Here is a 239,756-nt window from a genome sequence, read left to right on the forward strand (position 1 = left end):
AAGGTAGAAAAACAATGGACAGATAAACACCTAGTGAACTTAACTAGGCAAACTGGGTCAGAGTCCTGACTTTGACATTTATACTGTGGAATCCTGGGCAAATTGCTTTATTGTTTTCTAGTTTCAGTTTCTTTCTCTATAAAAGATGATAATAACATATTATTTGCAGAATTGAGAGATAATACATGGGGAACACTCTCTATAGATATAAAAATATAGTAACTCAAATTGGATCATATAATTCATTCATCTGGCATTTACTGAACACTTCTTATACATCAGAACTAGGAAGAGGGAGTCAGTCATATTACTTGTCATCAGAGAGATTATGTGTAAAGATGAATTTAATAAAATATTCTACAGCATTATGGGGGGGGGCATGCATTTTGTCTAGAGAGAGGGGCCAACAGAGTCAAAAATAATTTCATAAGAAAGGTGATTCCGTGGTTGACTGGTGTTTGCACAGGCTGAGTAAGAGGAAGGATGTTTCATGAGAAGGCACAGCATAAAAATAATTCTCCTGGAGCTTCCCTGGTGGCTCAGTGATAAAGAATCTTCCTGCCACCAGATCTGAAAGAGACACGTGCACCCCAGTGTTCATCGCAGCAGTGTTTATAATAGCCAGGACATGGAAGCAACCTAGATACCCATCAGCAGACGATTGGATAAGGAAGCTGTGGTACATATACACCATGGAATATTACTCAGCCATTAAAAAGAATTCATTTGAATCAGTTCTAATGAGATGGATGAAACTGGAGCCCATTATACAGAGTGAAGTAAGCCAGAAAGATAAAGACCAATACGGTATACTAACGCATATATATGGAATCTAGAAAGATGCTAATGATAATCCTATATGCAAAACAGAAAAAGAGACACAGATGTACAGAACAGAATTTTGGACTCTGTGGGAGAAGGCGAGGGTGGGATGTTTCGAGAGAACAGCATGGAAACATGTATATTATCTAGGGTGAAACAGATCACCAGCCCAGGCTGGATGCATGAGACAAGTGCTCGGGCCTGGTGCACTGGGAAGACCCAGAGGAATCAGGTGGAGAGGGAGGTGGGAGGGGGGATCGGGATGGGGAATACATGTAAATTCATGGCTGATTCATGTCAATGTATGACAAAAACCACTACAATATTGTAAAGTAATTAGCCTCCAGCTAATAAAAATAAATGAAAAAAAAAAGAAAAAAAAGAATATAAAATTATGGTTAATATATATTGTTAAATACAAAATGCAAGCTGTGAAACAAGAGTCAATATTATCTTGTAAAAATGTATATTTAAATAATGAAAATATATTTCTTTTCAAATTAATGAATAGTGGTGTGGTAGACAAAATAATAGCTGCTCAAAGATGTCCACATCCTGATCCCTGAAACCTGTGAATATGTTACTTTACATGGCAAAAGGGACTTTTCAGATTGATTGAATTAAGGATATTGAGTTAGGGAAATTATCTTGGATTATTCAATGGACCCAAAGTTAGGACAAGAGTCTTTATAAGAGGGTGGCAGGAGAATTAGTTAGTAGTAGGGGATGTGACAAACGAAGCAAGGGTTTGAAGTAATGTGAGAAAGGGATCTTGAACCAAGAAACACTGACAGCCTCTGGAAACTGAAAAAGCAAGAAAATGGAGCCTCCCTTCAAAGCTTCAAGAAAGAACTTGTCCTACTGACATTTTGACTTGAGTCTGATGAGACTGATTATGAACTTTTGAACTTCAAAATTGTAAGATAATAAATTTTTGTTGTTTTTTTTTCCAAAAAAAAAAAAAAAAGAATCTTCCTGCCAACGCAGTAGACATGGGTTTGATTCCTGATCCAGGAAGATCCCACGTGCCAGGGAGTAACGGGACCCCTGTGCCACAACTATTGAACCTGTGCTCTAGAGCCCAGGAGGCAGTACTGAAACCCATGCATTCTAGAGCCGATGCTCCGCAACAAGAGAGGCCGCTGCAATGAGAAGCCTGTGTACCGCAACAGAGATAAAAGCCTGAGCAGCGATGAAGACCCAGCACAGCTAAAAACAAATAAATAAAATTTTATGTACATAGAAAAAGGAATCAATCCAAGAAGAAGATATAACAACAACAACAAAATAAGTGGCCTGATAGGGAACTGCATTCATGGAACTCAGAAAGTTTGATGAGACTGGAGAAGCAGATGCTGGCTAAGATATTGGAACTTCATCCTACACACAATGGGGAGGCATTTAAAGTGTTCCTCCAGGAAATGACTTGCTAGGTTTTGTATTTTAGACAGCTAATTTTAGCCACAAGGTGAGAGATGGCAGGGGCAGAGGTGTGAGCAGCTTAGCAGCAGTGAGACTAAGAGGAAAGCAATGCAATGTTTCAGGGGCTCGAAAGAAAGGACCCCAAACCCAACAGGAGCAGTGAAATGGACGGAAGGTGATGGACAGGAATGTCTGGTCTCCCAAGGGGGCGATAGGGGAAGAGAAGGGGAGCCTGGGACAACTTCAGATTTCTCCTTTGGTTAAGGAGGCGGACTGTGGAGATGTTTACTAGGAGTGAGACCAGGGAGAATGGGCAACTGGCAGGAAAGTTAACTTCCCTTTTAGTCAAGCTGAGCTGAAGGCCAGTGGGCCGCCTGGGCAGACGTTTCTGATAAGGAACTGGCTTTACAGACTGGAGATCTAGGGTAGGCTGGACAGGTTATGAGTTGCTAGAACATTGGTTGGTGGTTGAAGTCATGGATGGGTCTATCCATTAGAAACAGACCAAAAACAGGCTATTCTAGCATTCCAGCATGTCAAAGATGACAAAGGGGCCAAGCTCAAGTAAGACGCTTAGCGAACAGGAAACGGAAGTGTCACAGTGGCCAATGCAGGAGATAGTTTCAAGGACAAAAGTCTGGCCTCCAAGTGACAAATATTGCAGATACATTAAATAAGAAGCAAATGGTGGTGGGGGGCAGGGAAACAACCCAGTGGGTCAGGGAAATTTGACAAAGGCACGGGGGACCTTTGTCAGGGTTGCCTTGGAAGAATGGCAGGCACGGAGATGGGTTGCAGGAAAGAATGAGTGGTAGATGAAGAAAGGGTTGTAAGAATAATAAAAACAGGCATTTCCTCCCAAAGAGCTTGACTGTGAGGAGGTGGGGACTGGAGGATCCAGACTGGATCAAGGAAGTGTTTCGAAATTTTCAGTTTGTTTTTAAAATGTGCCTATATGTTTTACATGATGAAGGGCCTGGGAAGATGCTGATGGAAGGAGCCTGAAAGCCCAGGTGAGGGAATACGTGAAAAGCCATCCCGACTCATTGGAAAAGACCCTGATGGTGGGAAAGGCTGAAGGCAAACAGAGAAGGGAGCGCGGAGGATGAAATGGTTAGATAGCAGCACGGACTCAATGGACGTGAATTTGAGCAAACTCCAGATTATAATGGAGGACTGAGGAAACTGGCGTCTTGTAGTCTATGGGGATCGCGGAGAGTCAGAAACGACTTAGGGACTGAACAATAACAAAGCCATTCTCGGGTTGGAAATAGACTGAAACCGTCTCCGACGCCCATAAGAGTATCAGAAACGCTGTTTGAAAGGTTGTTTTCAAAGGCTGGGACCAGGAGACATGTCATTTATTGAGCGCTCACTGCGAGCCATTCCCTTTCCGTAATTTGAAGGCAGCAATCTAATTGGAAGGCAGATCCACTCCGGAGCCGGGTTTCTTTCCTTGAAACCGTTAATCACTAAAAAGGCATAAAAACAAACAAACAAACAAACAAAAGTACTCCCTGAAGCTGAACCCCTCTCGCAGATGCTAACCCATCTGCAAGGCTTTTTAGTGTCACAAAGCATAAACCATCCCTGGCGCAGCTGGTTCAAGAGCGGCTCTGGAATGCAATGATCTCCCTCGCTCTGTCGAAGTCGGTTACCGTCCAACGCGATTCGGTTCAAGCCTCAGCGCCCGGAGGAGGGGAGGTGCCCGCGCGCGGGCCGCCGGCGTGGGGAGGGAGGCAGGCGCGGGTTGCGGGCACCGGGAGAGGGAGACGTGGGGACAGGGGCGCTGGAGGCGACTCGGGGGACGCGCGGTCGCTGCCGCTCCCATCGCCAGCGCATCGTCCGGCCGAGCCGGGCTTTCCCTGCTCTTCCCCGCCGCTCTTCCCGCGCGCGCGCGCGGCGGCGGCTCGGCGCCCGGTCCCGGGTGGGGGGGTGGGGAGGCCGCTCGCGTCCCCGCGGCCGCCCGGCGCCCCTCACCACCCGGCGGCCGCTTTCGGTTCCGCGCCTTATAAGGCCGGCCGGGGGGGTCACGTGCGCCCCGGGCCGCCCGCCGGGAGGAGGGGGCGGTGGGGAGGAGGCGGGGCGGGGAGCGGGGAGGAAAAGGGGAGGGAGCCGGGGGCGGAGGAAGGCGCGGGAGGCGGACTCCGCGGCCGCGGGAAGCGGCGGCGGCGGCGGCGGCGGCGAGCGGATCGCGCGGCGCTGGACCGCGGAGGAGGAGGAGGTGGACGGAGGGCCCGGCGCGGGGGCGGGAGAGTGCAGCGCGGCGGAAGCCGGAGACGGCGGGAGGGCCGGTGGCTGGGAGCCGGGCGGCGGCGGCCGCGAGCACCGCGGCGAGGGAGGCGCATCCAGCGGCCCCGGCGGCGGCGGCGGGGGGCCCGGGTCCGCACTCCGCGGGCGGCCGGCGGGCGCGGGCCGGCGCGATGGAGCCGCGGCACGTGCGCCCCGCGCCCGGCGCCCGCAGCCCGACCTGGGAGGAACCGGTGGGTACCGCGCCCGCGCCCGCCCCCTCCCGCTTCTTCTCTGTCGCGTCCCCCTCCCTCCCGCCCGGGCCGGGTTCCGTTCAGGAAATGGCCCGGGATGAGGTTCCCAGCTGCTTCCCAGCCGGGGCCGCGCTTCCTCCGCCGCCCCAGCTCCTCCTCGCGCGCCGCCCGGAGCCCCTTTGTCCGGCCAGCCGAGGCTTTCCCCGAGGGGGGCCGCCGGCGACCCGCGCGGACCACGGCCCTCGGAGCACCGTTTGATTTCCGTGCTTCATCGACTTCTCAACTTTTTGTTTTTTTTTTTGGACTTGATTTTAGAGCGAAGAGGGTAGGTAGGGAGGAAGAAAGGAGAAATCCAGACCGTGGGTCGGCGGGCAGGGCTCGGAGGAGACCCGCGTTCCCCCCTCCCGAGACCGCGCCCTGGCCCATCACCTGGGCGCGCAGGTTCCCGGGGACCCGCGCTGGCCGGGCGCATCGCGGCTTGAAGCCCGGAACCACGCCTCCGACTCTGGCTCGCCGCTAAAGCCCCGGGCTTTTCTAGAGGGTCAAGGGGGCTTGCCAGGGGTGAAGCGGGAAGCTGACCTTGATTTCGCCTAGGTTTTTCGCCGCCCATAAAACGCGGAGGTTGGGTAATTTTAGGGACCCGAGTAGCCAGTACATGTGCCTGGTATGTGCGACGGTAACGAGCAGGAGCCCAGGGGAGAGGGGGTCTTCGCATCTATTCTCTCAAACTCTTTCAACTTCTTTCTTGCAACTCAGTCAGTCAGAACCACCTCACCACCCTGCAGTGTTTCTACCCCGAAATCCCCGTCTCGGTCAGAGCTCTGTAATCCTGTGTGGGCTGCCTTTTTCCCCTGGCATCGAATTTTGGCTCTCTGCGCCCTGCCTCGATGTTTGGTACTCCGTCCTGGGTGATATTCTGGAGCCTCTTTGAAAAGCCTCACCGGTGTTCTGTTCACCGTGTTCCCAGGGACTCCCGCATTATCTGCTCAGGCTGGCCCCCTGCCTGTTGAGAGCTTCTAGGTCAGGTGCCAGGGTTGGTTCTTTTTCGTTTCCAATGTGTACCTTACCGGCTCCTTTGCCCAAGTTCCTCTGCCTTCTGTTTCCCGACCTTTCGGGAGTGTCCTTCAACCCTGATCCGTCTGTATCTGCAGCTGTCTTTGCTTTCATAAAGTTGAACATGTTATTAGCTTGCCCGTCTGTTCTTATTTCTTACGTTGTGTGTATTACTGAGGATTAAAATATCCCTGAAATTCAAAATACAGTTCGGTTTTGGAGTTTAAGTCAAAGATCCCTGAAAACTAAATTCAGTGACCTGTTTTGGTAACTTTTTTAGTTTTAAACTTTCCTACCTGGGAAGTCCTTTATGAACTTGCAGACCTGGAGTCAGCAATCACAATGAAAAATGCCCAGTTGTAGTATTTTACTGTAGGATGCTGATGCCACAGCTACTTTGGCAGGAAAACTTTTATTTTTGCTTTCCTTCAAGTGACAAAAATGAAAATGTTCATTTATTAGCCTTTAAAACTAGAGCCCAAACAGAAATATGTGAGTGAATTGTGACACTTTGTCCAGTCTGCATAACTCTCCTTTAAAAAAAGAGGTTTATTTTCTTTAAACTCTGTGGGCCTTTTTATTTACTCAACAGGTATTTTATCCAGCACCTACTATGTTCTAGGACTGTTGAATGTAGCCGTTAACTGCACAGACACAAACCCTTAAATCATCACAGAGCCTTCATTCTTAAGTAGACAGAATGTCTTGTTTCATACATTTTACTATTTTAGAGTAAAAAGAAAACAGTTCAAAGAAGAAAATCATCAGAAATCTCGTGTATGTGGCATAAAATGATCCTTTGGACACAGTGATTTTATTTGAAACCCCATGGCTGTCCATGTCTGACATGAAGTCTAAGAACTAGTAAAGAGGACTCTCATTTAATTTCTTAAAAATGATAAGTTATCCAAATTACTGAATAGTGGTGTGGACAAGAAAAATGACCGGGTAAAGTAGGGGAAATAATGCATGTAAATGTCAGTTATTTCAGACATGGGGCGCTAACTGGGGAAATGTCAGCTTAATCTATGTTGAAGGACAGATTTCCCTACAAAAACTTTTCTCGGATCAGTGATCCCTTATTAATCTAATCAGAGCTATGGACTGTCTTTCCAAGATGTACCCATGCAACATACATATAAAAATTTAATAAAATTTCATGGGAATCAGAGTTCCTATAGCCCAGTCTGTTGACCCTCAAAGACCTTGGGTTAAAAAATCTGCTTTGACCTGGATTCCATTTTGCTGTCATTTAAAATCTCTTTTTTTCTGAATTCCAATACAGGCTACTTTAATACTTTACCATAAAAGTATACTCAGTTACATTTATGAAAAGGAATATTCAGGAGCGAACAGGAAATATTCACAGCACACAGATCCTGTTGCATTGTTTCTTACTGTAAATAACAGCATACATGTAAGGATATACTTTCTCTGGTCTTTTTTGCCAAGTCCCAAAACATGATATGATTCTACATGGAACCATTCAGATAGAAGAGTTAACATCATGTCGGGAATCGATGCTGAGTACTAGTAAAGAGAACAGCCCCTCTAGCTTGAAATGTACTCATGCCTGGAGCAGCGAGGCAGCTGCTGGCCATCAGGATGGTCTTTCTACTTGGAGATGAAATGAAATTATTTAATTAAAGGAGGGTATTTAAATAAACTGTTAACCTTATCATTACCCCACTGAGGGCACTGGGCCTGCAAGAAGAGAAATGTTAGCATTCAGGTGTCTGTGTATTTCCTTTAATGCTAGCTTTAGAATGTAATCAAATCAGTGGAAACAGGCATTACCTAAATTTCCAATTAAAAAATATTTTGGTGGTGGTAATAGGTGGGTTCAGGAAGATATTTAGCCAAGTAGTCCTCGTAGATAATAGCCTGTGGGAAAGTAAATAGAATTCTTGCCAGAACTTAGCAGAGTATGAGGGTGTTTACAGAGTAGCTCTTGAACAGTACTGGGATGCTATAGTACCCTTTACTTATTAAAATTTATTTTTATTTCCAAATGATTGTTACCTAGTTGGCTCTGATGAAGCTATTCAGAACCACTGAAAAATTAGGGAGAGAAGAGTTTCAAAGGAAAAATGGCCAACACATAAATGAGAGTTTATATTTATGTGTGAAGTCTAGATGACCGAAGTTGTGTGCCTTAGGTGCAGGGATGGGCATATGTACATGGAGTTGATATGATTACTGTCATTTCAAAATCCTCTTCGTTGAGTTAACAAGGGAATTTTAATGAAGCTTTCGGTGTTACATTCTAAACACGGAATAGGTAGTGTATTATGGAAGCTGTTTTAAAGTTTGCATGAAAGCAGATCTGTACCTGTTCAACCTGCAGTGTTCTTTGTATGGCTCCCATTAATTAGGAATGTGAGTTTTAGAACATGTTTTTAAAGTGCCTCTGTACTTTGGTTCTTCAGAATCTACTGTAGACTTCATGTTTTATGACATAATATTAACGTAAAGCCCTCTTAAGTAGACATCTAAACATAATTTAGTGGTAGCTTCTATTTCCACTTCTTTCTGAATGCAGTGTCTATGTGGCTTATGTCCAAGCTTATAATAGTTTGTTTGTGATACATTATGTTCAAAACAAAGATTTCAAAGTAATAATAAGATAAATATGTAAGATGCATCTAAGAAATTATTTGAATATCTGAAAACACCAAGTAAGGCAAACAGTTCAAGGAAATCTTTAAATTAAAGAAATAATGTAATATGCCACATATTTGAAATTTGTTTTAGTTGCTATTTTGAGCTACATTAAAATGGTTGTACATATTGAGCTCTTGACATTGCTATTATATTTTTAGGGGAAGTGAAGTGCATTGCAGATATAAAGTGTACAGATTGAATATCCCTTCTGGCAATTTCTAATTTACAGATAAGACTTGAGAAGATGCCAGTGGGTCAGCTACTTTAAGTTAGGGATTGTAGTTCCTCAGAAGAGATGACTGGAGAAAAGAGAATCTTTCATGAGCTACCTTTTGTGGGAAATGATGCGACATTCCTTCACTTGTTTATACAGTATTTCACTCTAAGTATGTGCTAAGGAAAATGCAGACCAGGGATCATTTAGTTAACATTGGCGGGTGAAGACTGACTGTGCTTTCAAAGTCACAACCAAATTTTAGAACTTGTTACAAGAGTCTTTGAAGAGCAGGGGTAGCAGGTTAATTTTTCATGAAGTAATGAATACCTTTACTTTGAGGTATTAATAGCCCAGTTTTTGCACGTGAAGCTATTTATATATATATATTTACTTTTTTATTTAATATTTTTAAGTGATCAATGTTTGAATGAGAGTGAGAAGTGTTTTCAGTCCTCTTCTTAAGATCACAGAATAGGCATGGACATAAAACAATGGACCTTGCCCTTCTGTTTCACTCTCTGCCTGGATTTTGGAAAACATTACTTATATAAAACTTTAAACCTAAATGTGAACAGAAGCATGATGACGGACAAATCAACTTTTGTTGTGTGGTGTGGTAATGTGAATAGAACATTAGAATAAGACACATGATTTTGACTTCGGTCCTGCTTGTGACTTTGGGCCTCAGGTTCTTTACATTAAAAGAGAAGGTCTGAACTAGGTTTATTCTTTCAAAAGGCCATTGACTTAGGTGCTCTTTCGATTTGTGAGACCACTGGATTTGTCAGTGACCAAACAGTTGGGTTAGAATAAAGGCCATTATTTTGATTTTTTTTTTTCTTGTAAAAGAATGCCCTTGTCAGAGGTATGTTCTCTGTAGATACAGACTTGCATTTTTATGGCGCCTTAAGTGTTCTTAAAGTTTATTCTGCCCAACTACTTTCCCTTCCTAAAGAAGACCACAGAGCCCAAGAAGTAGCCTTTACTAGTTAGTGATACCTGGCAGCAGTCTCCTGTCGTTCCACATTTGAATTAACCGTCACATTTTACATTTCAATCAATTTAATCTGCCTAGTGGCTAGACAGTGGTATGGGGATTGTAGATTGTTTATGAAAATCTCTTAGAACTGTTAGTTCTGTCACAGCATCAGATTATTGACAGTAAGATTTAAACTTAAAAAAAAAAAAAGGGGGAAAAAAAAAAAAAAAAGGCAAAACACCCCTCCGTTATTCTGGAGGACCCTTTAAAGGTCATGTCAACTGAAAAAAGTTCGAATGAATTTGAAGGGCGCGACCACGCTAAAGAGACTGGATGCTTTCCTGAAGTGTGAAGACTCCATGGTGTGGCAGGGGCTTTTTGCCCTACTTAAACACACAGCTTAACAGCAGCCTGGAATCTCCTGTGGATGACAAAAGGAACCTGTCACTTGAGTCTCTTCTCCCCGAAGCCCTCCCACAGCAGGCGTGCACATGGCAAGGCGAGGCTGCTGTTTCCCAAGCGTCCGCTCCACCAGCTCGCAGGGGACGAGCTGTGAGCGGTGGCTGCCGCCTGTTGATCCCATTTCCTCCCGCTCCAGTCCGGGTTAGGGAGTGGCTCTCTCCCAGGACCTTCCAGTGTTTTCGTGCTTGGGCTCTGGCGTTCGCAAGGCTCCGGCGCATTGTTTTCTTCTAGGCAGTCCCCCGTTGGCGCTTGAGCTCAGACCTTTCTCTTGCCCGCCGTCGTCGCGGGCTGCGTGTAACTCGCTGGTTTCTGCGCGCTCTCCACGCCCTTGCCAGTTTCCTGTTAGCCCAAGGGATCGCTCTTTCCGAACGAAAAAGTTCTCCGAGCGGAGTGGAGCCTCCCGGAAAATGCTCTTCTCTTCCGTGTGCGCCGGATGGGGGTGGGGGTGGGCCAGAAACTGAAGGCCACGGTCGGGAGAGCCGACGGGACCCGGACCTCCGGGCGGAGGCGGGAGAGGTACGCTTCATCACGGAGGGACTGGGGGATCCGGAGACCCACCAAGGGGCAGCGCCTGTCATCTCGGGGCCGCAGGGGACTTGTACTCGCGGGGACCGTGTGGCGAGGCCCGAGTGTCTCCGCAGAGATCCTGGGTTGGGGAGGGTGGCGGGGGCACCCAGGGGAGCTGGCAGGAAGCCAGGTTCCCTTTCTGCTCCCGGGGCCATTCTTGCCACGGTTGCCCGGGAACCGAGGGAGGGAGGAAGCATCGCCGCCGGCCGGGCCTGCGGGAATGGGGGTGCGGAGGTTTCGCGCCTCTCTCGCCCTGCGCGGCTCACCCTGGGGACCCCAGACCCTCGGGAACGTGGGACGTAGTTCTGACCGCTCTGTCGCTCCCATCACCGCTACCCGCACCGGTGGTATTCCGGGCCAGGAGCCCTACAGCACGCCGGGGGCTGGGCGCGCTGAGGTCCCAGGCGGGCCTGGGTCCGCGTCCCCGGCGCCCCGCCCCGGCCGCTGCTCCGGCCGGAGCCGGACGCGGGGTCCCGGAGGCTCCCGGCCGGGCGCGGGATCCAGGGGGCTCCCGGGCGACCCCTCCCCGGCGCGGGCGGCTAGGGGGTGAAGATGGCGGCGGCGGCGCGGGGCTCCGGGCCCCGCTCGAGCGGAGCGCGGCCCCTGATCGCCGCCCCCGCCGGGCGGGGCTGTGTTCCCGCAGGAGTCGGACAGGATGGCCGGGGCCGGCGGCCAGCACCACCCCCCGGGAGCGGCGGGAGGAGCGGCAGGCGCCACGGTCACCCCCGCCACTGTCCCGGCGGGGCCCGGAGACGACTCGTCCGACAGCGAAGCGGAGCAGGAGGGACCCCAGAAGCTGATCCGCAAAGTGTCCACCTCTGGGCAGATCCGCACCAAGGTGAGGCGGGCCGAGAGCAACGGGGAAGGCGGGAGGAGGCAGGCCGGGGAAGGGGACGGAGGGCGCCCGGGCGCGGGGAGCGCGCCTGCGGATCCCGGGAGCGTGGGGAGCAGAGGTGAGGGCGGGGCCTGGGCCGGGGGGCGGGGCCTGGACCCAGGAGCTCGGTGAGCCCGTGTGAGGGCGGGGGCGGGGCCGGGGGCGGGGCCTGGACCCGGGAGCGTGGGGTGCAGAGGTGAGGGCGGGGCCTGGGCCGGGGGCGGGGCCCGCGGGAGCTGTTCCAGGCCCCAATGCTGGGGCCTCCAGGGTGGGCTCCAGGGGAGCCAGGCAGCGTGGGAAAAAGCCGAAACGCTCTTTAGAGTTCCCGCTCAGGGATCCAAAAAAGAGTGTTTTATTATTTTTGGTCCTACCTGCCGAGCAGTGGTTGCGGAGACCTTCTGCAGGGAGAGAAGTGCAGGCAGGCCAGCCAGAACTGCTGTGACCTTCGCCACCTTCTCTTCCCGCGGGCAGCAGCCTGTCGCTTCCTGACCCTCCCAGAGAGGGAGGATGGGGAGGTGACCCCCGCCTGCCCCTTTGCTGTCCTTTGGTAAATGATGCTCGTACCCTGCGCAGCACAAACCAGAGACCTGGAGTCCTAGGTTTCCACTAAGTGCTGTATTCAGATCTTATCAACACACGCATGGTTATTTTTAATACTGAAAAGTAACTGCTTTGTGGTATATGGAGATGCGCAAGCTGTGTTACTCTTTCTGTAGCTAGTGCTACTGACCTGTGAGGGCTCAAGTTGAGAGTTTTAATTTGATTTTACATAATATATATATTTCAAATGCTTGCAACTTAAACATTACTTATATATTCTAAATTTGGGTCATTTTAGAAATTATGACGTGGAGAGTCTGTTATCACTGGGCGACTTTAAGGAGGAATTAGAAAAGGGAACCAATAAAATTTTTAGATTTGTGTGCTCTTTAAAAATAAATGTGCAGAAGTTAATTTATTCTATACCTATTTTTACGAGAACTTGTTTTCTAAGGTTAATGGACCCACATATGAAAATAGAAGTTTTATTATATGCCTGTGGATTCATGTTTGCACTTGCCTGCCTCCTTATTTTCTAAAATAAATATGTGTAAGCACATACACAACTGTTAACAATCTTCACTGAGTGAAGAGTCAAAGACTGCTTCATTTTTAAGTGCACATCTTGTAACTGCTTTTAATAGTGACATTTTTAATTTAATAAAATTTGTGATAAATTAAGGGTATGGAGTTTAATGTATTTTTAGAAGATTAAGGCTAAATAAAATAGGGACTTTCCTAACAGAGAGTGTCTTTAACATTTGAAATCTTAATTTAAAAAGTTCACAAAACTGTGTTGATAATCAGCAAAATGACAGGTAGTTTAAAGTGGCATTTTTACATATTCACCTGAAATGGTTAAAATTCCATGTATACTTGTATTCCATGTATACATCAAAATTGACCAGTAAATTTATACTGTTTGGAACAAAATTTAGAGAGATCGCTAATTTGAACCGAGTAAAATAAAAAACAAATTTGTTGGGAGTACCACTAAAATTTGAAAGATACTTGAACTGACGATGATAGCTACAATTATACTGTTTAAATTTGATATTTTCTGTGATTTGGGGAAAAGCTTATATATCAAGACTGAGAGTCAATTCAAGAAGCATATTTATTGTTGGTTTCCCATTTAACTTTCTAACAAAAGTGTTTAACACTAATGTTTTGCCATGATTAGGGATAATTAATGATCATTAAATGAAATGTTCCTTAAATTACCAAAAATGTATTGAATTTCAGAAGTTGTGTTTTTTATACTCGCTTAATACAAGTGCATACAAGTTCATCAACATTATCATACATGGACACATGCGATCAGGGCCTAAATTGGCTGAAACTGCTGATTCTTGGCCTTCCTACTTGCCCCATCGCCCACTCCAGACTGTCCATATCTGCCACAAATTTCAGCAGTTAACATCTCTTATCATACTGATTCTCGGGGATGAAGGCAGAGCAGTGGGGGGAAGGAGCACCGCTAAATTCAACTGTTGGTTTTCAGTCTTCAGTTATGATCCACATAAAAGTTGAGGGAAAAGATCTTTAGAAAAGGACCGACACTCTGTTGATCCCTGCACAGGTGTGTGAGGTGGGAGAGCCTGGAGGAGGCGGCCCTGGGACTAGCCCAAGGCTTAGTCATTTTTTAGACAGCAGGAGCTCATACATCCTGAAGATAAACCAGGGGATCACTACGTCTGACAGGTTGTGGTTACTGATAGCACCTTCAGTTATGGTGTATAGCAGTCTGGAATGGTATATGTGGCACAGGAACATATAATTTGTCTGCCTATATCCACATACTTACGTATGTTTGTGTATGTTAATATACGCTGTCTCTTTGGAAAGCACTTGTGCACATACTAAGGGCCTACAGCAGAGTGAGTTGAACAGATGAGTTGAACATTATTTCTTGAATGACTGTGTATACATTATGTATGTTCATGTAATGCTTCATATATATGGGTATTATGATTAAAATGCACTACTTCTTTTAGTTTCCTTTAAAATCCTTAGGATCATAAAGCTGATTGATGTTTAACTTGGAGTGAAAAATAACCACTAATTTAAGTCATTACATTATTTTAAGTGTTTTTTGTGGTAAATGCTGGTTAATGTTTTAAATAATTTGAGTGTTAGTGAAGAACCTTCATTGTGGCATTTGGAAAGTGTTCAGACTTTTCTTAATTGAAAAAGTAAAGTGTGCATATAGTAAGACATTCAGATAGTGTGAGAGGATATTTGGTGATAGGATGGCATCCAGTGAAAAGTCATCTCCCTCCCACACTAGACCTCATAGTCTATTTCAAAGGCAATTGTTGACAGTTTGTGTGTTTCCAGAAAATTTCTATGCACATAAAAGAATATATATATGTATACATATATGGACTTCCCTGGTATCTCAGATGGTAAAGAGTCCACCTGCAATGCAGGAGACTTGGGTTTGATCCCTGAGTTGAGAAGATCCCCTGGAGAATGGAATGGCAACCCACTCCAGTATTCTTGTCTGGAGACTCATATGGACAGAGGAGCCTGGCAGGCTACAGTCCATGGAGTCACAAACAGTTGGACATGACTGAGCAACTAACACACACCCACACTTAAATATGTAGTATTTTAGAAATACTGATGAGAACATTCTGTACACATTCTGCATCTTGTTTGTTGGGGATATAATATGGAGATCATTTCTCTAATGTTTGTGTACAGATACCTTATTCTTTCTGATGATGGCAAAGTATTCCTTTATATCAGATTGAGCTCAGTGAAACTACAGTGTCAGCAGGTCAAAATGGTAGAGAGTAAGGCTGGGAGGTAAGGAAAATGGGGAGAAGTACACGCTTTCAACTCTAAGAGGACAGTCTTCTGGGGATTTAATGTACAGCATTGTGACTGTAGTTACTAAAACTGTATTGTGTATTTGAAATTTGCTAAGAGAATAGCAGAGTATTCTCAACACACACACAGGTACACACACGGTAGCTGTAAGGTAATGGATATATTAATTAACTTAATTGTGGTAATCATTCCACAATATATATGTCTATCAAATAATCATCACGTTAATTACTTTAAGTATATACAATTTTACTTGTCAATTAGACCTCAATAAAGCTGGGAAAAAATGATCCCATATGGGAAATCTCATATGGTTTAACCTAGCATGTTATGTCATCACTTAATTAACCAGCTCCGTATGAAAGGAAATATGGGCTATTTTAAGACAACAGCAATCTCAGCTTTTTTGCAGTGGATACTATATACTTTTTAAGTAAAGAATAAATAAGACTGGCATGCGTTTTGAATTAGTATGGTCTAATAAAATCCGCATGTACATTTTAGTATCCTCCTCAATCCTGTATTGTATACTCTTTGTTCCTCTTTTCATTTCCCATTTTTTCCCTCCTGTTTCTTTGTCCTTGCTATCTCTTCGCCTACTTTTCTCATTTTCTGTTTTTCACCACTTTTCTCTCTATGGTGTCTCAGATGGTATAGAATCTGCCTGCAGTGCAGGAGACCTGGGTTCAATTCCTAGGTTGGGAAGCTCCCCTGGAGAAGGAAATGGCAACCCACTCCAGTATTCTTGCCTGGAGAACTCCATGGACAGAGGAGCCTGGCGGGCTACAGTCCGTAGGGTTGCAAAGAGTTGGATACAACTGAGTGGCTAACACATACACACAGTGATTCTCAAGAGTCCAAGATGAAGTTGCTCAGTCGTGTCCGACTCTCTATGACCCCCTGGACTCTTGCCCTCCAGGCTCCTTCATCCATGGGATTCTCGAGGCAAGAATACTGGAGTGGGTTGCCATTTCCTTCTCCAGGGGAGCTTCCCGACCCAGGGATCGAACCCAGGTCTCCCGCATTGTGGGCAGACGCTTTACCCTCTGAGCCACCAGGGAACCTCAAACTATCAGCTAAATGGAATTTCAGGTAGTCTCATCTAGCTACCCAGGTGCTAAACACTAGATAATTTTATGGCTGCCTCGATTTCCTCAAAGGAAATAAATCACTTGTATACAGAAGTTTAAGTACTGCTGATTGGGGAAACTAAAGGGAGCTGTAACTCATCAGATCTCTTCCTTTCTCTTTACCCTTGACTATTATCCCTAAATTCTTCGTCTTGCCTCAAGGAGAAGGTTGATTCTGCATTTAGATGTACTGTTGTAGAGAACTTCACAGGTGTTTACTGGGCGTGAGACATTCTGGAGCAGCACTAATACAAACTCAGAACAGCTTAATTTTGAACATGAGTGTGAAGGTCACTTGGCTAGCTTTTTCTTGGCCCATCAATACTGTAGTGTTTCATTTTGCAGTGAATGGCTGGAGGAACCTTGGTCAGGACTATAGACTAGAATTGTTCAACTGTCATAAGCCAAATGGTAAAAACAAATAGGAACCAACTCAAAGACTTTTTGACTCATCTTGGCTAAGGTCATGAAGCTTCATGTATCAAAAATGCTTCCTAATTTGCTTTATTATGCTCTCACTTATTTTTTCCACATTTATATGTCTTACAGTTAATTTTAATGTCCATAAATGAGTTTCTAAATTTAGGTAAAACATACCTAAATGCTGGAAAGATATTTAGAACTTTGCAACACTATACCTGTATTAGGACATCTCTTTCTGCCCAGTAAAAGAATAACCACCACATTCTTCAGTTAAAACCTGGTTTTACTTTAACTTGAAGGATGTATAAATAAACTCATGTCTTTATGGTAAGGCATGATCAACATGGAAATATTGATTTGTATTTTTCACTGCTTTATGAGATGCAATTTGTGCAATTAAACATTATCTTTCACCATAAACCTTCTGTAGAGTAGATTAGGGAAGACTTGCTCAGTGTTTTTCAAATTGTAGATTGCAGCTCATTAGTAGGTTCTGCTGGTTCATATCCAGTGTTTGAAACAGAAACAGAATGGATTAGAAAATACTGTTTAAGACCTAGCCACAGTTCTATGTGGAAACATTGAATTGGGTAATGATCCAAATAATATGGGACACAGAAACAAGGCCAGCTAATTAGTAATAAAGCAAGTAATATTAACAAGTGTATTGTTCAGAAACTCACTATGATGTGAAAGGCAAGTAGGAATATTTATATTTTGATAGGTGATGAGCAGGAAGATATCTTGAATTACAAAAGTAATTAACATTCGTCTAGGCTTCTATAAAGGGTTAGGTAGTAAATATTTAAAGCTTTGTGGGCCATAGACTGTCAGAATTACTCAACTCTACTGCTATAGTATAAAAGCATCTATAGGCAGTACTTGAATATACCTATGAGTGGCTGTCATGGGATATATGTCTATATGTGGGTAGTTGTTCAGTCACTAAATTGTGTCTAGCTCTTTGCACACCCATGGCTTGCAGCATGCCAGGTTCCTCGGTCCTCCACCATCTCCTATAGTTTGCTCAATTTCATGTCTATTGAGTCAGTGATGCTTTCTGACCATCTCTTCCAATAAAAGTTTAAGGATGTTAACATTTGAGTTCATAACATTTTCATGTGTTAACAAATATTCTTTTTTTTTTTTTTTAAAGCCATTTAAACATGTAAAAACCTTCTTAACTTGTGGGCTGTGTACAATCAGGTGCTGGAAGTATATGGCCCATGGATTTTCTTATGGACTTCAGTTTCTGATTACTTTTCTAGGTAATGGAAAATGGTTTGCATAGCATTGCAAAGTTAAGGTGCTGCGAAATGCGATCAGCATTGAAGGGACCAAATAAAGCTAGATCTCAATCCATTTAAAAATCTCATCTTTGTAGAACATTTTATTTTTAGCTTGGTTTGCGTCTTTGCTTCCATTTTAATGTGAACTAAATATAGATTGGAAACTCTGAGTCTTGGTACAGTAATATATGGTATAACAACTTTCTTTCCATTTTGATTACAAGTTAAACATGATATCCCATTATTAAAGATGAGACTTAATAAATAATTTATTCAACCTTCACATACAACTTGAGATGCATTATTTGAAGGTATCTAAATTTAGAAAGCTTTCACTTTAAGCTGCATGTTTGCTGTTGTGGTGGGAGTGATGAAAGGTTATATGAAACTTCTATTGTAAATGACTCGGGGCTCCTTTCTGTTTCCAGGGTACAGGGTTTCACTCATATTGGATTTGTTAGGCTTTACTTGCTCAGGAAATATGTTTATAAGCAAAGGTTTTAATTAAAGAGAGTTTGGTTTATGTCTAAAATAGACCTTTGAAAAAGACCATAACATGTTAGTCCATTACATTTTCCCTTGACAAATTAATTTGATTTTGTTGGGTATGGAGTGGTTTTTTTCTGTGACTGTTTAGTTATTTGAAACACGTTTGTTTTTTTGATTTGGTTAAGTGGCTTAAAAGATTGATATCCATTGTTGATAATAACCTTAATTTCAGATGCAATATACATTGTTTCTGTTTTATCAATAGATTGTCACTTATTTTTTTCAAAGTAACATAATGACAATATTCCCCCCACCCCGCTTACCCCACTTTTTATTATAAGGATATTTGGAAGACTTGTTAGCCTCTTGGTTTTTTTTTAAAATTTTTATTGGAATATAAAAAATGTAGCAAAATGAATCAGTTATACACATACATAGATCTGCTGTTTTTAAGATTCTTTTCCCATGGATATCACGGCAGAGTATTGAGTAGAGTTTCCTGTGCTGTATGGTAGGCCCTTATTAGTTACCTAAGCCTCTTGTTTTATACCAAGGAAATATGGTCAACTTTATCGTGTGTGGAGCAGGCATCTCTAACCTTCTCACCGTGCAGGTTGAACACCAGGACTTTGTCTAAACCCCAGATTGTAATTTAATGTTTGATGTTCAGTCACTAAGTCGTGCCCAGCTCTTAATCTTGGGACATTCATGGCAGAAACGTAAAGATACCTTTCTCCTTAGTGTTTGTTTATAGAGCAGTTTTATAACATATACATCATCTCATCAAACAGTTGCGTAAAACCATCTGAATTTTACAAATGAAAAAACTGAGAGCAGCAGGTTGGAGTATCTTCTAGGTAAATGGCAGGATTGGAACTCAAAAGCAGGACTTGGAAATAGTGGATGGCTTCCAAGTGTCTTCTTTTAAGTCCAGTAAGCTTCTTGGATTTGAAACTTGACATCTACGGTATATAAGTATGGGTGTATTGGGTTGGCCAAGAAGTTTGTTAGGGTTTTTCTGTACAGTGTTATGGAAAAACCCTAACGAACTTCTTGGCCAACCCAATATGTGGGTGTCTCCTCACCCCTCCTGCCTGCCTGCCCTCCCCTATGTTGCCTTCTCCCTTCCTGCCCCGCCCTTTATTCATCTGTTTAATCTGAATGTATCTCTGACCAATGTTTTAGGTTTCCTAATGCCTTTTTGCATTCAAAACTTGTGTTTTTAGTGAGATGCTGAGCAGTATATGTTTGAAAAGTGACTTTCAGAATAAAATATTTCAGCTGAAATTTCTACTAATTTTAATTACCATTAGCCAAATCACGGACTCAGTTTGAAAATGGCTTCAGAAGGACTCATTTATAAGAAATGCTTATAGATATCTAGCGCTTCAAATAGATTTCCAAAGAAAACTGTTAGTTTCACTTTTGTTTTAAAAGGTCATGATATAGTGCTAATATGAATTATATACTTTTCCATTTGGCCTATCGAGGAAAATACATGAATAAAATTTATTTTTAACTAGCTAAGGAATGAACATGACATTTATAGGGTACAGTTTTCCCCGTCTGACTCTTCCATTTAGGTTAGAAATAGTTCCAGGATGTGTACTTGAGCAGGCACACCATTTTGAGTGGGATTATTTGTACAGACTCATATAGTACTTTTTATAAACTCATATAGTACTTTCATTGACTATGCTAAAGCCTTTGACTATGTGGATCACAACAAACTGGAAAATTCTGAAAGAGATGGGAATACCCAACCACCTGACCTGCCTCCTGAGAAATCTGTATGCAGGTCAAGAAGCAATGGTTAGAACCTGACGTGGAACAAGAGACTAGTTCCAAACTGGGAAAGGGGTACGTCAAGGCTGTATATTGTCACCCTGCTTTATTTAACTTACGCGCAGAGTACATCATGTGAAATGCCAGGCTGGATGAAGCACAAGCTGGAATCAAGATTGCCGGGAGAAATATCAATAACCTCAGATGTGCAGATGACACCTCCTTTATGGCAGAAAGCGAAGAGGAACTAAAGAACCTCTTGTTGAAGGTGAAGAAGCTGGCTTAAAACTCAGCATTCAAAAAACGAAGATCATGGCATCCAGTTCCATCACTTCATGGCAAATAGATGGGGAAACAATGGAAACAGTGAGAGACTTTATTTTCTTGGGCTCCAAAATTACTGTAGATGGTGACTGCAGCCATGAGATTAAAAGATGCTTGCTTTTTGAAAGAAAAGCTATGACAAACCTAGACAGTATATTGAAAAGCAGAGGCATTACTTTGCCAACAAAGATCCATCTAGTCAAAGCTGTGGTTTTTCCAGTAGTCATGTATGGATGTGAGAGTTGGACTATAAAGAAAGCTGAGTGCAGAAGAATTGATGCTTTTGAACTGTGATGTTGAAGACTCTTAAGAGTCCCTTGGACTGCAAGGACATGAAACTAGTCAATCCTAAAGGAAATCAGTCCTGAATATTCATTGGAAGGACTGATGCTGAAGCTGAAACTCCAATACTTTGGCCACCTGATGCGAAGAACTGACTCACTGGAAAAGACCCTGATGCTGGGAAAGATTGAAGGTGAGGAGCAGGGGACGACAGAGGATGATGAAATGGTTGGATGGCATCACTGACTCAATGGATGTGAGTTTGAGTAAACTCTGGGAGTTGGTGATGGATAGGGAGGCCTGGCGTGCTGCAGTTCATAGGGTTGCAAAGAGTTGGAGATGACTAAGTGACTGAACTGAATATAGTACTTTAAAATCATGTTGTTATATATATATATTCATATATACATAAATGAATATATACTGTCTCTGGTTTGTGGAGCATGGTGGTAAAATAAACCCCTATGAACTAGAAGGAGAACATTTTCAACACCAGCCATCTACCTACGTGCCCCTATTCTTTTTTACTCTTCTGTTGTCCCTCAGATCATTCAAAATGGGACTTCCTTAGTGGTCTAGTGGTTAAGAATCCGCCTTCCAAGGCGGGGGATGAGGGTTCTATCCCTGATCTGGGAACTAAGACCCTGCATGCCGTGGGGCACCTGAGCCTACGTGCCTCAACTAGAGAGAAGCCCGTGCATAGCAACTAAGGCTGGACACAGCCAAAAGTAAATAAATAAATGTTAGAAAGTGATTTATTCCAGAAGATGTATATGGTGTCCAAGCACTGTCAGAGATGCCAGCGATAGAGCGGTAAACAGAACCAAGGTAGACGAAGACCTCTGCCCTCATGGAGCTCACATTTTAATCTGGGAGAACTTAGAAATTTATACATATGTAAAATGCGTAACACATTGGAAGGTGAGAAGTGCTAAAGAGGGAGAAAAACATGGATGGGAGTATGGGTAGGGTAGGAAGGGGAAGGTCTTCCTGAGGAGGTGACATCTGAATGGTGACCTTGAGGGAATGAGCCTTCCTCTTGGGGGAAGGCAGCCTAGGCAGAAGGAATAGGGGTACAGTGACCAAGAGATGGAAGCTACAACGAGGAGGGGGTCAGCGGGATGGGGCTGAAGTGGGGTGGGTATGGGAAGAAAGCCAGGCGTTAACAGCAAATTAATGGCGAGTGCTTTGCTTGGGCTCATGCATCCCCGAGGGTGGCGTTAGTGGCGAAGGATCTGCCTGTCAGTGCAGGAGATGCAAGAGATGCGGGTTCAATCCCTAGGTCGGGAAGATCCCCTGAAGTAGGAAATGACGACTCTTTCCAGTATTCTTGCCTGGAGAACCCTATGGACAGAAGAGCCTGGCAGGCTACAGTCCATGGGATCTCAGAGTCTGACATGACTGAACGTCCACACACAGCACACACAGGCATTCTGTAGTCTGGATGGGCTTCAGAGGGCTCCCCAAATTTGGTGTCCATGTGTATGCCCCTCAGAAGACTTTAAAACCATCGATTTGTAAAGGGGAATTGCAGGACAGATAGTAAAAGATAGAGGGGAAAAAAACACACACACACATTGTAACCATCAGTTATCATGGTCATTTGGAGAAATGCTAAAATTAGTGATGGATTTAATGAAATGAAAGGAAAAGCCCCATTGGACAGCAAGGTTCCTTGGGACCTTTAAGTGGTGCCGGGTTTGTGTCTCAACTCTTCCATATACTATTTGTTTTTAAATGTGGGCCTTTTTTAAAGTCGTTAGTGAATTAGCTGCAATATTGCTTCTGTTTTATGCTTTGGTTTTTTGGCTGCAAGGTATGTGGGATCCTAGTTCCCTGACCGGGGGTAGAACCCACAGCCCCTGCATTGGAAAGGCCTCCACAAGAGTCCCTTCCGTGTACTGTTAGGTGACCTTTCCCATGTTACTTACTGTGGCAGAGAATGCTGTGCACTTCAGTCTCTGGGATTCCCCTTCTTTCCTGGCCAGCTCCTAGGCTTCATTTTGTGTGCAGAAAGGTGGGGCTGTGTGACTGCGTTTCAGCCAGTGGAATGTGAGTGGGAGTGATGCTCGTCACTTTGGCCTCTAAAGCCATCTGTGGGCCCCTCCTTGCCCTGTTCCTTCTCTCACCTGCCAGACAGATGTAGATTATGCAGTGGAAAGAGCTTGGCTCCCTGACTCATAGAGCAGAGCCTCTGTGCTCCTGCCCCCAACCTCACTGACCACATTGGATTGTGACGCAAAAGGGCTGTGGACCTTTACCGTGTTGAGCCCCTGAGATCTGGGGATTATCCGCTGCAGCAGTTAGCATACTATGACCGACACGCTTCATCTCTCCGAACTTTGGATTTCTCATCTGCCAAGTGGGGCTAGTTCTTCTTACCTCTCAGGGTCATGATGAGGATTAGGGAAATACACAGGATGCTCTTGTATCTCTGATTAGTATAATTATTTTTAAAAACTGGTATAAAATCCTCATATCCCTGTTATTCCTGATACATGTGCCTTTTAAATATTTTAAGCAGCTTCTTAATCAGTAGGCTATATAGACCATGGTCCTTTGTTGGCTCTTTAAAAGACTTGATAAAAGTATTATATTTTTACAGATCATTATTTTGTAATGTCCAGAACTATCTTTGCCACCACAAAGGGCCCTTTGGATATCTGAAAACTCACTGCAGAAGCCGTGTCTATGGGCTCACTGCATGACATGCATGAGGACTAACCTTGCTTCTAGAGTAAGATATGCTCCAAGTGTCGTAGGGAAAAGTTGCTTGATTAAAAACGAATACCACTCGGAGCTGGTAGTGGAGATATGTGGCCAGGTTGGCTTTTAGGTGCGTCCACTGCCCAATCTGCTTTATCCTGAACTGATTTCTCTACACTTTGCCTGTCTCCCCTTCCTCAACTCCTCCTCTGTCCCCACGATCTGGCTTTTGCCCCAACCCCTTCATGAAAACTTTTTTGCAAAGGTGATCTAATTGCTAACCTCCAACGGTCTCTTTTTAGTTTTCACTCAACTGTATTTCTTGTACTTTTGACACTGCTGACCATTTTTTTCCCCCTCACATCTTCCCCGTTTGCTTTCAAGGTTTAGTTCCTTTTCTCTTTCTTACTAGCTTTTGACTGCCTCTCAATCTCTGTCCAGGATTCTCACTCTCTTTGTTCTTCCTTTGGTGGCCTCCTCTATCAGGTTAGGCTTTGGCGTCGTCCAGGCCTGTCTATCTCCAGCCTGTGCTTCATTGTGCGATCTGGACCACAGTTCCTTTACCTACTAGACACTTAACTGTGGTGGGTCCTGTGACTATCTCAGCCTCAGTATTTTCATAAATAGCTTAAATACAGTCGCCCCACTCCCTGGGCAAATTTAGCTCCATTATTTTTATCGGAAGAATTTGCTTTGTAGTTAACTGATTTTTTTTTCTTGCTCATCATCTTCATTAATTCATTTGCTTTTTAGCGAATATGCATTCAGTGCCTTCTTTGGCTAGGGTGAGTGTTGGGCCTAGAAAACACTAGTATATAAAGCAGACACAGTCCCTTTCCTCATGGAGCCCAGTTAGCGGTCATCATGTTTGGTCAATTGTGTGTTTGCATAGGTTATTTCACTTAATCCCCATAATAAAACTAAGTAGGTAGATACCAATATTATCCCCATTTTAGAAACAAGGAAACCAAGGATTATATAAGTACTTTATCCAAGATCACCCAGCCTTCAAGCGACCTGTTTCATGCCTGATTTAACTGTTACAATATTTATATAGAGCCTTCACTAAGTCGTGTCCAACTCTTGCGATCCAATGGACCATAGCAGGCTTCTCTATCAGTGGGATTTCCCAGGCAAGAACACTGGAGTGGGTTGCCATTTCCTTCTCCAGGGGATCTTCCTGACCCAGGGATTGAACTGGGGTGTTCTGCACAGCAGGTGGAGTCTTGGGTGGATTCGTTACTGACTGAGCCACCAGGAAGCCCATTGTGACACATTCTACTGTCTTTTTCTCTACTGCTTGTGTCTGTCATGAATTCTTTCCTTCCTTCCCACTTCTGTTGCTGTTTTTTCCTAACCTTCTCTTGACCTTTAGGACTTAGCATTTGGGTTTTTTGTCATGGATTTCCTATCCGGTCCCTTCCCTACTATTGCTCTGCCAAAGCTATCATTATAAAAGAGAAGCTTGATTATAATAAAATTTTGCATAAACTCTTGCCCAGTACCCACTACTGGTAAATTTCTCATGGCTTAGTAGGTGTTTCTCAATTTAGTGGTAAACCACCTTTCTAGTCATTTAGTCAGTATTTATCGAGTACTGTTGTAGTTGCTGGAATAGCAAAATCGCATAAAAAACCCTGCTTGCTAGAGCTTCTAGTCTATTGAGGGAGAAGTTAATAAACATATAAGCAAATACATATCAGATGTTCATAAGCACAATGAAGGGAAATAAAATAGGATAAAGGGAGAGGAAGTGGTTTGAGCAGTGTGTGCGCGCGCGCATGCATGTGTAAAGTGTTCTGGGTGAATTGGTCCAGGAAGGGCTCTCCTGGATGAGGTAGTATTTGAACAGAGATCTGAATGAACTGACATGAGCCATGCAGCTCTCTGGTGTCAGGGCGTATCAGGCAGAGTCAACACTGTGCTCTCCAGCCTGCCTCTGCCGTCCTGGGGGCGGTCAGGCCAGACCCTTTTCTGTTCCCAGAGTAAGGCAGGTGCGGTCACATCGCCAGGTCTTTGCACTTGTTATTCTGTCTACCTGGAAAGCCTCCTCTTTTCTGCTTCTCTGCCTGCTTCATTTTCTGCTCTTCTTTTCCCACATCTCTGAAGCATTGAAGTAGCTTTCATCCAGTCCTGTGTATCAAGCTTCAGTACAATGTAGCTCTGACTGTGGGACCAAGAGGAAGGTTAGTGGGTTAGTCTATAGAGCAGAGACTCTGTTCTCTCTTTCTCTCGCTCTCTTTCTTTATACATGTATTATATAACGTTATATAATACATGAAACTGAAAGTGTTAGTTGCTCAGTCCTGTCCGACTCATTGCAACCCCATGGACTGTAGCCCGCCAGGCTCCTCTCTCCATGGAAGTCTCCAGGCAAGAATACTGGAGTGGGTTGCCATTCCCTTCTCCAGGGGATCTTCCTGACCCAGGGATCGAACTGGGGTCTTCTGCCTTGCAGGCGGATTCTTTACCAGCTGAGCTACCAGGGAAGCCGGTGTAATAGATATAGTAATGCTTTATATTACATATTACATATCAGATAATATATACAGTATAATATGTAATGATTTTATAATATATACTATAGTATATATAATGTTATGTATAAATGTATGCTATATATTTATATATCATAATATAATATATAATTTTATTAAAAAAGGAAGATGAGTTGTAAATTTGGCCCCAAACTTCCTGGCAGCCACAGCAACAAAATCACTTATAAACTTTTACGGTCAGGAGTGAAGAAGCCCTCTCGATTTTAGCAGGAAAACAAGTTTTCCTAGGTCCCCGAGGTGGCGTGGTGTCCTGCCAGTGTCCGCGTGGCTGTTCCTGAGGGCCGAGGTGGGCACTCGCCCACATCCCGACACCGATGTGGGTGTGTCGCTGCAATGAGACCCTCCCCTTGTCGGGTCTGGACACGAGCCAAACCACAGCTTCGTGCCAGCAGTCTGGGAGGGGATTTAAGTCAGGCGGCTTGAGCTGTGGCTAAATCCAGGCATGAAATCCAAAATATTTTTGAAGATTGAATAAATGGCATGACCTTCAGACCATCGCCTGTTAAACTGGGTGTCTGCTAAAATACTTTGGAAGTATCCTAGAATCTCACATTCTTTGCTGCTGTTATTTATTCAGGTGTGATTGATAAGAGGGGATCAAAAGGTATGTTCTTAGCTGGTACAGAAAGAAAAATCTGATGTTTCTTGGTAGCTCTCAACTCAGTATTAAATGGTTCTGTGAGTAGGTTTTTTAAGAATATGTTTGCAGTGTTTCATGAGTACAATGCAGAATGTTAAAAACATGTATGTGTTACGAGAAGAGTGTTGACCTCATGGACCCCTGGAGAGGTCTTGAGGACAGTTTGACAACTGCTGTGTCTGCACAGTGTAGTTGGGGCTGATTTTATTTTATTTTATTTTGAGAGAGAGGGCTGGGAGGATGTCTGGAGGGAGAGCAGAACAAGCAAGAGAGAAAAGCCAGTGCAAAGGCCCTGAGGTAGAAGAATACTTGACACCGCCCAGGCATGTGAGTAGGCAAAGGATGCCTAGGGTGAAGTGGGGACGGTGGGAGTGAGTAGCAGGAAGGACCCTAAGGGAGGTTAGGGGGACAGCAGACATGTTGTGAGGATTTCTGTGAGATAATATACATATTTGGCATGGTAGCTGGCACACAGTCAACACTTCAGACATACTACTTATCATAGTAATGGGCTTCCCAGGTGATGCTAATGGTAAAGACCCCACCTGCCAATGCAGGAGACGTAAGAGATGGCCAGTTCCATCCATGGGTTGGGAAGATCCCCTGGAGAAGGAAATGGCAACCCACTCCAGTATCCTTGCCTGGGAAACCCCATGGACAGAGGAGCCTGGTGGGCTACAGTTCATGGGGTCGCCAAGAGTCGGACACGACTGAGTGACCTAGCCCAGCACACAGCATTTCATAGAAATAGTAAAGTAATACAGTTACAAATTTGACCTTTAAAATAAAAACAGCGTCTAAAACAGACTCTAGAAGTAGGAGAGACAGGAAGCTGTAGCTAGAGAGAGACCTAGGGATCAAATGAGGGGTTTTGTTGTTGTTTTTTTCTTAGGAGAAAGAAGGGAGTATTGGTTAGTTGAGAGGGAGGATAAGATGATGCAGAAACGAGGGAGCCGTGTTGCTGGAGCAGCGTTCCTGAATATGTGAGGCAGGATGGGATCTTGTGAGTAGCTGGTCTTTGCTGGGAACAGGGCAGTTTCTCTCTAGTTTGGGTAGACCCAGTGGTAAGCATTTCTGGAAGTTCTCTTCTGATTCTTTCAGTTTTCTTAGTGGAATAAGAATTGAGGTCAATAGCTGAGAATCAGTATGGCGGAGAAGATATTAGCGATCTGAAGAGAGAGGAGAAGATGTGAAATGCTTGAATGGGAGAGTGGGAAAGTGAGTGATGTGGAGAAACAGTGGGAATGAGCTGTGCTGTGTTCAGCTGCTCAGTCATGTCCGACTCTTTGTGACGCCCTGGACTGTAGCCCACCAGGCTCCTCTGTCCATGGAATTTTCCAGGCAAGAATGTGGCAGTGGGCTGCTGTTTCCTACTCCAGGAGATCTTCCCAGCCCAGGGATTGAACCCTTGTCACTTGTGTCTCTTGCATCGGCAGGCAGATTCTTTACCACTGTGCCACTTGGGAAGATAGTGGGACTATCAAGTGGCATTTAGGGTACTCCTGAAGTGAGGGGCTGTGAGTTTAAGGTCAGCACTGCCGGCCTTTTGTGGCACCACGTTTGGCTGCATAAGTATAAGCACGGAATAAGTGGAGAATTGGATTACACCAGGATTGAGGTTTGTCTAAGAAAGTATGGCAAAGCTGGAGGGGATGGGGAGATTGAGAGTGGATACAAAAGAGAGGTTATCATGACAAGGTCTGAGATCTGTGTTAGGTATCCAGTGGGTGCTTGAAACAGGTCCTAGGAAGTAGGGATGGAACCCAACACCTAAGGGAGGGTGGAAGAGAACATTATTGCAAAGTGTTAAACTGTAGTCATTTAAATTAAAAAAGGAAGAAAAAAGATGAAAGAAAGACCACCAGAAGAAACTTTAATTGTTTTAAATGTGCTTTGCACATGCATTAGTAATAGGTTTTCCTGGGGAAATCTTTAGATCATGTATGTACAGCTGGTGTCCCTCCATCAGTAAAGTACAAAGAATATTTTACTTAGATCATGAAACAAACAGTTCCTCAAAGAAATAAGTAGATCTGCTTTGGAATTTTTTTTTTTTTTTTTTTTTTTTACTATGCAGTGACAGTCTAATGTGCATTAAGTAACCCAAGTGTTCCCGTGACAGCTCTTATTGGTTAACTTACAGGACCTCTGTCAGCCTTCGCTTCCTTATATGTAAACCATCTTGAGGGCTTCCCTGGTAGTGGAAAAGAATCCACCTGTATTACAGGAGATGTGGGTTCGATCCCTGGGTCGGGAAGACCCACTGGAGAAGGGAATGGCAATCCACTCCAGTATTGTTACCTGAAAAATCCCGTGGACAAAGGAGCCTAGTGGACTGTAGTCCATGGCGTCACAAAAGTGTCGAACATGAAGTATCAACGTTAACAAGAAACTATCTTAAAACTTTGTGGGGACCAAAGAGATAAAGTCTTTAGCTCAATGCCTGGTACACAGTTAATGCTAATAAATGTTCATTATATTATTCAAGAATCTTGAAGTAAATAGCACTTTTTCAAGAGGATACCTCTGTGCTTACAAGTATATGCATGAGTGAGGTGCTAGTAAAGTCTTCAGCCATTGTGAAAAATTCCCAGGCTAATTCTGCCTTTGGCATGCAGAGCTCAGAGCTGTTTGACTGTAAACCTTTTCTAAGTTGGGAAGTTTACAGAGATCTTATCATAAATCTGGTTCAGATTCCATGGTAAAGGGTGGAATGTTGAAGGAGGAGATTCAACTTTCCCCCATAACACTTCTGCCTTATCATCACCCGTACTTGTCATAACAGTTCTAATTTACTACCACTTGAGTATTCATGGTCTTTCTCCTCCTCCTCTTAAAGAAAAACCGCTCTAACTTGTTGGATCAGCTTCTTTATTCTCCTTAGTTATGGAGTAGGAGAACAGATATGATTCGACAAGAGAAAATTCCCTCAACGGCATTAGTACCATAAGGGACTAATGGTATAATTGAGAGGCTGGAATGAATGAGCAGAAAGTCACATACACTTGGCTTTCTTGTTAAAACAAACTATGAGCATGTGTGAGACATTTCTGAGGAAATATGTGGGCAAAGGAGGACGACTGGGGTCCTACGTGAACAAGTCAGAGAAACAGCCAGTCAAGTGGAGCATTACCACTGTTGTGATTGCCATGTATATCTGCAGGCTGATAACGTCTGGGACTTGATGTATGCTTTTAATTCTCCATCATGGTATACTATGAGCATGTGGTACATAAAATACTTAAATTACAAAGCCATGTACACCTGTGTTCACGGCAGCATTATTTACAGGAGCCAAAAAAATGGAAGCAAATCAAGTGTCCATTGATGGATGAATGGGTAAACAAAATGTGGTCTATATAGACAGTGGGATCTTAGCCTAAAAAAGGAAAGACATTCTGACACATGCTATAACGTGGCTAAACCTTGAAGACATTATGTTAAGTGAAATAAGCTGGCCATGAAAGGACAGGTGCTGTATAATTCCACTTACATGAAGCCTCTAGAGAAGTCACATTCAGAGAAACAGAAAATAGAATGGTGGGCTCCAGGGGCTGGAGGAACAGGGAGTTAGTGTTTAATGGGTACTGGGGTTCAGTTTGCAAGGTGAGAGAGTTCTGTGGGTGGACGGTGGTTATGGATGCACAGCCGTACACTTAAACATGGTTAAGAAGGATTGACATATGTATACTGTTATATATAAAGGAGGTAATTAATAAGAACCTACTGTAGACCACAGGGAACTCCACTCTGCCCTGTAATGACCTATGTGGGGAAAGAATCTAAGGGAGAGTGGATATATGTATATGTATAGCTGATTCACTTTGCTGTGCTCCTGAAATTAACACATTATAAACCAACTATTCCATAAAAATTAATTTTAAAAAAGCTGGTGAATTTTATGTTATGTGTATTTTATAATTAAAGCAAATTATAACACAATCTTCATAGAAATGGCCCACTATAAACTAAAATAAAATATTATGAGAATTTTTTAGTGAGACAAAAGTGAAAAATAAACTCAAGAAATTTGAAAAATATCAAGAACATTATGAAAACATCAGAAAACTCTGAAACTTTGCTTAAGGACAAAAAATTTGAATGAATGCTCTAAGTTTTACCTAATTTTATCTGTAACTTACACACAATTACAAATACATTTGCTACTGGAATTTTGGCTTACTGAAATGATCTGAAAGGCCATAAAATAATATCTAGTTACATATTGAAATGAAAGAGTACTGAAGAGAGTCTTAGCCAATCAGGTATAATTAAACTTAGCCTAAAACTACACAAAAATTAATGTGGCTTTGATATGGGAATAAACTGAGAGATCAAAGGAACAAAATAAAAAGTCCAGAAACTTTCCCATAAATATATAAGAATATATTTTACAGTACAGATAATATTTCAGATCAGTGGCAAAAAAAATATATTACTCTATATTCCTCTTGTGGCAACTAGCTCACCATTCAATCAAAAACTTTGGAAGCCCAAACTCTACCTCACACTATGGACTATGTGGTTTCCGGATGGGTTAAAGATCAAATTTATAATAAGTGAATCATAAAAGTACTAGAATTCATAAAGATAAGTAATTGCATTGTCACAGGGTTGGAGGGAATTTCAAAATGTGACACTAAGGAAGAAAACAGAATTAAAGCTTCCTGAATCCTGACATATTGAAACTCACCATGAACCGATTTGCAAGGCAAACAATTTCCCAAATTAGTGTTTAGCTAGAAAGATTCTCATTATATGGTTATGACACAAATGTCCAATAATAAAATATTGGTTAAATGAATTCTGCTGTGTTCATATCAAATAAATCACTGTTCCATCAGATGTACAGTGCCTGGCAGTTGTTATTCAGGAAGTACATAAATGAACAAATAAATTAATTTACATCATGTTGACCTGGAAGAGATTCACAATATAGTGGGTAGAAAAAGGAGATTATAATGCCATGTGTAGCCGTGTGTAACCCATAAAACCCCTACAAGGTGTGATCCATACTTATAAATATGATTGCTATAAAGATGTTACTGTGATTTAGAAGCTGGAAGCCTGCATAGCTAAAAAAAAAAAAAAAAAATTACCATCCATTCATGCATTGATGGATATTTGTTTCTGTACTTTGACCATTGTAAGCAGCCCTGCAGTGAACATGGGGGTGCATATATCTTTTTGAGTTAATATTTTTATTTTCTTTGGAAAAATACTCAGAAGTGGAATTGTTGACTCATATGGTAGTTCTGTTTTAATTTTTTGAGGAAACTCCATGCTGTTTGCCATAGGGGATGCGCCAGTTCACATACAACGTTGCACAAGGGTTCCCTTTTCTCCATGTTCTTACTAACACTTGTGGTTTTTTATCTTTTTGGTAATAACCATTCTAACACAGATGATATCTCACTATGGTTTTCATTTGCATTTTCCTGATGATTAATGATGTTGAGCACATTTTCATGTGTTAATACCTGTTGGCCATCTGTATGTCTTCTTTAGAAAAATGTCTCTTTAGATCTATCTGGAGAAGGCAGTGGCACCCCACTCCAGTTCTCTCGCCTGGACAATCCCATGGACGGAGGAGCCTGGTGGGCTGCAGTCCATGGGGTCGTGAAGAGTCAGACATGCCTGAGCGACTTCATTTTCACTTTTCACTTTCATGCATTGGAGAAGGAAATGGCAACCCACTCCGGTGTTCTTGCCTGGGGAATCCCAGGGACGGCGGAGCCTGGTGGGCTGCCGTCTATGGGGTCGCACAGAGTCGGACACGAATGAAGTGACTTAGCAGCAGCAGCAGCAGATCTGCCTATTTTTTTAATCAGATTTTTTTTTTTTTTGCTATTGAGTTGTCTGAATTCTTTATATATTTTGCATATTAACTCCTTATTAGATACATGATTTGCAGATGTTTTCTGTCATTCTGCTGGTTGCCTTTTCATTTTGTTGATGGTTCCTTTTACTGTGAGGAAGCCTTTTAGTTTGATGTAGCCCATCTTGTTTATTTTTGCTCCTGTTGCCTTTGCTTTTAGTGTCAGGCCCAAAAAATCATTGCCACGACGGATGTCTTAACACATATTTTACGCGTATGTTTACAACCTGTGTTTCCTTCTTGGAGTTTTGTATTTCAGGTCTTACATTTACGTTTTAAATCATTTTAAATTGTTTTTTGTGTATAGTGTAAGAAGTGTAAGATTGTGGTCCAGTTTCCTTCTTTTGCATGTGGCTGTCCAGTTTCCCCAATACCATTTACTAAAGAGACTGTCCTTTCCCCAGTGTATATTCTTGGCTCTTTTGTTGTAAATTAATTGACCATTTGTGCATAGGTTTATTTCTGGACTCTCTGTTCTGTGTGTTCATCATTGATCTGTGTGTCTGTTTTAATGCCAGTAAAATACTCTTTTGATTATCGTAGCTTTGTAATATAGTTCGAAATCAGGAAGCATGATGCCTCCAGCTTTGTCCTTTCTCAAGATTTCTTTGGCTATTTGGGGCTTTTGTTGTTTCCTCAGTGGCTTTATGGAGTGTTACTACTGTAAGTAATGAGAATTAATTGTATATTAAACTACTTTAAAGGAAAAATGTCACAATAACTATTCTTTTCAAGGAAAATGAAAATGTTCTGTGGAATCCAGTTTAGGTAATGATTCTTTAAAAAAGCATTTATTAAAGACCTTAGTTCTGTTGAGTTCATTTTTGTTCTTTAGGAGAAAAGAATTATCAGAGGTTTTTAAAGTATTTTTTATTATCATGAAAGCAAAGCTGGTATTTGAGCTGAAACTCATCACTGCAGAACCAATCAAATCAGAATAGTATACCAAAAAATCTGTTCTGTCAGAAGAGAATCAAGTCTGTTGTTTCCATTTTCGACACACTTAAAAGAAGAATTTTAAAGATAGAGCACAATTACTTACTTCATTAAGAGGACTCATTTTTCTCTGCACCAAGCGCATATTTGACTTTGAAATCATCTGTTTCATGTCATAGAAAACTGGCCTTTATCCCAGAAAGAACATAGAAGCTTGAAATAACAAGTAGATATTGTGTCTGTTGACCCCAACATTTTACATTATTTCTTAATCTTTGGGCTTAATTATTAATTATTGCTACTGTTGACTTAGCAATCAACAATACATTTCTCACTCCTATGTTGGTTTAATTTAAAAGGAACAACTCGGAGACTAGAGAGATTCTTAGCGACAGAAGGATGCGGTTTCCTTTTGTTTTTGTCAGTTGCTTTTTATTTCCTTTTCCCTATCAGAATGACCCTTCCGGGATCGCTACTCCCTGTGTTTATGTGATAGATTCCTGAAGGGGTCTTTAAAAATAGGGGCTGCATTCTGCTGCTTGGAGTTCATATTACTTAATGTCTGAATTACAAGAAAAGTTTTTGTAATGAAATCTTTCTGTATTAAGTTTCTGTTTGGACAGTTAATAAGCAGGTATATTGAAATGCTAAATATTAATAACATAACTGCTCCTTTGAAGCAGTAGAGTGTAGTTGTCAAGGACACTTTGCTTTTTGAGAAAGGCCTGGTCTGAATCCGAGTTGTCCAACTTACTACCTAAGTGACTTTGGGAGAGTCAATCTCTCACAACCAGCTTCATTAAATTTGTTATAGTAAGAGCACCTACCTCATAGAGTTGTTGTGAGGATTTAAATGAGATAATAGAAGTATTTAGAACAGTGGCTGGAACATAACTGGTAACTAATAATGCTCAGTTATATGTTAATAGTAAAGAAATATAGCTAATGTACCATGACAAGTTTGGTGTTTAAAATAAAGCCAGCATCTGAGACACACTTTACTCTGTGATGATGATCAAGAAAAAAGAATGTTTACTCCACAAAGAAACATAGATCTGCCCATTGTCATCAGACAATGGCATCCCATTAGTTCTGTTGTAAATAGTTTCTATTAATAAATTTACTACATTGTGAAATCTCATTATGAAAGCCGAGACAGGGCATTGTCTATTGGAGTTTTGCTTATTATCAACAACTTATAGGACATAATGTTTCTAACCGATGAGGGTGTTTGGCAGCACTAGGCCCTGTTGCTCTGCTGTAGCTGCGGCGGCAGGGAGGGCGGGCTCCTGCCCTTCACGGGAAGCGTGGACTTCTCACTGCGCGGCCTCCCTTGCTGCGGAGGGTCTCTCGGGGGTGCGGGCCCCCGCACAGCGGCACGTGGGCCAGTCCTTGCGGCATGCGGGTTCCGGGCACACGGGCTTCCCCAGTCGTGGGGCGCGGGCTTCGTGGCTCTGCAGCTTGTGGGATCTCTTCGAACCAGGGATTGAACCCGTGTCCCCTGCATCGGCAGGTGGATTCTTATCCAGAGTCACCAGCAAAGTTCCCAATGAGTTTTTAAACGATGGAAAATAATTTCTAAATCCTCTCCTCCCCTCAGACGTCACCTCCTTAGTGAGACCTGCTCTGGCCGTGCAGTGGAAGTTGCAGACCCCACTCGTTCTGGGTGCTCCAGCGTCCTTTCCTTCCCTCCTGGTTCCCTTAGCACAGACCAGTGTCTGATGCCTACGTTATACGTGTATTTATTTCCTCTGCTGTTGATCTTCTAACTCTAGACTATAAACTGCATGGGGGCAGGGATATTTGTCTGTTTTATTTTCCTCTCGATCTCCTGTCTCGAACAATGTGTGCGTGTGTGTGCCCAGTTGTGTCAGCTCTCTGCAACCCCATGGACTGTAGCCCACCAGGCTCCTCTGGCCGTGGGATGTCCCAGGTGAGAATGCTGGAGTGGGTTGCCATTTCTTTCTCCAGGGGATCTTCCCAACCCAGGAATCAAACCCACATCTCCTACATTGCAGGCAGATTCTTTATCACTGAGCCATCTGAAAGCCCTGCCTATCACATAGTAGTTGCCCAGAAAGTTTGTTGAATGAATAAGGGTATAATTCTAGTTTTGAGAAATTCTTCTATATATTTTAGATGTTGTAATATTCATCCTTCTCTTTGATATCAGTTTAAGAGTAACTCAGTTTTAAATTAGGATCCTTCCTGATAGATACTCTCAATATGTTATAGCAGAGTATGCAATATATTATGTAATTCCCAGATGGTGCTAGTGGTAAAGAACCCACCTGCCAATGCAGGAGATGTAAGAGATGTGGGTTCAATCCCTGGGTTGGGGAGGTCCCTTGGAGAGGGCATGGTAATCCACTTCAATATTCTTGCCTGGAGAATCCCATGGACAGAGGAGCCTGGCGGGCTATAGTCCGTAGGGTCGTAAAAAGTTGGACACGACTAAAGTGACTTAGCATGCATGCAACATATTAATGGTATGCAGCTATTAATACTTCATTTCTTTGCCATTTATTAAGGGTTTATTCTGTGCTGAGGATATGAAATTAGTAAAACACAGTCTTCTCTTAGCAGAAGTGATAGCCATGTGTACAAATATATAATATATGGCAGAGTTCCCAACCTCTGGGATCTAATGTCTGATGATCTGAGGTGGAACTGATGGAATAATCATAGAAATAGAGCGCACAATAAATGTAATGAGCTTGAATCATCCCGAAACCATTCCCCCCAACCCCAGTCTGTGGGAAAATTGTCTCCCCTAGTGTCATAAAGGCTGGAGACTGCTGATTGGGTGACTGATGCATGCTGTAACAGGGGCAAACATAGAGGGCGCTCTTGGGCAGATAGGGAAGCCTTCCAGGAAAGGCCACACTGAAGTGAGCCTTAGCCGGCGGTGAGTAAGGAGTCGGGGCCGAGGGAAGCGCCCCAAGGAAGAAGGGCATTCTAGCCAGATATTACGGCGTCCTGGCTCTTTTCTTCTGGTGCTCTGCTGTAATGACTGTTACCCTTTCCTTAAAACGCTGTTTTTTAGTGTTCACTGAATTCATGGAACTTTTTTCAGGGGTTCTCATGGAAATTGCCTATGGTGTTTTTCTTAGACCGAGTATAACAGGAAAGAGTAATTAGAAAAATTGCCAAGTTCTGTTTATATTCATTATGATGCAGTACGTGTTTCTGAATTAAAGATTTTTCTTTTCACTGTAGTCCCCGTGGTTCTAAGATACACAGTAGAAAACTCTAACAGTTGAAGAATGCCAGTTTATTTCCATTTTTGTGTTTTGAACATAGAGAATTATTACAGGGGTTATATGTGTTTTTTAAAGAGAAGCTTAGGCATATTAAGGAATTCTTCAAAACATGATTTTTGCCCTTTTTAAACTCTGTTGTTTGTGCACTTTCATATCTTCTATAAGGTTACTACATTTACTAAAATCTACATTCTGAGGACAGTGAAAGTTCAGGTATCTCACTCAAAATCAGTTGTGAAAAGCACCAAATTTCATTGTCCTTTTCGCCTTTGAATAAATTATAAGCAAAGAAAATATTTGTAAACTTTTGTCTGTGGCATATTAAAATAACTATTAAGATGACAGTTGAATCACCCTAAGGGGAGATATATATATGTGTGTGTGTGTATATATGTGTGTGTGTATATATATATATATATCTTTATTTATATATATCTTTTACGTATGTATATATATAAAGCTGATTCACTTTGCTGTAAAGTAGAACCTAACCCAACATTGTAAAGCAACTGTACTCCAATAGAAATTATTTTTTTAAAAAGAGAAAAAAGGATGACACATGTAATAGTCTATATCACAGAAGAGGAAAAATGGCATCCTTGCCGTCCCTTGGCCTATGGGCTGCAACATATCTGTGTATCTCCCGACCCAGATAATGTTTCAGCACAGGCTGTGTGTGGTTCAGTATCCATCCACTCACCTGCTAACAACTTGAACTTGGGAGCTGTTTATGTGCTGAAATAACAAAAATGAATGAAACACATCCCCTACATCTTAGCTGTTCACTGTCTGATGTGGCTTTCTCGTGTTGAATAATACCTCAAAACTTACTTCTCATAAATACATAGCTTGATTTAATAAAACAATTTTTGGAAAATGGAATTGAATATTTGAAAATACATGTCACTCTTGAAATAAATAGTACCTGGTACTTTGTTCCACACCCGGTATTATTGAAGCGATGCTTCGGAATGGATAGTGTTGAGTGTCTTAAGGACATACAAACCATTCTGCCGCTTATAATTAATTGTGTGATAGTAGGTGAGTCAGTTAACATTTTCAAATCTCAGTTTCCTAATTTTAAAATTGAGATAATTCCATCCACCTTTTGGGGTTGTTATGAAGATTAAATGAGATGAAATGTGGAAAAGTGAGCTTCAGTTTGTTTTCTGTCTCTTTTGTACTTTTTCCTGCTTTAGGTCATTTTTCTGCAACTTGTTGAGTAAGTTCAGGTTTCATTTTACTACGAGTTGTTTGAAAGTGCAGGAGTCCCTCTAATTTGGCAATATTAATTTCAGACTGGCAGCTTTGCAGTGGTTCTGCTGCTGCATTGTGTCTCGCTGTTCTAAAGTGAAAGAACCTCTAAAATATTTACTTGATCATGAAAACGTATCTCCTGGGACTGAGGGCATCAATGAATAAGACATCTAAGTATAAAAGTGTAATACATACTTGGCTCGACATTCACCATCATTATTTTTGCATCCCTGGTAATCTATAAATAAAATACTGTCGTTCTCTTACCTTAGCTTGCAAATCTTTCAGAAGGCTCCCTTTTTTTAAATGAGTTTTTTTTTTATTTTTGGCTGTACCATGGGGCATGTGGGATCCTAGTTTCTGACCAGGGATCAAACCTACCCACCCCTGCATTGAAGTGCGAAGTCTTAACTATTGGACAGCCAGGCAAGTCCTTCAGAAGTCCCTTTAAAATTCAGCCTTCGGTAGACTTGTCAGCTGGTCCTCATCGCGTCAGCCCTCTTCTTTAGACTACTTCTTGTTGTTCAGTTGCTAAGTCTTCTCTGACTCTTTCTGACCCCTTGGACTGCAGCACGCCAGGCTCTTCTGTCGTCCACCATCTCCCAGAGTTTGCTGAAATACATGTCCACCCAACCATCTTATCCTCTGTCACCCCCGTCTCCTTTTGCCTTCAATTTTTCCCAGCATCACAGCTGACTCCTTTCCAGTGAGTCTGCTCTTTGCATCAGGTAGCTGAAGTATTGGAGCTTCAGCTCAGCATCAGTCCTTCCAGTGAAGATTCAGGACTGATTTCCTTTAGGATTAACTGGTTGGATCTCCTTGTTGTCCAAAGGACTCTCAAGAGGCTTCTCCAGCACCATAGTTCGAAAGCATCAGTTCTTCAGCGCTCAGCTTTCTTTATGGCCCAACTGTCACATCCATACACGACTATTGGAAAAACCATAGCTTTGACTATATGGACCTCTGTTGGCAAAATGATGTCTCTGCTTTTTAATATGCTGTCTACGTTTGTCATAGCTTTCCTTCCAAACAGCAAGTGTCTTTTTAATTTCATGACTGCAGTCATCATGCGCAGTGATTTTGAAGCCCAAGAAAATAAAATCTATACTGATTCCACTTTCCTCCCATCTATTAGCCATGAAGTGATGGGATCAGATGCCATGATCTTAGTTTTTTAATGTTGAGTTTCAAGCCAGTTTTTTCACTTCCTCTTTCACCATCATCAAGAGGTTCTTTAGTTTCTCTTCACTTTCTACCATTAGAGTGGTATAATCTGCATATCTGAGGTTGTTGATATTTCTCCTGGATATCTTGATTCTAGTTTGTGATTCATCCAGCCCAGCTTTTCACATGGTGTACTCTGCATAGAAGTTAAATAAACAGGGTGACAGTATACAGCCTTGTCATACTCCTTTCCCAATTTGGATCCAGTCCATTGTTCCATGTTGGTTTTAACTGTTGCTTCTTGATCCACATACAGGTTTCCCAGCAGGCAGGTAAGGTGGTCTGGTATTCCCATTTTTTAAGAGTTTTCCACAGTTTGCTGTGATCCACACAGTCAAAAGCTTTAGTGTAGTCAGTGAAGCAGAAGTAGATGTTTTTTCTGGAATTCCCTTGCTTTCTCCACAATTCAATGAATGTTGGCAATTTGATCTCTGGTTTCCCTGCCTTTTCTAAATCCAGCTTGTACATCTGGAAGTTCTCAGTTTATGTACTGCTGAAGCCTCGCTTGAAGGATTTTGAACATAACCTTGTTAGCCTGTGAAATGCATGCAGTTGTATAGTAGTTTGAACATTCTTTAATTACCTTTCTTTGGGATTGGAATGAAAACTGACCTTTTCCAGTCCTGTGGCCACTGCTGAGTTTCCAAATTTGCTGACATATTGAGTGCAGCACTTTAGCAACATATCTTTTAGGATTTGAAATAGCTCAGCTGGAATTCTATCACCTCCACTAGCTTTGTTCGTACTAATGCTACCTAAGGCCCACTTGACTTAAAATTCTAGGATGTCAGGCTCTAGGTGAGTGATAACACCATCATGGTTTTCCGGATCATTAAGACATTTTTTTGTATAGTTCTTCTGTGTATTCTTGACACATCTTCTTAATATCTTCTGCTTCTGTTAGGTCCTTACTGTGTCTTTCTTTTATTGTGCCATGCTTGCATGATGTGTTCCCTTGGTATCTTTAATTTTCTTGAAGAAATCTCTAGTCTTTCCCATTCTGTTGTTTTCCTCCTTTTCTTTGCCTTGTTCATTGAAAAAGGCCTTCTTATCTCTCCTGTTCTCTGGAGCTCTGCGTTCAGTTGGGTATATCTTTCCCTTTCTCCCTTGCCTTTCCCTTCTCATTTTTCCTCAGCTATTTGTAGGGCCTCCTCAGACAACCACTTTGCCTTCTTGCATTTCTTTTTCTTGGGGATGGTTTTGGTCACCATCTCCTATACAATGTTACGAACCTCCATCCATAGTTCTTCAGACACTCTGCCTACAGTATCTAATCCCTTGAATCTGTTCATCACCTCCCCTGTATAAACAAAAGCGATTTGATTTAGGTCATACCTGAATGGCCTAGTGGTTTTCCCTACTTTCTTCAGTTGAAGCCTGAATTTTGCAGTAAGGAGCTGATGATCTGAGCCACAGTCAGCTCCAGGTCTTGTTTTTGCTGACCTTGTAGAGCTTCTCCATCTTCAGCTGCAAAGAAAAGAATCAGTCTGATTTTGGTATTGACCATCTGGTGATGTCCATGTGTAGAGCTGGGTTGGAAAAGGGTGTTTGGTATGACCTGCATGTTATTTATGAATGTCTTCGGGTAGTTGGAGCCACCAGCTGAAGTGAAAGGAGCGTGAAGGGGACTCTTTTAGGTCTGATTCTGCCATGGCTATTCATCTGTTATCCTAGTTACTATGTCAGTACTTGCTGGTACCTGTTCAGCAGCTTCCTCCTACTCTCTCTATTTTCAGGCTGCTGTCTGCATTTTACAGACTCGTTGTCACCTCAGCTCCGCCTGTGTTAGCTATTGTCATCCTTGATTTCTGTACTCCTAATTGAACCTTCCTGGTTTTATTTTTGAAGGCCCTAAATCTCCTGAGTGATTTTAAACAATGTAGAACATATTAAGCTTTAAATCTCACTCAATAATAGCTTTTTCCTTTTAACATGAGCCCACTTTCAATGTAATTCCACCTTCCATTTTGGATCATTGTATATAATCCTCTTAAAACCTTTTTTTTTTTTTTTTTTTAAATTGCAGATGGTGTTTGTCAATATTGTACTAATAGTTTATATCAATAAACTTCACAAAATTTAGTCTATGATTTGAAAAAAAAAAAAAAAACAAGAGTCTTGCCTCCTTAAAATAAGCTGAAAAAATTGCTTGGCTAGTAAATCATGTTGTTTATAGCCTGGGTCACAGACTTCTGTGCTGGAAAGGAAACAGCTCGATTCTTTATTGGCCTAGAAAATAAAAGTGGTATTGCTGAATGTTTGTGTCCCTACAGAATTCCTGTGTTGAAAGCTAATCCTCAGTGGGGATATTTGGAGGTGGGACTTAGGGAAGTGGCTAGGTTGTGAGTGTGAAGCTCTTACGAATGGGATTAGCGTGGATGCGACCCCAGAGAGCACCTTTGCCCCTCCTGCCGCATCAGGTCACTGGGAAGCCAGCTGTCCACAAACCAGGACGTGGGCCTTCCTCAGACACTGAATCTACTGGCTCCTTGATCGTGGGCTTCCCAGCCTCTGGAAGTCTGAGAGATAAATTAGTATTGTTTATAAGCCACTTAGCCTATGGTATGTTGTTATAACAGTCCATATGGACTAAGGCAATTATTATATGTCAAAAGTAATTCAGTGTTTGGTATAGTTGGATGTATAATCTGTGCTAACATAGTAATTTATTTTCTATTATCTATAATGGAAAACTTTCTGCACTGGATTTTTGGACAATGACCAGCTGAAGAAAGAAGAGAAAAATCAACTTCCAGCATAGAGCTGGAAGGCGAAAGGCAAAATATTTATCTCAGTTGAGTGTTTTTCAAGAAAACACTGTAATCTTTTTTATTGCCCATTTTCTAGAAATTTTACTGCTGTTCAGGTTAACCATGTTTTCTCTACAGTTGACTATTTTAATTTTATTTCTATTTTCTGTGACTGTAGGGTTTTGACATATAATGTTGTGGATGTGATTATTTTATAAGTAACGTATGGCTCTTTTTCTAAGAATACATAAGCAACAGGATATTGGTTTAAGACCTGTGTTATTCAGATATGGCAGTACGCTTCATCCAAGAGAAGCAACTAAGACCTGCTGGTTAAACTAATTTGATACAACTCCAATTTCCATAGCATTGAGAAAGAAGTTAGTAGAGTGTTGTATATTTTTAGAGTATGTGTATGTGTGTTTTTTTTCTTTTGGTGGTTTGCAGCTAAGACTTTTTTTTTTTTTTTTTTTTTGCAGCTAAGACTTTTATCCTCTTGAAACAAAAGTCCCCACGGGTATTACATATAAATATGCACCACCTTCTCTTTCTCCATAATGTTTATTCACACTCTTCTTGCAGGATGGTTCAGACATTCTTGTTGGTGCTTTTAGGGTGCTTATATTTGTAATAATCCCTCCACTTAACCATTTAATAAAACTTTAACATGCCCCTTGAGAAATTATAGGTGTATCAAAAGACTAGGAGAGGGACTTCCCTGGCGTTCCAGGGGTTAAGACTCTGCGCTTCCACTGCAAGGGGCTTGGGTTCCATCCCTGGGCAGGGAACTAAGATCCTGCATGCTGCATGACACAGCCAAAAAAAAAAAAAAAGACTAGAAAATGTTCATTAATCTGCCCATATTATGAATGTAGCACTTTCTTTCTGATGTGATTTAGATCACCACTTTATTAATCCTTGAAGGGATGATGTTGCAGACTTCAGAATAGAAATACATAATTCATGAAATTCTGTTGTTAGAGCTTTTGAAAGCTTGCATGGCACTTTATTGTTGGTTATTACTGATGGCACTTGGCTTAATGTTGCAATACTAAGAAATAGTAAAGTCATTTACCCAAGAAATTAAAAAAGGATTAGTAATATGTTCAGATAAGGAATGACTGATACAAATTTCTGAATACTGTTTCTCTGAATCAGAGCTGAAATTGGAAAGTACTTTTTATCATCCTTGGCACTGTCCTTGAACTTTTATCTGTTTAATGGAAATGTTAGGGTGAATAAGGTCAGCCTATTTAGAAACATCTCAAGCTAATTTGGCTTTTGGTTCAAGGCAGTCTACTGCTATTCTGGCTAAAGAAAATAAAAGAGGCTGCTGACTGTCAAGATTTAAATGTTACCTACTTCTGTTTCCACCAAATAGATTTTGTATGAAAATGTCTAGCTATAAGTATTCCTGCAAGGGCAGTTCAAGATGTTGCATCAGCATTCTCAGTGGTTTTCCCAATTCCAGCCATATTTTGCCTCTAAAACTCTCTCTACAAGTGAGTCCGTGTTTTTCAGACGAAATGCCAAGAGTATTAGAGAAGGCATTTAACTTTCCAGTTCTAGATCTAGTCTGTACCTTATGTCTGTACCTTATAAGATGCTGTTTTCTGCCATTCCCATCTGTGAGCACTTGTTGAATGGGTTGGGTTTCTGTTCTCTTGGATAGAAGATTGGACTAGGTGACCAGTGGGCTTCCAAGGCGGCACTAGTGGTAAAGAACCCGCCTGCCAGTGCAGGAGATGTCAGAGAGGCAGGTTTGTCCCCTGGGTCAGGAAGATGCCCTGAAGGAGGGCATGGCAACCCACTCCAGTGTTCTTGCCTGGAGAATTCTGTGGACAGAGGAGCCTGGCGGGTCTATAGTCCATAGAGTCTCACAGAGTCACACGTGACTGAAGCAACTTAAGCATGCACGCACGATCAGTGACCCTTCCAGCTCTGATATTCCTCAATTAGTATTTCGTGACTTCCAGTATCAGCCTGTAACTAGGCAATATTATGGGGAAATCCTTTGCTAATTATGCTTGTTGTAATGAAAATGAATGAACTGTTTCTAGTTCTTGATAATCTTTTGAAAACTAGCTTCTGAATCAACTCACTTTTTAGAAGTCTTTCTCTAAGAGTTTCAGATTCTAAGAAGGCTGCTGAATTGACGATTATAAATGTCAAGTCTGCAATATTGTTAAAACAGAAACCTTTATGACTTTTTCTCTCGCCCTATATATTTTTCTTGATGTCTGAAAACTTGATATTTCTGAGCATTTTTTATTAAGTATACCCTTTTTAAAGGTTTTTTAAAAATGTGGGTCATTTTTTTTTTTTTTTCTGTTGAATTTGTTACAGTATTGCTTCTGTCATCTATGTTCTAGTTTTTTGGCCATGAAGCATGTGGGATCTTAGTTTCCCTACCAGGGATTGAGCCTGTACCCTCTGCCTTGGGAGGTGAAGTGGCTCATTGGTTATTATTTAAATTCTCCTCAGAAAATTTTATCCCCATACTACTTACCTGAATATCATAGATTGTAGTTTCCATATAAAATTTTACTTGGTTATCTTTGCAAACTTTCTATAAATCTAAAAAATTATGCCAAAAAATATTTTTTTACTTGGGAGGGAAAAATAGATTTCTTGACTCTAACAATTTAGAACCATGAGTCGAGTTTATGTGTTTTTACATGTGAGGAAAATTTAAGAATCAGAAATAACTAAGTATTAAGTCCTTGGCAGTAAGTCGCAGAGCCAGATTCCTAATTTCTTTCAGTCACGCAGTGCTGGGAAACAAAAACTCAGATCATTCTTCATTCCACACTTACCATCTTATATACCTATTTTAAAATGCTGTAGCATTTTGGGAACAATTACTATGGTATTTGCCAAATGGGTATTTTTAAAATTGCATCATTTTCTATACTTGAGCATTTCTCTTTTACTAAGGAGATGTTTTCGCTTCTGTTTATTTAAATTAATTCATTTTTGGCTGTGCCGGGTCTTCATTGCCTGGCAAAGGCTTTCTCTAGTTGCGGTGCATGGGCTTATTACTGTGGTGGCGTCTGTTGAGGAGCGCAGGCTCTGGGCGCGTGGACTCAGGAGTAGCTGAGGCTCTTGGGTTCTAGAACTTGCAGCTCAGGAGTTGTGGCGTGCAGGCTTAGTTGCCCTGTGGCATGTGGGATCTTCCCGGGCCAGGGATCCAAACCTGTGTCCCCCGCATTGGCAGGCGGATTCTCACCCACTGCACCAACAAGGAAGTCCTCCCCATTTACTTCTAAGTTTGCTTTTGCCTGTGTCTGTCTGGACTTGTGACTTTCTGTTTTACTCAATGGGCTGTAAGCCGCCGACGCTCCCCACAGGGTTCTGGGGAGACAAACCTTCATTACCCGGGTCGGCCACCGGCTCTCTGTGCTCACCTGCCTTGCTCAGCCTCACCTAATGGGCTTTTGAACTGAATTAGTAAAGAAGGAAAGGGAAACGGATTTGTTATTGGCAGCAATAATAATGCAAAGTGAAACCACCTTTAGAAATGTTTTTTCTAGACCTTCCAACTGTATTTTTAGTGACCTTTTTGTTCTTAGGGTTTTCATATTCCTTAATGTTTTTTTCCTGTGTTGTTTGCCACCTTATCTCAAATTATATTTACCCATCAATTTCTATTTTATTATTATAGAGTTTCCCCTCCAATGTTAACATATATCAGAGGCAGAGGCCCACATTTTTAGACCTTAGTTTATAGCAGTGTTTTTGTTTGATGCCATGCATCATTGAATCTCATTGCTTGTCCTGTGATAGAGCTAATGTGTATAAAATAATGCTAGCTTTTTCCGAGTAGTCACACTGATATTTTCAAATCATCATTTTTACCAGGCGCTAGAATGCTCTTTGGGAGAAGGCAATGGCAACCCACTCCAGTGTTCTTGCCTGGAGAATCCCAGGGACGGAGGAGCCTGGTGGGCTTCTGTCTATGGGGTCGCACAGAGTTGGACACGACTGAAGCGACTTAGCAGCAGCAGCAGAATGCTGTTTATTTAATTTATTAAGAGAAGGGCACTCCATTTTTATATCTTCTGGAGGAGGTTAGATACCCCTCCTGTAGGCATTGATAACATTCCATATTCCTCTTTACTCTACAAATTGTACTGTCATTTTATATTTGTTTCCCCGCTAGAGTCTCCAGCCTTTGCCCTTGGGCCCAGCATAGGGCTTATTGAATGTCTTTTGAAATGAACTGAAGAGGGTGAAAATAAGCAGTCAGTTTTAGAACTTTGGGATAGTGGAGAGTTGGTAGGGTTTATGCCAGAGGCTCTGACTGCCCAGACTCTCTTCCTATTTTTGGTCTAGGAGAATAGCCTAGAAATTTCTGCTTTAGCTAGCCTAATACTAGCTAAGATCGTCAGAATTTATTAAGAAAAAATTATTGGAATATAGTTGTTTTGCAGTGTGGTGTTAGTATCTTCTGTATAGTGACATGAATCACCTACACATATGTATGTATGCAAGCAGTGAGGTCCTATGTATATGGATCTCCCCTTGTTTGGAGTCCCTTCACATTTGGGTCACCACAGAGCACCGAGTATAGTTCCCTATGCTATACAGTAGGTTCTCATTAGCTACCCATTTTATCCATAGTAGTATATTATAAGATCATGAGAATTTTCTAAAGATAATAAATTGAAGAATCTTTAAAGATGGCGCTCTTAGTAAGTATGCTACTGGTTGTCAGCACTTTAAAATGTTTGAGAAGCAAAAAAATTAAAAAGATTCACTTTTTGCTTCAGGAACTTGCACCTCAAATGGGGAGATATATCGAAGGGTCACCAGTATATATAGTGGTGTGACACTTGTGAGGTCCTTGAAATTATTCTTTCATTTGTAAAGTAATGATTGCCATCCTCTCTTCCTGTTTTATTCAGCTGCGAGATTCACATAGAGACATGTCAAAAACCGTAAGAGTTATGCAAATTCAAGGTTCTGTTATTTCACTATTCAGAATGCAGGGGGTACAGTCATCTCTTAGTCTCCAGGGAGCTGGTTCCGGGGCCCTCGGGCTGAACTCCATGGATGTTCACGTCTCGTATATAAACGGGCTTAGGGACTTCCTTGGTTGTCCAGCGGTTAAGACTCCGAGCTCCCAATGCAGTGAGCCTGGATTCAGTCTCTGGTCAGGGGACTAGATCCCGCATGCTGCAACCAAGACCTGGTGCAGTCAAATAAACACATAATATAAATGAAGACCCACCCCAGTGGTTGAGACTCCACCTTCCAATGCAGGGGGCGTGGGTTCAATCCCTGGTCTGGGAACTAAGGTCCAACATGCTGCAGGGTGTGGCCAGAAATTAAAAAATACTGAAAATGAAATAAGCCCTGCCAAATCAATCAATCAATCAATAACCCGGAAGTCAGCACATTTTCTCCAATCAATCAATAAATAGAAAAAGAAAAAATATCCCAGAAGCCAACATATTTTCTCAAGGATTATACAGAATAAGAAAGACAAGTGGGCTTGGTGTTATACCCAGTTTTAAGTGCAGTAGACCCAGGAAGAGGGGCAGCTGGTTTACAAGTAGAAGCCGTGACCATAGCAGGGGATCAGACGTGAGAGCAGATTAAGGCAAATAGTAGAATAATAGAAACTGGTGATCAAACTTTAGTAACAATCTCTACATAGGGATGTAGGAACTCCTAGTTGTGGATATTTATGTGAAAATATTAAGTATTTAATATAAAGAACTGGAGAAGGAAATGGCAACCCACTCCAGTATTCCATGGACAGAGGAGCCTGGTGGGCTACAGTCCATGGGGTCTCAGAGAGTCAGACATGACTGAGCGACTACCATACACACAACATAAAGAGCGTTGGACTTCCCTGGGGGCTCAATGGTAAAGAATCCACCTGTCAGTGCAGGAGACCTGGGTTCAACCCCTGGGTCGGGAAGACCCCCTGGAATAGGAAATGGCAACCTACTCCAGTTTTCTTGCTGGGAAATTCCATGGGCAGAGAAGCCTGGTGGGCTGCAGTCCATGGGGTTGCAGAGTCAGACATGACTGAAGCGACTTATGCAAAGTGATTGAAGACAAAATTTTTTTGAATTGTTTATTCACAGGTATCTCTTGGAAGTTCTTTGCTGTTCTTCTTACTGCTTTCCAAACAGAAATAGTACAATCTGTTCTTTTTTTCTTTGCTGCTACATTGTAGGAAATGATTCCATCTGCCATTCAGTGTTGTATATAAGAGCGCTTGTGTGTTTTTAGTTTAGGTGTAAATATTTAAAACTACCAGGAATTTTTTTTTTTCAGGAAGCTATTCACAATAGCCTCATTCATCTTAAAGAGCTTTACTATTACAAAAAATGGCTAGTGATGTTAACTTTATATAAACATAATAAAGTATGGATTACCTTAATGTTAATCTATTTATTAAGCTTCACATTGAAACATGTATATTACCATATGTGAAATAGATGACAGGTGCAAGTTTGATGCATGAAGCGGGGCACTCAAAGCCAGTTCTCTGGGACAACCCAGAGGAGCGGGGTGGGGAGGGAGGTGGGAAGGGCATTCAGGATGGTGGGACACATGTGCACCTGTGGGTGATTCACGTTGATTTATGGCAAAAGCCACCACAATATTGTAAAGACATTATCCTCTAATTAAAATAAATAAATTAAAAAAATATATATATATGTTTGTTAAGCTTTAGCTGAATGGAGCACTGCCTATATTCTTTTTATTCTGAACTAATATTAAAATAACCTTTGTGGGTATGCTTGATGCAACCAATACAGGCTTAGAGTGCAATCTTAACACTTAATAGTACTCTTGTAAAAGGGGGAGCTAAGGATTAGATTTTTTTTCTAGATTAGTAACTTAAATATACTAGATTTAAGTTTCCTGCAATATATTTATAATACTTACAATATTTAGGGTTGTCATTGTTCTGGCAAAATTATTAGGACTTTATAGCTGCCTATGTTCTGAAAGTAATGGAGAAGTATAGCAAATTTGGCAAAACAGATGGTAGTGGTCAAGTGAATCCTGCTTTATTAACCCAGTGGAAATTTTCATAATGGACTTTCTCTGTTAGTATAAAATAACCTGTAATCCCACAAATGGATATTGTGTATGTACTCTGGATTTCTGTTTACTATTTTTCTCATGGTACTTTATATTGCTATTTTTACCCCTGCTTTGAAATAGCCAGCAGTCTACAGATCTACCTTATGAGTTGAGGATATGATGCAATATTTTAAAAATGCAAATTTAGGTTATATTAACATCCCATTACTTCATGGGAAATAGATGGGGAAACAGTGGAAACAGTATCAGACTTTATTTTTTGGGGCTCCAAAATCACTGCAGATGGTGATTGCAACCATGAAATTAAAAGATGCTTACTCCTTGGAAGGAAAGTTATGACCAACCTAGATAGTACATTAAAAAGCAGAGACATTACTTTGCCAACAAAGGACCATCTAGTCAAGGCTATGGTTTTTCCAGTGGTCATGTATGGTTGTGAGAGTTGGACTGTGAAGAAAGCTGAGCACTGAAGAATTGATGCTTTTGAACTGTGGTGTTGGAGAAGACTCTTGAGAGTCCCTTGAACTGCAAGAAGATCCAACCAGTCCTCCTAAAGGAGATCAGTCCTGGGTGTTCATTGGAAGGACTGATGCTGAAGCTGAAACTCCAGTACTTTGGCCACCTCATGCAAAGAGTTGACTCATTGGAAAAGACCCTGATGCTGGGAGGGATTGGGGGCAGGAGGAGAAGGGGGCGACAGGGGATGAGATGGCTGGATGGCATCACCGAGTCGATGGACATGAATTTGAGTAAACTCCGGGAGTTGGTGATGGACAGGGAGGCCTGGTGTGCTGCGATTCATGGGGTCTCGAGTCAGACACGACTGAGCGACTGAACTGAACTGAACTGAACATAAAATGATAAAAATGTTCACTGAGACAGGCTGGATCATCACCTGAATACTAGCTGTGGTGTACTGACCAACTCTTAAATTGACAGGGTATAGGGAACTAATAACTGTTTGTAAATTATAATATTACATTTCATATATGTAAAATGTGCATGAACAAAATAGTGGCAAGGATTCCCGTCCCACCCCTCCCTTTCCCCTGTCCCTGCAAAATAATGGCAATCTTACCTCCAGAGGGGCTTCCCTGGTGGCTCAGATGATATTGCTGGTTTGTGTCAATGTATGACAAAACCCACTGAAAAAATAAATAAATTAATTAATTAAAAAAAAAAAAATCTGTCTTCAATGCAGGAGACCCGAGTTCAGTCACTGGATTGGAAGATTCCCTGGAGAAGGGAATGGCTCCCTACTCCAGTATTCTTTCCTGGAAATCCTTTGGACAGAGGAGCCTGGTGGGCTGCAGTCCATGGGGTTGCAAAGAGTCGGACACAATGGAGCAACTAACACTTTCACTTCTGCCTGCTGAAACTGCCCAGGATGGTCATGGCTCCGTGGTATACAATTTGAAATATATTGGTGTAAGGGGAAAAGTATGGGCTTCCCAGGTGGCTCAGTGGTAAGGAATCCACCTGCCATTGTAGGAGACGTGGGTTCATTCCCTGGGTCTGGAAGATCCCTGCAGGAGGAAATGGCAACCCACTCCAGTATTCTTGCTTGGAAAATTCTGTGGACGGAGGAACCTGGAAGGTTGCAGTCCACGGGGTCTGGAAGAGTTGGGACATGACTGAGTAACTGATCACACGAGGAAAAGTACAGTGATTGGCAGTTTGTGGCAGTAGGTGGTTGGAAAGCTTTGATAGTTCTTGAAGTAGAAGCAGTAAGGCTGCTATGATGCAGCAGCCATACTTCTTGAAATTTTAAATGATCAAGAATGGTAGTTCTGCAGCAGAACTTGCCTTTACGTGGATGACGTGGATTGTTTGGGGAAAAAACAAAGTAGAATAAAGAAAAAATAATACTAGGATTTAAGACTCTGAGACATAGCTCTATGCTTTTTTTTGAAGCTAGTATAGGCAGAGTTTTTAAATTGAAATAATGAGTTTTTAAAAAATACTTCAACTCTTGGAAGATCCAGGTATATTTAAAATTCATCATCTGAGTCCTCTCTTTCCTCTGTGAATATCTGTAGCACTTAAGTATCTTTCCAAAGATGTTTACAACATAGTGATGGTATTTGTGGGATGTCTGTAATTTTATCTCACTTATTATTAGACTTTTATTTTTCTTAAAAGAGCACTAAGAGCAGGGATCTTTAAAAAAAATAAAAATGAGGATCTCAAAAAGTTATGTGTACACTCTTAATGCCCATAGCAGTGTTGTTCGCATTAGCCAAGTGATGGAAACATTCCAAATGTTAATCAACTGACCAATGTATAAACAAAATGTGTTACATATTATGTATATGTATTATAGAATGTTATTCAGTCATAATAAGGAAGGAAATCCTAACACATGTTACGACATGGATACATCTTGAGGACGTTATGCCAGGTGAACTAAGCTAGCCACACACAAGAAATTCTGTATGATTCCATTTATATGATCTACCTATAGTCATTAACCATAGAGACAGAAGGTAGAGCGCTGGTTGCCAGGGACTTGGGGGGTGTGGGAGAATGGAGAGTTGTTTAATGGATGTGAAGTGTATGTTTCTCATTCAGAGTTCTGGAGGCTGGTTGTACAGTAGTGTGAGAATAGCCAACATTACTGAATTGTACACTTAAAGGTGGTTAAGCTGGTCAAATTTGTGTTACGTGCATTGTACCCCAACTTCTAAGGAAAGCCTGCGGAAACTATTAATATATATAGGTGATTGTTAAAATAGTGTTCAGCAACAGTTGATCGAATTTGGTTATACTTCTAGATTTTAAGACACAAACTTTGATTCAAATTTGTAATGTGATATCAGCAGTAAAGAATCTGCCTATTTTACAAAGATTCCTATCTGTGAATCTTCTGCCATGAGTTAAGGTAGTCTGAAGCCCAAGTTAATAAATTAACTTTTGATTTTGGGAAAAAAAAAAAAAGAATCTGCCTGCCAATGCAGGAGACACAGATTTGATCCCTGGGTTGGGAAGGGAAGGGAAGGGAAGGGAAACCTCGTAAAGGGTTTATATTTTTCCTAGTTCTTGTAGACCTAGGTCTGTGTGTGAAATGACTCTTACCATTGGGCAGAGTTAAGAGACAAGTGTGCAACAGTGTGCCATTTAAGAATTTTATTTTTAAGAATGATGTAATTAGACTTACTAAGGCTTCCCTTGTGGCTCAGCTGGTAAAGAATCAGCCTGCAATGCAAGAGACCTGGGTTCGATCCCTGGGTTGGGAAGGTCCCCTGGAGAAGGGAACGGCTACTCACCCTAGTATTCTGGCCTGCAGAATTCCATGGACTGTATAGAATGAAGAATTTTATTAAAAAAAACAGATGTAATTAGGTTTCTTTAGAAATTGTGTGATGTATATATTTTGTTATTTTCTTAAGAGTTGAAACTTTTTTGTTTTTTTAGTTGAAACTTTTTATTTTGTGAGTAATTCCAGGTTAACTTACGTCAATTCAGTAGTGTTAGGCTGTGACAAGTAATTTTTGAGAGACGTCAGATTCATTTCAGATCCCATTATCATGGTAAGCATTCTACAGTCATTCCAGATTTGTTGATTTTTGAGCCACCCATGACTTTCAATAGCTGTAGTTTAATATTAATAATGTAATACATTGTACATTCTCCTATGCTTAGTGGAACTGGCAGAATGGTTAAAGTCGCCGCTCTACTGGGAGAGAAGGTTCTGGTCATGCGACCAAGGTCTTTCTGGGGGGAGGTCTTATGCGAGGTGGAGTGGGGGAACCACGGGAGAGAGGAGAGTATGTAAGGATGATGCAGAGTCTGATGACAGGTGTGAGCACGTGGGAGGAGGTCCTCGGCAGGTGGGTTTCCGTGTCTGAAGGTGGGTCTGCTTTTTGATCACACTGGTTTGATGGCTTGGCTGGTTTAGAATTCTTGTTTGGAAGTGATTTTTCCCCCCCTCAGAACACTGAATGCGTTGCTCCACTATTAATAGTTTCCAGAATACAGAAATTCTTTTTCATTCTGGACTTTTGAGGCTTTTGTATATAGCTTTTCCTCCATTCTTTGTGGAAGCTTGCAGAATCTTCTCTTTTCCTCAGGAATCTGAAACTTCAGAACAGTACTCTTGAGTAGATTTTTTTTCATCCACTCTGTGGGCTTTTTACACCCTTTTGGTCTTCAGTTCTGGGAAATTGGCTTGAATGATCTCTTTCGTTCTGTTTTCTCTGCTCTTTCTTTGAGAATCATTATTATTTGGATGGCAGCCGTTCCCCACGCATCATCTTATTTTCCTCTTCTCCCTTCCTCCCCCATTTTCCGTCTTTTTGGTTTTCCAGATGATGTTCTCAACTTTATTTTTCTAACTCTTTTATTGCATTTTCCACGTCTTTAGCTAGGTAGACACACGTGTGCTAAGTCGCTTCAGTTGTGTCCGACTCTTTGTGACCCCATGGACTGTAGCCCGCCAGGAACCTCTGTCCGTGGGATTCTCCAGGCAAGAATGCTGGGGTGGGGTGCCATGCCCTCCTCCAGGGCATCTTTCTGACTCAGGGATCGAACCCGCGTCTCTTATGTCTCCTGCATTGGCAGGCGGGTTCTTTATCACTAGTGCCAGCTAAACACATACACCTGCATAAGTGTATGTACTCTGTGTGTGTATTTGTATGTGGAAGGGGTGGCTTGGCAGGTTGGTGAAGCTTGAGAAGAAGAGAGGGGGAGAGGGAACAAACAGGAGCACCCTTAAAGCTGTACGGACTGCGTGTGCGTGGGCTGGGGGCCTGTCGCTGTGTAATCGGGTCAGCCGTTGTGTCGGTAGCCTCTGCCATCACTGTCTTTACAGCTTTTCTCTTCACTTTGTCAAATGCTCCAGAGAAGATGCCTCCAATGGAAAGTTGTGGTCCTGGGTGCCAGCATTCATTGAGGAGTCTGTGGAGCTCTCAATATCCAGTGTGTAAAATTTTGTGTAATTTCCCTGTTTTTTAATAGTATGTCCCCACTTTCAGTTATGCCAGGGCTTCTATTTCCAGCATTCTCTGTGTGACCCTCTGCAGAATAAACCTCCAGTTTTATTCCAGGGTTGAAGAGGGCAGTTGCTGGGCTGAAGTTGAAGAAACAGGATGGAGATGTTGGGGGAATATAGGGAGTGAAGAGGGGACTGAGTGATTTTCAAGTAGGTTTTCTTTTCTTCATTTTTTTATGGGAGGATAATTGCTTTATAGTGTTGTGGTGGTTTCTGCCGTACATCAGTCATGCCGTACATCAAATCAGTCATAATTTTATATAGCCCCTTCCTCTTGAGCCTCCCTCCCCCGTCAAATTGATTTTCAATTACTTCCTTTTCAGTTCAGTCCAGTTTAGTCACTCAGTCGTGTTCGACTCTTTGTGACCCCATGGACTGCAGCACGCCAGGCCTCCCTGTCTATCACCAACTCCCGGAGTTTACTCAAACTCATGTCCATTGAGTCAGTGATGCCATCCAACCATCTCATCCTCTGTCGTCCCCTTCTCCTCCTGCACCCAATCCCTCTCAGCATCAGGGTCTTTTCAGATGAGTCAGCTCTTCGCATCAGGTGGCCAAAGTATTGGAGTTTCAGCTTCAGCATCAGTCCTTCCAATGAACACCCGGGACTGATCTCCTTTAGGATGGACTGGTTGGATCTCCTTGAAGTCCAAGGGACTCTCAAGAGTCTTCTCCAACAGCATAGTTCAAAAGCAACAATTCTTCGGCACTCAGCTTTCTTTATGGTCCAACTCTCATATCCACACATGACTACTGGAAAAACCATAGCTTTTACTAGATGAACCTTTGTTGACAAAGAATGTCTCTGCTTTTTAATATGCCGTCTAGGTTGGTCATAACTTTTCTTCCAAGGAGCAAGTGTCTTTTGATTTCATGGCTGCAGTCACCATCTGCAGTGACTTTTTAGCATCACCTTTATCGGGCATCCAGCAACACCTGGGAGCCAGTTCTTAAGCCATCTGGGGATTGTTTGTTCAAGGGCGCTGGTGTTCACCTTTTCCTCATTGCCCTCCTAGATTGTGCTGATTCCATCCATACTCATCCATTTGTTTTACATGTTATAGAATTTTACATCTCATTTCATTTATCCTTGTGGTTTTATGCCTTTTTAGGAATCCCTTTATTGAGATTTTGAAGTGTTGAGAGTGGGTAGAGCTAAAAGCATGTGTCCAATCATCCATTTTAAATTGGGAATTTGGGAACTTAAAATTTGATCAAGGTGATATAAGAATGGGTATCTTTATTTCTTTATAGTTTTAAAATTATAGTTGGTTTGCATTGTTGTGTTGGTTTCTGGTGTTCAGCAAAGTGATTCAGTTGTGTGTGTGTGTGTGTATATAGACGCACACACATATATATATACACATATATACATTCTTCTTCAGGTTCCTTCCCATTGTAGTTTATTACGAGATATTGAATATAGTTCCCTGTGCTATACAGTAGGACCTTGTTGTGTGCCTGTTTTATCTATAGGAGTTTGATCTGCTAATACCAAACTCCTCATTTGTCTCTCCTTCCCATTCCCTTTCCTTTTTGGTAACCATAAGTTTGTTTTCTATGTCTGTGAGTCTGTTTCTGCCTTGTGAATAAGTTCATTTGTATCATTTTGTTAGATTTCACATGTAAGTGATATCATATGACATTTGTCTTTCTCTGTCTGACTTACTTCACTTAGTATGTTAATCTCTAGGTTTATCTATGTTGTTGTAAAAGGCAATATTTCAAGGAGTGAATGTCTTAATTTAAAAATTAATACTTAAAAATCTGTTAGTGTGTAGTAGCAGTTGGAGCATAGTTTAAGAGTGAATTTTTGGATGACAGCCCCAAAATAGTTCAGAAGAGGCTTAAGTGTATGATTCCTCATGTGTTCGTGTTATTTAAATTTGTAGTGTAGGGATATTTCAAAAGAACAGCATGTATATTATCTATGGTGAAACAGATCACCAGCCCAGGTGGGATGCATGAGGCAAGTGCTCGGGCCTGGTGCACTGGGAAGACCCAGAGGAATCGGGTGGAGAGGGAGGTGGGAGGGGGGATCGGGATGGGGAATACATGTAAATCTATGGCGGATTCATATCAATGTATGACAAAACCCACTGAAAAAATAAATAAATAAATAAAGGGAAAAAAAAAACCTAGCACTCAAAAAAAAAAAATTTGTAGTGTAATGCCACTTTCTCTGTGATCTAAATATGCGATGACTACTTCAGAAGTATAAATAATTTACTCTTCACTTTTTTTTAATTGCACGTGTTTCTAAAATGAGTTATATTAAAAATCCAATAATTGCATAAATATTTGAATGCATATACATGCTTGTACCATATGAGCTATTCTTAAGCCAAAGGCAGTGCTTCAGAGCTACTGTTCACTGAGAAAAGTAATGTTAAATATTTAAGGACACATTCCAGTAGGACTCTAAAGTGCGTGGGTATTTAACGAAAACTTTTCTCGTTGGAAGAATTACAAATTCACAGAGAGCATGATTAAATGCTAAATTTTATGTTAGGCCCGAGTCTGCTGTATATGAAGACTCGGGTTCGATCCCTGAAGATCCCCTGGAGGAGGAAATGGCAGCCCACTCCAGTATTCTTGCCTGGAGAATCCCATGGACAGAGGAGCCTAGTGGGCTACAGTCCATGGGGTCCAAAGAGTCTGACATGACTGAGCGACTCACACACATGCACACACACACACGCCGGGTCTTTAGTTGGAGCACGCAGGGTCTTTAGGTGGGGCGTGCAGACTCTTAGCTGTGGCATGTGAGATCTAGTTCCCTGACCAGGGATCAAACCGGGCCCCCTGCATTGGGAGCGCAGAGACTTATCTTCACCAGCTCCACCAGCAGGGAGGTCTCTGAGGCTGCTTTCACTGCAGCTGAGACACCAGTGGTAAGCTTGGGCAAAGGCTGAAAAGTTACTGAATTCATTCATTCAGCAAATATTTATTGAGCGTCACAGTTGGTTTCATTCAATTGTGAAACCAGGCAACTGTGTCACAATTGGATGCAGCAGTGAACAAGACATATAAAAATCATATATACATGTCATATATTCATACAGAAAGCTTAAGTATAATAAATAGATTGTGCAGCTTTTTTAGAAGGTGATAATTGCAAGGGAAAACCATAAAGCAGAGGGATGGTGAAGGGAAAACTTGGGGCCTACGCTGTGCCTGAATGCTTTTCATACTGTATTTCCCAGAATGCTGGGGGCTGCCTTGGTGGTTCAGAGGATCAGTAACCATGTGTTCTGAATTTTATTTTTTTTAATATGTTTGAGAACATTTCAAAAATAGTAATGAGCAATAGCATGTGCAGACAAATATGTATGAAGTTTTACACATTAGATACCACCATCGCATTGACTGCTGCCAACTCAATAGTCATGTTTGGGAAGAGGCCTGGGTTTTGACACAGTTTTGTTCATACTATAATATACAATTTTTCTTCTTATCATAATATGCAGTTTTACCCATAAACCTAAAGATAGTTTGCTTTAATAGAACATCTCGCTTCCATACATTTTGAGAATGCACTGCTAAAAGTTTTTGAAAACCACCTTGTAGAATCTAATTTGCCTTCCCCTTGTTTTACCAGGATTGTCTTCAGCACCTTCAGACTTTTCTCCTTTCTAATCTCTCTTGCATACCATTGATAGAGTTAATTTTCTTAAAACACTGAAGCTTATAATTAAATGCTTGAAACTCAAACCCTATTGTGGGGGAAAGTAAGACCCTAAGCAAATCTTAGTTTCCTCATCTGTAGGTATCTTCTCTGCTCTAAACTTTTACTTCTGTGATTTTTTTCTCCCAGCTGTGTCAGTGGTTCTTATGATCCATCTCTAGCTTACCCACCCAGTGCCTCTCTCCCCCCAAATAATCCCTGCCCTTTGAAGATGCTCTAGTCTGCTCTTCTTCTTCACTCCTGTCTCCCTTCTCCAGCGCACACGCCACTTGCTGATTAATTACTCTTTGTTTATATTTTTGTTGTTCCTCCAGATTGGGTTCTTTCTTTAGGCCATTGATTTAAATTATGCACATTGTTTTAAAATAGTCTCCTAGAAATCATGGTTAAAGACAAGTTCCTGGAAGAGTGTTGGCAATACCAAATGATACAGCATTAAAGTAGATTGGAAACTGGGAACAAGCCCCTTGATTTGTCAAGACTATGCTTTCCAGCACAGTAGCCACTAGCCATGTGTGGCTATTTAAATTAAAATCAATTAAAACTAAGTACAATTAAAAATTCAGTTTTTCAATCTCGGGGCTTCCCTGGTGGCTCAGATGGTAAAGAATCTGCCTGCAGTGTGGGAGACTTGGGTTTGACCCTGGGTCAGGAAGATCTCCTGGAGAAGGAAATGGCAACCCACTGCAGTGTTCTTGCCTGAAGAAGTCCATGGACAAAGGAACCTGATGGGCTGCAGTCCATGGAGTTGCAGAGGAGTTGCAAAGTGAACAACACTTTCACTTTTCAGTCTTAGCTGCACATTTCAAGTGTTCAGTAACCATGTGTGGCCAGTGGCTACTAAGAAGTGCAGATAGAGAACATTTGCATCATTGCAGGATGTTCAGTTGGGCAGCATGTGTCTAACAGGTCACAAGTGACTTTGGAGTTCTGTTTCGGGAACTTCTGGAGGAGGAATACATTCACAGATGATCAGAGGAAATGCCTGATGAAAAAACGGAAGTGATGAGTTTAGATAGTTGATCCTAGAGGTTTGAAAGTGACAAGAGGGATAGGGGGAAAAGTAATAACGAAGTAAAATGAGGTGTGTTGGGGAGAAAAATTCATGAAAACAGGACTGAGTTTGTTCTATACATCGGAGGAAGAGTAAGGAGGAAGAGCTAGACATATTGGATTTTGGGATAAACAAGAGAAGCAGGATGTTGGCATGGGTTTCACTTTATTTCAGTTGTGAGTGAGGCTCCAAAAGGTGTCACACAGTAAATGGCAATGACATCCATGTTCCTAAGTAAGGTTTACACCCCTGAGCCCCACACCTTAAAGGTGTGGTCCAGCTGGACGAGACCCAGGCAAAGGCTGAGAGGGCGGGAGGGAAACGGATGCGACCATCTCACCTGAGTGAGGGGGTCAGAAAGAGACCACTTGGCGCCTTTTCCTCTCTTTTTCTGGTTTTGCTGGGTCTTTGCTGCGGGGCACAGATTCTGTCAAGTTGCGGTGCATGCAGGCTTCTCGCTGAGGCGCGCAGACCCTTAGAGCACGTGGGCTCAGCAGTTGAGGCTCCCGGGCTCTCTGCTTGCCCTGCAGCTTAGGGGATCTCTGTTCCCCAACCAGGAATCAAACCTCCTTCCCCTGCATTGGTAGGTGGATTCTTAACCACTGGACCACCAGAGAAGTTCCCCCTTTTTTTTCCACTTGACTCTTGACATGATCTGTGTGGTCTCTGAATCTGGACTGGACAAGGTTAGAGGGCAGGTGCTACAGCTCCATCTCCCTGCCTGGCTTCAGAACAAGGAGAGGCGGTTGTGCCTTCACTGACAATAAAGCAGCATGTGGTCCATATACACAGTGGAATGTTACTCAGCCGTAAAAAGAACGATGTGGTTTGCAGCAACTTGGAGGGACTTAGAGATTATCATATTAAGCGAGACAAAAGACAAACATCATATGATATCACTTATATGTGGAATCTAACAAAATGATACAAATGAACTTATATACAAAGCAGAAATAGACCCACAGACATAGAAAACAAATTTATGGTTACCAAAAAGGGAAAGTGTGTGTGTAAATTAGGAGTAAATTAGGAGTTGGGGATGAACAGATTCACTCTTAGTATATGTAAAATAGATAACCAACAAGGACCTACTGTATCACTCATGGAGCTGTACTCAGTATTTTTGTAATGATAAGCTATAAGGGAAAAGAAGAAAAAATAGATCTGTCTGTATGTATACGTGAATCACTTTGCTGTACGCTTGAAACTAAAGCAACGTAAACAACTACACCTCAGTTGAAAAAAACACAGAGCAGCAGGGTTTGTTTTCCGTGAACCAGGACGGGGCCTGGTGGGTGGTCTTGCACAGAGTGACCCCACTCAGGAGCCTTCCTGCCGGGGACAGCATGACCTCCTCGGTACAGGCTGGAGGTGCGCCCATCAGATGTAGAGGCTGGAGGCTGACGACCACTCTGATCACCTTTCGTTGTTGTTGTTCAGTCGCTCAGTCGAGTCTGACTCTCTGTGACCCCGTGGACCGCAGCACGCCAGGCTTCCCTGACCATCACCATCTCACCGTCTCCCGGAGTCTACCCAAACCCATGTCCACTGAGTCGGTGACGCCATCCAACCATCTCATCCTCTGTGGTCCCCTTCTCCTCCTGCCTTCAATCTTTCCCAGCATCAGAGGCTTTTTCAGTGAGTCGGCTCTTCTCATTAGTTGGCCAGAGTACTGGAGCCTCACATTCTGCATCAGTCCTTCCAATGCTTGAGCCCAGAATAGAAGGAGTGCCCAAGGATGTTTCCAGAAGGAAAATCTCTGCAGAACTCATGAAGAGGCCCGTTTGAGGCCTCTTTGAGATGCTGTGGGTAGTAAATGAAAGTTAGAAGCTGACAGATTCCAAGGGAAGAAGCCTTTTCACACCTGAAGCAGCCTGGACTGGGCAGGGGGAGAAACTTGAACAATGAATGAAGTTTGGAGTTTGGGATGGACACTTTACCTAGTGAAATATGAATATAATGGTTTTTGTGGCTAATGGTGGCCAGAGAACTTTTAATTTTTATGAATGGCTGGAAAAGCTTTGGAACAGATTCCATCCTTGATAGGGGATGAATAATGGCACAGTGGGCAAAGACCACAGTTTTTGCTGCTTGCTCTCTAGGGAGTCTTATCTATTTGGGCTAGAGGCTGTACTGATTCGGAGTTTGATGAGAGTATAGAATGTTTAGAAGAGCTGTTAAGAGATCGTGTTAAGGAGCTTCCCTGCTGCTTCTGTGGTAAAGAATCCACCTGCCAGAGATTCTTTTATGCGGATTCTAAAGGCAGGAGATTCACATTCAATTCCTGACCTGGGAGGATCCTACATGCCGAGGAGCAACTGAGCCTGTGCTCTAGAGCCTGGGAGCTGCGTCTGCTGAGCCCACATGCACTAGAGCCTGTGCTCCACAACAGGAGAAGCCACTGCAGTGAGAAGCCTGCTCCCCACTGAGAGAGAGTAGCCCCTTCTCATTGCAGCTAGAGAAAAGCCCAAGCAGCAATCAAGACGCGGCATAGCCAAATAATAATAATGATAAAATTTTTAAAAGAGATTATGTTGAGAATTAATAAGAAGTAAGCAAAAGGTACATCATGAGAAACTCTGGGCTGGATGAAGCACAAGCTGGAATCAAGATTGCCGGGAGAAATATCAGTAACCTCAGATATGCAGATGACACCACCCTTAAGGCAGAAAGCAAAGAAGAGTTAAAGAGCTTCTTGATGAAAATGAAAGAAGAGAGTGAAAAAGTTGGCTTAAAGTTCAACATTCAGAAAATGAAGGTCATGGCATCCGGTCCCATCACTTCATGGCAAATAGATGGGGAAACAATGGAAACAGTGGCAGACTTTATTTTTTGGCCTCCAAAATCACTGCAGACAGTGACTGCAGCCATGAAATCAAAAGACACTTGCTCCTTGGTAGAAAAGTTACGACCAACCTAGACAGCATATTAAAAAGCAGAGACATTACTTTGTCAACAAAGGTCCATCTTTAGTCAAAGTTATGGTTTTCCCAGGAGTCATGTATGTATGTGAAAGTTGGACTATAAAGGAAGCTGAGCACTGAAGAATTGATGCTTTTGAACTGTGGTGTTGGAGAAGACTCTTGAGAGTCCCTTGGACTACAAGGAGATCCAACCAGTCCATCCTAAAGGAAATCAGTCCTGAATATTCATTGGAAGGACTGATGCTGAAGCTGAAACTCCAGTACTTTGGCCACCTCATGCGAAGAGCTGACTCATTTTAAAAGACCCTGTTGCTGGGAATGATTGAAGATGGGAGGAAAAGGGGATGACAGATGATGAGATGGTTGGATGTCATCACCAACTCAGTGGACATGAGTTTGGGTAGGCTCTGGGAATTGGTGATGGACAGGGAAGCCTGGTGTTCTGCAGTTCATGGGGTCACAAACAGTCAGACACGACTGAGTGACTGAACTGAACTGAAGCAAAAGGAAGGAAATCAAACCAGTTAGTCTTAAAGAAAATCAACCCTGAGTACTCTGGAAGGACTGATGCTGAAGCTGAAGCTCCGACACTCTGACCATCTGATGTGAACAGCTGATTCATTGGAAAGGACCTTGATGCTGGGAAAGTTTGAAGGCAGGAGGAGAAGGAGTTGACAGAAGGTGAGATGGTTGGATGGCATCACTGGTTTAATAGATGTGAACTTGGGCAAACTCTAGCAGACGGTGTGGAACAGGGAAGCCTGGTATGCTGCAGTCCATGGGGTTGCAAAGGGTCAGACACAACTTGACGACTGAGCAACAACAATAAAGCAAAAAGAATAATTGTCATTTGGAAGTAAAAGCAAGTGGAAGATGCAGTATAACACAGTCGAGTTTTCTTCTGTTGGTGCTTTTAGTGCCGTTGATGCTATGGCGGGGATAGTTATTAAATGTGCTTCTTTCAGTTCATGATTGGGCTGGGGTAGTGTATTATTTCTATTTTATTCTTAGGCTTGACTTACTTATGTATGTTCTATAGGGGCTTCCCTGGTGGCTCAGCTGTAAAGAATCTGCCTGCAATGCAGGAGATGCGTGTTTGAACCCTGGGTAGAGAAGATCCCCTGGAAGAGGGCCTGGCAACCCCGTCCAGTATTCTTGCTTGGAGGATCCCATGGACAGAGAAGCCTGGAGGGGCTACGGTCCATGGGGTCGAAAAGAGTCAGGCATGACTGAAGGGCATAGGGCTTGTAGGGGGGACTGAATCCTCATAGCAACTTACTAAACCAATTAATGTATACTTGCTAGAACTAGGAATAGAGTCAGCATCCCCCCAGCATAGGGCTTGCAGGGAGAGAAAGTGGGTGTTTAAACCAAATTGGGGTTCTGTGAGGAAGGAGAAAAAGATGTTGGGTAAAGCCTTGTACATATTCCTAGAATTATGTATGCCAATTTATTACAGATTAGATGGTAGGACCATAGTATGCATTGACCAGCTTGTCCCAAAACACTGTAATATAGTGGGTTTAATTATACAAAAGTTCATGTCTTTTTTTTTTTTTTTGATGTGAACCATTTTTAAAGTCTTTTGAATTGTTAACAGTATAGCTTCTGTTTTATGTCTTGGCTTTTTGGATGAGAGGCATGTGGAATCTTAGCTCCCCGACCAGGAATCAAGCATGTATTTCCTGCATTGGAAGGCGAAGTCTTAATCATTGGACTACCAGGGAAGTCTGTTGCGAACTTTCTTTCTTTCTCACCAAAAGCAGTTCAGAAGCATGTGGCCCAGAGCTGGTGGGATAGCTCTAACATAGCTTGAATATTAAGAGTTGCCAAGTTGTAACAATGAACCTCCCCCAGATTCAGAGACTGAGAGAACAAGGAAGTTTCTCTCTTATGCAACAGTCCTAGGAAAGCTTCTGAGGTGAGTGGGTATCTCTGCTACGTCGGGCTGCTCAAAGACCGTGGTTCCTTCCGTGTTGTTTCTTTGCCATCTGGACATGAATTTGGGTAAACTCCTGGAAATAATGAAGGCAGGGGAGCCTGGTGTGCTGCAGTCCATGGGGCTGCAAAGAGTTGGACGTGATTTAGCGACTGAATGACTGCAACGAACAGCATGGGATTGATTGTCCTTAACTGGGGGGTCCAGTCTGTTACCGTTTCCAGGTTCCAGCCAGGAAGTGGAGAAAGAAAACATGGAGCAGGGAAGCCCATGTATCAAGGGCCAGGCCAGAGGGCGCTCATTCCTTCTGCTCACATTCCGTGTGCAGGATCTTAGCCACAGGGGTCATCCAACTGTGAAAAGCCTGAGGTTGTTCTCTGTTTCTGCTGCTATAAGAAAATACTGAAGGCTGGGTGGCCTATAAACAAAAAGCATTTATTCTCACAGTTGTGAAGGTAGGAAGTCCAAGGTCAGAGCGCCAGCAGATTCAGTATCTGGTGGGAGCCTGCCTTCGTGTTCATAGGGGATCATCTTCTAGCTGAGTCCGCCCATGACAGAGGGGATGAAGGAGCTCTCTGGGGTCTCTGTTATAAGAGCACTAATCCCATTCTTGAGGGTAGAGACATACTGATGTCCCCAAGGCCTCACTTTCTATCATCACACTGTGGGGTAGAGGTTGACATGTGAATTTGCAGGGACATAGCTAGTCAGCCCTTGGGAAATGGAGTGTCACTTGGCAGATTCTAGGTTTGCTCCAGTCATCACCATCACCAGCCAGCAGAAGGTGGGGAAGAGGCCAGGGGTCTTAAAGGGGTACAACTTCAGTTGGACTCATCTCTTCTATTTACTCCCCATTGGCCTAAACTTAGTCACGTGGCTGCATACACGGGAGGCTGGGAAACGCAGTTTGTAGCTGGAAGGCCAAGTACCAGGGGAAGGGAAGAATGGGTTATGATAGCTGTTTCTCTCATACAAAGGTTTCTATCTTGGGACTTCTTATTATTAGACAAATTTTTATTAATGCCTAAAGGCCAATATCCTTCATCATACCGAAGGCATCATCATCACAACATTTTTTAATTGAGTTACTTGCTATCCTATCACCATAGGAAAAACTGATGTTAGTAGTAAAGTAGTATTAGTAGAATCATTATGAAAAAGTTTTTTCTAAAGGCATTTTTTATTAAAAAACATATACATGATCTTGGCCTTGTAAGACAGTGTGTGTATTTGTATGTGTGTGTATGTTTGAACTTTTATAACCTAAGGTTATATGTTTGATAAAAGAAAACAGGCATCTCTTTGGAAGTGGATGGTGAAATTTCTTCCTACAGCCCATTTGGATTTTGATTCTGCTACTCGGAGGTGGTTGCTTTCTACTCAGGTAGAAAACTATTTTTGAGGGGTAGGATGTTGTCCTAAACTTTTATTTTTTTTCCCAAATGTTCAAGCTGGTTTTATTTATTCACTTATTTTTAAAATTTAAATTATTTATTTATTTTACTTTACAACATTGTATTGGTTTTGCCATACATTGACTTGAATCCGCCATGGGTGTACATGTGTTCCCCATCCTGAGCCCCCGTCCCACCTCCCTCCCCATCCCATCCCTCTGGGTCATCCCAGTGCACCAGCCCTGAGCACCCTGTATCATGCATCGAACTTGGACTGGCGATTCGTTTCACATATGATAATTTACATGTTTCAATGCTGTTCTCCCATATCATCCCACCCTCGCCCTCTCCCACAGGGTCCAAAAGACTGTCCCATACATCTGTGTCTCTCTTGCTGTCTCACATACAGGGTTATCGTTATGTCCTAAGCTTTTAAAAATCATTTTTATTGAAATGTAGTTGATTTGCAATGTTGTGTTAGTTTCAGATGTGCAGCAAAGTGAATCAGATACATCTATCCTCTCTGTTTTTCTTTTTTAAGTCTTTTCCCATATCGGCCATTACAGAGTATTAAGTAGAATTCCCTGTCCTACACGTCAGGTTATTAGTCATCTATTCTCTATGTAGTAGTGTGTATATGTCTGTCCCAGGCTTCCCAGGTGGCACTAGTGGTAAAGAATCCGCCTGTCAATGCAGGAGACGTAAGAGATGCAGGTTCGATCTCTGGGTTGGAAAGATCCCCTGGAGGAGGGCTTGGCAGCCCACCCCAGTATTCTTGTCTGGAGAATCCCATGGAGAGAGGAGCCTGGTGGGCTGTAGTCCGTGGGGTCGCAAAAGAGTTGGACACGACTGAGCAACTAAACAACCACCACCACAGGTGTGTGATGCCGCCTAAGATAGGCATCAAGGTGTAGGTATTTGTGAATTGAAGAGAGGGAAGGAAATGTGCCATTCCAGCCAGACAACAGAAACATCCATTTTTCTCAACACGGGTTTTCTCAAGTGGATTGTAGTCTGAATGGGTTAAATAAATAAAATAATTTGGACATTAGAATGACTTTTTGGGGTTAACGAGATAGGGTTAAATTGTTGTCTGTGCCTACCGACCGAGTGGGTAGCTTGACTTGTTTTATGATTTATTTTCTTCTCAAACTGTAATGTATTTTTCAGAGTTCACATCCACTGATAATATTGAAAAATGAGAGAGATAATAAGCTTTTTAGAGTAAACATAGTCTTAGCACATTGCTCTCCTTTGGGAATGCATTACCTTTTACAAATAGGGCTCCATGAAGACTGAGCACATGAAATTGCAAATGAGTGAGCTCTGCCTGGGTAATGCATGTGGACAGGAGGGTGCTTAAGCCCAACAGTTAAAGGTGAGCCAGTGAGAAGGGAAGATCCTGGAGAAAAGCATTCCAGGCCTTTAAAAACACGTAAATGTAGGTCCCAGCACAGGAGAGTCTGTGTCTCGCTCAGCCCACAGCAGGTAGACCAGTACCCCGGGAGCATGAGCTGCAGGACCAATGAGGCTGGAGACTGCCCGCAGGGAGTGGACTGCAACGGCAGGAAAGGTGTTGGCAGCCACGGGCCTCAGATGCAGGGCTTTTGTTTCACTCTGTGGTTTACGAGCAACCAACCAAGATTTTGAACAAGGAAGTGACAGGATTAAAACTGTATCTTAAGGGAACAATTCTGGAGGGAAGGAGTATGGAGAATTAGCAAGGATGAGATTTCCTTTTATGAACAGGAGGGAAGGTCTGTTGGATGGTGGTGTTCAGTTGAAGCCTGCTCTGTAAGCCAGCATCCCTGTGAGAGCAACGGTGAGATCAGGGTCTAGACAGGCTGACAGGAGGGTTCTGCTTCTTGGTTTCTGTTTGGAGACTTTGACTGTAGTGTTTTGGTGGTCAGGAAACCCCTGGTGTGTACCTGCTGGGGGAGCCAAGATACAGAGGTCCTGGGTCGCTCTTGGACTCACAGGACCGGAGGACAAGAGGTCTTTTGTTTATACTGCCTGGCAGGGTCTTCTCTGTGTCTTGTCTGTTTATTTCTGCCAATCTTCAGGGAAGACTTGTTTGGGTGTTCTGTCTTGCCTTCACTTTAGTATGGGCTAGTGAGAGTGGAGTTGTTTTCCATGCTCAGGCCAGACTTCGAGGGGAAGCAGTCACTTCCAGGTGAAGGATGGTGCCGGAGACAGCAGCCACGCAGGAAATTCTTCCTCCAGTGCCAGTCCCACTTCTCCGTAGTAGGTCACAGCTGACATCTAGGTGAGAAGTGGGCTTAGGGAAGGTGGCTCAGATGGTAAAGCATCTGCGTCCCGATGCGGGAGACCCAGGTTTGATCCCTGGGTCAGGAAGGTCCTTTGGAAAAGGAAATGACAACCCACTCCAGTATTCGTACCTGGGAAATTCCACAGCCAGAAATTCCACTGGCGGGGTCCAGTCCATGGGGTCACAGAGAGTTGGACACGACTGAGCAACTAACACTTCACCTTCAGTTCAGTTCAATTGCTCAGTCGTGTCCAACTCTTTGCAACCCCATGGACTGCAGCACGCCAGGCCTCCCTGTCCATCACCAACACCTGGAGTTTACTCAAACTCAGGTCCACTGAGTCGGTGATGCCATCCAACCATCTCATCCTCTGTCGTCCCCTTCTCCTCCTGCCCTCAATCTTTCCCAGAGTCAGGGTCTTTTCAAATGAGTCAGCTCTTCACATCAGGTGGCCAAAGGATTGGAGTTTCAGCTTCAGCATCAGTCCTTCCAGTGAACACCCGGGACTGATCTTCTTTAGGATGGACTGGTTGGCTCTCCTTGCAGTCCAGGGGACCCTCAAGAGGTGAGAAATAACAGAATGAACAGAACTGGAGCATTGGCAGTAGGAACAGAAAGAAAGAGGACTTCAAAATCGTTTAGATGTCAAACTAAGGAATTTAGGGCAAGAGCGAATTAAAGATAGTTCAGAAGTCTGAGGGTTGTGTGCTTCGGAAAACGCCGCTGCTGCTGTTGACAGATGGGGTCACAGGAAGAGGAGCAAAGCTGCCGTGGGAAGGTGCTGAGAGCATTTCGAATTTCAGATGGGTGACTTTTACCCAGCGTTGTGTAGTTACTTCCCGGAAGTTTCAGAATTAGAATCTAGGTTTCCTGGACCAGACAAACATGTTTTTAAAAAACTATACCAAGACATACTCTGTGAAGTAAAAGGGGCTTGTTAAGTTTCAGATGGTGATGGCATCTCCGTGGAGCTGGAATAAAAAACCAAGAGTAAATGGAGACATTGGTTTTAGGAGGTCTGTATATATTTAGAGGACATAATTGGCGAATCAGCTCACAGGGAAAGATTGGCCAGATAGGATATATTTGGAAATAGCCAAGGGGCAGTTGTTTTGAAGAAGGAGTGAAAGCCGGGTAGTAAGGAGAAGGAAAGAGGCAAGAATACTCTGTATTTGGAGGGGAGAAAAAGAAGTTTAGAGGGAGTTTAAGTGAGAGGCAGGGCATAGATTGTAACCTGGGACATAATTAAGAGGTGAAACAAGTTTTTGCTTTTTAAGTGCAGACTTGCCAGGGGAAAAGAATGGGTAGGGAAGGAAGGATTAGAGATGGGAGGCAGAGGGAAGAATTCAGTTCAGTTTAACACAAAAATTATACCACTGAGGTGACGAGCGTGCTGCTGGGGACCAGGGATACAGAGATGGAGTAAACACGGTCCTGCCTTTGGGGCGTTTACTGCGTCATAAAGGGCAGGACCAAGAATAAGATAAGGGGGACTTCCCTGGTGGTCCAGTGGGTAAGACTCTGCACTCTCAGTGCAGGGGGCCTGGGTTCGGCCCCTCGTCGGGGATCTAGACCCTGTGTACATGCCACAGCTAAGAAGCTGCGAGCTGCAACTAGGACTCCGTGCAACCAAAATAAGTAATAAATAAGTAAATATTTTTAAAAATAATTAAAGAATAATGTAAGAACAACTAATATCTGCTAAGATTTATGTGTTGGGAACTGTTGTAAACACGTCACATAAGTAAACAGCAAAGTCCTACCGTATAGCACAGAGAACTATATTTAGCGTGTGTGCGCGTTAGTTGCTCAGCTGTGTCCGACTCTGCAACCCCATGGACTGTAGCCCACCAGGATCCTCTGTCCATGGAATACTCCAGGCAAGAATACTGGAGTGGGTTGCCATTCCCTTCTCCAGGGGAACTTTCGGACCCAGGGATAGAACCCAGGTCTCCTGCATTTCAGGCAGAGTCTTTACCACGTCAGCCACTATAAGTAAACAAGGTCCTACTGCATAGCACAGAGATCTGTATTTAGTACCCTGTGATAAACCATAATGTACGTGTGTGTGTGTGCGCGCGCGCGCGAGTGTGCGTGCATGCATGCTCAGTCATGTCTGACTCTCTGTGACCCCAGGGACTGTAGCCTGCCAGGCTCTAATGTATGTGTGTGTGTGTGTGTGCATGCGCGTGTGCGTGCATGCATGCTCAGTCATGTCTGACTCTCTGTGACCCCAGGGACTGTAGCCTGCCAGGCTCTAATGTATGTGTGTGTGTGTGTGTGTGTGCATGCGCGTGTGCGTGCATGCATGCTCAGTCATGTCTGACTCTCTGTGACCCCAGGGACTGTAGCCTGCCAGGCTCCTCTGTCCATAGGATTTTCCAGGTAAGAATACTGGGGTGGGTTGCCATTTCCTCCTCCAGGCAACCTTCCTGACCCAGGGATCAAACCCGTATCTCTTGTGTCTCCATGTTGGCAGACAGATTCTTTACTACTGTGCCACCTGGGAAGCCCCAAACCATAGAGGAAGAGAATCCTTTTAAAAGAGAAGGTGTATACGTATATAACTGAGTCCCTTTGCTGTGTACAGCAGTAATGGATGCAACGCTGTGGATCAGCTATACTTCAATAAAAAAACACATAAAGTTAAATTGAAAAATAAGATAAAGTTAAATTGAAAGATAAAAAAGATAAAGTTAAATTGAAAAAAAAAACTTCACATAAATTCATTGGCTCATTTAGTCCTTAACCACACCCCCTACATGCTGGTTATCATCGTTAGTAGCCACAGTTCAAAGGACGAGAACTTCAGGCACAGAAAGATTGAATCATTTGCTCACGGTCTTTATCAAGTGGTCCGCTCTGGAGCCATGATTTGCCCCCACACTGTAGCTCTGCCCCCCTGGGTGCCATGTGAATGGACAAAGAGAGACGTAGGAACAACGCACAGAAGGGAGGGAGGAGGTGAGTTTTTCTGGCAGTGGATAGAGTAGGGCAGGAAATCTCAGAGCAGGAGTGAGCGGAGGGCAGGAGATGGATCCTAGTAAAGGAACATGTGGTCACAAGCCCTGTGTGGAACCCATGTTGGTCGTGCGTGTGTGTGTGTGCGCACACACATGTGTGTGTTACTGTTTTACCTAGTAATTTCACAGCTTTCATCTCTGATCTTTGCTCTGTTCCATTCTAATCACAGAGGACAGTCACATTTGATTTTATTCATTTTTTTGAACAATTAAGATGCTCTTAAAAAATCTCCTGGGGAGGTGGGAGGGGGCTTCAGGATGGTGGGACACATGTATACCCATGGCTGATTCATGTCAATGTATGGAAAAAACCACCGCTATATTGTAAAGTAATTAGCCCCCAGTTAAAATAAATTAATTAATTTAAAAAAAAGAAAGAAAACCCAAACAAGGGAAAAAAATCTCCTAGAACCAAGTTATCCTTTTAGGAGTATCAGTCCTGCCAATTGAACCATCATTAGTGTGGAGTTTATGATTTTTTTTTTTTCAAGTACTGTGATGTTTATTGCATTTTAAAGTATCCACAATCTTAAAATAATCCTGTTCAAATTCTTCTGGAATTCCTGTGCAACACACAATATCAAATAGTGAAAGAATGTTCGCACAGTGCCACACTTGAAAATACCATTTAGGAAACAACAGTTTAGGAAATAGAGGGTTTAAGGCAAGACATTCATTTGGAGAAGTTAATTTTTCTCAGTCATCCAGAGTGACATGATTATTTTTCCCTCTCTTCAGTGCCTTGGGACATACAGCGTACATTCAGCAACAGGGCACACATATGACTCTATGGACATATGCTGAGGTCCTGAGTGCCCATTGAAATAATGGAAATATTTTTTGATAAGGCGTGACCCACCAGGACATGGCATGGGAGGGGTATTTCGCTCCATTTCCAAGCTGGTATACAGGGAATTCCCTACCTAAAACCGGCTGATTTCCCCCCATGTGATCTCTTCCCCAACAGACACAGACCCCTTGATTGGTTCCCCTTAACATACAGAAAATAGCCATCAGAGTGCTTTCCTCATCATTGCTTTAATGATGAATGTCTAGAAGCTATTTCTTGATTCTGATTGCAAACATTGTTTGTTGTGAAAAAACTATTCTGTCCCAAAGAATTTTCTCTTTCATCAAACTTTTTGGATTGTGACAGCTGAACGTTTTCATGTGTACTCTTTCCTTTTTGTTTTTTTTTCGCTGGCAACAACAATAATACTAAGATACCAGCAAAGTGAAGGCTGTAATACCAGGAGCTGTAAAACATGAGTGAAGGTTTTACAGAAAGAAGGACAAATGGCACAACTGTGTAACTTATTGCTATCTGAGTTGCTATCCATGTTATAACATCGTACAAAAATTTCAGCTGGGGAGGTTCGATGAAATAATGTCTAAAGTTATTTCTCACAGCTCGGGCCACCAGCGTCATCAGCACTCCGGTGAGAAAGGTCAGGTAATAGCCCGGGTACACCCCATGCCAGATGGCAGAGAGGAAGAAGGTCTGGGTGGTGGGACTCAAGGAGGCACGCTCGTAACACACCCTTTTGAGCCAAAGAGCTGTCTGAATATTCCAATTATCGAGAAACATCTTGAAACTTGTTGACATCTCTATTTGCTTGATCCTCAGATTGGAAATTAGGTCCCAATGGGCGGCTCCATTTTTGTCATAACCTCTGAATCCAAAGCCCGCTGCATTGTTGATGGCGTCGGCTAACGTCCATGCAAAATAGTACTTGGGTCTGGCAGCCAAAAGAGAGACGTAGAGATAGATCACCTTTGTCGGCCATGAAGCTGTGGCCTGAAAATGTTCATCAATGTTGTACTCCACGGGTAACATCTTAGAGATGGTCAAGTGGAACAGTAAGGAAAGTCCACAGACTAAGAGTTTCTGAATAACTGCGACATTTGGTGATGGCTCTGTCCTTTCGTACTGTATCTCTTCTTTCCCATTTTCACCTGACTGCGTCATATGGTATGATCTGCCTTCGATGAAAGTGATGTAGTCTTTGTAAGAGCAGAGTGGGCCTGCCAGGATACCCATGAAGTTACAGTTGTAACTTAAATACTCCAAAAGACTGGGCATGCGCCTGACCGCTAACCCCCTCTGTGACGGAGTCAGCTCTTCATCCTTCCGAAACATCCCATCATGAATTTCATAAGCCAAACTAGTGATCTTCTGGGTAATTATCATCATTGGGCCTGAAAAATCAGCAGAATATTGTCCATAATCAAAGATATAGACTCTAGTGATTTGGCATACTGTGAGGTATCCCAAAGCAAACACGAAACAATATTTGTGCATGTTCTCCACTCCTATTATGACCATGATACAGTAGGAAATTCCACTTTGTACAAGAAAATGTAAGGCATACCATCCAAAGCAAAAAAGTGCAAGATAAAGGCCCAAAAGGGTAGCAACGACATGTCTTATAAAAGAGCTAGTTTTGCTTGAATGTAGGTAAGTTCGAAACCAAATGGCTGCTAGCAAGGCAAAGAGTTGGCACACTACAAAGTTGACCTGGTCGATGGGCAGCCGAACGGCGTTGCTGAGGGGCTGCAGCAGGGTGGAGCCCGTGGTGCTGGTGGTGCTGGCGGTGCTGGTGGTGGCCATGGCCGGCCTGCCGCTCCGCCCGAGCCGCTCGTGCGCGCCCGAGAGGATGGGGATACAGCCGGCGCGCCCGCCCGCCCCGCTGGCCGCCCGCGGTCGGAGCGCGCGGGGCGGGGCCGGGGGAGTTTATGATTTTAAAAATAATAAAATTTCTTTCTTTCTTTCCACCTACCTCCTGACCTGTCCATCTACTCACCTGCCCACCTATCAATGAAATCAGAGAACTGGCAGACATCTAAGAATTTCCTATGCAGTTGAGACCCAGATAATCTCTGGGAAAGAACCAGTGAACTTGAAGAGTACTATTGAAGATCACAACTGAAATTCCTGAAAATAAGCAGATACTTTGCACAGAATGGTTACTTGCCCTTTCTGATATAAATGTGTGGTATATATAGAACTCCTGGTTAGATGATCCTGAGCATCACCCCGTTTCCCGTCTCATTGCTGACTGTCTGGGCCCTCTGACCACTGGCCCCTCGGCGGAACTGCCGTCTGACCTGGGGACTCAGGGCCGCAGTGTGGTGAGACTTGGGCGTGGCCTGAAGTTGTTTGTTATGCACATTGCTTACTCGTTAAAAAAATAAGCATGATGCTTGGTGGTTTGTGTTAACCACATCAAAACAGTTGTGTCATTGTGGCCAAGTGGGAAAGTAGTCACATCACTCCAGTATTCTTGCCTGAAAAATCCCATGGAGTGAGGAACCTAGCAGGCTACAGTCCAAAGGATCACAAAGTCAGACATGAGTGAATACCTAAGAACACACACACGTGAAAAAAGAAGTAAATTCTGCCTCTGTGACAACATGGATGATCTGGAGGGCATTTAATTGCTAAATGAAACACGTCAGTCACAGAAGGACATATAGAGCATGATTCTTATATGAGGCGTCTAAAATAATCAAACTCATAGAAATAGAGTGGAATGATGGTCGTCAAAGTCTGGGGGGAGAGGGGGAAATGAGGAATTGCGATCCAAAACGTATAAAGTTTCGGTTACACAAGATGAGCAAGTTCCAGAGACCTGTTACACTGCCCCGTGCCTGTAGTCAGCAGTACTGTATTGTATGCTCAGAAACTTGGTAAGGGCGTAGCTCTGATGTTCAGTGTACTTACCTCAGTAATAATGAGAAAGAAAAGGGCAGGAGGAATCTTCTGGAGGTGACGGATATGTTTATTACCTTGATTGTGATGACAGTGTCACAGGTTTAATCATATGTCAAAATTCATTAAAAGGTACAGAGTCCTTTAAGTGTATGCAGGTTTTTTGCATATCAATTACATCTCAATAAAACTATTAAGATTGATCTTTCTACAGAGGAAAAAAAATATCATGTATAGGCAAAGGGATTATTCTTAAAAGTGAGCAGAGATGTTTAACAAAAGAAGTGAATTCAGGATTAAAAGGAGAGATTTTTTTTTTAACTCCTTTACAAGAGAGTTATTTTATGCCACGCACGAGTCTAGGCAAGGATTGGTCTAACTCTGACAAAAGTCCCATCTCTGTTCCCGGCTGTGAAACAACAGCCAGGCGTTGGGCATAACACCACCACCACCCTGTGGTAATATGTTGTAATTCAGGGTATTTCATGAAAAACCGTCCAGCCGATGTGTTTACAGTATGAGCATTTTGTTCCTTCTCCTTTGTGTAACAGTACAATAGCACTTTATAAAATCATGTATCTTTATCCCTTTAATATCAATTAGAAAAACATTTAGAAACTTCTAAAGAAGGAACACATTAAAAATAACTTCACAAAATAACCACAGTCTCAGGAAGGTGATTCTCCCTACAGCGTTTGTTTCTTTCTTTTTTTTTTTTTAGGGATGTTAGGAGTATTTTATTTTATTTTATTTTTCATTTATTTTTATTAGTTGGAGGCTAATTACTTTACAATATTGTAGTGGTTTTTGTCATATATTGACATGAATCAGCCATGGATTTACATGCATTCCACATCCCAATCCCCCATTCTCAGGACAATTACAAAGCAGTGTAGGGGACAAAGTACTTTCATAATCATTAGATGGCTTAATGACATAGAGGTTAATTGGAATATGTTTATATTTAATATAGTGCTTTTTATATTGCTTTAGAATGCTTTAATTTATAAATATGATGAATTCTAAACTATTGCATTTCATTGTTGTTCAGCCACTAAATTGTGTCAGACTCTTTGTGACCCTGTGGACTGCAGCATGCCAGGCTCCTGGTGTTCTATAGAATGGATAAACAGCAAGGTCCTACTGTATAGCACAAGGAACTATATTCAATATCCTGAGATAAACCATATGGAAAATAATATAAAAAAGAATGCATATATATGTATAACTGAATCACTCTGTTGTGCAACAGAAATTAACACAGCCTTGTAAATCCGCTATGCTTCAATTCAAAGTATTGTGCATTCTAAATATGTGTCCCCACATTAGAGTTGATAGTATTTCAGGCAAAATAATGAAGCTGAGCTTCTAGGGTGGTCCAGTGGTTAAGAATCCCCCTTGTGATGCAGGGGACCCAGGTTCGATCCCTGGTCAAGGAAGATCCCGCAAGCCACGGAGCAGCTAAGCCCGTGCGATGACCACTGAGGCTGCGCTTTAGAGCCCTCCAGCCACAGCCACGAAGCCCGGCCGCCTGGAGCCCACGCTCCACAAAGGGGAGAAGCCGCCGCAGCAAGAGGCGCTCACACGGCAACTTGGGAGTAGCCCCTGCTCGCCGCAAGCAGAGAAAAGCCTGCGCACAGCAACAAAGGCCCAACACGGCCAAGAATTGTCATAAATAAATAGTAATGGGGATGTTTTTAATATATCCAGACATTTCAGAGCCCTCCTCTAGGCGTGGGGAAGCTGTGGTTTCTTCATTATGTTTCCCTGGGCACGTATGGTCTCCTGATTTCTTAGGGGGCAGACCTGATCACTTCCCAGGGTTTGTGTTTATTGCAGCATAACAGACTTTTATTTGACAGATTACATTTTTTCCTTTTGGGACAGGGAAGATGTCAGGAGTTGTGGTGGAAAGCCTTTTCTGTCACTCTGTTGAACACGGCAGGGTGAAAAACTGCAAAGCCACGTACAGGGCCACTTTAGAGTTTTATGCTTCCCTTCACTTAACAACCTCCTACACGCACAGTGCTAGCAGGTATACACCAGGTATTATACACCCATGTATGATGGATGGCCAGACTGCGTTTTTCTCTCAACGTATACATCCCAGACAAACTGCAAGCTGAGTGTGTCTCTGTGTGTGTGCCTGCATGTGCTGGAGGATTACGCGCATATGTGTGTTACATGTAAAGGTCGACAGTTACTTCTGGAAATTTTCTTTAAAAACAGAACAGTAGCTTATTTTTTTCTAAGGATAAAAGCAAAATGATTTTACAAACTTCTAGAATAATGCCAAGATTTTGTTGTATGACTCTAAATATCATTATGTTAAATGCATCTCATCATTTGTCTCATAGTTTTTGAGCTGTTTTTTATGCAGCTGTAGAATTCTTCAGAGTAGCCCAGAATGTGGCGGATGAGCTGGTTAGGTTCTGGAATACCTATTCAAAGTGCCTGGTCATGCACAGAGAACAGACTTGACAAGGAGGAGGGGCAGGGAGGGATGGATCGGGGGTTTGGGATTAGCAGATGGAAACTATTATATGAATACATAGCAGGGCCCTACTCTGCCTCCCAATGCAGAAGATGCAGGAGACACCGGTTCAAATCCCAGGTTGGGAAGATACCCTGGAGGAGGACATGGCAATACCCACTCCAGTATTCTTGCCTGGAGAATCCCATGGACAGAAGAGCCTGGCGGGCTACAGTCCACGGGGTTGCAAAGAGTTGGACATGACTGAGCACACACTGTAGCCCAGGGAAATATATTCAATATCCTATGATAAACCATAATGGAAAAGAATATGAAAAAAATATATATGTGTGTAACTGAGTCACTTCACTGTACAGCAAAAAAGAACACAATATTGTAAATTAACTATACTTCAATAAATTAAAAAAAATAAAAACAAAGTTTATGGTCATATATTCTGATACACAAAACTACTTGAGGACAACTGCTTCAAGTGATCGTTTATAAAAAGGAAAATGATTTGTAACTTTGTAATTTGTAAATAGAGCGCCTGCATCACCTTATTAAAGTGAAAGTGAAAGTGTCTCTGTCATGTTCAACCCTTTGAGACCCCATGGACTATACGGTCCATGGAAGTCTCCAGGCCGGAATATTGGAGTGGGTAGCCTTTCCCTTCTCCAGGGGATCTTCCCAACCCAGGAATCACACCCAGGTCTCCCGAATTGCAGGCAGATTCTTTACAGCTGAGCCACAAGGGAAGCCCAAGAATACTGGAGTAGGTAGCCTGTCCCTTCTCCAGCAGATTTTCCGACCCAGGAATTCAGCTGGGGTCTCCTGCGTTGCAAGCAGATTCTTTTAACAGCTGAGCTATGAGGGAAGGCCTATCACCTCATTGGGTTATTCTTAAATACTAGTTGTGGGAACACACGCCATCTCCATTCTTCTATAAGCTGAGATCCGCCTCCCTTGCTACATTATCGTCTGGCAGTAAGAGTGCAGAGTCCTAACAACTGGACCACTGGGGAATTCCCAACGTGCTCGGTTATCAAAGCCAAGTGACTGCTCCCACCTTTGCTGGAGCAGAACAAGTCGGGGTGGAAAGAGGGCAGAAGTGTGCGCTAATGGGCTCCATACCCAGAGGAAAGGCCTTCCCAGGTGCGTTAGTGGCAAAGAGCCTCTCTGCTGGTGCAGGAGACAGAAGAGATGCAGGTTTGATCCCGGTGTCAGGAAGTTCCCCTGGAGAAGGGAACGGCTACTCACTGCAGTATTCTTGCCTGAAGAATCCCATGGACAGAGGCACCTGGGGGGCTACAGTCCATAGGGTCACAAAGAGCTGAACACTGACTCAAGCGACTTAGTACGCAAGCATGCATGCATACAAAGGAAAGAATGGCTTTGAATGTAGAGATGCAGTACTTCCTATAACTGTATTTTAGGAAGATTCTTACCCCCAGTTTTTAAAACGTTCAAAGTTAAGAGTGAATGATTCGACTGAATGGAATCAATTAAAGTGCTAACATATCTTTTAAGGCTTTATACAAATTATTATACTTAAATATTTATGAGAGTTTATTAAACCTGACTGATAATTGTAATCACAAAAAGAAATTTTCCTTTTTTTAAAAAATTAATTAAAAATTTTTTTAATTGGAGGATAATTACTTTACAATATAGTGATGGTTTCTGCCATGTATCAACATGAATCAGCCACAAGCATACACACATCTCCTCTCTCTTAAACCTGCCTCCCACCTCCCTCCGATCCCACTCCTCTGGGCTGAAAGATAATACTGATGATCCTATTGGCGGGGCAACAAAGAAAGCGCAGACATAAACAGACTTTTGGTCAAAGTGGGAGAGTGAGATGGTGGGAAGACTTGAGAGAGTAGTGTTGAAATATACGTCACCAAATGTGAACTGGATAGCCGGTGGGGATTTGCCGTGTGATACAGGGAGCCCAAAGCCGAGGCTCGATGTCATCAGAAGTGATTTTTAATATGTGTAGGTTCCTGTGCCCTACTCCAAATCTACTGAAGCAAAACCTCCCAGATGAAATGTGAATTGGTGCAGTCTCTGTGGAGAACAGCATGGAGGTTACTTTAAAGACAGAGCTTCCGTGTGATTCCAGCAATCTGCTCCTGGGTACATATCCAGAAGAGGCGAAAACTCTGTAATGTGAGAAGTTTCGTGCACTGCAGTATTCATAGCAGCACTGTTTACAGTAGCCAAGACACAGAAACAACCTAATGTCCCCTGGCAGATGATCCACTTAAGAAGATGTGGTGTATATACATAACAATATTACTCAGCCTTAAAAAAGGGTGAAATTTCACCATTTATAACAACATGACGTTGTTGATAACAACAGATGACATTATGTTAAGTGAAATAAGTCAGAGAAAGACAAATACTGTGTGATATCACTTGTGTAATCTAAAAGCATAATAAAAGCGAATCTGTATACAAAACAGAAGCAGGCTCATAGACGTAAAACACAAACTTACAGATATGAAGTTGAACAAACTCTGAGAGAGAGGGAAGGACGGGGAAGCCTGGCATGCTGCAGTCCATGGGGTTGCAAAGAGCCAAGACACGACTTAGCAACTGAACATGCACATGGTTACCAAGTGGGAAAAGGAGGTGGGAGGGACAAATTAGGAGTATGGGGTCAGCAGATATAAACTACGTAAAGTAGATAAGCAATGAGGATTTACTGTATAGCACAGGGAACTATATTCAGTATCTTATATAATAACCTATAATAGAAAATAATCTGAAAAAAAGTGTAACTGAATCACTTTGCTCTACACCTGAAACCAACACAATATTGTAGATCACCTGTGGTTGTTCAGTAGCTCAGTCGTGTCTGACTCACTGGGATCCCGTGATCTACAGCATGCCAGACTTCCCTGTCCTTCACCAGCTCCTGAAGTTTGCTCAAAGTCCTGTCCATTGAGCGCTGATGCCATCCAACCATCTCATCCTCTGTCGTCCCCTTCTCCTCTTGCCCTCAGTCTTGCCCAGCTTCAGGGTCTTTTCCCATGAGATCAACTATACTTTAGTTTAAAAAAGTCCTAGATGAACTGAGACTGTTCATGTCTATAAAGTTCTCCGTGTGATTCAATGATCAGCCAGATTTTAGAATAATAACTGGTATATCTGATAGAGCTTAATGTATGTCTGTTTTAACAGAGATTTCCTACAGAATTCAGAAAGGGAAAGAAGAATACAAGGCACAAAACCAAAGGATCTGGAATTAAGAGGAACGGAGGGAAATTTGGAGGCTGATAGAAAAATCAGGCTTTAAGCCATTGAATACGTGGCTGATAATAGAGACTGACAGACTGAATCAGAATGACAGTAATTGGCTAACCTTCCAAACTCTTAAGACGATGGGCAGTAACCATTCAGCATAAACTTGGGCATATTTGTGGAGACAAATAGTTCTTATTTTATAATCAGGCACAAACTAGAAGAGCTAATAAAAGAAAAAAAGTGATGCTGTCATAGAAGGCACATACATTAATGTGCAATCTTGTGATGAAGATAGACTTTTAGTTTTAGAGATGGAGAGCAGAATTTGGATCTGTGTGGTGTGCGTTTGACCTTTCAAGCCAAATTTTGTCAGTTTAACTGTTGGATAAAATAGGGAATGATAGAAAGTTTATTGCTGTTAAGTTATAGATAGATATTTATAGAAATATCTTAGAAAGTTACTTATAGGAAGATGATCACTGATACACACATTTTATAGATATATGCCTGGATACCATTCAAATACAGTATTAATTATGATGCAGTGGATCATAAACACCAGGCTCCCTGGTGTAAAGGCTTCCCTGGTGGTTCAGGTGGTAAGGAATGCACCTGCAATGCAGGAGGCCCAGGTTCGATCCCTGGGTTGAGGAGATCCCCTGGAGAAGAGAGTGGAAACCCGCTCTAGTATTCTTGCCGGGAACATCCCAGGGACAGAGCAGCCTGGTGGGCTACAGTCCACGGGATCGCAAAGAGTAGGACACAGCTGAGTGACTAACACTAGTGGAGTGAAGGGTAGTGAATAAAAGCGAACTGGCTTTCAATCTGGGGGGAAGCAAACCCCAGAGAATAGTCAGCAACGAAATGCTTAAATCTGCTGCAAGGACATTTGCAACTAAGAAAGAGATGTTTCTGGACCTGGTTCTCAGAATGCTGTCAAGTTTCCTGCCCAGGCTCTCCCTTAAAAGCTCATGTTTCCTCTCAAAGACATCTCAGCTGCTTTATTTGAATATTCACTTCGTTTATTCATTTGTACAATTAAGAACTGTTCTCTGTGCTGGGAACCATGATAAAGTATAGGCACTGCAGTGGTGAATAAGGTGGGCCTGGCCCTGCTCTGACTAATAGGGAGGTTAGTTTGAGGCTAATTTAATTTTGAAGAGCCCCTGGCACCCGAGTGGAGCTATCCAACAGCAGTGGTCATCGTTTTATAATTCTTACTGGTAAATAAGACTGATATTCTCAGAAGTAAAATACTAATACTATATAAGAGTTATAAAGTCTGCTCCATTATTAAATATAATTTCATGATTAATTTATTTTTATGTTTAGAAAACGAGTATACATTTAGGGGTTATATACTTAATATAATTAAACCTGATCTTTTGGGGATAATTTCTTTAAATGTAAGCATCGAACCATTGTTCAGAAATGGTGTATCTCTTTATTTAACTGTGTCAGTTCCACTTAAAATACTTTTTCCCAAGAGTACAGCCTGTTAAAATAGTACCTTGCTTGTGAAACTTTGTATGACATTTGGAAGTTTATGAAAGATGTTTATGCTGTATTTTGTTTTGTCCTAACAACTCTGAGGAATGCAGGGCAGGTGATATTTATCCTTACCTTACAGGTAGGAAAACTTAGGGTCATAGATGTTGTCACTCATATGCAGCCACAAATACAGTAAATGGAGCCAGAAATGGAACTTAATCCAGGGTTCTTTTTTTTAAAAAATATATTTTATTTATTTGGATGTACCGGGTCTTAACTGTGGCATGTGGGATCTATTATAGTTCTCTGACCGGAAATCAGACCTGGGTTCCCTGCTTTGGAAGCACGGAGTCTTAGCCACTGGAGCACCAGGGAAGTCCCAAGGCTCTTTTTTAGGAGTCAGGTCTATTTCTTTTGTACTTTCTGACACTATATTGACTTGCTAGAAAGAAAATTTGAAATCTCTTTCTCTGTTGAATTCCTCAAGTTCTTATAGAGAGGTATGTTTTAATCCTTTAAATTTCTTACTTTTTGTTTCTTAATTATTGAATCAATCTGTTAACATACTCATTATTTCCTTAGTGTCAAGTACATGGTTATACGTGTAGAATGGAAAAATAAATAAGATACAGAGGAGTGAGATAAGAATTTTTTATTTCACATGGTTAGTGTTACGTGTGTGTGTGTGTCTGTGTTACACTGGGTGCACCCAGGGTATGATGGTGACCTGAGCCTTGGAGGATGATAGGATGGAGTGGGAGGTTTCTAAGAAGAAGCAGAGGAAAGTATTATGAGTAGAAGGAAACGCTTGAGTAAGAGCTTGGGCACAGGGATTCTTGGAGGATTTGGGGATTCCCAGGTACTTCTCCTCTACTGTGGATGAATTTAGGACTGCTGAAGATGAAACTACTAAAGAGGGTGGGTCATTTGTGGAAGGAAGAGTCTCTGCCTAGCTCACAATTCTAGATTTACACTGTGGGTCATAGGAAACCATTGAAGGTATTAAATCAAATTTTTGCAGGATCAAAAATTTTTTTCCCCCGTGGGTAATTCTGTCCACAGTGGGAAGAATGGACTAGTGGTGGGAAAAATTGCAAGTATGGAGACCACATAGGGTACTTTTGAGTTCAAAGGAGTGAGAGAAGCTTGAACTAAGGCAAAGGCAGGAGTGGAAAGGGATGGAATGAAAGACAAGATCTGTTCTGTAATAAGTAATGCTTATCATGGGGACTGAGGTGACTGATGATGATATCTTGTCATACCACCTTTTTAAAGAATTACATAGGTTTTTTTATCCATTGTTTCACATATCACAATAGCACATAAAGATATACAGATATTATTTCCACTTTAGAAATTAAAGTCTGTAAAACTAAAGAGGCTTACCGTTTAAGGAAGTCTTATAGACTCACTGATGTTATAGGTTCTGGACAGGTACCCTGTACACAGACAGCTTTCCTGGATCTTATATAACAAACTGGATATGGCAGTGAAAGGTATAAGACAAAGAATAATTCTCTATTTGGGAGGATGAAGTAGACAGAGAATTAGAAGGAGATCCTGTTCTATTCCTGGGTCAGAAAGATATGCTGGAGAAGACTGTGTACCCACTCCAGTATTCTTTTTCTTTTTTTTAAATATATCACTCCAGTATTCTTGGGCTTCCCTGTGGCTCAGCTGGTAAAGAATCCTCCTGCAATGTGGGAGACCTGCGTCCGATCCCTGGGTTGGGAAGATCCCCTTTAGAAGGGAAAGGCTACCCACTCCAGTATTCTGGCTTGGAGAATTCCAGGGACTGTATAGTCAATGGGGTCTCAAAGAGTCAGACATGACTGAGCAACTTTCAGGGGAAAGAAATGATTACATACAAAATATACAGTGGTAAAAATTCTGTTGACCTATGTCTTTGTCTGTTCAGGCTGCTATAACAAAAATGCTAGACTGCCAAAATAAACAATAAATACTTATTTCTCACCGTTCTGTAGTCTGGGAAGTCTAAGATCAGTGTCCCAGTGGAGAGAGCCGTCTTCTGGCTGTGCTCTTCCCTGGCGGAAGGGGCAGGAGGTGGCTCTGGGGTCTTTTTTGTAAGGGCTTTAACCCCATTCATGTGGGCTCCACCCTCTTGACACACGCGTGCATACTAAGTCGCTTCAGTGGTGTCTGACTCTGGGACGCTATGGACTGTGTAGCCCGCCAGGCTCCTCTGTCCGTGGGATTCTCTAGGCAAGAATACTGGAGAGGGTGGCCATGCCCTCCTCCAGGGGATCTTCCCAACTCAGGGATCGAGCCTGCATCTTTTTAAGTCTCTTGCATTGGCAGGCGGGCTCTTTACCACTAGTGCCACGTGGGAAAGCCCTCTTGACACGGTCTCCTCCCAAAGGCCCTACCTCCTAGTACCATCAAACTGGGAGTTAGGATTGCTGTCCAACATTTAGCCCATAACAGCCCAATCTCCTATCACAACAAATTTTATTCCCATTCCCTAGGAGAGAAGTTAAGGGGTCATGTTGGGACAAGACGAGGAGAAGCTCAAGATGCTTCTGGAATTTTTGAAGGCAGCTGTAAAACATGAGTCATGAGTGACATTTCCCCTTTTCCACATCAGACTCTTCACCATACCTATGTGGTGTTCCCCCAAAGCCAACATATGAAAATGTACATTTATCAGATAAATCAGGCAGGAACAGATTTTTCAGAGATTCTTAGCTTTATAAAAAGGCTCACGGAATGGCTGTTTGTAAAGCTGCACTCTCCTTAGGACATCGATGTAGTAAGTCCCCAGAGCAGCTTCAACTTTGGACGCAGAGGTGTTTCCGAAATGTTAGGTGAAATCCTGGAGCACTCATGTGTGTATAATTTAAAAGAGAAATTACTTGTGTTTGCTTTTAGAAAGGGGTGTGAAATGAGTAATTCCACAGCTTGAAGATGTTGAACTGCAGAAAGCCAGATAGAAAAGAGATCTTAAAACTTTTAAAACTTATTTTTTTGAAACATTTTTTGGCAAAGCCAGTTCATTTGACTTTTTGGTTTTAATATTTGGAAACTGGGTTATTGGATTACTACTGGGGGCTCTGTGGCTTTCCTGATTTTTCACGAGGGTCAAATAATACTAAACTAATATATGCTAGATTATGTGACGAAAAGTGAAAGTTACTCAGTCATGTCCAACCCTTTGCAACAGTCCATGGAATTCTCCAGGCCAGAATACTGGAGTGGGTGGCCTTTCCCTTCCGCAGGGGATCTTCCCAGGTCTCCCACATTGCAGGCGGATTATTTATCTGAACTGAACTATCAGTTTATGTGACCAAATGGCTGTTAAATGCAAATGTTTCTAAGCCCTTTTTTGAGGGAGGGGAGAGTTTATCCCTTATCCTGGAAATTGCAAACAACATAAAATTCTAATATGTATTTTTAGTAGATTTTAATAATAGCTCTCTCGTTATAACTATATCTTATTTCTGTTACCAAATTCAGTTTGAACATTCATTCATTCTAGGTGAACAGTAATATTGAATATATTAAATATTGTGATTTTTAAAAAGCTCCTTGTTTCTTCATCTATTTTACTTATTATTTTGAGATTTTTCAAATCACATCATTTTTCTCTGAACCACACTTTACTTATATGATTATACTGGCTGGAGCTGTTGCAGATCAATCATTTTTGTTATGCTCCTTCTTTCATGAGAAGTGTTTGTTTAACTCTCCATATATAAACAGAAGTTTATTTTGAGGATTAACTTTCATGTGAAAAACTGCCTCCTAGTTAAATCTTTTTAATCACATCTCTAGGAAAGTGAGTTAACTTCAGATGTTTTTTTTTCCTTGCTTTTTTTCTTTCTTCAAGAATTTAAAATTGGCTGTTTGTGTATTATAACATAGAGAAGTTTATAAATGCATGAAAATAAGGAATATATCTTAGAAATCTCTGTATTCTCCTCAGCCTTACACATTGCAAGTAAATCCATGCTTGCGCAGGATTGAAAAAATGTGTAAAGTCAAATGGGACAACACATGTAAATTTGCTTTGAAAGTGACTGTGTAAAGAGCATCTTTAAATTAGCATTAGTCTTAAAATCAGGATAGACAGATGTCTTCCTGTCCCTCTGACTGTCTCTCCCCAGCCCTTCACGCAGGGACGGCACCTGGAGCCCTGTATACACTTTTTTTTTTTGCGTTGTATCTGCTGTTTTTTGGGCTTTCCTGGTGGCTTACATGGTGAAGAATCTGCTTGTAGTGCGGGAGACCTGGATTCGATCCCTGGGTTGGGAAGATCTCCTGGAGGAGGGCATGGCAACCCACTCCAGTATTCTTTCCTGGAGAATCCCATGGACGGAGGAGCCTGGTGGGCTACAGTCCATGGGTTGCAAAGAGTCAGACAGGACTAGCAACTAAGCACTACTGTTTTTATACCACAGTAAAAAGAAGCAGGCTCAGATGTGCTGAATGCCAGGAACCATAAAGTCATTTATAGCCACTCTTTTCCATTTTCTACTGCTTTCTTTAAAAGACAAACTTATATACCATTTTACACGTTCACAGTTATTTGGGAATTTCCCTGGTAGTCCGGTGGTTAAGACCCCACACTTCCAATGCAGTTCTAGTCCTGATTGGGGAATAAAGATTGCATATACCGCCTGGCACGGCCAAGAAATAAATAAAATAAAAGTGGTTTTGGTTAACACTTATGGAGGTCTTAAAGTGTCAGTGAAGTGAAAGTTGCTCAGTTGTGTCTGACTCTTTGTGACCCCATGGACTATACAGTCCAAAATTCTCCAGGCCAGAAGACTGGACTGGGTAGCCTTTCCCTTCTCCAGGGGATCTTCCCAACCCAGGGATCAAATCCAGGTCTCCCGCATTGCGGGCAGATTCTTTACCAGCTGAGCCACAAGGGAAGCCCCTTAAAGTGCCAGCGAATGTGTTAATTGGTGACGTTAACACAGTCTTTGCTCTGTGAACGTCACAGCCTGGTGGGACCACAAACATGCCAGTCAGTTGTCAGAGGTGCCGTTAAACAGGGAGGAGAAGGATGCATTCGGTGGACAAAGGTGCAGGTATTCACTTCTTCCTAGCAGGTGGGGAAGCCTTCCGGGGGCCATGGCACTGAGTCAGAGTCGAAGTGATTAGGAGCTTTCAAGACAGGCGATTGTGGGGACTTCCCTGGGGGTCCAGTGGTTGAGAACTCTGCCTTCCAGTTCAGGGGATGCGGTTTAATGCCTGGTGGGGGGCTAAGATCCCACATGCCGTGGGGCAGCTTAGCCCTCCTGCCACAACTACTAAGCCCTTGCCCTGCAACGAAGATCCTGCCTGCTGCAGCTGAGACCCGACAAAGCCAAATGAAAGGAATATATATATATATATGTATATATATATATTTTTCTTTTCTAAAGACAGGTGATTAAGGAAAGGACATTTAGGACAGAGGGAGGAGCCTGCAAACGGTCAAGTGGGGAGTTTGGAGAGCATCACACAGGTGTCTTTTCTGACACATATAAAAGTTTGGACTGTATATTCCAGGCAAAAAAAAAAAAAAAAGATACAGATGAAACTGATTTACAAAATAGTAAAAGAACCACAGAAATAGAAAACAAATTTATGGTTACCAAAGGGGAAAGGGGGGGGAGGGATAAATTAGGAGTGTGGGATTAAAATATACACACTTCGGTGTACAAAACAGATAACCAGCAAGGACCTACCGTATAGCACAGGGAACTCTACTCCGTATTTTGTAATACCCTATAAGGGAAAAGAATCTGAAAAGGAATTGGTATATGTGTAACTGAATCACTTTGGTGTATATCTGAAACCAAGACAATATGGTAAGTCAACCGTACTTCACTTAGAAAAAGAAAACTGGAAGGACTTTAAGCAGTGGCATAATGTTATCAGGTTTTCATTTTAGAAAATTACTTTAATAAACATGTGGAGAAGAAGTATTAGGTTATTTATGCTTTTAAAAAAACAGCCTTATAGAACATAAGTAGACTAAATGTTAATTTTTCTTCCTCATTGCCTTAAGCAACTTCACAAAAATCTGAAAACACCCACGTTTTAGCCTTTGAATTGCCAAGAGGTTTGTTCCCTGCAAGAGTTATATCTCTCTAGCATTTCAAGATTTTGTGTTTGGGTTTAAGAATGTAGGCTTTCTACCCTGGGCTACAGCAGGGTGGCTCACCACCTAACTCTTCCTTATTCCTACCCTTTCTCTCTCAATCTTTTTTTTTTTTTTTTGACATTAAATTATTTTTTTAACACCGAAAACATTTTGTATTAGGGTTAGCCAATTAACAGTGTTGTGGTAGTTTCAGGTGAACCGCGGAGGGACTCAGCCATATGCACATGTAGCCGTTCTCCCCAACCCCCTCCCATCCAGGCTGACACATAACACTGAGCAGACTTTGCAATGGTCGAGTACATACTGCTGTGTTTAAAATGAGCAACCAACAAAGACCTCTTGTCTAGCACACGGAACTCTCTCAATCTTTTGCATCTAGTTGCCCAAGGCAGGTGCTTCCACTTTCTCTTGGTTCCTTTCTGTCTCTTGCCCTTCATGTCAAGAAGGTCAGGCTGGTAAGGTAAAGTAAGAAGGTAAGGCCAGCAAGGCCAGTAGATTCTGCCTCCACACTAACAGCTCAACTTCCGCTACTTCTCAGTGATGCTACAATCCTAGTTCCGTCTTCCCTGGTCTCTCCCTGGGACTCCTGCAGTCGCCTCCTAAATTGGTTCTCCCCTTGCTTTCTCACCCATTTCCCCGGCTTCTGCTTCAGACAGCTCACTAGCTTTTTGCACTTAGAATAAAAAAGCAAACTCCCCTTGTGGTCAGCATCTCCTGGCTCTTGGCTCCCTTCGCTTCATCTCTTGACACTCTGCTTCCATTCCAGCTGTTGTTTGCTCTCACAGTGGCCTGCAAACACTTACTCACTTCTTCCAATAAGCTCTTATAATTTGGTGCCTGGCAAATACTCCCTGAACTTAATAGCATCATGATATCATAGTAACACTTTCTGCCATTTATTAAATATTTTCTGTAATCCAGATGGTGTTCTAAGTGCTCTTGAGCCATTATCTTATCATTAAATTAGATGCAACCAGCTTGTGAAGTTGGCATTATTATGCCTGGATTTTAGGGGAGGAAATGGGAGCACAGAGAACTGAAGTAACTTGCCCAGATTTGTATTGGTAGTGTGTAGTGGAGCCTGGCTTGAAGGCTGTCTGTCTGATTCTATGTCGGGCTCTTTGGTACTGAAGATACAAAAATGTTTTGTTATTATTAAACTTTAATGCTCTCACAATTCCTGGAGGACCATCTGAGAGCAAGCTCTAGAGGGAATCTTATAATGAAATTGAAAGTAAACATTAGTATGACCTAACTACCCTATTAGAGGAAATAAACTTCTCTCAATATTTTATGTTTTGTTGATAATAAAAGACAGTATAGTGTAAAAGTTGGAAATAAACTCTGGAGTCAAACAAACATGAGTTAATCTCAGCATCTTCTATTCATTCATACAGACTTCCATATCATGAAAGTGAATTGAAAGTGAAAGTTGCTTAGTTGTGTCTGACTCTTTGTGACCCCATGGACTGTACAGTCCATGGAACTCTCCAGGCCAGAATACTGGAGTGGGTAGCCTTTCCCTTCTCCAGGTGATCTTCCCAACCCAGGGATCAAACACAGGTCTCCCCCATTGCAGGAGGATTCTTTACCAGCTGAGCCACAAGGGAAGCCCCAAAATACTGGAGTGGATGAACACAATAAATATAATAAATTATATTACATAATGGACTTCCCAGGTGATGCAGCGGTAAAGAATCCACCTGTTAATGCTGGGGACACAGGAGACCAGGGTTCGATCCCTGAGTAGAGAAGATTCCCTGAAGTAGGAAATTGCAACTCCTGTATTCTTGTCTGGAAAATTCCATGGACAGAGGAGCCTGGCAGATTACAGTTCCTGGGGTCACAAAGAGTCAGACACCACTGGGCACTCACGCACGCACATTGCATTATATGTTACAAAATGGGAAGCACTTTGTGTGGGGAAAGTAAAAAAGATCAGGATGGAGGGAAATACGAAGAGTATGTTAAATAGGTTAGTGAGGTGGGTCTCATCGAGAGGATCAGAGACTTGAAAGAAATGAGGGAGTTGATCAGATGCATATTTGAGGGTAGAACCTATTCTTTCCCAGAGGAGGAAAGAATAGGTGGTGTTAAGTCTTAAAGGTCGTGCATGTATGCCTACTTAAGAGCAAAGTGCTGTTGTGAAGGAGGGAAGGTGACCAAGTGAAGGAGACATACTAGATGAAGTCAGAGGGGTTCCAAGGATGTTGTTGGTGGCAATAAAATGAACTGGTATACACATAAAGCACCTAGCGCAAGGTGTAGCCAAGAATCATAGAAGCCCTGCTCACCTCTTCCAGCCACATCTCTTGTTGCTCCCTGTTGAAAGCCCTACCCTGCGTTTATAACCAAAAATTCTATGAAGATCCCCCAAATATCTGTGCTGATTTAAACTTTTCTACTTTTGCACACACCTAAAATACGTTTGGAAAACTCAGCAGTGACCACAGGACTGGAAGAGGTCAGTTTTCATTCCAGTCCCAAAGAAGAGCAATGCAAAAGAATGTTCAGACTACCATACAGTTATGCTCATTTCACATGCTCGCAAGGTTATGCTCAAAATCCTTCAAGCGAGGCTTCAGCAGCACATAAGAACTTGAGAGCTTCCAGATGTAGAAGCTGGATTTAGAAAAGGCAGAGGAACCAGAGATCAAATTGCCAACATTCATTGGATCATGGGGAAAGCAAGAGAGTTCAAGAAAACATCTACTTCTCCTTCATTGACTATGCTAAAGCCTTTGACATGAGGATCACAGCAAAATGTGGAAAATTCTTAAAAAGATGGGAATACTAGACCACCTTACCTGTCTCCTGAGAAACCTGTATGCAGCTCAGGAAGCAACAGTTGGAACTGGACATGGAATAATGGACTGGTTCAAAATTGAGAAGGGAATATGACAAGACTGTATATTGTCACTCTTCTTATTTAACTTCTATCTAGAATACGTCATGTGAAATGCCAGGCTGGATGAAGCACAAGTTGGAATCAAGATTGCTGGGAGAAATATCAACAACCTCAATTAAGCAGATGATACCACTCTAATGGCAGAAAGTGAAGAGGAACTAAAGAGCCTCTTCATGAGGGTGAAAGAAGAGAGTGAAAAAGCTGGCTTGAGACTCAACATTCAGAAAACCAAGATCATGGCATCTGGTCCCATCACTTCATGGCAGATAGAAAGGGAAGAAGTTTAGCAGTAACAGATTTTATTTTCCTGGGCTCCAGAATCACTATGGACAGTGACTGCAGCCATGAAATTAAAAGACTCTTGCTCCTTGGAAGAAACACTATGACAAACCTGGAACAGTTTATTAAGAAGCAGAGACATTACTTTGCCAACAAAGGTCCGTCTAGTCAAAGCTATGGTTTTTCCAGTAGTTGTGTATGGATGTGAGAGTTGGACTATAAAGAAGAGCGCCAAAGAATTGATGCTTTTGAAATGTGGTTTTGGAGAAGACTCTTGAGAGTCCCTTGGACTGCAAGGAGATCAAACTGGTCAATCCTAAAGGAAATCAACCCTGAATATTCATTAGAAAGACTGATGCTGAAACTTTAATACTTTGGTCACTTGATGCGAAGAACTGACTCATCGGAAAAGACCCTGATGCTAGGAAAGATTGAAGGCAAAAGGAGAAGGGGGTGACAGAGGATGAGATGGTTAGATAGCCACTAACTCAATGGACATAAATTTGAGCAAACTCTGGGAAAGAGTGAAGGACAGGGGAGCCTGGTGTGCTGCAGTCCATGGGGGGTCATAAAGATTGGACAGGACTTAATAACTGAACAACAACAAAAAACCCTTCCTTATCATTCTGATAAACTCCTTCAAGACCTACCTAAGGCTGTCCCCTGGGAGGATGACACATTTGACTCTCTCTGACACAGAGCTTTCTTTTCTGAACCACCATGCACCATACTTTGTGTATGTGTTTGTTACAGTAACACATAGTTGATGATAACTGACATTTAATGAGCACTTCCTGTGTGCCATGCAATAAATCCTTTACATGTTTTAAAGATTTATTCTTGACAACAGCAGCCTGGAAAGGTATGTCTTGTTGTCAACTTCATTTTGTAGATGAATAATTAAAGGCAGAAGATGTTTATTGATTTGCTTAAGATCATCCAGCTACTCAGAGGTGTCACCAGGAGTTGATCACAGTGTTTCTGGCTCCAGAGTTCATGCCTTCTTAACCATTGCATTTACTGTACATCTACCCTTCCATCATTTATTAAATTTGGAGTCAAACAAACACATATATACACATATGTATATGTCTATATACACATATATACCTATAAGTGTATAGGTATATATGTGTGTGTATATATATACCTATACACTTATATAGGTATTTGTATAGGTACCCTTCCATCATTTATTAAATCTTTACTATGTGTAAGTGTGTGTGTGTGTGTGTGTATACACACACACTTATATAGGTACATGTATTCATATTTTATGCATGTATCTTCCATACTATTTGTGACTGCTTTGAGGGCGTGTCAAGATTCACCTTTACTACTTGGAGCTTTGCACGTGTGTTTCCATGGTTGAATGGTGAGAGTAAAATATTTTCTCCTGTAATTTGCAAAACATGAAAAATAATATTCAAAATGTTAATGATAGTGTGTCATTAATTTTGAATGTTATTTGGCTTTGGATTTCATTTTAATCATGTTGTTGTGCTTCTGCTTCTCCCTAGACCAGTGTTAAAGAGGGACAGCTGTTGAAGCAAACCAGTTCTTTCCAAAGGTGGAAAAAGCGATACTTCAAACTTCGAGGTCGTACACTTTATTATGCAAAGGACTCAAAGGTAATTTGAGAGAATGCTAGTTGCAAGCATTTGAGGGCTGTAGATGGTTCTGTAAACTGTCTTTGTCTTGGGGCTTCATATAGCATTAATGGTCTAATTCAATATAAATATGATTCATCTTGGACCAGATCGCAAGGGGGTCTATTTGAGTCAATTTCATGTGATGTCCCCTAAGGACAATCTTATGGCAAGTTCTAGTGTCGTTTTCTTTCTTTTTTCCTTCCAATTAAGATGTGAACAATTAAATGTAACTTTATTAGATATAATAAAGTCTAAACTTGAATTCCCCCCTTTCTTGCTAATTTTTACCTTATAAATCTTTTCCTGAACATGAGAGAGGATTTGCTATAGTTGCTAAGAATTCACACTCTGGTTTCAGACAAGAGTTCATATCCCAATTCTTACGTATTCCAGTGGAGTGACAGTGAACAGCATATTGTTGAGAGGAGCCTTAAATAATGAAAATGAAGTGCTCATATAATATCAAGCTCAAAGCAATCATTCAGTTAGTCTAGCAGTTAGAAATAAAAATCATAGTGAAATAAAATCAAGGCTTAAATAATTTTTATAAAATAATTGAATGAAATAAGAATGATGTAGCTTTGGAAGAAAAAATGATGATGATGAGCTTCCACTTAAAACTGATACTTTACTATTCCTTCAAAAATAAAATTAAGATGGGTGCCTGCAGTAGACACTGGAGCCTCACCAAAGTGGCCCCCTGTCCTGGCAGGCCTGGCAGACCCCTTTGGCCATCAGTCATGTTGCCTCAAAGTGTCTCCTGCCCCAGGGGTCATCCCCACACATCAGAGCATCCATCACAGTTGCAGTTGGGCCTTTCAGTCAGCCACACTGGGGTCCAACCCTGCATACAAGCACATCCTCAGAAAGTACAGCCAAGCCGCAACAGGAAAACAGATGCCACCCACCAAGGGGACACTCCTTGGGCATCTGACCCTAGTAACCAAAGACCATGTTACGGGGACCAGCCATACTATACAAAGCCACTCTCTCAAGACCAGGAGGCATAGCTGGTCTACCCAATATGTAGGAAAAAACACAAAGTTAGGCAAAATGAAGAAACAAAGGAATATGTTCCAAACAAAATAAGAAGATGAAAACACTCAGAAATAGATTGAATGAAATGGAAATAAGCAACCTTCCAGATAAGTTGTTCAAAGTAATGGTCATAAAGATAACTCACTGAACTCAGTAGAATAGAAAAGTGAGAATTTCAACAGAGATAGAAAATATTAAAAAAAAAATCAGAACTGAAGAATACAATAATGGAAATGAAAAATACACTAGAGGAAGCCAGCAGCATATTAGATAATTCAGAAGAAAGGACCAGTGATCTAGAAGATAAGTTAGTGGAATTCACCCAATCGGAACAGCAAAAAGAAAAAAGAAACCAAGAAATGGAACTAGCTTAAGGGACCTCTTGGGCAACATCAAGTGTGCTACGATTCACATTATTGGAGTCCCAGAGGGGAAGAGAGTGAGAAGGACAGAAAACCCATTTGAAGAAATAATGGCTGAAAACCTTTGCTAACCTAAGGCCTAGCACCACCTGCGAAGCCCCAGCCTAAGGCTGATGGTTTTCCTTATTGATTTCTGTCTGAATGATCGATCTACTGACCTAAGTCGCCTGCTATTACTGTATTACCCTCCGGTTTCTGCCCTTGAGTCTGCTAATATTGGCTTTGTGGATCCAGGTGCTCCTGTGTTGGCTATATATGTATTAACTAGTGTCACATTTTCCTGTTGGATTGATCCCTTTCTCACTAGGTAGTGCCTTTCTTTGTCTCTTGTTACAGTCTTTGCTTTAAAATCATTTTGAATGGTATAAGTGTGTTATCCCATATTCCTTTTCATTTATGCTCATGTGGAATAGCTTTTCTGTCTGCGCGCTTCCGGTCCGGGTATGATTTTAGATCTAAAGTAAGTCTCTTGCAGACAGCATGTGTATGGGTCTTGTGTTTGTGTCTGTTAAGCTACCCTGTGTCTTCCGGTTGGAGCATTCAGTCCATGTACAGTTACAGTGATGATCGACAGGCATGTGCTTCCTGCCATTCTGTTAACTGTTTTCTGGCTATTTTTGTTGTTCTCTGTTCCTTTCTTCTCTTGCTTTCTTCCCTGTGATTCCATGACTTTCTCTAGTATTATGTTTATATTCTTTTCTTTTTATTATTTGTGTATTGTTTTCTCTAACATCCTGCAGAAAAACCCAAAAGAACTCTTTGACCAAAGCTATATTATCAGTTTTTGGTTTGTGGTTACTGCTTATATCACACTCTATATTGCAGTCTATTTTAAGTTCATAGTTGCTTAAGTTTGAACATGTTCTAAAAGCACTACATTTTTACTCCAGTCAACATTTTATGTTTTTGATGTTATTTTGCTTTGTGTATTCCGTAACTAATTATTGTAGATATATATGATTTTACTGGTTTTGTCTTTTAACCTTCACATGTCTCCTGCATTGGCAGGTGGGTTTTTTTTTAACACTAGCACCCCCTGGAAAGCACTCATAGCTTTTATCTATTGCCTTTACTACATTTTTGCCTTTACTGGTGAGATATTTTCTTTCACAATTTTTGTATTTCTAGTTATAATTTTTCTTTTCTGTTTAAATTCCTTTAACATTTCTTGTGAGACTGGTGTAATGGTGATGGACCACAGTGTAGACAAGCTGTTGCTTGCTTGGGAAACTCTCTCTCAATTCTGATTTATGACTTTGCTGGGTATAGTATTCTTGGTCAGGTTTCCTCCGTCCAGGGCTTTGACTTTATCCTGCCACTCCCTTCTGTAGTGCTATGGAGCATCCATGTAAGTAACCAGTTGTTTTTCTCTTGTTGCTTTTAAGATTCTCTCTTTAGTTTAACACTTTAGCATTTTAATTATAATATGTCTTGGTGTGGGTCTCACTGGGTTCACTTTGTTTGAGTCTTTCTGTACTTCCTGGCCCTGGATACCTGTGTCCTTTGCCAGGTTAGGAAAGTTTTCAGCCATGCAAATAGAAATGAAAAGAAATACGGGATAACAGTCTTGCCATTTGCAAAAACATGGATGAATATAGAAGGTATTATGCTAAGTGAAATAAGTTAGACAGAGAAAGACAAATACCATACAATTTCAATTATATGTGGAATCTGTAAATGATATGTGGAATCTGTAAATGATATGTGGAATCTGTAAATGATATGTGGAATCTAAAAAAACAAATGAACAAACAAACCCAAACAGAGAGACTTATGGATACAGAGAACAAATGGGTGGTTGACAGAGGGGAGGAGTATGTGAGGTTCGTGAAGTAGGTGAAGAGGATTAAGAGATCAGACTTTCAGTTATAAAAATAAATGTCATGTGAGTTTAATATGCAGTAAAGGGAATATAATTAATAATATTGTAATAATTTTATATGATGACAAATGGTTACTAGGCTTATGGAAATCATTTGATGATGTATTTGATTGTCAAATTACTATGTTGTACTCTTGAAACTAACATAATAGTGTATGTCAACTATACTTCAGTTTAAAAATAGTAAGATTTATTGTTACTGTACCAGTAAGATAATTGATAATTTTTATATTAAAAAATATGTGTGATATAATAATTAGTAGAGTTATACACCAGAAAGTAAAAAATAAATAAACAAACCTAATTCTTAGCTTATGCAGCTATGGAAATAATAACAAAATAAAATAATCTTATTCTAAAAGTCATTATGTTCATAGTTAAACCCTGATCTGGCTCCATCCTGACCCCTCATATTTATCTCCAGACAACACTGACAATTTGATTGCCTACAGCCCTGCCCCATATTTTCCATCTCCAAGACGATTTTCCCTCTATCTCCACTTGAAGAAATTCCCTGTTTTCCTTAAGATCCCTCTAAAATTGTCTTTATTCCAGTATACACAAGAGAAAGAGTTTGTTTTCTGCTGGAGAAATTATCTATGACCTTCCATAGTATTTTGCGTATCTCCTCTTCCACATTTAATAGTCTACCTTACTTAAAACTACTTGTATCTCTTTCAGTTCCCGTACTAGATTATAAATTCTGTTTAGTGAGGGAACAAGTCTTATGGTCAGATTGGTTGGCTTGAAGTAGAGTTGCATTACACCCTGGAGATCTTGGGGAATGGTGGAAACTTAAATTAGATAAGGGAGCCCTTTTTTCTGTAGTTCTAGAGGTGTGGTGTTATACCAACCTCGCTGGAAGTACATTGAAGGACTGTGAACAAGGACCAGCTGACTGAAAGTAGGACGGATACATGTATTGACTAGAATTTCCTAATCTTTCAGTTGTCCATTTTTAAAGATTTTAATTCTGTGGAGTTTTTAAACACTGAAACTTTTTTGATTAAAATGCTTTTCAGCCTTAAAAAAAATGAGTTTGAACTGGGCCAAATAAAGAATATAAATAAATAAAACTTTGAAAAGTATATAAAGGAAGTCGCCTTATGTTTGCAGAGCATATGCGCCATCTCATTAGAACACATTTACAGATGAGGACAGTCACATTCAGAAAGTTCGGTAACCGGCCGTGATCTGAGCCAGGACTAGTTCTTTCGTTGTGGGGTGTGTGAGTAGGTGTGCATGTCACACACTTAGTAGGTTCCCCATAAACGATGCTTCTGGAGAGCACAGAGCGTTTTGTAATGAAACTGTGTACCGGGGGGCTTCTCTAGAGTCCTCTACAGTTTGAAATTTATGTGTTTGTTGAACTTTATGGTTTAACCCACAAAGTATCACTGACTTAAGTTTTTCATCATTTTTTATTTCTAATTCCTGACATAGCTTCATGGTCGTGACCTGATGGTAAAAATATATATATATATATATACATATATATATATAGGAACACTGAGTTAGGTTTTCACATAATATGTTTGTGTTCTTTTTCATTAACAGTCTCTGATATTTGATGAAGTTGACCTCTCAGATGCCAGTGTAGCTGAAGCAAGCACAAAAAATGCTAACAACAGCTTCACGGTATGGTTCTATTCTGCTAACTCCCTCCTCGAATGTTATCGAAAAACCTTTCCAAAGTTTATACTGAATGCCCTCGTCAGTTGCCAACTGTGTGTCATGCGTGTTGGAGTTCTTACCAGCACAATAAACTTGATTAGTACATTGTAGATTCTAATGCCCAGAACCATTCATGATTGTTTGGGTCAATAAACCAACCCGTTAAATGTATATTTAAAATGTATATATATTTAGACTTTTCAATTTTAGTGCTTTAAATTTTTCACCCCCTTAAATATAATAGTTCAACTAATTCCCCTGTTCTTGAATATTCACAACATTTGCTTTTTACCTTCAGTCTTAAAAACAGTATTTTCTCTTTTTCTTCAGTTACTCCAGTTGCTAAAGTTTAGACTTTCATGTCTTCTCACTTAAGTAATTCATTTGGCAGCTATTTAAAGAAGAGTCCTCAGTTCCAGTTAATTTTTTTTCCAATTGCAAATCACGTTGCTTCAAAGACCTCATGGGCTTAGGTTACATCTGTAACTCCATTATAAAGTCCTATAAAATCCTGCCTCTGCATTCTAGTGTTGCTGATAATTGTCCTTATACGTTCCACCTGTCCAGCATTTCTTTCTGAGCCTAATGCTTTTTCTGTTCCCTCTGACTTAAATGATGCCGCCTGCATCTGTCACTGTTGAAATTCTACAAACGCTCCAAAGCTTATGTCAGATATCCTATTCTTTTTCTACTTCTTTGATTACAAAAATATGAATTAATTATGAATTGAGGATCCACCATGTGCCAGAAACTAATAAACATAATAAACGAGATTCAGAGATGAAAATACATATATTTATATATACCACTCTGCTGAAGATGTGCACAGTATAATTGAGTGAAGTTCATCTGGGATACTTTGTGAGCTGCATCCTTAGGTCCGCTCAGGTGGTCTTTCTGGGTCCTGTCGCCATCCACGCTCCCAGCCCCTCTTCTGGGAGGCCAGCACCACAGTCAGTGTGCGTTGTGTTCATGCCCTGGGCACTCAGGGCACCCTGGACACGCAGGGCAGGGAGGATGGACAGATGCAGGGCAGTGCCATGGTGGAGGTGAGCACTGGAAGGTAGGACTGGGGATGGAGAGGAAGCAAAAGAGTTCAGACTTAGTCTGATTGATTTATGGGCGTGAGAGATAATTCATGCTGCAAACATTCCTCCCCCTCTCCCCTCCCCAGGGACCACTGAGTTTGAGAAGAGAGAGGACAGCCAAGAATAGCGTCCTGGGAAAAACTTAACAACGTAAGGTTTGACCACTAAAGACTGAGAGAGAGCATTCTGAAGTCTAGAAGGAACAACAGGAGGCAGCAATGTTATGAAGACAGTGGAAGGGAGTTTTAAGGCGGAAGTTGTCACACAACAAAAGCTGTAGAGAGGTCAAGTCCAAGAAGAAAGGAAGAGTGTCTGGTGAATGTGGAAACAGGGCAGGTCATCCGGTCACGCTGGTGGGAGCAGTTGCAGCGGAGAGTCGTGTGCACGAGGCACACGGAGATGCCAAGTGGAAAGGCAGAGGGAGTCAGCACGGATTCCTGATCCCACAGCCTGGCTGTTAAAAGAAGGAGCTGACACAGAGCAATAAGAACTTTCAGGTTCCAAGAGGAGGTTCTGGTTTCATTGTTGCTGTTGTAGTGGTAGATCTTTCGCTTTGTTTTTTAAAAGTGAGTTTTGAGCCTGTCCATACCACCAAGGACAGAAGTGTTAGATCAAAAGTTTGAAGCTTCAGGAGAGAGAGGGCGTAATTGATGCAGCGAATTTGCCGAGTAAAGATGGGGGACCCAGAACAAAGGTTAAGAGGTTAGCCTTTAAAATGGATATCTGGAACAGTGAAAGTGTTAGTCGCTCAGTCGTGTCTGACTCTCTGCGACCCCATGGACGGTAGCCCACCAGGCTCCTCTGTCCATGAAATTCTCCAGCAAGAATACCGAATCTACAGCACAGAGTTCAGCCTGGTGTTCTGTGGTGACCTATTCTGGGGTTTGGGAGGAAGGGCCCTGTATGCATATAGCTGATTCACTTTGTTATACAATGTTGTAGAGCAGTTATACCCAATTAAAAAAAAAAAAGAAAGAAAAGCCTTGAACAAGACACAGAAAGTTGGTTTTTTTTTTTTTGAAATTTAATGTTTAATATAAATATAAGATACAGTGAATTCTTAAACAGGTCCGAAAACAATGACCATAGAGAAAATACACTTCATTAAAATAGAAAACTTTGAATTTAAAGAAAAATATATAAAGAATGTCTTCAAATAATCATCTCACAAAACCAGGCAACCTGACACAGAAAGTTTATGGAAATAAAGGTGTGGTTAGGAAGTTCATATATTTCAAAACCAAACACTACTATTTTCCCAGTGAAATTGAAGATAAGGATATATACTATGAATAAGCGTTCAGGAGGGTTTGCAAGAGCTACTGCAGAAAATGAGAATTAAAACTGAACAGAGACTAGTAGAAGATTACTAGGTAGTAGAGAGTGTCTACCAAAGATTGGAGATTGAGTTTAGAAATGTTCTTAATTCCTAGGCCAACAGAGTTCTCTGTAAGATGGAGTAAAGAAAAACAGCTAAGTTGGCCCAGGATTGATGACTTCTAGGGTACATTGGAGGGCTTTCCAGGTGACACTAGTGGTAATGAACCCACCTGCTGATGCAGGAAACATAATGAGACCTGGGTTCGATCCCTGGGTTGGGAAGATCCCCTGGAGGAGGGCATGGCAACCCACTCCAGTATTCTTGCCTGGAGAATCCCGTGGACGGAAGAGCCTGGCATGCTACAGTCCATGGGTTCACAGAGTCAGACATGACTGAGCGACTTAGTGCGCACGCAGGGCATATTGGAGAGAAAGATGAAGGGGTTGTTGGATTTCAGGGATCAGTAACTCATCCATCTTCCTCCTCTGTGTTCTCAGTTTTTGAGTATAGAGTGTAAGGAATAAGGGATGACTTTATTAATGGCTGAACAGGATCCAGTAACCAGTAAATACAGAGCTTCTGATAAGTTGTTGGAGGCTCAAGGGCAAAATGTTGCTTATTCTTCCTTCCTCTGAAGTGAAGGTGGGGTGGGGTAATTAAGCTATCAGATTAACCACTTACCTTCCCTGAGGAGTGAACAAGAGTCTTCTCCCCTCTGTGGAGACTCAAAAGTGATGGTTGCAGATAAGAGTTTCTCCCTGACCAGGATCTAGAGTTTAATGTGAAAGAGGGTTCCAAAATTTAGGATTTGAAAGTAACTTCTGGTGAATTCAAGACCTAGGGTGTTGGACTACATAAAGGGACTTGGAAAGCCTGGGTTTGGGAGAGGTTATTCAAATTGTTTGTACAGCTCTTTCTTGGACCTTCAGCTGCATGCAGTGTCTCCTGTTGTGCCTTTTCCTGGAATTTACTATTTTCTGCCTTTTTTAGTTAGGTACTTATGTTTTCATAACCTTATCCATAAATATTTGTTGATTTTAACAAATAAAATGAAAGTTTATTTGGGGTATGAGAAGACTTTTTTGTTGAATTATTTTCAGGAAATTTCTTGACTAATCCAAATGTCATTTCTCAAGTTTGTTGAACTAGAAATGCAGAGACTAAAATGTTGGGTGGACTGCTTAGAATTTTATAGCAAGTCAATTCAGTAGAACTTTGCAGGGTATAAAATGGAATAAGAGATATGTTTTCAAGCAGTCATGGACAATCCTCCCTGTCTTTAAATATTTAAGTATTCCACCTTCCTGGGTCACAGTGACTGCTGACTGATGCTGTTATTTTGACCAGTGTGTGTCAGAGGTTAATGGTGTAGTTTGGTGAGTCCAGCAAATGGTCGAATTCTGCTTCCCTTCAGTCACTCCTCCTTGCCTTGAAGTCCCTAAGGATGATCTATCGACAAGGGACACACAGTAAATGGAAAATCTATAATTAGCAAATGGAAAGTGAAAATGCTGTGCTCCTCCCAAAAACCCAGTTGTCAAGCTCTCGAAAAATGGGTTCTAGCGGGAGTGTTCTAACTCATTCTGTGGTTATGAGCGGGCGTCAAGGCTGGCTGGGGTTCAGCAGGGGAGTGCTGCAGGGAGCTGGGGGGACACAGACCTCCCAAGGATGGTGTTAAGGGATCTGCAGGCATGGTTAAGACCTACCTACATGAGGACTGCTTTTAAACAGTCGTGTGCTCTCATCCCTGGAGTGAATAATTGTTTTGCTTTGGAGGTTGTTTAAATTGCCTCAGGTATTGTATTAGTTTTCTTTTGCTTCCTAACAAATTGTCACAAATGTAGTGACTTAAAACAATGTTTATTTATAATCTTACAGTTTCTGTCGGTCTCATAAAATAGCTGGATTCTTCTTCGTCAGGTCTCATGATGTTGAAATAGATATGGTAAATTAAATACACACACACACACACACACACATATATATATACCCATTAATTACCTGTGTACTTAGTCACTCAGCTGTGTCCAACTCCCTGGGACCCCATAGACTGTAGACCACCAGGCTTCTCTGTGCATGGAATTTTCCAGGCAAGAATACAGGAGTGGGTTGCCATTTCCTCCTCCAGGGGATCTTCCCGCCCCAGGGATCAGACCCACATCTCTTGCGTCACCTGCATTGGCAGGTGGATTCTTTACCACTAATGACACCACTTTGCGCTAATTTTTTTTAAAGATTTTTTTTTTTAATGTGAACTGTTTTTAAAGTCTTTATTGAGTTTGTCACAGGATTGCTTCTTCTTTTGTGTTTTTGTTTTTTTGGCCTTGAGGCATGTGGGGTCTTAGCTCTCTGACCAGGGATCGAACCGGCACACCCTGCGTTGAAAGGCAGTGTCTCAACCACTGGACCACCAAGGAAGTCCCACATTGGCCTAATTCTGACCTGTGTTTGAATTTCTGGTTTTACAAGTGTCTTCTGCTTTAGGCAGCAGCAACAAAATCTACTAACGCTGAATAGCTGTCAGTGATGTGATTGGGGAACAGAAAAGACCAATTCCTGACAGCCTTATTATATCTTATGAGTCCTTAGGTTAACGTTCACAATTAATTTGCAGTTTAAATTTTACCACGACGTTTTCTCTGACTATGGAATCAATAAAACTTTCTTAATTTTTTTGGTCTACTTTTAATCGTTCATTTTCTTCTTTATTTCATTGACATTTGCATAGTGTTCTGGAGTTTTATTTTCACGTTAACCTTTTTATCCTTAACACTACTGTGCTGTATGTGAATGTGGTCTTCTGATACTAGACTGGGGAGCACTCCTTTCCCTGTGGTCCCACTCGGGGCCCCCAGGAAGGGATCGCAGTTCTCCTGATAGTTAACCCAGAGTGCTTTCCTGCCGTCTAGTCTTCTTTCTGTCTGCTTAATCTTTGCTTCTGTTCTGTCTCTTCTCACATCCACTGCTCTCTTCGTCTCTATCTCACTAATCATGGCGTTTACAAACCCAGCTTCTACTGATTTATTATTGAACCATAATTGCGTTGCAGTGTTCATTAGTTTCAGCTGTACAGCTAAGTGGATCAGCTGTGAGTATACACATACCAGGGCTTCCCCGGTGGCGCTGGTGGTAAAGAACCCACCTGTCAATGCAGGAGACCTAAGAGACACAGGTTCGGGCCCTGTGTGGGGAAGATCCCCGGAAGAGGAAATGGCAGTGCACTCCAGTATTCTTGCCTGGAGAACTGCATGGACAGAGGAGCTTGGCAGGCTCCGGTCCTTGGGGTCGCAAAGAGCCAGACATGACTGAAGTGACTTAGCACATACATGTATCCCCTAGGTATAAATATATCCCTTCCCTCTTGAGCCTCCTTCCTACGCTCCCACTGCTTCGGGTCATCAAAGCCCTGAGCTGAGTTCCTTGTGTTATGCAGCAGCTTCCTACTAGCTGTCTATTTCACACATGGTGGTGAATGTAAATCAGCGCTGCTCTTCCAATTCGTCCCTCCCTCCCTGTCCCGCTCTGTGTCCACACATCCATTCTCTACGTCTGCAGCTCTTCCTGGAACGAGGTGATTTTTCCAGTTGCAGTGCTTAGACTCTGAGGCCAAACAGTCAGGGTTTGGGTTGGGGCTTGGCCGTGTCTAGTTAGGTGGCGGTCATATCTGACTCTTGCGACCCATGGACTGTAGCCTTACAGGCTCCTCTGTCCATGGGGTTCTTCAGGCAAGAATACTGGAGTGTGTTGCCATTTCCTTCTCCAGGGCTAGTTAGGTGACCTCGGACTAATTAGTTAACTGCTCTAAATCTCAGCATCCTTACCTTTGAAAGTGAAAAGTGAACGTGTTAGTCGCTTAGTTGTGTCCGACTCTTTTTGACCCCACTGACTGTAGCCTGCCAGGCTCCTCTGTCCATGGAATCCTCCAGGCAAGAATCTGGAATGGGTAACCATTCCCTTCTCCAGGGGATCTTCCCGGCCCAGGGATCGAACTCTGGTCTTCAGCATTGCAGGCAGATTCTTTACTGTCTGAACCATCAGGGAAGTCCTACATGTTGGTGACTACTATTAATCATTCCCTTGAACTTAATTACCCCTTGATTCCTTTCACAAGTGTCAGTATTGCCAACTTTTAAAAGTTGGGGAAGCTAATTACTTCACAACATTTCAGTGGGTTTTGTCATACATTGATATGAATCAGCCATAGATTTACACGTATTCCCCATCCCGATTAGCCTCCAACTAAAAAAAAAAAAATTAAAAAAATAAAACAATTGATTAAGTAGGAAAAAAAAAAAGAATAAATTTGCAATTCTTCTTTGAAAAAAAAAAAGAAAAAAAAAAGTTGGGGAATTTTGAAAGAGAATATGGACAAACCTTATCTTGAGAAAACATTCCATCCTGCCTGTCTCTCTGAAACGTCGTGAAGATTTATTTCCACTTTTATCTCATATTATATTATTAGGCAAAGGGGCCATTTTGTAATGAATGAAAATACAGTTGTTCCTTGTTGGTTAAATGTTCTTTGCTAAAGAAAAGCTTTTTAATGATTTGAAAGCCATCACAGTGGTGTGGTATACATCAGACTTTCAAAGTGTACTGTTCAAATGACTGTTTTCTTTAAATTTTAATGAAGTTTAGGCTAAACCTTCAACAAAGGAGTCATCATTTTTAAAGAAATGATTGTATTGACGTTGGTGAAATTTCTCATGGAAGTTTGTAAAGAAGGCTTTTTTTTTTTTAAACAAGAAAGAGGTACAGAGGTAATTTATTTAACTACCCTTAGCATTTTTAGTAAGTGATCTCCAAATGTGTTTCAGATCCCACGGCTATTTCATATCCATGCCGGCTCACTCAGTTGTATGGAAACAGATGCCATGCGGCAGCCCTTGTTTTTAGAACTAAGTGAGCATTGGAACAAAGAGTCCTTTTAGGTCTGGGTTACTTGCCATGGTCGTGTAAATATGATCAAAAGTTGATTAGCATTAGATTATGATTCTTCTGATGAGGTTTTTAAAAGGAGACAAAAGCAAACCAATAGAGAGAATACTCATAACGGCACATAAAGTGCTGAAAATTATGCGCCCATAGTACAGTTAAAATAAGCAGGCTGAGTTTTAATGGAAGAGAAGATATTTTTAAGAACTTATTTCTTTCATGTTTACTTTCTGTTTATCCTGTTTTCCCCTTAGCTTCCTCTCTGTTAATGTAATTCACTTCATCTTCTCTCTTAAGAGAGATGTCACGTCCTTTGAACCTAAGGAAGTGTCAGTTTACTTTTATCTATTAGCAGCACAATCTTTAGTTAGATGGAAATAGCAAAAAGTTATTTTCTTTTTGTCATTTTTGAACGTCCATCACAAAACAGGTATTCAGATAAACAAGTTGATGTACAATCACTTGGAAAAGTAAGTTGCCTACTTATTAGATAACATTTAGTTTGCTGCATGGGGCTTCCCTGGTGGCTCAGATGGCAAAGAATCTGCCTGCAATGAAGGAGACTCGGGTTCAATCCTGAAGTTGGGAAGATCCCCTGGAGAAGGGAAAGACTGCTCAGTCCAGTATTCTGACCTGGAGAATCCCATGGACAGAGAAGCCTGGTGGGCTACAGTCCAAGGAGTCACAAAGAGTCAGACACGACCGAGCAAGTAACACTTTCACTTTTTTCAGTCTACTGTGTACCTCTTATCACGGTTTTATAAGATCACTGATCTCAACACTCATTCAATTTTGTATACCAGTCCTGTAATGCAGGTTCTAGTATGCTTTCCATTTTACAGTGAGAAATCTGAGACAGAGAAGTTAACATCTAACATATCTGGGTTGTGAGATTTGTACTTCTGTTCTGGCTGTGCTGCCTCTCTGTTGCGTGGGCAGCTTCTCTGATTGCGGTGGGCAGACTTAGTTGCCCCGTGGCATGTGGGTCACCTGACACACCCTTCTTCCCAGCGTGGGAAGGTGGATTCTTACCCACTGAACCCCCAGGGAACTCCTTGATCTGTACTCTTGATAGTCTGCTCTTCTGTCTCTGTCTCACAGAGTTTTAAACGAGCATGATTCAGATAGTATTCCTGTTACCGTGTTTTAACATGTTCAGTTGTTTTTTCTTTTCCAGGTCAGTCATAGAGTCTCAGTGTTACTTGATGTACAGTAGGCACTTGTTGGTTCTACCACAAATTTAGAGCACTACATTTTATTGTGAGGGCTGCACTTCAAATAGAAAGGTCGATAACAAGGCAGGTAACTAATACTATAAAAAGCTAATATTTTTTTAAAAAGGGTCTGGGAATCATGGGATTGATTGACATTAAAGGGCACTTTTTATTTTAAAGACTTGGGAAAATGTGAGATCTGTTTAGTATTTGAGGCATTATTATGTATAAGAGGGCTTCCCAGGTGGCTCAGTGGTAAAGAATCTGTGTGCCAATGCAGGAGATGTGGGTTTGATCCCTGGGTTGGGAAGATCCCCTGGAGTAGGAAAAATGGCAGCCCACTCCAGTATTTTTGCCTGGGAAATCCCATGGACAGAGGAACCTGGCGGCTACACAGTCCATAGGGTCACAAAGAGTTGGACAGGACTGAGCATCTGAGCACGCATTTATGTATAAGAAACAGCTGACAGGTTTGGTGTACAGAGCAAAGATCCTGTATTCATGGAGGGACAGTTTCAGCTCTATCCAAGGAGAGAACTTTCTGTGTCATCTGATAGAACAGGCCTCTTGTGAGGTAACGGCTCTGCCCATTATTAGAAATCTCTAGTCACTTGCTTCCGTGTAATCTGGAAGGGGCCTTCAAGAAGGGAGTTCTCAGAGCAGACTCAGTGCAGAGAGCTGAAGTGACCTTCTCAAGGTTGGATGACTGATATCTGTGCACAGCTAGGATAGAATTCAGAGCCTTCCGCCCTCGGGGTTTGTTGGGAGTAAGCAGGGGGCAAGGGCTGTACAGACGGCTGGACTTCATGCTGGACAGTTTGCATACTCTGTCTCATAGCACAGAGCAAGAGCTAAGGGACCCTCCTCAAGATTGCTATTGAAGAGACTGTGGTGTGTGTGTGTGGCTAGGGGCTAAGGAGATGGTGGAGCCTGAAATTTCCTTAGGCGCAAAGATTGTCTTCTTCCACCACTGAATCCCCAAGGCTAACACGGGGCCAGACACAGAAGGGAAAGACAATAAATATTTGTCGAATGAATGAAAGAATGGGTCTTGTTGAAGGAGTGAATGATATTTGTAGACTCAAGTTTTTAGAAAGGTGTTATTTCAAGTTTTAGCCTAGAGAGCACAATTTCCTAATTTCCGCCCCCCATGGTGTTGGATTATAATGTACCCATAAATATGTATATCCTTCTTTGACATCTGTATGTTATGACTCAGACTATTTTTATACCAACAATAAGCCTTACAAACATGATTCTCGCCTATGTTGATCATTGCAGTATTTCTACATAATTACTGGATGCCTGAAAGTAATGTTGATGAAAATATTTTAATGTTTATGTTGATGAAAATGTTTTCTTGTACTCTAAAGTCATACCACAGGCTTCCCTTGTAGCTCAGTTGGGAAAGAATCTGCCTGCAATGCAGGAGGCCTGGGTTCAATTCCAGGGTTGGGAAGATCCCCTGGAGAAGGAAATGGCAACCCACTCCAGTATTCTTGTCTGAAAAATTTCATGGACAGAGGAGCCTGATGGTCCACAGTCCATAGGGTCACAAGAGTTGGACACAACTTAGCGACTAAACCACCACCACCACCAAAGTGATACCACATTAATGCAATTGGAGTGGCTATTGTTTTGCTTTTAAAATTGATTTATATACAGTTTAGGTTAGACTTTATATTATGATTCTGATGATTTTTACATTTTTTGAAATTTGTATTTGTTTTTCTATAAATGACACCAGGCCTTTAGAAATGAAATAGCATTGTTTCTGTGAGTGTATCATGTTAATCTTTTCATTGAGTGATATACATCTTTTCCAAGAGTGTAACACAAATACTTTTTCACATTTTCATGAGCTCCCTTAAGCCACAGTCCTAGGAGGTAAGAAAACATTAGTCCTTTTGTAGCTAGACTGAAATGTTTGGAAATGTGGTATGGGTGAGAGAACTGCACCTTTGTCTCCACCTTTATTAGTACCCTTCCATGAACCTGTCAGATAGGTTAACCGAGGTCTCCACCTTCACTAGTAGCCTACCATACATCTTTTAAATGGACTTTCTGAAGTAAACCCTTGAGCATGTCCTTGAGTATCCTAGCAGCTCAGGAGCTCTGGGAACCTGGGCTTGGTCACATAATCAGACCATCAGTGTCCAGATGAGTTTCACAAGAGAACTGGTTGTTGTGTGAATAGATGCCACTAAAAGACTGGGAAGGTTCTCTCGTCATTGAGAGAACTGTGTCCCTGGAGATCCGGGCAGAGTACCATGTTCAGTTGCTGTGCCTGGCATTTCCACCTGCCCCTTGCCCACCACTGATCCATGGCTCAGGAGGAACATGGGGCTCGGGATCAGAAACCTGCAACCTGCACTGCAGGCTACGCTCCCCCCTGATTCTCCATTTTCAGAACTGCCCTTAGACATTCATTCATTCCTTTAGCAAATAGTCATCCAAAGCTTAGGGGCTTCCCTGGTGGCTGAGACGGTAAAGAATCTGCCTGCAGTGCAGGAGAGCTGGGTTTGATCCCCAGGTCAGGAAGATCCCCTGGAGAAATGAATGGCTACTCACCCCATTCTCCATGCCTGGAGAATTCCATGGACAGAGGAGCCTGGCGGGCTATAGTCCATGGGGTTGAAAAGAGTCAGACACGACTGAGCAACTGACCCTATCAAAAAAGCTTACTGTATGTATCAGATACTGCTAGATTCCGGATACATATAGTGGTGAGTAAAAGAAACCGGCTACTGATACTATATTTTGAAAAAGTTTAAAAGCCTCCAGGAACAGGTCCCCCTCTCTGAAGTATGTGGCCTTGGAATAGGGTTCTTGAGATACGAAAAACAATGAATTGCTTCCCAATTAGGTCCAGAAACTATGCCGTCCCAAGAGCTCAAGTTAGAGGAAAGAGAAGGATTAAAAAGACTCTTAAACCTTGAGGGCCAGACCATTGAGGATTCCACAGACAAAAACCCTCTGGTACTGCTTCTGCTTCTCTCTGCAGACGTGCACCCTGTACCAGTGTTTCTGTGACCACAATATGGTGACCACGTAGAACTGCTTATTCCTGCCCCTAAACACCAGTGTTTCATGAAGCTTGTTCCCTGGGAAGACAGCCTCAGGGGCCACAGGGATGGCCAGTGGAAGACGTCCATCCACATGGGAGGCCTGGCCTGTATCCTGGACGGTTGATCTTCACGGTGCCCCCGCTGCACTGGAGCGTCCAGTGAATGGCCGTAGTGCCACCCGGCCTCCCATTCCTGGGCTTGTTGTAAATCTGCGTTTCAGTGATACGTTCCACATACGAGGTCTTTCCCAGGTTCCAGCTAGCTGGTGCTGAGCTGATGCTGCCTCTCACTGTGATCTTGGGAGCAGCAGCTATAGCTGCACAGAATTGAACTTTTAGATTGCATCTGCTCTCTTGAGAGATGCTGCGTGAAGACTGGCAAGGGTTGCCCAAGGTCTTTGAAAGAGCAGCCCCAGGCTCACTGGCCACCCAGCTCCACAGAGGCTTCAAAGGGGTGCAGACCATGCAGGAGATGCATTCACACCGCCAGCCTGGCCGCTCCACCAAGGCTCTTTTTGGATCAGGGCTCTGGGGTTTATTTGGACATCTGTGGACTTGACATGGCTAAAGGCTCTTTAGTTCCATGCCTCATTTAGGTTAGCCCTGACTTCTGATCTCCATTTGTGGTGCAGAATGGAGCCTCGAACCCTGTAAGAGACCAGATCCTGTCTCACAGAGGTACTGAAATAGAGGCCTAATATGGGAAAATAAATTACCAGCAATAAAAATGTTAAAAAAAAAAGACCCAAACCATCATCAGTGTCTGGATCAAGCTTGCTCCGTGGAAAGAAAAGCTATGCCAAACCTAGACAGCATATTAAAAAGCAAAGACATCACTTTGCCGACAAAGGTCCCTCTAGTCAAAGCTATGGTTTCTCCAGTAGTCATATACAGATGTGAGAGTTGAGCCATAAAGAAGGCTGAGTGCCAAAGAATCGATGCTTTTGAATTGTGGTGTTAGAGTTCCTTGGACAGCGAGGAGATCCAACCAGTCATTCCTAAAGGAAATCAATCCTGAATATTCATTGGAAGGACAGATGCTGAAGCTGAAGCTCTAGTACTTTGGCCACCTGATATGAAGAGCTGACTCATTGGAAAAGACCCTGATGCTGGGGAAGATTGAAGGCAGGAGGAGAAGCGGACAGCAGAGGATGAGATGGTTGGATGGCATCACTGACTCGATGGACATGAGTTTGAGCAAGCTCCAGGAGATGGTGAAAGACAGGGAAACCTGGCGTGCTGCAGTCCATGGGGCCTCAAAGAGTTGGACACGCCATAGAGATTGAACAGTGACAACAATCAGCTAAAGATATCCTGTTATCCTGTGGTCTTCTGACTGAAGCAGCAGAATTGTGAAGGGTTCAGTGCCATGGAGGCACTGCGAGGGCTCTGTCCTCACTAGCCGAGCAGTCTTTCTAAGGAGTTTGATGTTCTACATCTCCCAGGAAGTCAGAATCTTTGGCACCCTTTTAAGAAATTAGAAATAGTTAAAAATCACAGTGCTGAAACATTCCAGAAAATTCTAGAGATGTTTGCCATCCTGTGCCTTAATAGTGATCCAGGTCTCCTCCAGCCTTAAATCACTCTGACAGAGCCCAAGTGATGCGCACACAAAAAGGGGTGCTTTGTCCACGACTCCTGGCCTTGTTGATGACTCTGGAATCTGGCCTTGCATTCAGCCTGAAATGCTCTAAAAATTAAACATATCATTATGCTTTTCAGATTATAGCTCCATTAGACAATTTAAAATATCAACTGCTTATTTTTTTAAATATTAAACTAATTTTAAGTTTACCTTGAACGTTAATGAAATGTTAAAACTTCCAGGTGGCTCTAGTGGTAAAGAACCCACCTGCCAATGCAGGAGATGAAAGAGACACAGATTTGATCCCTGAGTCTGGAAGATCCCCTGGAGAAGCAAAAGGCAAGCCACTCCAGTATTCTTGCCTGGAGAATCCCATGAACGGAGGAGCCTGATATGGGTTACAGCCCATGGGATCGCAGAGTCAGACCTGACTGAGTGGCTGAGCACACACAGGAAAGCCTGTTTATTATTCTACAAGTTTTAAAAATTTAAGCTGTTTATAATATAGGTAAGAAAAATAAATGATTATTCATTTCCAAAAGTTCTTTGGTCTGTCTGGTAACCCACAATAAGGAGTCATGAGCACACACCTGGTACTTTTTAGTTCATAGCTTGCTTCATTATCTCATTTAACCCAGGAAGTAGTTCTTCCCCTCAGTGCATGAAGAGGTGAAGTTCAGAGAACTTAATTTTGCAAATTTATATAGTTAATGGGTAGGATGATTAATATTTAAAGTCTGTGATTCTTCCATGAGGATGAATAGCATATTACAATTTTATGAGTGCAAGAGCAGTAATCAACATTTTAAATAGGATTTAGTTCAATCCAGACATTCTTAGTGAATCCTCATTACCTTACAAGTGGAGAGAAGGATATGTAGACCAGTGTACCAGCTAGCAATGATTAGAGTGCTTGCTCATTGTCAATTTTTGTGTAGTCATTAGGTTAATTATCTTTAATGGAAGAAAGAGGATTTCGCAATTTTGATTGCCCTCCGCATTGTGACAGGTCTCCGGTAACAATTTAATTTCCAACAAAAACATTGTTAAAAAAGATATTTTTGAGTTCAGTCACTTATGCCTTAAATATTCTGTGGTCTCTGGACCCAGTGCTTTTAAACTTTGCATGCAGGCGAAGATGGGTTTATACTTAGGAAATACAAATTACAGTCTAGTCAGCAACACATCAGAAGAAAGACTTTCCTATGGACAACAGGCAGATGGAGTGCTAGGCGGTCAGAGATTTTTTTCCTGTTTGGTTTTGCTTATTGTCACGGAGAAGACTTGCTGAGAGCAGATCTGAAGGCTTGTGGGTGGTCCTGGCACTTAGACTGTGTCCGCTGATCAGGATTTATGAAGGATTGGACAGCTGTATAGGATAGTTTAAGAAGTTTCTTGTAAGCTGCCCCCACTATGGGATTCAAGGCAGAAGATGGTCTTTAAATCTCGGAAGAAGCAGATTATCATCAAGAAGCTGTTAAACAGAGCTGGCATCTTAGAGTGGAAGGTGTGGCCATTAGATAACTCGGCCCTTGACATCAGAGCTTGATTAGACCTCCTTCCAGCAAGAGTGAGTGATACCTTCCAGTGACACGGACCCTGGACATGATCTAATGATGCTGTCTGTCTGGGTCAGTTGGTAGGCTGTCTAGTCTCTGCGACTGGGATGCTTTTGGACATTTCACTAATGCTTGGTGATAATCTGCGTGTGTGTGTGCATGCTAATAGACTAAAGCCTGCCAGGATCCTCTGCCCATGGATTCTCCAAGCAAGAATATTGAATGAGTTGCCATTTCCTTCTCCAGGGGGTCTTCCTGAGCCAGGGATTGAACCGGTGTCTCTGACATCTCCTGCATCGCCAGGCATCACCTCGGAAGCCCTTGTAATAATCTAGCACAACCCTGTTCAGTATGAGCGTCTGACGGTGGGTAGTTAATGGGGTAGTGAGCAGAAGTCATATAGACCTGCTGCTAATATTTCAAGTGGAAAGAGTCACAGTATAGCATGTGTTGTCTGTCTGTATGTTCCACATAGCTCATGTTTATGAGAGTTGAGTATTTGGCCTCTGTGGTCTGGCTTCCGCACAAACCTTGGCCATTTTCTCTCTCGGAATCCCAACATTGATTTTTCATAGTTGCTCAACAGTAGTGTTAGAACTTCCCTGTTTGTTAACCTCCTAACATGAGAAAGGCTGTCTGGACAAAGTGGCAAATCCTTCTCCCTTTGCAGACCTTTGTAAGAATCCAGGGTGTTTTGTTTTGTTTTTGTACAGATGAGGCATTGTTCCTATGACTCTGTTCTAGGTTTGGGTGGAAGCATGCCCACCAGCAAGGATTGACGTGGCTATGCAAAACGATTACTGAAAAGCTTCTAAAAAATTTTGACCCCAGGTTTAACACCATAAGATCAAGATACATAACTTCCTGGGGTAGATTGTAAAGAATATTTTTTCAGGCTTTTAGAGTCATCAATGCCTTTGCTGCTCACAGTGTCTAGAATTAGCAGAGGGAGTGAAACGTACTGTGGATGTGTGCAAAGACATATGTACAAGGATATTTATTGCATGCTGAAATAAGGAAAGATGGGAAACGACCCAAATGTGCAAATTAGAGGCTGGTTGAAATGAATGATGAAATTTGTCACTCAGTAGAGTGTTATACAATAATGAAAAAGAATGATTCAGTGAGCTCTCTCTGTGACAGTATACACTAGGGTATCCTTGGCGGTCCAGTGGTTGGGATCTGCCCTTCCAATGACACAGGTTCAGTTCCTAGTCGCAGAACGGGGTTCCCACATGCCATGTGGCACAGCCCCCAAAAAAAAAAAAATTAAATTAAAAAATATACACCGAACTCCCAAGTTTTATTCAGTGGGAAAAGCCAGCTGTGGAAAAGCATGTGTGTATAAAATGCCACACTCTTGTGTTTGCATGCACACGCTTATATTTAAATCTCAAAAGACCACATATTTGTTGTGTATGCAGAGAAGGTCTCTGAAGAGGTACACGGAGGCTTACAAATATTTCCTTCAGGAAGGAAACTTACAAATTTCTTATTCAAAAAACTTTAGATGCTATATGGGAGCCCTTTCTGATAGCCTCGTATCAGATGCATTTGACAGGAGTGGTGGCTTTAGTGTGTGCTTGCTCAGTCTGTTGTGTCTGACTCTGGGATCCCATGGACTGTAACCTGCTAGGCCCCTCTGTCCGTGGCATTTCTCAGGCAAGAATACTGGAGAGGATGGCCATTCCCTTCTCCAGAGGATCTTCCCAACCCAGGGATCAAACCCGAGTCTCTTGCCTCTCTTGAACTGGCAGGAGGGTTCTTTACCATTGCACCAGATGGGTTTAGTAGGAAGCCCAAGTTGGACACCGCTAGAGTGTCAAGGAAACCATGATAGGGTGCATATGAGACCGTCTGTAATAGGAGGGAAGGAAGGGATGGATGAGAGATAATGTGGGAAAGACCAGAGAACAATGCCAAAGGAAGAGGAGGAAACAAACTTAGAACTGTTGAATTTGGGAGGAGTGGTATATAAATGTTACTTTTATTGAAGGATAGAAAATAAGACAGGCAGGTTTGTGTAAACTGGACATTGTGAGTTGAAATAATGGTAAGACATCCTGGTGATCCTTAGGAGGCTATTGAGAGAGATGCTTTAAAAAGCTGTTAAAATAACATGAAGTACTTTTGGGGGGCTATCATTTTCATGGCTCTTTTTCTAGCATATTCAGATATCTTCTCTATTCCTTATGTATGATTGTGGTGTAATGGAAATTTTAAATTTTAGAAACGTTTCAGTTTTGTGGTGACCACTACAAATAAGATAATTACTTTGTTTTGACAGTTTCCATTGCCTGTGTGTTCTGTACAAAGCAATTTGTGGTTACAAACCAAAAGAGCGTGTGCCCAGGGAATGAGGCTAATGCATTGTTCCAATCCCTAGTACAGTCTAAAAATATTAAATGAAGGGTAAAAGTTTTAATGTGTCCATTAACTAATACACGCTGCTGATTTTCAGCAGAAGTGTATGTGACGGCCTACATAAGTAATTTCTGAAATCACTGTGATCCTTGTTATTACCATTGATACTGAACAAACAAAATGACCTATCCGTTTCCTATGGACAGCGTAACACTCCAAGTACAGTGCTCTATACGGTCGTCTTTGTTGTTGCTGCTCAGTTGCTATGTTGTGTCCGACTCTTGGCAACCCCATGGTCTGCAGCACGCCAGGCTACCCGGTCCTTCACCATCTCCTGGAGTTTGCTCAGATTCATGTCCTTTGAGTTGATGGACAAAAATCGTATCTGCCTAACCATCTCATCCTCTGCTGCTCCCTTCTCCTTCTACCTTCAGTCTTTCCCAGCACCAGGGTCTTTTCCAGTGAGTTGGTTCTTTGAATCAGGTGGCCAAAGTATTGGAGCTTCAACTTCAACATCAGTCCTTCCAATGAATATTTAGGTCTGATTTCCTTTAGGATTTCCTGGTTCTTCTCACTGTTTTGTTCTCCAAACATATCTGGTTTGCAGAGAGATCTGTCTGTATTTGTAAATGAAGTTATTATTATTTTACCAGCACCTTTCTGTGCTCATCTTTAAAGAATGTACAAGTATATACAGGATTGAGATATAACTGAAATATCCCTGATTATTTTTTAAGGGGAGAAGAAGGTAGCAGTTTCTGCAGCCTTTTCTGTCTATTCTTCTAGGATAATGCCAGTAAATTATTTGATGTTCCTTCATTCTCTAGGAGATGGCTAGGAAAGCAGACTGAATTTAGTTTCAAATCCTACATGTGCATTGTGACCTTGGGCAGGTTACAGACCTCTTTGGGTTTTAGGTTCCTCAAGTGTAAAATGGTTTGCTCCTTTTTGAGCTCTGTGGGTGAAATTTGATACAATATGATATGTGACGTAATATGATATATGCTGGGCTTCCCAGGTGGCACAGTGGGAAAGAATCTGCCTGCCAGTGCAGGAGATGAGGGTTCGATCCCTGGGTCGGGAAGATTCTCTAGAGGAGAAAATGGTAACCCACTCAAGTATTCTTGCCTGGAGAATCCCAAGGACAGAGGCGCTTGGTGGGCTACAGTCTATGGGGTCACAAAGAGCTGGACACGACTAAGCGCGCACACTCATGGTATATGCTATATGATATATGAAATGATATATTTTAGTACACGTGTCCTGGCCTGTTATAATTACTCCGTAAGTGGTCAGTCTTAGCATTTTGGACTTTAAACTGATTTTCATTCCACGTGTGAAAGCCGGAGTCATCTGAACTGCTGTCTCATTATCACTCTTCACAGCCGGTCGCCACGTCCCATTAGTGCTGCCTCTGGAAAGCTGTTAAACCCTTCCCCATCTCTGCTGTCTGTTCTGGACCACTCCTCTCCGTAGCAGCCCTCCGCCACCCTGAGCTCAGACCCTGTCTCGTCTTGCCTCCAGTTTCAGAAGAGCCCCTGTCTCCTGCCCACCCGGCTGACCCGCTGCATTGCTGCCAGAGTTCTCTTTCTAAGATAAAGGGCTCACTCCCTTCCTTGCTTACAGCCCTTTTGTAGTTCTGTCACTGGGGGTCAAAGCCAGAGTCCTGAGCATGGCTGAAAGCTTTTCATAACTACCTTTGGCTTCTCTTTGTTCTTCCACCTGTGATTGGCCTATCACACCACTTACAATACTGGTTCTTACCTTGACCTTTCTTCATCTGTGTGGTTTGTGTGTCGCTTTATTGGCAATAACCCTCCCTCCCCATAGACATGCACTCAGAATCTTAACTTGAAAAAAAAAGGCACTTAATGGGACAGTTGGGGAGATTTTGGCCATTGACTGATTATAAAATGATAGTAAGGGATTATTAAATTTTCTTTTAGGTATGAAAAAAAAATCTTATTTTCATCCTTAAATGCTTGAATATCAGCTCCCTGATGCATCAGTCTTGGTCATTTGCCAAAGTTTCACTGTATTCTAGTTGCACCCTGGGTGCTGAGAGCATAGATAAGGGTCCAGATCTTGAGGGATCTTGAAGTCAGGTCACATGGTCTAGAAGATGGCAGGAACTGACTGTACTGAAACCATGTGTACTTATCCGTGTTCCTCATTGTTCTGTGAGCCCCTTGAGAATGGAGTATTTCATTTCTTTGTCTCCAGGGCTGCAATATTGCTTGGCATAAAATAGGCACTCTTTATATTTTCTAGTGACTGAGTGAGTAATTTGATGGATGGATTCAAATAGACAGGGTAAGTTTTTAAACGATCACAATAGATAGTCTTTAGCACTTTCCTCATAATCTTATAGCTCATCTAAACCATTATCTTTGCCCATTGCTTAATACATTAATAAGCTCTGTGCTACACTTGCTTTCAATTTTTATTTTTTTATTATTTATTTATGTTGTATGTGTGTGTGTTTGACTTTTAGAATACACTTGTGCAACAGACATGAAGTGGGTGGAGTCAGGAAACAGTCAGATGTTATTCTCTGAGTGGAGAAAAGTGCTCTAAAGGTGGAGAGTGAAAGTAGAGACCTTAGATAAGGTTATCAGGGAAGTTCAGTTCAGTTCAGTTCAATAGCTCAGTTGTGTCTGACTCTTTGTGACCCCGTGGACTGCAACACGCCAGGCTTCCCTGTCCATCACCAACTCCTGGATCTTGCTCAAACTCATGTCCATCGAGTCGGTGATGCCATTCAACCATCTCATCTTCTGTCATCCCCTTCTCCTTCTGCCTTCAATCTTTCCCAGCATCAGGTCTTTTCTAGTGAGTGCATTCTTCACAGCAGGTGGCCAAAGTATTGAAGCTTCAGCTTCAGCACCAGTCCTTCCAATGAACACACAGGACTGATCTCCTTTAGGATGGACTGGTTCGATCTCCTTGCAGTCCAAGGAATTCTTAGGAGTCTTCTCCAACACCACAGTTCAAAAGCATCAATCCTTTGGTGCTCAGCTTTCTTATAGTCCAAGTCTCACATCCATACATGACCACTGGAAAAACCATAGCTTTGACTAGACAGACCTTTGTCGGCAAAGTAATGTCTCTGCTTTTTAATATGCTGTCTGGGTTTGTCATAGCTTTCCTTCCAAGGAGCAAGTGTCTTTTAATTTCATGGCTGCAGTCACCATCTGCAGTGACTTTGGAGCCCCCCAAAATAAAGTCTATCACTGTTTCCATTGTTCCGCCATCTATTTGCCATGAAGTGATGGGACCAGATGCCATGATCTTCGTTTTTTAAATGTTGAGTTTTAAGCCAGCTTTTTCACTCTCCTCTTTCACTTTCATCAAGAGTTCTTTGGTTCTTCTCTCCTCTTTCTGCCATAAGGGTGGTGTCATCTGCATATCTGAGGTTATTGATATTTCTCCTGGCAATCTTGATTCCAGCTTGTGCTTCATCCAGCCCAGCATTTTGCATGATGTACTCTGCATATAAGTTAAATAAGCAGCGTGACAATATACAGCCTTGACGTACTCCTTTTCCAATTTGGAACCAGTCTGGTGTTCCATGCCCGGTTCTGACTGTTGCTTCTTGACCTGCATACAGGTTCCTCAGGTGGCAGGTTAGGTGGTCTGGTATTCCCATCTCTTTAAGAATTTTCCACAACTTGTTGTGACCTACATAGTCAAAGGCTTTGGCTTAGTCAATAAAGCAGAAGTAGATGTTTTTCTGGAACTCTTACGGATGTTGTCAATTTGATCTCTGGTTCCTCTGCCTTTTCTAAATTCAGCTTGACTCTCTGGAAGCTCATGGTTCACGTACTGTTGAAGCCTGACTTGGAGAATTTTTAGCATTACTTTGCTAGTGTGTGAGATGAATGCAATTGTGTGGTAGTTTGAACATTCTTTGGCATTGCCTTCTTTGGGATTGGAATGAAAACTACCTTTTTCCAGTCCCATGGCCACTGCTGAGTTTTCCAAATTTGCTGGCATATTGAATGCAACACTTTCACAGCATCATCATTTAGGATTTGAAATAGCTCAATTGGAATTACATCACCTCCTCTAGCTTTGTTCATAGTGATGCTTCCTAAGGCCCACTTGACTTTTCATTCCAGGATGTCTGGCTCTAGGTGAACCCAGACACCTAGAAGCCAGGTGAACTCAGGAAGTTATTCAAGTCTGTTTTTCAGACACTTGGGTGTTGGACGTATGGGGAACTTGCGAACACTAAGCAAACTGTATAGAAGTACACAGCTGATTGGTGCGGCCTGGCTTTCGGTTCTGAATTCTTTTAATTCTCTTTGGTAATTGTGATATAGGTTTGCTTTTTACTGGCAGTGTAAGTATTAATTGACTTTGGTCTCCTCTTAGAATGATGATCAGTGATTTTTAGATTTTTTAGAAACCAATTTTGGTGAACCAAGTATATTTTAGGTACTACTATATAGTTATAGTTTATTTTGAAAATTTTTATAGGAAATTTTTTTTGTTATTGCTAATCTGAAATTTTCTTCATCTTAAGCCTTTTGTTTTCTGTTGACATAATTGTTTTGTTAACAGTTGGTTTCTTAGAGTTGAATATCTCAGTTTATAGCACAAGAGAGTTCACTTTCAGCAGCTGAGAAACAGGCTCTACTTATCTGGCTTAACAAGAAAAAGAGGTTGTGATATGAAGCTGGACATTCTGACTGTACACTCTGGCTCTCCTACTTAACAAGTTTAAATAGAAGATTTTAAACAAGTTAAATTTATTTTTACCTATCATGTCAGCCAGCTAAATATCTGGATGATTAAATGAGATAATGTATGTGACCTTATTGACAGTAATGTACTCTGAAAATGTAAGATGCTGCAGGAGTAATCATTCTGTCTGTTAACATGAAAGTGAAAGTGTTATCTGATTCTTTGTGACCCCATGGGCTGTAGCCCTCTAGGCTTCTCTGACAATGGGATATCCCAGGCAAGACTAATGGAGTGGGTTATCATTCCCTTTTCCAGGGGATCTTCCCGATCCAGGGATCAAACCTGGTCCGAGCCACCAGGGAAATCCATTTATCAACATAAGAGGCTCCTATTTTTTAAAACCTTTTTATTTTGTATTGGTGTAGAGCCAGTTAACAATGTTGTGATAGTTTCAGGTGAATAGTGAAGGGACTTAGCCATACGTGCACATGTATCTATTCCCCTGTGAACTCCCCTCCCATCCAGGCTGCCACATTACATTGGGCAGAGTTTCCATGTGAAGAGCCTCCTATTTTTAAGGAACTTAATTATTAATCCCTTTGAAGAGAAGTTGTTTGCATCCATGGATACTAAATAAAATTATGAATATAATAAAATATACTAGGGGTGTCATTGATTTATCAGTTCATTATTACAATATCAGAAGTTACAACTATATGTTTATTTTGTGGGTGTGATAAGCTGAATAATGAACCCTGAAGATGTTTACACCCTAATTGCTGTGACCTGTGAACATCACTTTCTATGGCAACAGAGACTCCCTAGTTGTGATTATGTTAAGGATACTGAGATGAGGTTATCCTGGATTATTGGAGTGGGCCTAGTGTAATCACCTGGGTCCTTGTAAGAGGGAGGCAAGAGGAATGGAGTCAGAGAAGAAGATGGTTGAAACGATGCGATAAAGGAAGGCACCATGAGCCAAGGAATGCAGGCAGGCTCTAGAAACCGAAAAAAAACAACCAGAAAATAGATTCTTCCTACAGCCTCCAGAAGGAATGTAGCCCCTCAACACCTTTGATTTCAAACTCCTGTCACAACTATATGGGAATCCTTTGTTATAGCAGCAATAGCAAACTAATACAGTAGGAATTGCCTGACATTAATAACTGTACTTCCCAGGTGGCTCACTGGTAAAGAAGCCTGCCAACGCAGGTAATGCAGGAGACGTGGGTTCAATCCCTGGGTCGGGAAGATTCTCTGGAGAAGGAAATGGCAACTGGATCCAGTATTCATGCCAGGAAAAACCCCATGGACAGAGGAGCCTGGCGGGCTACAGTCCAGGGGGTCGTGAAAGAATTGGATGTGACTTGATATAACTAAACAACAGCATTAGTAATTATAGGTCATTTGAGTTATAAGAGACTATTAATATTAACTTGGATACAAACTTTCTTTGTCTTCAAAGAAACAGTGGTTTGTGATTATACAACTAACTTACGTATGTAAATGATACATAGGAAATCCCAACAAGGAACAATTTCATAGCTTTCCTTAATAGCCTCCATGAAGGCTTCGCCATGTCTTGTTTTCCAGGGTTAGCAGGTCATCCAGGGAAGCATGGCTTCAGAGGTACTGTCTTTACAGTTTCGCTGAGTCCCCTCTGACTCTCTAGTGAGCCGAATGCTTCTAGGAAGAGACAGAACAATTATCCTGAAGCAAAGCCTTAAAGACACAACATTCCCATAAAGATGTTAAATGCACTGCTTTCTTTTACAGTCTTTGTATGGATTCTGGGACTATATGAATTATGTAATGTTGAGTTCATTGCTCCTTTGAAAAATATTTAGATTCTGGCAGCTTACAAAGTCTCTATTTTGTAGTGTTAATATTTTATTGTTTTTCAAGAAAATTTTAATTTTCGAGTATTTTAGATTTTTTTAAAGTGAAGGGAAACCTTGATTTTTAGAATGTGAGATCCTGTGGAGATACTAGATATGTAGAGAGAATATTGGTACTGATAGCATTGAAGCCTGTGGTTCTTTTCTCAGGGGAAGAGGTACCAGAATTTATGTCATTTATATTTGACATTCTAAGGCAATTTAAAAAATCCAACAGTAGGTTATAAAGAAAATCAAATTAGCATGGAAAATGACATTGTTATGAAGCCATGATTCCCTGTATCAAGTTTTGTGACCTACAGGCTTAATCTTAAGCAGAATCATTGAGACTCAAGAATTCTATGGGAGCAGGATTTACACAGCTCTCTGTAGCATATTTTATCCCACCCCATCTCCATCAGTAATCAGAAGTCTTGCTTCATTAGATTCTGTGGACATTTTGGGCCACTTGAGCAAGGGAACCACATTGCTCATCTAATTTGAGTTTGGTATGGGAGAAAGAGCGCTTCCCTGGTGGCACAGTGGTAGAGAATCTTCCTGCAATGCAGGAGACCCGAGTTCGATCCCTGGGTTGAGACGATTCCCCTGGAGGAAGGCGTGGCAACCCGCTCCAGTGTTCTTGCCTGGAGAATCCCCATGGACAGAAGAGCCTGGGGGGCTGCTGTCCATGGGGTCACACAGACTCAGACGTGACTGAAGCCACTCAGGAGCAGCAGCATGGGAGAAGGGAGTGGGAGGTCAGACGCCTGTGTCCAGGTGGGTGTGGCCTGCAAGCTGAGATTTAAGACTCCCACATCCCTTGTCTTCTCATTTCCTTAAAGAGTTTTGCTGGGCGTTCCCAAATGCTTGGTACATTTTTTTTTAAATCCAGACTCAGAATAACTGTGATGAACCCCCACATCCTCATTACCTCACTCTTACTGCCATCTAGATGTTGCCACACTTGATTTATCTATCACAGATCTTTCTCATTGTTGTATTGACCCCTCATTCTTTAGTAGGCATCCCTCAAAATTTAGTTGCCAGATTTTAACTCTGCCCCTTTTCCATCTTTCTTCTCAAACAAAACCTGGGTGTGCAGAAGCTGTGAAAGAGAAAGAGATACTGAGTTGACCATAGTTACTTAGTTCAGTGTTTTACAGTGAAGGAATAATTTTTTTTTTATTTGCTCTAACACTTTTTAAACCCCTCGTATAGAAATTAGGGGGCTTCCCTAGTAGCTCAGCTGGTAAAGAATCTGCCTGCAATGCAGGAGACCCTGGTTCAATTCCTGGGTCGGGAAGATCCCTTGGAGAAGGATAAGCTACCCACTCCAGTCTTCATGGGTTTCCCTGGTGGCTCAGACGGTACAGAATCCGCCTGCAATGCAGGAGACCTGGGTTCAGTCCCTGGGTTGGGGAGATCCCTGGAGGAGGGCATGGCAACCTGCTCTAGTATTCTGGCCTGGAGAATCCCATGGACAGAGGAGCCTGGCGGGCTGTGGTCCACAGGGTCGCAGAGTTGGACACGGCTGAAGCCATTTAGCATGGCACAGCGGCGCATCCATCAACACCTCAGAAAAATTACTTTTTAGATCAGTATTTGTCATCTTAGGAAACCAGTGGGGCTGAAGCAACTATGATAAAAGAGGGAAGCACTGACCTTAGAAGGCAAAGCTGTCCGAGTTTGTGTAGGATTTGCAAACTCAGTGCCTCTAGGGACCAACAGTGGTCAGCTGAAGAAAATAGGTTTAAGCTGCTTGTATTGTGATGAGCAAGGAACCTGTCTAATATGATAGATATTAACTTGTTATTTCACAACACAGCTCTTCAGTGGTCAACAGAACGGCCAAACAAAAACCTCGAAGATCACCATTTGGTAACTAATATTGTATCATGTGGGGTGCTGAAGGTGGTGGGCTGTTACATATGAGTGAGTGAGTAATCATCACTCAGTCGTGTCCGACTCTTTGCAAGCTCATGGACGGTAACCTGCCAGGCTCATCTGTCCATGAAATTCTCCAGGTAAGAATACTGGAGTGGGTTGCCATTTCCTTCTCCATGTTACACATGGGTCCCACACAAAGAAATACTACTAGGGGCAGAACTCTGGAAACTTGGGAGCACAGGAGTATGGGGAAAGGGGTATGGCTCTTTCCCCATAAAGAGCCATGAAGTTTAAGACCATTTTCTTTACATTATTTAGACCAGATCCTCCCTTAACTAATGGGAAACTTGGTTGCTTCTGTTATCCTTCATGGTTGATTAATGGAGGTGCACCAGAATTACCTGTATAGCTTTGTCAGTATACAGTAATATCTGAAATTATTTATGCCCCCCCAATAAGATTTTGATTCACCAAGTCTGATTTGGAGCATGTTTTGAAAAACTCTCGGCTTGATTCAAGTATGGACACATCATTAAAGACCTGTGCCTTTGGATGTAGTGGTCCGTGTTTACTCTCTGAAGTATGGGAGTATCTCTGCTCTCAAAATACCCACACAGGATGCTTAGCTATGTTGCAGTTTGGCACATTTAAATTGTCAAAGTGAATTATTTCATTCCATAAAAGGAGAATGGAAAAAAAGAGAACATACATAATTGAAGAGATGGATGTAGATTTTATGAGGAAGGATGGAAGAGGAATATTAAGACTGAGCTTTTGGCCACTTCATGTATAGCCAACCTAGTGTTATAAAGACATATATCTTTAACTGGTTTGGCTTTAACAAAGTCAAAGTGTAGTCCCTAAGTTATAACAAATACAGACAGCAAACATTGTTATAGCACAACTAGACTTTCTGTTTGTCTTGCTTTCCAAGAAGGGCTTCTCACTGCATACGAATTTTTATTTCAATCAAGGCAATTCAGGATTAATCACTAAAGATATAACAGTAAGTACTTGCCAGAGGGCAGACATATCTGTGTAGTAGACCTTTCGATTAGAAATAAGAATTTTCTAACAGAAAAAGTTGTTGGGCACTTAAAGTTACCAGAGAAGGTTGCAGAATTTCCGTCATTGCAGAATCAGAAATGTTAATTAAAAGGAGGAACCGTCTATGTTTTTATCCCTGCAACACACCACACACTCACATACACACACATTCTATCTTACACATACCCACCTGACATGTGTATTATACATATATATATATACACATATATATGTGTGTGTGTGTATATACATATATATATATATATGTATATATACACACTGGAGAAGGAAATGGCAACCCACTCCAGTACTCTTGCCTGGAAAATTCTATGGATAGAGGAGCCTGGTGGGCTACAGTCCATGGGGTTGCAAAGAATCGGACACGACTGAGTGACTTCATTTTCTTTCTTTCTATAGTTCCTTTTGGAGAAGGAAATGGCAACCCACTCTGGTGTTCTCGCCTGGAGAATCCCATGGAAGGGGCCTGGTGGGCTGCAGTCTGTGGGGTTGCAAAGAGTCGGACATGACTAAGCAAGTAACACATACACACATTTACCACCACCTCCACCTCATTCCTTCTCTCTCTCACACCCATGCGCTCTCTCACATGCATGCTCACACACACACACACACACACACGCACACACTTTCTCTCACTCCCTCCTCTGCCCACCTCCCCCATCCCTGCAGTAGGAACCCTCTATCTTAATTAGTTGAGACAGGATACCTACCAGAGACAGCATTCTGAACTCCTTCACTGGTGTACTGGGATCTCATGCTCTCTGGTAAGCCTTTGGCCATTACAATCCTGCTTTGGGTAAGGTTAGACACAGTGCAATTAAAGTGGGGGGGACCATTGTTTCCTGATTTGTTTGTTGATATTTCCTAATGTCTTCTAAGGAATGGGTCATTATCTTTAATTCTATTTTGGTGGTTTCCTAGTCAGTGACTATTTTGTTGGCAAAATGCCTCCATTTTTGACCCAAGTTCCTATTGCTTTTGTCTATGACCACACTTACACAGTGTAAGAGATGAGGGTTTGGTTCTTGGGTCGGGAAGATTCCCTGGAGAAGGGCATGGCAAGCCACTCCTGTATTCTTGCTTGGAGAATCCCATGGACAGAGGAGCCTGGCAGGCTACAGTCCACGGGGTCACGAAGAATTGGACATGACTGAAACGACTTAACGTGCATGCACACTTTCACAAGATATATGTATATTATAGAGGAAAGCTGTGAATATGTACCTCATCTCATCTCTGGCTTCCTCACAGACACTGTGCTGAGGGCTTTGCTTGGATTGTCTCCCTAATCCAGACCACACTCTGCAGAGCTGTGAGGAGCTGTTATGGCCTCTCTTTGCAGATGCGAAACTGAGGCTCAGAGAGCCAGGAAGCGTTCCTAGCCACACACCTAAGGAAGGATGCTGTTGGTATTCATTCTAAGTGTGACAACACTGAATTACTCTGTTGTTACATTCGTGGTTTCCAGTTGGGGATTTACAATAAAATATTTTTAGAAATGGCAACCCACTCCTATATTCTTGCCTGGGAAATCCCATGGACAGAAGAGCCTGGCGGGCTACAGTCCATGAAGTTGAAAAGAGTCGGACACGACTGAGCGACTGAGCATGCATACATCTTTAGAACGTTGGCTCTCAAACTTGGCTGCACTTTGGAACCACTTGGGAGTTTAAAAAAATTACAACTGGTAGCTGGATCCCACCCTCTTATGTTCTGAGTTCAGTGTGGAGAGTGGCCTTGCCATTGGAATTTTTTAGTCTCCCAGGTGATTTTAAAAATACGGCCAAGTTTGAAAAATCCTTCTTTGAAACAGTGCAAAGTTTTAAATTCCTATTCTAATGTTAGCAAAAAAAATTAAAGAATGTTTTTTTATGACTGAAATACTACATATTTGCTTTAGAAACCACAGACAAACCAAAACAAAATATTTAAATTATCTACAGTTCTTTCACTGAAAGATGACCAATACAGTTATTTGTTTTTTTCCTGTTCATATATTTAAAGTCTTTAACTATAATGTTACTCTTTGATATAATTTTATATATTAATGCCAGATTGTTTTATATCTGTTTTTTATGTTTACATGCTTTACTGGACTGAGAAATTCTTGATCCTTTTACAACATAATCATGGTGTTGGATTAACCCTTATAGGCCAGTAACCATCAAAGTGAAAGAGTATCTCTGTTTCTGCAGAGTTTGTGTTTTATTCAGAGGTAGCACTTAGAAAACTAATTTAGATATCTTTCCTTTTTAAAAAAATTTTATTGGATTGTAGTTGATTTACAGTGTTGTATTAGTTCAGGTATAAGCATGGTGATTCAGTTATATCTGTATCTCTCTCTATATATATATATATTCATTCTTTTTCATATTCTCTTCACACATAGGTTATCATAGGTTATCATAGAATTTTGAGTAGGGTTCCCTGTGCTGTTCAGTAGGTATCTGGTGGTTATGTATCTTATGCATAGTAGTGTTAGATGTCTTTCCTTTGTACTCCAGGGATCGAACCCATGTCTCCTCATTGGCAGGTGAGTTCTTTACTGGTGAGCCGCCGGGGAAGCTGGGGATGCCTTAGAATAGGTAAAGTGCAAATCCTGCAATAAAGGGAAAAAGTCGACTAGTTCCAGAAACATCCCAGCTTTGGCCCCCAGTAGGGCTTCCCCAATGACTTAGTGGGTAAAGAATCCGCCTTCCGAAACAGGAGACACAGGTTCGATTCCTGGGTCCGGAAGATCCCCTGGAGAGGGAAATGGCAACCCACGCCAGTATTCCTGCCTGGGAAATCCCGTGGACGGAGGAGCCTGGTGGGCTGCAGTCCATGGGGTCGCAAGGAGTCAGACAAGACTGAGGGAGCACCCACAAACTTAGTCTTCCCTGGGAATGGCCCCTCTTCCGTCCTTCCGTCTCCCCACCCTACTCCCTTGTCTGCTGTAATAAAAAGGTTTTCAGAGTAGAACTCAGTAATTCTCAGAGTTTGCTGCTTCTCAGATATTTTCCTAATAAAGATTTGGATGAAGGACTGCTGCAGTTTAGTGGAGTTTGGTGATGATGCAACCAGAGCCCATCAGTCAGCTATGACTGTCAGGTCACATTCTTTTCCTCCTCTTCTCAGTGATGAGGAAGAATTTCAGCTAAAGGTGGGGAGAAGACTCGTGCTTCGGCGGATGGATGAGGGATTAACCCACCGGGGAAAGGGGCAATCTGGGAGGTGTCACAGGTTTGCCTGGTGAACCGGTCTTGTCTTCTGTTCAGCCCAGCCAGTTCTGGGCTGCTCCCTGAGGTATTTTTGGTCCTGCAGCCTCAAAATGAGATCTCTCTGCATTTCATGATTTACGGAGGATTTCCTTTTTCTGGATCAACATCTTAACTTGATAATCAGTAGATTTCTTAATCACAAGGCTTGTAAATCACGATTATTTATAATTTCTGTATGGCTCAAAAAAATCTTATATTTTAAGAATATATTATGATCTTTACTGGTTTATTATTGCCCATTTTAGAATGCATTTTTATTTTAAAAAGGAGAATTTGAAAATGTTAACATTTTACTTTGTGAATGCATGAAGTACGTGCATGATTTATGTTGCTGAAATCCTTCAGCATTGAGGCATTTATGTAGTTGCAAAAACTGCAAGAAAAATTAGAAGCTATTTCTCCATCTTTCTTTAACCTCTTCATGTAGAATTCACAATGGCTTTTAAAGAATATAAAGCCATTAAAGATAGTTAAAACCATCAGATGTCTTGCTTTACTAAGAAATTAACAACAAAAACAAAATGAAAGAATAAGATAGCAAGCCTGGTTTATTTACCTGTATAATATGTATCTCACTCACTCAAAGATCATAATGAAAGAGAAGGAATCCTTAAACTGACATTATATCATATAGCAGAAAAATTAAGTAAAGCATACAGGATATGATACTTATTTAAACACCAGATTTATTCAGTCAGTCCCATTGACATGCAGATATTTCTGGAGTGTTGTGCCAGTCACTGGGGCCAGGGGTGTTTTATCATTTAATGGTACCTCTCTGCTGCGCTTGATGAGCTGTCCTGGAAAAACATTTTGAAGCAATAAAGCATCCATTTGGCTCGTAAGTAATGAGGGAGGCATTGCTCTTTGCATTAACTATTTATTGAGAAAGAGGAGTGACCAATTGCTAATAAGCTTTATCCAGAGAGCATCGTGGAAAACAGAAGAAAAGTGAGGTTCTGTTCAATTTCACATGCAATGAACAAATACTCAGTGCTGAATGGTTCGTGCTCCCCACCCATGTGACTTCTGGCCAGCTGTATTTAAGCAGGAGAGCCTGTGCAGAGTACTAAAGTCCCCTTGGTCTGCGGAAGGATTGTTAGCCTTAACTAATGATGGTTAAGAGGAGGCAATAGGCAATGACCGGTGAGTAACTACAACTGTGCTGAGCTCTGTAGCTTTGAGTAAAGGACTTATTTCCTAAGATGAGCTGTAGTGATTGAGGCCTGCCAGTTTACTCCTTTGGAGAAGTGCTCCGTGTTTGTTTGTTTGTTTTTAATATAATTATTACTTTTCCATAACTTGAGAAATCTGCTCTCTAATGCAATATGTAGATTATCACTCAATCAAATGGCTTTTAACCTGAGAAAATTTTTTGTTTGCTCTATAAATAAATATATAATTTATTGCTCGGAATTAATTTCCAGGTAGTAATGTAACATTTTGTTTTTCTTTCACAAATAAATTAATGGTCCCTTCTTTCTGTAAATGCTTAGGGTGTAACAACTTCAAGATTACAACCAGAGTATTGTATTCACACATAAATAGTGGCTGCTTTCAAATCATTTCAGAATTTTATACCTCGAAGAATCTTACTTTTGGTACTAAAAGAGCATGAAATTTTTATTCCTCTTGCTTTAAGATTCTTGGTGTAATGAATTTGCCTTCTTTAGTAACATGAGAAAAAAGATGAAAGTCATAATTATTTTCTTCTCTTAAAGCCAACTAAAGGACTTGCATGCTAATTCCTCTTCCCTGCTCTCACTAAAAAGTAGTACAGTGGAGTTCCACACGATAGGAAGAAAAATTCATCACATAAATCATATTACAATAGGCCATGGGAAGGATGTGTAAAACCCAACATTACTTAAAACAGAATAGTCTTGAAACTGTAATGAACCCATAATGAAATCATTTAATATTACATTCCTTTAATTTTCTAATTTAAAAAATTTTCATATTGAAAAATGTATTCTAAGCTTACTGTGAATTATTTTGAAGTATATTTTAAATTAAGTTTCAAGATATATTCCATGAAATAAGAATATTCTGCTCATTTGAGTTCACAGGCTTGGGTAAAGGGCTGAAAAGCCTGATAAGTGAATAGCAATGAGATAAAAAACCGGAAAAGATTCGTCAGAATGTGTCTTTCCTAGAAACATTCTGTACCCCAGTGAGAACTAAATCCATTAACATTATAGGGAATCATACTTTCTTCATCAAGGAAGTAAGGACTCAAAGGTTAGAAATAGAATCACCTTGCAAGATGTTAGGTCTTGTAATAACCTCTCTTTGTTGCCTGTTAGCAATCATTAGGTTGAATTCTCCCTTTCAGATAATCACTCCATTTAGAAGACTAATGCTGTGCGCTGAGAATAGGAAAGAGATGGAGGATTGGATCAGCTCACTGAAGTCTGTACAGACCAGAGAACCTTACGAGGTAAAGTAGCATCTCTCTCGTCCTCTTGTGCTCTTAAGAGAATAAATGTGAACCGTAATGCTACAGCTATACTCTGGGGGGAAGAAAAAGTATGTGTAGATTCATTCAGCAACCTGTTTAAACCTGATATAGTGTTGTTTTGGTTTTTTTTTTTTTTTAGCTAAAGCAGAGTGTTTTAGTTTTAAAAATAATGGATTTGAAATTTCGATCATCATCTGGTACCTCCTGAATGTAGTCCTGTTCTCTTGTCTGGCACACCTACCCTGACGTCTCGTTTCCAGGTGGCCCAGTTTAACGTGGAACATTTCTCAGGGATGCATAACTGGTACGCGTGCTCCCACGCCCGACCTACTTTCTGCAACGTGTGCCGAGAAAGCCTCTCTGGAGTCACCTCCCACGGCCTGTCCTGCGAAGGTACGGTAGCATCCGGGGTGTGTCCTCCCTCGACACTGTCCTTACAGTAAACATGCGGCCGCCGGTACCTCTGCGAACAGAGGATCGGCGTCGCAGCAAGACATTGCCCTTGGGTGGAAGCAGTGAGTGGGAGCCTCTCAGGGGACCAGAGTGTTGTCCTTATACTGTGGCTTCAAGCGGAGCTCTGCCCGGATGCGAACGGCTTAGAACATAGTTGAGCTTAGGAAAAGATAACATAAAATCATCTGAAGGAGGAAATGTCAACCCACTCCAGTATTCTTGCCTGAAAAATCCCATGGACAGAGGAGCCTGGTGGGCTCTGGTCCAAAGAGCCGCAAAGAGTAGGACATGACTGAACAAGTGAGCATACACGCGTAAATCAAAATATGGCATTTCCCTCCTCAGGAACTAGCATCTACTGGTAAAGAAAATTCTGTAGACTGTGTATATCGTTCTCATCTCCCAGCATTCTTTTTCTGTTCTGTTTGATTATAGAGGACAAAACTTTCTGGTGGACAGTATACACTCTTTTGGCAGAATTTCTGATGGTTACTTACACTCCATCATTTTAAATGTTTTATTTCATTTGTGTTTAATGTAACTGGGGCTTCCCCGGTGGCTCAGATGCTAAAGAACTTGCCTGCAAGGCAGGAGACTTGGGTTCGATCCCTGGATCAGGAAGATCCTCTGGAGAAGGGAATGGAAACCCACTCCTGTATTCTTGCCTGGAGAATCCCAGGGACAGAAGTTGGCTGTCTACAGTCCATGGGGTTGCAAAGAGTCGGACATGAATGAGCGACTAACTCACACACACCTTTTAAATTTCTTTAAAGTTTTCTAAAAATAAGGTCTATGCTGTTGTTCCCATCACAGGATTTGTGGGTTATTTTTAAATTTAAGAGAAGTGACCACTTAATGTCACCAGGAGAAAACTCATATCTCTTCTGATTTATTTAATTGCTCAGCGGTTCCATCACTGTGCACTTCTTTTTAAACTACATATACTACTGCTATTAGCTTTTTTCTCTTAATACAAAAAATTCTTAGGTAATTTTGTAATATAACTGTATTACAATCAAATAATAAATTAGAAATAGAGTCACAGTTTTAACTCATTTTGAATTATAAAATCCAAGATACATCAGTATTTCAGCTATTTAACATGACCCAGCTTAGTGCATAAGAATAGGGTTCTCTAGTTAAACTCTGGGGGTTCAGATTCCAGTTTCAATACTACAAACTATGACCAGGACTGGTGTAACCCTTTTAGATTTTTGCTTCCTCCTTTCTAAAATGGGGATAATAGTCATTTATACTATAAAAATGAAATAAGAGAATGCATACAATGATGCTATTTTTCTAGTCAGATAAATTGTAGACCTTTTTGGTGAGTTGTATAAGCAATCTGTAATTGCTTGATGCATTAACTGCCTGATGCATTAAAATTCATGAAAATGAGAATTTGGAGGAGACATGAACATTTTTTTTAGATTTAACAAATGATTGAAAACAAAGACATAATTAGTCTTTCTGACTTTAGTGATTATATGGAGTTATTCTGAAGGTCTTTGTACGATTACCTTGGTGGTTTAGCCGCTAGGTCATGTCCAACTCTTGTGACCCCATGGGCTATAGTCTGCCAGTCTCCTCTGTCCATGGGATTCTCCAGGCAAGAATACTGGAGTGGGTTGCCATTTCCTTCTCCAGAGAATCTTCCCAACCCAGGAATTGAATCCAGGTCTCCTGCATTGCAGGCAGATTCTTTACCAACTGAGCTATGAGGGAAGCCCCCCTACAGTTACCTTATAGTCTATTATTCCTCAAACTGCTAAAAAAAAATCTAATCTAATAGTATCTTAGATACTGTTAGAACTGATCTGTGGTACCCTTCTGATCTGAGAGTTATGCATTATTAAATATATTTAATTGTAAAGGAGTTGAACTTAACAGTGAGATGACTGAATATTTTTCTAAGCATTTTAAAATAAAAATGAAAATTACATTAGCTGGTGAGGATAAAAAACTTCCAAGTCTTTAAAAAGATGTGTTACATTATTCTATTGATAATTAAGTTTCTGATTTTTAAAGGCTCAATTATAGCATTTTTAAATTATCTTTTAGAGGAATATATGTTAGTATTCAATTTTTTTGTTGATAAAAGTTTTAAATCTTGCCCATTAGTATATTTAGAACTGCAGCAGAAGATTTTAGAAATCCCAAGGGTTTTATCAATACCCAAAAAGGTTGCCTTTTATTTTGTGTCGTTTTATTGTTTAGTTGCTAAGTCATGTCTGACTCTTTTGTGACCCCTTGGACTGTAACCCACCAGGCTCCTCTGTCCATGGGATTTCCCAGGCAAGAATACTGGAGTGGGTTGCCATTCCCTTCTCCAGGGGATCTTCCTGACCCAAGGATCAAACCCGCCTCTCCTGCATTTTCAGGGGGATTCTCTACAATGAACCACTAGGGAAGCCTTTTTATTCTGTGAGAATGTAGTTATTTAGGATATGTTTATTGTAAACAAAATTAAACTTTTAGAAATCCCCCTTGAAATCTGCATAAACTGCTTGTTTAGCGAAACTGAAGGCTTACAACACAAAAAATTTTTAGTTATAACAGAGGTGCAAATACAGGAAAAATTCATTCAGTAATGACAATGAATAATGTATTATAATAGAATCCAGCTTCCAGGGTGCAACGTCAACACTATATTTACTTAGTCTTTCTGCCCCTTTTTCACAGTAAAAGGAGTCTGTAGTGATTTGTTTTCTAGGCTTGTGCTGAACAGTAACTAAATGATCATTTTAAAGCCTGGCATATACAAAGTCTATGAATGAAAAACAGAAGGCAGGAAATACATTTCACGGATAATTCCCTAAATCAGTTGAGAATGTTAATTATAATTTCAGAGCATAGTTGTGCTTCACACATATTTAAACAGCACCCTAAGAATAAAAAGTTAGATGGTAATTCTTTTTAATCAACAGCATAAAGTATCTCTATACAGGTATTTATGAATTTTTGTCTTAACCACTTCTGAACACTTAAAACTTGTTAAAGACTATATTGCAATAAAGAATCATAATTTTATTATAAGCCAGGATATTTTTTAAGTTCTGTAGTTTAAAATAATGGCTATTACAGGTCAGGAAAAAAGGCTTTATTTCAGAATCACTTGTTTGGAGAAAATTGTCACCTACCAAATTAAGGTGCTTATTCCTCATGTCCATTCCTTAGTGACCATAATTTCAGTCCAGTTTGTTTTATTTTAATCATTATGTATTATATTAAACACCTTTGTGATTCTCCATGCTCATTGCATGAAGAATTTTATTATTACAAAAGTGATTTTTATTTTTCATAAAGTGTTTAATTTTTAATGGCAAAATCTTCAAAAAGCCATGAAATTAGACCCTGTTGCCCTCTTTGTATTACTTCCTTCTTTGTCTCTTAGAAAAGTTATTGACTATCAACACATATTTGTACTTAGAAAACAGTTTGCTTTTTTACTAAAACTAGAACCATTCTTTTGAGAAATAAAATAACAGATTGAGCCAGTTAAATAATTTAAAATACTAATGTAAAAGTCACTTGCCTTATAGCAAAAGGGAGCAGATATCATGCTGAAGTAACTTTTCAAACGAAGCTTACTTCCTGCGTTGCTGTTTCTTTACATTACTGATTCTCAGCAATAAAGTTAAGTGGAAAATTTGTTTTCTATATGAAGACTGTTCTTGAGTCACAAAGTCATTTATAACAAAAATATTATGATTTCCAGTAAAGAATTTGTCAGTGTACACGAAAGAGCAGGTAAATGTAACATTGCCAGTGTCTATATACTCATGTTGTTTTTACAGAAAAACAGCTCAATTTAGGTGGCTATTTATATACTGGCTATTTATGATACCTGAAGCATTCTGAACATTTGGCTATATAGGCATCTTATTTATTTTACTTGACCTGTTTGTTTTCATGTTATATTAAATTAAGACAATTTAAAGAGAAGGGCGCATAACCTGTTATTTCAAATTTGTTAATGGTTTACTGGTAGACATTCAAAAACCATGCTAAAAGGAGTCACCTTTTCATTTTGAATTTGCAGCAGATACCTTATTATGTTTCTACCAAAATGATCTCTACTTTTAAATATTTCTCTGAAAAGTCAGAGACCCTTTATAACGTCAATATTCATTAGTGATTGGCTCAGTGTATGTTAACGTGTGTCCTTGGTGGGCTTCCCTGGTGGCTCAATGGTAAAGAGTCTACCTGTGGTGCAGGAGACACGGGTTCCATCCCTGGGTCGGGAAGATCCTCTGGAGGAGGACATGGCAACCCACCCCAGTATTCTTGCCTGGAGAATCCCGTGGACAGAGGAGCCTGGTGGGCTACAGTCCACGGGGTCGCAAAGAGTCCAACAGGACTGAGCAACTAATGAACAACAACTTGTGTCCTTACAGGGATGGATAAGCTTAGTAGTAGTCAAGTTCTGATTTTCATAAGCAAGGTTTAATTTTTCAAATAACTTGTGGCTTACTTATTTTTTTCATGTATGTGTTGCTTCTGTCTTGCTGTTTCCTCTTATTTCTCTTCTGTAGGTATCTTTCTGATAATATGGCTGGGGAGCTTTAGTGATGCATGTAGTGGGAGTGTCACTTCATTATTCCTTTCTTCTGCATTATCATGTAGTCATCCCAACAGGATACTTTTAAAATCTTTTTTAAAAAAACATTATTTGTTTTCAACTGGAGGATATAGGACTTCCCTGTAGATCAAATGGTAAAGAATTTACTTGTGATTCAGGAGACCAGGTTCAGTCTCTGGGTTGGGAAGTTCCTCTAGAGGAGGGAATGGCAACCCACTCCAGTATTCTTGCCTGGAGAATTCCATGGATAGAGAAGCCTGCAGTCCATGGGGTCGCAAAGAGTCGGACGCGACTGAGTGACTAACACACACGCAAATGCTTTACAGTATTATATTGGTTTCTGCCGAACATCAGTATGAATCAGCCGTAGATTTACCTGAGTCACCTCCCTCGAACCCCCCCCCACCTCCCTCCCCATCCCACCCCTCTCAGTTGTTACCGAGTTCTGGTTTGAGTTCACTGAGTCACATGGCAAATTCCCAATGACTGTCTCTTTTGCACGTGGTACTGTATGTCCCGTGTTACTGTCTCCTTGCATCCCACCCTCTCCTTACCCCCTGCCCCATGTACATAAGTCTGTTCTTTATGTCTGTGTCTCCATAGCTGCCTACAGATTATTTCATCAGTACCATCTTTCAAGATTCCATATTTTTGCGTTAGTATACAATACTTGTTTTTCTCTTTTTTACTTACTCACTTCCAACAAGATACCTTTTAAAAAATATTTATTTGGCTGTACTGCTCTTAGTTGTGACATGTGGGATCTAGTTCCTTGATCAGGGATCGAACCTGGGGACCCTGCATTGGGAGCACAGAGTCTTGGCCACTGGACCATCAGGGAAGTCCCAACAGGACACTTTTAAAAGATAGTGCCATCTTTGTGACCCTCGTCGATGTATTTCCCATGATGCCTGGATATTTTCTTGACGTACTTGGACTTTCAAATTCCCCTGAATTATCTTGTTCTTTATTTCTCTTATATTTTCAAACTTTTTATTTAAGTGTAATATACGAACAGAAAAAAGAAAATATCAGAAGGGTACATAGTTTGTTGAATTTTCACAAATTAAATGCTTTTATGTAATTAGCGCCCAGACTTAGAAATTGGATGTTACCAGAACTCCTGTATTACTGAATTTTATCTTCTTATTTGTGTGTGTGTGCGCACGCGCGCGCGTCGTCTCCTTTCTCCATAATTAATTCTTTTAGTATTTGTTTCCTTTCTTCTCTTAGGAGTAAGTGAAATCTCTCTAAGTAGCAGTCTGTAGCTTGATCAAAATGCTTCATAAGCACATTATCATATTTGCCTTTTAGAATATCGACTGTTATTGAAGAGTAAGAAACTTTTAAAAATATTGTCTTTCTTCTACTCATGCCCCCCACTCCTTTGAAATTTCATGCTGTGATTTCCTTTCATTGTTGGTCCAAAAGTACATATTCACTTAGCAATGGTTGGCTTTTTATTTTAGTGTGTAAATTCAAGGCTCACAAACGGTGTGCAGTGAGGGCAACAAACAACTGCAAGTGGACGACCCTGGCCTCCATCGGGAAGGACATCATCGAGAACGAGGATGGGGTGAGCTCCTTCCATCTCTGCTCTCTCCCAGGTCCCCCCACTCCTTTATTCTCTGTTCCCATGGAAATTAAGTGGGAGCCATCTAATTAGTTAAATTACAACAGGAAGTTAAGAGGAAGTGTTGATTGTTAGGATTAGATGGAAAGTTTGGGTAGATTGTGACTTTTTATTTTCAATTCAATCCTTTGTAGCTTCTTTCAGCTCTTAAATTTTAAGGGGATTGGTGTGTAAGGGCTTAGGAGGGGTTGTTGGGCTGGGCTGATGTTGTAGACCCTTATCTGGCTGACTAAGGTACTCTTTAAGGCTCAGCTCAGCTGTATACTCAGACATTCACTCCTCAGACTTTGGGGCCTGCTCCCCCCACGTTCAAAACCTTATCTCCCTTGCATGCAAATCTCTGATACCCCTTCCTGGTCACTTTATGATAATCCCTCTCTGTGCTCAGTGAGAATACAAATCCTGCAGGGTAGGGGTTTAGTCTTATTTTTGTATCCCTATAGTGCTTGGGCATAATAGATGCTCATTAAAAGTGGGGGAAAGGAACGCATGCCAGGAATGACACATGTTGCTGATTCCATAGAGTAAGAAATCACTGTATCTCTTCTGTGGGCTAAGAATGATGTCCTCCGTGGTCTTTAACTTGACTGCCCTTTCTTTCTGCTGTGTAGGTGGCTATGCCTCACCAGTGGCTCGAGGGTAACTTGCCCGTGAGTGCCAAGTGTGCTGTCTGCGACAAAACGTGTGGCAGTGTTCTCCGTCTTCAAGATTGGAGATGCCTTTGGTGTAGAACGATGGTGAGAGTTTTATAAATATTTTCCATTAAAAGAAATGTTTCTTCCTGTATCTTCATCTATGTGATTTAGAGACAAAGCTAAGAATTTATGGCAGAGCACAGCCTGGTAGTAAGTATATGCACCCATTTTGGTGGTGGTGGTTTAGTCGCTTAATCGTGTCTGACTCTTGTGACCCCATGGACTGTAGCCCGCCAGGCTCCTCTGTCCATGGGATTTCCCAGGCAAGAATACTGGAGTGGGCTGCCATTCCCTCCTCCAGGGATCTTCCTGACCTGGGGATTGAACCCACGTCTCCTACATTGTAGGTGGTCTCTTGCATTGCAGGCATTCTCCTGCATTTCTTTACCAGCTGAGCTACCAGGGAAGCCCATTTTAAGGTGCACCTTTTTCAAAGTGTATTCCTTCCACTCTGGGTACTTCTGCACGTGCCCTGTTTATGACACCTATTCTTGTTATATATTTCTTTTATCTGAGGACCTCTTTCCCACAGTCTTATTGTTTTTCATCAAGCTTCAGCCGCATCTAGTGGTTTGCTATTTTCAGCCCGTTTTAACACCTGTTGCTGACAGAAAGCCACCAGATTTTGACTGACAAGCAAGGTGTGGGTTTGCTACAACCTCATGTGTTTTCTCTTGACAGAAGCCAAATTCAGTAGGCTCTGCACTGATACAATTTAAGTTGTATGCATTTATGTTTTAGAAATGAGTAAATATTTAAAATCTTCTTTGCACATGCAAGCAAGTGGTGGGAAGCAGATATAGTGTAGCATGGAGCCCACGGCAAGGAATTCTCCCACCTCTGACAGACTGCGTGAGGACTGGGCCTCCATGCTGCAGGAGGGTGGTCCGAGCAGGAACTCAGGGTGACCTCACGGCCCTCAGAGGGTGACGTGGGGCCAAAAGACGGCGGGGCGAGGAGGCAGTGTGTGCCCACCTGAGCACTGGGCGATGCTGTCCCACTAGGGTGCTGATTGCCTTGCATTGAGGCTGAGTTATTTGGTCATGTTTTGAGTCTTGGAAGTCACCCCCTCCCCCCAACAAAAAAAGATGGGAAACCATTGCTCTCAGTAAGTATGTTGAAGGGACTTCCATGGTGGTTCAGTGGTTAAGAGTCTATACTTCCACTGAAGAGGTGAGAGTTCAATCCCTGGTCCAGGAACTAAAATCTTTTCATGATGTGGCCAAAAAATTAAAATTAAATAAAAAATAGTGTTAATAAAAATTTTAAAAATACTGTTGATTTGAAGGTCAGTGAATGCAAGAGGTCTGCGTATGATGTCTTGATTTTGTAATCAATGAAATTGATTCCATGGGCCATGGAGGAAAAATAACTCCTATGACTTATTTTTAGTCAGGACTGATAGGTTATCTTGTGTTCCTTTTTCGTCTTTGAATCAAACATGATTCTCCTGATCGCCATGATTTTGTTTTCCTTCATCAATTAGCTCTTTTATTGCCGTAGATGTTACTTTTCATTTTTTATCCCATGTAATATAATATACAGATTATATTAGATAATCTCTTTCTTTTTGGAGTTTTCGAGCAACCCTAACCCTGAAAACATTCTTGTGCCATTCAAACCAGATTTTAAGTCAAGATTCCATCCCACCTAAGATTTCTATTTTGGGGGGATAACTGCTGATGTATACCTCTACCACCGCTTTTATTAGTCTGCATTTGCTGAAGTCTATTTCTCTACTTCTGAAACTGCAGCTGCTCTTTTTATAACTTTTTGAAAAGAAAGGAGATCATCTGTGTAATGATTCGTTTTAGAAAGGTTTTATAAAAGTTGTCTTTACATGCAATATCTAGCGCTCTACTTATCTTTAGTCAGCTATTATCTTTTTTTAGTTGAAGTATGCTTGATTTACAGTGGGGTGTTAGTTTCAGGCACGCTGCACAGAGATTCAGTTATACATAAGTAAATATATACGTATTTATATATATTTATTTTCAGATTCTTTCCCTTATAGCTATTAGAAAATATTGAGTCGAGTTCCCTGTACTGTACAGTAGGTTCTTGGTTGGTTATCTATTTTACATACAGTAGTGTGTATATGTTAATCCCAAACTCCTAATTTATCCTGCAGACATAGGAGATAAACTTAGGGTAACCAAACAGGAAAGCTTGCTATTATTCAGTCGCGCAGTTGTGTCTGAGTCGGTGATGCCATCCAACCATCTCATCCTCTGTTGCCACCTTTTCCATCCCTCTTAATCTTGTACATCACATACACTATCATTGATCTGTTATGATATTATTTTGCCTTTAAATTATGAGTTTCTAACAGCAACATATCTAGTATCTAAACATAGTCACTTGGTTCAAAACCAAACCAAGCCGTATTTCCACAACCTTAATGAATCAGCTCCTAAGTTTGCCAGCTGTTGTCTAGTTTGTGGACATAGTTTTACCTTTTTCATAAAAATAGTGAAGATATAATTTTATTTCTGCTTGTTTCTTTTAACATTGTTATAATTTTTCTGTTTTACTTCATGATTCTCAGTTTTCTTTTAAAACTGTGCATTCTCATTTTTCTAAAATCCATATGGATTAATTATTATAAACCATATTAGGAAACTGTCCTGTATCAGGTCGTCAGCAGAACAAAAATCACTATTAAATTTCAATTATTTTCTCAAAAGTTTTGATAAATATGTGTTTAACTGATATGCCAGTTTTCTAAAAGGACTAATGAAATAAAACCACATTAAATAAGTGCTTTATGAAGTGCCTGCTTTTACTGATAAAGCATTTAAAGGCTCTCTAGGTAGGTACATAAATTATTCTAAATTGCCTAGGTCCTACATTATTTGTTTGCCCTGCTTGAGTGACCTTGCATCTTTTTTTGCTACGGAGTTAAGACATCCGCTGAGTGCCGGTGATGTGGATCACTTCTCAAGATGAGTGGGCGATAGTAAGACCTTTTTCTTTTCCTTTCTGAGCCTGCAGTCTAGCTGAGACGGTAGGCACAGATGTCCTTATAACTGTACTAGCATGACGGTGTTATAAAAAGGGTGTGAATAGAAAGTTGCAGGGTCCCTGCAGACGCCTTGCAGACTGTATTTATTTTCATTATATTCTGTACGAATTTTGTACAATGTCATCAGTTTTTCCTATGGACAGTGATGCTTGGACGCATACCATTTTGCTTCCCTTCTTCATCCCTTCTTCCCTCCCTTCCTCTCTTCTCTTCTTCCTTCTTCCTTCCTCTGACCTCCTTCCTCTATCTCTTCCTTTCTCCTTGCTTTCACCAGGCATTTGCTGACTACATACAACTTGCCTGAGTCACCCATGGAAACAGACTGCACAGACCAAATCAAATTCCTATCTCTAAAATGATTAGTCCATTCCTTAGAAGTATAAACACTGTGGCATTAAAATAATTTATGAATTCCTGAACATTTGAAGATGCACTTGATCTTCATTTTTCAGTTCCTTAGACATAGTTTGTACCATAACGAAACGTGGGTGTATGTTAGTGATTCCTGAAGGTTTATTTCTTTGCTTCTAGGTACACACTGCCTGTAAAGATTTATATCATCCTGTATGTCCACTTGGCCAATGTAAAGTATCTGTCATACCTCCAATTGCACTAAACAGCACTGATTCTGATGGTAAGTGTCAGTAGTATAAGTATGTGTATTCCTGGTTTATCAAATGTTGATATGTACACTATTTTCCTAGTATAAATAACATTGTAGTTGGTTATTATGGTCAGTTTTTATATAATAATTCCATTTCAGTTGCAGAACAGTACATTTAATTTATACAAGAACATTTTAAAATTAAGGTTTAACATAACTATTAACACAGTGGTGAAATTACAGTGTAGAAGATTTATAGATTTTACATTTCTGCAAATCAAATAAGATCATTATTCCGTAAGAAAATGCAACCTGAACAAATTAATTTTTTATAAGCATTTTTCCCTTCTGTAATTGAAACTGCCCATTAGCAAAGCTCTTTTTGAAACCTGTTTTCCTATCGTTTCGTTGTAGGAATTTATATTCCCATACATTCATTCACTTTTTTAAATGTTAATATTTTACAACTTAATTGTACATGTGGAAGAACCCATTTATAACACTGGTTTGGGGATAGCATACTTATCACTTCTTTGTAAACAAACTGTATTACATAAGGCTTTTTCCATAAACTATTATTAATGTTTTGCATCAATAAAGTGCCTTATGCTTTTCAAACTTTTTATAGAAATATGCCAATAGATATCATAGCTACTAGAAGCTGCACAAGATATGATTTTTTTTAACCTGTGCTGTTAACAACCTCCCCCTAAGCCCCAATATATCAACGTTCTGTTATTTATTATAAAATTTAAAAATACTTTGAGACCTTAACACGGGAGGTGTTAAATATTTTATAATACTGAAAATTAGCATGACCCTTTAACAACTGTGAATTTGTAGACTATGATTGGTCTCTCTTAATAATTAAGTGTCGTTAGGGCAAGTGGTAGATCTCAAATTATCTGTGCTTAATACTTTCACCATCTTTTGTATGATTTTTCATTATAGCTCATATTTTAAAAGGTAAGTTCTGTGTTCTTAATATGTAAGTAATAAACCTGTCTGCATATGGGGGCTCTGAAGTATGAATTTCTTGTTTTTCTTCTAAAGTTTTGTTAAGAGAAAGCGGTACATATTGATCTTACATTGTTTTTGTTTTTTTCTCCCACAGGTTTCTGTAGAGCAACGTTTTCATTCTGTGTTAGTCCTTTATTGGTTTTTGTCAATTCTAAGAGTGGAGATAATCAGGGAGTAAAGTTTCTTCGTCGATTTAAACAGTTACTAAATCCAGCTCAGGTGTTTGATTTGATGAACGGCGGTCCTCATTTGGGGTAATTGATTACTGACAAATCTTCCTTGAATGAAATGTAGCACTAAGTGTGAAATACATTTGGTTTTTCGGTTCAGGAAAATTGTAGATTCATCTAGACGCCTCTGGGTTGATCTTCTCACACTTCCCTTTTTTTAACGTTCTAATTATAAATTTTAACACAACCTTTTTGATATTTATGTAACTTCCTTATGTGCCCAAAGTTCTAAAATTTGTTTAGAAAATGTTTTAGAATATGTCCTACATCAAACAGTTCTGTTTGCTTAGCTCTGCAGAAGTAGACCAACTTGTGTAAATGGAGAAATACAAAAAAAATAACTTCAGAAAATGATTTGCATGAGAGGCTAGTATTGAACTGTAAACAGTACAAATAATCAGTTATTTAACCGAAACACAGATACTCTTGGGGCTCTCAGAAATAAGTTCTTAAGAATTTCAGACTTGGTTCCCATAAATGACAGAAAGTACTTTTGTTAACTGTCCATTTCAAACTTCCTGGAATGTCATATAATTTAAAATCTGGGGGAATAAAATAAGTGTTTCAGTGACGGAAAATATGCCTTGAGGCACTTTGGATACATTTTTAGTATCTATCTATATATTAGTATATATATATATGATATTTGTTGAAGAGGTGATATTGAGTCATCTGAACCAGGGGCGTACAATCTCTTTATGATTTACCTATGCCAACTTGGCTTTTCTCTTGAATTCCACTGTAACACAGAAGTAGAAATGAAGGTTTTAGACACCAGTTCCTGAAAAGGCCTTTTGTGTTTTGTGATTCAGCACTCTCCCGTCTTCTCTGTTTCTCTTCTCAGTCTCTCTTTGTGCCCCTTTTCACTTTTGTCCTTTCGGGGTCTTCCTTCTTGTTTCCATTGCCTTTTTCTTGCTATCTCAGGCCCTTCTGGTTCCGTGGGTATTGATCTTCATTTGAACCCAAGTCCTTCCTTATGTACTGTGTCTCCCTTCCTTCCCGCTGCATGGGTCCTGGCTCTTTCTCATCTAGCTTCTCTCATCACCTCTGTCTCTCCCATTGCTAATTAGCTTTGTCTCTCTTTCTAGCATATCTGTTTTATAATCCTTCATGGCTCCAATATCTTATTTTTTCACATTTTTTCTACTCATCCTCTAAAATTCCAAGGAACTCCTTTTGTGAAATTTCTTGAGATTGTCTCCATATTTTTTCGATTTTCCACAATACTTGAGGTGTACAAAGGTACATTCAGAAGGTGAGATGTGTCAAAATTTGATGAAGGAAGGCAGAAGTAAAAAGATTGACCTGAGAAAAGGAAAAGAGGAAGTAAAAAAACTACTGGCAGTATGGTGGGGGTATAACAGTGATGTTGGGTGGATCTCTAGGAATTGCCCCCAGGCCACTCAAGAGCATCAGTGCCCTGGATTCTCAACCCTGGGTTTAATATGCTACTCATGGAAATAATATATCCTTGTGATAGAAAGAAAAAGTCACTACTTTTACCATCACCTATCACTTAACCTTTAATAATCTTTCTTGGATTCTGCTTCTTTTTTGTTTTCGCATTTCTCACTCCCCTTTCTTCCTAATTTTGTCTCCATTTCTGCTTATAATCCTCTTTCCTCTTTATGATTAAGACATTTTCATGAGTTCAGCATTGCACTCAAATTAATTTTTATAGTATGATTCACCTGTAAGAGTTCTTATATTTAATCTGAACATGAGTACCAATAAGTAACAACAGAATGACAAAAGAATTGGAGAAAGTGATTTTTATTCACTTATCCTAAAATAAAATACTTCTTACTTTCAGTTTAAGATTATTCCAGAAGTTTGACAATTTCCGGATTCTTGTTTGTGGAGGAGATGGAAGTGTAGGTTGGGTTTTGTCAGAAATTGATAAGCTCAACTTGAACAAACAGGCAAGTGGTCATCATTCTTTTCGTTGCTAGTTAACATGAATGTACCCTATCCTGCTGACCAGTGAAGTGCAGAAATGTCGGAGGCCCTCTCTCTTGACTTGTCTGAGGTCTGCTTTGGGGCTGTTTTTCAGTGTCAGCTGGGAGTACTGCCTCTGGGCACGGGAAACGACCTTGCCCGCGTTCTCGGCTGGGGAGGCTCCTATGATGACGACACCCAACTTCCTCAGATACTTGAGAAGCTGGAACGAGCCAGTACCAAAATGTTGGACAGGTAATAACAAATCCTCTTCTAAAACTAGATTGAAAGCAGCATACTGATACCCTCTTTTTGATTATTAGAATTGTACTGACAGTAAGCCCATGAAGGGGTTCCACCCTTGTGGTCTAGAACAGAGCCTGACACAGATCAGACACTCTTTGTTTTTTGAGTGAATGAATGAATTTTTTTTTTAATGAGAAAACTAGTTTAATGAACCCATTATTTTAAAGATAGATGGCTACATTAATACTTACTGTTGTTTAGTCACTCAGTCCTGTCCTACTGTCCACAAAGTACAGTCCTACCCATGGACTATAGCCCACTAGTCTCCTCTGTCCATGAGGTTTTTCCAGGGAAGAATAGTGGAGTAGGTTTCTACTGCCTTCTCCAGGGGATCTTCCCAACCCAGGGATTGAAACCACATCTCCTGCATTGGCAGGCAGATTCTTTACCACTGAACCATTTGGAAAGCTCATGTTGATACTAATTACTTTTAACTGCTGTTTGGGTCAGAAAGCTTAAATAGTTAATTTGTGGGGGTCTTTTGATGAATATACTAGGTATGGCCGTTTCATCTTCTGGTTTCATGAGAACCAAAGAAAACATACAAACTTTAGATAGTATATCTTCTTAATTATACATGTTAATAAGAAATTGAACCAACAAAATACTAAAAAATATAATCCTTTCCCAGGGACAGGAAAATGCTAGGAAAACAGCTTCACATGGAGGAACCATCACTGTTTTTATGGTGTTCTGGATTGCATCTCTTAACTGATCGCCCTCTAAATACCCCACATGTAAAAAGAAAAAAATCCCAGTCTGTGTGACCTGAGTATTATGGAGGAGGTGTTTAGAATTGACATATAGGGAGCAACTGGGCTTCCGTAGTGACTCAGTGATAAAGAATCCATCTGCCAGTGTAGGAGATGTGGGTTCAATTACTGCATCAGGAAGCTCCCCTGGAGAAGGAAATGGCAGCGCACTCCATTATTCTTGCCTAGAGAATGCCATGGACAGAGGAGCCTGGTAGGCTACAGTCTACAGGGTTGCAAAGAGTCAGACATGACTGAGCGCAGGCGCATAAGGAGCAGCCAGGACTCAGTAAGCAGTAACCTCCGTCATCACTGGAACACAAATGTCAAAATCTCATTATAAACTTGAGCTAGCATGAATCAAAACAACTCTGATAGGATTAGCCATCTGGGGAACTCTTCCTGAAAATAACAAAATCTCATCAGGGAGCTGCCAATCCAAAATGTGATTACTCTGAAATAAGCTGTAACCTAATTAATGGTAACCTTGCCTGTCATAAGGTAATGTTGCAATGGCTGATTCTTCTGCTGACAGGATATTTAAAAAGAAAGCTAGATTGGTGAGCATTTATCTGTGTTAATCCCAAACCAGTCATGAGCGGGATCCACTGGTAGTTTGGGAGCATAAAGTGGGCTCAGTCTGCAGTCTTTACAAGAGTCTGGAGGTGGTTTCCCAGAAGACTGCCCAATTCAACGCTTACCAAACCCCACAAGGTATTTTAAATGGCTTTTTGTTGTAAATTTAAATACCACTCTCCCTACAACCTCGGAAATACTGTGAGGCATTTCCTCTGCACTAGGTATGTGCTTTTCCCTTGTATGTTATAAAAATTAACTTCTCCAGGTGGTTAGCAGAGAAACAACACCTCTGCAGTAAAATTCCTTAATACAGACCTGCAAAAAAAAAAAGTGTAAGTGAGACTCTCAGTTGTGTCTGACTCTTTGTGACCCCATGGACTATACAGTCCATGGAATTCTCCAGGCCAGAATACTGGAGTGGGTAGCCTTTCCCTTCTCCAGGGGATCTTCCCACAGGGATTGAACCCAAGTCTCCTGCATTGCAGGTGGATTCTTTACCAGCTGAGCCACAAGGGAAGCCCCCAACCCCCCCCCCCCCCACCAAAAAAAAACAAGCGAAAAAAAAAAAACACAAAGGGGATTTAAAGAGCTAGGACTATGGTTAGAAACATAAGACAGTTTTGTTCCTGTGCTTTCTTTACTAATTTAAGAATTGTTGTTGTTGTTCAGTTGATAAATCGTGTCCAACACGATGAACTGCAGCACGCCAGGCTTCCCTGTCCATCACTATCTCCTAGAATTTGCTCAAAGTCATGTTCATTGAGTTGGTAATACCATCCAACCGTCTCATCCTCTGTCACCCCTTCAGTCAGTCAGAAGGCCACAGGATAACAAGATATCTTAAGCTGACTGTTGTTGTTCAGTTGCTAAGGTGTCCAGTTCTTTGCCACCATGGGCCACAGCACACCAGGCTTCCCTGTCCTTCACCATCTCTCAGAGTTTGCTCAAACTCAGGTCTATTGAGTCAGTGATGCCATCCAACCATCTCATCCTCTGTCACCCCTTTCTCCTCCTGCCTTCAATCTTTCTCAGCATTAGGGTCTTTTCCAGTGAGTCGGCTCTTTACATCAGGTGGCCAGAGTATTAGAGCTTCAGCTTCAGCATCAGTCCTTCCAAGAATATTCAGGGGTGATTTTCTTTAGGGTTGACTGCTTTGATCTCCTTGCAGTCCAAGGGACTCTCAAGAGTCTTTTCCAGCACCACAATTTGAAAGCATCCATTCTTTGGCACTCAGCCTTTTTTATGGTTCAACTCTCACATCCTTACATGACTACTGGAAAAACCATAGCTTTGACTATATGGACCTTTGTTCAGTACAAGTGGAAAACTGATGTTTAGTAATATTCCACATCTTATATGCTTTTTCTTATATATTAACTTATTTAGTCCTCAAACAACACTGGCTAAGAAAAGCATTATTATGACTATTTCACAAAGATGAATGCTGAGTCTTCTGGAGACAGTGGGTGTAAGAATGACTAATATTTTTGGCTGCCTGGCATATCTAGTTGCTTTTCTTGAGAGAGTATCATCTTGTTTAATCCTCACTATACATTTAAGAGATGGATAATACTATCGTCTCTATCTTACAGGTTAAAAGGCTCAGGAGATTTTTTATGTTTTCAAGGTCAAATCACTGATAAGTGGTTGAAGTGATTGTCTACACCAAAATACAGAGTCTTTCCAAGGGCCTTTGTTCAACACTGTACTCACTCTTTAATGCACATGCATGCATGCTAAGTCACGTCAGTCGTGTCTGACTCTTTGCGAACCCAAGGACTGCAGCCCACCAGGCTCCTCTGTCCATGGGATTCTCCAGGCAAGAATACTGGAGTGGGTTACCATGCCCTCTTCCAGGGGATCTTCCCAACCCAAGGATTGAATGCACATCTCTTTTGTCTCCTGCATTGGCGGGCAGGTTCTTTGGGAAGCCCTTAATGCACACAATCACCACCAAATTGGTTCTTACTTTCTGCCTCCAGCTCTGCCTAGTAGGTACCAGTAAGCATCCCTTCCTGGCTCGTGCTGAGACTTTCTCCTGTTTCTTCAACTCCAGTCATTTGCCAATAAAGGGAAGAGGTATAGGTGGAAGGTGCAAGGACACCTGGGTGGATTTCTTTCCCAATTCTTTAACCATCCTTTGACCAGAGAAGTATTTCTAGGTATACGGAACTTGCCTTCCTTGTTTTCAGTTGTGATTTTCCCTTCTTGATGTTTTACAAAGTTTTATTATTTTATTCATTGCTTTTATTACATCTGTTTTCTGCACCAGAATATACGCTTTATTGGAGAAGTTATATTCACTTTTGTATTACCAGACCCTTGAATACTGTCAGTGTGAGATGTTCAGTACATACCTGTTGCATGGATGAATGAAGGAAAGAAAGACTTTTTATGCTCAAATATGTATATTTGTAATGAGGGCTTCCATGCTGACTCAGCAGTAAAGAATCTGCCTGCAATACAGGAGATGGCGGTTTGATTTCTGGGTCAAGAAGGAAACGGCAGCCCACTCCAGTATTCTTTCTGGGAAAGTCCCATGGACAGAGGAGCCTGGCACACTGCCGTCCATGGGGTCTCGAAGAGTCAGACACAACTTAGTGACTAAACCAGCAACAGGCATATATTTATAATATATTCATATCAAGAGTTCAGTAGTAGTTATACACATCTATTTAGTTTACACACCCTAACAGATAACCTATGTCTTTCAGGGAATTCTCTCAGAATTTGAATTTTGATGCAAACTTATTAGTCTGATTGATACACTAGGTTCTGTTTACATACTTATGCTAATCTTGGGATTTTCCTCTAGGTTCTGTCACTGTGATTTGCTTTTCTTAAAATTTCATAATTTGCAGTACTGCTCTTACTACGCTTTGTGTCTTTGAAAAATCTTTATTTCACATCTTGTTACTGACAATAATAATATCTATACCCAATTGTTCTTCTCAAGTGTTGAAATTATTTTAGATAGATGACTGGATTTATCTGGAGTTGATTGCTTATGTCTAACAGCAAATGATTCAGTGTTTGGTTTGAAATTAATATTTATAGCTAATTGAAATGAATTTGCTTCAGTTAAGCATTATTTCTATTAATATTTTCCTCTCCATTCTGCACTTACTTTCTTAATGTAAGGACTATTTAGTTAATTTCCATTTCATGTCTGTATAAGCTGACTTGGTAAGACTGTTACTTGCAGAATGATTTATTTTTCATAGGTACTGTGCATTTATTTAATCTTGGACATTATTTTAGAATTTGGGGTTGTGACCCATTAGTAACTTTTATAATCTAATTCGAAATTGCAGTGAGATTATTTAAAAGGTAAAACAGAAAAGAACAGAAAAATCATAATGCTTTGCACTTAGTGAAGAGGGGCGGTCTTGTTACATATGTACATTTCTTACTGTGGGCCTTGGCCTTCAAATGTTTGAGAGTCTCCGATCCGAGATTTGATAAGATAGGGAAATCATGAATTATGAACCAGCGTTTTATGAGATTACAAGAAGTCCACCTCTTCCCATGTTTGGTTATTTCAGACATGGTAAACATGTTCATGAATGTGTGTGCACGTGTTTGTGAGGGGCTTCCCTGGTGGCTCGGACGGTTAAGAATCTACCTGCAATGCAGGAGACCTGGGTTCGATCCCTGGGTCAGGAAGATCCCCTGAAGGAGGAAATGGCAACCCACTCTAGTACTCTTGCCTGGAGAATCCCATGGACAGAGGAGCCTGTTTGGCTACAGTCCATGGGGTCGCAAAAGAGTCAGACAAGACTGAAGCGACTTAGCACGAGCATGTGTGGATGTGAGGTGAGACCAAAATCTATTAAATTTTAAAGGAATTTTAGACCAGATATTCTTCTCCCTTCAGGTGGAGTATTATGACCTATGAACTCAAATTGCCGCCAAAAGCTTCTCTACTTCCCGAACCTCCAGAGGCGTCTGAAGAATTTTATGTAAGACTTTAACTCTTTACCTGTTTATCATTTGAAAACAGAGTTGAGTATCTTGAACGATAAAAAAAACATGTATAAGATATGGTAGCATGTTCACTTAATTGTAATTGTTCTTATTTGGGGTTTGGTCTCACTGACTGCCTCTACTCCTCCCCTCTAGAGGAAAGAATCCTTCCCGTCTCGGTTAGGGCCCTTCCCCGACACCCTCCTTGGCTGTGTGAATTCAGCCACATCACTCACCTTCGTGGGTCTCGTCTTCATGGACCTCATCTGTTGGGGAGGTGCCATGTTGGGAGGATTGAAGGAGGTGATGAGGTGTGGAAAGCTTTGCACATGCAGATTCCCTTGCTCACACCCCAAGAGAATTCTCCCTGACTATTCTTCCTGCCTGCTGGTTTACTCTTTGCAGCAGGGCTCTTGGGAAGCCAGCTGATGCCTGGCTCCTGTCAGCTTTCACTCATCTCCTGCTTCAGCCATGAGCACCTGTTTGATTATTAGGTGCTCACCCAGCTCCCTTAAATAACCTCCAAGCACACCAATACTTGTTGCCAGAATATTGTAGACTTTCTCTCTTGCTGCTTTGCCCTCTGTGTTGAGGGCGTATCAGAATAACCTCCCTAGGTTAAGCCTGTTGATCAAGATAAAACAAAGGAAGACAGTGCCCTTCATTCCATCCCTGCTCCACACCGTTAATAACTAGTTTTTAGATGTTCTTAAAGACTCTACATTCTGATTAAACCTCAAAGCACTGGAGATTTTAAAAATAACGTAATTTTCAAAGGATTATTCTCTGACTTACTAAGACCATTTGATCTATGATAGCTTATTTTTTCCCTCTAGGAAAATTCATCTGTTTATTTTACAGTTGAAATCTTTGTTTTGCATTAAGAAAATTATGATCTTGTCAAAACTAAGGAAGGGAATAACATCTAGAAACATGGGCTTTATTCCTTAAAGAAACTAATTGTATTTAAATTTTTTCCCTGATATAGAAATAGCAAAAACTGCTTCTAAAAAATTACGAAAATACAAAAACACCTAACAAAGAAAAGAAAAATTTTATTTATAGTCCTGCCACCCAGAGGTACATGTGTGCTAAATCACTTCAGTCACATCCGGCTCCTTGTGACTCCATGGACTGTGGCCCTCCAGGCTCCTCAGTCCATGGGATTCTCCAGGCAAGAACACTGGAGTGGGTTGCCATGCCCTCCTCCAGGGGATCATCCCGACCCAGGGACTGAATCTGTGTCTCTTCTGTCTCCTGCATTGGCGGGCAGGTTCTTTATCACTAGTGCCACCTGAGAAGCCCTAATTACTAATATTTAATAATCACTGTTAAAGATGAATATATTTTCTACTTTATTTCCAGCAGCATTTCTGTTTGTGTTTATAAGAATATTTTATCCAATATAAACGTAAAGGTTTTATAGGAACCAATCTTTTTTCTTCATAGAATTTTTTAATGTTATAAATTTTCTCTCCAGAGGGACAAAAGGAGGAGATTATCTTGCTCTTCTTACTTCAGAGGTGTCTATCTCCTAGAATATAAAATAAAGCTGGACAATTTACTTTTATCACATGTGTAGTCACTGAGTATAGGGTACAGCTGTGACTACATAGAAGAAGGCTATTTTTAGTGTAAAAGATTTTGAATGAAACTTCCTACAAAACTTTAAATGGATTTTCTGAGTTTCTCTGAGAATATGAATTAAAGAATCCAGAAACTAAGAACCTTTCAGAGAAAGGAAATACTTATATATTTTGTATAATGTCTCTCATAGATGTATTATTTATTTCATTAAAGTCATTTATATTTCATTATAGCCATTGCCGTGTGTCACATGCGTCAAGATGATCCCATTTTTGAAGCACTAATAACAGAGTTGTATGAATACCAGCAACAGTAATACAGGGTAGGTTTTTTATTTTTTCCAGATGACAATTTATGAAGACTCAGTTGCAGCTCATCTTACAAAAATCCTCAATTCTGATGAACATGCAGTGGTCATATCTTCTACCAAGTGAGTTGTGGCGTTCAAGTCATGAAATAGTTATATGGCGAAAATGAGAGGAAAGCATTTTATCTTTCTTATTTAAACAAACATTTATGATCAATTATGATGTGGAAAACACATCTTACTATAATTCATTATTTCCATAAACACTACTATTTAGGGATCGTTTACATCAGAAAAAGGAAAATAGCAATGAGATTTTTCAAAATGACATTTCTCAGCTTGGTTAAATTTTGTAATTATATTTGAATTCAAAGTTATCAGATTTTAGTTGTTGATGCCATACGTGGACCCCCAAACTACTTGATTTTATTATGTTTTGTTAATTGTTGCCTGGGTAGAATTTAGGATTTTGGTGTGAAGCATCGTCTACTGCTGTCATAAGAAATGGAAAATCAGCTGGAGGACGGGGTGAAACCCACTCAAATTTTCAACCGATAAGTGAAAGTAAAAACATGCTTTAGGATTCTGGTTTAGCAAGGAAATATTACTGATACACAGAAAGAAGTGAGAAAGAGGAAGTAAAGAAAGGTGATGGGAAAGTGGTGGAGAAAAAAAGACATACAATTTAGTATGTTACATACTTAATTAGTCAATAAATCAAGGAAAGACAAGATAAATCATTACAAACAAATTTGCTTGTGACAAAAGTACGTATGTACTGACAGTCGCTTTTGATGCTGTAAGCCCCAGGAAGGGGAGATGTGACCGAGCAGTAGGAAGAGAGTTGAGCCGTGTAAGACAAGGGAACACACTGGTTGCCCAGATCGGTGGGCTCCAGAGCTCTTTGTTTGACAGACAGTGCTGCTACTGGGTTTTTGCGTTTGAGGCCTCGGTTGGGTGTTTTCTAATTAGCTGTATTGCTTTATGGTGAAATGTACAAATCTCAACTTTGTCCCAGGCCTTAACACTTCCTATGGCCTTTTTCATCTTGGGCCAAATCCATACACTAAAGTTATTTCCTTAGGTATTTCTTAAGTTACTTCTATAAGGAAGCTATTTGCATTTGCACTCTGGCCCTATGAGTCAAATGCTTCTTTACAGGACATTTTAAAGGATATTGTTAGAAAACATGAATGAAATGGGACCTTTTTAAAGGTATAAAAAGTTGCAGAGTTATTCTTTTATATAGTTAAGTAAATATTGTATTTGGCCACCTTTCTTAGTTTGGATGTTAGCAGAGCTTTAATATTGAACTTTGTGTATTTGATGTGTTTGGTTACTGCCTCCTTTACATTTTATATATTTTTTATTTTATTTCTTTATAATTGACATAACATTTTTTAAATAAAATTTTATGCAGAATCTCAATATTTAAAAACTAAAATTCTGTTTTGTTGACATTAATACACTGGATAGTATTAAGTTATTGGTTATTTATGAGAAAAAATAAGCAATAAGGTTACAGGTGACAGTTTTAGTTTATATTCAATGCAGTTTCCAGTTATCTGTATTTTATGTTGGTTATGTAATTGTAAGAATGCCATTTTTATTTATTAATTGAGGACAATTTCCTTACAACTATGTAAGGAAATTTATGTACAACATAAAATACAGAAATAGCTGGTAACTGCGTTGAATATAGCCTAAGACTTGCACAAAAAGTAGTGAATTCAAAATTAAAAGCTAACGTAGTATTGTTCTCTTACATGCTTAATGATTTGAGAACATTTTTAAAATTATGATCTATATTTCTGAATTAAATTTTAATCTAGCCTTGGTGGAATCCTTGAAATATTTCTGAAAAACAGCTTGAAAACCACTGACGTAAGTCCCAGTGCTGTGCTGTCAGTCTGAGGTCCTAGATGAGATCCGGCCATTTGCTGGCTTTGTGACCCATGTCTATTTTATCAAGTGTAAGAATGGAAAGAATGCCTGTCCTTCCTCCCTCATGGAACTGTTAGGGGAATTAACTTGAGGAACGAAATAAATATAGAACTTATGAAGTACAGAGTGCTGTATTAAATTGTGGTGTCATCACCTCATGTTTTACCCAACTGCATTTCACATTTTTTCTTTGACCTTGACCTGGCTTCCTGTCTAGCCTCTACTGTTAGCTTAGCTTTGGATTCCTCCCTGACTGGCTCATTTGCCTTTAAGCAGACTCTGTTCCTGTCTTGGTCCCCTCTTGTCACTTGTCCGGGCTCCCAGACCTGCCCAGGTGCCTGACCTTTGCAATTGCAGATTAAAATTCAAGGGCATTTGCCATAATGAGGTTCAAGAGAGAAAAGATGGGACTATATGCAATAACTTTGCATCAGTAATATAGTAATAGTACCAGTATAGTATGTTTTTACTATGCCAGTAATACAGGACCAATATAGCATATTTTTATATCAGTATAGTATATTTTTGAGTGTGTTTTTTTTCTTTTGGCCTTACCAAGTGGCATGCAGAATCTTAGTTCCCCAACCAGGGATCAAACCTGCACCTGCTGCAATGGAAGTGCAGAGTCTTAGCTGCTGGACCGCCAGGGAAGGTCCCTACTTTGATTTTTTGTTACAGACTTTTACAGACATAGAAAAAAATTGAGACATTAGTATAATGATTTTCTACCATACCTATCACTCAGCTTCAATATTTTGTCAATGTTTTGTTTTCTACTCCCCACTTTCTCTTGCCGGTGTATCTAAGCAAATCCTGGAAATCATTTTATTCCAGTTTCAGTTTGTATATCCAATAATTTTTTAAAACTCTAATAAAATTAATAATAATTATTCAACTTATATTCCACTTCTTTAATTTTCTTGAAGTTCTTTTTTTTTGAACAGTTGATTCATTCAAATCAAAATCCTAACAAGGCACATATTGCCTTTAGGTTTTATGTCTCTAAAACATGGAAAATCTATAATATTTCTCCCTGCTTTTAAAAAATTGTGTTATTGAGGCATGACCCATACACAATGAAGTGCTCAAACCATAAAGGTACAACTGAGTGCTTAGAAAAAAACACAACACATTTCTTCTGACCACCACCCAGATAAAATAAAGAATTTCCTTCTCTTGTTAGTGCCATTTAATTATTGAATGATACAGTATTAAGGCAGAACATTTTTTAAATAAACCTCCTGTTTTTTATGGCTATATTTGTTTCATAAGATAGTAATTCTCAGTCACTTAAGCTATTTTAAACTATTTTTAAATGTTGAAAATGCTGATGAAAAAGCTGTATTTCATCAGCATAGCTAATAAGTAGGTTAACTAATGTAGTTCAACACAACATCAATATTTCTTTGACTTTGAAATTTTGTCAGTCCAGTAAGTCAACATGAGTTATCTTCTGAGATTCAGAAGCACTAATTAGTCATTATAGATGTCATTTATTAATAAAGATAAAAAGAAAGTTATTAAGTAAATGCAATTTTCTCTATAGACAAAACTTCTCAGAAAATGGGATCACTAGCAAGAAACAAAATAATAAAATTGGAATCATTGTCTTAGAACCATAAAATTTTAGATTTGGGGACTGTCTTAGAGATACCTTAGGCAACCCGCCCTCACTGAACAGATGAGGTATGATATATAGTTGTTAGACTCTTTCCTCAGAGCATGTAGATAGCTAGGGATTTTAATATATTATGCATGGATACTTGTACATCACCTTTAATTTCTGATTGGAACATTAATATTAGATTAAAAATGAAATTTTCGGGTTCTGATAGTATGGTCCCTGCCTACCAATATGTGATCCTGTTTGGGCACCATTGCCATATTTTTCTTACTGTAGCGTTTGCATGCTTTATTGCCATTTATCTCTCATAAAAAATAAGTGAAAAACCGGTAAATGACGGTACTGCTACTGATAAGTATGGATCTCATAACTGAGATGATGGTGGGAACCATCAGACATGCTAACTGTGGACTTTTGTTAGGTTCAACTGAATATTCATTGCGCATGTTTGTTCAGCTTGAAGAGAGAGAGCAAAACTAAAGAAATACAGTGCTGGAAATGCTTCATTAAAATAATAGCTAACATTAATTAAATATGTAATTAGGAATTTAAAATACATTTAGTTCTGTTTGAAGGTCCATGTGCCACTTTTATTCATTTGATTTTTGCACGTGTTTTCTGGACGTCTTTATGTATTAAGGGGTAATTGCATCAGTTGGAGAATGTGTTTTGTGTTACTATGGTAAGTACATCTTAAACCTGTTTTTCCCCAATTTTGCAAGTTCCTGGTTGGTGTGACTTTGAAATCATACTGCTTTTAAGTATATATTTTATTTCTATTTAAAAACTCTACCCATTTAGGTGTAACAAGAAGTGAATTCATTCCTCTGGGTTATAATAAATATCCTCTATCTTCTGGAATATGGAACTTAATGAACCATAAGATTCTTCCTGCTAAGTGGCCAGTGTTCTCCTAACACAGAATCCTAAAGTCCACAGAAGAAATTTCATAGTAGCCTGTCTTAATATTTCAAGAAATTCCAGAAAAGTATTATACATAAAACAAAGAAGACCGAATGACATGAAACACATGAATGAATCTCTAATAAACTAAAGTCTCTGTAGAAATTTGAGTTTAAAAGGGTGATCAAAAAGGTTGAAGGTTAGGAAGTATTACCTTTTGTCCAAGTGACATCTAGAAATTGTTGCCAAAAGACAAAACAAAAATTGTTTGGAGTAATTCGTTTATTTCTTAGATGATAAATGTGAAGGTTTGGAGTGTGTGTGTGTGTGTGTGTGTGTGTGTGTGTGTGTGTGTGTGTGTGCGCGTGCGTGCCCCCTATATCTATTGCATGGCTTGATTTTATAGTTATTTAAGTATCTGAAAACTTTATGTTGCTCACATACCAGAGAAAATTGTCAGTATAACAGAAAAAATAATTGTTGGAATCTTCTTTTTCTTAAAATTCCTCAACTTTTATCAATGTTAAAGAGAAATACTATTTTTTAGATAGTCTGATTTTGTTTTCAAAATCACTTTATAAGCTCTTGCTTCAGAAAGCTGGTCATACCATTCTGTTGGTTGTAGTTTTTAATCCAACACCAATTCTAGACTTTTGACAAATTTTGTTTTTATTTCAGATGATTTTTTTTCTTTTTAGTCTATTTCATTGCAAAGAAACCAAATGTAATTAAAAGAAACAAACAAATAAACCGTGTATTGCTGACACTAACAAGACCTAAATTCAATTAGTCTGCATGGTATTGCATTAGTTATCTTAAGGGAGGCGGGGAGATTGGATTTACAGAGAATATGTCAGCTCAAGTGGCAGGTTGGTTTCCAGCATAATGTACAACCTCTTTTCAGGAAAGATATACTTCCCAGATACACATATAATGAATATAAGAGCAACAGGGACATCATCAGTGACAAATTTTTTTGTTTGTTTGTTTAACACTGCAAATTCTAGTATAAGAATACGTAAGACGCAGAAGATAATGTCTTATTTTTTAAATACGATGCAAAACTACTCTTCTCAAGAATTTAAAGCTTTTAAATATTTGAGAAAGACTTGATACAACCTTAAAACGATTTATTTCAATTATGTAGAGCAAGGCTTATTCATATATCCCTTTATCACTTCGAATATCCTGAACTAATCTAGGGCCCACCACACAACAGATATAAGTTTGGGTTTATAAAGCAATGATCCTGATATTTTAACAGTTTACTCAATTGTGCTTATTTTTAAATATGTTTGTAAATCAAAGCAAAGCAGCTTTCTGGGTTTCCTGAATTGCACAATTTCTTTTGCTCAAAGGATACTTTGTGAGACTGTAAAGGACTTCGTTGCCAAAGTAGAGAAGGCACATGAAAAAACGCTGGAAAAAGCTGTTGCAGCCGATGCCGTGGCCAATAAAGTAAGCGGGACACGTTCAGGGCGGGAAGGTCTTTTACAATGTGAACATCAAACTGTGTTTTACAGCTGCATTGATTAAGTGGCTTTTCTGCCAAGGCATCTCAAGGCAAGAGAAAATTGCTTTTTTATCAGATATGAGGATTTCAAGCATATGCTATTTTTTTCCTTTTTTTTGGAGTATAATTGCTTTATAATGTTGTGTTAGTTTCTGCTTTACAATGAAGTGAATCAGTTAGAGGTTTTCAAATATCCCTCTTGGCCCTCCCTCCCATTGGTATGTACGAAATCTGAAGACCAACATTGCATTGCTGAAGACCAACACATTGCATTGCTGAAGACCAACAATCTGAATTTGATAACTCACCTCCTTTTCCCCACTGGTTGACATTTTGAAGGAGAAATGCACAGTAGTTGGGTCACATGGGGGAAATTGCTAGGCCGCTGGTGCTCCAGCGGGGAAAGGAATGGCTTTCCATTTCCAGGCAAACCTTGACCACCCAAGTTCCCTGCCGGATTCCCCAGATGTTATAGTCCTTGGCATCTTTCAGGTTTCTGTCTCTTGCTTTGCCTTTTTTCCCCTTTGTGAGCTGTCTTAGGCTAAAATAAGAACAGTTTACTGAACCCTGAAAGCCACTGTCTTTGCTTTTATTTGCTAACAACAGGGCATTCTTACAGACAGTTTGGCTCTCTGGGGCTTTGCAAAGGCATGATCTCCCCTAGCTGCGGATAGTGGTTGGATTGAGTGGAAGGGAAAAAAAATGGAAATAATACATGTGAAGTTTTCAGCCTCTTTCTCTTATTTTTCTACTCTGTGGAGAGCTTCAGAAAACAGAAACCTTGTGTCATCACGCGTTTTTCTCCTGACTATTTCCGCTGTGACTTTGTCTTGGCCTGTGATCAAAAAAGGCAGAGAGGACTGGAAATTTGTGTGGAGATAAAAGGTATATTAGGCAGCAGCATCAGTAGCTTTGGGCTTCCCAGGTGGAGCTAGTGATAAAGAACTTGCCAGTGCAGGAGACAGGAGATGTGGGTTCGGTCCCTGAGTTGGGAAGATCCCCTGGAGAAGGAAATGGCAACCCACTCCTGTTGTTCTTGCCTGGAGAATCCCATGGACAGAGGAGCCTGGCGGGCTGCAGTCTTAGGTTCTGACAGAGTCAGACACGACCGAAGCAACTAAGCAGCATGAGCCATACTTTCAGTCCCAAATGTTTCTTTACCCTTAGGAATTCAAGAAAAGCAGAAGGAAACAAGGGCCCAGCACTAGTATTTCTTTCTGCATTGTTATTTCTTATCCTGGGCACATCCCTTTTCTCTTTCTTTGAGCCAATAATCCCTTAAATACTCACACTCCTTTGCAAAACCAAAGCTTTGAAGGTGTGTTTACAAGACTCAGCCAGACTTGGCAATTTGTGATGCTCCAAACAGTGCCATAGGTTGATCACTTAAAAAATGTTTATGCAGTGTTTTGCGTGAATGAGTGTGCCAAGTCTCTTCATTCATGTCCAACTCTTTGCGACCCCATAGACTGTAGCCTGCCAGGCTCCTCTGTCCACGGGATTCTCCAGGGAAGAATACTGGAGTGGGTTCTATGCCCTCTTTGAGGGGATCTTCCCAACCCGGAGCTGAACCCATGTCCCTTATGTCTCCTGCATTGGCAAGCAGGTTTTTTTTAACCATTCACACCACCTGGGAAGTCCATGTTTTGTCTAATGTATAGCAAATTTTGTATAATGTATAAATTGTTTATGTAATGTGTCACTTTATCATGAAATTTTCTTTGTTTTCTTTTAAGGAAAAATACTTTAGGAGGATTGTAAAGATTTTTCACCCATGCAATAGAGTTTAAATAGTTCTGGAAGTATAAATCAGTAGATTTACAGAATAATTGTGCAGTTTTTAAAAAAAAATTAAAGTTATTTAGTCCATAGTTATCTAAAGTATAATTTATAATATATAGCCAATTAATGATAATGGCTTCCCAGGTGGCTCAGTGATAAAGAATCCACCTGCCAATGAAGGAGACTCTGGTTCAATCCCTGGATCAGGAAAATCCCCTGGAGAAGGAAATGACAACCCACTCCAGTACTCTTGCTTGGAAAATCCCATGGACAGAGGAGCCTGGTGGGCTACAGTCCCTGGGGTCACAAAGAGTCAAACACAACTTAGGGACTAAACAACAAAATTAATGATAAACATCAATGTAGGCATCTTTCCTCTAAAAAAATTGAAAACCGTTCAAATGAACTATCACTTTCCATCTCCACTAAATGAACATTCATCACTGTTTTTGTTTTCTTAGTGTTCCATCCTAAATGAGAAGCTTGAACAACTGCTCCAGGCTTTGCACACAGAGCCCCAGACAGGTCCAGTTCTCCCAGGCATCAGCCCTCTCATGGTAGAAGAAGATGCTGTGGAATCTTCCAGCGAAGAATCCTTGTGTGAGAGCAAGGAACATCTCTTGGATCACACTACAAAACCCTCTTCCCAGAAAGCTGCCAAACCAAGGGAGATAATGCTGCGGGCAAACAGTTTAAAGAAAGCAGTGAGGCAAGTCATTGAGGAGGCCGGAAAAGGTACACGTTAACAAAAGCAGCTTCTGAAGTTAGCAACATTTTTATTGCAAGCACAAGAGAATTTTCATATTGGTCAGACTGTGTGTGCTCGGTCGTGTCTGACTTTACAGCCCCATGGGCTATAGCCCACCAGGCTCCTCTGCTCATGGAATTTTCCAGGCAAGAATATTGGAGTGGGGTGCCATTTCCTACTCCACGGGATCTTGCCTCCCACCCCCCGCCAGGGATTGAACCCACAACTCTTGAGTCTCCTGCATTGGCAGGCGGATTTTTTACCACTAGCACCAACTGGGAAGCCCACTGGTCAGACTAGACACATGTTAAAAGGATTTCAGAGATAAAGTACACTGAAAATGTTAAAATAAAATTACAAATTACTTTGAAATCATATTTCTGAAATTAAATTTTTTAAACTGGAATCTGTTAAATTCTTGAAAGAAAATCAAGCCTATAAGCTACTTTGAAAATATTTTCTTAACATTTATCTCTTAAATGTTTATGTTGCTTTTTTAAGAGTTTTTTTAAAAGTTCCACGTGTTTAAGTTTTTCTGTATTCCTGTAATATAGGTACTTCTCTTAGAATTTGAGGTAGTTGACTAAAACTTAACTTTAAATAATATTCAGAAACCCTTTATGAATTGTAGTTAGACTTGTCTTTCATCCTCGAAGTTCTTAGATTAAATTTTTCTTTTCTGCTAAAAATATAGTTCTGAGGTTTTAAAATATTTCCTTTTATAGTCTCTAGTATTAATACTTAACAGACATCACATGACCCCAGAGTTCACTGCCAATCAGTGCTTATTTGTGAATGGGAAATTTCTTTGAGTTTATATTTCAATTTTCCAAGCATATGTTAATATTTATAGATCTTAATTTTGCTCATTCAAACATATTTCTCTTCTTGTTACTTAAAGTGATGGATGACCAGCCAGTTCGTTCCTCTGAACTAGTTAATCAGTCGTTCGATTATGATAGCACAGAAACAGATGATTCCAAAGATGAATTAAAAGAAGATGATGCGAAAGAGTCATTAACTGGTAAGAAAACTGTGATAAGATTATTTTGGGATTAGATAAAATGTAACTCTGCTTTCTGTTTTTGAACAGCTTATTAGTATGAAATAAACTATTTGCATTTTTATTTTTAACAAGGTTTTTCAGAAATTGAAGCTTAGATATTCATGAATGCTGAAATAATGAAGGTAACGTTGTTTAGACTATTGTCAGGTACTCTCGCATCCCTTTTCATCATTTAATCTAGAAATCATCATAATAAACTAAGAATTTGGGGACCAAACATGGCTAAATATCTTAATTTTCCTTTAGGAAGAGTAACTACCAAAACTGAAAATTTTAACTTGTTTTAGCCTTCAAATTTCTTTGAGAATAATATGGAAGCTGCAGGCCTCATAAGCATAAAAAATGGCATTTAAATAATTCATTGGTCCCTTGAGTTCTGTTGATCAGCCTAGATGGTTGATAATCCTTATTGATAAATTAAATCATAGGACATCTAGTTACAACCCTATCTCTACTGAAATTGTTTTTGCCAGGGAATTAATATAGTTGCTTGAAGACTATTAACTATTTTTCTACTTTTCCAGTTTTAACTGAAGATGAATTTATACTTTTAATTTTTCATGTTGAATAAGGGAAAAGGTATTAATTTACTAGAATATAAAACAAGCAGAATTATTAATGAAGGTGAGAAGATAATATGAAAACAACATAGTACGAATGAAAATCAGTACTATTATATCACAACCATTTGCAGTCATTAAATTTTTGCTTTTACTTTCATTACATATAAACTTGGGTAGCTTACTTAAGTTCTGGGTGTCCTCATTTGTAAAATGGGGATAATAATGTACCTACTTTTTTGTGATGTTTAAATAAGTTAACACCCTTTACGTGCCTAGAACAGCTCTGGATACGTTGTGCTAAAAAGGAATGCTTGCCGTCAGTGTCGCTATTATGATTATTGCCACTGCTTCTGCTGGTGTTGCTACAACTACACTAACTTTGAAAGACTAGTTCTCAATTGTATTTAAAACTCCTAGAAACTTTGAAATTGCAGCATATTATAGACCTCATGTGTCTGACATATAACCAGTTCTTTCATATTTTACAGCGTTTTTTTGGACCTTATTTTAGACCTTTTTAGACCTTTTCCAGCACATAACCCAGTTATATTAATTTAACCTTTGACCTTTTTGACCTTAAATAGCCCCATTGCAAAATATAATGCGTGCAGGCGTATTTTACACCCTTGACCAATGGTCACTGAGCCTTGGGTTACTCACTGTCACTACAACCCACTCTCGTTGTTGTTGTTCAGTCTCTAAGTCATGCCTGACTCTTTGCAGCCCCAGAAACTGCAGCACGCCAGGCTTACCTGTCCTTCACTATCTCCCAGAGTTTGCTCAAACTCATGTTCATTGATTTGGTGATGCCTTCCGACCAGCTCATCTTCTGTTGCCCCTTCTCCTCCTGCCTTCATTCTTTCCCAGCATTAGGGTCTTTTCCAGTAAGTCAACTCTTTGCATCAAGTGGCCAAAGTATTGGAGTTTCAGCTTCAACATCAGTCCTTCCAATGAATATTCAGGGGTGATTTCCTTTAGGAGGACTGGTCTGATCTCCTCAGAGTCCAAGGGACTCTCAAGAGTCTTCTCCAGCACCACAATTTAAAAACATCAGTTCTTTGGCAGTCAGCCTTCTTTACAGTCCAACTCTCACATCCCTACATGACTACTGGAAAAACCATAGCTTTGACCATACAGTCCTTTGTTGGCAAAGTGATGTCTCGACTTTTTAATACACTGTCTAGGTTTGTCATAGCTTTTCTTCCAAGAAGCAAGCATCTTTTAATTTTAATTTTTAATTAATTTTAATTTTAATCACTGCAGTCACCATCTGCAGTGATTTTGGAGCATGCTTTCATGATCAGCTCTGTTAGAAAGTTTTTCTTCTGTCAATGTATTGAGCTCTGTATTTTCTTCTTAAATTTCCATGATTACGTTATTATTAAAAAAACTTTTTGTATGATCACATAAACAGAAACAACTACTGACATCTGCGTAGTGCTTTATGGTTCAATTTTACACACATCATTTCATGATATTGCAGATGGCTCTTCGATGGGATAGCCCTTACTGCAAACAGCTTTTAGGGCATCATATCCTCTTCCCACACATTGTATGTTCTTTTTCTAGATTCTGTCTAGTAAATTATCTTACCAATCTAATGTGATCATTTTAAACCTTTTGTTTTTCTCATTAATGGTCAATATGATGCCCCATTAAAATATGATGCCCCATTTTGAGCAGCATCTTCCAGATATTTCTGTAATATAATAGCACACCAGTACTCATACACTCCTCATTCTGGACATAGTGAATGGCTCTTTAGAGGACTGGATTTTCAGCACTCATTGGTTTTGGTTTTCCAATCACCTACCATCCCATCTTACTATACTGTCATGAATTTGATGCTTCCATTGTAGTCTGCAAAGAAAACCAAAAAAATAGAGATAGAATAATGTAGATATTGTTATTGAAATAAGCATAGATTATGCAAGTCTTTATGGTGCAGCATTTGTTCTTAGTTTTTGCCTAGTATTCCAGTTTATTGGGCATCAGTATTGGAGGACTGTTTTCTGAGTTAAATCATTAACTTTATGAAGCACATTCATTATATTATTATTGAATAATTTAATTATTTGTATGTCTGAGATGTGCAAAATACACATTAATATGAACAATGATATGTTACGTTTAAGAAGAGCCATGAAACATTAATTTAGTTACGTGTAGTGAAACATCAATCTTGGTCACTAGAATGCTCTCTGGTTTTTTATCAGAGATGAATATCAAAAGGTTGTTTTTATAAGAAATTAGTTCCAGGGCTCCCATCTGTCCAAAAAAAAAAAAAAAAAGAGTTCTGTTCCTTTTCCTGAGTGCAACTGGACAGTTTTTGAACAGAGATGAGAGTGTAAGATTAATATAGTTAGTTTATAATTAGTCTTAGCAAAGTAAAGATAATAAGGTTTTAGAGTATTTTTAAATTGAGTTTGAGGATTACTGTTTCTTTTAAACACCTGCCAACTGCTGCTAAATTAGTTAAAGATACTATTTGATCTCCATTAAATTACACCAGTTTAGGTAGAATTAAATCTCTTTTTATTGTTTACTTTGAGAATAATTCTGTTTTGGAATAATTTTTTTAATGAACTTTAAAAGGATATGATAGAACTGTTTTCTTTGAGTAAATGGTTAATTGAGACATAAAAGTATATTGATTTCATTTGAAAAAATAATATTTTTTCTCTGGGAATTACCTTAATTACATTTGATTATTTACTTAACATTTTTGAGAAAAGGATTGCATTGGTAATATACACTGCAATATATATGTTTCATCTTCCAAGACTGTCAGGTGTCAAAATTTCCTCTCTTTAAATATGGATTGCTCACTTTCAAATTAGGAGTATCATTGACCTTTAATTATGGTGAAAAGTGAAAGTGTTACTCGCTCAGTCATGTCCGACTCTTTGTGACCCCATGGACTGTAGCCCACCAGGCTCCTCTGTCCATGGGATTCTCTAGCCAAGAATGCTCGAGTGGGTTGCCATGTCGTCCTCCAGGGAATCTTCCTGACCCAGGGGTCAAGCCCTGGACTCCTGCGTTATAGGCAGATAGTTTACTGTCTGACCCTATTGATCATCATCTATTTAAAATGAGAGATCAATACAGCTACATGTGACACATTCCTTCCACATGGTAAGTCCCAAGAAAATGAATAGAAAATGGTACAAGAATAGGTAAGCCACAAGGTAATATTTTCAGTTCTACTGATTAAACATGTATGAAATTATTTTATGTCATCAAGTGTATAGAGACTTGCTCGTTCTCTAAAACAACTTTATGAGTATCTCTTTTTAATCTGGACTTTTTGCCCACAGTTAAAGGTGCACCTCGGTCTCCAGATGGCCGGTCTGGTCGTTCCCAAACTGATTCTGGCCCTGGTGCCCCTGTGGCCGCCAGCAAGGAAAACCTCCCTGTGCTCAATACCAGAATAATTTGCCCAGGTAGTACTGACTCTGAAACATGGTGTATTTTTCAGTATTTCTGTGAAAGTGTATAAGTACTCATCTTCATGAACTGTATAGAGATGTTCTCATAAAGTGTTCCTTTAAGAGAGTGTTCTTAGTAGTTTTAGTAATCAAAGTCCAGATCCTTAGACTGTGGTGTGTATTAGAATTGCCTGGAAACTCTTAGAAAGCATATTCCTGGCCCCTGACCTGAGAAATTTTGATTGAGTAGCTCTAGAGTGGAACCCAGGAATCTGCATTTAAGTCCTAAGGTAAATTTGAACTTATATTTAACGAATTTTTAAGTGTCCCTACAGCCTTCCTCTTAGTTTTAAGCCACAAGTATCTGTAGTTATTTTTAGACTAATAATATTGCATCATTTTGGAATATCTGAAGCATCTGTTTCAGCCCTGATAAGGGCTTGGGATTTAGGATAGTATTAGTGGAAACTGAAGGATATGTATGGAAGTGGAGGGAGGTAAATGTAAATGTCTCAGAGATCTCCTTAAGTACCTTTGTTTGCCTTAGTGAAAACTTTCCAAAATTCATTCCAGAGTAGTTTGGAACCCAGATTACACCCTAAAAATCAGTCTCTTCTACAAATGATTTTTAAAGGTGTATCACAATTCAAGAGTAATATTTGTAGACTTTATTGTTGTTTATAATAGTCAAAAAGTGGAAACAACCCAAATATTCATCAGTTGATGAATGGAGAAGCAAAATATGGTGTGACCATACAATGGAATATTAGTCATTAAAAAGGATGAACCACTGATATATAACATAATTACCCTTGAAAACATTATGCCAAGTGAAAGAAGCTCGACACAAAAAGACACATAGTATATGATTCTATTTACATGAAATGTCCAGAAGAGTCCAATCTATAGAGAAAGAGAACTTTCGTGGTTTAGTGGTTTCCAGGATCTGAGACCTGGGGGCCCTGGAAGGAATGGAAAATAACTGCAAACCCATATGGGGTTTCTTTCAGTGGTAATAAAAAGTTCTGAATCAGGTAGTAATGATCATTGAACAATTTTGTGTATATAAAACTTAATTATATACTTTAAAGGGGTGAAATTTGTGGTATGTGAATTATATCTTAATGAAAATATTAAAATATAAATGATAAATCCAGGACACATTTGGTTCCGGAAAGGAATCTATGTCTAGAGGTCATATCTCTTCTTCAAACCTGGACCTTTCTGGATGGAAGAAGCTGTACATATGGCTAACCTTAAAACATTTTAGAAAATACTATGCTTTTCTTTGGAGCATCTGAAATATGACTCTTCACCTTTTCAAGCTGTTTTTCCTCTCACCAGCATGGTGGTTTTGTTCATTTATTTACTTATTTAGACATAAAGGGAACTGGAATAGCCATTGTATATTCGAAACTATGAGAGTGAATGACAGAATAAAGTTAATCTTGATTATTTGATAATCAGGTAAACTTTGTAACTAAAATAATGAACATTTTTAAGAGGAGCGCTTTGTTGAAGAAAGGAACGTTAGCTAAAGAAAGGACTTTGTTTCCTAATTTCCTCTTTCCTTTTTGTCTGTCTGTTTCCTGAGGTCCTTATTCCTAGTGCTTCTAGCCTTAACATTTGGTTTGCTAAATCATAAAACTCATTAGCTTTGAATACTATAACTAGTTAGTGGAAAGGTAATTAGTTGAAATAAATTTGAAGTTTTGCATGTTTAGAGATAAGATGCTTCATTTTTATGTTCAATACTGTATTCTTCTAAAATCCATAAATACCTGGGTTTAATATTTTACTACTTATTCTTGACACCAGCACTGAGCTTTCACCCTTGTATGTCAGCATTTTTACTTGAGTATTATTGTCTGTGCTTCAAGAGTATGAAAATGATAACTCTGACATTCTGGATAATTCGGCCTTTACTGTAAATTCCTTACAGACTTCCTACCTTCTTTGCTAATGAAAAGGAAGCAATGGTTACTTGTTGAAATTACAGAATCATCAATGGTAAATGAGAAACTGTCACAAAGAGACTCCTATTTAGGTCCTTACCTGTTTCACTTTTTATGACAACAGATCATAAAAAGAAGCATCAGAAACATTGTATTTACCAATGTCATAATTCTTAGTTTTGATTAATGAGAACAAACACTGAAAAGCATGGAGACATTTTGCTTCACGCTTTGGGAGCAAGATGTTTCTGATGAAAACTAAAAACAATGGATTGGCTCCTTCTGTTTTTCTCTTAACGTGTGATCCTGTATTTTTTTTTTTTTCCTGCCAGGTTTAAGAGCAGGACTAGCTGCCTCAATTGCTGGAAGTTCTATTATCAACAAAATGTTGCTAGCAAATATTGACCCTTTTGGTGCAACGCCCTTTATTGACCCAGATCCAGATTCAGTGTAAGAATATACTTTTGCATATATTTTGTTTTGGCTTTCCTTGTTTCTATTTTATATGAATGGTAACATTTTAAATACATTACAATAAAAATAGTCCCACATCCAAAAAAAGAATCATCAGAAAATTTCAAAAGTTGATGATGATGGATACATTAACATATGTGAAATACAGTGGTTTTCATGATCTAAGGTAGGTCCCTTCCAGCTTGTAGTCTCAGATACCAACCCAGTGGCAAAGTGAGTCACAGCTCTATACGCTTTTCCCTGGAATGTTTTATTCATCAGTGCTTTCATAATCATAATTTTGCTATTCCTTTCACCTCATTTTTTTCTCAGCCTTGCCAATTCTGTCATCTTTCCACATTCAACATCCAGGTTTACTTATTTCAGGGAGTTTCTGGCTCACACTGATCCCTTCCCTTCTTAAAATTCCTTTAAAACATCAGTTGTTCAATATGTAGTGATACTTTGTTTTACTTCCATATTTAATTTTGCTTTTTTATGTCTCATTTCTCTAATGACACTCCTGAAGGACTGTACCACACTCCTTTGTATTTTTTTAAAGCGCCTAGAAGAAGGGACTAATCTAGTTGCTTTCTGCTTAATAAATACTCAATAAAAATACAAATGCGAAGGAGACTTTTTGACCAAAAAAAGAGTATTAGCATCTGACTGTGAGGCCCTCTCATTTGTGTGTGTAGTGAGGGGCCTGTGTAGGAAGTAGAAGAACTAAGGTTGTGTTACAATTAGTAGAAAAAGCATTACCACTACTGTCTCCACTTTCCCCTGCCCACAGTCCCTTTGGGTCACTTGTTCTGAAATTTACGACATGCTGGGGCACGCACATGGCACATAAATAGGAAATGATTCCTGCTAAACCTTCCTCTCTTCTATAAGAAATGTAAGCTTAAATGGTGTCAAGTGTTATTTTGTGTGCAAATTGTAATTGTTGTTATGAACCTGAAATTGACTTCCATGTACTTTTCCTTATTGTAGAGATGGCTATTCAGAAAAATGTGTCATGAACAATTACTTTGGGATTGGATTAGATGCAAAAATTTCATTAGAATTTAATAATAAGAGAGAGGAGCACCCTGAAAAATGCAGGTAATTTGGATAATAGTGATAATGTAATTACACAAAGGCAATTTTACTTTAATTTCATTTATTACCTCTTTGGCTCACTCTGCGTTTAAAGGGTAAATAAATAATGGTTACAGAAGTTCTCTGCCAACGTTTATTTTCAGGAGCCGAACTAAAAACTTGATGTGGTATGGAGTCCTTGGAACTCGGGAATTATTACAAAGATCATACAAGAATTTGGAACAGAGGGTTCAACTTGAAGTAAGTTCGTTTTGATAGTAAAGACATTTCAGATTATCTTGTAAGATTTATTTGTGGAGCTGATTTGGCCTTAACTGTTCTCTTGAATGGGCTCCCCCGGTAGCTCAGATGGTAAAGAATCTGCCTGCACTGCAGGAGATTCCAGTTTGAACCCTGGGTCGGGAACATCCCTTGGAGAAGGGCATGGTTACCCACTCCAGTGTTCTTGCCTAGAGAATTCCGTGGACAGACCAAGGGGTCGCGGAGAGTCGGACATGACTAAGTGACATACTTAGGACATTTAGGGCACACTTTATTCTCTTGAATAGTGCTTAAACACTGGAGGGAAAAAAAACTATATGTGGTTTTCTACTTTATGTCAAAGGAGGTATTAGACACTGGATATGAGTGACACACCTAATTACCATTATCATTAGATCCTGAAATTTAGATGTTTCTATGAAATTGAGGTTCCCCGCGAAAAGGCCAGACCATGGAAGTGTGTACATATACAGGATAGTATTTTTAAATTTTATTTATTTTTAATTGGAGGATAATTGCTTTGCATTGTTGTATTGGTTTCTGCCACACATCACCATTAATCAGCCATAGGGTATACATATGCCCCCTCCCTCTGGAACCTCCCTCCCAGGATAGCATTTTTATCAGATTTTTTTTTCATTTAAGTTTCCAAATTCTGACTTGATTCTATAATGCTGAAGTTTCATAAATCCCTGAAAATACCATTCACAGTAAATAGAAGTTTTTAAGTTAAATGTATACTTTGTTCCAATTAATTCTAACAACAAGTTAATAAAATCAAAAGAGATTCTGAGCATTTACATTTTCTAGTATTTTTTTTTTTTTTACTAATTTAAATAGGATGATACGGACAGCAAAAGTTCTTTAATCTGATAACAGAAAAAAGAGGATGGAGGACATGGCTCTGAGAAGTCTGCTGTGTATGTGTGTAGTTACTCACTCAGTCGTGTCTGACTTTTTGCAAACCCATGGACTGTAGCCCATCAAGCTCGTCTGTCCATGGGATTCTCCAGGCAAGAATGCTGGAGTGGGTTGCCATCTCCTCCTCCAGGGGATCTTCCCGACCCAGGGATCCAGCATTCAAGGCAGATTCTTTACCCACTAAGCCACCAGGGAAGCCTCGAGAAGTGTACTCATTTCTTACAGTATTATTTTCTTTCACCTTTGGTCCAGAGCTCACTGTTTATGATAAAAGGCTTGTCTTTCCTATCTTGTATCTTTTTATAACCAGATATTTTAAGTTGAGGTATAGACTGCATACAGTGAAAGGGAAATTGTTTTCTCCAACTCTTTGTACCCCATGGACTGTAGCCCGCCACACTCCTCAGTCCATGAGATTCTCAAGGTAAGAATACTAGACTGGGTTGCTATTTTCTTCTCCAAGAGATCTTCCCAACCCAGAGATCGAACCCCAAGTCTCCTGCATTGCTGTCTGAGCCACCAGGACAAATCTCAAGTCGACAGCTCAATGAATTAAACAGAATGTCTTTTATTTTAGTTGTTATCTTAATAATGGAATGTGGACTAGAGAGGTGTCTGGCTCGTTCATTATCAACCAAATTTCCTAGCAAAAATAAACCTATTCTACCTGCCACTCTAGAGCACAGCTGTGTGATCCACTGTTTTGATTTATCATTGCTTATGAAATTAAGATATATGTTACTGGCTGAAAAGGTACAAAATCAGGAAGGCTCATACTCTGTAAATGCTATTGTTGGCCGCCCCATCCATTGCTCAACTTGGGTTTTTGCCTATGGATTGCTTATGTAATCATTTTCCTTATTCGTGTCCCCTAGTCAGCTACACTCTGCTTAAGGACGGGTAAGAAGTTGTGTTCATCTTTGTTAACCCCATAAGCTTGCACAGGTCCTGGCCCTGACTCGAGAGGGAAACAGACAGGCAAATGATCATTTACATAATTTATTAAGCATTGTGTGGTCAATACCCATAGCTGACTATCTTTAGGGTTTGGGGAACTATCCAGAAGGAGAATGGCTTGATTGCTTTATTTCTAGGAGAGCCTTCAGCTCTTCAGACATTCTGTTTCTGTCCTTTTTGATTGATGGTCCAAATTCTGAACAATATCCTACGCAGCTGCTTTGTAATCTCCATTAAGCAGAGGTTCTTAACACTTTTTGACCTGTGAACCCTTTTGGCATGCTAGTAAAAACTATGGACCCCTTCTCGGAATATTGTTTTAAAGCACTCTTTAAATATATATAGACACAAAATAAAATAATATTGAAATAAATTAACAAAATATTTTTAAAACATTGTAGAGTAATATATGTGTTTCTTTATTGCTACATCAAATGACAAAAATCTAATGGTATATATAATAGTAAGTGTGGGCTTCCCCACACTTCCCCACCGTGGTGACTCAGATGGTAAAGAATCTGCCTGCAATGTAGAAGACCCAGGTTTAATCCTTGGGTCAGGAAAGTCCCCTGGAAAAGGGAATGGCAACGCACGCCAGTATTCTTGCCTGGAGAATTCCATGAACAGATGAACCTGGTGGGCTACAGTCCATGGGGTCTCAAAGAGTCAGACACAACTAAGTGACTAACACTTTCACACTTTTGCCATTACTTTTGAAGTAATGATGAACATAAATGATATTAAAAGATATCTGAAACATCTGTAATATAATATAAAATATCTGTTTCTATTGTGATGAAGTCACAAGTACTGTATTGCCTTTGTGTGGCTTGTTGTCTACATTTATAATTGAGTGCATTGCTAGATTTCAGAGGTTGCTGACTATGAGAGAGATGTTTTTACCATTCCACTTAACAGACCATGAATCTATCCGTGGACCTTTGGTTTCTGAACCTTAGGTTCAGAACTTGATATAATTCTGACTTGATACAGAAGTTTATATTCAATGATTAAAACGAAAGTAAATTTAGGAAAACAAGATCAGTGAAAACATCTTGTTAATATGCACAAAAGGTAAAGTAGAAAAATTAGAGAATTCTTTGCCAGAGTTAAAAATAAACAAACAAAACACCTGCTACTTCTGAAGACCATGGAAGGTCCATTGTTTAAAAATTAATTTTCTTGATGTTGGATCACTTGAGATAGAGGTGGAGAAGAGAGGTGCAGGGCTTAGGAAATTTTTCTCAGAAAGATCCCTTTTCATCAAGTGCCAGTCACTGGCCAAAAAAACCTCAGCTTTTTGCTCAGGAGTCTGCCTTCCCCTGTTGTGTTGTATAGAAGTCATGTGTTGACTTTGAGTTTGTGCAAAGCAAAGACCTTGGCCTTAGCTTTTCCAACTGCAAAATGGATAAAATAATGCTTATGTGCAGAATTATAATTCATTGATACGAGAAATCACAGTTTAAACTGTTAAGAATTATGCAAATATAAGCCCTGTTTCTCAAGCCATATACCCTGTGAATCTGATAGGTACTGAAGATTTAGAACCTTTGGATGACATTTATAATCCTCTCTACAATCGTGGGAATGCCAGAAATGTAGAATAATGTTGTAATATCAAATTTTGCAATTTTTACAGCAGAAATACCTTTGACCCATGAATGAAAAATGTCATTAATATTCAAATTTTTTTCTTAAAGATGACTTTTTTGTCCAAGTATATCTAATTTACATGCATCAAGCAGCTTGTTCTAGATTTTAAGTGAAGTAATGATCAAATACTGTTTTGAATCCTTTAAATACTAAGATACATGAAGGAGAAAAACAGTGTTCACCTGTAATCCTTAATAAAATATAACAAGTTGTTTAATTCACATTTTTTGTAATTTCACATATTTCCATAATCTCATAGCAGTTGTTTACATAATTTGTTAAAATTGGCTTATCGTAATTTCTATCTTTGCTTAGTTCATTCAATAAAAATGATTATAGCTACATCTTAAGTCATGTTATATAATAATTGAAGGCTTCCCTGGTGACTCAGTAATAAAGAATCCTCCTGCCAATGCAGGAGACGCAGGTTCAATCCCTGGGTCGGGAAGATCCCCTGGAGCACGAAATGGCAACCCACTCTAGTATTCTTGCCTGGGAAATCCCATGGACAGAGGAGCCTGGCGGGCTACAGTCCATGGGGTCAGAAAAGAGTCAGACATGACTTGGTGACTAAACAGCAACAAAAATAATAATTGAAGCTTCCTGAATGTTTTCTACATACTGTGTTTTATACTTAAATTTTATGAGATAGTTATTATCATTCTTTATGAGGCAAGTATTATTATTTGTTTCAGAAATAAATTTATTAAAATTTATTTCAAGTCAGTTACCTAACTAAGATCAAGCAATTGGTACCTGCAGAAGCCAAAACTTCAACTCCAGTTTTTTCCCCCATAAAACATTAATTTGTAATTAAAACTGAAAAAAGACATTCACTGACTCCCTACTATGTGTTTTAGATGTTTCTTGTCCCGTACCTTGTTGGCCACACTATGGACTAAGTATTATTAGCCCGTTTTCCAGATAAGCAAAATGAATCTCTGAAAGTCTAAGGCATTTGACCAAATAAGTGACAGAATTCAAAACAGGCCCACTGTCTTCCCATATTTCCTAATGAAAGGAGCTGAAAAGCAAACACTAATCAGAAAAAAAGTGTAACTGCAGTTTTAAAGCATTTTGCAACATCATGAACAAGTGGAAATATAAGATTAGAGAAAATTATACAAAAAATATAACACTCCTGAACTTACTCCTGAATCTGAAAGAAATAGTTGAGTCAGGTGACCTTAATTTATTGAATCTGTACTGCTCATACTTTCCCTGAGACTATATGAAATGGACATTAAGCTCTTAACTCTGGGTGTTTTCCTAATGCATGTATGTTAAATTCAGCAAAGTATATGGAGCTTTTGACATTTTCATCTTATTCCATATTATGCTTGCAAATAGTATATTCATTGATAAAATCTTTAAAGACTGCTCTGAATTTTTTTAGTATTCCTTTTATATTTATGAAGATATCATTTTTCCATTTCCTTTGTGACTCACACGACTTTTTCCTAAAGCACACAAAAATATTAGTTCAGTTGAGTTCAGAAAAGGTTTATTGTTCAACTAAATACTTTATGATCATTCATTTATCAAATACTCACTGAGCACCTGCTATGTGCCAGGAACCACCCTAGGTACCTAGTACAGTGTGAACCTTTGACTATGTTGTCATGTAAAAGAAAAGAAAGGTTAAAAACACCTTGTGGATGTTAGTATTAGGAAGTATTCGCAGTTATTTAAAAAGACCAGATTCTCATTTGTTCTAAAGGTTGAAGATCATTTTCATTGGGCATTAAAATGAAATTTTTATAAAATTATGTTAATTATTTTTTAATTTGAGAATTAGTGAAAATACAGCATCTGTTTTAAGTATGACATCTGCAGACTCCTCGCTTTTAAAACAAAGGCTAAAACTTTCTCTTCAGCAAGAACTTACTCAGGTGTGACTCAGTGGTAAAGAATCCGCCTGCCAGTACGGGAGATGCGGGTTTTGATCCCTGGGTCAGAAAGAGCCCCTCGAGAAGGAAATGGCAACCCACTCCAGCCTGGAGAATCCCATGGACAGAGGAGCCTTGTGGGATAAAGTCCATAGGGTCACAAAGAGTCGGACACGACTGAGCAACTAAGCATAGCACAGCATATTATATATATATATATATATCACTTTTTTAATCCACTTATCCATCAGTGAACACTGAGATGGTTTATAAAACATGTTTTTTCAATTTGTTTTTCTGTAACAACTTCTGCTATAATTATTTACTCTGTAAAATGTTTTAAATTAAAAAATAGGATAAAGATAATGTGTGGGAATATATTTACAGGAAAGCTAACGTCACCACCACTTTCGTCCATTGTCCTTTGTCTTTAGTCTTCTACTGTCTTCCAAACTTGTGGTTTTGCTCTTTTGATCTGACCTCTCAGCTTTTGATCTTACAGTGCGACGGGCAGTATATTCCTCTCCCCAGTCTGCAAGGAATAGCGGTGCTGAACATTCCCAGCTATGCCGGAGGCACTAACTTTTGGGGTGGAACTAAAGAAGATGATGTAAGTATTCCCTTGCTCTGTCTAGAAGTTGCCCACATTCCTTGGCATGAGGTCCCTCCCTCCGTCTCCATAGCTGATGGAGGCGGTTGAGTCCTTGTCACGTTGCATCACTCTGACTACTTCTGCCTCCTGCTTCCACTTACAGTGACCTCTGTGATTACACTGGGCCCACCCCAGTCATCCAGGATAATCTCCCCATCTCAAGGTCCCTAATTTAATCACATCTGCAAAGGCTCTTTTGCCATGTAAGGTGACATTCCCAGGTTCCAGGAATGAGGATATGGGCATTTGGGAAGTCAGGGAGGGGAATATTATTCTGCCTACCAAAATACTTTACTGTACCTTTACTTTTCTAAATTTGTATTTTATTACTGTTTTAATTTTTAGAAATGTCAAAGGGCTCACTTGGCCATTAAGGTATATGGCTATTTGTGTTTTTACTAAAAAAGAAAAAACACAACCTAAGAAGTGCAATTGTTCTAGAGATGAGAGATGAGACACTTATTAATGCATATATAACAATAAAAATGGGAAGTTTACCATGATCTTTGAAGAGTCACATACATTGAATGATAGGCCGTTTGATTTGAGGCTTATGATTGGCTCTCACTAAACCAGTTTCTCAGAGCTCTTAAATGTGCAGGCAGGGATTAAGGTATAAAATAAATTGGAAAATATTTGTAATTTTCATAATATGAATATATTCCAATCCTATTGGAGTATAGAAATTTAAATTAGCAACCAGTTATTTGTCAGCCCATCATCACTCTGAAATATTTCAAGGAGAAGAAATCAGTGAGATTGAGATAAACAAAGCTAATGTTTTTTGAACCCCTGCCAGGTAGGCAGACATTGTTCTGAGAGTTTCACATTCATAACTTAATAACTCACATTTTAAAAAACACATGTATTTATTTAAATACATTTATTTAAAATGTATTTATTTTTTATTTGAAGGATAATTGCTTTACAGAATTTTATTGTTTCTGTCAGACAGCAATATGAATCAGCCATAGGTGTACATAAGTCCCCTCCCTCTTGAACCTCCTCCCAAGCTCCTCCCAATCACTCCTCTAGGTTGATACAGAGCCCCTGTTTGAGTTCTTGAGACATACAGCAAATTCCCGTTGGCTGTCTAGTTTACATATGGTATTGTAAGTTTCCATGTTACTCTCTTCATACATTCACCCTTTCTTTCCATCTCCCCATGTCCACAAGTCTCTTCTCTGCGTCTGTTTCTCCATTGCTGCCTTGCAAATAAATTCATCAGTACCATCTTTCTAGAGTTCATATACATGCATTAGTATGTGATATTTATCTTTCTCTTTCCAACTCACTTCACTCTGTATAATAGGCTCTAGGTTCATCTGCCTCATTAGAACTGACTCAAATGCGTTCTGTTTTATGGCGAGTAATATTCCATTGTGTGTATGTAAAACAACTTCCTTATCCATTTATCTGTCGATAAACATCGACAGAACATCTGCTTCCATGTTCTAGCTATTGTAAATAGTGCTGCAATGGACACTGGGATATATGTGTTTTTTCAATTTTGGTTTCCTTGGGTATATGCCTGGAAGTGGGATTGCTGGGTCATATGGTGGTTTTTATTCCTAGTCTTTTGAGGAATCTCCATACTGTCTTCCATAGTGGCTGTACCAATTTACACTCCTACCAACAGTGCAAGAGGGTTCCCTCTTCTCTGCACCATCTCTAACATTTATTGTTTGTAGACTTTTTTTTTTTGGTAGACTTTTTTTTTTTTGGTAGACTTTTTGATGATGGCCATTCTGACTGGTGTGAGCTGATATTTTATAATTTTGATTTGCATTTCTCTAATAGCGATGTTGAGCATCTTTTCTTGTGTTTGTTAGCCATCTGTTTGTCTTCTTTGGTGAAATGTCTGTTTAAATCTTTTTCTCACTTTTTGATTAGGTTGTTTATTTTTCTGGCATTGAGTTGTATGAGCTGCTTGTATATTTTAGAAATTAATCCTTTGTCAAGTGTTTCATTTGCTATTATTTTCTCCCATTCTAAGGTTTGTCTTTTCACCTTGTTTATAGTTTCCTTTGCTGTGCAAAAGCTTTTAAATTTAAATAGGTCCCACTTGTTTACTTTTTTGTTTTTATTTCCAATACTCTAGGAGATGGGTTATAGAGGATCTTGCTTTGATTTATGTCATCAAGTGTTCTGCCTATGTTTTCCTCTAAGAGTTTTGTAGTTTCTGGTCTTACATTTAGGTCTTTAATCCATTTTGAGTTTATCTTTGTGTATGGTGTTAGGAAGTGTTCTAATTGCATTCTTTTACATGTAGCTGTCCAGTTTTCCCAGCACTACTTATTGAAGAGGCTGTCTTTGCCCCATTGTATATTCTTACCTCCTTTGCCAAAAATAAGGTACCCATAGGTGCATGGGCTTATTTCTGGGCTTTCTATGTTGTTCCATTGGTCTATATTTCTGTTGTTATGCCAGTTCCATACTGTCCTGATGACTGTAGCATTGTAGTATAATCTGAATCAGGAAGATTGATTCCTCCAGCTCCATTCTTCTTTCTCAAGACCACTTTGGCTATTTGGGATCTTTTGTGTTTCATATGACTTGTGAAGTTTTTTGTTCTAGTTCTGTGAAAAATGCCATTGGTAATTTGATAGGGATCACATTGAATCTGTAGATTGCATTTGGTAGTATAGTTGTTGTCACAATATTGATCCTTCCTACCTAGGAACGTGGAACATCTCTGCAGCTGTTTATGTCATCTTTGATTTCTTTCATCAGTGTTTCACAATTTTCTGCATACAGTTCTTTTGTCTCTTTAGGTAGGTTTATTCCTAGACATTTTATTCTTTTTGTTGCAATGGTGAATGGGATTGATTCCTCAATTTTTCTTTCTGATTTTTCATTGTTAGTATATAGGAATGCAAGTGATTTCTGTGTATTGATTTTGTATCCTGCGACTTTGCTAAATTTACGGATTAGCTCTAGTAATTTTCTGATAATATCTTCAGGGTTTTCTATGTATAGTATCATGTCATCTGCAAACAGTGAGAGCTTTACTTCTTCTTTTACATTCTGGATTCCTTTTATTTCTTTTTCTTCTCTGATTGCTGTAGCTAGGATTTCCAAAACTATGTTGAATAATAGTGGTGAGAATGGACACCCTTCTCTTATTCCTGATCTTAAGGGAAATGCTTTCAGTTTTTCACCATTGAGAATATTGTTTGCTGTGGGCTTATCATATATGGCTTTACTATGTTGAGGTAGGTTCCTTCTGTGCCCATTTTTTGAAGAGTTTTAATCATAAATGGGTGCTGAATTTTGTCAAAGGCTTTTTCTGCATCTATTGAGATTATCATATGAATACCCACAATTTTTATCTAAATTTTATCAATGAAGAAACTGATATAAAGTTTACACAATTCATAAGTGGAGGAGACAGAGTTTAAAACCAGGCAGTCTGATAACAAAAAGTTCCCAAATTTGTGTCCTGAGATTTTCAGTAAAAGTTTTAATTATGATACTACTTTACATTGAATATTTTTTCAGAGGCATAATTATGTATGATACAATAAAAACAGGGAGTAAAAGGAACAAAGTAATAGAGCTGAAATTTAAAGTTTTTAGGTTAATTTTGTGAAAATACATTTAACATCAAAGCAAAGTAAGCCCACGTGTTTTCATCTTCTGAGATTTCTTTTCATGTTCTTAAATGCCCTAAGAAGTTGTAGTAAGATATATAATAAAGCACATACAGATACTGCTTGTAACACCTTGAAAAATTTCCCTTAGAACATACAAAGTGAACTTGATTGCAGTTTCCATGTTCATTATGTTTAATTTTATGAAATCTGCGTCACTTTTTGAAATTTTGAAGTTTCCTAAAATTACATGCATCATTTAAATGAGATACCTGAGTTATGTATGAACAGATATTTAATACATCTTATACCAAGATGGGGCTTTCCAGGTGGTGCAGTGGTGGACATTAGCTTTAATTTTCTGAAATCTGCATCACATTCTGAAATTTTAAAGTTTCCTAAAGTTACATGCATCATTTAAATGAGATACCTGAGTTATGTATGAACAGGTATTTAGTACATCTCATGCCAAAATGGGGCTTTCCAGGTGGTGCAGTGGTAAAGAATCCTCTGGCCAATGCAGGAGAAGCGAGACGCAGGTTCCATCCCTGGGTCGGGAAGATTCCCTAAGTAGGAAATGACAGTGCACTCCAGTATTCTTGCCTGGAAAATTCCATGGACAGAGGAACCTGACTGGTTACGGTCCATGGGGTTGGAAAGAGTCAGACACGACTGAGCACAGCGTGCATGTATACACACACACACACACACACACACACACACACACACACAGGCACACACACACACCAAGATGAATTATTTGAAAATATATTAGTTCACTCTTGTCAAGGTTGCTTTATAAGAGGGGCATGAGTATTACATCCATGGGTTTTCAAACCTTTATTATATTTATTTTAAGCTCTCTTCAGTGATTAATTTTGTCCTTGAAGTATCATTTACTGGTAATATTTGCTTACTTTTCTGTTTCCTATTTTTATATATTTTTAAAAATATGTATGTTGCAGGATTTACAGTGCTTGGTGTGCCATTTCATTTAAACCTTAACTGTATTAGTGAAAGTGTAATGTGGTTTTTCTTTCAGATATTTGCTGCACCATCATTTGATGACAAGATCCTAGAAGTTGTTGCAATATTTGACAGCGTGCAAATGGCTGTTTCAAGGGTCATTAAACTGCAGCACCATCGTATCGCGCAGGTCGGTTTCCCTACTGAAACCTGACTTCACTACTTGTGTGCATGTGCGTGCTAAGGCGATTCAGTTGTGTCTGACTCTGTGCAACACTATGGACTGTAGCCAGCCAGCCTCCTTTCTCCATAGAATTCTTCAGGCCCAAATACTCGAATGGGTTACCATGCCCTCCTCCAGGGGATCTTCCCGACCCAGGGATCAGACCCATGTCTCATGCATCTCCTGCACTGGCAGACGGGTTCTTTACCACTAATGCCAGCTGAGAAGCCCTCACCGCTTGGGCTGTTGAGAAACTATTCCAGTGATTTGTACACTGTATATTCGTCTATAAAATAATGGGCTTTCTTGTTATTCCAGTTGTTACTGTGTCATCCTATGAGGAAAAGCATAATATCCCATTCCACAGAATGGAGTAAGAGTCAACTTTGAATACAAGATTGAGTGTCAGATGAGTTGTACTGTCAAATAACTTGTTTTATTTCAGTGCCGTACAGTAAAAATCACCATATTTGGTGACGAGGGGGTCCCAGTGCAGGTGGACGGAGAAGCATGGGTTCAGCCTCCGGGGATTATCAAGATCGTGCACAAGAACAGAGCTCAGATGCTCACCAGGGACAGGGTACGTAACCGAAAATAAGTCCTTCTCGAGTCTGTTCAGCCTGTAAAAAGTAAATAGTCATGAAAACACAAACCCAGGGAAGAGATTTAAATTGTCTTTTAGGTCTGACATTTAGATCATTCTGGTTCAAAAGTATGAAAAAAATATTTATTTAGTTCCTAAAATAATTTCTTCTTTTGGGTTTAGAGAAAAATTGAGCAGAAACTGGAGAATCCTGTTTCTGTTCCCACATACGTCCTCACCTCCCTGACAAGCACATGAATTTCCCTATTATATTTCCCTATTCTGTTCCCCTTAATATCTTGCTTTAGTGTGGTACATTTATTACAGCTGATGAACCACTATTGATCCATTATTATTCACTGAGGTAATAGTTTGTGTTCTACATTCTATAGGTTTTGACAAATGTATAATCATTTGTGTCCACCATTACAGATTCATGCCCAATAGTTTTACTGCCCCAAATATTCCTGTCCTCCACCTCACATCCCTCCCTCCCTTATCCCAACCCCTGGCACCCCCGTCCTCTTCTGTCTTTACAGTTATGCCTTTTCCGGAATATGTATTCTTAATTAAGGTCACACCCGTAACAAGTAAGACTACAACACCCATCCTGTTTGTTATACATACAATAGTAGATATTGAAGCATAAGTTGAAGCTTTTTAAAGACTCTCTGACATAATGATCATCAGTTACATTACTTTTTATTTGTTGTAATATATGAGAAAACTTTAAAATATCTTCTCCGTCCTTGTGATATATTTCATGAAGTGTTAAGATTAGGGAAAAAGTAATAGTAGTTTTAAAGCCATTTGTGTACTATCTAAGTACACATTTATTTGTGTGTGTTTAGCTCTAAGCGCACAGTTCATTGCCGTATTGATTTTAAATAGGCCTTTGAAAGCACCCTGAAGTCTTGGGAAGATAAGCAGAAGTGTGATTCCTGTAAGCCAGTTCATCGAACGAACTTCTTCATCCAGCAGGCGGCGGACCTGGCCACGGAGGAAGTGTCTCAAATGCAGCTGTGCTCGCAGGCGGCCGAGGAGCTCATCACCAGGTACCCGAGCGCCGCCGGCCTTGCGGCCCCGCGCGAGGCCCGTTCTGCCCTCCGTAGTTTTAACCCGTCTCTGCGGTGGTTCCAGGCCTCCGGAAGGAACGCCTCTGTTCTCCTCCATTTGCTGCCGCCCTTGTGCGTCAGTCATCCCTGTTTCCCTTCCTCAGTCCCCTCCAACACCGCGTGCACACCCTGTGTTCCCCACAGGTCGGGTCTCAGACTTCCTGAAACACACGGGAGCGCTTGCCTAGTGTACACTCTTGTCATTTTATATATTTTGCGTTTTATATATGTGCTCAGTCGCTTCCGTCGTATCCGACCGTTTGCGACCCCATGGACTGTAGCCCGCCAGGCTCCTCAGGCCCTGGGGTTCTTCTGGCAAGAACACTGGAGTGTGTTGCCATTTCCTTCGCCAGGGGATCTGCCCCACCCAGGGATCGAACCCGTGTCTCCTGCATCTCCTGCATGGCAGTTGGATTCTTGACCATTGAGCCACCTGGGAAGCCTTATTTTATAGATGGCACAGTGGTAAAGAATCTGCCTGCCAAGGCCAGAGATGTAAAAGATGTGGGTTCAGTTCCTGGGTGGGGAAGATCCCCTGGAGAAGGGCATGGCAACCCACTCCAGTATTCCTGCCTGGACAATTCCATGGACAGAGGAGCCTGGCGTCTTCCCGCACCTCACCTGGTCACTGATCAAAATGCTGGAATAGAAAAGAAGGCAAGCAAAGCTTAGGAGCCTGAGGAGCCAACTTGCTTGCTTTCCCCTCCCCACCCTCTCCATCTGCTCTCTCTCACTCATTCCTTATTTTCCTCTTTAAATATGTGTTAGATGCCCAGAGTATGCTACATGTTAGAGATAGGAAAAAAGATACACACTCCCTACTGCTGGAGACCAATATTTAAAATTTTAGAATAAAGGATGATAAATGTAAGATACTCAGTAGCTTAGGGAAAAGATAAGGGGAAATATTAATATTTAATATTAATATTTAATTAATTAATTAAAATTTAATTTCTATTTAGCCAGCTAAGTCCACATAACTGCATTATTATGCATCTCAGCTTCTTATCCACAGACATAGTAGTTTTTTTTTTGTATTTTATTTTTTTTTATTCTTTTTTTTCATTTATTTTTATTAGTTGGAGGCTAATTACTTTACAATATTGTAGTCATTTTTGCCATACATTGACATGAATCAGCCATGGATTTACAGACAGTAGTTTTAAGGTAAATACATCTTAGATACTGTGAACATCTTCTGTTGACTTCAATTTACAGAATTTTTTGTGTTTTTTTCTTTTTTCCTGGCTTTAGTGAGGTACAATGGACAAATAAAAATTCTATACTGTATATTTAAGGTATGCAGTGTGATGATTTGATGTACATATACATTGTAAAATAATTAATACAATCCAGCTAATTAATACATTATGGAAAGCAGTATGGAGTTTCCTTAGTTTTCTTGAAACTAAAGCATGCTCCCTTGAAACCACAATGTTCTTCCTATATGATCATCCTGTCAACCAAGCAAATATCCTTATCCAAAAAAAAGCCCGGGGGTGGGGGGCGGGACATGATTCCCCATCAGCCAGTAAATCAGGCTCACTCATCAGTTTTCAGAATGTGTATTCATTTGAAAAAACGGAAAAGTGAAAGTAAGTCTCATAGTCGGGTCCAGCTCTTTCTGACCCCATGGACTGCAGCCTGTCCCGCTCCTCTGTCCTTGAAATTCTCCAGGTAAGAATACTGGAGTGGGTGACCATTCCCTTCTCCAGGGGATCTTCCTGACTCAGGGATCGAACCCAGGTCTCCTGCATTGCAGCAGATTCTTTACCATCTGAGCCACCAGGGAAGCCCGCACCTAGTAGGAAGTTCAGTTAGCAGTTGAAATGTTCCCTTGGTATTGATTACTTTCTTTTGCCTTGAAAATTAGAATAACATTTACTTATCTCTGTTCTTCTGATTAATAACCTTTTCCTCATGATTTCAAGGTTATTGATAAGGATGCTTAGGTGATGTTTGCAAGTTCCTTTGTGTCTTGGATATCAGTCATATGATCCTTAAGAATTAAATTCTTTCCCTTTGCTCGTGACTCAGCCATGGAGGACTTCTGTCTCTTCCTTTGTTCTTCCCTTTCTGGATTGAAGATCCTTCTCCTTGAAGATGTCAGAAGCAAAAGGATTAAAATAGATGTACCTTCTTGCTTATTGCACACCTTGCTCATTTTCTAGCAGTCAGGAGAATTTCTCCTTTATCTTCTTTGACCTTATTGCCCTGCCTTTATAGATGCTCTCTTTCTAGGACTGTTCTTGAAGATCTAGATTCCAAAGGACTGCGGCACAACAGGCTTTGGCATTGGATAGACAAAAACTAAAATCCAGGCTCTATCACTGATTAGCTTTGTGTACATACTAATGTTCTCTGAGCCTCATATGTCGTCATCTGCAAAGTGGAGAAAAACCACAACTACCTGTTAGGTTGTGAACATTAAATTAGATAATGCATATAAAGCACTTAGCATGATGACATATGTGGCAATGTTTTCCCCTAACTCCAATACTTTGGCCACCTAATGCAAAGAGCTGACTCATTTGAAAAGACCCTGATGCTGGGAAAGATTGAAGGTAAGAGGAGAAGGGGACGACAGAGGATGAGATGGTTGGATGGCATCACAGACTCGATGGATATGAGTTTGGGTCAACTCTGGGAGTTGGTGACTGACAGGGAGGCCTGGTGTGCTGCAGTCCATGGGGTTGCAGAGAGTCGGCAGGACTGAGCGACTGAACTGAACTGACTGAATCTGTTGTAACTGCCTGGTTGAAGTTTCAGTGAATAAAAGATGTGTCTGCACTCTACATTTGGGACCCCTCTCAACTTTCCAGCGATAAAGCAAAATGAAGTGTTACTGTATCTTGTGCTTCCAAGTAGCACCTTGGTATGCGTTATCTCTGATGCTAGGCCTAACATTTCTTTCAATTTAATTAATTTATTTTTGGCTGCACGGGGTGTTCATTGCTGCACACAACTCTGTCTAGTTGCAGCGAGCAGGGGCTCCTTTTTGTTGCAACGTGCAGAGAATTGCGGCGGCTTCTCTCGTCGAGCACGGGCTCTAGGGTGCGCGGGCTTCAGTAGTTGTGGCACTTGGGCTTGATTAATTCCTCAAGGCATGAGGAATCTTCCCAGACCAGGGATCAAAGCTGTGTTTGATCTGCATTGGCAGGCAGATTCTTAACCGCCCGGAGAGTCCATAGGCCTAACTTTTTATATAAAAGATTTGGGGGTTAGTATTTTTTGTTTCCTGGTGGCTCAGATGGTAAAGAATCTGCCTGCAATGTGGGCTACTCCGGCTCGATCCCTGCGTTGAATCCGGGATCCCCTGGAGGAGGGCGTGGCGCCCCACTCCAGTGTTCTTGCCTGGGAAATCCCATGGACAGAGGAGCCTGGCGGCCTCAGAATCAGACACAACTGAGCAGCTAACACACACACACATTTTTTGTTGCAGTAGGGTAGGGTTTGAATTTTGTAAATCTACCCTGTGCCATTCATAATTGAGCAGTTATTAAAAACAATTTTCCTTTCATCATCTTTTTTTACTTGTTTTATTCTACCGTTTCTACACTTCAGAAAACTCAAGCAGTGCTTGGAAGAGTGGTGTGTTCATGGGTCTTGTTTCTGCTTCCAGGATCTGTGATGCGGCCACCATCCACTGTCTCTTGGAGCAGGAGCTGGCCCACGCGGTGAACGCCTGCTCCCACGCCCTGAACAAAGCCAACCCGCGCTTCCCAGAGGTGAGGAGCTAATGGTAAATGCCCATTCCGCACATTTTTTTGGTGTTACGTACAGAGCTTGATACTTTAAGCGTGCTACACGCTTTGAGAGAACACAGTATAGTCTATATGAGTCTCTACCAAAAGCTTACCCTTCACTTATGACCAAAGTTTTCTTGATTTTCTTTTCCTGCCACCGTTTTCCCACTCACTCCTGCTCTTAAGTTCACTTCACCTCTTTTCTATTTCACTTTGACTCTCTTGGCACCTTACCATCTTCCTTGTACTCCTTCTCCTTTTAAGTATTTACCATTTCTCTTTTTTACCTTCTCCCCTGCACCTTCACACAGGGCACACCTAGGTATCATGCATTTAACTAGAACTGATCACTCAGTGTTGAAGGTGTCTTCATTTCGTTTTACTGCATCAGTAAATTTGGTCAGTTTTCTAATGTAGAAGTTACAATAGGTGGATAGAGTCTAACTCTTGAAGTTATATTCACTTGCCAAGTGATACATGGCTTTGTTTTTATCCTTTCGGTTATTTAGTTGAAGTTACCTAAGTGAGTGTAAAAAGAAGTGTTTGTCCTCAAGATGAAAGTCTAGAAATCAGTCTGGTTGGTTGGACCTAATGAGAGTGAAATTCAGTGGATAGAACTAATCATGATCAGATAATGCCCCTTTTAAGACATAATTTTCTTTGACTTAATTCTCGTGGGAATATGTGTCTTTTGTCACGAGCATATGCATGCTTATGTGCCCGAGATGTGGTTCTGTGTGTATTCACTATAGTCACCATATTTTTTGGTTTTCTGCTGTAAGAAGTAGAAGAGGTAATCCTGCCAACAAATGTGAGTGTGAGATTTTGCAGTTACAAGAGTATTTTGGCAGGTTTTTAAAAATATTTGCAATGTGAATTTAAATCGGAAAGATAAAATGTACTCTCTGATGACTGAATCCCAATTTAATACAGAACTACTTGTCTTTGATGTCTCTGTTTTTTTTTTTTCCTAGAGTCTTACAAGAGACACTGCCACTGAAATAGCCATCAATGTGAAGGCCCTATATAATGAAACAGAATCTCTACTAGTGGGCAGGGTTCCTTTGGTAAGGAAAAGAAATGATGGATACCATCAGAATGATGATAAATGTATGGTTCTTGTCTTCATTAGGGAGCATGCATTCATCAGATTCTAATGCACAGGCAGGCTCTGGCCACCATCTCTAGAGCTTCCCTATCACCTCGCTTTTGCTTTCAAGAAACTATATGGCTGTACCTGGGAGTTACACTTCAGGCTAACAGGAGTAGAGGGCTTCCCTCATAGCTCAGTCAGTAAAAAATCTGCCTGCAATGCAGGAGACCCAGGTTTGATTCCTGGGTGGGGAACATCCCCTGGAGAAGGAAATAGCAACCCACTCCAGTATTCTTGCCTGGAGAATCCCATGGACAGAGGAGCCTGCTGGGCTTCAGCCCATGGGGTCACAAGAGTCAGAGATGACCTTGCAACTAAACCACAGCAGGAATAGAGTTTCCTGTCATCATGTCTTTATATAATCATGCTCTCCCCAGCCAGCTTTGAGAATCTTGGGCTTTACAGAGAGTGAGACCTTCTTCAAGGACACATTAACCCATGAATGCAGAAAAGTAGAGGAAGGCTTGAGCTGTGTCCCCGAAATTAACCTTTGAAATATGATTGTTACTGTTTTCTAGATTGGCTTAGATGATGCTTTCTAGAGTCGGTGTGTCCAGAACTAAATTTCAGGAACTAGACCTAGCCCTGGATTAACTCAAGATTGGTGCCTGAAATCGAGTTGAGGCCAAGTGTGAATCAGACCACAGTCCATGGACCTCAAACACAAGTGCTAGGAAACCCTAGATGTTTCTGTTTGGTTTGCCCAGAATCCTTCCCTTGTTATTTCCTGCCTCACCCTGGAAATGTTCTAGCATTGGGTCTTTTCGCCACCTAGTGTTCAATTTTAGGTTATTCACACATGCTGTTGTAAAGGTAGAAAGCCTAATATATTAGCTATTTTTTAATTCCTTGTAACAATTTTGATTGATAGATGAGGTGATGATCTTAAAACATTTCTCTTTACTATAATTTTATCTCTTTCTGGGGAAAATTTATACATCTAAATAAAAGTGAGAATAAAAATCACAGTATCTGGCATAGTGAAAGAATGAGAGAGGTGATCAATAGCCTAGCTAACTGAAAGTGATTGGTTGGAATTTCTGTTTGGCTGCTGTCCAGAAGAATATTGCCATTGAAGCGTCCTTTGCTCTGAGAAGAGAATCTTAAAGGCTGCATGAACCAATTGGTTTTACCCACTTCCAAGGGAAACTCAAGAGCACCTTCCTTGGGGCAAGAGGTGGCTGCCTCTGCTATGGTTGTGAATAGAAACTTTTAGGAAGAAATATTGGATATATCTTTTGATAAAACCAATAGGAAAATCATCTTGGTTATTCTTGGCACTTCTATTTTTAACCAGAATCTTCTTGCTGCTCTTCTAAAATTAGTCCTATAGGAAATCCAGCAAGTCATGACCTCAGTACCAATTACTGGATGAAGGACATGTTTTTTGTGTGTTATTTGAAGTATATTTAAGATAATTGCTGATTGAGAAGAACTAGAAGCATAACTTATCTTATATTTTAGCTTTCTATACTGAAAGTACCCATTGAGTGTTACTTGGTTAATAGTAATCAATTATATTTTGTTAATATAGAAGGATTCTTCTGCACTTTTAATTCTTCTGTCATAGTCAAATATGGATGTTTGGTTTGAAAATGTACACCAGTGAAATTTTTATTTTTTGACTGTATTGCACCACTTGTGGAATCTTAGTTCCCTGACTATGGACCAAACTTTGGTCCACGGCAGTGAAAGGATACATCCTAACTGCTTTACCAGTGGATGATTTTTAAATGTTTGTCGATATTGATATCAAAAGAAAAAATCAATCATATTTGAGAGCAGCTGAGTTACACTCTTTATTTTGCTTATAAAATGAATGTAGCCAATGAAGGAGACATAAGAGAAATAGGTTCAATCGCTGGGTCAGGAAGATCCCTTGGAGGAGGGCATGGCAACCCACTCCAGTATTCTTGCCTGGAGAATCCCATGGACAGAAGAGCCTAGCGGGCTGCAGTCCACAGGGTCACAAAGAGTCGGATACAACTGAAGCAACTTAGCACATACAATTACTATTTTATCAGTTTTATAAGACATATATACTTAGACTAAAATAAAAGTGGTAACTTTTATATGATATGGTGGAGAATTTCTGTATTTTTATTAGCTTCTAGAAATACTAGAATTTGAATAACAGAGGGGATTTGAGAGCATTTGAATAACAGAGGGGGAAAAATAATGTGCATAGTAAATAATAGTAATCTCTCTGAACTTTCAGTTCAAAATCTTGAGAACCAGAACTTCACTGGTGTTCCAGTGGTTAAGACTATGCTTCCCCTGCAGCGGGTGTGGCTTCCATCCCTATTTGGGGAACTGAGATCTCGCATGCCTTGCAGTGTGACCAAAATAAATAAATTCAATCCCGTGAACCTATATATAGGTACTGTGCAATTCTGACATCATTTATCAAAGTTCAATTTGCTGGAAGAGATCCTCGAATTGTGTAGTCATGTTCTACTATTTACCAGCTGGGCCATAAGGGAAGCCCAAGAATACTGGAGTGGGTAGTCTGTCCCTTCTCCAGCGGATTTTCCCGAGCCAGGAATTGAACCAGGGTCTCCTGCGTTCCAGGCGGATTCTTTATCAACTGAGCTATCAGGGAAGCCTGAGAAGGAAACTGAGACTCCTCAAATCAATTCATCATCCCTTGGGGGCATAGTTAGTAACAAGGCCAAGGCTAGCATTCAGTTGCCTCCCAATTCTGCTTGTAGCAGTGTTGATTTCACCTTTATTTATTTATTGAATTTGTGACTTTTAATAACTGCTTTATGGACTTCCCTGGTGGTCCAGTGGTTAAGACTCCAAGCTCCTAATGCAGGGGGCAGGGGTTTGATCAATGGTCAAGGAACTGTTCCCCATGCTGCCCCGTGTAGCCAGAAAATTTTTAAAAATAGTGATGATAAGTGCTTTAAATGAATGGGCAAGAGGTGACCAGTTAAATTCTCTTTAAAGTTTCCAAACCTTCTTCCAGTTTACAAGCCATTTAGCTTTTCCTGATTTGTACAACAGCTTTTTATCACCAATTTTTCTGAGATCCATAGGCTTTTTTTCCCCTAAAGTTATTATTTTAGTTACCCAGAATATTTTTGTGGCAGGTGATTCTTATTATGTGACATGTTTTTGACCAGTTTGAAATATCATTATTTGTTTACACTGTAGCCTATGTAAATCAAAATGATTTTTGCCACAAATAAGTTAAAATGATGAGATTATATACTAGCAAGGCAGATGGGATGCAAGGATAAGAAGGAAGAAGGGATTTGCATAGGAAAAAACCACCAATAGCAATAGTTTTTTCTGTGAAATTATTAAAGTCACACCAGTTGCTTATATCACCTTTGGGAAGTGAGGCTAAATCTATGCAAATTTGCTTAAATGAAATCAGTATAAAATAATTTGTTCTTTTTGCTCTATTTATGTTAAAACCAACAACACTCTAGTCTTGCCTCATAAGAGGTGAGGATGTTCAGTGTCAACGAAATAGTTTATTCTGTTTGAGGGTTTGAGGATGGTCTCTGAGGCTTGTTTTACCTCAGTTTTCAATCTGCTGTTAAATAGCAATTGGAATCTCCACATGAAGAGCGAGTATCCAACGCCTTACATTCTGTGGAAGTGGAGCTACAGAAGTTAACAGAAATTCCGTGGCTTTATTATATCTTACACCCAAATGAGGATGAGGTATGTAAAATTCAACCTGTTTATAAATGTGTGCACTTTGTGACAATAGAATTTGAACGCACCTTTTGAAAAAGAAATGTTCAGGAGAAAATACATTTTAAATATAGCCATCCTCCCCTATCTGCAGGAAGTACATTCTAAGTCTCCAAAGGGACCCCTGGAATCTCAGTACCAAACTCTACATGTACTGTGTTTTTCCTTACACAGACATACCTGGGATAAAGTTGAATTTATAAATTAGGCACAGGAAGACATGAAAAACAACAATAATAAATAGAACTATTATAACAATACACTGTAACAAAAGTTGCATGAATGTGGTCCATCTCTCAAAATATCTTCCTGTACAGGTGTCATGCCTCTTCCGTATTGGCTGAGCATGTCTCATGCACTGCGGCTGTAACCTTTGCAATCTGAGATGTAACAGCAAAACTAGCATGAATTTTTTCTTCCTTCTTCACAGTTTCACAGACAGAAGATTCATTCTTACCATAGATCTTAGCCAGCTCAGCATACGATTTATTTTTCCTTATTAAGTTAAGAACTGTCGTCTTTTCATTAAAGGAAGCACTTTAAAGCTTCTCTTTAGCATATCTTAATTGCTAGCATCACTACTTTTGTTCTTTGGCACCATTATTAAGTAAAATAACGTGACTTGAACACAAGCACAGTGATACCACAACACCTGGTCGGATCACTCAGATGGTTCTGAAGGGACTAACAGACGGGATGGATGAGGATGGCTCTGCTGCTCAGAGCCATCTACAACTTAAAACTTGTATGAATTATTTATTTCTGCAGTTTTCACGTAGTGTTTTCAGGATGAGGTTGACGGCAGATAACAAAAACCACGGAAAGGGGAACCACACTACTGTCCTAGTCGGGGAGACTACTGCCCTCCTTTCGAATGCACTTTTCTTGAGCAAATGAGAAAAAGCTTTTATGTGAACAAAGGCATCTTGCAGGAATTAGTACATTTTCAGGAGTATGCAACATCATGAACTTTTGGGGGAGGGAGTTATCACTCCATCAGTGTTCTGTGGGTATAACCTATTCCTATGTTATCTCTGCTGTCAGAGTGGGTTTTTCTTCTCTTAATATCCTGAGAAAATTCTTTCCTTGATTGACTCCAACAGGAGCCCCCCATGGATTGCACCAAGAGAAACAGCAGAAGCACAGTATTTCGTATTGTGCCCAAATTTAAAAAGGAGAAGGTTCAGAAGCAGAAGACAAGTTCACAGCCTGGTAGGTGATCCACATGGAAAAGGAAACTGTAATGTTATGAAAAAAATAACAGATGAACGTGATATCATTGAGGGGATGAGAACGAGCTGAGATTAGAGAGTGATAATCATTGTACCACATTATGGATGTCCTTATAAATAGCTTTTATGGATGTACTTATAAATAGCATTTATGCTATTGAATCATACACTGTGAAATGGTTTAAGTAGTGAATCTCATTTTATGTTCACTGTACCATCATACAGAAAATCATAGCACACCTAAAGTAAGTCCCATTGTGAGCAGGAGTCTGTAGTCATGAAGCACACAAGACTAAGAAGTGGTTTGCTGACTTGCTTCTGCTGCATTGTGTAAATGTCAGCACCTCTGTCGATGGTTCGTCATCTTGCTCAACAGCAGCTCAAGGCTTATAATTTGTTTTCCTTCTTTAGCACGCGCAATCTGTCTCATTTTGACAAATGGAACTTAGAAACTTTCGTTTAATCCTTTAACTTGCCAGGTGTATTTTCCACCTCAAGTTATATATTCTGTTCCTCCTCTTTTAAGGACTTAGAACGCCGTTTCAGCTCATTAATAACAGTTCACTGTGATACTTGCATTCTCAAGCAAAGATTAAACTCTTTCTTGGATATTCTTTTAAATTCCCTTTTCACCTTTCCCTAGAGATTAAATTTAGTGCTGTACTACTGCTGAAGACCTTCAAGTTCTGTGTATATGATGGTAGATGTCTTAATTTATTAAATAATTTTATAACTCTTCTGAGTTTCCCATCTCATATTAAAAAGTGATATATGACCTTATTTTTGATAATGCATAGAGCAGCTATTGAAGAGCATTTTAAAACCAAATGTGGCAAACAAGGAGACTTTTTATTAAGCTTATCAACGTTGGGTAAAATGTATGAAAGAGAATACATACAGTAAAATAACCCAATTAATCTTGGAAAGCAGTGTTGACAGTTTTTAGGCAATGTTAACTTGATTTAACGATACACTTATTGCATAATTGTACTTCCTAGGTGGCGCTAGTGGTTAAGACCCACCTGCCAATGCAGGAGACATAAGAGAGATGGGTTCGATCCCTGGGTCGGGAAGATCTTCTAGAGGAGGGCACAACAACCCACTCCAGTATTCTTGCCTGGAGAATCCCATGAACAGGGGACCCTGGCGGGTTACAGTCCGTGGGATTACAAAGAGTCGGACACAGCTGAAGCAATTAGCACGCATGCAAGCCTTGCATAATTACTAGCACGCAAGCATTGTGTGATTGTCTGTAATGGGAATCATCAATAGAATAGAACCAATAAAGGCAGCTGAGAACCCATAAAGGTCTTGAAGTTGGCAAGACCTGAAGCAGAAGTTTGTGTAAAATTATATGCTGTGTCAGATTTGAAATTTTTATTAGCATTGGTAGCTCAACTATAATAAGTTTTGTATATGATCTTAAGGATATCATCAGAGTTTATTTAGACCTTGTACTGCTGATCCCAACTATGAGGAACACGTTTTTATACATGTTGTGTAGTTTGCATGGCTTTAAGGAGGAAATTGAGCTAAAGCGAAAGGCACAAGTGCGCAGCAGTGAATGCCTTTGTAGAGTCAGAGCCTCATGTTCATTGATAGTCTGAAACTTGCATGGGAAACAGCCGAGTTGTAGTTTCCTTGAGACAGTACCTTGAACCTTTCCCTTGGCTAGCTGCCACTGTGCTCTGCTTTGCATCTTCTTTGGCCAGCCTGTGCTTTGTAATGCACTGAGCATGTAGAAATTAAGGGGGTTTTGCTCTTAACTTTGGTAGTTCAGAAATGGGGCACAGAGGAAGTTGCTGCTTGGCTGGATCTGCTCAATTTGGGAGAGTACAGAGAAATCTTCATCCGTCATGACATCAGAGGGGCTGAACTCTTGCATCTGGAAAGGCGAGATCTTAAGGTATTTCCTTTGTGCTACTCTTCTGCTCTTAAAATTTTTTCTTGCAAAACAGACTCCTTTCTCCCGCACCCTTCAGTTCTGTGCTTGCAGCTTGGCTCATGTTATGCGTATGTAATCTATATAATATACATTGTCCTGTGGCCTGAGTTCCTTATATGCTTTTCAAAAGAGAAAGTCAGTAATATTTTTCTGTAAGAATCATTGTCTGACAGTTACAGCTAAAGCTTAGCATGAACTTAGTAATTTTTTCTCTGTGTCTGTTGGCATGGCTGTGCTAATATTTCCAGATGGATCATGTTTCCATCAGTTCATTTTCTTGGATCAACATGAAAGGTGATGTTTGTTGCTTAAAATGACTGAAAATATCTACTAAAAGGTTCAAACAACTAAAAATTCATTCAAAATACCAAGAACGAAGCCTTCCTAATATAGAGAACTAGATGAGAGACTTACAGCAGTGGCTACTTAGACTTCTACGATTTGGTTGTGTTTCTAGATTGACCTTTCAGAGGTTACGTGAACATCTAGACAAATTCAAATTTCCTTTCCATGGCTTATTATTGAAATTGTATTCTTCCCCAAAATAAATGTATTTTCCTTTATAGTGAATGAAATAAAAATTATGCCTTGTTTTTGCTAGAGAGCATCTCAAAACGTTTCTCTTTTATGACAGGGAAGAAAAATTATGAATTCATGGTCTGCAGCAATTCCCTTTTCTTCTCTGAGTGGACCCTCAACCTCAGAAATGGCCAAAGTACCATATTCTGTCCCAGGGTTAAAAGTAGCATTCTCTCATGTTATATTTTCTTGCCACATACTGCCATTTAAAAATTCCAAGATTGATTCATTAAGTCAGCGATAAAGCCTTCAACATTTGATGGATTGATTCCTTTCCTATATACCTGGTTCTAAAATGTATAAAATTATGAGACAGTAAATTCTTAATAAATTCATGAACAGTTGTGCCTTTATCTAAAAACATGTTAGTAGAGACCTTTAAACCCAAATGGGTAATATAAAGTATATTATACCTAAACATTGGCACTTCCCGGGTGGCGCTAGTGTTAAGAACCTACTTGCTAATGCAGGAAATGTAAGAGACCTGGGTTCGATCCCTGGGTCAGAAGATCCCCTGGAGGAGGGCATGGCGACTCACTCCAGTGTTCTTGCCTGGAGAATCCCATGGACAGAGGAGCCTGGTGGGTTACAGTCCATAAGGTCACAAAAAGTCAGACAGGACTGAAGTGGTTTAGTATGCACACACACACACACACATAACTAAACGTTATACCTAGACATTTTTAGCCAGAATAATAATAAAATAATAGATTAACTAATTACCTTTGTTGGAAGTCCCAAATCTGGAGCATAGCAAAATATATAGAATATATAGTATTAGAGTAAAAATTGACCAGCACTTGAAATGAATACACCAAAAAGTAAATGTAGAAGACCATTACATGTAACATATTTGTGTAGCTTCTGATATCCTCGACAGGCAGCAATATTTATTGAATAGCTGGTGATGAATGGGCTTCCCTGGTGGCTCAGAGGTTAAAGAATCTGCCTGCAAAGCAGAAGACCCAGGTTCGATCCCTGGGTTGGGAAGATCCCCTGGAGAAGGAAATGGCAACCCACTCCAGTATTCTTGCCTGGAGAATCCCATGGACAGAGGAGTCTGGCAGGCTGCAGTCCATAGGGTCGCAAAGAGTCAGGCACATCTGAGCGACTAACACATATGTGTGTACATATTGATGAATGTATTATTCTCTTCTGTAGGTAGCATCTGCCCTCTAGAAGCTTGCATTTCACTTGCCATGAATAAGCATACATTCAAGGAAAAGACTTTGTCTGTACATAGTATATGTATTATAAACATACACAAATGTACATAAACATACACATGCACACAATGAGTTATAATATTTGCAGAACAGAAAAACAAAGTTCACATATAAAAGTTAAAGTTAGACTGATAAAACCCAGCTGGGAAAAACAATGAGTACAAAGGAGATGATTAAGAATCATGTTAGTAAAATTTTTATTTAGCATGAGACTTTTTTGTTTTTATTTTTAAGGCAAATCACATTCTTTCCCTTAAAACTTTGCTTTCAGAAATTTGTATTGACATAGTCCATTTTAACTCTTTTGGTTCTAAAACAGAGTATAGGACAATGGGAAGGGTAGTAATTTCACAGTCTTCAGTGGAACAAAACCAACTTAGTAATAAGCTCACCTTATTCTCTGTCATTGGAGCTTTAAGAGAGAGCAAACCCTTTAGAGGAAAGTCTCTGAATGTTGATGAAGGGTTATCTACTCCCTAGGCAACCATATCCATTTCCATTACTTCAGATACTGTCCATGGATATATCGTTGGTTCACACGGTTCTACTTCTAGCCCTGACCTCGTTTGTAAACTCTAGGATCGTATCACCAAGTCTGCTAGGCCATGACACAGACTGTCAGCCTTAAAGTGTCCACAACCAAACTTTTGCTGTCCTGTCCTACTCCTATTCTGCCCCTTCTCCTGTGGTCTATTATCTTAGCAACTCAGGGACCTGAGCCAGAGAAACCCAGGGTCATATTTAGCATCTTCCTCTTCCTTATCCTTCTCCTCTGACTCATTAAACCATCACAAAGTAGTTTGATTTTAATCTCCATTTATTTGTCTTTCTCCTTTCTCCTTTCCACAATCCTTCCTCTTGCCTGTGTAACATCAGTAGCTTCCTCACTGGCCTACCCATCGATACTCTTGCCCTCTCATCTATTATCATTGCAACTAGAATGATGTTTTGTGTGTGTGTGTTTGTGTATATGTGTTAGTTGCTCAGTCTTGTCTGCCTCTTTGTAATCCCATGGAGTATAGCCCACCAGGCTCCTCTGTCTGTGGAATTCTCTAGGCAAGAATACTAGAGTGGGTTGCCATTCCCTTCTCCATTGGATCTTCCCAACCCAGGGATTGAACCCGGGTCTCCCACACTGCAGGCAGATTCTTTACCATCTGAGCCACCAGGGAAGCCCAGAGTGATGCTTTTAATAACATCAAGTATATCACTCTTCTGCTTAAAACCTTTTGGTGGCTTCCCATTTCAATTCCAATAAAGACTCAGCATCTATGGGACTACCTACAAAGTTCTGCCTATGTATTCAACCTGCTGTGGGGTCACTGACCCTTTGGGGCTATACTCTTCCAATCTGGCCATGCTTCATTTATTTAAAAATATGAAACTCTCGCGTCAGGGGTGTACCCTCTGAAGGTATGCTTCTTCCCTACCTGCCACGTGGCTAGCTGCTGCCCAGATCTTGGCTCAGGTGTTACTTGGTTATCACCAGGCAACTGGAGATAGCAATGTGACAGTGTAAAGGTGGGAAAGGGAAGATATTTCTAATGTGCTGTAACAGACAGACTGATTGCAGTATTTTCTCTCCTGGAGACGGTAGAAAACAGTGAGGGGCACCGAAGAAAGTAGGGCTTCTCAGGTGGCACAGTGGTAAAGAGTCTGCCTGCCAATGCAGGAGACACAAGAGACTCGGGTTCGATCCCTGGATTGGGAAGATCCGTTGGAGTAGAAAATGACAACCCACTCTAGTATTCTTTTCTGAAAAAATCCCATGGACAGAGGAGCCTCGTGGGCTGCAGTCCAGGTCTCAAGAGTCAGATATGACCGAGCGACTGAGCGCACATACACACACCCCCCAAATAAAGTGGTAAAGACACGGGGGGGGGGGTTGTTTGGTTGGTGTTTTGTTTTCTCCATTTGGAAAGGTGTTTATGTGTGGGCCGAAGGACAACAGTAGCTACAAAGCATGCCTCTACAAAGTTAAAGCTCTTTTCCAAAGAAAGAAAAAGTCAACACTAATGAATATGATCTCATGGCATAACTTTATCACAGCCTGATTCCTAGAAGACATGAATGTGTTGAACTCAAACTAAAGAAAATATAGCTAAGAAGTTAGTGTAACTCTAGGGAAAACATTCATCTCGTGACTCCAAAAATAATAATTGTGAGTAGAGTCTGCTTCTCTCAAATAAGCTTTTATTCTTGAGAATAAAGTATGCCTATGGCCTAAAATAATTGTTTGATATTAAATATCTTTCTTATTCACATAACTGCATTATCATAAAGTATAAAGAATACTTAACTATTCCACTCAAATCAAATGCATCTACATTTCCATCTTCCTTTAAAGTTTGGCCTTGCTTTTAAGTTTGCTGTTTTAGCACACACTCTGGAGTTAGATAGTTGCCTTAAGACTAGTTTTGAATGCTCTGGTGTCAATGAGCAGATATTTTTCAAGATCAGTTAAATATTGTAAAAACATTACCTGGAAATGATCTCAAGCTTGAAAAGAGCACTGACTGTGGAAAGATCATTTTCCAGAAAGATGCAGAATCCTCAGTAGCAATGGTGCTACAGAATTCAGAGAGCTCATAAAGTATATGGGGGAGGTTGAGAGAACGTGTGTGTCAGACAAATAATCTTGTGATACCTTATAATCCTACTTTCGAGACTGCTTTGCAAATCATCTTTTTACTTATTTTCAGATATTCCACACTCTCTGTTTTGTGAAGAAGTTGACTTCACATACTGGCAGGTTCATTATGGCCATTAAGCTTAAGGAAGCTATCAGGAGTGGAGATCTTCGCCATCTGTTTAGTTTTTCAGAGAGCAGATATTATGGCTGTCTTGAATGCATCTCCTTTATCCGTGCAACAAGCATTCATTTTTCAAGTGCCTGCTCTGGGTTGCACCCTCAGCAGTCACCATTCATTTCTGAAAACTGTTAGGTTGGCCAAAAAGATCATTTGGGTTTTTCCATAACATCGTATGGATGTTTCCATCAATGTTACAGGAAAAACCCGAATGAACTTTGTGGCCAACCCAATAAATCTTGGCTTCTTGGTTCTTTTCAGGAAGCTGGGTCTTTAAAAAACAAGAGGAGTTCTGAGGGAAAGGAGTCAAAAGTGTTTTGAGCAAAAACATCAACTCATACATACCTATGTTTTGTGATTTTTTTTTACACTTATAAAATATAAAAATTATTTAAATATTTCACACACATCAAAGACTCTAAATGCAAGTGCAAAAGGGTTTAACATTCCACATGTAGGTCATAAATACTAGAGTAATTTCTTGAGGAGCAGGACTTATTTGTAAGTTTAATATTTTAGCAAGGAAATGTGTAGTTGTTTTAAGACTACGAAATTTATTTGAGTAAATTTTGTGGGTACCCTGTGTCACATGTCACTTCTCTCAGAGATTCCAAAAGGACCTCTGTTTTTCTAAATCAAAAAAGAAGAAAAAGGAGAAAGTAATTTTGACTGTTGAAGAATTGCCCTTGTGTGTAACCTATGAGAATGTTACATTTAACAGTTTGTGTAAGATGTGGTTTTTTTAATGGTTGGTAATTTTTTAGTTTCAGGATTTTTTGGTTTTATAAACTTCCTTTTCTGACTTTACTTTGTAAATCATTGAATCTAAGATGAATGAACTGAATGCTAACTACATTTTATTAGCTAGCTAAATATTTAACCATCAGTTTTCTCTTATCGGTTAACTTCTTTCTCTTTCTTTTTCCCTTTTTTTCCCTTTTATTTAGGACCTGGGGATACCGAAAGTGGGTCATGTGAAGCGAATTCTCCAGGGAATTAAAGAGCTTGAAAGGCGCACCCTCCAGCCTGAGGTGTAATCATCCTGGTGCTATTCCTTGGAAGGAAGGTCATCGCTACTTAATACAAAGTCCTTGGGAGCCAATGGCTGTTCTTGTAGTTTTCTGCCTAGATGAGTAAGCACCGCTAAGACACCTCTATGGCTTAATATTTTGCTATGGGTGAAAATTTTGATTTGAAGTATTAGAAAATATTTTTGTGCCAAAAAAATACATTCCACGAAGCCATTTTCTTATTGTGCAAACCTGACATGTTCAAATATGCTCATATTAGTAAAAAGGTAGGAGGAATCGGAGACAACTGCATTGTCCAAGAGGTGGAACTGCAGAATGTTTACTTTCCTTTAATCTGGTCAGGTGGGATTTTCTTATCGCACAACCGCATGAAAATATGTGACTGAAACTTACTGGGTTTCACTGTTAGAGGCATTGGCTTCTTTCCTCAAATCACTGGCTAGAAGACTAAGATGTCAGTTAAGTGGTGTTTTGAATTGGTGTCATTTCAGATTTCTAGCTCTCAGTGGTCAGAGAATATGGTTAAAATCCCTCAAACACTATGAATGAATGCAAATCTTAATGCACGATGTTGCTGCCTGAATTGTTTTTTTGTTTCTTGCATGTCACATTTAATATGTAACACTTAGCTTTAATGTCAGTTTTAATGGAATTTAATTTATTATTACCTAAGTACCTTTTGGTTGGCTAAAGGCACTTTTCTGTTCTTTGATGTGGAATTTTGCATATTCTATATCTAAGAATCTGTGAACATGTGTCTGGGCCCCAATCAACAAATGATATATATCTTATGCAAGCCAATTTTATATCAGTCTGTCATAAACAGCAGGTGTGCACATTAAGAAAATTCTCTGTATATTTTCATAAAATTATATGTTCTGTTGTCTTAAGATAACTTAGTATAGCTCTCCAAACCAAAATTCTCACACTCTGTTTTTCATTTCAATTTAATATTTATTTAATACTGTGTTTGCATCTATAATATAGCAGACTGTTGACAACCAGGAATTTCCCCAGTGTCTCAAACTAGGATCAGTATACTGACTGGCCGCCAGAGTCATTCGTTTGCTAAAGAGACAACTGACCGAAACTTCCCAATGAAAGAGATTTAAACTTTTTCTTAAGGGCTTTCCATTATTATATCTCACTTAATTCTTATATCCTGTCAGGCAGATATTATTTCCTTTTTATAAACCACTGTACTTCAGTGTAGTGCATGAGAAGTTAACATTTCTGTGATCAAAATCTTTGAAAGCCAAAGGCATACCTATCAAAAAGTCAGAAAAATGTCCTCAAATAAATTTACTTTAGACATCATATACTAAAAAATTCATTATAGTATTTAGAAATCTTCTATATGAGAGAATTAAACAGGATACTGACCCAGTGGTGACAGTTTTCGTAAAGTAGCCTTCTAGGAAGGTGCTCAAAAGATATACATATACACATAAATATATAGACACATATATATGTACACATACACGTATACATTTATATGTACATTCACACTTGCATACGTGTAATCTAAAATATACTTTCATTGATATTTTCTAGGCTTTTTTGCCAAATGCTTAAAGAGAGATATTGATGGGAAAACATTTAAAATGAGCTATTGTCAGACATATAATTTAATTGTATCAAAAGGGTTTACATATTTGACACTTTATTCTTATTTATGATTAGAGTATTTACTAGTAAAAGTCACAGTTTGGATATCTTAAAAATAAATGAACTCAGGCTTCTGACCAAATGTGTCTGACTATATATTTTACCTAAGTTGTGAATAAATGGGAAATTTTCCACATTGTATCAGGTAGCTTAAAAGAGCCAAGAGCTACTCACTTAGTAATTTTAACATTATCCACACTTACGAAATCAAAAGTCATTTCCAGTTCCTTTTAGAGTCATCCACACTGGAAAGTGTCCTCAGTCACTTCCCTGTGAAATCAGGCAGTCCAGATTCTCTGAACTCTGCTTAGATCAGAAATCCTTGTCCACACACACACAAAGAAAGGAAAAGTGGAGACAAGAAGGCAAGAAATCCTAGAAAAGAATGAATTAATATAAAAAACCTTTATTGATTTTTCACTCTCCCCAAATTCTTCTTTGCCAATAGAAAAGATTCTCAGGTTATCTCTTGTTCAGAGTTTAAGAGTAAGATGTTAATGACTGAATTTTTTATTTGATGTTGCTCTTTCATCCTCACCCTGGAGAAGCGAATGGCAACCCACTCCAGTGTCCTGGCCTCGAGAATTCCATGGACCAAGGAGCCTGCTGGGGCTACGGTCCATGGGGTTGCGAAAAAGTTAGACACGACTGAGTGACTAACACTTTTCACTCTTTAGTAACATCTCTTACGTATGCCGAAGCTCACTAAACAGAATCTTTAGCTAGAATTTTCCTGCATGTGGCTTTTGGATGAGGGAAATTCTTTTTTTTTTTTTCATTTATTTTTATTAGTTGGAGGCTAATTACTTTACAATATTGTAGTGGTTTTTGCCATATATTGGCATGAAATTCTTTAAAAATGACAAGATTGATCTTTAGGGTTAAATAAGAGCACTTCTCACTCTATGAACCATCCGTGCTTGGCTCTGTAGGACCCAGAGGTCTTCACCCTCACCTGCTTGTCAGGACGGTGCCCTCAGAGCCTCGGGAGGCCACGGTCCAGCCTCGCAGAGGAACCAGCTTCTGTGGTAGACGGGGTTACAGCAAGGCTAGGGGGAGCTTCTCCATGAGAGCTGATCAGAGCCCGGGGAGTGCAGAGGGGCTCTGTGCCTGGGTCCACACAAAAGCTGAAGTGAGATGCTCAAACTGGAGCCTGGCTTGGGGGCTATAATTGTGGCCTTTCCTCCCCTCAGGCTCTCCCACACATGGGTAATCTCGGAGCACTGGAGGAGACTCACAGCCAACCTCCCAACACTCACTTCCTTTCATGTTCCCTCACTTTCCTCATTTTCCTGAGGAACAACTGACTTTTCAAGAAAGACAGGGACACAGTCAGGCCTGAATAAAATTTCCAAGTACTCATTTTCGCTCATCCATCTGTCCTTCTACATCACTTTCTGAGTTTCATTCTTAAACTGCCTGGTTTCCCATCTTTCAGGACTTCCCTGGTAGCTCAGACAGTAAAAGCATCTGCCTGCAGTGCGGGAGACCTGGGTTCGATCCCTGGGTCAGGAAGACCCCCTGGAGAAGGAAACGGCAACCCACTCCAGTACTCTTGCCTGGAAAATCCCAGGACGGAGGAGCCTGGCGGGTTACAGTCCATGCGGTCGCAAAGAGTCGGACACGACTGAGCGACTTCACTTTCCCGTCTTTCCACATGCCCAGTGCAGAGATGGTTACTCACAGTCTCACTGCCATGTACTACCCTTTCCTCAGGGGATCTTCCCCACCCAGAGATCAAACTCGCATCTCTTGCGGCTCCTGCATTGCAGGTGGATTCTTTACCACTAAGCCATCAGGGACGCAGGTTCAATCCCTGGGTTGGGAAGATCCCCTGGAGGAGGAAATGGCAACCCTCCAGTATTCTTGCCTGGAGAATCTCACAAGCAGCAGAACCTGACAGGCTACGCAGTCCATGGGGTTGCAAAGAGTCAGATACTACTGAGTAACCAAGCATGAGCACCTTTGCCCCCTCGTTGTGGGTCATCTAGCCAAGTGTTATTAGGAAGAAAACAATTTCAATTTTATAGTTTTCATTTAATGGAAGGAGACTTACTCATCTAAATGAATTGATGGATTAGAGCATTTGGGGACCATGACGTAAATTGCTCTGGTGGAGAAGAGGTCCGTGAATGTCCAAGATCCGAGCTGTCCTGCATTGTAGCCACTAGCTCCATGTGGCTATTTAAAGTTAGTTTAAGTATAAATTTACTTTCTCACCTGTCCTAGCCACATTCCAAGTGCTCAGTAAACCATAGTAGACGATTCAGATGTTGAATACTTCTATCATTGCAAAAATTTTACTGGGTAATGTTGCACTACAATCATAGCTACTCAAAATGTGGTCCATGGACCAGTGGCATCCTGTCACCTGGGAGCTTAGAGAAGTGCAGAATCTCAGTCCACTCCATCCCTACTGAGCCAAAATCTTCCTTTTACTAAGATTTGTGAAGTGATTAGTACTGGCCTAAATAGTTTTATCTCTTCTCTATGAGTGGGATCTGAGCTCTTCAAAGGTGCTCAGAATAGCTGACTGTCCAACCCACTCTTTCCTATCCCTTCTCCAACTAATCCCAGAAATGAGCTGAAACTCATTCATCACCCAGCTGAGTTTCCCTCTCAATCCTTATTCCTAATTCAGTTTCTAGATGAGCCCTGCCTACCCAGTATATATTTTGGTAACCAAGGTGGCACACAGATACTGGCCAACACAGCTGACCTCACTCTAGGCCCTCAGCACACATCTAAGTCACTGACAGTCTGCATTTGCTCATGTGACATTCTCATTTGTTCACAACTTAAACCACAGGGAACATTTCAGAACAATATGTACTGAGATAAGGAAAGACTGGGTCAGTCTCCAGCAACTTGGACTTTTTGCTTTCTCTTATCAGTAGTTTATCCTATTGACATTGTTCATGCTTGAGGACACATAGCAACGCACACACATTAAATGAATCATTAGGCATGCAAAAAAAAAAAGGAAAGAGAGACCCAAAATGATTGCAAGTAAAATGAATATGTCATTAAAGCCCTCAAGGCATGTTTTGCTAGACTAAAATCTGGCTTTCTTATTATGCTACCTTATCTTGATTTTCAGGTAGTTAATAATTCTTTAAAAGAGTGCCTGAAAAATAATATATTCTTGACCCTCAAAATACAAATTATGTAATTCTATAATAAGATCTTTCCCAGTGACATACAGTTAGTAAGCCTTTACAATTTACGTAATGATATAATTGACCAAAGCATTACTGCCTAGAGATTCTTTAGCTACCTTTAAAGAATAATGAGATCACTACTTGAGTCTCCATAGAAGTTATTTGTAATAGGAATGGAGGAAGGAAATACTCATGCAAAGCTATGACTTAAGAAATTAGAGCGGAAACTTCCCTATGACATGTCTAAAGTAAATGATCTGGTTTGCCCAACAGGGTTGACAACATAGTGGACTTTTAATGTTGTACAGATGTGAATTCTTTAAAGATACTGCTTTTCTTTAAGCTGTAAAAACATTACATCTCTCAACCTTGACATCTACGGTCCCTCCTGCCGTCCCCTTCCAAAATGAACTTACCTTGAATGTTTCAAGTGCAGGTTGGACTGATGATCAAAGTGGCAGTTCTTTAAGTCAGCTGAAAAGGATGGGAAGTGAAGAGTCCTCAGTACTCAGTACTGGTCAGTGGAGTGGCTTCCCAAGTGGTTTCCAGAGCTGGGCTGCCATGTCTGTCCCCTCACTGCCCCTCGCCGGATGCCAGGGGGCCCGGGGCTTGTTTCTCTCTGCTACGGCATCTCCCCAGTGACTCCTGTATAGCAGTCTCTGTCTTAGATGGATAATATGTTGACTTTGCAATGGGATGCCTTCCTGAAGAAACAAGCAAAACTTTAGAAAGACAGTGATTGATTTTTATAATATGTAGAGCACTAATTTATATCTTTCTTATTGTTTTCTCTATTATTTTCTCCAAGTTTTGTTGAGAGATATTTCCGTTAGAATGGAAAAAGCTATAAAGGTTTGTCATTATAGAGAACAGAGAGAGAAATGACAGCTGGACTGTACCTATTTGTGTATTTCTTTCTGTTATTTTCAGGAGAATCTTAACACAGTAACCAAGGCTGTGTTAAACTCAATAACGATAGGGACTTCACCAAAGGTCCAGTGGTTAAGACTTGTGCTTCCAATTCAGGGGGCATGGGTTCAATCCCTGGCCAGGGAACTAGGATCCTGCATGCTGCACAATGCGGCCAAAAAAAAACCTCAATAATGGTGTTTAATAAAAACCCCATATTACTAATATAAGTGAACAAGTTAATTCTTTTATGTAATTAAGATTCTATTTACATGTATTTATATCTTCTCTTTTAATTTTGTATGCACTTCCAAGTTTTAGTTGGAAAAATAGAAACCAAGCCACTACTTAAAAGTTATTAAAAAAAAAACTCCACATAAAATATTTCATTTTAGCTATGAGTTACTCATTGTATAGAAATTTATGAATAGTCTGGATATTTCATAGAACTGCACTTCAAGAATAAATTAACCTAACCTAAAGGAACATATGGTAACTTTTTAAATGGAATAAAATGTTTCATACTCGGTTGATAAGGCTATTGAAGTAGGTCGATGAGGTTAGGTATACAAGCTAAAAAGGAAAACAAATATATTTTGTGGTCCTTACTGTTTGATTGCACTATTGTTTACCACAGCTTAGCCATATCTATTTCTATATTCTAAATATTAAGCTGATATATAGCTATAAGATTTCTTACAGTTCTGGTAACTGGTAGCTAGTGCTGTGAAAGGTTTTGGTGTTGTAATATTCCCAGTTTTGTGACATATATTGTATATTGAAGATGACTAATAAATTGGAGTAATATATTTATCTAGAGCTGGGAAAATATGATATTTTCAAATCTTCAAGTAAGTTGTATCAAACTTTTTCTTTCTCTTAAGTGAGATAAAAGTCTCACTTTTATGTTAAAATGTCTATTTATACAACAGGTTTCACCTTTTACTGGTTTTATTAATTTTCATATTAAAATTTTTCTTATCTTTTTATACCAAAATAATGATCACGCTGGTGATTCAAACTTCCAAGATGTATTTTAGTTTGCAGGGCTTTTGGCAAACAAAATACTTAATAACAAAGCAGCTTTGTACATTTTGTGGCTTTGGGGGCAAGAATTTTGCCTTTGAAACTCTATGTGAGGCAGTGCTGATATCAGCAAAGTCAATGATGGACAGTATTATTCATAATCATCAGCAGAAGGTTTTTGCAAGTTGTGTAAATCAGAGTGCATTTATTTATTATACCATGAAATTTAATCTTTATACAAAATGCATATTCTAGCTCTTTTCCTTGTTACTGCTGTTGCTTAGAGTGTAATAGCTCTGTTCATAACTTACTTATGTACTTGAAAGACTCATTTCTGCCAAACAGATGCCCAGTTTTTTTCCTTGTAAAAAATGGTATTCTTTACTTCCTAGACAATGGAAAAGTCATAGGGACTTTGTTTAAAAAAAATCATTTTCATGTTTAAAATAAATACGGAAAAAGGCATAAATCAAAAAATGAAATCATCAAGATTAAGAACTTAATGTAACAAAGAGATTCATCATGCTGTATTTGCCCAATATACATTTTATCTTCAAGTCAGAACATCTTTTCTGTAGTAAACTTTCAACTTTTGTTGTAAAAGAGAGCTCAGTGATTATACTGCCAGTATAACATTTGAGGGCTTCCCTTGTGGCTCAGTGGTAAAGAATCCACCTGCAATGCAGGAGATGCAGAAGACACAGGTTCAATCCCTGGGTCGGGAAGATCCCCTGGAGGAGGGCATGGCAACCCACTCCAGTATTCTTGCCTGGAGAATCCCATGGACAGAGGAGCCTGGCGGGCTATAGTCCATGTCCATGGAGTCGCAAAGAGTCGGACACAACTAAAGTGACTGAGCATGCAGGCATTTGAATGAACATTCAGAATCTTGAATCCTCCAAATCTCACATACTTCCAGCTCTTGGTTTCAAAGTGTATGTTCTTAACAGGTTTGCATTTGACTCTGGGCTGCTTTAGTCAGAGTACCCATAAGCGATTATGGTTTGTCAGTTTGTTTCTGTCAGTTAAGTCAGTGAGATTCTAATTGAGTCTTGAATTATTTCTGTTTTCGAAATATTCTCTATTCAACTTTTTAAAAACCAAAAATTTGAAACCTAATAGCACAACAGATACCACACAGAATAAAAATCACATTTTCAAGAAAAATGTCACATATAAAGAAATCACTTTAATAAGCCCTAAATTCAACTGCCATATTGCTTTACAGTATAAGAGGTAGATGAATTGTAAACTGTTTAAGAAATGTAGAAAATTAAGAATTTAACTCAAAAGAGTTTTATATTAATTTTACTGTTGCACAATCAATTATTGAAGGCAGGAAAGAAGAAAATATATGAGAAACATTCTATGGAAATTAAAGGATAAAGGAGCTTGGTAATTTGGGAGAGTTTTGGAAATGAGTGTGAATGTAGATCTCTTTCAGCTTAAATTATAGAAATGCAAAGCAGGTGTGAGATATATGGTGGACATGAAACAAGAAGAATATAAAAATGTCACACTGGTGAAGTTTGGAATTGTACCTTTACTCTTTTCAAAATTACCAGTGAGTTTAAGGAGCCCATTCTACTGTTGAAGCTTGGAAGTCAGTTAAAAGGTATTGGTTGGCCAGAAAGCTCATTCGGGATTTGCCATAACATTTTATAGCTATGATATAGTTGGATAACCTGATCATTTGTGTGCATTACATGAGGCAAAATAAACCCCAAAATATATACAGCCTTCCTAGACAATAATCCCTGGACTTCCCTGGTGGCTCAGATGGTAAAGCGTCTCCCTACAATGAGGGAGACCAGGGTTCGATCCCTGGGTCAGGAAGATCCCCTTGGAGAAGGAAATGCCAACCCACTCCAGTACTCTTGCCTGGAAAATCCCACAGATGGAGGAGCCTGGTAGGCTACAGTCCATGGGGTCGCAAAGAGTCGGACTTGACTGAGCGACTTCACTTTTTTCAAGTAGTGAGTGATAGAGAGAGAACTGGTCAGTAGGGCTTAGCAACTTCCCAAAGAAGAGCTATCTAGTAAAGGTAGATCAGACCAGACCACACAGAGTAAAGAGATGCTTATGAACCTTCTCAGCCTTGAAATTTGTTAGCAAGGATGGATTTTTCTTTGATTTGAAACAAAAAGTATTCAAATTTATAGTATTCCTAGTAGCTGAATCCTGTGATGCTAGATGTGGGAATAGAGTTAGGTTCATTGGATTCCAAAAACTGACTTTGGCCCTGGCTCACTGTGTCTTTCTACGAGCTCTATGTTTTGGTCCTTTGGCTTCTCTTATTAGAAATGGTCCACGATATTTTCAGTTATAAGTACCAGGTAATTTTTCTTTTACAAGAGGAACTATGTAAGTGTGAATCATACTTAAACATACCTCTTTTCCCACTGTCGTTAGATATAAAGGATTCCCAGACTATAGCATGAAAATTAAAAGTCCGAGTTAATATCCTTCAATGTTCATTTTAAAAATGAGAGTGAAGTTACATTAGCACTGTCTTGCCCAGAATAGGTTATAGGTATTTTCATCTATGTAGTATAGATTTATATATTCATTTAGGATAGGCTAAAATCTTACTTCTAAAGTCTTCAGAAATTTAGAGTAATTTTTTTACACTCACCCCAGACAAATATTTTATTAATACATATATAATGCATATTATATAATATAGCTGAGTTCTGTGATTCTGTTTTATATATATATATATATATATATAACTAAGACCTGCACATCTTTTCATAGCTTAAATCCCCAAAGAGGAAATGTCTCTTTAAATCAGTGTTGAAAAAAAGGAACACTGGACTCCTCCCTTACCATATTTTACTCTGTGATGTCACTTACCCAGTGAATTCTGAATGGTTTCCTTGCTATTTGATCTGAAGCATACATCACTGTCTTCTCTAGCTATGGAGTGGTACTCTCTCTTGCAAAGTACCTTTAAAACTTCCGGTAAAGAAATTAAGCTAGAGATTGTCTTACTCATTACCATAATGAAAATCTGAGTACAATTAAAGGAAAGAAATTAGAATAACCCAGTTAAAATTATCAAATATAGATGAGGGTAAATGAATATTGACTTTATTTTTCCCTGACCCTTGAATTCAGTCACTCTGACCACTTGACTCAAAAAGTTCTTTGCTAGATATGCTATTTATAGTAGTATAATATGATACATTGGCGCTCCTGCGGCATCCCTCTCCCCTAAAAATGTTGGGATTTTAGGAGGCTGTAAGCTGCATGACATCAAGGAAAAGAGTGAATCAGAACTCATTCACCTGTGTTCTGATCTATCTTAATGGCTTCTCTGGCAGCTCAGTGGTAAAGAATCCACCTGCCATTGCAGGAGATGCAGGTTCAATCCCTGGGTCAGGAAGATCCCTTGGAGAAGGAAATAGCAACCCACTCCAATATTCCTGCCTGGGAAATCCCATGAACAAAGGAGCCTTGCAGGCTACAGTCCTTGGGGTCACAAAGAGTTGGACACGACTTAGCGACTCAACAATAACAACTATGGCACAACTTAGCTTTCATAATAACAGATCTCTAAATGATGATTCCCAAATGATTTGGTACAGTGATGGGAATAAGTTATTTTTCTGGGAATTTGCTTCCCACAATGACCTGATATACAGTTGATCTTAGTATAACTTAAATTAATTATAATTTTAATTAGAACCTTCCCTGTTTACAGATTTCTGTTGTGCAGCAATTTTTTTATATACGTAATGATGAGGATGAAAGCATTGCAAACTCAAGCAGTTCTTTTGTTTCCTCGCCTCCTTTTACTTGAAAAGCTTTCAGAAAGCTTTTGAGAGGTGACACAGTTCTCATAGCAACATTATGTGATCATGTTCTTCTGCCAAGAAACTCCTAAGCTAAAATATGGAACAAAACACAAGCCTAAGCTAATCTTGGTTTTGAATTGTGTAAACCGAAGCATTTTCTATATCAAAGTTTTTTTTTAGTATTTATACAGTTGCATATTTTATTTTTTGTCCATCTCAAAAATTGAATTGGCATTTTATGTTCTATTTCTAATTAGTTGCAGAAAAGCAAAGTGATAATTCCATTCAGACCTTTATCACCACAACCCTTCATTATTCTTCTCTCTTGTGCCTTTGCTGTAGTTTTTCAGTAACCAGTTTTCCCACCTCATTCTCCCCTACCGCTCATCCAACTTCCACTAGACTGACAGAGTGGTCTTTTTAAAACACAGATTTCTTTTGTCATGACTCAGCTGAAAAAAATCTTAACTAGACTCTCCCTCTTTACAGCACAGCAACCCACCTCCGTAGCGTGATGGATAAGGATCTCCATGACCTCGTCACACCATTTTTAGCATCGTCGCCTACCATTTCCACTAGAGACCTTTTGTAACCCAGGAATTTGGAGCTACTCACAGTTCAGTGCTTTGGCATAATCACTTGCTGGAGATTAACTCATTTAAGATTCAGTTCAGATTTTACCTTCTGTGACACTCTGCCTAACTACCCAGAGGGTTAAGTATTTCATCCATGCTCCATAGTCTCTTGAAATTTATTCTATAAAATTATTTCAATAATTATTGAATATGTATGAATATATGAAAGAAAAGTTAAAGTGTTAGTCACTCATTCGTGTCCGACTCTTTGTGAGCCCATGGATTGTAGACCATGAGGCTCCTCTGTCTGTGGAATTCTCCAGGCAAGAATACTGGAGTGGGTAACCATGTCCTTCTCCAGGGGCTTTTTCCGACCCAGGGATTGAACTTGGGTCTCCCACATTGCAGGCAGATTCTTTACTCTGAGCCATCCGGGAAGCCCCCATATATGATATATATATATATATCACATTTCAGCAATTCTATGTATATATCTGCTTGTCAACAACTGGATTTCTCTATCTTCGTAGTTTCAGTGTCTAGCGAGCCCATGGTAGGATTTTAATAAATGTTTTTGAAATGGTGAAGGTAATACAGAGCCCAGACTTCTCTGTGTTTTTGCACTTAACACATAAACTTTTCTGAGAGTCCATAAGAGGTGGGTGTGTGTTCAGAAGCATGCAGGAACTCTAGGAGAATCAACAGAAGAGAAACATCAGGAAAGAACAGTTGATTTATGAAGGATAATCATTTGTTAGCTACTCATGAGAAATATTTACCAAATTTGAATTCTTGTTTCTTAAAGTTGAGGCTTAGAAAATTTTCATGTAACTGCAGAGTTCTTATTTGTAATTCATAGATATGCCTTAAAGATGATCTTTCTCGTTGGCAGGTGTTCTGTATTCAGTGTATACAGTCTACATAGATAAATATACTAATGACCTACACAAAACAATGACACTTGAGAAAGAATTAAAAAAAAACGCAAAGGTAAAATTTTCTGAAAAATAGTTTTCAACCAGAGACAGAGAATGATTTGTGCAGTTTCAGGTCATTTTTCAGGTCATTTATAGTTAATGATTATTTCATTTTTTATTATGTAAATGTAAGAAGGCTTCTTTGCCGCTGTTGGTGACTCAGATGGTAAAGAATCTGCCTGCAGTGCGGGAAACCAGGATTTGATCCCTGGATTGGGAAGATCCCCTGGAGAAGGTAGTGGCTACACACTCCAGTATTCTTGCCTGGAGAATTCCATGGACAGAGGAGCCTGGCAGGCTACAGTCCATGGGGTTGCAAAGAGTCAGACATGACTGAGCAACTCACACACACACACGGAACATAAAGACTAAAAACTATTACCTAAGGGACTGTTTTTATTTTGTGATTCTATAAAGCCTTTCTACCATGTCTCCAAATTATGATAAAGGTTGACACAAAAAATCCTTTAAAGTCAATTTTTAAAATTAAATACGTCCAAAATTTGCATATAATTAAATTAAATGACTTCTTACTTCACTCAGTAGGATTTTTTCTACCTGGTCTACATTTGACCTTTGATTCATGCTGGCGATGCAAATAAAATAAGACCGCTCTTATCTAATAGAGTTCAAGTTCATGTTCATGATTATTTTTCTAGTCTGTTTAAGAAATTGTGAGGACATGTTTTTAAGGCAAATATTACTTCTCAGGGTTTTCAAGAGAAGTCATCACCTTCCACCTAAAAAACTAACAGTTCTGTGTCATAAAGGACTAATCTTGTTTTTATGTCCACAATTTTTGTATTTTCAGGTCAACTGCAAATAATTTTTGACCATCACTTGTCAAGTACATCTTTCACCAATTCTATAAAACCCCATTTCCACAACTATAGGTGCTGTACATTATTCAAATGACTAATGAGTTTATAGAACACAAGTTCAACTTTAAGTCCATTTGAGGAAGGCATATATCCTTATTAATGACAGTTACTCCAAAATATATGAAATATCCATTGGGAATTCACAGTAAAAGGAAAAAGTTATAAAATAATGCTTTGCAATGTACTTCAAAGGCTCCATTTGTGGTTATGGGTTGATGTTTCCACCACTTTTATTTTTAATGGGGAAAAAGGAGTTGTAATACTAACAGCTAGCATACTTATCTAAGCATATAGTAAATCCACTATTAGTATTTATGTGCCATAATGCACTGATATATAGATGAAATAAAAATATTTGAGTTGCAAAAAATTAACTTCTCTGAATATTTATTAATGGTTAGACAATTGGATTCCTTTATAAGAAGGAAAAAATATTGTAAGTATGAGAAAAACCTTACTTGAATGTATACTTACATTTTGATAGGCATATTTTGAAGTCACCATTTCCCATCAGTATAAAGTATCAACCATTTCTACGTTCTCTAGCAAAAAGAAATTCTTAGTTTGATAGAACTTAACTCTTTGTTCCACGTTGTGAAAGGCCCGCAAACAAAGGAGGCTCAGAAGACTGGACACTTGACCGTTACACTCAGCATCTTCATCCTACCTTTCAATAACGAGAATCAGTAATGATTTGCCTCTTATTTATCATCACATTGAATATCTAACAGCGTAGTTCCTTTCGTCCCTTGCATTGAAGAAGATAGTTGTACTCTAGCCTTTGCCATATTACTTATAGCTAATAATTTACTACATTTTTGTAGTCTGTTTTGAAACTTTTATCTGAAAGATGGAGATCCTATCTATTTATTATACAGTGGGCTCTGTTTGCTGCAGAAAAGAGTGAAACTTTAAATTGCTTAGCACACTTGCCAGTGAAATATACCTGACAGAGCAGAGGTTATAACTTTAGCTCTAATAACTTTTAATAATGGTAAGAAAACGTGAGTTTTGTTTGTTTACATGCTGTTTACAATGGCATAATTTTTTAAATATATACAACAATTGAGATATTTATTGCATACTATTTTAAAGATGTTTTATGTGTTTTCACCTTTGGAATATATTATTACAGTTCCTTATACTGATAATTTGGGTGGCTTTGTTAATGTAGCTAGTAACTTTTATGACTACTAAGTGACCGGGTTTCCGTGCCTTTCATTGTGGGATGCATGATTATGTATTTATTGTATGGAAGTCACTGATGCGTGTATTTTTGTACTTTGCCGAGAGTAATGGTTGATCTCGATGTATCTAATGATGAGAGATGCCTTTCCCAAAGGGCACTGCCTTGAGATTGTCCTTCTCAAATAAAAAGAATGCATTTGGAGTGTGTGAAGTCTCCATTTTTTTTTTTTCTGGTTGGAATGTTTTTTTTAAATTAAATATATTCTGTTGACATAATTGTGGAGTCTAATATAGTCATAAGAAAATAACAGAGAGACAGAGATCCTGTGTACCCTTTGCCCATTTCCCCCTGGTGATGACATCTTGCAAACATATATCACCACCAGGATATTGACACTGACACAGTCAAGACGGAAACGTTCGCTCATCACAAGGACCCACAACAAAGATCCCCTTGTTTTGCCACATCTATTTCCCTCCCACCTCCACCCCATCCTTAATCCTGAGAAACCATTAATGTAGCTCCACTTTTATAATCTGAGCATTTCAAGAGCATTGTATTAATGGAATCATATAGTATGTGACTTCCTTTTTTAACTCCAACTGGTTTTCTGAGATTCATCCAGTTGTTGCATATATCAATAGTCATCAATAGTTTCTTTTTATTGCTGAGTAATACTCCACTCAGTGGGGGAATTCATGGTAAAAGTTTATTTGGTTTCTCCTTACAGTAATCATTCATTGAAGTTTACTGATAAACACTTGTTAAGAACCAAGTAGCTGTTTCCAGTGGGAACGATCTATGAATAGTCCTGTCTAGTGAGAAAGAAAGGCTATTGTAACACAGACCATTATGTGCAGTAATAAAAGTCTGCAACCATGTACAACAAGTCCCCCACATAGGAATGAGTTCCAGTCCAAGAACACTGTTCATAAGTTAGCCTAGGTACCTAATGAACACAATTGGCTGTCTAGAGCTGTACTATAATAGCTTTATAATACTTTTCACCCAAATAATACATGAAAGCAAACAAAACATTTTATATTTTATAGTACCATACATTGAAAAATACAGTGCAGTACCAGCTACATCACTGCTGCTTTTATGCTTACTTCTGGACCTCTTGGGTTTGAGATAAAGATGCTGTACTCTCTACAATACTGTACAGTGAGGTACACAAAAGCATAGCCTTGTGTCGGGGATCACCCACGTGACAACGTAGGTCAGACACATGACCTAACGTACGTGACCGGACATGTGAACGCATGTTCTCATCTTTGAAGTTTGCATCTTGAAGGTCCGTAGGTAGGGGACTCACTGTATGTGGGGAGCACAGAGGGAGGAAGGATGTAGAGGAGGTTTAGGGGTGCCTTCCTGGATCGGTCACCTTGCATCTTCAAGCAGTTAGCCAGGTGAAGTTCGGGTGTGTGATGTAGGGCTGACAGTGCAGGAGAAGACAGCAAAACATCATGGTGGGTGCGGCCTGGTGCAGAAGCATAAAGGGAACACAGCGGAGATGGAAACTGAGCTGGTGACGGCCAGACAGCGTGATCAGATCTGACCTCCGTGGGTGGAGTAGACCTGCAGAGGACTAAAGACAGGAAGATTAGCTAGAGGTCAGAGCAACAGATGATGAGGGACTTCTTTAAGCACAGTGGAAAGTGGGCCAAGATGTTGCCCCCAGAGGAACAGCTGAGGGACTAGAAGAAAGATTCTTAGTTTGAAAAAGAGAAAATTTCGGGTTGAGGAAATGGGGTAGAGGTGGGAGGAGATGAGGTTGGACCAAAAGTTGATTAAGATACTTGAGAGACAATCACAGGGAGTTGGGCTTGCATTAATTTTAATTTTTTATTAAATTAGTTATCTTTTATTTATCCATATTTAATAAATTATTAAATCATTAATAATTTACGATTTTTAATATTTTATACAATATTAAAGTTTATGTTCCATTTACAATTATTTCAAAATATTGTCTACATATGTATTGTACAATGCATCCCTCTAGCCTGTCTTCTAACCAATAATTTGTACCTCCTGCTCCTCTCTATATTGCCTCCTCTCTCCCCATTGGTAACCACTAGGTCACTCTCTGTATCTGTGAGTCTTCTTCTTTCTCGTTATGTTCACTAGTTTGTTGTATTTTTTAAGATTCCACATGTAAGTGATGTTAACAGTATTGTCTTTCTCTGTGTGGCTTAGCATAATACCCTTCAAGTCCCATCCATGTTGCTACAAATGGCAAAATTTTCATTCTTTTTTATGGCTGAATAGTATTTCATTATATATATTTTATATATATATATATATATATATACACACACACACATATATATAAAACATCTCCTCTATCCATTCATCTATTGATAGACACTTCTAAATGAGATAAACAAGTGAAATTGACAGGAAAAACTGTGATGTCCAAAGATGCACTGGACTGTCTCATTGAATGAGTTCCCCTTTAAGAGAAGAGTTTAGAGACTGAGAGGATGTGAACCCATGGGGGAAGAAATTTTTTAACCACTGTATCCCAGTGTATGGACCAGTGCTTGGCACATGGTATATGCACATTATCTGTTTGATGACTAGAGAAGAATTAATTCAAGCATCAGATCACAGGATCAGAACATCTTGGGGGGCCCTTTAATCTTGCATTTGGCTATATATAAAGGGAAAATATGCAGAATCTTAACCAAGTTAGAAAAAAAAGAACCAGAGTTTAAACTCCAAAAAAAAACCTTGTCATCCAGCATCCTTTTAAAAACAAGTCACTAGTGACTGAAACATTTATTCATTTCCATGGTGACCCTGAGATACTGTCTGAAGGACTTTCTGAATCATCATATTAAATTATTTTTACTTTAAAATGCAAATTATATTGTATAAAAATTCTTTAAAGCAGTAACTTGTTTATATAATCATAATTCTTCCTTAATCAGAAGGTCAGTTTCCTAATCTTGGCAGCTCACGGTGTATAGTCTGTCTTTGTCCATTCAGGCTACTATAACAAAATACCATAAACTGGATAGATTTTAAACAACAGAAATTTATGGACTACAGTTCTGGAGGCTGTGAAATCCAAGATCAAGGTCCTAGGAAATTCTGTGTCTGAGGAGAGCCCATTTTCTGGTTTCATAGAGGACCACCTTCTTCCTCTGTCCTCATATGTTGGAAGAGGCCAGGAAGCTCTCTGGAGTCTCTTTTTGTTGTGTGTGCTCAGTCACTCAATCGTGTCTGAGTCTTTGTGACCCCATGGATTGTAGGCCACCAGGCTCCTCTGTCCATGGGATTTTCCAGGCAAGAATACTGGACTGGTTGCATTTCCTTCTCCAGGAGTTTCTTTTATAAGGGCACTAATCCCACTCATGAGGGCACAGTCCTTGTGACCTACTCACCTCCAAGAGCCCCGGCCTCCTAATATCATCTTGAGGGTTAGGATTTCAACAAACATTCAGATCGTGGTGTAGTGCTAGCAAAATAATTTTTTACCAGGAAGTCTAAATACAGTAAATTTCCCTGCATTATTGTTACTATTTTAGAAACAAGAATTTTCCCAATAGTCCAAGGATCTGAACCTTATCTTTCCTTCCCTATCTCTAGCCTTGGTGTTAGTCTTCCCCAGTCCTTGTGCCATCACTGGTGCCTTCACAAAATACAATGAGTGCATATGGTTGGTAACAACCTGGAACTTGCCTCTGACTGGGGTGTAGATTCCAGCCACAAGAATGAGAGGCTACAGATGAGAAATTGTAGAGTCCTAGAATTGTATAGCACTTCTTAGTTTGAGGCACTATATGTACATTTAATGGAATAGGAAATGGCAACCCACTCCAGTATCCATGCCTGGAGAATTCCATGGACACAGGATCCTAGCATGCTACAGTCCATGGGGTCACAAAGAGTCGGACACGACTGGAGAGACTTAGCACACATGCACACATGTACACTTAATCTTCATCATAACCCTATTTTAGCATTAGTCCCATGGGAAATGTTCTCACACCCTCCACACAACTCTGGTTGGTTCTACTTTTGGCCATGATATTTTGGATCAATATGGGCTTTGCGCATTACCCTTCCTTAAAGGACAGACACTGACTTACCAAGTAGGAAGCAGCCCCAGAAGTATGGTATCAGTAAAGCACATTCTCTGAATACCTCCATTCCCACACACACCTCCTTCCCACCCCAATCCCCCCTGCCATAGCACCCTACCAACTGGGAGAAAGTCCACGAAGAGAAGGGACCAAAGATTATCCTGTGGGTTTTTTAAAGCATTCTACTCATTTTTTCCAAAAAATAAATTTTTTCCAGTATACACAAATACTGCAAGGAGCTCAAACCAGTCAATCCTAAAGGAAATCAATCCTGAATATTCACTGGGAGGACTGATGCAGAGGCTGAAGCTCCAATACTTTGGCCACCTGATGTGAAGAGCCAACTCATTGGAAAAGACCCTGATGCTGAGAAAGATTGAGGGTAGGAGGAGAAGGAGATGACAGAGGATGAGATGGTTGGATGGCATCACCAACTCGATGGATATGAGTGTGAGCAAGCTCCGGGAGATGGTGAAGGACAGGGAAGCCTAGTGTGCTGCAGTCGCAGAGTCAGACATGACTGAGCGACTGAGCAATTGAACAACACAAATATATACATATGTGTGTATGCATACATATGTATACACATGTTTATATTTTAACAAGTTTAACTAAAAGCACTTATGCACATGCAATGTGCTTTAATATTCTCTATTTTTTTGTAGACCATTTTTTAAAAAGTCTTTTACTGAATTTGGTACAATATTGCTTTCTGTTTTTAAGTTTTGGATTTTTGGCAGTGAGGTATGTGGGATCTTAGCTCCCCAACCAGGGATCGAACCTGCACCCCTTGCACTGGAAGGCAAAGTCTTAACCACTGGACTGCCAGCAAAGTACCTCTATTTTCTCTTTTAAAATACTGATTGCAACCTATTGAAATGATTTTATAACTCACTAGTGAAAGGATCAGCCAACTTTTTCTGTAAAGGGTTAATAGTGAATATTTTGGACTTTGTGGGCCATGTGGGACTCTTAAGTCTACTCAACACTGCCGTGTCAGCAGAAAAGCAGTCACAGACAACATGTGAATAATGGGCATCACTGTGTTCCAACAGAATGCTATTTACAAAAACAGATGACAAGGGGACTTCCCTGGTGGTCCGGTGGTTAAGAATCACCTTGCAATGCAAGGGACATGGGTTTGATCCCTTGTCGGGGAACTAAGATTCCACATGCCTCTGGGCAACTAAGCCCATGCACGGTAACTAGTGAACCTGGGAGCTGCAACTACTGAGCCTGCGCCCCACAACTAGAGAATCCACGCATTGCAATAAAGGATCACGCATGACACAGCAAAGATCCTGCATGCTGCAAGGAAGACTCAATGCAGCCAAATGAATAAATAAATAATAAAACAAAACAGAAGGCAGCCTGACCCCTGCACTAATGGGTCATTGTCCATAGTTCTACAGTTTTAAAAATGCAGCCCTAGTTCAACAGTTTCCAATGCTCTGCTGACTTCCCAAGAATCATCTGGAAAGCAGGTTATAAAGTGTCCAGGACCTATGGAACTAGAATCTTTGGGGAAGGGATCAGTGTGCCATTCTGATCACCCTCCCTGCATAATTCTTACCTCTGACCAGGCTTAGGAATCACTGATCTGATCCAATGTCTCTACTCGCCTTAGCCCCTAGTTTACAGAAAATAAACTAGAGCTTGAAAGGCTAAGTTCTGGGCTTCAAGCAATTGTCAACAAATTTAAAGAACCCAACTCATACAAACTAGAGACTCTTAACCATAGTGCAGTTAAGTTGGAAATTAATAACAAGAAATCTGCAACAGAGCATAAAACTTACCTCTCATAACTTGTTTAAAATATATCCCCGCAGTAAATCAGCAAAACTGAAAACCAGTTAAAGCTCAGAAGCCAATGACCGTTAGACTGACAATTAAGAATATTAAACATCTCAAGACTATGATAAAAGTTTGTCCAGCTCAATGGCATGAATGTCTAAAAGCTCATTATTCGATGATGACAATTTTTTGACCATCAGGAAACACTGATATGTAACACTTTAATTAGCTTAATTATGATTTGATGAAATATGAAATTTCAACTGGAAATCAAATTATTAAAGAGCACTTCAGCTGATTTGAAAATGATTATAGAATCCTGGAAATATACTTTACTGTTTTTGGCCAGAAGTAATTTCTAAATTTAAAAGTAAAATTCAGTCTCTATTTTTATCAAGATAGAAATTAGCTTAATATAATTTCTATCTATTTTAATATAGGGACATCAATAACAATAAAATGAGTAAAAATAGACACAAGCAAAAATTGGAAGTCAAACTAACTTTAGTGAATCAATTCATTGTAAACTCTGTGAACTTAAATATTAGTTTATATTCATTTTATATTGACTCATTCTCTGATATTCTGCATTCTCTGATAACTTTAATTACAGAGTAGTTTAGGTATTAACTAAAATCACTTAGGGCTTCCCTTGTAGCTCAGCTGGTAAAGAATCTGCCTGCAATGCAGGAGACTCCAGTTCAATTTCTGGGTTGGGAAGATCCCATGGAGAAAGGGATAGGCTACCCACTCCAATACTCTTGGGTTTCCCTGATGGCTCAGACAGTAAAGAATCTGCCTGCAATGTGGGAGACCTGGGTTAGATCCCTGGGTTGGAAAGATCCACTGGAAGAGGAAATGGCAACCCACTCCAGTATTCTTGCCTGGAGAATCCCCATGGACAGAGGTACCTGGAGGGCTACAGTCCATAGGGTTGCAAAGAGCTGGACACGGCTGAGTGATTAAGCACAGCACAAAGTCACTTATCTCCCTTGTATATTGAGTCTACATGAAAGGAAAGCTTTCAAGCCTACCTCTGAATTGATGTTTTTTCCCTCATCCTTGTCTACATCCTTTCCCCTGTCCCCCACATACAACACATACCACACCCCCACACACACACCCACACACAGAGTACCCTGAATTACACACCTACTCTCCTCCCTGGCTCCACTACCAACATCACCTCTTGTCAACCTGTCAAGCTTCCACTTATCCATAGAGTCGCAGCTCAGAAGATCTCCCAATGCAACCTTCTCAAGGCAAACTTAGACATTCTGTTCCCATTACACTTCGTTCTTGACTAGAGTGATTATATTACAGCATAACTATTAATGCATCTCTCTTCCCACTAAATTTGCTATTTCTTAAGAATAAAGAGCATATATTATTCATCTTGTCCCCATCACATTGAACAAAACTTGGCTCCTAGTTGATCTTCGAAAAACGTCTATTGAATGAGTGAAGAGAATATCTTACTTGCAATATTTTGTTTAAAATTCTTACATCTATGTTCAAAAGTGACACTTCACTGCCCTTGCTTAGTTTGAGAGTCAAGTTCACAGTAACTCATAAAATGACTTGAGAAAGCATTTCTTCTTTTTTATTCTGTGAAAGAGTTTAAGAATGGAGTTGTCTGTTCTTTGAACATACAGTGGAGTTACCAGTAAAACTATTTAGTCATGATTTTATTTCCTCTTAGTTTCTTAGTTAGTTGTTAGGGTCTTAGTTTCTTAGAATCTCTCAAAAAAAAAAAGAACCTCTCAGTTGGTTCTCTTTTTAGTTTTCTACTTCTTGGGTTGGATGTTTAGTATAATCTTTTTATTAATTAATAAAAGGATATAAATACCAATTTTCCTTTAAGTACTATTTTAGCTGCATCCCACAGTATTTTTCTTTTTCTATTTTTAGAGGCCATGTATGCGTCCAAGATGGGGTTTCTCACTTGGCCCAGTAGTAAAGAATCAGCCTGCCAATGCAGGAGATGCAAGAAATGTGGGTTCAATCCCTGGGTTGGGAAGATCCCCTGGAGGAGGAAATGGCAACCCACTCCAGTATTCTTGCCTGGGAAATCTCATGGACTGAGGAGCCTGGCAGGCTTTAGTCAGTGGGGTCACAAAGAGTCAGACACAACTGAGCACGCACACATGGATAGGTCCAAGATAGTCATCTGCCTGTCTGGGACTTCCTGGACAAGTTCAATTACTTAAGAGAGGTCTGTGGGTTGAGACTTAGGACAAGCCTCTAACCTCAGTTAGGAAACTCAGGCAGAATCCCAATCAGACAACCAACCCAGCATGGTAGAAGCAGGAGAGAGCTGGAGTTCAGTGGGAAAATTCTGTGGGTGTTCAGACTTGAGAGCAAGTCCTCCAGCCACCAGACCTGCAATTTCATACTAACGCTGTATGACAGGCCCTCCAACAGACAGAGGCCCATGCCCTGCTCGGGACTGAAATGGCGAGGCTGAGCCTGATGCTGGGAAGATGTCACGTATCCCCCAGCTTTTAACATTCAGCCTTGTTATCCAATTTCAAGCATATAATAATCTACTTCATGATTTTTTTCTTTGATTCACAAGATTTTAATACATGTGTTAATGGCAGCTTTTCATTCTGGAGATGGTCTAGTCATAGCCCGTGAGATGGATTAATTTCCGACTCACCTGAATGAGGTTGAGGGGGCAGCCTTTTTGTGTTTTAGGGAGGGGGAATGGGACACAAAAGAGTCGGATATGAATGAGCTACTAAACAACAACAATGACAACAATTTCCTGTTAGACTCCTCACCTAGGGTGGTTCCTGACTTGAGTCTTTCTCCTGAGATCCTGGAAGCCATGAAAATAGCCATTCATTCAGCCATTTTGGCAAATGCCCTCAGATAAAATCTGATTCAGTAATAAACTTAACTCTTTAGAATTCTGTCTTCATTTAGATTTTATCCAACATTTTTAGTTATTTACAGGGAAAGTGTTAGTTGATCAGTTGTGTCTGACTCTTTGCGACCCCATGAACTGTAGTCCACTAGGCTCCTCTTCCCTGGGATTCTCCAGGTAAGAGCACTGGAGTGGGTCAACCCCCTTCTCCAGAGGATCTTCCAGATCCAGGGATCACACCCAGGTCTTCCACATTGTGGGCAGATTGTTTACCATCTGAGCCTCAATATGCACTATCCAATATGGTAACCACTGGCTACATGTGGCTATTGAGCACTTGAAATTAGGTTAGTTTGAATTCAGATATACACATCAAATTTTGCTACTTAGGATGAAAAAAAGAATGCAAAGTGCCTCAATAATAACTCTTATATTAGCTAAATGTTGCCATGATAATATTCTTAATATATTGGGCTAAATAAAATATATTATGGAATTAGTTTTTCATATTTCTCTTTATCTTTTTAATATGGCTACTAGAAAAAAATTTAATTATATGCATGGCTTGCATTAAATTTATTTTAGACTGTCCTGGCTTAAATAGTCCAGTCTGTAGTATTATTTATGAAATGTGACTGTTTTTAATCACAGCATTAGTTTTTTTGTACTTTATGGATGCTTAATACACATTGTAAAGGTGTTTATGAGCACACATGGAGATTTTAATTTTTTTAATTGAGTAAGAAATTTTAAAAAACTAACATGGAGCAGAGACTTTGAATTCTAGTTATTTTCTAGAATTTTTATTCTAAAAGGGAGTATTTAATAAACACTTAATTTGCTGTCAATGCCATCTCTCAGAAGTGACAAGATTTTGGGCTTGTGGAACGTCATGCTATTTGAGAGGACAAAATATGAATGTAGAAAAAGCAGTGTCAGGCATGTTTCTTAGACTCTAAGAATAAAAGTTGATGCTTAAAATTAAGAGGGAAATGAAAAGCTGTTCAGTCAATAGTGCTGGAATTATTAGACATCTACAAGGAAAAAGAAAAAAATTAGATCCTTTTCTTTACATCATATTCAAAATTAATTCTAATAAATAAAATGCATCAATGTAAAAAGCAAAACTTCAGACTTCTTAAAAGAAAATATAAGAAAATATTCTGTGTTGTTGGACTAGGGAAGGATTATTTTAAATAAGGTATAAAAAGCATAGACCATTTTTTAAAAAGGATTCACAATTTGACTAAACAAAATTATTAAGGTTCTGTTCAATAATAAACAACATATAAAAATTAAAAGATAGACCACAGACTGGAAAAATACTTTCAAACATAAAAGCTATTGTACCATGAATTAGTATCTATTATATACATATGGGTTTCCCTGGTGGCTCAGTTGGTAAAGAATCTGCCTGCAATGCAGGAGACCCTGGTTCAATTTCTGGATTGGGAAGTTCCCCTGGAGAAGGGATAGACTATCCACTCCAATGTTCTTGGGCTTCCCTAGTGGCTCAGATGGTAAAGAATCTGCCTGCAATGCGGGAGACCTGGGTTAGATCCCTGGGTTGGGAATATCCCCTAGAGGAGGGCATGGCAACCCACTCCAGTATTCTTTGCCTGGAGAATTCCATGGACAGAGGAGCCTGGAGGGCTACAGTCCACAGGGTCGCAGAGTCTGACACGATCAAGTGACTGAGCCCAATGAATGGGTAAGTTCTAGTAGGTTAGCCTATCTCATTATAGTTTTACTCTGCATTTATTTAATGACTAGTGATATTGAGCATCTTTTCATATGATTCTTTTCCATCTGTATAAATTCATAGAAAATAATTTCAGAAAGCAAATAATCCATTAGAAAAATGGGCAATTTGAATGGAAAATGCAACTTCTATCAAAGGAATTCAAATAATCAATGTTAACAAAATAAAAAAATATGCTCAATGCTACTGTATTCAGAGAAATGCAGGCAAATGAGAGATCATTTTAGATCCCTCGGATTGGCAACACTGCATGATAACAGAGGTTTTGGCAGGGGCAAAGGAAAATAGGAATTCATACACACTGCAAACGGGAATGCAAATCAGTATTACCACTTGGAGACCTATTTGGTAATACCTTATTGGTTGAAGACACCTCTGGTCTGTGACCTAGTGATTCCATTCCTAGGTATATACACATGGGCACAAAGAGATGTGTATAACAGTGTGTACTGCAAGATTGCCTTCATGAAAACTAGATATTTAATAATGTGTGTGTTAGTCGCTCAGTCGCTCAGTCTGACTCTTTGCGACCCCATGGACTATAGCCTGCCAGGCTCCTCTGTCCATGGAATTCTCCAGACAAGAATACTAGAGTGGGTAGCCTATCCATTCACCTGGGGATCATCCCAACCCAGAGATCGAACCCAGGTCTCTCACATTGCAGGTGGATTCTTTACCATCTGAGCCGCCAGAGAAGCTCAAGGAGAATGTGTAAATAAACTTGTCTATTAATACAACTGAATGAATCATATAAACATGCATCAATCAGTATATTAGACTTCTTAGTGTTGAATGAAAGAATAAGTGGGTTGTCAAATATATACACACCACGTGACCATGCGACACCATTTATGTAAAAATTTTAACACTCAAATAGCATATATTGTTTATGAATTCATACATTAAAAGTATAAAAACATTTGTGGTAAAGATATGCATCAACTTCAGGATGGCAGTTTCCTATGAAGAGAAAAGAAGAAGAAAGCATAGTGAGAATAAAGCTTTAACTGTACCTGGAACATTTTACTTCTTTAAAAAATATCTGTTGTATTACTTGCAGTTACTTGTAAATTTTCTTAATTTAAAACTATACCTAGTTCCCATCATCTGCCTCCATCTTGTCCCTGCAGAACAAGCTGAGCCAGGTTCTAGAATTCACCCTTACTTCAAAACTTCTTTAAGGTATACAAAACATCCTAGTATTTTGTTTAATTAACTAATTTATGTATTTGGCTGTGCCAGGTATTAGTTGTGGCCTCTGGGATCTCGTTCCCTGAGCAGGGATCGAACCTGGACCCCCTGTATTAGGAGTGCAGTCTTAGCCACTGAACCACCAGGGAAGTCCCCCAAATATCTTAGTGTTAGCCCTGATCTTATGTCTCAATTTAATAACTTGATTGCTGATTCACACAATTGATTCCTCTCTTTTTGTTGAACCTGAGCTCTTGGGTACCTAAGGAGTTGATCTAGGAACAGAAGTTCCCCTGTTTGGGCCACTTCTCTTCCAAAACTGATGCCCCACTTCTGCACCCATATGGAGAGACATTATTTTATTAATGTCTGCCAGCTGTCAGCCTGGATTTCTGAATATCTCCGGAGCCTAGGTTCCCTGAGCCTGGATTTGTCTGCTTTTTGAATCACCTCTTAGACTTGTTGTTAGATCTTTTGACACCTGCTGCATTTGTGAACTATTTCGGGATATGGAACTCTGAGTTCCAGACTGGATTTCCTCCCAGCTCAGTTGTCTGAAACCTCTCCCAGTCCAGTGAATGAGTGTGATAGATAGCTCAGCTAACAGCGATGAAAATTTACAGCTCTCCACACTTGCTAAGCTTTCAGACTTCCTTTCTAACCTGTGTCAGGCTGATCAAATTAAACACTCTTGAGATCCAGGCCTTCAGAATAGAAACTCATTTATTAGGACACAGCTGTCTCTCTTAACCTTCTCTTACTCCTCAGACCTAAAGCGCCTCTTGGAAATATAACCCTCTGTCTTAGAGAAGACTGGGATATCATGAGTCCTTTAAGCACATACCCAGGACAGCATGCTTCCAGGCTACTTATGTTGTGAAATACAACACTTTGCCCAAGGTCTCCTGAATAGTTCTGCATTGAACAGTGTGGTCTTTCTGCTCTCTGAAGATTTCTCTCTGGCTTTACTAGCTTGTCTTCTTGCTTCTTCTAAGACTCCTCTGTTTATTGCCCTTTTAGAGATGACTATAGCTCAGGCCTGATTTAGATCCATTAGCAACTGGATCACACCTAAACTGAAGCCCCAGTATCTTCAAGGCTACTAACTCTGATCCCAGAGCTCTACTGCTTTAAAAACAATTTTTTTTAAATTTTATATTGGAATATAGTTGATTTATAATTCACAATATATTTTTAAAAATCTTATAGAGCTTAATAGAAAACCAAACAAACATCCAAGTTGAAAAATAGGAAGAGGCTCAGAAGAGACATTTTTCCAAAGAAGACACAATAATGGGCAAGAAGTACAGGAGAAGGAGTTCAACATCATCAGTAATCAGGCAAATGCAAATCAAAACTACAATAAAATAGCACCTCAAAGAATAGTATAAATCAAAACTATAATAAAATAGCACCTTATTGGTCATTTACCAATAAGACAAGAAATAACAAGTGTTGGCAAGGACGTGGAGTAAAGGGAACCCCTACACACTGCTGGAGGGAATGTAAACTGGTGCAGCCACCATGGAAAACAGCGTGGAGAGTCTCCCCAAAACCAAAACTAGAACTCCCATATAACCCAGCAGTTCTACCTCTTGATATTTATCCAAAGGAAACAAAATCACATCTTGAAAATATATCAGCACCCCAGTGTTAAATGCAGCACCATTTATAATAGCCAAGAGATAGAAACAACAAGAGATCCTCAAGAGATGAATGGGTTTTTTAAATGTGACATATATACAATTGAATGTTATTCAGTCATAAAAAGAAGGAAATCCTGCCATTTGCCACAACATGGATGGATCTAGAGGGCATTATATTAAGTAAAGAAAGTGAAAGTAAGTAAAAGTGTTAGTGGCTCAGCTGTGTCTGACTCTTTGTGACCCCATCGACTGTAGTCCACCAGGTTTTTCTGTCCATAGCATTCTCCAGGCAAGAACACTAGCATGGGTAGCCACGCTCTTCTCCAGAGGATCTTCCTGACCCAGGCACTGAACCTGAGTCTCCTGCATTGCAGGCAGATTCTTTACCATCTGAGCAACCAGGGAAGCCCCATTTTAAGTGAAGTCAGACAGAGAAAGGCAAATACCAATACATGTGTGATCTCTCTGAGTTTCTTCTGGTAAAGGAACCCTGAGGACTGATCAGCTCTTGCAGGTCTAAAACCAAGGCTGATGGATCAATAACATTCAGGGGTGTGGCCATAGAGTTCTTTCAGCATGAATGGGAATTTCTCAACCCTGTTCCAAAGAAGGTGTACCACGATATGATGATGGAGAACTATAGTGATTTGGTCTCATTGGGCCATTCCATTTCTAGGCCTGACATAATTGCATTACTGAAGGAAGGAAAAGAACCCTGGATGGTTGTGAGAGAAAAAACAAGAAGCTAGAGTACAGATTTTGATTCAATTTGTAAAATAACCAGAAGTAGAAAAACATTTATATATAGAAAACATACATCTCTTTCTCCAGCGCTTTTTGCTCCCATTCTTCAGACTGAGCCTCGAGGCCAGCATATGAAAAGAGAGAGCTACAAGATATAGTGAAGCAGCGGGGATGAGTCTGCTGCCTAAATGATGCTCATTGCCCAGTTCTTTGTTGTTGTTTAGGCGCGCAGTCGTATTTGACTCCTTTGCGACTCCGTGGCCTATAGCTCATCAGGCTCCATGTCCATGGGATTTTTTTCCAGGCAAGAATACTGGAGTGGGGCGCCATTTGCAATCGAGACTGTCTCCCGCAGCTCCTGCATTGGCAGGCAATGCACTTTATCACTGCACCACTATGGAAGCCCCTTGCCTAGTTTTGTGACATTGGGGAAAGTCAATGATAAACAACACACAATCCCTGCCTTCAAGTGGCACGGCTATCAAACAGGTTGGAATGAAGCAAAAATAATGGGTGAAGAGGGCAAGATCAGAGTGGAGGATAATTTATCCCATGGAGGCTTCCTGCTAAATGAGTTTTCAGAAATTCTCAGGAGGGGTTAGACCCTTGGGGATAGGTAGTGATGCCATTTTCTCTAAGTGGACTAGATAGTTTTCTCAGGCCCAGGTGGCAATAGACACTTTAGAATTATGGGACTCTGCATCATCTGCATAGGGTAATGGCCTAGGACTGCAAATGGCAAGCAGAGATGAGAAGGCAGGCTCCCAGCCTTGGTCTTCTGCTTGTATTCCATTTATTGAAGAACTGGAATTTTTTCCAGGACATCCAAGAAATCTGGTATGATATGAACTACATATTCCTAAATATCCTTTATTAGTGGGAAGAGTGGGGATTGTGCTTGGCAGGATGAAGGAGAGGCTGCTAGATTTGAGAGCACTTAGGAGCTGTAGTTGTAGATCAAACCAATATGACAGGCTTAATGTTGAGAAGATGAGACAGGTGTCAGGCAGCTTTGCAAATGGTTTTAAAGAGAGTAAAGGTACTTTCTCATGCTACTGAGATTAGTAACATGCTGGTAGGGTTGTCCCTGGGTACCACTACTGACATATCACTTGAAGGTCACTTTGGCTTCCTTGAGAAAGCTTGTCAATTACCCTTTGTGACTTAGAAATCCTCACCATATTTTACAGCTACAAATGCTGACAAAGAAAATTAAGTCCAGGAAGTACCCTAGTTAGAAAATGTAGTTCATGCACATTTGATATTCTGAGGTAAGGGTGGATGATATTTCAATTTAGATGGTGGGAAGGAGAAACGACCAATTACATTTCTTGGTAGGGGGAAGAGTAGAACTGAAGATTGTAACTTTAGGATTTGGCTGGTTATTTCTCTCTGGCAAGTATCCCAGGTCAGATCCATTTTGACTTGGCAGGAAAGAAAAGGTCTGTCGAGCAGGACATACATACAATGTCATTATACTTTATTTTACAAACTGAGATTTTTTTTAAGAAAGAAAAGAGGCACTGATCACAAGCAAGAACCATGGTTGTATCAGGATGGTATATGATTTTACCAGGCAAAAACAGGATGTAAAGTGATCCTGAATATTGGGGCTGGGGTGAGAGTGTGGTCCTTAGACTACAGCAGTTTTGTTGATGCCTTTCTGGAGGTAAAAGATGACCAATATGAATATCCCAGTGGCTCCTGGCATAGGTGGACGTGAACCACTTGTTATTGGAACAGCCATGAAGCTGGTGTTACATCACAGAAAAGGAGGGAGCTTAGTGAGGAAATCCATCATGAAGGTGGACAGGGAAACTGAATTCTTGGCAGGGAACACAGAAAGCCTTTGGCTTCTCCCAGCAGGTGTTTGTTCTTGTGTATATATACTTGTGCATCTTTATGTTTCATTACTTTCACCTTTTGACCTGCAGGTATCAGAAGCCGTGAGTCATGAAAAGTAGAACCCAAGTTGGCCAAAGTTAACAAATGAACAGAGGTCAGAATTCATGGCAATTCATAACAATCTTCTCTGACTTGTAGGTAATTTGAGAGAGACTTCTGTCTGAGGGAAGACAGAGAATTTCCTGGGTCTCTTCATATATTATGGGCTTCAGATGGTAAAGAATCTGCCTGCAATGCAGGAGACCAAGGTTCAATCCCTGGGTTGGAATGATACTGTAGAGAAGGGAATGGCAACCCAGTCCAGTATTCTTGCCTGGGGAATTCCATGGTCAGAGGAGCCTGGCGGGCTACAGTCCATGGGGTCCCAAAGAGTCAGACATGACTGATCAACTAAGACTTTTCATATATTATTGTCATTTCTGGATGAGGGACAAGAGTGGAATACAGGCTGGATCAGAGGACGGAACATTTTGGTGTCACAAAACCCTGTCTCCAGGGAAGGTGGTGAATCACATCATTAGAAACAAGAAGAGGAAGCATTTGCCATGTCCTGGCAGAAGGACATGCCATGTCCTATATACCATGTCCTACAAATTCCAAATGGCATCTAAGGATCAATTATTTCTTCAGAAAGAGCTGTCTGTTTGCAAAATGGCATTGTCCAGTTCTGTTTTAATGAAGGATGCTGTAGCAGAAGGCTGCATTGACCTTTTTGGTAGAGACCAGGTAGAAATGCAGGCACTTTGGAGGATGCCAATATGAGGAGGTAATAATGATTCAGAATCGAATAGGATAACGTACCTTTCAGCAGACATCCACCGAGGGCTTTAGTTCCTCCTGGAATTTAGCTGAATTCTTGGCATTACATAAAGAGTACAGTGAGCAAGGAATGTTCATAATAATTAAGAATAGTCATAAAAAATCAGACTAATATTAAAGTTGGCAAGTTGACACTAAAGCCCAAGAAGTACCTAGTATTGGGCTGATGAAAAAGTGATTGTGGTTTCGGACTGACTTTTAAACCATTATAACTAGGCTTGAACACAACTTTATTCATCAAAATAGGAACCATTACAGTCAATACATTTTTTGCCAATGAGAAAATAAGTTTGTTTTCCTGTAGTGTAAAAATCCATATTTGGGATTCGATGAACTCTTGGAAGTCATCTTCTGCCTCCTGCTGGTTGTGAAAGCATTTTCCCTGCAAAAAACTCATTGAGACACTTGACGAAGTGGTAGCTGGTTGGCAAGAGTAGCCCAATTCATACAACTCTTGAAGCGCTGGTTGTGCGACATGCCACGTGGTCAGGCATTGTCATGGAGAATTGGGTCCTTTCTGTTGAGCGATGCCGGCTACAGGCATGGCAGTTTTTGGTGCATCTCATCGATTTGCTGAGCATACTTCTCAGATGTAATGGTTTCTCTGGGGTTCAGAAAGCGGTAGTGGATCAGGCCAGCAGACCACTGAACAGTGACCATGACTTTTTTTAGTGTCAGTTTGGCCTTGGGAAGTGCTTTGGAGCTTCTTCTTGGTCCAGCCACCGAGTTAGTTGTCTCTGGTTGGTGTCTACAATCCAGTTTTTGTTTCACATCACAGTCCAATGGATAAATAGTTCGTTGCTATTGCATAGAATAAGAAGATGACACTCCAAAACAATTTTTTTGATTTGTGGTCAGCTCATGAGGCACGCACTTATCAAGCTTTTTCAGCTTTCCAATTTGCTTCAAATACCAAATGACCATAGAATGGTTGACTTTGAGTTCTTTGGCAACTTCTCACGTAGTTTAAGAGGATCAGCTTCGATGATGGCTCTCATTTGATTGTCGTCAACTTCCCATGGCTGGCCACTATGCTCCTCATCTTCAAGGCTCTCGTCTCCTTTGCAAAACTTCTTGAACTATCACTGCATTGTACATTCACTAGCAGTTCCTGGGCCAAATGCATTGCTGATCTTGTGAGTTCTCTCCACTGCTTTACAACCCATTTTGAACTTGAAAAAAAAAATCACTCAAATTTGTTTTTTGTCTAACATCATTTCTATAGTCTAAAATAAACAGCAAGTAGTGTCATTAGCAAAAAAACATAAAGCAAGAAACGTGCATCAAAATGATGTATAACATAACCACATTTATTTAAGACTGTATTCCAATGTCAGATGGCAAAGGTCTACAGTGCAAAACCATAATTACTTTTGCACCAAGCTAGTGAAGTCTTGACTTCTATTTTCCATAAAAGAATGACATTTCCGCAACCCATTCACAAAAGGTAGTGTGGTATTCTGTCGATTATATTTTACTAAGGATCTTATTTTCATCAGATGTTTATACAGGAATTTCAGAATAGCTACTGACCATCCCAGGTGGTGCCAGTGGTAAAAAGCCTGCCTGCCAATGCAGGAGATGAGGGTTTGATTCCTGGGTCAGGAAGATCCCTGGGAGGAGGGTATGGCAGCCCACTCCACTATTCTTGCCTGGGAAAGCCTATGGACAGAGGAGCCTGGTGGGCTACAGTCTATGGGGTCACAAAGAGTTAGACACGACTTAGTGACTAAATAACAACAACAAAACTGAAATGACTTGCCACCAATGCATGCACCTGAAAAAGAGAGTTAAAGGCTATTTAAGTGTGAAACAGGAGCTCTGTAAGAATCATGTTACACCCATTACACCTTGCCTTTAAGCATGATGTTTCAAGATAACAAGATCCTTGTAAGAATCTTATTACAGCAACTGATAAGGATAGCAACCTGTACAATCAAATGTGAGATATGGACAGGCTTTCAAAAGGCAGGGCTTTCCTGGTGGCTCAGATGATAAAGAATCTGCCTGCAATGCAGGAGACCTAGGTTCCATCCTGCCTGGGTCAGAAAGATCCTCTGGAGAAGGGAATGGCTACCCACGTCAGAAAAGCTCCTGGAAAAGGTCAGAGTTCATTCCAATACCAAAGAAGGGCAATGCCAAAGAATGTTTAACACTACTGCACAATTGCACTCATCTCACATGCTAGCAAGGTCATGCTCAAAATCCTCCAAGCCAGGCTTCAACAGTATGTGAACCGAGAACTTCCAGATGTTCAAGCTGGATTTAGAAAAGGCAGAAGAACCAGAGACCCAATTGCCAACATCCGCTGGATCACAGAGCTGTGGTCTGCAGGAGGGGGCTACGCTCCAGCTGCCACATTCCGGCTTCTCATCGCGGAAGCTTCTTTTGTTGTGGGGCATGGGCTCTAGAGGACAGGCGCTTCAGTAGTTGTGGCACATGGGCTCAGCACTTGGGATTCCCCGGCTCTAGAGAACAGGCTCAATAGTTTGGCGCATGAGTTCAGTTGATTCTTGGCAAGTGGGTTCTTCCCAGAGCAGGGATTGAACCTGTGTCTCCTGCACTGACAGGTGGATTCTCTACCATTGAGCCACCAGGGAAGTCACTGTACTAAGAATTTATGTTATAAAACGTTGCTCTTCTATTTTATGATTAACTCTTTGTGCTTGCATTCAGTCACGTACAACTCTTCTGCGACCCCATGGACTGTCACCCATCAGGCTCCTCTGTCCGTGGGATTCTCCAGGCAAGAATACTGGGGTGAGTTGCCATTTCCTCCTCCAGAAGATCTTCCCGACCCAGGCACTGAACACGTGTCTCTTGTGTCTCCTGCACTGGCAGGCAGATTCTTTATGACTGCACCATCTGGAAAGCCCACAATTAACTCTATACCAACCATGCAAAATAAGTAGGGCATTGATATTTTTAAAAACTGTCTTATGAAGCAGTTACATTTAGACATTGTTTTTGAATTTCATACAATTATACATTATGTTTTCTTAAAAGACAGTATACCTGTATTTTACATATTGGAAGTTAAGTTAGTAATTTAGCTATGACTATGATGTTTTAAAGACGCTTACTCCTTGGAAGGAAAGTTATGACCAACCTAGATAGCATATTAAAAAGCAGAGACATTACTTTGTCAACAAAGGTCCGTCTAGTCAAGGCTCTGGTTTTTCCAGTGGTCAGGTATGGATGTGAGAGTTGGACTGTGAAGAAAGCTGAGCACCGAAAAATTGATGCTTTTGAAGTGCGGTGTTGGATAAGACTCTTGAGAGTCCCTTGGACTGCAAGGAGATCCAACCAGTCCATCCTAAAGGAGATCAGTCCTGGGTGTTCATTGGAAGGACTGATGCTGAAGCTGAAACTCCAATACTTTGGCCACCTCATGTGAAGAGTTGACTCATTGGAAAAGACCCTGATGCTGGGAGGGATTGAGGGCAGGAGGAGAAGGGGACGACAGAGGATGAGATGGCTGGATGCCATCACTGACTCAATGGGCATGAGTTTGAGTAAACTCTGGGAGTTGGTGATGGACAGGGAGGCCTGGCGTGCTGCGATTCATGGGGTCGCAAAGAGTTAGACACAACTGAGCGACTGAACTGAACTGATTATGTTTTAAATCAGAAGAATTATTATATATTAGTATGATATATAATAGCACTCAAATATATTTTTCCAATTCAATATGTCTTTAATTTGGAGTGGCACTTCTGCATTATCCTCTGTACTGTTTACTAATACTTATAGTCATGATTTTAGAAGTCATAGAGCATTTAATAAATACCTACTATACATAAAATTATTACTGGGATAAACCATAATGGAAAAGAACATTAAAGAATGTGTATATGTCTATGAGTCATTTTGCTGTATAGCTGAGACAGACACATCATTGTAAACTAACTATACTGCAGTAAAAACAAACAACAAAAAATGTTAACTAGGGATCATTTTATACAAAAGGTTAAGGTGAACTTTTGTCCTTCAGGAGACTCATTACAAAGGAGTAAGGTAAGTGTTATAAATGACACAACAGATTGTGATGTAATACACACACTAGTGAAACAAAGGCAGGGCTTCCCAGGTGACTCAGTGGTAAAGGATCTGCCTGCCAAGGCAGGAGATGAGGGTTCAATCCCTGAGTCAGGAAGATCCCCTGGAGGAGGAAATGGCAACCCACGCCAGTATTCTTGCCTGGAGAATCCCACGGACAGAGGAGCCTGGTGGGCGACAGTCCATGGGGTCACAAACAGTCGGACATGACTGAGTAATCACTCACGCAAAACAAAGTCATGAATGAGATACTTCATCTTTTAAATTTTAAAAGTATTTTTATGTTTTTAACTGGCTGATGAAATTATAACTTTCATATTTTCCCACCTTCCAAAGTTGGTTTATTAAATATTACTAAACAATGTACGTAAAGTGAAAACGTTAGTTGCTCAGTCATGTCTGACTCTTTGCCACCCCATGGACTGTAGCCCATGAGGCTCCTCTGTCCGTGGGATTCTCCAGGCAAGAATACTGGAGTGGGTTGCCATTCCCTCCTCCAGGAGATCTTTCCGACCCAGGGACTGAACCCACCTCTCCTGCATCGCAGGCAGATTCTTTACAGTCTAAGCCATCAGGGAAATGGTAATGTGTGTAAAGCAACCACCAGAAAGGGGATCAGCTCTAGTCTCTTTTCCCGTATTTTCCAATATTCTACATAACGTGAGTATTGATTTATTATTACTAAAGCCTCCCAAATCCCCAAACAGAGAGCAGCGTGACAAAGAAGGACTGACATCTCTCTGTCACAAGTGAATAGCCAGCTGGAACCATCACTCAGGCAGGAAACAGGAATTCAGCCAGTGGGCCAAAGGGAGACTCAAGTTTTCAAACAGGAAGCGACATGGAATCTACTCCTGGCTGTCAGAGGTTGCTGGTGTAAAGCTCCAGAGGTCCGGAGGAAAGATGATGCCTGCTTTGTCGTCAAAAGGTCATTAGGGGGATTACACCGACAGCTAGCTTTGTGTCGCATGCCTAGTCCCGTGGAAAGGCAGAACAAGACTGAACGAGCTAACTTTAGTCAGAACCATGACACTCAGTGGGCGTCCCAGGGGGCTCAGTGATAAAGAATCCGCCTGCCAATGCAGAAGATGCGGTTGATCTTTGGGTTGGGAAGATCCCCTGGAGGAGCAGATGGCAACCCACTCTGTATTCTTGCCTGGAGAATCCCATGGACAGAGGAGCCTGGCGGGCTGGTCTGGATGGTTACAAAGGAGTTGTACATGACTCACTAAACAACAGCCACAACACATAACGCTCAATGCCCCAGGTGAGCAGAACAAATCATTCATCCAGGCTGGGCCAGCATTCTTTCATGTGCCTATAACTCAAATGTCTTGGCTCCATTAGGCTATGCAGACAAATGGAAGTAACATTTTCATTAAATGGCAAGACTACTTTGGAGGAGATCCACCAGCCACTAACCTGACTGCTGGGAATCAGTCCACTAAAGTGTGTCCTGGGGACTGGGGACCGCCGAGGCTTTCCTTGGCATATGTTAGATAAAGCAGACACAGCCTGACTTGTCACACTGAGGCCTCAGCTTCACTGTACACCACTGCCTTCCTTTCCGCACATCACCCTCTCTGTAGGCATCAAGGGGCAGGGGATGTGTGCGTCCCCTGCAACACCATCTCAAGCCTGGGCCAGGCTTTCTATTCATTTCCTGTACCACAGCACAGACTGGCCTTACAACAGACTGGCCTTACAATATTTATCAGGACTTTGCTGAAGATTCCTGGTATTAAAAAAATGCTTAAACAATTTAGGTGATACAAATGAGCTAACTCTTCATGAAGTAGACAGCCTCCATTCCGAGAATTGCCAAATGGAGTGAAAGGCAGGAAGCTTTTACAGGTTAAAGAACAGGGAAAAACAAAAATAGAAAATATCCGAGTGCCTGAGGCCACACTGTTAACCTTGCTTGGGGTGAGAAGGAACAAGGACATCAACTCAGCGTTGCCTTGGCATTTGGGGATTTGTTGCTGTTTAGTTGCTCAGTCATGTCCGACTCTTTGCGATCCATGGACTGTAGCCTGCCAGGCTCCTCTGTCCATGGGATTCCCCAGGAAAGAACAGAGGGGTTTGTCTGACTGAATATATGTTTCTGGTCTAGTGGATGAATTACAGGAACATGAAAGTTCTCTAAGTTTTGGTTTGCTGAGGTAGTACTGTGGGCCCAAGAGTCTCCATGGTGGGCCTAAAATCTAGTTCAAGTCTAGAAAAAGAGGGAAAAATAGAACTCTCCTTACCTTCTCTTCCTTCCTTCTTCCCTTTCTTTCTCCTCCCCACTCTCCCCTCCTTCTCCTCCCTTTCTCTTCCTTCCTCCTTTCCTCCTTATTTTTCTCTTCTTCCTCTTCCTCCCCATCTCCTCCCCACCCCCTCCTTCTCCTTCTTCCTCTCTTTCTTCTTCTCTCCTTCCTTCCCTCCCTCCCTTACCTCCTCTGAATAGTTATTGAATAACTACCAACACCTGCTATGTGCCAGGCATGTTTAAGTAAAAACAGATGTGGTTCCTGCTCAGGGATCTTGCAGTCTAGCAGGGGAAAGAGACAGAGAGTAACCAAACAATTACTCAAATAGAAATCATTTTAAGTTGATGAATGCTTTGAAGAAAACATAGAGAGTCCCAGATAAGGAGGAGCTTAGTCTGGGGAGTTACGAAGAGTTCTTGATGAACTGAGAGCAGGGCAGGATGCTGGCAGATTCACGGGTGTTCATTCAGAGGCTAAGGGGAATGGGGAGAGAAAGAACATTTAATAAGGAAGGAACAGCTTGTGGGATGGCTCTGAAGCAAGGAGGGTCTGGTCCTACGTCCAGGAACTGAAACGAAGACTATCTGAGAGAGAGGATGAGGTCAGAGCAGGGAAGAAAGTTGGAAGATCATGGGCAGGCCAAGCATAAGCCACTGAAAGGTTTAAACAGGGCAGTGATGTGGCCAGATGTGAAACACCCAAGTAGAAATGTCAGCCTTCTGGGGCTGAGTGCAGATTTCAAAGAGCAGGCAAAAAAGACAAAGCTAGGGGCTTCCCTGGTGGCCCAGTGGGAAAGAATCCAACTGGGTTCAATCCCTGGGTCTGGGAAGATCCCCAGGACAAGGGCATGGCAACCGACTGCAATATTCTTGCCTGGAGAATCCCATGGACAGAGGAGCCTGGCAGCCTAGAGTCCACCAGGTCCTGAAGAGTCAGATATGACTCAGTGACTAAATATCAAGGAGCAAAGTAACTGTGCTTGGAGAAAAAAATATGGACTTGTAAACTGGATATGTATTATTTTTTAAAGTGTTAAAAAAGAATAAGCAACATCCACACAAACAGCCCCAAAGTGGAAACAAATGTCTATTAACTGATAAGCTGATAAATAAAATGTGCTATATCCATACAATGGAATCATTATTGGGCAATTAAAAATGAAGTACTGATACATGCTACAACATGGATGGCCCTTGAAAACATTAAACTACCTGAGTGAGACAAATGACCACATATTGGATAATTTTGTTAATACAAAATTTCCAGTAAAGGAAAATTTATAAAAAAATTTTTTATAAAAAAAAATAGCTGTTGTGTAGGGCTGGGGACAGGGTGGAGGATGGATAAGGGGTTTCTTTTGGGGGAAAAAATTGTTCCAAGGTTAGATTTTGCTGATGATTGGGCAACTCTGGGAGTATACCCACACCACTGAATTGTACATTTGAACACTGTATGATATGTGGATTATATATCAATAAAGTTGTTAAAAAAGAAAATAAAAAAATCTAGAAACTAGGGACACCTGTAGAAATGGATTTCAATCCTAATTTCTTCCTATTTTATATTCGTTGGCCTAGAAATAATTGTAGCCGGCAAGAGACAACAGTGACTGTCTTGCTAGCTTGAGCTGGGAGGGTTTATTGCTGTATTAGTTTAGGTTAGAATGGGAGAGCTGTGCCCATTGGGCATTAAATTAGCAGTACTGAGCAGCTGTTTCAGTTAATCATTATAAGGACTGCAAACAGCATTCAGAGTACTTGGTTCCCTCAGCATTTTAAATGAATGCTCTTAATATGTTAAAATAATACTCTTTCTCATTCAGTATTTTTCCTTTCAAAAAAAATAACCCTATAGTGTTGAAATCTTATTTTCATTAAAATCGAGGTGTTGGCTTAATTTTAAAATATTGCCCCAGATCTTTTAAATATTTCTTTTCTAGTTCTTAAATTTTGATTAGGAATATGTGAATCATTATTTATTAAACACTACATAGATTCAAAATAGCTGCAGAGAAAGGGAATACGAGGTTGAGCAGGTGGCAATGTTTCCGTTTTCAAACTCTGAGAAGGCCAAGGTTTCTTAGGGAAGCATTCCTGGTATCTGTATTAATCAGTTTGATAGTTTCTCAGCTGCTGTATGTGCGTGCATACGTGTGTGTGTGTGTGTGTGTGTGTGTACGAGCTTCTAATTTCATTTGACTTGTGCTGACTCTGTTAGGTTTCTATAAAAATTCATTTCATTTCCCTTTCCAGCTTCCCTCTTGCTGGTGTGTGCATGCCAAAATGTAATTCAGGCTTAACCACTTTGCGTGCAGGCTAGTTCATTGCCTTGTTTTATGCATGAGGAAACTGAGACTCACAGATGATAAGGTACCTTGCTTGATTTGGCTGAGTCACCAATTAATGAGTTCTTCTAGTTGGAACTCAGTTCTCCTGATTTCTGTTTTTGTTAGTGAAACATCTCCATTTTCTAGCCCTAAACCTCTACCTTTTCAAATCTTATACTCAGGAATAAATATCTGCATTGAACATCATTTTATGTTGGCTATTTTTAGAACTGACCTTTGGACAGAAGAGGTGGTTATCTGTGTGTTGTCAATGGAGGGGAAAAAATCAAAGGTAATGATTTTTTTTGGGCCATTCGTTTTCCCGTGTAACAAAATTTCCAATTTATTTCTCCAATTGTAATTAAACAGCAGTAACTGAAGAATACCTAGATTTTTTTTAAACAAAATATGGCTAACAGAACCAGGACTTTGACCTAACAGATTTTAGAACAGGAATGTCAATGTCATCGGAAATTAAAATTTTCGGGGCTCCTTCTTACATAGATTACTAATCCTCTAATCTCCCTTCTTCCTCTGTGGCCTTCTTAAGATCCGTGCTCTGTAGCGAAGAGCTTAAAATTATTAAACCATAGGTGTCTCTTCCCTATTTAAAACTCTCCAGTGTTTTCCACTGCACTCAGAATAAACCAATTCCTATATTGCCTTAGAAAACCCTACAGGATGTAACCTATGCTTGTTTACTTCTCCAAGTGTTTCCAAGCTTACTTTCCTTTTACTTTTTCATACCTTCCCCCTCAAACCCAATTTAGGGCCTTAGAATTAGCAGTTTCCTTTGCCCCAAAAGCTTCTCTGATATTTGCATGCCTGTTACGCAAACCACTTCCTAAATGTTTCCTCCTCAAAAGGGCCATTGCAATCGTCATCACATCATTCCCTGAATTTCTTCTGCGTGGAGCTTAACACCAAGATATTTTTCTCCCCTGCCCATAAACTCCCCAGAACCTAGATTTACGTGTTTTTGAGGGTGCTCAATCGAGAGTCTGGAATAGTCCCTAACATAGAAGCTCAACAAAAATTTGCTAAGTGAAGAAACGAACATATGAATATGCCCTTTCTTCCTTGCCCTCCTCTCTCCCAACCAGGGCAAAACTCATAATGAAGATACACTTAAAAATGTCCTCCTCATCTGTCAGGTATCTCCACTCTTGAGGAATAGATGTCTTCGAGGAGACTGCAACGTCACTGGACTAGCCCTTCCGATTCTACCTTGATTCTAAACATGCTAGCTTTTCATCTCGGTCTTGGTTTCTCCGTGATCAAGGCTTTACTTCCCGATTCTGACATCGCCTCACGACGGAAGGGTGAGCATTAGGGCCTGGAGATCCCTCGATGCCAATTGTCGAGGTCTGGATGGGGCCAGTGGGCCTGGCGCGCTGTGAGTGGTCCTCCCTGGAAATGCTGGGGGGAAGGGGCGGAGCTGTGTCAGAGGATGAGCCCTTCTGGAGCCGTCGGATCTCGAGGGGCTGCCGCAGGGGCCCCCGGAATCAGAAGCAAGCACAAGGTAATCTGGGGCGAAGAAGGAGCCCAGTTGACCTCCGGCGGTAAAACCTAGGGGACGAAGGAAAGGCGGCAGGGCCTTACACAAGAACCGCAGA

General features: G+C 40.4%; 2 protein-coding genes and 1 non-coding gene across 10 annotated transcripts; 2 read left to right on the forward strand and 1 right to left on the reverse strand.

Moving 5' to 3' along the window:
* Positions 1–4,412: 4,412 nt before the first annotated feature.
* DGKH (diacylglycerol kinase eta) lies at positions 4,413–223,073 on the forward strand. 8 transcript variants are annotated; one of them, XM_043892318.1, is made up of 32 exons: positions 4,580–4,727; positions 11,313–11,507; positions 91,962–92,072; positions 96,993–97,073; positions 129,359–129,463; positions 129,745–129,877; positions 135,989–136,095; positions 136,764–136,889; positions 140,404–140,506; positions 141,591–141,750; positions 143,540–143,648; positions 143,780–143,919; positions 149,179–149,263; positions 151,199–151,284; positions 156,991–157,090; positions 159,389–159,662; positions 160,577–160,699; positions 164,622–164,747; positions 167,020–167,137; positions 168,134–168,244; positions 168,385–168,481; positions 174,425–174,532; positions 179,210–179,323; positions 179,802–179,936; positions 180,831–180,994; positions 184,677–184,782; positions 185,775–185,867; positions 189,512–189,631; positions 190,768–190,876; positions 192,672–192,802; positions 198,404–200,724; positions 205,989–212,879. In XM_043892318.1, exons 1-31 carry the CDS (start codon positions 4,668–4,670, stop codon positions 198,491–198,493), a joined length of 3,720 nt encoding a protein of 1,239 aa, XP_043748253.1. In that variant the 5' UTR covers positions 4,580–4,667; the 3' UTR covers positions 198,494–200,724; positions 205,989–212,879. The 8 variants fall into 8 exon arrangements, with proteins under 8 accessions (XP_043748250.1, XP_043748253.1, XP_043748246.1 ...); XM_043892311.1 differs by lacking the exons at positions 192,672–192,802; positions 205,989–212,879 and adding exons at positions 219,418–219,438; positions 223,023–223,073 and having other exon boundaries at positions 4,581–4,727; XM_043892313.1 differs by lacking the exon at positions 192,672–192,802 and having other exon boundaries at positions 4,581–4,727.
* LOC122686947 (lysophospholipid acyltransferase 2) lies at positions 71,228–72,925 on the reverse strand. The gene has a single exon (XM_043892319.1). It carries the CDS (start codon positions 72,817–72,819, stop codon positions 71,239–71,241), a length of 1,581 nt encoding a protein of 526 aa, XP_043748254.1. The 5' UTR covers positions 72,820–72,925; the 3' UTR covers positions 71,228–71,238.
* On the forward strand, positions 194,339–194,410 carry TRNAC-GCA. The gene has a single exon. It is a non-coding gene; the product is annotated as a tRNA-Cys (tRNA).
* Positions 223,074–239,756: the final 16,683 nt, after the last annotated feature.

This window comes from Cervus elaphus, chromosome 30 (assembly GCF_910594005.1).
Source record: "Cervus elaphus chromosome 30, mCerEla1.1, whole genome shotgun sequence".
Classification (NCBI taxonomy): domain Eukaryota; kingdom Metazoa; phylum Chordata; class Mammalia; order Artiodactyla; family Cervidae; genus Cervus; species Cervus elaphus.

What these genes read in the sequence shown, in the direction of transcription:
- DGKH (XM_043892318.1), top strand. Translation starts at nt 4,668, where the DNA reads ATGGAGCCGCGGCACGTGCGCCCCGCGCCCGGCGCCCGCAGCCCGACC. An exon ending in TCATCGAGAACGAGGATGGG is followed by an intron (nt 136,096 to 136,763) that starts GTGAGCTCCTTC and finishes TCTGCTGTGTAG; the next exon opens with GTGGCTATGCCTCACCAGTG. An exon ending in TACCAGAATAATTTGCCCAG is followed by an intron (nt 164,748 to 167,019) that starts GTAGTACTGACT and finishes TTTTCCTGCCAG; the next exon opens with GTTTAAGAGCAGGACTAGCT.
- LOC122686947 (XM_043892319.1), bottom strand. Translation starts at nt 72,819, where the DNA reads ATGGCCACCACCAGCACCGCCAGCACCACCAGCACCACGGGCTCCACC.